Source organism: Amblyraja radiata, chromosome 2 (assembly GCF_010909765.2).
Source record: "Amblyraja radiata isolate CabotCenter1 chromosome 2, sAmbRad1.1.pri, whole genome shotgun sequence".
Classification (NCBI taxonomy): domain Eukaryota; kingdom Metazoa; phylum Chordata; class Chondrichthyes; order Rajiformes; family Rajidae; genus Amblyraja; species Amblyraja radiata.
In genome coordinates this window covers 108,487,175-108,766,992 of record NC_045957.1, presented here as the reverse complement: position 1 = coordinate 108,766,992, position 279,818 = coordinate 108,487,175, and the positions used below count along the sequence as shown (strand labels likewise).

The following is a 279,818-nucleotide window of genomic DNA, read 5'->3' as shown; positions in this document are numbered from 1 at the left end:
TGTCTTGCGCTATACTCACTGGAGTCAGAAGAATGTCAGGGAATCATATTGAATGTTACAAAATTTTGAGAGGGGTTAATAGAGTGGATGACGAGAGGATGTTTCCTGTAGAATAAGATGGAGAGGAATTCCATCTCTCAGGGGATTGGGAATCCTTGCAATTATTTATCCAAGGGAGCTGCAGAAGCAGAGTTGATGAATAAATAAACATTGACAGAAATTTGGGTAACAAGTCAAGGGATAGGAAGAAGGTGGTGGCGGGGGTGAGGAAGTGTTGTTGTACCCAAGGTTGGATCACCCATGATCTTAATGAATGTCAATCTGACCCAAGTGGTAATTGACCTACTGCTGCTCTTATTTCCAATGCTTGCACTTAATAAACCATTGTAATTTTCACATGATTTGATTTGTTTATTTGCAACATATTTTGATTTCACTGCATCCAGTGTATAATTTCTTCTGAATTGTAAAGATGCTAACATAGATTTGTGCCTTAGCTGGGCATACCGAACTCAAGACTACGATATTTTCTCATCGCCAAGCTCCAACCTGGTACATTTTGCATCCAAACTTCCAATGAGGTGGGTTTTAATTTTGTATAATTTAAATAATAGCTAATTTCACCAATCTAACCCTTTATAATCCACACAATAGAAATTACACCTGGCCTCTACTGAATCATCTCTTTAAATCAAATAGTCTATTTCTCTGAATCCTTCTGATGCAGAAAGTTCAATTCTAGACATAGACACAAAATGCTGGAGTAACTCAGTAGGTCATCCACATTCTTTGGAGAAAATTTATGTGATGTTTCGGGTGGGACCCTTCTTCAGACTGATTGAAGATGCTAAACAATTCTCTCCCTTTCCCCCACCCCCCTTCCCCACCCTCACTAATAGTAGGTGGGAAGCAAGAAAAAACTAGGACATATCAGGGCTGGCAACACATGACCTCAGGCAGAGTGGTTCCTTGTTACCAATTGTTGGCTAGAGGCGGATAGAGGGATTCATCATTGCGAGCTGTGGAACTGGTTAACCAACAGCGGGGCGGGGGGGGGGGGGGGGGGGTGGGGTCGAGGGTCGAGGGGAGGGGGAGGGGACTGTATGTAGATGTTACCTAAAATTAGAGATCAATGTTCATAAAGCTGGGTTGTAAGTTACCTGAGAGAAATATGAGGTGCTGTTCCTTCAATTTGCGTGTGGCCTCACTCAGGCAATGGAGGAGGCCCTGGACAGAGAGGTCCGTATGGGAAGGGGAATTTAAATGGTTAGCAACCAGGAGATCCTGAGCATAAGTACTCAGCGAAATGATTGTCAAGTCTACGCTTGGTCTCGCCAATATACAGGAAATCGCAAGTTTTTGTGTACCTTTTGTATTATGACTGTTGGTAGACCAATTTCCCTCTGGGGATCAATAAAGTTTTATCGTATCTTATCAGGAACACTGGATGCAGTAGATGAGGTTAGGGAACATGGCCCAAAACATGGCACCTATTGCTTGTGGGATCAGTAGACTATTTCTGAACACTTTGCTAATCGGGGATGGGTTTTGGTATGCCAATACTTTACTGGACTGTACATTAAAAACAAAACTGTGTGTTTGCACATGTGACAAATAAAGCACCATTGAACATACAACGTCATTTTTGCTGAATAATTTTAACATTGTGCTTCTGAGTCATTTATTAAAAGATGTTTTAAATATACCTTTTTATTGTGCTAAACAATGTGCTGCTATTAACATTTTTATCTGTAATTCCAGGTATTAGAACAATTTCCAGACCTTGATAGTATGGAAGCCTCAGATATTTCCAGTTTTAGTCAAACGTTATCTGCTGATGATAACAATATGGAAGGGATTACCGCTGACTGTTGTGCTAATGAAATAAAAAATGGGAGAGATGAAACTGTGCTGTACAAATTAGAGAAAATAAGACATGTGAAGCAGAAACAAAGTCAGGACAATAATTCATCAACGCAGATGATCCAAGATTTCTTGGAGGAGGGATTGCAAGATCCAAGCCCATACTTTATTTCAACAAAATCTTTATTGCGATATGCATTGATACTGGACATCGTTGGACAGACTTGTAGAAGATCAGTATGTTTCACTAAAGGGTAGGTAAATGTATTCCATCAAGAAGCTGCTATTCTAGCATTTAATCCAAATTTTCATTTTAATTCGACTATTTTCAGGTATAATTGTGCTTCATGATTATTTCTGAATTATATATTTGCCATTTCAATAACATTCATTAAATCCATGAAAATAATCCAATTTTAGGTTAAATTCTTGGGTGAATTTCCGGTTGGGGGAGTTGATGAGAATACGGGAAAATATTTTCAAGGAAAAATCAACAGAGTTTGAGCTTGGTATGTGAGCTGGCATAGAATTGGTGGGCTGAAATGGTATCCTCCAATGTTTGGAAATATAGTTCAAGCACAATTTTAGCAAAATTGTAGCTAAATAGTTAATTTGGAGAGGATGGAATGTTCTCCTTATGGCAAAGACAGTTGAGAAGAAATTTGATTGATAATGAGGTTGTTGGGATATTTTTGCTTCTGGAAGAGTTTGAACATAGGGTTGTAATTAAAAGATAAAGGGACTGGTCATTTAAAACTCAGCTACAGAGGATTTTTTTTTCTGTGAACCTCTGGAATTCTTTACCCCGACGGGTAAAGATGATGTAGATAAATGTTTGCTGGATCGAGGAAGAGAGTGTTATGATATGACACAGAGAGTTCAGCCGTGGTCATGCGTAAATGGCAGAGATGGCCAATTCCTGCTCCATTTTCTTGTGTTCTTGTGAAGAGGGACAGTACGGAAGGCCTGCTTCTGTGTATTAATGGATGAGTGAATTTAACTTTAGTTTAGAATCTATTTAGAGCCGCTAAAAAAAACAAGATAAATCAGAAGAGCCCTTGGTGTTGACAAACTAAAAACATTGTTATAGCGTAAATCTGGTGAGGGAAAAGGTGCAGACTCTTATTCAACTAGCCGCAGAGTCACTTTTGTGAATTTGTCCAGTTCCTGACTTTTTAAAGGATGCCTGGGAGGTCAGAATTGGAGACAAACAAAATCCATCTAGAGCGGAAGGAGGTGAGATAAGACAAATGGCAAACTCATGGACCCCAATTGAATTCCTGGAAGTTTAACATTTAAAATGTGATTACATTAGGAGTTTTGAAGCAAATGAGCAATTTTGATATTTTCGGATGTGAACAACTGAGGTTTGGATGACTTTGAACTGGCAGGAGGTAACCAAGGACAAATTTCCTGCAAAGTTAAAATATAGTTACAGATATTTTCTTTACAGGGTCTGAAATCAAAACAAAATGCATGAAATACTCAAGAGATCAGGTAGCATCTGCAAAAAAGAAAGAGAGCTAAAACTTCAGATTTGTAATTATTCTGCAGAACTTGTTTTATATTCCTAAACCTTTAATGCTGTGCTCAGGTAAAAGGTTTTTACTGTACTTCGGTACACGTGACAATAAACTAAACTCAAACTCTTTATATTGACTAGAAACCATACTGTTATAATCATTGATTTAAGTTTAGTGAGGTGTTGGTTAAAATACAGAGTTAGTTCTATTCTTGGAGCTTGGAGCTGTATTACATGTAATGCAATTAAATTTAAGTAACAATGATATTTACTGCTGCAAAGATTTCGTTTAAAGGAGCTAACTTTTTGGCAGTTCACTCATTGTGCATATTTTAATTAGATCTGATTTCTAATACAGATATGGTAGTTACGTTGAAGGTACAGGTTCAGTGTTGAAGACTGCATCGGATGTGGAGGTATGTTAATTCTTTGAATTCCTCATAGTGGAGCTTGACATTTTTTTGTCATAAATGGGATCTTTTATGTTAAACCTTGATTTGATAGATCGTACAATTGGACCATTGAAATAGTCAAGATAATTCTTTAATAAAATTTTGATGTCAAAAGAGATTGAAGCATGAGAAACAATATTCATTTGATAAATGTAAGATGAGATTGCCATGAAAAAAAATTTCCACCAGTAGTGTATGAGTGATGCCAGTAAAGACATTATAATCAAGGAACCGGAGTGGAAGAAAAAATGTGACACGGATCCAGAAATAAATCAGTACAACGTCGACAGGAGAACTAATGTCAAAATAAGTAAAAGTTCTGGACACTCGAGAAGCATTCATAACAGACACTGAAAGAAAGTGGCAAACTGCAAAAGAAAGATAAATAATGGTAAACACAGTTAAAAATGGTAAAGCAACTGTAATTTCTACATGGTGAAACCAAAATGTATAAAAATGGCCGTTATTAAAATCTGACAATGTGCACTTTAACCACATGTGACTTTTTTCTATTACAAATCTCAAATTGTGGAGCACATAGGCAATTTGTAGGTTATTTGTCCCAATCATTATGGAGGGCATTGTATCTTGAATGGGTGAGCCCTTACTGGGCCCGTCCCACTTAGGTGACTTTTTAGGCGAGTGCAGGAGACTCTGCGCTCGCCATATGGTCGCCACATGTTCGCTGGTGGTCTCTGGTGAGTCTCCTTCAAGGTCGCGAGAAGTTCCCACATACTGGGAACTAGTCACGGCCTCAGTATGGTCGCCGCAAATTTGGTCGCCATGGAGAAAATCGATAATCCTGTAGTCGTAGGTGCAGTTGTAGTGGGGTCGCCATGTAGTTGTAGGTAGTTTTAGTTAATCGCCTTTGCAGACCAGTCATTTTCATTGTCATTGGGGGGAAAAAAACGTAAGCAGGAGTTTTCAGAACCAAGGATAACCGACTAGTAATGTTAAATGTCCGCTGAACTTCACAGCTGTGTATCTCTGGTTTATTAAAAGTTGTCTGGCTTCTTAAAAGTGTCTCCACTCCTTCTCCCCCCTTCTCGCCCTTTCTCCCCCCTTCTCCCCCCCCCCTCTTTTAAAGGACTTTTAAAGGTCTGTGCTAGCCGTCTTAATTACAGTGCCAACCTTCCTGTTCATCGCGGTGTGTGTCTGTATCACCTTGGCTTTGCACCGTGTGAATTTCAGACAGCGCTCCCCCCTCTTACCCTGGCACCCGCCTTTGCGATGTGTTTGTGTGTGTGTTCCACTCTGATAGTACCGTTCCAGTTCCCGGTTTTTCAGGCGACTGCCGGCAACTTGACAGTCGCCGGCAGACCACTGAAAAATCGCCTAAGTGGGACAGGCCCATTAGATTGAGACAGGACTCGTAGTTCCAGCCTCTCTTTTATGTGAAAGTCTCCACCTTATCAATTCCTCCATGAGTCTTGCATGTTTTAATTAGTGATTACCATATAAGAATACAATATTATTTTATGATTTGGACATTAAGAAAATTGTATTTTAATATTTTAAAAACTTGTATTGATTTATTTTTAAGTGAACATGTTTTGAATAAATAGCTTAAGCTCTGAAAGAACATAGATTTTAACAAAGAACCACAGGAATCCTATTTACAATTTATGAATTATTGCTCAACAAAATTATTTCCTGAAATCCCTTTGTTAGTCAACAACTTTTGTGTGCATTTAAGTGTAACAATTTTCCTAATGTCCACCCACCTTCAAGTGGTGCTCTCCACAAGGAATAACAAGAGTACAATTTTTATATGCACTAGAATATATGTCAGTACTATTTTATGCCAATTCTTACATTTCTTTTTCACATTATGCTATAGTATGAATCTCTAGATTCAAAGAAAATACTTTTTCTTTCAATACTGTTGTTTCTGTTTTAATAGCTTGCCTCAGTATTCCAGTCATTTGAAACACTGTCAGAGGATGAAAAGTTGACTCAGCTGGCAAAATTGAAACTACGGTATTTCACCCCAAGAGAAGTAGCAAATCTCCATGGATTTCCTCCAGAATTTAGTACGTTTAAAATACATTTCTACATTGTTGTGTGAAACTGAAAATATTAATTTACCCATTACGCGCTTTAATACTTAGATGGAAAACCATGAAAGCTTCTATTTGTCTGTTTTCCTGTTGGGAAGACAGTTATTGAAATACTCAAAAGTTACCAAAAGTTTGATTTATTTCTTTACTCCTTCTGTAATAGTGAATCTATCCTCCACATGCCTCCTAACCATAAAGGACGGTAAATATCAGTGCAGTTAAAGCATGGAGGATACTAGATACTTGCCAACAGTCACTTACTATATGTTGATGCAACATATAGAGTTACACTGTAGTGCAGGAATGTTTTGTTAGATACTGCACAGGTACATGGCATGGATCCTTGAGGCCTACATTAGTGTTCATATTATGTTGTGATTATCTCTCAAATTCCCGATACCAGAGAACCGTGATATTCCGATTTAGCAATGTTGCCTCATTTGTTAAGAAATATCTGAATCAGATCTTTGCAAAGACCTCAGAACTCAAAAATTCAAATTAAATAAACCGTTAAAAATAGCAGTATAAATACAAGTACAATTTGAGCTGTCATGAATGGGGATTAGGATGCTTGATTATCATTACCTGCAGGCCGTACTGGCCTTACAACAATAGGATAGAACAGATAAAGTTTAATAAAATAGACAAAAATGCTGGAGAAACTCAGCGGGTGGGGCAGCATCTATGGAGCGAAGGAAATAGGCGACGTTTTGGGTTGAGACCCGAAACGTCGCCTATTTCCTTCGCTCCATAGATGCTGCCCCACCTGCTGAGTTTCTCCAGCATTTTTGACTACCTTCGATTTTCCAGTATCAGCAGTTCCTTAAAAAAATGTTTAATAAAATATATCTGTTTCTACTGCTACACACACTGAATAAGGTGCAAAGTCAAATAAAGTACCTGATCGGTTAATAGACACAAAAAGCTGGAGTAACTCAGCGGGACAGGCAGCTTCTCTGGAGAGAAGGAATGGGACGTTTCATGTCGGGACCCTTCTTCAAAGGGTTTTTGCCTGTTCCGCTGAGTTACTTTTGTGTCTATCTTCGGTTTAAACCAGCATATCTGCAGTTCTCTCCTATACACTTGTTTGCTTAAGTTTGGGGGAAAATAGATATTGAATATCAAGTGCTATTGGTTCATAAAACAGTAGTAACAACAATTTGGTTGTATACTGTACTCTGTTCAGCAAGCTAAGGAAAGTAGTAATTCTACAACAGAAGTAGAGAACAGAAGTACTCAAGGGAAAGGAAAGGATCTGGTCTTTCTGATTGCAAACTTTGTCTTCCAATCTTCAAACTGTCGCTAGATTTTATGTGGGCAGTCATAAAAGTTAAATAGTAACTGTTTTTATGGAACTTACTGGCGCAGTTGGTTGAATGTTTTAATTTTAATCCGTGGAACTAGTGCTCAAGTTCAAACCACCGAGACAAAATGAAAGAATCCTTGTATTTGATCCACCAAGCATACAATTTAGTTGTTTGGTGTTCTCTGTGGCTGCTTAGAGGCCATCTTCTCTTCACCACAATAAATCAAATTCGGAATATTATTGCTTATGAAATTTAAGTTATGTTTGAAATAGTTGGCTATGAACTTATTATAGTTATAAAATCAGTTGTTACAGTTATTAATGGTTATGGTTTGTTCTGACTTTGATTATCTTTCACATTTAATACCCTTGAAGTCAATGGAAACTCAAAAATTCAATATATGTTCATAAAGGAATCTTGATCATAATGAACAAAATACTGACAGTTAACATATTCAATTACTTAATTTTCTCATTCAAAAATGGTCTCAATGTGAAATGAAGATTGGGATTGTAAAATCTAGCCAGAGTAATTAGTTGGAGCAGGTACAATAACAATATTTAAAAGACATTTGGACAGGTACATGGAGAGAAAAGGTTTAGTGGAATATGTGTCAAAAGCGAGCAAATGGGACTAGATTAGAAGGTACAACTTGGTTGGCATGGATGAATTGGATCAAAAGTCCTGTTTCCTTACTGTATGGCTGTAGGACTCAAGGACTGTAAGCTGAAGATGTCATAGTATGGAAGTTATAAAACATTTTTCCTTGATTTAAAACACAATGATGTAATATTATAAATTAATTAATGGAAATTGCCAAGCTTTCACTGAAACTAGGTTTAGATTTATTATTGGTAGACAAAAATGCTGGAGAAACTCAGCGGGTGAGGCAACATCTATGGAGCGAAGGAAATGGGCAACGTTTCGGGTCGAAACCCTTCTTCAGATTTATTATTATCATGTGTACTGAGGTACAGTAAAAAGCTTTGTTTTGCATGCTAGCTAATCAGATCACATAATACTATACATTTATACCATTAAGTCAAACTGAAGTACTATAGATAGAGCATGGGGAAGTTTCAAAATAAAGTTTTCAGTATTGTAACGCATGTTACATATAATATAAAGTTTAATGTTCGCAATAGGGGACAGGTGAGTTAGATAGTACACCAGCTTATAAAAGGACCATCAAGAAGAGAGAAAGAAGCTGTTCTTGAGACTGGTGGTGAATGCTTTCAAGCTTCTGTACCTTCTGCCACATGGAAGTAGGGAGAACATGGAATGACCCGGGTGAGACATCTTTGATTATGTTGGTTGCTTTTCCGAGGTAGTGTGAAGTGTAGATGGAGTCAATGGTAGGAAGTCTGGTCTGTGATGGACTGGGCAACATCTAAAACTCTCTGAAATTTCTAACGCTCTTGGGCAGAGTTGTTCCCAAACCAACAGTATGCTTTCTGTGGTGCATAAGTGGCGGTTTGTAGGAGTCATTATGAGGTGTTGTATTTTGGGACATCTAACAAGGGCAGCATCTACACAGTGAATGGTAGATCTCTGGGGAATGTTGTAGAGCAGAGGGATCTAGAAGTGCAGGTGCATGGTTCCATGAAGATCGAGTCGCAGGTAGATAATATTGCCAAAAGGCTTGAGTATAGAAGTTGGAAGGTCATGTTGCAGTTACATGAGACATTGGTGAAACAGCATTTAGAATATGGTGTTCAGTTCTGGGCACCATGTTATAGGAAAGATATTTCCAAGCTTGAAAGTGTTCATAAAAGATTTACGAAGATGTTGCCAGGACTAGAGAGTGTGAGCTAGAGGGCGAGGTTGAATAGGCTGGATCTCTGTTCCTTGGAGCGCAGGAGGATGAGGGGTTATCTTATACTGGTGTACAAAATCATGAGAGGAATGGATCGGGTAGATGCACAGTCTCTTGCCCAATGTAGGGGAGTCAAGGACCAGAGGCCATAGGTTCAAGGTGAAGGAGAAAAGATTTAATAAGAATCCGAAGGGTAACTTTTTCACACAGCGTGGTTGGTGTATGGAACAAGCTGCCAGATGAGGTAGTTGAGGCTGGGACTATCCCAACGTTTAAGAAACAGTTGGGCAGGTACATGGATAGGACAGGTTTGTAGGGATATGGACCAAGCGCAGGCAGGTGGGACTAGTGTAGCTGGAACATTGTTGGCTGGTGTTGGCAAGTTGGGCCGAAGACCCTTTTTCCCCACTGTATCACTCGATGACTCTATGACATGCCGAGTTTGCTCAGAATTATAGTGGAGGAAGTGATGCCACCTGCCCTCACTGATTGCTATGGGTCAGAAAACCAATGATCCAGTGGCAGAGTGTAGTACTGATTCCTAGGTCCAGGATTTTGGCGATGAGTTTGGTTGGGATTATGTTATTGAAAGTCATGATGCAGGATGTCAGAGCCGCTGAATCGTAGGCATGAAGGCACGCTACCTTACTTGAACCTTTCCAGTTTTATCAGAGCAAACCACATTGGTGAGGGATGTGCGAAATAAACTTTGTTTGGTAATCAGTTCCAGCTCCCTCAAATTAAAAGTAAAATCATGAGTTGAAACAGTCATTGATAGCAATAAATAATTTACCTTTCACCTTTTACATCAACTAAGGAGGAGGAGCCATCTTGGGGAACGGCTGCTAACCAGCAGCCGTCCGTTTAATTCACTTTTTTTTTGTAGTTCTAGTGAGTCCTGTGTTTTGTTTGTGGGAGAAATAGACTTTTTAATGTGGGGAGAAGGGGGTAACTATATTTCTAGGTCCCTACCTGGTCGGTGAGGCAGCTTTTTCTCCGGGCTGCCCCGTCGACTCGTCCTCGTGGCCTACCAGCGGACGTGGAGCGCCGTTTCCTGGCGGGGACCGCCCAGCACCTCGGCTTCGGTGGCGGCTCAGCGCTGGAGCGCTATCGCGGAGCGGAGCGGGCGATGCCTTGCCTGGGTCGCCGCGCTGGATCGACGTGCTGGAGCTCCGGTGAGCTGTGACCGCCGAGTTCAACACCTCCGGGCTGCGGATCTGCGGAGCGGAGCGGGCGGCGCCGACTTCAACATCGGGAGCCTGGGAGCTCCAAACCGGCGCGGCCTTGTCGGCTTCGGAAGCCGCGGTCTCCGGTAAGGAAGCGGCCGTTCCAGGTGGCCCAGCCGCTGAGAGGACTCTCCCGGCGCCGGGGCAACAGCACCCGGCGAGAACGGCCAGGAACATCGGACCTCCGTAGAGGCAATAGCGGAGGCCTCAATCGGCCTGACTTTGGGAGAACTGGGGATGGGGACTGGACATTATGCCTTCCCCCACAGTGGTAACCATTGTGGGGGGATGATTTTTGTGTGTAAGTGATTATTTTAGTTTGTGTCCAAGATGGCTGTCGGAAGGGAGAGTGTACGCTGGCGCGGTTTAGCTGCGGCTGCTCTCTCTTCACATTGTGTTTTTGATTTTTTTTTTTGTCTTTAGATCGAATTCTGTCTTTAATTTGCGTATTGGTGATGTCTTTATTATTTATTTTACTCCGATTATATGTTTTTTACTCTTGTTAAATTCTGTAAGGTGTCCTTGAGACTTTTGAAAGGCACCCATAAATAAAATTTATTATTATTATTATTAAATATCTTTATCTGATGGTGAGTTGAACGTTTACGGGCTAGTGTTCATCTCACATGTCTATGTCCATCAGTTGTAGTAGCTTGGCTTTCTAACTCTCAATGTACAGACTTATTGAACCTAGTTTTCGCTCTCATTTCATCCCTGTAAAGATGAAAATAATGTAACCCCCATTACAACTCAATTTTTTAAATTATATTTCAGTTGTCATGGGTGTTCCTTGTTTTCTTAAACATCTGTTTGTTGGTGTTTGATTAACTAACTATGAATGCTCCTCTCTGCTGCAGCAATGGTTCTATTAAGATACGAACTTCTTATAATTTACTGTAACTTGTTTAACTATCTATATCATTGATATATAACTAAAATTCTGATCTTGTGCTCTTTTGGTTTGCTGGGTATTTCTATTTGCGCAAAAACGGTACGCGATAGCATTACGATTTTTCGCCAGGTTACTCGCCATTCTCCTGTGCTGCGAGTGCAGCAAGTTTCGTTCCGATTGGTGGTATATTGTAAAAGTTATCAAGGTTTAAAGATCTTATAAATCGCACGTGCGCAGATTCCTTCAGCCAGCGCCACACAGATTGGTCTCTTCTCCTGTCAATCAATGCCACGGCCGGGTTGGCGACGCACCTTCCTGCCCCACCGGCCGCGGCCTGTCCAGCCTCACTCACAAACTCCTCTCTTTCCTCCTCACTCACAGTAACTTGTCTATCATCTCCCCATCATCGTTGGCGGCCGCGGGGGGATTCAGTGGAGGCCCTGGTCCCGTCTCGCTCTCCCTCATCACTCACCCCTCTCCCCCGCCCACCCACTGCGGCAATGGTGGTCCCGTCTACACGTCCCCCCACCTTCCGCCTCCTCCGCCGCCGCCGTTGTGGTAACTCGCCCTCACGGCCTTCTCGGAGGAGATCTTCTCCACCAGATCTCTAAACTCATAGTGCCCACCATGACGAACACCGACTCCATTCAACCTCCTGAGCAGGCAGGCAGGTAGGCTGGTGTGCAGGGCGGGAATGGGCCAAGCGGCAGGGGAGGGTGGGTAGGGTGGGGTCGGGTCCAGTGGCAGTAGCGGGCGGTCAGACAGGACGGGGACGGGCCAAGCGGCGGCTGAGCCGGAGTGAGCAAAGGGAGGGAGAGAGAGTCGGGTTGCAAGGTGGCCGAGCAGTTTGAGGAACATACACGCACACGCACTCGCACTCGCACGCACACACACACACGCACGCACACACACAAACACACACACACCCGCCATACACACGCGCGCGCGCGCGCGCACACACACACACACACACACACACACACACGCAGTAGAGGAGGTCAGGAGGAAAGGTGGGGGGGGTAGGGGAGATGAGGAGTGGGGGATAGAGGGATAGGAAGGGGGTAGGGACGGGAGAGGAGTTAGGGAGGGAGGGAGTAACTGAGGGTCGGGGAAATGAGATGGAGGGAGAGGTGAGGGAGGGATTGGGGGAGGAGAGGAGAAAGAAGAGGGAGGGTGAAGGGGAGGGGGAGGGTGTGCTGGGTGACGAGGATAATGAGCCGTGCCTGCACATTTGGGGGCTATGCGTGAGTGGTGCAATATTACGTTGTGGGGACGCGTGAGTGGTGGAATATTGCATTGAGGAACGGGTTGCGTTGGGGGACCAGGCCTCCTGTGTGACAGGAACCAAACGGGTCCCACTTAGTCTAGTATAAACTAACGCAGGATAAACTGGTAAACCTGTTCTTGGAGTTTATGATACAATATACAACTTCAGATTCAGATTCAGATTCAATTTTAATTGTCATTGTCAGTGTACAGTACAGAGACAACGAAATGCATTTAGCATCTCCCTGGAAGAGCGACATAGCAAATGATTTAAATAAATAATAATAAGTGATAATAAGTGTCCGGGGGGGGGGGGGGGTGATTGGCAGTCACCGAGGTACGTTGTTGAGTAGAGTGACAGCCGCCGGGAAGAAGCTGTTCCTGGACCTGCTGGTTCGGCAACGGAGAGACCTGTAGCGCCTCCCGGATGGTAGGAGGGTAAACAGTCCATGGTTGGGGTGAGAGCAGTCCTTGGCGATGCTGAGCGCCCTCCGCAGACAACGCTTGCTTTGGACAGACTCAATGGAGGGGAGCGAGGAACCGGTGATGCGTTGGGCAATTTTCACCACCCTCTGCAATGCCTTCCGGTCGGAGACAGAGCAGTTGCCATACCATACTGTGATGCAGTTGGTAAGGATGCTCTCGATGGTGCAGCGGTAGAAGTTCACCAGGATCTGAGGAGACAGATGGACCTTCTTCAGTCTCCTCAGGAAGAAGAGACGCTGGTGAGCCTTCTTGATCAGAGTTGAGGTATTGTGGGTCCAAGAGAGGTCATCGGAGATGTTGACTCCCAGGAACCTGAAGCTAGAAACACGTTCCTCCTCCGTCCCGTTAATGTGGATGGGGGTGTGCGTGCCGCCCCTGGACTTCCTGAAGTCTACAATGAGCTCCTTGGTCTTCTTGGAGTTAAGGGCCAGGTTGTTGTCAGCGCACCATGCTGCTAAGTGCTGGACCTCCTCCCTGTAGGCTGACTCATCGTTGTTGCTGATGAGGCCAATCACCGTTGTATCATCTGCATACTTGATGATGGTGTTAGTACCATGTACAGGTGTGCAGTCATAGGTGAAGAGGGAGTAGAGGAGGGGGCTCAGCACACAGCCCTGTGGAACGCCGGTGTTCAGGGTGAGGGTTGAAGAGGTGTGCTTGTCTAACCTAACAGACTGGGGTCTGTTGGTTAGAAAGTCCAGTATCCAGTTGCAGAGGGAGGGGTCGATGCCCAGGTTACCGAGTTTGGTGATCAGTTTTGATGGTATAATGGTGTTGAATGCTGAGCTGTAATCGATGAACAGCATTCTTACGTAAGTGTCTCTGTTGTCGAGGTGGGAGAGGGCGGAGTGAAGTGCCGTTGAGATGGCATCCTCCGTACTCCTATTCTTGCGGTAGGCAAACTGATAGGGATCCAGTGTGGGGGGTAGGCAGCTTTTGAGGTGTGCCAGGACCAGCCTCTCGAAGCACTTGGTAATGATGGGGGTAAGTGCAACTGGGCGGAAGTCGTTGAGGCTTGCCGCAGTGGAGTGTTTTGGCACTGGCACGATGGAGGTGGTTTTAAGGCACGTGGGGACAACTGCTTGGGCAAGTGACAGGTTGAAGATGTCAGTCCAGACGTCTGTCAGCTGCGCAGCACAGGCCCTGAGCACGCGCCCGGGGATGCCGTCAGGGCCAGCAGCTTTACGTGCATTAGTCCTACTCAGTGCCACGAATACGTTGTAGGGGGTGAGTGTGAGGGGTTGGTGATCGGCAGGTAGCACAGCCTTGATGGCTGTCTCTAGATTGTCCCTGTCGAAGCGGCCATAGAAGTGGTTAAGCTCCTCAAGGAAGGAGGCGTCGCTGGATGTGGGGGTGGTGTTGGAGGGTCTGTAGTCCGTGATGGCCTGGATGCCTTGCCACATGCGTCGGGGGTCGGAGTTGTTGTTGAAGTGCTCCTCAATCCTGAGCTTATGGCAGTGCTTGGCCTTCTTGATGCCCCTCTTCAGGTTAGCCCTGGCTGAACTGTAGGCTCGAGCATCGCCTGACCTGAAAGCGGTGTCCCGTGCTTTCAGCAGTAGCCTGACCTCGCTGTTCATCCATGGCTTCTGATTCGGGAATATGGTCACCTGTTTGAGGGAGGTGACACTATTGATGGTGGAGTTTATAAAGTCCAGAACAGAGGATGTGTAGGAATCAATGTCCGTGTGGGAGTCAAGGGTGGCCTGGGCTGCAAACGCCTTCCAGTCAGTGTTTCCAAAACACTGCTGAAGTGTGAAGTCCGCTTCCTCTGACCAGACTTTAACTGTCCTCACAGTTGGTTTAACCCGTCTGATGAGTGGGGAGTACTTAGGGAGCAGGAACAATGAGCGGTGATCAGACTGACCAAGGTGGGGGAGGGGGATGGCTTTGTAAGCTTCAGCCATGTTTGTGTAGACTTTGTCCAGTGTCTTGTCTACTCTAGTGGGGAAGGAGACATGTTGGTGGAATTTGGGGAGTACAGTCTTCAGGTTAGAGTGATTGAAGTCACCCGCAACAATGAAGGCTGCCTCGGGGTTGTGCGTCTGTTGATTGCTAATGGCAGTATGCAGCTCTTTCATTGCTGCATACTTAATAAACTTAATATTTGACATGTGTATTTTTCAATATTAACATTCATTTTCAAATGTAAATGATTACTCTTTGACATCCTTTTGTCAAGCAAGAAAGGGGTGGTTAACAATTTAAAAAAAAAAGATAGTGTACCACTCCTTTAAATATAGCACGAGCATATTTTTTGGACAATCATCTTTCAGTTATTCCTTCAGATGTGATGAAAGTTATTCCTGGTTTAACCAAAATGAAAAGTAACTGCTTCTGGAGCTTCCCATTTCTTTATCAAAGAAGAAATGAAAATATGAAATGTTAAATGTAAATTTGAGCCTTTCAAACGTTTAATATATTTTTAGTGGGTATTAGAGATTGGGCCTGTTATCTGAGGATTCTTACAATGGAAAACTTGGGTCAGCTGCCTGTGAGTGAGTATGGCAAAAGCTTTTGTTTGGGTTTAAAAAATTGGTATCAAATAGATGGAACTAAAAACAAAAACAATTATGTTTACAAAATTGGTATCAAATGGTTGTAACAGTATCAAACTGCTGAAGAGACTTATGGGCCTGTCCCACTTAGGCAATTTTTAATGCGACTACAGGCGACTAGGCTGTCGCTGGTGGTTGCCAGGATGTCGCCTGTATGGTCGTGAATAGTCTCCTCAGTCGCCCAAAGAGTCGTAGAGTCTTTCTGGTCGCCGCTGGATTTTCAACATGTTGAAAATGTTTTCCAGACAGTGGTGACTGTGGGTTTGACGCCAATGAACGTAGCTTGACGTAGGTGCTGTTGTAGATTGTCGCCAGGCTAATGTAGGTTGTCGCCAGGTGATGTAGGTTGTCGCCGGTGCTGACTTCAGTGAATTCCATTGTCGTATTCGCCGGCAGGCGCCTAAAAAATTGCTTAAGTGGAACAGACCCATTAGTCCAGTCGCCGGTTTTCGGCGACCTGCTATGACTATGACAGTTGCTGGCAGTCGCCTAAAAATCGCTTAAGTGGGGCAGGCTCTTTAGAGGGTCAGGCAGCATCAGTAAAGGGAAATGTTTTGGGTCGAGAACTGGTTCTGAAACGTTGACTATTAATTTCTCTCCACAGATGCTATCTGGCCCATGGAAATCTTCCAGTAGTTTGTTTTTTGCTCTAGAGCCCAGCATCAACAATGTTTTGTGTCATCAAATAATTGTATTCTGACAATGTCTTGCTCTAGAAATACCAATTGATCAGTTTATGTCAGGATAGAGAATTGTTTATTGTGTTTGTAGGATACTATCATTTCTGCAGATGTATTAAAGTTTTCCTGATCGTGTAGCAATCCTTCATAGAGTCATAGAGTGATACAGTGTGGAAACAGGCCCTTCGGCCCAACTCGCTCACACCGGCCAACAATGTCCCAGCTACACTAGTCCCACTTGCCTGCGCTTCGTCCATATCCCTCCAATCCTGTCCGATCCATGTACCTGTCTTAAACTGTTTCTTAAATGATGGGATAGTCCCAGACTCAAATACCTCCTCTGGCAGCTTGTTCCATACACCCACCACCCTATGTGTGAAAAAGTTACCCCTCGAATTCCTATTAAATATTTTCCCCTTCACCTTGAACCTATGTTCTCTGATCCTACTCTGGGCAAGAGATTCTGTGCATCACCTTGTTAGCCTGAAATTAAAGTTTAACTTTCAATATTTTGATTTGAATTGGATTGTGACCCACTGGTTACGTTATTTTTATTCAATCGTGATGTAATTTTGGGTAAGACAGGAAAAATGAAAAACAATATTTTTGTTTGAATGTAACTCTCCTGGATGTTATTAGAATGCAAATAAATTGCATGGATGTGTACTGCATTATAGTTAATTTATAGTTTAGAGATACAGCACAGGAAACAGGCCCTTCTGCTCACCCAGTCCGCACTGACCAGCTATCCCAGTACACCAGCACTATCCTACACAATAGGGACAATTTACAATCTTTACCAAAGCTAATTAACCTACAAACCTGTTTGTCTTTGGAATGTGGGAGGAAACTGGAGCACTCGGGAAAAACCCACGTGGTCACGTGGAGAATGTACAAACTCCGTACAGACAGCATCCGTAGTCAGGATGGAACCCAGGTCTCTGGTGCTGTAAGGCAGCAACTCTACCGTCTATAATTAAAAATCATCCCGTTTTATTTCCCTGACAGTGTTGCAGTCTTCTTCTTGCGTATGGCGTGCACAGCCTAAAGTTGTAGGACAACATGTTCTATTTGATCTTATTTGATTGTGCACGCCGGGTTGATTGCATTCGTTAAAACAGGGCGGACCACGTGAAGGTTGCAATCTTCCACCCCAGTGTTACAGTGATTTTTGTGTTAGTACATATTTATGTAGTTAGTTGTTGGTAAGCTCCTTGCACTGTACCAGCAGTCATTATTTGAATAAGTCACTAAACAATGAGAAAGTTGCAAATGGGAGGCAAAACAGGAATACAGACTTATATTTAAACAACAATGTGTATTTTGTTTTGATTAAACTTGCAGGTTTTCCTGAGAAAATTTCACTGAAACAAAGATATCGTCTGCTGGGAAACAGTCTCAACATCCATGTGGTAGCCAAGCTTATTAAATTGATGGTTGAATGATGCTGAAAATCCATAATTTAAATGATGTATGGTATATAAATATATATATATATCTATCTTTATTTCAACCAATAATAAAAGATTAAATGAATACGTTTCAAACACAACAGGTCATTGATATTAGTTTTAAATTAATTTGTTTATGTTAATATCTTGGAACAGTTTTATCATCTGTTCCTATTGCAGTGAATCATAGCTCAGTCTGAATTATTTACTGTATATTGAATTAAGTGTCATTTACCATGTATTGCGATGTAAACTCTTGAAAATAATATTTTGATGTATATCACAAATGATGCCTGTTTCTAATAAATACATTTTAAAACTGCTTCGCAAACTTAGATCTTTTCTGCATCAGATTGCATTTTACTATGAGAAATGTAAATGGCCTTATACACCATATACACTTATGCACACAACACATCAGTACTGACAAGAGGACATCCACCTGAAATGTCAAGTATGTTTCTCCTTCCACGGCTGCTGCCTGACCTGCTGGGTATTTCCAGTATTATCTATTTTTTCTGCAGATTTAGAGCATCTACAGATCTTGTTCTTCCCATATTGTAGTTTAGATAAAATATACATTTAATTTTCACTATTGGCAGACCGACAACAAAAATGGGACGAAGTACAGAAAAGAGATCGAGAATTTTAGGACAATTAGGAATGTTTTAGGACAATAACCTAGCCCTTAACTTCAATAAGACAACAGTTGGTTGTTGATCTAAAGAAGTGAGGGTGAACACAACCTTGTCTTCCTCATTGGAGCTGCTGTAGATTTAGTCGATAATTTCAAGTTCCTTGGCATCCATATCACCAGCAACCTAATTTGGTCCCTTCACACTGATGCGATGTTCAAGAAACTACTTCATATTTACTTCCTTGAGCATCTGAGAAGATTTGGTATGTCCATGTGGATTCTCTCATACATTTACAGATGTGCTATAAAAAGTAGATGTGGATGCATTTCAGCCTCGAAAGCAACTGCTTTGCTCTGCTCCCTGCAGAGAATGGTGAACCTGGTCCATCACAAAATCATCACTTCCTTAAGAATCAACGCATCTTCATGATGCATTGCATCAGGAAGGCTGGACATATCATCAAGGATGCCTGTCACTCTGCTCATTCCCTTTTCTTTCTTGTACCTTGTGGGAGAAGATACAAGAACTTGAAGGATCAGACTCGAGAATTAAAACTAGCTGCTTCCCTACTTCTGTCACTTTCACACACCATTCCAGGAGATGTTGCCAGGTACTCTTACTCTTAACTCTAACTCATATTACTCTTATTGTACTTTAATGTTCTTTTGCACTACTTAGATTGCACTGCAATCTAGCATCATTCTGGTGTTTTGTATTATTTATGAAATTTATTGTTGTATTTATCATTACTGGATGTATACTGTTTACTGTGAGCTTCAAGTGACCACATTTTAATTTGAGGTGTGACAAAAGCTATGGAAACGATCTTTCAAGATCACACAGTAAAGGGGCTGTTCTGTGATGGGTTACTGTGACCTTTAATGTTAGAAATTGCTGTAATAAAACTATTTAGTTTTGCTTTTATGAGATTACAAGCATAAACATTGCACTATAATGTTCTTTAAAGCTTTTTAAGTCTCAAGAATATCTGACAATTGAATAGGAAACATTGTTTGCATTGGAATTTGACAATCTTCCATTCAACATTTCCAAAAACAAATGCTTGTTCTTTATGCCCTCCACCCTCTGTGTGAAAAAGTTGCTCCTCAGGTTCTTATAAAATCTTTCTCATCTCACCTAAAACCTGTGTCTTCTGGTGTTTGATTCCCCTAATGGAGCTTGTTTTCAAGCTGTATAGCTCTAAGAATCCCTGGACTATGAATCTTAAGGAATTCACAAATCACTACCAAAAAAAAATGTTAGAGAATGAAAATATCCTCTGACCAGATTTATGTGAGGGGAAAAAAATAACTAGCTACATTCGGAATGAAAAAGAATCATTAATCAAGAATCAAGGGTTTTCATTACAAAATCATAATATGGATCATAATATGGATGGTCATCTTGGAATGTAAGTGCTCTGCAAAGCAGGTGTGTTCTACAGCGAGACCTGGGTGTCCTTGTACACTGGTCACTGAAAGTTGGCGTGCAGGTACAGCAGGCAGTGAAGAAAGCTAATGGAATGTTTAAGAAGGAACAGCAGATGCTGGAAAATCGAAGGTACACTGAAGAAGGGTTTCGGCCTGAAACGTTGCCTATATCCTTCGCTCCATAGATGCTGCCTTACCCGCTGAGTTTCTCCAGCATTTTTGTCTACCTTCAATTTTCCAGCAACTGCAGTTCCTTCTTAAACAGGGGTGTTCTATATTTACTGGAGGGTGTAGAAGGACAGCAGATGAACCAGTGATTATTGTAATTCATTGACTGACAATAATTTGAATAGATGTTATCTGATATGGGCAAAGTTCATTTGTTTAGATTAAAGGTGCATCTTTCTTAAAATCTGTCCTTCAAACATTAGTTGGCAAAACGTTGAAGAATATACGAGTAGCATGATTTACTCTCGACACTCTACCTGGTTACCAATTCTAATTTCTCTGCTTTGCACTTTAAAATGTGAATCCGAAAATGATGGAAATAATCAACAGAGAAGTATTAGCAGTGACCAGTAAGTTTTATTTAATGACTTGAATGAATATTGTTGTTTGAAGGAGAATGAATCCATGTCTGTATTTTTAAGTCAGTATTCATCATGCTGTTAACTTCTGTTAATTAAATAATATTTTATTCCAAGAGCAAGAATTACTTCAAATAATGGCAATTTGATATTTCAAACTGGTAATCAGAAGAATATTGAATTCAAGACTTCAGCATTTGGAAAGATTAAACTAAATAATCATGACCTTCAACAACTATCTTTGCAGGTAACAACTGATCATTTCTGCCATATGAAACCTAATGTGCAATTTTGTTTAAAAAAATGGAAGTAATGTAGATTGTGGATATAGCCTTCAAGTAATTCTTAAAACAATATAAACTGATTAACAAAAACAGATAATTCTTCATTCAAATATTTTGCTTTATACTGAATGTTAGACCAGAGAACAATAAAACATAGCAAAATTAGGTAATTTGGCCCAATGAGGCTGCTATGCCATTCAATCATGGCTGATCTATTTTTCCCTCTCAACCCCATTCTCTTGCCTTCTCCTTGTAACTGAGACCCATCAAAAATTATCAATCTCCGCTTTAAAACTACCCCATAACTTGGCCGACTGTGGCAATGAATTCCACAGATTTACCACGCTCTGGCTAAAGAAGTTTCGGCTCATTACCATTCCAAAGGTATGTCCTTTTATTCTGAGACTGTGGACTCTATTCCTTGACTCACCCACTACTGGAAACATCCTGTACAACATCCACTCTGGCTAGTCTTTTCGCTATTCAGTAGATATTAATGAGACCCCTCCCTCATCCTTCTAAACTCCGGCAAGTACAGGCCCAGAGCCATCAAACGCTCCTCATATGTTAACACAATCATCCCCGAGATCATTCTCGTAAACATCTGGAGCCTCCCAAATGCCGGCACATCCTTCCTCAGGTATGGGGCAAAATGCTGCTCACAATATTCCAAATGCGGCCTGACCAGCACGTTTATAAAGCACCGGCATTACATCCTTGATTTTATATTCTTGTCCCCTCAAAATGAAAGCTAACATTACATTTACCTTCACCTACCTTACTACTAATTCAGCTTTTTGGGAATCCTGCACTAGCACTCCCAAGTCTCTTTGAAAATATCATACAAGATTGCACAATTTATGAGGAGCGCCATGATTTGTAACATTTCATGGAATTAATTTAATTGTTTACCTATAATTTTAGATTAGAAAAAATAAAGATGACATTGCAGATCTGAAAACAAGCCTTCAGAATGCTTCTGATGAAATCAGTCAGCTAAATAAAAGGGTAAGTACATCAATCGTCATCATCCTTATCTCACTTTCTCTTTATCAAGTAGAGTTCATGGCTGTAAAATCAAATTATCATCTAGGATTCAGAAGAGTATCTTTGAACTTTATTTCACCTATAAGGAGAAAATGGTTATGAAATTGAAAGGTTGATCTGACATTGTTCTATGCACTCAGCAATTCCCTAAACGATCAGGTCATATGCGGGGGAAAAAAGACACAAAGAATCAGGCAGCATCAATGGAGAACATGGATAGGTGATGTTTCGGGTCAGGATCCTAATTCTCCACATCGTCATATCAATCATGACATTTTAGTTTAATCCCTCAATTGTGCTACAAAGTACAATGTATTATAGAACTTTAAAAGATTAGATTAGATTAGATTAGATTAGATTAAACTTTATTAATCCCCTTATTCAGGGGAAATTCTGATGTCCTTGCAGCACACTAATAAAAATACAACATAGATTCAAAAAGAAGTTCAACACAAAAACATCCCCCCACAGTGATTCCCACTGTGGGGGAAGGCACAAAGTCCAGTCCCCATCCTCTTGTCCACCCAAAGTCGGGCCTATTGAGGCCTCCACAGTCGCCGCCACGGCGCCCGATGTTCTCGCCGGGTGATGGTGCTCCGACGTCGGGAGAACCCCCAGCGGCTTGGGGTGCCAGGAACGGCCGCCTTCCCACCGGAGACCGCGGCTTCCAAGTCAACAGACCGCGCCGGACGGAGCTCCGCACACTGGCGATCTCAGCAAGAGATCCCAGGCTCCGGGATGTAAAGTTCAGCGTCGCAGCTGGCCGCTCCACAGAACCGCGGCTCCACAATGTTCTCATCGACGGTCCCAGCATACTGGAGTTCCAGCGCGGCGACCCAGGAAAGGCATCGCCCGCTCCGCAATAGCGCTCCAGCGCTGCGCCGCCGCCAAAGCCGATGTTCTGCGCCGCCGCCAAAGCCGATGTTCTGGCCAGGTCCCCTCAGGGAAACGTCGCTCCAGGACCCGCTGGTAGGCCGCAAGGACAGGTCGAAGTCGCTGCTCGGAGGAAGGCAACCCCTCCGACCAGGTAGGGACTCGAAAAGCAGTTTCCCCCTTCCCCCCCCACCACCCCCCACACATAAAAAGATTAGGCCCCCTGACTACACACTCAACGTACTAAAAATAATAAAAAAGAAGGGAAAAAAACGGACAGCTGCAGGACAGGCAGCCGTTCAGGACAGCGCCTCCTCCGGAAAAACATATTAAAGTTAAATATTTGCAAATGCGGGACAGATTTAAGCTTACCCTTTCCAGAAATGATGTGCAGGAGTCGGGGCAGGGATGCAGTAGAAATTAAATAGTGTTTCACTACTCTCCGTGCCTTGTTCCAGCTGACTGCAAAATTAAAGTAGCTGAAATAGCCCCAATTGGGGCTCTGCATTAACTATGAACATTTGTCTTCATTAAAGATATTGAGGGCATACAACTGTTTTTAAATGAGGTCTGCTGCACTCTTCTAGTCATACAGCATCTAGTCAAGCCCTCGGGCCCATTGCACTAGATGTGGAAGTGACCTGTACACCCAGAGAAAACTTATGAGGTCACAGTGTGCATACATAGAAACATAGAAAATAGGTGCAGTTGGCCATTCGGTCCTTCACACTAGCACTGCCATTCAATATGATCATGGCTGATCATCCAAAATCAGTACCCCGTTCCTGCTTTTTCCCCATATCTCTTGATTCCGATAGCCCTAAGAGCTAAATCTAACTCTCTTGAAAATATCCAGTGAATTGGCCTCCTACGCCTTATGTGGCAGAGAATTCCACAGATTCACAACTCTCTGGGTGAAAAAGTTTTTCCTCATCTCAGTCCTAAATGGCCGACCCCCTATTCGTAAACTATGGCCCCTGGTTCTGGACTCCCCCAACATGGGGAACATTTTTCCTGCATTTAGCCTGTCCAATCACTTAAGAATTTTATATGTTTCTATAAGATCACCTCTCATCCTAAATTGCAGTGAGCCAGTCGACCCATTCTTTCATCATATGTCAGTCTCGCCATCCCGAGAATTAACCTGGTGAACCTACGCTGCACTCTCAATAGCAAGAATGTCCTTCCTCAAATTAGGAGACCAAAACTGTACACAATACCCCAGGTGTGGTCTCACCAGGGCCCTATGCAACTGCAGTAGGACCCCCTTGCTCCTAAACTCAAATCCTCTCACAATGAAGGCCAACATGCCATTAGGTGTCTTCACTGTCTGCTGGTATCTGCATGCTTACTTCACTGCCTGCTGTACCTGCATGTTTACTTCACTGCCTGCTGTACTTGCATACTCCACAAAGACAGCACCAGATGTCAGAATCATAGTCAAAACTGTGAGGCAGAAGTTCTATTAGCTGTGTCACAGTGCCATACCAGGTTCTTGTGGGTGTGTCTTTTCCCAGCAAAAGGTGTTGGTATGGAATCAAAGAAGTACAATTAGGTAACGTTCAATATTTTATTTGAAAGTTTCATAAGGAGCAGGAATACATTTCTCGGTCCAACTTTAGATTTTTCTCCAACGCTGATGTTAAATACAAACAATGGTTCTGTGATCAGCTCTTTCTGGTGCCATTTCTGTTTGTTCTTAGAAGATAGGCAGACACATCTGGTCAATGAATCTGCAGAAAGGTCCAGATGCGAATTGTCATCTGTCCATTCCCTCCACACATTCTGCCTGTGTTTTGCAGATCTGTTAATGTCCTGACAATTTGATTAGGTATTCTGTAGGTGGCATATTAATTAAATTGTAGCAGTAAAATCATTCAATTTCCAAAAACAAAATTTTAAAGATTTTTGCCAGGTACATGGATAGGAAAGGTTTAGAGAGATTTGGGCCAAATGCAGGCAAATCAGACTAGCTTAGATGAGGCATCTTGGTTGGCATAGACGAGTTGGGCCAAAAGGCTTTCTTCCATGCTGTATGATTCTATGACTCCAAGCTTTTGCTTCAAATTCACATCGAAATCTGTCCACTTAATTTCTCTATTGTTCAAATGGACTGTATGGAGGTATATCAGTAATATTTTAGACAAGATTATGAAAATCTAGGGACACTTGACTTGAGATAGCTGGTGCATTACTCAGGTGCTCTGATATTGTATGTTTAAAATTATTGTCAAACTAAGAATGAACTGTCAACTGCAATGAAAGTGAAAAATAATTTATTCTAAGCAAAAAGGCTATTAAAAGGTATTATTTTTTTAAATAAACTAAACTAAACAAAAGTTAGGTATTTTCAAAAATTTTCAATTACAATACAAGAAATAGAAACAATTTGAAATAACTTTTAAAATGTTATTTTGAATTGTTTATATTTCTTGTATTTCTGGTGTATCTTTGCTTCATTCTTTTTTAGTCAAAGGAGAAAACAAATGACTTCATAAAAAATGTTTCTCCTTTGACTTCTAATCCCCAGTGATATCAGGGCATCTCAAATTACTGAGAAATTGAGATGTAATACTGCACTGAGATGCTGCAAGACTGGGGTCTGTCTCCTAGCCTAATATGGACACGAACAGCTAAATGAACAGAATTGGTATCTCAAAACTGTCAATAAGCCCCAAACTTTCACATTGCAAAGTACATTTTATATACAATTGTAGAGAGCTTTGGTGAGATGTTGGCATACTGTTTTGCTCTCCGTTGCTGCAAAAAAGGATATAACTTGACTAAGAAAGAATGTAGCAAAGATACACCAGACCGGTTCCTGGTTCCTTTGGTTTCATTGGTTTATTATTGGTCACAAATACTGAGGTGCAGTAAAACACTTTGTTTACATTCCATCCAGTTTCAATCATATTAAACATGAGTACATGTGCAATAGTGAAAAAGAAACAGAATAGACAATAGGTGCAGGAGTAGGCCATTCGGCCCTTCGAGCCAGCACCGCCATTCAATGTGATCATGGCTGATCACCCACAATCAGTACCCCATTCCTGCATTCTCCCCATATCCCTTGACTCAGCTATCTTTAAGAGCCCTATGTAGCTCTCTCTTGAAAGTATCCAGAGAACCAGCCTCCATTGCCCTCTGAGGTCGAGAATTCCACAGATTCACAACTCTCTGTGTGAAAAAGTGTTTCCTTATGTCCGTTCTAAATGGCTTACCCCTTATTGTTAAACTGTGGCCCCTGGTTCTGGACTCCCCCAACATCAGGAACATGTTTCCTGCCTCTAGCGTGTCCAAACCCTTAATAATCTTATATGTTTCAATAAGATCTCCTCTCATCCTTCTAAATTCCAGAGTATACAATCCCAGCAGCTCCATTCTCTCAGCATATGACAGTCCCGTCATCCCGGGAATTAACCTTGTGAACCTCCGCTGCACTCCCTCAATAGCAAGAATGTCCTTCCTCAAATTTGGATGGGCTGCAACACGACAAATTGGGAGATCAGGATTTCATTCTTAGAATTTGAGAGGACTGTTGAAGAGTCTGATAACAGCAGGAAAAATACTGCTCTGAAATTTAGTGATAAGTGCGTTAAAGGTTTTGCCCCTGTCCAATTTAGGAAACCAGAACGGAAACCTCTGGAGACTTTGCGCCCCACCCAAGGTTTCTGTGCGGTTCCCGGAGGTTGCAGGTGGTTTCCGGAGGTGGCAGGTAGTGGAAGCAGGTAGGGAGACTGTTAGGGAGCAGGTAGGGCGCAGGTAGGGCGATGTTTCGGGTTGGGACCCTTCTTGAGTCTGAAGAAGGGCTCCGACCGGAAACATCCCCTATCCTTTTTTCTCCATGAGATACTGCCTGTCCCGCTAAGTAACTCCAGCACTTTGCGTCTATCTTTGTTATAAACGAGCAGCTGCAGTGCTTTGTTTCTACATGTTGTGTGAGGAAGTGGATTTGTGGGGTGGACTGACGCTGTGTTCGCTACTCTCTGCAATTTCTCGGTCTTGGGAATTCTTTTGATGGTGCACTTGTGGAAATTGGTAAGAGTCATTAGATACATGTTGAATTTCCTTAGCCTCCTTTCTCAGCTGAAGTTTCAATGTGGTTGGACCAAGACCAAGATAACTTGAGGGAAAAAGTGTAGCAATGTCAAATGTGGGTCCCTTGAAGGCAGACATGGGCAAAATTATTATGGGCAAGAAGGAAATGGCAGAAGAGTTGAATAGGTACTTTGGAACTGTCTTCACTAAGGAAGACACAAACAATCTCCCAGATGTACTGGAGGACCAAGGATTTAAGGGGGTAGAGAAACTGAAATAAATTTTCAATAGGCAAAATATAGTAGGCTAATGGGACTAAAGGATGATAAATCCCCAAGACCTGATGGTCTGCATCCCAGGGTCCTCAGGGAGGTGGCTCTAGAAATAGTGGATGCATTAGTGATCATTTTCCAATGTTCAATAGATTCAGGATCAGTTCCTGTGGATTGGAGGATAGCTAATATTATCCCACTTTTCAAGAAAGGAGCGAGAGAGAAAACAGGGAATTACAGACCAGTTAGCCTGACTTCTGTGGTGGGAAAGATGCTGGAGTCAATTATTAAAGAGGTAATAATGGGGCATTTGGATAGCAGTAAAAGGATTAGTCCAAGTCAACATGGATTTATGAAAGGGAAATCATGCTTGACTAATCTTCTGGAATTTTTTGAGGATGCGACAAATAAAATGGATGAATGGGTGCCAGTGGATGTTGTGTATCTAGACTTTCAGAAAGCCTTTGATAAGGTCCCGCACGGGAGACTGGTGACTAAAATTAGAGCACATGGTATTGGGGGTAGGGTGTTGACATGGATAGAAAATTGGTTGGCAGACCGGAAGCAAAGAGTAGGAGTGAACAGGTCCTTTTCAGAATGGCAGGCAGTGGCGAGTGGAGTGCCGCAAAGCTCGGTGTTGGGGCCACAACTGTTTACCATATATATTAATGATTTGGAAGAGGGAATTAGGAGCAACACTAGCAAGTTTGCGGATGACACAAAGCTGGGTGGCAGTGTGAATTGTGAAGAGGATGTTAGGAGGTTGCAGGGTGACCTGGACAGGTTAAGTGAGTGGGCAGATGCAGTATAATATAGATAAATGTGAGGTTATCCACTTTGGCGGCAAAAACAAGGGGGCAGATTATTATCTCAATGGGGTTAGGTTAGGTAAGGGGGAGGTACAGCGGGACCTGGGTGTCCTTGTACACTGGTCATTGAAAGTTGGCGTGCAGGTGCAGCAGGCAGTGAAGAAAGCTAATGGAATGTTGGCCTTCATAACAAGAGGATTTCAGTATAGGAGTAAAGAGGTTCTTCTGCAGTTGTATTGGGCTCTGGTGAGACCACATCTGGAGTATTGTGTACAATTTTGGTCTCCTAATTTGAGGAAGGACATCCTTGTGATTGAGGCAGTGCAGCGTAGATTCACGAGATTGATCCCTGGGATGGCGGGACTGTCATATGAGGAAAGATTGAAAAGCCTAGGCTTGTAATCACTGGAGTTTAGAAGGATGAGGGGGTATCTTATAGAAACATATAAAATTATTAAAGGACTGGACAAGCTGGATGCAGGAAAAATGTTTCCAATGTTGGGCGAGTCCAGAACCAGGGGCCACAGTCTTAGAATAAAGGAATTTAAGACTGAGGTGAGAAAAAACATTTTCACCCAGAGAGTTGTGAATTTATGGAATTCCCTGCCACAGAGGGCAGTGGAGGCCAAATCACTGGATGGATTTAAGAGAGAGTTAGATAGAGCTCTAGGGGCTAGTGGAGTCAAGGGATATGGGGAGAAGGCAGGCACAGGTTATTGATAGGGGACGATCAGCCATGATCACAATGAATGGCTGTGCTGGCTCGAAGGGCTGAATGGCCTCCTCCTGCATCTATTTTCTATGTTTCTATGTTTGTAAAACAAATTGTTGAGAATATGTGGATTTTTTAAAATATTGGTATTATTTACACTTAGGAATTTGAAACTCTTGATCATCTCCTCTTCAATATCATTGACACAGTCAGGGGCGTGTACTCCTCTCCACTTCTTATCATCACTGACCAGCTGCGTTGTTTGGCTGATGTTGAGGAAGATGTTGTCATCTTGACACTATACTACTAAGCTCTCTACATGCTTCCTGTGCTTCTTCTTGTGCTCCCGGCCCACTTTGGTGATGTAATCTGTAAGCTTGTAAATAGATGAGAATTTGGTCGCATAGTGAGTGTATAGGGACTATAGTAAGAGGCTGAATATGAAGCGTTGCAGGGAACTGGTGTTGAAAGTTGTCTTCTCTCCGCACTGATTAGTGAGGTCATGGATCCATTTGTAGAGGGTTGTGCAGTTTTTTAAGGTCCAGAGGTTTGGGGATGAGTTGGTTCAAATTATGGTACGGAAGGCTGATATATCATCCATAAATATGAGTCTGACCATGTTATCCTTATGTTCTAAGTATGAAAATTGATATTGTTCCTTGGCCTCCTTGATGGCTTATGAAAGTAGTATCTAGATTTCCTGTACAGATCTGAATCAGACAACTTGAACATTTCAGACATGGACATCAACATGGAGTGGATAGAGTCATAGAACCATCGAGCGTTATAACAGGCCCTTCAGCCTAACTTGCCCATTTCGACCAACATGCTCCACCTGCCTGTGTTTGGCCCATATCCCTCTAAACCTGTCAATAAACCTATCAGCCGACAAGGTTGTTAGCTGCAACCTTCCCCCCATCAACGAACTGTACACTGCAAGGGCCTGGAAGTGAGCGGGTAAGATCATCTCTGACCCCTCTCACTCTGGCCACAAACTCTTTGAAGAACTTCCCTCTGGAAGGTGACTCAGGACTGTCAAAGCACCCACAGCCAGACTTAAAAGCAACTTTTTTCCATGAGCAGTAGCTCTACTCAACAACCAAACGTCTGTAGCCTCCTTTTGGTCTGGTATTTTATTTCATTCTTCACATGTTTAAATTATAATGTTTTATTCTTAATTATTTACTGTACAACATGTTGTTATTTGCGAGCAAAGCACCAAGGCAAATTACTTGTATGTACTTGTATGTACACATACTTGGCTAATGGACAATAGACAATAGGTGCAGGAGTAGGCCATTCAATGTGATCATGGCTGATCATCCACAATCAGTACCCCGTTCCTGCCTTCTCCCCATATCTCCTGACTGCTGTCTTTAAGAGCCCTATCTAGCTCTCCCTTGAAAGTATCCAGAGAACTGGCCTCTACCTCCACAGACTCACAACTCTCTGTGTGAAAAAGTGTTTCCTCATCTCCGTCCTAAATGGCTTACCCCTTATTGTTAAACTGTGGCCCCTGGTTCTGGACTCCCCCAACATCGGAACATGTTTCCTGCCTCTAGCATGTCCAAACCCTTAATAATCTTATATGTTTCAAATAAGATGCCCTCTCATCCTTCTAAATTACAGAGTATCCAAGCCAGCTGCTCCATTCTCTCAGCATATGACAATCCCGCCATCCCTGGAATTAACCTGGTCAACCTACGCTGCACTCCCTCAATAGCAAGAATGTCCTTCCTCAAATTTGGAGACCAAAACTGCACACAATACTCCAGGTGTGGTCTCAGCAATAAAGGTATTCAATCAATCAATCAATCAACTAGGGCACTGTACAACTGCAGAAGTACAACTTTGCTCCTATAGTCAACTCCTCTTGTTTTGAAGGCCAACATGCCATTCGCTTTCTTCTCTGCCTGCTTTACCTGCATGATTACTTTAAATGACTGATGAACAAGGACCCCCAGATCCCGTTTTACTTCCCCTTTTCCCAACTAAACACAATTTAGATAAAAAGCTGCCTTCCTGTTTTTGGTACCAAGGTGGATAACCGCACATTTTTCCACATTAAACTGCATCTGCTATGCATCTGCCCACTCACCCAACCTGTCCAAGTCACCCTGCATTCTCATAGCATCCTCCTCACAGTTCACAGGCCAAATGAAGTTCAAACAAAATTTTATATTATTTGCAGCGGTAATATTTGTGTATTTCAGCAAAATTTGTAGCATAAGAGACAACAAAATCAACCTAAGTAAAATAAATTGTTAAATATATGGAGGCTTTAAGTGCTAACTGTATTTTTAGAGAGCAGCCAAAATATTAATCGTGTTAATATTGGAAATTACCAATATTTGCTCATTTGGATGTAAATATAATTTCTTATCATGTTATATATTATCATGTTATACAATGTCATATAATTATCTTATAATTACAAATGTAGATAATGATCAATTCTTAAAGGAAAAGTGATCCAACGCTATGAGGACGATGCAGGGTGGCTTTGGGGGATATGAACAGATTCAATGAATGGGCAGGGGAAGAATAGATGAAATGTAATGTGCAAAAACATGAAACCATTCACTTTGACAGATAATACAGAAATACATAGATTTTTTAACGTGTTTATTTCACCAAAAGAAGTGTGTCATCCTATGTTAATCTGCATTTTCCACATTTCAGGTGTTCCGTACATGCATTAGCAACCCTTGTCGGAATGATGGAACATGTCTGAATCTCGTTGACTCTTTTTTCTGTATCTGTCCAAATAATTGGAAGGCAAGAGTATTTATATTCAGAAATATTTCTTTCTGTAATGTGAATCCTATTAACTGAGATGAAATGTTCCATTTAATGTGACTTTAATCACCAAGGGAAGGGACATTTAATCATGAAGCAATTGTCGTTAGCAAAAGAAATTTTGTTGCTTTCATGTAAAATGATCTTTGTCAGTCAATTAAGAGATGGTATAAAATATCATGTCAGAATCAAAATCTGTGTAATTGACTCATCTTGCTGGTTTAATTTTTCTTTTTCTCTGGAAGTATAGAACATGCCCAGCCTGACCTGCTAAGCATGACTTTGTGTTCTGCATTTTGCAACCCCTACATTATTTTGTCTATGTGCTCCAATCACTCATTGACTAGACCTTGTTCATAGCTCATCACCAGAATCACCCTAATTTGACCCAATCCAAGACACATACAACCACACTGCCTTCCCTGCAGCTTAATGAACTTCCTTTCTCTCTTTCCCAGTTCTGATAAAGGGTCTACAACCTGAAATGTTAACACACTTTTTCTTCCCATAGATGTGGCCTGACCTTATGAGTATTTCCAGCATTTTCGGTTTTATTTTAGATTTTACTCTTTTTAATATCCCTACTGCACATGTAAGGTTATCAGGTCAATAGTTTCTATTTTTCTCTACCTCTTTTCCAAAAAAAAGGTCACATTTGCTATCCTCCAATTTGCTGAAACCATTCTAGAATCTATAAAATCTTGAAATATAGTAACCAGTTCTTCCATTATCTTTGTGGCCACCACTACTGAAACTCTGGTATGTAGAGCAGCATAGTGGTGCAGCTGATAGAGATGCTGGTTCACAGCGCCAGAATCCCATGTTTGAACCTAACCTCGGTAGTTGTCTTTGTGGTGTTTGCACGTTTTCCCTGTGACTGCGTGGGTTTCCTCCAGATGCTCAGGTTTCCTCCCCCATCCCAAAGAAGTGTAGGTTTGTAATTAATTGGCCTCCATAAATTGCCCCCGGTATGTATGGAGTGCATGTATAAATGGGATGACATAGACTAATACATTGGCTAATGTAAAAGGGTGATCAGTGTCGGCGTGGACTCGGTTGGCCCTAGGGCCTGTTTTCATGCTGTATCTTTCAATCTATCAGTCAAGGGTCAAGAGTTGTTATATGTCCCAGATAAAACAATGAAATTCTTACTTGCAGCAGAACAACCGAATATGTAAACATTGTACATTGTAAACAATATAATAAACACGAAAAAAAAGTTTAGTGTGTGTATATATACAGAAGATAGACACAAAATGCTGGAGTAACTCAGCGGGACAGGCAGCCTCTCTGGAGAGAAGGAATGGGTGACGTTTTGGATGGAGATGGAATGTTCACCATTTTTTGTAGTCATCTTCACTCTTGGGCATTCAAGTTGCCAAACCAGGCTGTGATGCAATCAGTCAAAATGCTCTCTACTGTACACCTGTAGAGGTCCAAGAGAGTCCTCTCTGACATACCAAATCTCTACAATCTTCTCAGGAATTGGAGGAGCAGATGGTATTTATTTATAATTACACCAGGTTGCTGGGTCCTGGAAAGATCTTCAGAAAAATGCCTGCCCATGAATTTGAAGCTTTGAGATTGAGATGCATTGTCTTTCAAAAACTTATTTCAATATATATTTTTAAACTAATATATCCATTCCTCAACATACAAACATCCAATTTAGTAATGCACAGACTTAAAAATATAATTAACATTTTCAGACATGGTATGACATTTGTGAGAATATTTATAGTTAAACCTTTACATTAGTTGAAAGAAAATTGAAAGCATCCTAATTGCAAAATATTGTTGTTTGTAACATCAAATAATTAAAAATAAATGTCTTTAAGTTGAATCACAAGAATGGATTGTAAATTGACAAAACTGTTTCAAGCAGCTATCAGCTACCCACTCACTTCCCAAAAGTGGCTCCAGAGGGTACTTTCTGTCTACTTTTCTTAATCCCTTCTAAAAAATAATGACAGTAATCCCATTCCTACGCAATCCTGTGGAGAGAGCAATTATCCTGACTTGCTCCCAGAATATGAAACGACTTGTAAACGAATCAACTTAAAACAGATCCACTTTTGCCCTCACTAATCACTTCCTTTTTGTGTACCTATGAAATTTCTTCCAGTGTTTTATGTTTCACTCCAGTTTACTCTCAAAATCGATGGTCATAGCATCTTACAGCATGGAAATAGACCCTTCAGCCCCACTAGTCTATGCTGACCAAGATGACCCATCTTGCTTATAGTCACTAGCTTATAGTCCCATTTGCCCTTATTTGGCCATATCCCTCCAAACCTTTCCTATCCATATACCTGTCCATATGTTTTTTAAATGTTATTATTGTATCTGTTTCATCTACTGGCCAAGATTGACTGGCAATTAGTTCTAAAAGGGTTGACGGTGGATATGCAATGGAAGGCATTTAAAGACTGCATGGATGAACTACAAAAATTGTTCATCCCAGTTTGGCAAAAGAATAAATCAGGGAAGATAGTGCATCCGTGGATAACAAGGGAAATCAGGGATGGTATCAAAGCAAAAGATGATGCGTACAAATTAGCCAGAAAAAGCAGCATACCAGAGGACTGGGAGAAATTCAGAGACCAGCAGAGGAGGACAAAGGGCTTAATTAGGAAAGGGAAAATAGATTATGAAAGAAAACTGGCAGGGAACATAAAAACTGACTGCAAACGTTTTTATAGATATGTGAAGAGAAAGAGATTAGTTAAAACAAATGTAGGTCCCTTGCAGTCAGAAACAGGTGAATTGATCATGGGGAACAAGGATATGGCGGACCAATTGAATAACTACTTTGGTTCCGTCTTCACTAAGGAAGACATAAATAATCTGCCGGAAATAGCAGGGGACCGCGGGTCAAAGGAGTTAGAGGAACTGCGTGAAATCCAGGTTAGTCGGGAAGTGGTGTTGGGTAAATTGAATGGATTAAAGGCCAATAAATCACCAGGGCCAGATAGGCTGCATCCCAGAGTACTTAAGGAAGTAGCTCCAGAAATAGTGGATGCATTAGTGATAATTTTTCAAAACTCTTTAGATTCTGGAGTAGTTCCTGAGGATTGGAGGGTAGCAAACGTAACCCCACTTTTTAAGAAGGGAGGGAGAGAGAAAACGGGGAATTACAGACCAGTTAGTCTAACATCAGTGGTGGGGAAACTGCTAGAGTCAGTTATTAAAGATGGGATAGCAGCACATTTGGAAAGTGGTGAAATAATTCAACAAAGTCAGCATGGATTTACGAAAGGTAAATCATGTCTGACGAATCTTATAGAGTTTTTCGAGGATGTAACTAGTAGAGTGGATAGGGGAGAACCAGTGGCTGTGTTGTATCTGGACTTTCAGAAGGCTTTCGACAAGGTCCCACATAAGAGATTAGTGTACAAACTTAAAGCACACGGTATTGGAGGTTCAGTATTGATGTGGATAGAGAACTGGCTGGCAAACAGGAAGCAAAGAGTAGGAGTAAACGGGTCCTTTTCACAATGGCAGGCAGTGACTAGTGGGGTACCGCAAGGCTCAGTGCTGGGACCCCAGCTATTTACAATTTATATTAATGATCTGGATGAGGGAATTGAAGGCAACATCTCCAAGTTTGCGGATGACACTAAACTGGGGGGCAGTGTTAGCTGTGAGGAGGATGCTAGGAGACTGCAAGGTGACTTGGATAGGCTGGGTGAGTGGGCAAATGTTTGGCAGATGCAGTATACTGTGGATAAATGTGAGGTTATCCACTTTGGTGGCAAAAACAGGAAAGCAGACTATTATCTAAATGGTGGCCGATTAGGAAAAGGGGAGATGCAGCGAGACCTGGGTGTCATGGTACACCAGTCATTGAAAGTAGGCATGCAGGTGCAGCAGGCAGTGAAGAAAGCGAATGGTATGTTAGCTTTCATAGCAAAAGGATTTGAGTATAGGAGCAGGGAGGTTCTACTGCAGTTGTACAGGGTCTTGGTGAGACCACACCTGGAGTATTGCGTACAGTTTTGGTCTCCAAATCTGAGGAAGGACATTATAGCCATAGAGGGAGTGCAGAGAAGGTTCACCAGACTGATTCCTGGGATGTCAGGACTTTCATATGAAGAAAGACTGGATAGACTTGGCTTATACTCGCTAGAATTTAGGAGATTGAGAGGGGATCTTATAGAAACGTACAAAATTCTTATGGGGTTGGACAGGCTAGATGCAGGAAGATTGTCCAGGACAAGGACAAGGGGTCACAGCTTAAGGATAAGTCCAGGACAAGGGGTCACAGCTTAAGGATAAGGGGGAAATCCTTTAGGTCCGAGATGAGAAGAAACTTTTTCACACAGAGAGTGGTGAATCTCTGGAACTCTCTGCCACAGAGGGTAGTTGAGGCCAGTTCATTGGCTATATTTAAGAGGGAGTTAGATGTGGCCCAGGCTCGAAGGGCCGAATGGCCTACTCCTGCACCTATTTTCTATGTATCTATGTATCTACTTCCTCCGGCAGCTTGTTCCATATATCCACGTTGAAAAGTTGCCGCTTGAGTTCCTATTCAAAAGTCACTGGTGTTCCTTCTTGGCTGTCGCATCAGTGTGGCTTCACTGTGAATGCCCTACCCTGGTTTGATTTCCCAAAATGTGACACCTCAGACTTATCTCAATTAAACTCATTCCTCAGCCCACTTGGCCAGCTGATTAAGTTTCCACTATAATTCTTGACAATCATCTTTGCTGTCTATGATACCACCTATTTTCTTGTTACTAATTTCACTTTTACTAATTTATTGTTGCTCCTTTGTCAAATTCTGTAATAGAACATTACAGTCCTGAGGCCTACTGCTGTTTCTGGCAACACTGAAAGCAACTGACGGCAAGATACATTTATTGTTGACATTTATAGCAGGAGGATTTGTGTCTTAAAGCAGTTAGTATGCGCAATTGTGAGACTGCACTTGGAATACTGTGTACAGACCTGGCAACCTATCTAAGGGAAGGATATATTTTTGATTGAGAAAGTCCAATTAGTAGTTACAAAATTGTTTCCTGCAATGATGGGTAGGGTACAAAAGGTACAAATCAGGCAACTGTACTTTGAGAAGTAATTATATGCAGACCTCTTAAGTTCACACATATGATTCTCATTGAAACATAAAATATTCTTGTCAGACATTGCTGGGTGGATGCAGGGATAATGTTTCCCTGTGTTGGGTAATCCAGGAACAAGACTCAAAATAGACTTAGACTTAGACTTAGATCCTTTATTTGTCATTCAGACCTTTCGGTCTGAACGAAATGTCGTTGCCTGCAGCCATACATGTAATAATAAACAACAAAACACACAATAAATTAACATCCACCACAGTGAATTCACCTGGCACCTCCTCACTGTGATGGAGGCAAAAATCTTAGGGTTACTGTCTCTTCCGTCCTCTTTTCCCTCTGCGCTGAGGCGATATCCCACCGGGCGATGGTAAGTCAGTCCCGCGGCTCACTAAGCTCCGCGAACGGGCCGGTTCAAGCTTCGCAGCCCGGGGTGGTCGAAGCTGCCGCCCTCCAGTCCAGCGGACGGAGCTGTTGCCGCGGGAGCTCCGGAAAACAGGCATCAGCCTGTGACCTGCGAGCTCCCGATGATGCCATCCACTGGCCCGCGGCTGAGCCATGGATTGAGGCCTCCGCCGCCAGAACGCCGCCCCAGCCACCGAAGCACAGTCTCAGCCCCGCGCCGGGCCGCCTCAGCCACCGGAGCACCGTCTCAGCCCCGCGCCAGGGCCGCCACAGCCACCGGAGCACCGTCCAAACCCCGAGTCGGGCTGACCCTCACGGGAGCGCTGTCCCAGCCTCAAGTCGTGCCGCTGCCACCGGAGCGTCTCAGCCCCGAGCCGGGCCGCCCTCACCGGAGCGCCGAGTCGTGCCGCTGCCACTGGAGCGCCCGAACGCCGCCACAGCTCGAAGACGGCCAGCCTCGCGTTGTAAGTCCTGGCTGGCTCTACCTCCGGAGCCTCGAGGTCGGTCGCAGGTTGGAAGCCGCCAGCTCCGCCATTAGGCCTCAGCGCAGACGGAGGCAGAGAAGGGGGATACGACAAGAAAAAGAACCATTCCCCCGAAGGGAGAGACAGAAAGCCCTGTTTCAGCCCCCCTCCCCACACACATAACACAACCTAATAACCAAAAATTTAACTAAACAAGACAAAAAAAAATAAAACAACACAAAAAAGTAAAAACAGACGGACTGCAGGCGAGCCGCAGCCGTTCAACAGCGCCGCCACTTCCGGGAGAGGATCACGGACTCTAAATAGGATCACAGACTCTAATTAAGGTGTTGGCTTTTCAGAGCTGAAAATAAATCTCCATACAGTAGTGAAACTTCAGAATTCTCTCCCCAAGGTTACGATAGTTATTGAATGTTTCCTGGACAAAGATTGATGGATCTTTGAATATTAAAAGAATCAAGGGATTGGTGTTGGTGCAGGAAACCTTTGTTGTTTTATGTTTGCTGTTTTATGATTGAACAGTGCTAAGTTGTCAGCAGTGAAATTCATTGAAGCTGAAGAGAAATGTAATTCCAAGTACTTATTAATTCTCAATATTTTGCATATTTAGGGACCTACTTGTTCTGATGACATAAATGAGTGTGAGATCTATGCAGGATCACCACTAGCATGCCAGAATGGAGCAACATGCACGAACACACAAGGCAGTTACAGGTAACATATAATTAGTCAAATTATTAGTATGTCAGAGGTGCAGCAAGTGTTTTAACTCACAACTTATTATTGCCAATTTATTTTATTCTAAAAGCCAGATAAATATAATGATATGGCTTGACAGGGTGTTGGAGGATGAGGTTTCCCCAGCCTAGAGTGTCCAGAATCAGTAATCACAGTCTCAAATTAAGGACATTGGTGAGAAGGAATTTCTTTACTTAGAAGCTTGTGAATCTTTGGAATTCTCTACCAGAGGGGGCTGTCGTTGTTCTGTCATTGAAAATATTCAAGACAGAGATCACCGGTTTGTAGTTGTTAAGGGAATTAAGGCATCGAATAATACAGCATTTTATTGACTGATGGAGCAAGCACAAGGGACAAATTATCTTCTGCTATTTCTTCTGTCATTATGAATTATGTAAATAATGAAATAGTGACAGTCCCATTTGGTTTAAGGAACAGGCAATCTCCATGAGATGACAGAGGGAGACAGCCAGGAGTCAGGTTTGGACCACCAGCACTATTGTGTGATTTATGTGAAATATTTTAGAATATTGAACAAACTTGATCCTTTGTGCAAATTGAAAGGTCTTGAAAAATAAATATGCTCTGTTTTGAAATCAGCTTAGAGCAAACATATTTTTTAATTTATAAAATGCCCATTGTTTGATCATGTTGTTTCTAACAATAGTTTGGTGCAGCTAAATTAATTAGGATATTGATGTTTCTAAACATCCATATTAGAACTATACCAAGGATATGACAATGTGAAATAAGATTCAGGAAATCTTGTTTCTAACATAAATTATATTTTGTTATTCATAGTTGTAAATGTACTCCGGAATGGTTTGGTCCACATTGTACTTCCAAATATGATGATTGTCAAGGTGCCTCCCAAACAAGATGTGAACATGGCATCTGCATTGATTTAAACAGAGTTCAGCCAAATCAGGTAAAAACCATGGAACCATTTGAAAAGCATTCCTAGATTAACATTATTCAATAGGTTCAGCAAGAACAATCAATTTTAAGTTAATGCAATAGTTGTAGACTCTATATACTGGAACCATTGTCAGGTATCCTATCAAGAGTCAAGAGTGATTTATCGTCATATGTACTGAAACAGAATAATGACAATCTTATTTGCAGCAGCAGCACACCAGGTCTCTAAACCCAATAATCAATAGATAATACAATAAACAGAAACAATTTCAAAAAATTAAAAATAACAATATAAGGCAAAAAAAAAACACAACAGAACCCAAAATCCCAAGTGCAACCCAGGCAGTTTGTAGTTCAGAGTTTAGTTGGAGTTAGTCGTGTTCAATAGAAACATAGAAACATAGAAATTAGGTGCAGGAGTAGGCCATTTGGCCCTTCGAGCCTGCACCGCCATTCAATATGATCATGGCTGATCATCCAACTCAGTATCCTGTACCTGCCTTCTCTCCATACCCTCTGATCCCCTTAGCCACAAGGGCCACATCTAACTCCCTCTTAAATATAGTCAATGAACTGGCCTCGACTACCCTCTGTGGCAGGGAGTTCCAGAGATTCACCACTCTCTGTGTGAAAAAAGTTCTTCTCATCTCGGTTTTAAAGGATTTCCCCCTTATCCTTAAGCTGTGACCCCTTGTCCTGGACTTCCCCAACATCGGGAGCAATCTTCCTGCATCTAGCCTGTCCAACCCCTTAAGAATTTTGTAAGTTTCTATAAGATCCCCTCTCAATCTCCTAAATTCTAGAAAGTATAAACCAAGTCTATCCAGTCTTTCTTCATAAGACAGTCCTGACATCCCAGGAATCAGTCTGGTGAACCTTCTCTGCACTCCCTCTATGGCAATAATGTCCTTCCTCAGATTTGGAGATCAAAACTGTACGCAATACTCCAGGTGTGGTCTCACCAAGACCCTGTACAACTGCAGTAGAACCTCCCTGCTCCTATACTCAAATCCTTTTGCTATGAAAGCTAACATACCATTCGCTTTCTTCACTGCCTGCTGCACCTGCATGCCCACTTTCAATGACTGGTGTACCATGACACCCAGGTCTCGCTGCATCTCCCCTTTTCCTAGTCGGCCACCATTTAGATAATAGTCTGCTTTCCTGTTTTTGCCACCAAAATGGATAACCTCACATTTATCCACATTATACTGCATCTGCCAAACATTTGCCCACTCACCCAGCCTATCCAAGTCACCTTGCAGTCTCCTAGCATCCTCCTCACAGCTAACACTGTCCCCCAGCTTAGTGTCATCCACAAACTTGGCGATATTGCCTTCAATTCCCTCATCCAGATCATTAATATATATTGTAAATAGCTAGGGTCCCAGCACTGAGCCTTGCGGTACCTCACTAGTCACTGCCTGCCATTGTGAAAAGGACCCGTTTACTCCTACTCTTTGCTTCCTGTTCGCCAGCCAGTTTTCTATCCACATCAATACTGAACCCCCAATGCCGTGTGCTTTAAGTTTGTAAACTAATCTCTTATGTGGGACCTTGTCGAAAGCCTTCTGGAAGTCCAGATACACCAAATCCACTGGTTCTCCCCTATCCACGCTACTAGTTACATCCTCGAAAAATTCTATAAGATTCGTCAGACATGATTTACCTTTTGTAAATCCATGCTGACTTTGTCCAATGATTTCACCACTTTCCAAATGTGCTGCTATCCCATCTTTAATAACTGACTCTAGCAGTTTCCCCACTACCGATGTTAGACTAACTGCTCTGTAATTCTCCGTTTTCTCTCTCCCTCCCTTCTTAAAAAGTGCGGTTACGTTTGCTACCCGCCAATCCTCAGGAACTACTCCAGAATCTAAAGAGTTTTGAAAGATTATTACTAATGCATCCACTATTTCTGGAGCTACTTCCTTAAGTACTCTGGGATGCAGCCTATCTGGCCCTGGGGATTTATCGGCCTTTAATCCATTTAATTTACCCAACACCACTTCCCGGCTAACCTGGATTTCACTCAATTCCTCCAACTCCTTTGACCCGCGGTCCCCTGCTATTTCCGGCAGATTATTTATGTCTTCCTTAGTGAAGACGGAACCAAAGTAGTTATTCAATTGGTCCGCCATATCCTTGTTCCCCATGATCAACTCACCTGTTTCTGACTGCAAGGGACCTACATTTGTTTTAACTAATCTCTTTCTTTTCACATATCTATAAAAACTTTTGCAGTCAGTTTTTATGTTCCCTGCCAGTTTTCTTTCATAATCTATTTTTCCTTTCCTAATTAAGCCCTTTGTCCTCCTCTGCTGGTCTCTGAATTTCTCCCAGTCCTCCGGTATGCTGCTTTTTCTGGCTAATTTGTACGCATCATCCTTCGCTTTGATACTATCCCTGATTTCCCTTGTTATCCACGGATGCACTACCTTCCCTGATTTATTCTTTTGCCAAACTGGGATGAACAATTTTTGTAGTTCATCCATGCAGTCTTTAAATGTCTTCCATTGCATATCCACCGTCAACCCTTTTAGAATTAATTGCCAGTCAATCTTGGCCAATTCACGTCTCATACCCTCAAAGTTACCTTTCTTTAAGTTCAGAACCATTGTTTCTGAATTAACAATGTCACTCTCCATCCTAATGAAGAACTCAACCATATTATGGTCACTCTTGCCCAAGGGGGCACGTACAACAAGACTGCTAACTAACCCTTCCTCATTACTCAATACCCAGTCTAAAATAGCCTGCTCTCTCGTTGGTTCCTCTACATGTTGATTTAGATAACTATCCCGCATACATTCCAAAAAATCCTCTTCCTCAGCACCCCTGCCAATTTGATTCACCCAATCTATATGTAGATTGAAGTCACCCATTATAACGGTTTTGCCTTTGTCGCACGCATTTCTAATTTCCTGTTTGATACCATCTCCAACTTCACTACTACTGTTAGGTGGCCTGTACACAACACCCACCAGCGTTTTCTGCCCCTTAGTGTTTCGCAGCTCTACCCATACCGATTCCACATCCTCCAAACTAATGTCCTTCCTTTCCATTGCGTTAATCTCCTTTCTAATCAGCAACGCTACCCCACCTCCTTTTCCTTTCTCTCTATCCCTCCTGAATATTGAATATCCCTGGATGTTCAGCTCCCAGCCTTTGTCACCCTTGAGCCATGTCTCCGTGATCCCAACTATATCATAGTCATTAATAGCTATCTGCACATTCAACTCATCCACCTTATTACGAATGCTCCTTGCATTGAGACACAAAGCCTTCAGGCTTGTTTTTACAACACTCTTACCCCTTATACAATTTTGTTGAAAAGTGGCCCTTTTTGATTTTTGCCCTGGATTTTCCGGCCTGCCACTTTTACTTTTCACCTTGCTACCTATTGCTTCTACACTCATTTTACACCCCTCTGTCTCTACGCTCACACATTTAAGAAACCCTTTCCCTTTAACTCCATCCTCCACTAGCCCATTCGACACCCCACCCCCCTTATTCAGTTTAAAACCACCCGTGTAGCAGTGGCAAACCTGCCTGCCAGAATGCTGGTCCCACACCTGTTAAGATGCAATCCGTCCCTTTTGTACAGTTCCCCCTTATCCCAAAACAGATCTCAGTGATCTAAGAATCTAAATCCCTGCCCCGTGCACCAGTTCCTCAGCCACACGTTCAGGTCCCGTATCTCCCTGTTCCTGCTCTCGCCAGCACGAGGAACTGGAAGCAAACCGGAGATAACAACCCTGGAGGTCCTGCTTTTCAGCATTTTTCCGAGCTCTCTAAAGTCACGCTGCAGAATATTCATCCCCTTCTTTCCGACATCGTTTGTGCCGACATGCACTACCACTTCCGGATGTTCACCTTCGCCTTTGAGGATTTTCTGCACTCTGTCCGTGACATCCTGGATCCTGGCACCAGGAAGGCAGCACACCATCCTCGCATCCCGTCTGTTGCCGCAGAAACCCCTGTCCGTACCTCTCACAATGGAGTCTCCCACTACAATGGCGTTGCCTGCCTTAGGCCTTTTTGGTTTGGGCTCAACAGCCCTATTCGCATCACAAGCCAGTCCGCCGCCCAGTGTAAACACCTCTTCTGTCCCGACAGCTTCTAAGTGGGTGAACCTGTTCACAAGAGGTACAACACCCGGGGACATTGGCATTCCATGCTTCCCTCCCATTCTCACTGTCTCCCACCTTCTCTCTTCCAGTACCTTAGGTGTAACAATCGTACTGTAGGACTTGTCGAGGAATGACTCCGTTTCTCGGACGAACCGGAGGTCATCCACTTGCTTCTCCAGTTCCCCAACACGGCCCTTCAGGAGCTCTACCTGGATGCACCTCTCGCATTTGTAGCAGCCAGAGGCACCGGCGGTGTCCTTGACCTCCCACAAACTGCAAGCATCGCACTGAATCAGCTTGCCTGACATCTCCTTCTTTCGTCTCCTAAGACTCTCGAGCCAAAGACTCACAGGGCACTTCCCTCACAAGGCCGCTAACTCACTGCCGCTCGCTAAGAGCAGTCTTGCTTAAATTGACTGATAAATTGCCTGATTTACCAATTTACAAACCAAATTCCTCAGTTTTCAACTGTTTTCCCAGCACTGACTCACTTCTCTCCTCCCACTTGGGCTAGAGCCAATCAGTCGTATCTCTTGCTAAACTCCTGCTGCTGTTGTTGCTCCCAAACCTACAGCAGTTCTGAGTCAAGCCTGCCTGTCCTTGACCTGTACTTTAACTGTTTTCACTTCTCTCCTCCCACTTGGGCTAGAGCCAATCAGTCGTATCTCTTGCTAACCTACTGCTGCTGCTGTTGTTGCTCCCAAAGCTACAGCAGTTCTGATAATCTGATGGTTGCTGAGACACAGCTGGTCCTGAGCCTGAACTTTACAGTTTTCAGATTCATCCTGTAAAACATACCTGTAAATCATACAGCTGTACTGAGAAAATATTCTCCCCTCGGGATCTTTATCGAGAGATATAATTCTTATTTTATTAGGAGGAAATTATCTAGTTTTGGCCATTTGTTTTTTACTTCTTTTTTTTAGTTTATTATTAATTTATTGAACATGATAAAAAATACAAACACAAATAAACTTGTAAGCAATAAAAAAAGAAGAAAATAAAACACAAAGGAAAACAAACAAATAGTAACTCAAATAATACAAATAATATTGTTCATGTTCAAAAGGGGTAAGAAGAAGTTCGAAAACTTTTCTGGTCCTACCCCCTCTTATTTTCTATACATTTTCATGGAAAAACAGAATAATGGGAACAAATGGACCCAAAATCTGGTGAACAGTCCACAAACAAGAAATAATCAAACAGAAAAGAAAATCACTGGTCCAGCTCATAACCATTCAATATTTTGTTTCTGAAGAGTGTTTTTAGTTTGAATAGAGTCTTACATTTTTTCAGCTCATCATGGCAGTTATTCCAAAGACTAACACCCTTTGCTGTAACATAATGGAGTTTTGCATTAGTTCTTATTGCCGGTTTTTCGAATATATAGGTTCCTCTCAGGTTGTGGTTGCTTTCTCTCCATTGGAACAACCCCTGGATATTACAAGGCAATTGCTGATTAGCTGCTTTGAACATAATTTGGATAGTTTTATAATCTGTCAGATCTTGAAATTTTAACGTTTTTAGTCTGATAAATAATGGTTTTGTTGATTGTCTGTAGGTGGTTTTACGTATAATTCATATTGATCTTTTTTGGAGGATGAAGATTGGATGTGTATTTGTTTTGTATGTGTTCCCCCATACCTCCACACAGTAGATCATGTTTGGGAGTATGAGGGAGCAGTACAACATATACAGGGGGGCTTGATTTAGTAGGTCTCTGGCTTTATTCAGTATTGCAATTGATTTGGATATTTTGGCTTTAATATAATTTATGTGAGGTTTCCAAGTTAATTTGTTGTCAATTAATACTCCAAGAAATTTTATTTCAGATACTATTTCTATTTCTGTGCCATTTATCATGAGCTTTTTCTCTGTGTTGGTTGATCGATTTCCAAATATTATGAATTTTGTTTTACTTAAATTCAATGTGAGTTTATTTTCGTCAAACCAGATCTTCATCCTGCTCAATTCCTTTTCCATACTATCCAGGAGCTGTTCCAAGTTGTCTCCACATCAGAGTAAGTTAGTATCATCAGCGAAGAGAATAGTTTCAAGAGTTTTTGACACTTCACATATATTATTGATATACAAAATGAATAATAATGGCCCTAACACTGAGCCCTGGGGCACCCCACACGTAACCTGCAGTAATTGTGATTTATGGTTTTGTATTTCGACATATTGTTCCCGGTTCTGTAGGTAGCTGGATAGCCATGATAGTGCGATGCCTCTAATGCCATATCTTTGTAGTTTCTTTATTAGTAACTCGTGGTCTACGGTGTCAAATGCTTTTTTTAAGTCCAGTTGTTCTGTTTGTTGCGGATGGTGGAATTGTTTATTAACTTGCCTGTACTGAATGGGATTTTCTGTGATACATTGTTTGAGCAGATCCAGTTTTCCATGCAATTAGATCTTGAAAATAAACTCGAAAACTTGCCCTGCTGATTTAATAATAGTCTGTCTTTTGATCTGTAATCCACTCATAGCCTAAGTATCACTGTATCTGTGAAGATGGGTGGAGTCAGCCCTCTATTGGCTCAGTTTGCAGTTCTGATATTGATGAATGCAGCCTTCCATTTCAACCCTGCTCAACAAATCCTCCAGTATCATGCTTAAACTCCCCAGGTTCTTACTCTTGTGAGAACTGCCCAACAGGTAATACACGTTCTTATTTCAATATTAAATCCATTTAAATATTTTATAATTATTTATTTATCATCAGGAACCAGATATTAAAATGTGTATCATTAACTTCTATTATTAGAATACAGTAATTTAAAAGTGTATCTTTTGGATGAAAGTATACATTTTGATAAAATGTCCACAGGCTGGGAAGGAGATGGTCATAGGTGCCAGGATATCGATGAGAGTAAGACCAATATTGGAGGATGTTCTGCAGCACCATTTGTCCAATGCATTAATGTTTTGGGATATTATCATTGCGGTTTATGTCCAGCAGATATGTATTTCTGTTGTTATCTCTTGGTCTAGCTCATTGATACACACATGGAGAGGTGTTTATATGTGACATTGGTTCAAAAACCTGAAATCATTTACAACTTGTATTTAGTTTTGAACTTGCAATAATTAGTGATGATCTGAGGGATCTGAAGACGTATATTGCTGTAAACAAGAGATTCACACGATATGTAATCCAAGATCATCTTTAATTGTTATGTAAACTATAGCAGTACAGTAGATCGTTAGTTGTCAGAGCATCCTGACTGCTTCCAGAACTGAGCAGTGTAGGAAGTGGGTGTTAATATAAATGATACAATAAGGTGAGGTTAGTGATGCTAGCCTATTATGATTGGTTGTCATGCATCAACCAATCTACAATACGTAACAATTTTAAATATAGTAAAGCAATATTTTGTAGTGTTCCTTGCTAAGTAGAAATCAATTAAAATTGAATGCCACTCATTACTAGATTGATGGTAGTTATATGGAATATTAGGACTAATAACGTCCACTGATACTTAACAAAATTCTAAAAATGAATAATATCAACTCCATCTGACACAATATGGACCTAACTCAAAGTGCATTTTGTAGCTGCTTCACCATGCAGCAAACTTTGTGCTAGAGGTAGAATAAATGAATGTTTGGGGTGGTGAAGAGGATGCCAATTAAGTGGGCTGCTTTGTTGTGCTTCTTGTCAAGCTTCTTGAGAATTGTCGATGCAGCATTCATCGAGGCAAGTAGAAAGTGTTTGGCATGCCTTCGGGTGTCAGGAGTAGTTTCTGGCCAGTGCTGGCTGCCTCAGGATGTTGATGGAAGAAGATGTAGCAAGAGTAATACCACTGAATGTCAAGGGTGGATGGTTAGACTCTACCATGTTGGAGATGCTCAACGCCAGACATTACATAGAAACATAGAACAGGAGGAGGCCATTCGGCCCTTCGAGCCAGCACCGCCATTCAATGTGATCATGGCTGATCATCCAATTCAGTATCCCGTACCTGCCTTCTCTCCATATCCCTTTAGCCACAAGGGCCACATCTAACTCCCTCTTAAATATAGCCAATGAATTGGCCTCAATTACCTTCTGTGGCAGAGAATTCCAGAGATTCACCACTCTCTGTGTGAAAAAAGTTTTTCTCATCTCAGTCCTAAAAGACTTCCCCCTTATCCTTAAACTGTGACCCCTTGTTCTGGACTTCCCCAACATCGGGAACAATCTTCCTGCATCGTCCCCTATCAATAACCCGTGCCTGCCTTCCCCCCATATCCCTTGACTCCACTAGCACCTAGAGCTCTATCTAACTCTCTTAAATCCATCCAGTGATTTGGCCTCCACTGCCCTCTGTGGCAGGGAACTCCATAAATTCACAACTCTCTGGGTGAAAAGGTTTTTTCTCACCTCAGTCTTAAATGATCCCCCTTTATTCTAAGACTGTGGCCCCTGGTTCTGGACTTGCCCAACATTGGGAACATTTTTCCTGCATCTAGCTTGACCAGTCCTTTTATAATTTTATATTTTCGATAAGATACCCCTTCATCCTTACTTACAAAATTCTTAAGGGGTTGGACAGGCTAGATGCAGGAAGATTTTTCCCAATGTTGGGGAAGTCCAGGACAAGGGGTCACAGTTTAAGGATAAAGGGGAAATCCTTTAGGGCCGAGATGAGAAAAACATTTTTCACACAGAGAGTGGTGAATCTCTGGAACTCTCTGCCACAGAAGGTAGTTGAGGCCAGTTCATTGGCTATATTTAAGAGGGAGTTAGATGTGGCCCTTGTGGCTAAATGGATCAGGGGGTATGGAGAGAAGGCAGGTACAGGATACTGAGTTGGATGATCAGCCATGATCATATTGAATGGTGGTGCAGGCTCAAATGGCCTACTCCTGCACCAGTTTTCTATATTTCTATCCTAAACTCCAGTGAATACAAGCCTAGTCTTTTCAATCTTTCCTCATATGACAGTCCCGCCATCCCAGGGATCAATCTCGTGAATCTACGCTGCACTGCCTCAATCACAAGGATGTCCTTCCTCAAATTAGGAGACCAGAACTGTACACAATACTCCAGATATGGTCTCACCAGAGCCCTATACAACTCCAGAAGAACCTCTTTATTCCTATACTGAAATCCTCTTGTTATGAAGGCCAACATTCCATTAGCTTTCTTCACTGCCTGCTGTGCCTGCGCGCTAACTTTCAGTGACCGGTGTACAAGGACGCCCAGGTCTCGGTGTACCTCCCCCTTACCTAACCTAACCCCATTGAGATAATAATCTGCCCCCTTGTTTTTGCCGCCAAAGTGGATAACCTCACATTTATCTATATTATACTGCATCTGCCACGCATCTGCCCACTCACTCAACCTGTCCAGGTCACCCTGCAACCTCCTAACATCCTCTTCACAGTTCACACTGCTACCCAGCTTTGTGTCACCCGCAAACTTGCTAGTGTTGCTCCTAATTCCCTCTTCCAAATCATTAATTAAACAGTTGTGGCCCCAACACCGAGCTTTGCGGCACTCCACTCGCCACTGCCTGCCATTCTGAAAAGGACCTGTTCACTCCTACTCTTTGCTTCCGGTCTGCCAACCAATTTTCTATCCATGTCAACACCCTACCCCCAATACCATGTGCTCTAATTTTAGTCACCAGTCTCCCGTGCGGGACCTTATCAAAGGCTTTCTGAAAGTCTAGATACACAACATCCACTGGCACCCATTCATCCATTTTATTTGTCGCATCCTCAAAAAATTCCAGAAGATTAGTCAAGCATGATTTCCCTTTCATAAATCCATGTTGACTTGGACTAATCCTTTTACTGCTATCCAAATGCCCCGTTATTACCTCTTTAATAATTGACTCCAGCATCTTTCCCACCACCGAAGTCAGGCTAACTGGTCTGTAATTCCCCCTTTTCTCTCTCGCTCCTTTCTTGAAAAGTGGGATAACATTAGCTATTCTCCAATCCACAGGAACTGATCCAGAATCTATTGAACATTGGGAAAATGATCACCAATGTGTCCACTATTTCTAGAGCCGCCTCTCTGAAGACCCTGGGATGCAGACCATCAGGTCCAGGGGATTTATCATCCTTCAGTCCCATTAGCCTACCCAATACTATTTCTCGCCTAATGACATTTTCTTCCATTCCTCTACCCCCTTAGATCCTCTGTCCTCCAGTACATCTGGGAGATTGTTTGTGTAATCCTTAGTGAAGACAGTTCCTATTCAACTCTTCTGCCATTTCCTTGTTGCCCATAATATGATTTCCTTGTTGTCATTGTTATGATGCAAATGTCATCTGCTATTTGTCAGCTCGCGTCAGAATGGTAGCTAGCACAGGTAGCTACCACATGCACAGATGGGCCACTTCATTTGTTGAGGGGTATGAATGGAATTGATCATAGAGCAGAAACTGCAGCTTCTGTGCAGATGTTGAGGAGATTAATACACAGAGTAGTAGGTAGGTGTGAATTAAATGGGCTGTTCTGCCATGGATTGCTGCTCTCTTGTATTGTGGCAAATTAAATCACAGTCCTGATTTGTGCCATTAGATGTTGGAATGGTTTTGGGATGTCTTAAGGTGAGTGATACACCAGAGGAGACCCAGCATCAGACCATCACGCTATTTATGTGTCTGGCCCAGTTTAGTTTCTGATCAAAGGTAATTCCCAGGACATTTAAGGTGCATAAATTGGTTGTTGGCATATTTTTGAATGTAGGGGGGTGTGCCTTAACTCCCTCTTGCTGGAGATAGTTATGTGGCATAAACATTACTTGATGTGCAAGTGTGTGTCTGAATGTATTTTTAGCCTTGCTATGTGGAGATACTTGATTTTCAGAACAGTTGAGAATGAAAATAAACATTGTACAATTATCAGCAAATATTCTCACTTTTTGACCATATGAAGGTCATTGATGGCTGTTTGACCTAAGACACAGTCCTAAGGAACACCTGTAGAGAGTTTTCAGGCCACAAATTTGAACAACAACAACACCTACCTTCTTTCGTGCAAGATATTTCTCTAGCATTTGGAGTGATCGTTCCTTAATGCCCATTGACTTCATTTTCCGCATGGTGTTGCGATGCCATTCTTAGTCAAATACTGCTTCATTATTCAAAAATTCACTTTTATCTCTGGAGTACTGCCTTGCGATTTATCTTTGGCAAAGTCCTTTAAAAAGATCTGGAGTCAAGTAGTCCTGTAGAAAATCAGGCTTTGGTGAGCAAGTTATTAGGGGATAAGAACTGCTGGATAAAATAGTCAATAATACCCTCTATCACTGTTGATGATGAGGATATACTGATTGAGTAGTTATCAGGAGGATTGGATATCTCACGATTCTGTGAATGGGACATACCTGGACAACTTTCCATATTGTTCGCTGGATGCCTTTGTTACAACTATACTGGAATAGTTGGCTGGGATGTAGCTAGTTCTGCAGCATAGGTCTTATGTTCTGCTACTAGGAGGTTGTCTGGACTTTATGGTCTTTGCTGTATGTAGTGTTTCTGCTCTTTCTTGATATCATGTGTAGTAAATTGAATTGACTGAAGACTAACTTCAGTGGCAGTGGGGATTTCAGCATGAAATCAATATTGACCATCCAAGTCAAGTCAAATTCATTGTCATATGCACAATGAGATATAGGTACAATCAAAATTTTGATTTTAGCAGTATCACCGACATATAGACACATAGAAAATAGGTGCAGAAGTAGGCCATTTGGCCCTTCGAGCCTGCATCGCCATTCAATATGATCATGGCTGATCATCCAACTCAGTATCCCATCCCTGCCTTCTCTCCATACCCCCTGATTCCTTTAGCCACAAGGACCACATCTAACTCCCTCTTAAATATAGCAGTCAGAAATATAAACTCAAACATTCTGGCTGAATATGGTGGCAAATGCTTCCGCCTTTCTTTCAGCACATATGCACTCGGCATGCCTTTGTTAAGCATAGAGATATTCCTCTTCCCATTTAGTGGATCACCACCAACTCAATGGGTCAGGCAACATCTATATGTTTAAGAGACAGAAGTTTAGGGGTAACATGAGGGGGAACTTCTTTACTCAGAGAGTGGTAGCGGTGTGGAATGAGCTTCCAGTGGAAGTGGTGGCGGCAGGTTCGTTGGTATCATTTAAGAATAAATTGGATAGGCATATGGATGAGAAGGGAATGGAGGGTTATGGTATGAGTGCAGGCAGGTGGGACTAAGGGAAAAAACATTGTTTGGCACGGACTTGTAGGGCCGAGATGGCCTGTTTCCGTGCTGTAATTGTTAAATGGTTATATGGTTATCTGGTTATAAAGGAACATTTAACAGTGAAAATACTTTTTGATTGTGTATCTTGTTCTTAAATAACATCCTTTGCACAATATGGTTTATTTCCTTTGTAGGTTACCAGGGTGATGGGAAAATCTGCACCCTGATTGATTTATGCTCCGAGAACAATGGAGGATGTCATTGCTTGGCATCATGTACTTGCAATCCAGGTAAAATGCCAAAAATGTCACTAATACCCAGCAAGCTATTTTGTTCAAGCTTATTTGTGCTAATAAATTCTAAATTAGTGTTTCAACTGAGTTTTTCAAGTGTTTGAATTTGATTATTATGTGTTGCAAGTGTCAAGTGTCAAGTCAAGTGAGTTTATTGTCATGTGTTCCTGATAGGACAATGAAATTCTTGCTTTGCTTCAGCACACAGAACATAGTAGGCATTTACTACAAAACAGATCAGTGTGTCCATATACCATAATATAAATATATACCCACCTGAATAAATAAACTGATAAAGTGCAAATAACAGATAATGGGTTATTAATAATCAGAGTTTTGTCCGAGCCAGGTTTAATAGCCTGATGGCTGTGGGGAAGTAGCTATTCCTGAACCTGGTTGTTGCAGTCTTCAGGCTCCTGTACCTTCTGCAGGGAGATGAGTGTGTGGCCAGGATGGTGTGGGTCTTTGATGATACTGCCAGCCTTTTTGAGGCAGCGACTGCGATAAATCCCCTCGATGGAAGGAAGGTCAGAGCCGATGATGGACTGGGCAGTGTTTACTACTTTTTGTAGTCTTTTCCTCTCCAGGGCGCTCAAGTTGCCGAACAATGACAATCATTCTATTCAATATTGAAAATACAGATACTTAGGCATTGACCAGCATTTTTCCAATATTTAGACAAAATATCAAAGGTTTATTGATCTCATTTTTTCTCATGGGGAGGAATGATCTTACATAATATAATTTAATTTTCAGTTGAGAGTGAGACTGGGAAAAATAAAATGGACTGGGAAACTAGGTTTAATGATAAGATTGTAGTTATGCACTGACATGCATTTGAAGAGATATTTCATAATTATTGATAATATTACATTCCATTAAGAAAAAAACTACTACTGGAGGCTGATTAATCCATGGCTTACTAAATCAAGGAGAGTATCAAGTTGAAATAGAAGGCTGAACCTCTCGTGTTATTTATTACTCTCAGGTGACAACGTTCCGACTTGCACTTGTCCAGCTGATTATTTTGGAAATGGCCATGGAGACAATGGCTGCATTCCTGTCAATGATCTTTGTCAACACAGCAACCCGTGCGTGAATGGCCAATGTTTTGTAAGTTCTGATTATGCAAAGAGACAATATTTGTCAATATCTTTCACCACAATACTTCACAGAAAACTTTGATGGTTGTTTTGCAAATTAAATAAGCATATATCATAGACATTAGAAAAAAAAATGTTTTAGTGTATGTCATTGGCTATGGGAAATTTTTGTGACATTATATGGAAAGAGGAATATTTCGTGTATCTCCTCCTGCCAAGCTGTAACCAACCCAAAGGCGCAGTATGCAGTTCGTATATTGATTGCCTGTTTTTGCCATGAAGTTAGAATGTGGTGTGGGTGCAGCTATTGCATATGGTTCAAAGTAAATTGCAGTTTCTTGTGCTAAACCTTTGTATTTTTGCAGCCCATAAATTCAAGTTATAAATGCATTTGTGCTCTCGGATGGGCTGGAATCAACTGCACTCTGAACATTAACGACTGTGCCAGTAACCCATGTCAGAATGGAGGAAGCTGTACTGATGGCATCGCTGCTTACACTTGTACTTGCATGAGCAACTGGACAGGGCCAGAGTGTCAAATACAACAGCAAGGTAAAACAATGAAAGGTTCTGATTAATGCTTAATGTATGGAAGGAGTCCAGACTTTTTTAATCGATTATGATAAATTTCCTACAAATGTAACTTTTAGCCAAGTATGCAATTTTGTTGCATCATACAAAGTAGAAAGAGGCAATTTGGCAATTTGGCACATCAAGTATACATGGCTATCATAGCAATCCTATCAATCACATACCTCTTACTTATAACCTGATGATTGATTCCTTCTCAGATGGCCATCATCTCCACCCTATCATTTCCCACCTGATTTCTTTACTACCTACCTACCCAAGAATTAATTTACAGTAGCCAAGTAACTCGCCATTCAGCACATCCTATGAGTTATGAGTCTGCAACACAACCTGTACCAGCCTGCAGATTAGTTGCAATTTTTAATTGTATAATGTTTATAGACGTGAAGATGCATTGTTCTTCATTGTGCAGAAGCTCCCACTGTAGTATTCATTCAGAGTCTCGATGGACTACAAATATGTTAGGGATAAGGATATATCTCTACCATTAGTGAAAGTTCTGACTCAAATGTAATTGGTCCCTATAAAAAAGGATAAAAGGCCTGTCCCACTTTCACGACCTAATTCACGACCTCTGCCGAATTTGCCCTTGACTCGTACTCGCAGCATGGTCGTTACGAGGTCGTAGGAGGTCGTAGGTAGGTCGTAGGAGGTCGTGTTGCTAGTCGTGGCATCAAGTAGATCGGGGTGTCTTTTCAAGCATGATGAAAAATGTCCATGAGTAAAAAAGGTTGTGAATTAGGTCATGAAAGTGGGACAGGCCCTTGTCATTTATCTAACCTTGAATTATATAGTAGGAATTTCATTGTTCTGTAGTAGTACGTTTGACAATTAAGCATTCTTGGCACTTGAACTGTATAAATACTAAGATCACAATTTGCAAGAACTACTTGCAAGGGTTTCAATTAGTCTGGCAGAGGATGCAAGAGGCTCCAGATGTTGAAATCTGCAGAGAAAAACACCTGCTGGAGGAAAATCAGTGGTGGGGAAGTTATTGAAGAGAACTCTTAGGGATAGGATTTCCTTGTATTTAGCAGGGAAAACTGTTTGTACAGAGTTTGTACCTTCTCCCAATGGTTTTCTCCAGGTGCTTCGGTTTCCTCCCACACTCCAAAGACCCACAGGTTTGTCGATTAATTGGCTTCTGTAAATTATTAATTGTCTCTAGTGTGTAGGATAATGCTAATGTACAGGGTGATCATTGATTAGTGTGGACCCTGTGTGCCAAAGGGAAGTCCCTACCCTGAGCACAGGATCCCCCCAGGGTTGCGTCCTCAGCCCCCTACTGTACTCCCAGTACACACATGACTGTGTGGCTAGGTTCAGCTCCAACTCGATAATCAAGTTTGCTGATGACACTGTGGTGCTGGGCCTGATCTCAGGCAATGATGAGAAGGCCTACCGGGAGGAGGTGGCTGAATTGGCACTCTGGTGTCAAGACAACAGCCTCCTCTTGCACATCTAAAAAACGAAGGAGCTGATCGTGGACTTTAGGAGGGCACATCATCCGAGGATGTACACACCATTGAGGATAAATGGGGATACTGTGGATAGGGTGAGCTGTGTTAAATACCTGGGAGTCCACATCTCTGAGGATATGACATAGACATCACACACTGCAGCACTCGTGAGTAAGGCAAGGCAGCGCCTTTACTACCTCAGGCAATTGAGGAAATTCAGAGTGTCTCTGAGGATCCTCCAGTGCTTCTACTCAGCGGCTGTGGAAAGCATCTTGTCCGGAAATATCACAATTTGGTTTGGGAACTGTTCTGCCCAGGACAAGAAGGCTTTAAGATCTGCCCAGGACAAGAAGGCTTTAATGTAGTCATTAAGACCAGTAACCCTTGTCTTTTTGGGTACAGGGACAATAGTGGAGACTTTGAAGCAGATAGGAACAGTACAGATTTTCATGGACTGGTTGAAAAACAAAGTTTTCCATTATCATGGTTTCAGATTGAACAACTAAGAGATGAGAAAATGGACCATCAGTGCTCTATTGAAGCAAAAATATAGATCTTTTAGTTAACCATCTTGTGTGTAATTATTATGTAGTTTAGTGTCGTTCTGTTCAACCTGGACTAATGGATTGACTCAGATTTCCTCAGATTTCCCTGAAAATCAGTATTTGTACATCAGAGCACAAAAGTAACACAACAGCAAACAAGGTCTCAACTCCAAATTCCAATGGGCTTTTGGCAATAATTCAAGCTATACTAATGGTTCATAACTTCAAAGGAACTTTGAGTTGAAAGTTGATTTTTCTGCTGTGTTCTTTGTACCAGAGGTGTGCAAAACATGATTTTCAATCAAATCTGAGGGTGACCAGCCAACCTTCTTACTTTTATTTGGTACAGGAAGGTAGACAAAAATAGACTGGAACTGTTTTCCCTGGATTGAAGGAGGCTGAAAGATGACCTTATGGAGGTTGATGAAATCATGAGGGGCATAGATAAGGTGGATGATCACAGTCTTTTGCCAAGGGCATGGACGTCTAAAAGTAGAGGGTATAGGTTGCAGGTGAGAGAGGAAAAAAGGTGAGAGAGGTGGGTATTTGGAACAAACTGCAAGAGAATGTGGGAGAGGCAGGTAAAATTACAAAGTTTAAAAATACATTTTGGCAGGTTCACAGATAAGAATGGTATTGAGTGATTCAGCACAAATGCAGGCAAATGGGATTAGCTCAGGAAGGCACCTTGGTAAGCATCCATCAGTTGGCCCGAAATATGTTCATAATATTTTCATCTGTGGTTATCATTGGTCATATAGTCCCTCGGGTCTGTAATATCATTCAATAAGACCATGGCTCACACTTTATTTCATGTCCACTTTTTCACCCTATTCCTATATCCATTGATAAACCATATTGAAAAATATATATTTTTTGGTTTTAGTTTTAGAAATACAGTGCTGAAACAGGCCCTACCACAACGACTAGTGATCCCCACCCCCACTAGCACTATCCTACACACTAGAGACAGTTTACAATCTTTACCAAAGCAAATTAACCTACAAACCTGTACATCTTTGGAGTGTGGGAGGAAACCGGAGTACACCTGTAGGAAACTCACATGATCACAAGGAGAACATGGAAACTCCACAAGGACTCCACCAATATCAGGAGCGAACCCACACCTCTGGCACTGTGAGGCACTGGCTCTACCAGCTGTGTCACTGTACTGCCCATTAAATTCACTGTTAAACTGAGGTCCAGTTTGCCCCTTTAAGCAGATTCTGAAGATCTGCTGAATTTAATTGGAAGAAAAGAAAAGGTGGTTTATTATATTTGAGCAATGTTTAATCTTTAAATCATCTGATGATTATTATATTAATAGTCTTGGTATTTAGCTGTGCACAATACCTGTGCAATGTTTCAGACATTTTGAATGTGACAACTTTAAAAGTTCTTCATTAAATGCATCAAATTGAGGCACTCCGACCTTTTTGAAGCCAATTTGTAATGCATGTGTTTTACTGATTTTGCTTGATTGCATCACTGTAAAATCTTTGTGTTATATGCAGTTCTGAATCCATGTAATGGATGTTAATTAAGAATGTACATTAGCCTACCGGCGATGCAACAAATTTTATAGTTTGTTTCTTCTACATTTTTAATTCTTCAGCTTGTGGTGGCCATCTCAATGAAACCTATGGTGTTATAAGTTCACCGGGTTATCCAGGCAACTACCCACCGAGTACTGATTGCTACTGGACCATATCGGTCAGCCCTAATTTACTGATCACTTTTGCATTTGGACTCCTTCACTTTGGAAGCCATCAGAATTGCAGCTCTGCTTACCTAGAGGTAAAACATGTGCGACACATAATTTATAATGATGAAATTCCACAGCCATTCAATAAATGTCACCAGGACATGGGTATAATGTTTAGGTTATTATCACATGTGCAAAGGTACAGTGAAATGCTTTGTTTTACATGCTATCCAAACAGATCAGATAATACCATATATAAAATAGTCAAGCCAAACTCGTACAATGGGTAGAATAAAGGAGAAGGTATAGAGTGTGGAATATAGTTCTCAGCATAGTATTGCATCGGTTTCATGGACAAAGTCCAATGTCCACATTGGGGTGGAGGTGAATCAGACAGTTTGAGGCCTGATAACAGAGGGGGAGATGCTGTTCTTGAGTTTGCTAGTGCTTGTTTGAAACTTCTGTACCTTCTGCTGGATGGGAGCAGGATGAAGAAGAAATGTCTGGAGTTGGTCGTCAGTGATTATGTTGGCTGCTTTCCGACAGTTGCATGAAGTATAGACAGAGTCAATGACGGGAAGATGGACTGGGCTACATCTCCAATTCTCAGCAATTACATGGGATATAGACCATAAGTAGTCTCCTGAGGAAATAGAGGTAATGATGTCCCTTCTTGGCTGTCATTTCAACATGGTTAGTCCACAACAGTTCACTTGGCTGAGTTTCCAGGATTACAACAATTAGAATCAAATCTTCTGACTGGATTTCTTGAAACAATGATAGGGGAGGAAAAAAGTGTAATAAGTTGAACATCAACTTATGGGACAAGAAGTATAATTGTTCTGACTAGGATCATAGCCAATCTCCTCACAAATTATGGATCCAGTTTTCATAACTGAAGATCACTTTAAGCAGCTTGGGGCAACATTATTTTACACTGGGGGAGATATCACTCCTTGCTAGTTTTTGAAACTTATGGTGAGGCCATGTTCCAAAGCAGCCTTTGGGAAATTGGTACATGGAATAGAACTGCTATAGTGCAAACATCTGCTGGGTTCATACTAGTTGGATACTCTCTCTTTGATCTTGACCATGTGAGCGATCCAAGCTGGAGGGCATCAATAGGAGTAATCCCAGTGAAATTTGGTCCTCATATATTCATTTTTTTGTGTGGAAAATACTAAATTTGGTCATGTTTATTTGTATCCCTATTGAATGTTAAGTGAGTGGGTATCGTTCTTGATCTTGTAAGTGTTTGGTTGGCTGTATATTGTGCTTGTGATCGGTTGGCTATTACTCTCTAAATGTAGTCTGTAAATGTCTGTATACTTGCATGATTAGTTTGGCACATGAGTCCATTACACATAAGCCCTTAGTTCGACGGTGCACTTACATCTGGTATATGATATTATTTTAAGCAGGTCATATTAAAAACCAATTTGCATTCCTTGCCTTAAATGCCCCAGAAGTGCTTCTGTACTCGAAAAATCTAATGTTAGCATTTTACTCCATGCAACAAAATTGGACAAACTTGCATTGTTCTCTCTGGAGCATCAGAGGTTGAGGACTTAACGTGCCTGAATTATATTAAATTGTGCGAGGCATTGACAGGGTAGATAGTCAAAGTTATTTTTCCCCCATGGTGGAAATGTTAAGTACTAGTAGGCATAGATTTAAGGTGAGAGTGGGGAAGTATAAAGTAGATTTACAAAACAAGATTTTTTACAGCGAGAATGCGAGGTTCCTGGAATTTGTTGCCAGGGAAGGTGGTGGAAGCAGATACAATAGTAATGTTTAAAAGACATGACAGACACATGTACAGGTAAAAAACTGAGGGATAGAAACCTACACCAAAGATAGATACAAAACGCTGGAGTAACTCAGCGGTCAGACAGGATCTCTGGAGAAAAGGATTGGGTGACGTTTCGGCTCAAGACTTCTTCAGACTGATAGTCAGGGGAGAGGGAAACTAGAGGTATGAAAAGATTCGGAACAAATCAGAGCCAGCATCAATGACCAAGGAAAGGTGAAGCCCACAACGGTCATTGTTGGCTGTGGAAGAGGTAATAATGAAGGGATATATGGATGCGAATAGTGGAACTATCAGGCCGACTAGGATGATGGAGGGACATAGAGAGAGGTGATGCAGGAGCTACCTGAGATTTGAGAAATCAATATTCATACAGCTGGGTTGTAAACTGCCTTACATGTCTGTCTACCCCTTCTGTTTCATGTGTCATAGCATGCCTAAGGTTTGATATTTTCTCCAAACTGCATATTCATGCATATTGTTCTTATGCATTTTCTGTATGTTTAACAAAGTCCCATTTGTTAAATTAATTCTCTTTTTTTTTGCTTCTTGAAGATTAGAGATGGTCTGCTCGATCAAGATCATATCCTTCAAAAGTATTGTAGCAATGAAAGCCCTCCCCCCTTGCTGACGCCTGGCCCTAATGCATGGATCCATTTCCACAATGACAACAATGTCAATGGCCAAGGATTTCATGTTGCATACATTACGTTACCAGGTAAGAAGTTGCATGTTTCCCCACAGATCTTATTTTGATTACAAAATAGTTTCAAATTGTATGTTGTCCTGTGTAAATATGAACAAAAATCCCTGTATTATGTAAATGTTGCAGGATTGGGGAATTTTTATTTTCCATTCCAAATTATTCTTGAGATGGTTGAGAGCTGTGTTCCAAAGACATGTGGGTTTGTAGGTTAATTGGCCACTGTAAAAGTGCCCTAACTATGTAGAGAGTTGATGAAAAAAACATGCAATTATAAAGCATGAGTGTGAACGGATGATTGATGGTCGGCATTGACTCGGTACCTGACGGGCCTGTTTCTATGCTACATCTCTAAACTAAACTTGTACATTGGTGAATGATAGTAGACATTGTAACCAAGAAGCATCAGTGTCTAAACAAGAGTTGGTGCCAAACAAGCTGGCAGTTTCAACCTGGATGTTGTCAAGATTGGCTGTCGTTGACCTATACCCAAGGTTATCAGGACAGTCACTTACCACAGAATATCCAAATTCTGACCCACCATCCAGGTCAGTTGTATTCTCCACAGAGTTGATCATAGCTTCAGTGATGAAAGTGCATGAAAACCAAGTCCATCTGCATTTATTGTCTATTGGCCATCACATTCAACGTGCCTAATGCAGTGAATCTTTTGCTCAATCTGAAGAAGGGGCCCGAACTGAAACGTCGCCTATTCCTTTTCTCCAGAGACGCTGCCTGACCTGCTGAGTTGCTCTTGTTTTTCGTGTCTAACTTTGGTTACTCTATACAATGCTGAGTCTGTGAGTGCCAATAGTCACTTATCACCATTTCTCTCTGCACCCTCTTCCGAAGAGTATGATTGCTTATGAAAAATGCCTTAATCATTTGTGAGATTATATTGAATGAGTGTGTAGTCATCACGCCCTTCTGGTAAATATGGATTCTGGTTGTTCACACATTCTCTGTATAATGTACCCTCCTGTTCATCACATCTTGCCCATGGAGTACGTGTGTGGCCCTCATCAGCAAGTTACAGCTTGGCTTGTTGCCTACTCCTCTGGCATGTTCCCTCTTTTACATTTCGCACCTCTCACTTAAGTTTAAAAATCTTTAGCATTGACACAAACAGAAGACAGATCTTCTCATTGGGATATCTTCACTGCCTTCCTCACAGGCTCTGCTCTGAGCAGCCTCTCATCTGTATCACTAGCTTAGACGAAGGGGCCAAAGAAATGTAAACTGTAAGGAAGGCATAAAAATTGAAAAAGGGAAGTACCAATTTTAAAGTAATTGGCAAAAATACAATAGATAAAATATGATGTGGGGAAAATATGCAATTTGGTAGGCAGGACAGAAATGGCGTTAAATGATATAAGATTATTAAATATTGCCATTAAGAATAATTTGTATACAGATTTTGAAACTAGTTAGGAATCAAATGAAATGTAAATTTTTATATTAAAGCAAATTGTGTGCAAATGATGTTGTCATTGAGACATAAGACATTCTGAGGGATCTAACAGGATGAAATGTTTCCCTGGCAGCAGGAATTTGGAACAAGGGGAAATAGTCACAGCATAAGGATAAGAATAAGGCCTGTAGTGAGATGAAAGATGAATAATTCTTCTATTCAGAAAGTTTTAAATCTTTAAAATATCCCACTCCAGAGGCCTGTAAAAGTTGTCCTTGAGTTCATTCAAAGCTAGGGTTCCCACGTGGACTATATGACTATCATGCAGAAACATGGATTTGAAGAGATGATCTTATTTTTTATGATCTTATTGAATGATGGAACAGGGTTTGAGTAGTCATATAGCTTTTCCCTGCACCACTATTCTGCCTGATATTCTTATGTACTTTAACAAATTGAACTAAACCTTTTCCAGCTTCAAGATTTCATCAAACATGTTTTGAACAGTGGATGTTGGCAGCTGACAAAGATTCTGCTGAAGAGCCCTTCTAGACACTAATTATCTGCCAGAATTTTTCCCCAAATTTGTGACAGTATTAACTGACATTATGCTGAGGCAGGCAGGATTCCATGATTTTCTGTGCATTTCTCACCACCGTCATCAATGGAAAATTCATAAGTTATATAAAAATATCTGTGGTGTAGAATTTTAATGCCTTGGAATAAATGGTTGAACTAAGAGATATTTGTTTCTTCCTTTATGAATAGCTGAGCCTGGCTGCGGCGGAATGTATGAAGATAGTGAAGGCATTCTCACCTCCCCCAATTGGCCTAATTCCTATCCCAGCAGCAGAGAGTGCATTTATGTTATCCAACAGCCCAAAGAGGAGCGCATCCACCTCCAATTCACATACGTGGAGTTGGAATTCAATGACAACTGCTCCTTGGACTACATTGAGGTGAATTATCCTTTCTTCATTAAATATGATTTCATAAACACATAGATCATTTTAAAAGTAAATTGGTTGCAGTTGCAGTAATTGCGTTTTTAGAATACTAAATAATCACGATCTGATTTGGCAACCAGGTACATTTTTATGATGCACCTTCTTGTCTCATGTGGATGTTTTTTTAGTATTGACACGGACATTTTCAACCTTCATCATATACATTTTGTAACGGAAGGTAACAATGGTTGTAATAACAACATATAATAATCATCAGACCATGATTCAATTTTAATGCTCTTGCACCTGGATGAGGCATTAAAGGGCCTACGCTACCCAAGTGAATGGTCTGTAGTTACGACATTTTGAGTGAAACACATGGGGAAATGGGTAAAGCTTTGTCATGGCAGCTGCAGATTTAAGCATGTGGGTGGATTCCTGGACAGAATATGAAATATTTCAGCTGCCTGTGTTTTTGCATTTTACATATGTGACTGTTATATATTGATCTGGTTACATGATTAAGATTAACGTTTCCGTTTTACTTTCGTTGTCTCTGAGGTGACTGATTAAACCAATGTGGAATTTGAAAACTCGGCCATAGGTGGGGTAGTGCAGTTCTTCAGGTTGTTTGGGATGCTGTGCACTCTCTCAGCTGTTTATAATAGCTAACTTTAGATTATAGATTTGGTGTGGAAACAGGCCCTTTGGCCCACCAAGTCAACGCCGACCAGTAATCTCCCATACACTAGTTCTATCCTACACATTAGGATAGAAACCAATTAACCTACAAACCTGCACGTCCTTGGAATAGACCATTGTGTTCTCCATTCATAGACAATAGATATGCTTAGTGCAGTTCCACCCTGTTTGATCTCCATTTTGGGCAGTCAGGCTACCCATGAGTTGATGTGACATTTTTCTATAGAAACTGAGTTTAATGTAAGTTTAGTGCTTTTTTTGTCCCAATTGTAAATGTTTTTTATCTGTGATGAAGCAATAAGAAGTGTGCTTGCTTATTTTGCTAGTCTGTTGCCAGGCAAGTGGACACTAGGTTAATTGAGTGTCATCTTTGGTTCCTTCGTGGGGTATTGGTCAGAAGGAGAGGATACCGATGTTGGTTTGCTTCTTCTGCCAATGCATGGAGGTTCTGCAGAGACATCAATGGTGTATTTTACAATTACTATTTAAAGGCCAAACCTTTGAAGAATACAAGAAAGTATGGATTACTTCATTGCTGCTTGATTGAGGATGAATTTTGTGTCAAGTTCAAGATTTTAGTCAGCTGGGCTAAAGGCTGTGATGGGGCAATGGAGAATGTGGTGATGTTTTCATTGAGAGTTATCTCCTAAAATATTGAAAGTGAACTATATTTTCCAGATCTTTTTCACACAGAGGGTGGTGGGTATATGAAATTAGCTGCTTGTGGAGGTACTTGAGGCAGGTACAATAACAACATTTAAAGACATATGGACAGATACATGGATAGGAAAGGTTTAGAGAGGCAAACGTGGGCAGGTGGTATTAGCACATATGGGACATCTTGGTCATGGGCACTTTAGGTCAAAGGGCCTTTGTCCATACTGTATGACTTTACGACTCTATCTACTCTAAATGTAGTCAAACCACAGTTTCAGACAGTTGCAGTATGGCTTCTCAACCTTTATACTCAGTGCTCCAACCAATGAAGCCAAACATGCCATACACATTCTTTACCACCCCATCTACTTGCATTGACTTACAGGGAGCTATACTCTTGCAGCCCATTGTGTTTACTTTATCCATGGATATTATGTTAAACAATGCATGTTTTCATCTTGCCATGTTCTGCTTTCTCAGCAGTGGTAAGTTTTGACTCCACAAATGTAAATTGTGCAAGAAACATTTATATTCACTCCAAAGACATTCAGGTTTGTAGGTTCATTGACTTGGTATAAGTGTAAATTGTCCCTAGTGCGTGTAGGATAGGGTAATGTGCGGGGATTGCTGGTCGGTACGGACACGGTGGGCTAAAGGGCCTGTTTCCCCGCTGTATCTCTAAACTAAACTCAAACTAAACAATATTCATGATCTTGCTAATTAATCACCATTTGCTGTCTTTTTGTTGTTTAATTGCTTCTAAATTCAAAGGGGCAATTGGCAACAAAGAAACATTTATTAAGTACAACTGTACTTGACAATATCAGATGATCACTTTACTGAATTGCAAACTGGACTCCACTCCACCTTGTCTACCTCCTTTAACACCATGGCCCCCCTCAAAACAAGAACCGTAACTTTCAACACATCTTCACCCTGGTACACACCTGCACTTCGTAAACTGAAACAGACTGGTCGCCGACTTGAACGACTCACAAAGAAATCATCTCTCACAGTCCACCTTGAAGCTTACAAACTCCACCTCATTGACTACAAAGATGCCCTCATTGCTGCAAAATCTGCCTACCTCTCCTCCATATTCACCGACCCCTGCCTAAACCACAGAACCCTCTTCTCCACAGTGGGCAACCTCCTCAAGCCTCTAGCCAACACTCTCCCTACCTCTACTCCGGATCTTTGCAACTCATTCCTCCACTTTTTCGTTGATAAAATCAGCACCATCTATCAATCTTTATCCCCTGTACCCGACTCCCCAGCATCTACTCCATCACCTACCAAGGCCCCTCCTTTCAACATCTCCACTGACCTCCTTACCCCTCCTCCACACTGCTTCCTCTCCCAGTTTGACCTGGTCACCCCTACTGAAATCTCCAAACTCATCAGCTCTTCCAAACCCACTACCTGCTTCTTCGACCCTCTCCCCACTCCCCACTCCCCTGCTGAAGTCCTGCCTCCCCGTTCTCTGCCCCTACCTCACTAATCTCTTCAACTCCTCATTGTCCCAAGGAATTGTCCCCTCCGCTTTCAAAACTGTTGCTGTCACACCAATCTTAAAGAAACCTCCTCTCTCATTAACTACCGCCCAATCTCAAACCTCCCCTTTCTTTCAAAAACCCTGGAGCGTATCGTTGCGTCGCAACTTCATTCCCACCTCCTTGCGTATAACCTACTTGAACCCCTCCAATCTGGCTTTCGCACCCTCCATAGCACAGAAACTGCTCTCCTCAAAGTCCTCAATGACCTCCTCACCTCTGCTGACACTGGTTCCCTCAACATCCTCATTCTCCTCGACCTGAGCGCAGCCTTCGATACAGTGAACCATAACATCCTGCTCACCAGACTCAAAGACCTCGGCATTGAAGGCTCTGCACTCAGCTGGCTCCGTTCCTACCTTTCCAACAGATCCCACTTCATCTCTCTCCACAACCACACCTCTGCTATAGCCACAGTCACTCAAGGCGTTCCCCAAGGCTCCGTATTCGGCCCCCTCCTCTTCATCATCTACATCCTCCCCCTTGGTCAGATACTCCGCCACTTCAACCTGGACTTCCACTGTTACGCCGATGACACCCAGATCTACCTCGGCACCAAATCCCCCCACAACCCCCCCCCCCCCTCTCCCATATCAACTCCTGTTTGTCAGCTATAAAAACCTGGATGCAACATAACTTCCTCAAACTCAACAGCGATAAGACAGAATTCCTCCTCATAGGCTCCAAAGCCACACTCAGCAAAATCAATAACCCCACTCTCACTATCGACGGCACCACTGTCTCCCCATCTCCCCATCTCCCCAGGCCCGCAACCTTGGCATGATCTTTGATTCCACCCTCTCCCTTGAGCCTCACATCCGCCATGTCATTAAAACCTCCTTCTTTCACCTCCGCAACATCGCCAAAATCAGACCCTCTCTCACACCTCCCGCTGCTGAAAGACTCATCCATGCCTTCATCTCCTCCCGACTGGACTACTGCAACTCACTTCTCCTTGGCATCAGCTCCACCTACATCAACCGACTCCAACTGGTCCAGAACGCAGCCGCAGCCTCATCACCCACACCAAATCCTGGCATCACATCACTCCAGTCCTCAAACAACTTCACTGGCTTCCCATCTCCCACCGGATCACCTACAAAATCCTGGTCCTCACCTACAAAGCCCTCCACCATCTGGCCCCCCCATATCTCACTGACCTCCTCTCCTCTACCAACCCTCACGGTCCCTCAGATCCACATCAGCCGGTCTCCTCTCCATCCACAAGTCCAACCTCCGCAGTTTTGGGGACAGAGCCTTCTCCAGGGCAGCTCCCAGGATCTGGAAGTCCCTCCCCCCAACTGATCCGCAATTCCGTGTCCCTCACCATCTTCAGTCCCGCCTCAAGACCCATCTCTTCACCTCTGCCTATCCTTAGCCCCACGTCCCCCTCCCTTTTCATCTGTGCATTAATTGCCTCATATTGTGTTTTGAATTGAATTCTGTCTTTACTTTGTGTACTAGTCATGTCTCTACTATTTATTTCATTCCCCTTACATGCTTTTCCTCTACCTGCTAAATTTTTGTAAGGTGTCCTTGAGACTCTTGAAAGGCGCCCATAAATAAAATGTATTATTATTATTATTATAAAAACAATCCTGAGCTCCATAATCCTATGGCAGATCCTGAGGCGAGGAGGAGAGTTCAACATTACATTTGCACATTAGCCAGTTTGGGAGCAAACAGTCCAACACTGCAAATGAGAAACAGAAAATATGTGAGAAGCTGTAATGACTTGTTGAAGGAATATTTATCTGTGTATGTCTTCAATGTGTGTGACTGCATTGGTTTTATTTTTCTGGAAAAGTCTGCTACATCATGTCTCACATGTGCATGTTTTAGGTATTCTGATGCATGCTATTTCAAGGGTTGTAAGTGTTGTAATGCAAAGGAAATAAGGCAGTTTTTAAGGAAGTAAGTTGATTGCTACTCACCACAGGCATATTGTCATCTGCATCCACTTATTGTAAATCGTCGAGCCTGGGTATAGGTTCAGGGATTTAAATAATGTGTAATGACAAAGCTAATAATGCTGAGATGAGGTTTACAATTACGTCTGTAAAATAATAAAATCAGTCGATTCACACTTCAGCATGGTGGCATGCAGCCTATCATGTATAGGCAGGTCAAAAAATCATCAGACCAATCACCTTCCTGCGCTGTATGAAACCCTGCAGATCATAAAGGGCCTGTCCCACTTGGGCGACCTAATCCGTGAGTTCTGGCGAGTTTGCCCTCGACACGTACTCGCAGCATGGTTGACACAAGATCATAGGAGGTCTTTGTAACTCTCCTTCATGCTCGAGAGTAGTCCCCATGTACTCAAGGCCTCAGCTAGGTCGTGGCGTATTTTTCAACATGTTGAAAAATGCCCATGAGTAAAAAAAGGTCGCAATGGAAAAAATCGATACTTTTTTTACTTGTAGGTTTAGTCGTACTAGGTCGTAGTAGGTCGTAGTAGGTCGGCATGTTAGTCGTAGGTAATCGAGGGTAGTCGAAGGTAATCGAAGGTAGTCGAAGGTAGTCGTAGATAGTATTCATTATAGTTGAAGGGAGGTCGAAGGGAGGTCATCTTCACCCTCCACTATTCGGTGTCCAATTTTCCCGAAGTTAGTCGTAGCTAGTCGAAGCTAGTCTTCAACATGGTCGAAGGAGGTCGAAGGAGGTCTTCTAGATAGTCGAAGGAGGTCTTCAACATGACATTTTTTTCAAACTCTCCTAAACTCTTTTAAACTCGCCAATTAGGTCGCCCAAGTGGGACATCACATTACCTCTTCCAAATGTTTTTTGTTCAATATGAGAGAGTTTCTTTCTCTGTTATCCTTTCTGTAAGTGAGTTATAGATCCCAATCACCCTCTGGGCTTTAAAATAGATTCCTCATTTCTCCGAGAAATTGCTCTGTCTGTTCTGTTCATTTTGATTGCTATCTTTTTGGAAATAGGCTGATCTTATTTACTCTACAGTGCTCATAATTTATACACCTAATTTAAATATCCATTCAGCATTCTCCATTGCAAGGAAAGTAACTTGGTTTATTTTTGTGTATCTCATAGCTACAATGTTATCAGTCTGATCAATACATTGACAAATCATCTCCACACCTTTTACAAAACATCTTTCCTGTGATATAGTAATTAGAAAAGGACATAAAGTGCTGGAGTAACTTAGTGGGTCAAGCAGCATCTCTGAAGAACATGGACAGGTGACGTTTTAGGTTGTGAGCCTTTTTCAGACTGATTGTAACAGGTGATGGAGAGCTGGAAGAGGTTGGGACCCTCCAATCCAAATCATCGCCTATCTATGTTCTCCCGAGATGCTGCCTGGCCTGCTGCGTTACTCCACCATGGTATGTGTTTTTTTGCAAACCAGTTTTTTTGCATTTCCTTGTGTCTAGATTTGAATACAGTACTTCAAGTTTCAACCAAATATCTATGGAGGTATTGGGAACTGCTGCTCCCAAAGCCACCACGGAAGTCTTCTCAAAGATTTTCTTTCTGATCCTATTACAGCTGCAATTTCGTGGGCTGCTACGTTATCCAGAGTGTTTTTCAACCCAATAGTAAACTTTAACTTTATTTTGCAGATGTAAAAATCCTCCCTTGTACCCATTCCACACCCATTTATGTGGAGATTCCACCCATGGTCACCGCATAATATTTTGAAGCTTTAGTTTAGTTTAGTTGAGAGATAACCCATGGAAACAGGGCCTTTGGCCCACCGACCAACGATCCCCGTACACTAACACTATCCTACACACACTAGGGATAATTTACATTTATACCAAGCCAATTAACATACAATCCTGTACGTCTTTGGAGTGTGGGAGGAAAATGAAGATCTCGGAGAAAACTGACACAGGTCACGGGGAGAACGTACAATTCCGTACAGACTAGCACCTGTGGCCAGGAGCAAATCTGGATCACTGGTGCTGTAAGGCAGTCGCTTTACCGCTATGCCACCGTGCTGCCACTTGCCACTTGAAACATTTACTTTTTTGACTTTAGGGATCCTGGGTTAAGGGGGTGTAAGTGGAGAAATAACAAACAATAGTTGCTCTCAGATAGACACAAAATGCTGGAGTAACTCAGGCAGGATTTCGGGATAGAAGGAATGGGTGACATTTCAGGTTGAGACCCTTCTTCAGACTGAGTCAGGGCAGATGGAGGTACAGAGATAAGGAGGTGTAAGGTGTGACAACGAAACAAAGGGGATGGAGTTCAAGGAAAATGTAGAATAGATCATTGATAGCTGGGAGTTGGTAACAACAAAGCAGAGATAAAATAAGGACTGTTAAAAGTAAATTTGAGTAACATTGACGACTTCATCGGTGCTACCTCCTGCACCCAGAACTCACTGACTTCATTACTATTTTTATTACTACTTTACTATTAATTTCCATCCAGCACTCAAATTCTTGGACCATCTCCGACATCTCCCTACCATTTCTTGATCTCACCGCCTCCATCACAGGAGATAGACTATCGACTGACATTTATAATAAACCCACTGACTGCCACAGGTATCTAGTCTACACTTCTTCCCACCCTGCTTCCTGTAGAGACTCTATCCCCTACTCCCAATTCCTCCATCTGCGCCCAAGATGAGGTGTTCCCAAACAGGACATTTGAGATGTCCTCATTCTTTAGAGAACAGGGGTTCCCCTCTTTCATCATAGATGAGGCCCTCACTAGGGTCTCCTCGATATCCCACAGCTCCACTCTTGCTCCCCCTCCTCCCAGTCGCAACACGGACAAAGTCCCCCTAGTCCTCCTCACCTTTTACCCAATCAGCCGTCACATACAGCACATAATCCCCCATAGACAAAAATGCTGGAGAAACTCAGCGGGTGAGGCAGCATCTATGGAGCGAAGGAAATAGGCGACGTTTCGGACATAATCCTCTGGTATTTTCACCACCCATCACTAGCCACATCTTCCCATCTCCACCCCTTTCCGCTTTCTGCAGAGACCATTCCCTCTGCAACTCTCTGGATAACTCGTCCCTTCCCTCCCAAACCACCTCTCCCCGGGTACCTTCCCCTACAAACACAGGAGATGCAACAAGTGTCCCTATACCTCCCCCTCGACCATCCAAGGACCCCAACAGTCTTTTCAGGTGCGACAGAGGTTCACTTGTACCTCCTCCAACATCATCTACTGTTCCGCTGTGCCAGGTGTGGACTCCTATATAACGGCGAGACAAAATAAAGGCTCGGCGATTGTTTCGCTGGATACCTCCGCTCAGTCCGCCTAAACGTACCTGATATCCCGGTTGCAAGACACTTTAACTCCCCCTCCCATTCCCACACTGACTTCTCTGTTTTGGGCCTCATCCATTGTCAGAGTGAGGCCCAGCACAAATTGTAGGAACAACACCTTATATTTCGCTTGGGCAGCTTACACCCCAGCGATATGAATATTGACTTCTCTAACTTCAAGTAACCCTTGCTTCCCTCTCTCTACATTCTTCCCCCCATCCCAGTTCTCTGACTAGTCTGACTGTCCTTGTTTACATTCTATCTCTGTTTGCTTTGTTGTTACTTTCTCCTAGCTAACAATGATCTATTCTACATTTCCCTTGATCTCCATCTCCTTTGTCTTGATTTCACAACCTACACTTCCTTATCTCTGTATCTCCTTCTCCCCTGACTCAGTCTGAAGAAGGGTCTTGACCCGAAATGTTACCCATTCCTCTATCCAGCGATTTTGCCTGTCCCGCTGAGTTACTTGTAGATTGGTTACATTACTTACTAACCAATGTAGTATTAATATAATTAATATAATTAATATAATTAATATAAGCTCTGCCTATTACCACACCATTCGTGTTATTGCCAACCGACATGTGCTGTTAGTTGGGAATGCAGCATAGTTGAACAAACATGCTGTGTAGTGTGTTGTATACGTTACTCAATAAATACTGTTATACCAGATCCGTGAATATGTGTGATTTACTCAATATTACTCCAGCATTTTGTGCCTATCTTTGGTTTAAACCAGCATCTGCAGCTCCTTTCTAGAACAGTTGCTTTCACTCAGATTATGGATTCTCATTCCTGTTGCTCTTGACTGGTTCATCTTATGATCATCCTTTTAACTCGCAATGAAAATCTTTCATTACTGTGTGATTTGAGTTGGACAGCGAAGATGCCAAACTAGAGGAAACTACAGTATAATTTCAGCTGTAAACATTGAAGTCCTCAGATGGTCATTAGATTGGCTGTCCTCTCCACTAAGGTAACACCACAGAGTGAAAAGCAGATAAGCCTAATTAATTGTATTGGTTAATAATAATATTCACTTTTTAAAGAGTAGTGGGTGAGAGAAAAGGCATTTTGGAACTTTAACAAAGCACGAGAACTCTGAGAACATGTACGGTGAGTCTTCTGCTTTCTTTTTGTCTGCTCCTAACAGCGTTAGTGCAAGTGATAAACCTTGGCCTTGCTGTGAATGAATATTAAAATGCAAGGTTATTAAGCCAATGCAGTGATTTCCTACATCCTCAGCCTTCACAGTGGCCAGATGTTGAATCTCTGAAGAAAGATCAAATTACTTCAGTATATTTGTGTGACCCTCTCACAAAATGTATGTGGAGGGGTGTGTTGTGGGTGGAAAACAAGCTTTTTTTTGTTGCCCTGACAGTACTCTTCCCAAGAGCATACTCTTCTTCCATAATTTGCAATCTCTCAGTGGGAGCTCTCAAGACACCCCTATAGCCTTACTTAAATTAAGAAATTTCCCAACCTTTTGGCACAGTAACCAGTGACAACATGGAGTGTGACATTTCATGAGTTACCGGTCAAGAATAATTTCCGTTTGTACCAGAACAAAAAAATAAAATTCTTCCTTGCTGCAGCTTTCCAGGCACATTAATGCAATAAATACATTAATGCAATAAATACAATACAATAAATGAATAGTTAGTGATACCAGGTAACCAGACTATAATAGTGCAAATCCAGCGTGCCTAGTGCAGCCAAAATCTTTGCTGAGGTAGGTTTGTAATCAGAGTTGTGCAGTTTGGTTCAAGAGCCTGATATTTGCTGGGATAAAGCTGCCCTTGAATTTGGAAGTTACGGTTCTCAGACACCTGTACCTTTTCCCCAGTGGCAGCAGCAAGATGAGATTGTTGGCCTAGGTGGTGTGGATATTAGTTGCCTCTTAGTGGCAGTGCCTCCTCTAGATCCCTACAATGATTGGAAGGTATTGATGGGTTTTCTTTGTGATTACATCAATGTGCTTGTCCCAGGACAGATCAACTGGCATGCATTCATTGAGCTTTTACACCACCTGCAACCTCAAGAAAACGGCACAATCATCAAAGTCCATCACCTGTAAATTCCTTGATAACTCAAGATCTGGACATAAACCTTAAAATGTGTAGACAGGAATGGTACAAGTCAACTAAGCTTTCAGTTATGATTTTCTCAAATTATTGTGTTCAGCTACATTTAGCTTGTGTGTTTGTTAATATGTAGATAGCTTATTACTGAATATGAAGATAGTTATTGTCCTATAGCATAAGTGTGTATAGGTAGTAGTGTGTAGATACTACTTTGGCATAGGTATTGGTTTTCTTGGTTGAGTACCTATCCTGGTGTTTTAGCACGTACATTGTGTTTTAACAGTAATATATCTAATGTAACAGAGATTTCTAATTTAAAATATTACCATGGTTTCATAAAAATATTATTTGTATTGTCCAGTTTCAATGACTCAGACCACATGGTGAAAATATTACTATATTATTACCTTTTAGAGAGCATAGTGTATGTTTCAAATAATTATTTAATGTTCAATCTGTGAGTGATACACTTGTTCACAAATGTAGCATATTCATTCACCAGCAGACCAGCAAATTATTTTCTTCTTTGCTGTAATCACAATTACTGATCCAATCCAACTCACAGATGCTGTTTCTGTCAGCCACGACATTCTGCAGTCCTTTGCCAATCATCCAGAAAGATTCCAAAGGAGCTACATCACTTTCGCATACTGCTGAAGTCTGCTTGGAATGCCAGTAAACCAGTGATGTATTATTCTCTTGAGAAAGCAAAATGTTCTACTTGACCCTTTTCCAAAATGTTATTTGGATTTTAGGTACGTGATGGCGAAGCAGAGACAGATCATCTAATTGGCAGATTCTGTGGTTCCAAAGCCCCAGTACCCATAACCACGAAAGGCAACAAATTGTGGCTTAAGTTTAAAACACATACCTCTGTTGCCAAAAAAGGATTTGTGGCAGTATATAAAGTTGGTAAGAATGCTCTTTTGCTTCTATTTATAAGTATTGGAAAATTACTGTTTAGATCTAGGAGTACAAGTATAAAGTTCCCTGAAAGTCATATCGCAGGTAAATGGGATGGTGAAGAAGGCTTTGGCATGCTGGCTTTCAAAAGTCAGGGAATTGAGTATAGAAATTGGGACTTGTAGGAAGGAACTGCAGATGCTGGTTTACACCAAAGATAGACACAAAATGCAGGAGTATCTCAGCGGGACAGATAGCATCTGTGGATAGAAGGAATGGGTGGCGTTTCGGGCCGAGACTCTTCTTCAGACCGAAACAGAAATTGGGACATTATTTTAGTTATACAAATTTGGTGAGGTTACACTTGGGGTATTATGTTCAGTTTTGGTTACACTGCTGTAGAAAATAGTGCAGAAAAGATTGACAAGGATTTGGCAGGAACCAAGGGCCTGAGCTATAGAGAGAGTTTGTATTTTATTCTTTGGAGCACGGGAAGCTAAGAGACGATCTCCTATAATCATGAGGAGAATAAACAATGTGAATGAATAGAGCCTTTTTCCCAGGATAGGGAAATCAAGAATTAGAGGGCATAGGTTTAAAGTGAGGGGGGAAAGATTTGAAAGGAATGTGAGAGACACCATTTTCACACAGAGGTTTAAAGAACAAGCTGCTTGCTGAAGTAGAACTGACATTTGGATGGTTCCATCGAACTGGGATTTGATTACCTGGGGCAACTTGGTCGGTTTGGAAGAGTTGGGCCGAAGGGTATGTTTTTGTTCTGTATGAATCTATGGTCTAATGTTCATCACAAGAGGTTCCTCATATGCTGTACTGTTACCATCTACACCAGAATTCAGATTATTTCAAGTTACTCTTTTAAATGCTGTCTAATTAACTATTAAAATATTCTTCAATCCATGTATTAAATTGTTCACTTTCAGAATGTTTAATCATGAGATAATTTTGTGAAATAATCAGGTCAAATAATCTCTCTTGATTTACTTGGAAAAGGCTGCAAACAGTGCAGCATGCAGAATCACTTGAAGCACTCTAGGATTTATGCTATCAGGACAGTTTGTTCTGCAAGCAGAAATCCTATATGGCCTGTCCCACTTAACCTTTACAGGCGACTGCCGGCACCCATGATAGGTCGCCGAAATTTTCAACATATTGAAAATTCAGCAGCGACCAGAAAGATGCTACGACTCTTTGGAGACCTCTCACGACCATAGGAGACCTCTCACGACCATACAGGCGATCCCTGGCGACATGTCGCAGGTGACCTCTCACTACCATAGGAGACCTCTCAGAGCCATACAGCAGATTCCTCCCCATCCTGGATCAGTCCAATCAGGGTTGTGTCATCCACAAACTTGAGAAGCTTGACAGAGGAGTCAATGGAGGTGCAGTTATTGGTGTAGAGAGAGTAGAGGAGAGGGGAGAGGACGCAGCCTTGCGGTGCTCCTATGCTGAGGGTTTGCGGGTCCGAGATGTGCTTACCCAGCCTCACATGCTGCTTCCTGTCTGTCAGGAAGCTGGTGATCCATCGACAGAGGGGTTCAGGCACTGTCAACTCGGAAAGTTTGGAGTGTAGTAGCTCTGGCATAATGGTGGTGAATGCAGAGCTAAAATCAACAAACAAAATCCTCGCATAGGTCCCCTGGCAGTGAAAATCCTCGCATAGGTCCTCGCAGATTGACTGCCGTATATTGACTGCACATATTCGTTCAATGTGCAAAACACAAAGTGCTAGAGTAACAGCGGGTCTGGCAGTATCTCTGGAGAAAATGTATTGGAGCTTTTTGCGTCAGTACCCTACTTCAGACGTGGACTGTGAGCAATCGTGAAATGTATTAATTCAAGTGTTTTTTTCAGTGTACACAAGAGGAAAAAAGGGGATTCACTGATAACAACATGGAGAACTTTAAACATTAAAAATGATAGCGATATGGTAAATGAACCATATGATGTTTATAAAAAATATGTATATGGTTAGAAGTATAGAAGTATATGGTTATAAAAATATGGTAAATTCCATCGAATAACAGCGTATAACCTATCAAGGCACTAGGGCAAGAAAGCCTGAAAACCATATCCAGTTGCAATGTTTATTTCATTAACCATCCACTTTTTCATAATTGCAATTTCTTCCTATTGCTTTTTAACAGCATGTGGTGGCATTCTTCATGGCAAAGGAGTGATCCAGTCTCCTTATTATCCCAATCCATACCCACATGACAGAAGCTGTGAGTGGGTTATCACCCAATCAGAAGGATATATTGTGACCCTCAAGTTAATCTCCTTTGATACCGAGAAAGTTGTAAACTGCAGCCATGACTACATAGAGGTACGAGAGTTATATCTTTTGTTAAACGATTTGTGTTTGATTAGTAAGTATCCTTTCAGCACTTTTCTTAAAGCAATAGTAAGATATTTTCATTTTGCAATTTGCACCAATTGAACGTGACATTGAGTTGGAAGTGAAATATACTGTAGAAAGGATTTTATGTGAGTTTTGCCTTATACCTTCTCTGCAAAGAAAAAGCAAATATCTGCTGTTGGAAATGTGAAATAAAAACAAAGAATGCTGAAAATAGACAGGCTTTAAAATTCAGAGCAGTAGGCCACTTGGCTCTTCAAACTTACTCCACAATTTAATTAAATCATGATTGATTTGATTGTAATTGCACATTTCCATCCATCCACAATTACCTTTCACCTCCTTGCTCATTGTGTACATCGATGACTACATTAAAAAAAATTCAAAGACCTCTATGAGGGAAAATCCATGTTTTCCCTATATTGAGCCCCAAGATCTTGTCTGTTTCAATAAAGTCACCACTCATGAGAGAGTGGTAACAGCAAGAAAACTCTCTGTAAGCACTGTTGTTAAGCCCTCCATCATCAAAACGCCCCCCCCCCCCCCCTGTCACCCAACCTCTTACCTATACTTCTATCACTTCTTTGGACTGGAACATGGAACATTGAGCTGCCAGTCTGGCCATTCTCTCAGCCAGGTTTCTGTATTGACTGTAATTTTCCTGTCCTCTGAGCAAGTCCACGCTCTGATTTCATCCAGCTTATCGATGATTTCCCACACACACACTGTGCCTTTACATATTTAGATCCTATCTCTCAATCCCCTCCGATAACGCACCCACCACCACTACCGGTCTATAGCTCTCACACTTACTCTTACAGCCTTTCTTAAACAGAGGCACAGGTTCTTAACAAGTGATGGAATTTGAGGTCATTAACTTTGGCACATCGAACATAGAACAGAACGTAAATCGAACAGAATCGAACATAGCACAGAAACAGGCCCTTCCGTCCACAATAGCTGTGCTGAACATGATGTCAAGTTCCAGGCACCTGCCAGTCTATATGTAAATAAGAACTTGATAGAATAAATTAAAAAAGCCAAATTCTGTTTAAATGGTGAGAACTTGAATGGGGTTGGGGTTAAGAGGGTCCTAGATATTTTTTGCACACAGAACATTACAAGCTTACATACAGGTTGCTTTCATTGCAAAAATATTTCATTGTAGGTGCAGAAATGACATTCTAGTTTTATAGGTTCCTGGAGAGGTTGCACGTAGACTATCTTGTTTCCCCACCTCAGGAAGAATATAGAATATAGATAGAAGGAATGCCGTGAAGGTTGATTCCTGAGAATGCGGGAATTTAGCCGTGTGAAGAAGGGTTCTGACCTGAAATATTGCCTATCCCTTTTCTCCAGAGATGCTGCCTGAAAAGCATCTGCAGTTTCTTCCTATACAATGTAGCTTGTCACGTGAGGAGAGATTAAACCGACCGGATCTGCATTATCTTGTGTTTAAAAAATAATGAATGTTGATTGTTGGAGGAAATTGTGTGCACCCTGAATCTAGCTTTCACTTGGGGCCCATTCTCTCTCTTAATTATGGTTCAGATTGGGAAGGCACAAAGAACATCTCGCAGAGAGGTGGTGGGTTTCTCAAATAAGTCAGTCTATACATGGCCTTAACAGTATGCACTGGGAAATGCTCTGAGAGAACCCAAAGTATTTCAAAGATTCACAGCCTTGTATATACTGTGTTTCAATGGTTACATGCAAGTGATAATTCATCACTTATCAATGTTTCTTTGTAATCATTCATCCTTGTTTACTCTTAGAGTAACCTTCAACATTCTGTTTCCTCTTCATGAATTAAAAAGGATATCCTCCTATTTGTCTGACAAATGGGTGCAATAAAGAATACTCTTATTTCACGATTAGTTTTATTGCCCTTAGTCTGGTTTCCAATATTCTATGTTTATCTTTACTCCAACTAAGTATACCTTATAGCCTAAACACTTCCTAAATCTATCAATTGCCTCCCCTAACGTGTTCTTTAAGTTATCTACTCTATATTGGCCTCTTTTTCCCATTGCATCTGAGTACAGTGTATTCAGACCTCTTCACTTTTTCCATATTTTGTTACGTTACAGCCTTATTGCAAAATTGATTACATTTTTTAATCATCAATCTACACACAATACCCCATAATAAAAAAGCGAAAACAGGTGTTTAGAAATATTTGCAAAGTAATTAAAAATAAATAACTGAAATATTACATTTACATAAGTATCCAGACCCTTTACTCGGTACTTTGTTGAGGCACCTTGGGCAGCGATTACAGCCTCAAGTCTTAGGTATGATGCTACAAGCTTGGCACACCTGTATTTGGGTCATTTCTCCCATTCTTCTCTGCAGATCCTCTCAAGCTCTGTCTGGTTGGATGGGGAGTGTTAATACTCAGCTATTTTCAGGTCCCTCAGAGATGTTCGATCAGGTTCAAGTCTGGGCTCTGGCTGGGCCACTCAAGGACATTCACAGACTTGTCACAAAGCCACTCTACATGGTCGTGGCTGTGTGCTTAGGGTCGTTGTCCTGTTGGAAGGTGAACCTCCGCCCCATTCTGAGATCCTGAACGCTCTGGATCAGGTTTTCATCAAGGATCATTCTGTACTTTGCTCCGTTCGTCTTTCCCTCGATCCTGACTAGTCTCCCAGTTCCTGCCGCTGAAAAACATCCCCACAGCATGATGCTGCTACCACCATGCTTCACCATAGGTATGGTATTGGCCAGGTGATGAGCGGTTCCTGGTTTGCTCCAGACGTGACGCTTGGCATTCAGGCCAAAGAGTTCAATCTTGGTTTTATCAGACCAGAGAATCTTGTTTAGGTGCCTTTTGGCAAACTCCAAGCGGGCTATGTGCCTTTTACTGAGGAGTGGCTTCCGTCTGGCCACTCTACCATAAAGGCCTGATTGGTGGAGTGCTGCAGATATAGTTTTCCTTCTGGAAGGTTATCCCATCTCCACAGAGGAACTGGAGCTTTGTCAGGGTGACCTTCAGGTTCTTGGTCATCGCTCTGACCAAGGTCCTTCTCCCCTGACCGCTCACTTTGGTCAGGCGGCGAGCTCTATGAAGAGTCCTGGTGGTTCCAAAGTTCTTCCATTTAAGGATGACGGAGGCCACTGTGCTCTTCAGGACCTGCAATGCTGCAGAAATTGTTTTATACCCTTCCCCAGATCTGTGTCTCGACACAATCCTGTCTCATAGAAACTAGGTGCAGGAGTAGGCCATTCGGCCCTTCGAGCCTGCACCGCCATTCAATATGATCATGGCTGATCATCCAACTCAGTATCCCATACCTGCCTTCTCTCCATACCCTCTGATCCCCTTAGCCACAAGGGCCACATCTAACTCCCTCTTAAATATAGCCAATGAACTGGCCTCGACTACCCTCTGGCAGAGAGTTCCAGAGATTCACCACTCTCTGTGTGAAAAAAAGTTATTCTCATCTCGGTTTTAAAGGATTTCCCCCTTATCCTTAAGCTAAGACTCAGAACTGCTGTAGCTTTGGGAGCAACAGCAGCAGGAGTTTAGCAAGAGATACGACTGATTGGCTCTAGCCCAAGTGGGAGGAGAGAAGTGAAAACAGTTAAAGTAGGTGCCAAGGACAGGCAGACTTGACTCAGAACTGCTGTAGGTTTTGGGAGCAACAGCAGCAGGAGTTTAGCAAGAGATACGACTGATTGGCTCTAGCCCAAGTGGGAGGAGAGAAGTGAAAACAGTTAAAGTAGGTGCCAAGGACAGGTAGACTTGACTCAGAACTGCTGTAGGTTTGGGAGCAACAGCAGCAGGAGTTTAGCAAGAGATACGACTGATTGGCTCTAGCCCAAGTGGGAGGAGAGAAGTGAGTCAGTGCTGGGAAAACAGTTGAAAACTGAGGAATTTGCTTTGTAAATTGGTAAATCAGGCAATTTATCAGTCAATTTAAGCAAGACTGCTCTTTGCGAGCGGCAGTGAGTGAAGTGCCCTGTGAGAAAAGTGTGAGTCTTTGGCTCGAGAGTCTTCGGCAAGGAGACGAAAGAAGGAAATGTCAGGCAAGCTGATTCAGTGCGATGCTTGCAGTATGTGGGAGGTCAAGGACACCGCTAGTGCCTCTGGCTGCTACAAATGCGAGAAGTGCATCCAGGTGGAGCTCCTGAAGGGCCGTGTTGGGGAATTGGAGAAGCAAGTGGATGACCTCCGGTTCGTCCGAGAAACGGAGTCGTTCCTCGACAAGTCCTACAGAACGATTGTTACACCTAAGGTACTGGAAGAGAGAAGGTGGGAGACAGTGAGAACGGTAGGGAAGCATGGAATGCCAACGTCCCCGGGTGTTGTACCTCTTGTGAACAGGTTCACCCACTTAGAAGCTGTCGGGACAGAAGAGGTGCTTACACTGGGCGACGGACTGGCTTGTGATGCGAATAGGGCTGTTGAGCCAAAACCAAAAAGGCCTAAGGCAGGCAACGCCATTGTAGTGGGAGACTCCATTGTGAGAGGTACCGACAGGGGTTTCTGCGGCAACAGAAGGGATGCGAGGATGGTGTGCTGCCTTCCTGGTGCCAGGATCCAGGATGTCACGGACAGAGTGCAGAAAATCCTCAAGGGCGATGGTGAACATCCAGAAGTGGTAGTGCATGTCGGCACAAACGATGTCAGAAAGAAGGGGATGAATATTCTGCAGCGTGACTTTAGAGAGCTCGGAAAAATGCTGAAAAGCAGGACCTCCAGGGTTGTTATCTCCGGTTTGCTTCCAGTTCCTCGTGCTGGCGAGAGCAGGAACAGGGAGATACGGAACCTGAACGTGTGGCTGAGGAACTGGTGCACGGGGCAGGGATTTAGATTCTGTAATATATTTTTTTATTAAAGGTAATCAATTACAATGCTTCAAACAACTTTATATCAAATTAATTCAATTTGCATTAAGTAAAACACTAATAATACTTATCTACTATTTTTTTTAGAAATAATGATAGAAAAAGAATAGAACAGTTATAAATCATTAAGAAAGTGATTAAATAATAATTTGATTATATATAAGAAAGAAAAGAGAAACGAGAAAAAAAAAAAAAAAAAAAAAAAAAAAAAATAAAAACCACAATATGTATTGTTAATAACACTACTACAAGTGATAGTATCAATAAAGACATATATGTTAATTCCAATATAAAAATGAATTATTCTCACCAAATCCCGCAGGGTGCACGCCGAGCTGTGTTGCCAAGAACAGCTACTTCTCTAAATACTGTATATATGGAGACCATATCTGTTCAAAAGAATTATACTTGTCCAATAGGACAAATCTAATTCTTTCCAGATGTAACGTCTCCATCATCTCTGCTGCCCACATTTTGGTTGTGGGGGGATTTAGATTCTTAGATCACTTTGATCTGTTTTGGGGTAAGGGGGAACTGTACAAAAGGGACGGATTGCATCTTAACAGGTGGGGGACCAGCATTCTGGCAGGCAGGTTTGCCACTGCTACACGGGTGGTTTTAAACTGAATAAGGGGGGTGGGGCGTCGAATGGGATAGTGGAGGATGGAGTTAAAGGGAAAGGGTTTCTTAAATGTGTGAGCGTAGAGAAAGAGGGGTGTAAAATGAGGGTAGAAGCAATAGGTAGCAAGGTGAAAAGTAAAAGTGGCAGGCAGACAAAACCAGGGCAAAAATCAGAAAGGGCCACTTTTCAACATAATTGTATAAGGGGTAAGAGTGTTGTAAAAACAAGCCTGAAGGCTTTGTGTCTCAATGCAAGGAGCATTCGTAATAAGGTGGATGAGTTGAATGTGCAGATAGCTATTAATGACTATGATATAGTTGGGATCACGGAGACATGGCTCCAGGGTGACCAAGGCTGGGAGCTGAACATCCAGGGATATTCAATATTCAGGAAGGATAGAGAGAAAGGAAAAGGAGGTGGGGTAGCATTGCTGATTAGAGAGGAGATTAACGCAATGGAAAGGAAGGACATTAGTTTGGAGGATGTGGAATCGGTATGGGTAGAGCTGCGAAACACTAAGGGGCAGAAAACGCTGGTGGGTGTTGTGTACAGGCCACCTAACAGTAGTAGTGAAGTTGGAGATGGTATCAAACAGGAAATTAGAAATGCGTGCGACAAAGGCAAAACAGTTATAATGGGTGACTTCAATCTACATATAGATTGGGTGAATCAAATTGGCAGGGGTGCTGAGGAAGAGGATTTCTTGGAATGTATGCGGGATAGTTATCTAAATCAACATGTAGAGGAACCAACGAGAGAGCAGGCTATTTTAGACTGGGTATTGAGTAATGAGGAAGGGTTAGTTAGCAGTCTTGTTGTACGTGCCCCCTTGGGCAAGAGTGGCCATGATAAAGACTTCCCCAACATCGGGAGCAATCTTCCTGCATCTAGCCTGTCCAACCCCGTAAGAATTTTATAAGTTTCTATAAGATCCCCTCTCAATCTCCTAAATTCTAGAGAGTATAAACCAAGTCTATCCAGTCTTTCTTCATTACAGTCCTGACATCCCAGGAATCAGTCTGGTGAACCTTCTCTGCACTCCCTCTATGGCAATAATGTCCTTCCTCAGATTTGGAGACCAAAACTGTACGCAATACTCCAGGTGTGGTCTCACCAAGACCCTGTACAACTGCAGTAGAACCTCCCTGCTCCTATACTCAAATCCTTTTGCTATGAAAGCTAACATACCATTCGCTTTCTTCACTGCCTGCTGCACCTGCATGCCTACTTTCAATGACTGGTGTACCATGACACCCAGGTCTCGCTGCTTCTCCCCTTTTCCTAGTCGGCCACCATTTAGATAATAGTCTGCTTTCCTGTTTTTGCCACCAAAATGGATAACCTCACATTTATCCACATTATACTGCATCTGCCAAACATTTGCCCACTCACCCAGCCTATCCAAGTCACCTTGCAGTCTCCTAGCATCCTCCTCACAGCTAACACTGCCCCCCAGCTTAGTGTCATCCGCAAACTTGGAGATATTGCCTTCAATTCCCTCATCCAGATCATTAATATATATTGTGAATAGCTGGGATCCCAGCACTGAGCCTTGCGGTACCACACTAGTCACTGCCTGCCATTGTGAAAAGGACCCGTTTACTCCTACTCTTTGCTTCCGGTTTGCCAGCCAGTTCTCTATCCACATCAATACTGAACCCCCAATGCTGTGTGCTTTAAGTTTGTATACTAATCTCTTATGTGGGACCTTGTCGAAAGCCTTCTGGAAGTCCAGATACACCACATCCACTGGTTCTCCCCTATCCACGCTACTAGTTACATCCTCGAAAAATTCTATAAGATTCGTCAGACATGATTTACCTTTTGTAAATCCATACTGACTTTGTCCAATGATTTCACCACTTTCCAAATGGAGGTCTACGGACAATACCTTCGTCTTCATGGCTTGGTTTTTGCTCTCACATGCACTGTCAACTGTTGGACCTGATATAGACAGGTGTGTGCTTTTCCAAATCATGTACAATCAATTTAATTTACCACTGGCGAACTCCAATCAAGTTGTAGAGACATCTCAAGGATAATCAATGAAAACAGGATGCACCTAAGCTCAATTTTGAGTGTCATAGCAAAGGGTCTGAATACTTATGTAATATGATATTTCAGTTATTTATTTTTAATTACTTTGCAAAAATTTCTAAACACCTGTTTTCACTTTTTTTATTATGGGGTATTGTGTGTAGATTGATGATAAAAATGTTTTATAATATAATCCATTTTAGAATAAGGCTGCAAAGTAACAAAATGGGGAAAATGTGAAGGGGTCTGAATACTTTCTGAATGCACTGTATGTATGCTTTTAAGTTAGACATATATACCTACAAATTTTCTTATAATTTCCAGCATTTGCAATATCATTCATCTAAATCAAACATACAATGGTTTGACAAATTGGATGTTGGTTTGAGATATCTTTTGCTGACATTTTTAGACCCAGAGTTTACAGTCTCCAGATAAGGGCCTGCCCATTCCAGAAAGATAAGACATTTCTTCAGCAAGAGGTTAATAAATATTTGACACTCTCAATTCAACAGGCAGAAAAGGTGTGCTGGTATAAAATATTTTTATCAAGGAGCCGCATAGATAAAGGACAGAATGACCTGTTCTGATTCTTAGCTTCTTAAGTTTCCTAAATCTGTAGAAAACTGTTTTATGTGTTCCTATTGATAAAGCCTGTTCCTCGATTGAAAGGAATTTATTCATTTTCAGATCAGAGATGGTGCTGTTGAAGACTCTCCACTCATTGGGAAATATTGTGGTGCAGTACTTCCACCTACAGTATGGTCAATGCAGCCGTCCATGTACATCAAGTTTAAGATGGATTCTAATGAGGCTAACAATGGATTTCAAGCAGAGTATGAATCAGCAAAGAAAGGTGTTTTGAAATTATTTTGTGCTGCATGTATTTTTTTCTTAATCAGTATTATACCTACAGAATTGTAAGACTCTTCTTATAATAATGGCCTTACTGGGACCAAGCCTCAATGGAGAAACCCGTACAATAGCACATATATTGGCGGTGCAGGCTCAAAGGGCCAAATGGCCTCCTCCTGCGCCTATTTTCTATATGTGGCATCTTACTCCTTCTGCCAGTGGCAAAATAATCCAGAGATTGATAAATTCAGATTGCATGTTGACATTTATGGGTATTCAAAAATCTGGCAAGTTCTGTGTTGCCCACAGAAAAAATGGCCATGCAAACTGGTAAATGCTTTGCTGCTTTGGCCCATAGTGATCTCCAGAGTCACCAGACTCACTTTACATGTTTAATTTTTAATGCTTGAAAAGTAACTTATTTTGTGTGATACATACTAGTTCATAAAGCCCACAGCCAGAGAATTTTACAAAAAGCATAAGAAAAATACATTGACTTCTGAATCAACCATATACTGTAATAGGTTTGTTGACACAAGGAACTGAAGGTTCAGTCATAGTCAAACATTAACATTAGCAATTTCCATATTGCACCCTTGCTTGGTCTGGGAAGTGCATCTTTCACAATTCACAATACACAATACAATTTATTTGTCACTTGAACCTCACAGATGTTGGGGAAGTCTTTATCATGGCCACTCTTGCCCAAGGGGGCACGTACAACAAGACTGCTAACTAACCCTTCCTCATTACTCAATACCCAGTCTAAAATAGCCTGCTCTCTCGTTGGCTCCTCTACATGTTGATTTAGATAACTATCCCGCATACATTCCAAGAAATCCTCTTCCTCAGCACCCCTGCCAATTTGATTCACCCAATCTATATGTAGATTGAAGTCACCCATTATAACTGTTTTGCCTTTGTCGCACGCATTTCTAATTTCCTGTTTGATACCATCTCCAACTTCACTACTACTGTTAGGTGGCCTGTACACAACACCCACCAGCGTTTTCTGCCCCTTAGTGTTTCGCAGCTCTACCCATACCGATTCCACATCCTCCAAACTAATGTCCTTCCTTTCCATTGCGTTAATCTCCTCTCTAATCAGCAATGCTACCCCACCTCCTTTTCCTTTCTCTCTATCCTTCCTGAATATTGAATATCCCTGGATGTTCAGCTCCCAGCCTTGGTCACCCTGGAGCCATGTCTCCGTGATCCCAACTATATCATAGTCATTAATAGCTATCTGCACATTCAACTCATCCACCTTATTACGAATGCTCCTTGCATTGAGACACAAAGCCTTCAGGCTTGTTTTTACAACACTCTTACCCCTTATACAATTATGTTGAAAAGTGGCCCTTTCTGATTTTTGCCCTGGTTTTGTCTGCCTGCCACTTTTACTTTTCACCTTGCTACCTATTGCTTCTACCCTCATTTTACACCCCTCTTTCTCTACGCTCACACATTTAAGAAACCCTTTCCCTTTAACTCCATCCTCCACTATCCCATTCGACGCCCCACCCCCCTTATTCAGTTTAAAACCACCCGTGTAGCAGTGGCAAACCTGCCTGCCAGAATGCTGGTCCCCCACCTGTTAAGATGCAATCCGTCCCTTTTGTACAGTTCCCCCTTACCCCAAAACAGATCAAAGTGATCTAAGAATCTAAATCCCTGCCCCGTGCACCAGTTCCTCAGCCACACGTTCAGGTTCCGTATCTCCCTGTTCCTGCTCTCGCCAGCACGAGGAACTGGAAGCAAACCGGAGATAACAACCCTGGAGGTCCTGCTTTTCAGCATTTTTCCGAGCTCTCTAAAGTCACGCTGCAGAATATTCATCCCCTTCTTTCTGACATCGTTTGTGCCGACATGCACTACCACTTCTGGATGTTCACCATCGCCCTTGAGGATTTTCTGCACTCTGTCCGTGACATCCTGGATCCTGGCACCAGGAAGGCAGCACACCATCCTCGCATCCCTTCTGTTGCCGCAGAAACCCCTGTCGGTACCTCTCACAATGGAGTCTCCCACTACAATGGCGTTGCCTGCCTTAGGCCTTTTTGGTTTTGGCTCAACAGCCCTATTCGCATCACAAGCCAGTCCGTCGCCCAGTGTAAGCACCTCTTCTGTCCCGACAGCTTCTAAGTGGGTTAACCTGTTCACAAGAGGTACAACACCCGGGGACGTTGGCATTCCATGCTTCCCTCCCGTTCTCACTGTCTCCCACCTTCTCTCTTCCAGTACCTTAGGTGTAACAATCGTTCTGTAGGACTTGTCGAGGAACGACTCCGTTTCTCGGACGAACCGGAGGTCATCCACTTGCTTCTCCAATTCCCCAACACGGCCCTTCAGGAGCTCCACCTGGATGCACTTCTCGCATTTGTAGCAGCCAGAGGCACTAGCGGTGTCCTTGACCTCCCACATACTGCAAGCATCGCACTGAATCAGCTTGCCTGACATTTCCTTCTTTCGTCTCCTTGCCGAAGACTCTCGAGCCAAAGACTCACACTTTTCTCACAGGGCACTTCACTCACTGCCGCTCGCAAAGAGCAGTCTTGCTTAAATTGACTGATAAATTGCCTGATTTACCAATTTACAAAGCAAATTCCTCAGTTTTCAACTGTTTTCCCAGCACTGACTCACTTCTCTCCTCCCACTTGGGCTAGAGCCAATCAGTCGTATCTCTTGCTAAACTCCTGCTGCTGTTGCTCCCAAACCTACAGCAGTTCTGAGTCAAGTCTGCCTGTCCTTGGCACCTACTTTAACTGTTTTCACTTCTCTCCTCCCACTTGGGCTAGAGCCAATCAGTCGTATCTCTTGCTAAACTCCTGCTGCTGTTGCTCCCAAAGCTACAGCAGTTCTGAGTCTTAGCTTAAGGATAAGGGGGAAATCATTTAAAACCGAGATGAGAATAACTTTTTTTCACACAGAGAGTGGTGAATCTCTGGAACTCTCTGCCAGAGGGTAGTCGAGGCCAGTTCATTGGCTATATTTAAGAGGGAGTTAGATGTGGCCCTTGTGGCTAAGGGGATCAGAGGGTATGGAGAGAAGGCAGGTACGGGATACTGAGTTGGATGATCAGCCATGATCATATTGAATGGCGGTGCAGGCTCGAAGGGCCGAATGGCCTACTCCTGCACCTAATTTCTATGTTTCTATGATCAGAATTGACAACAGTAAAAAGATGTATTCAATTTTTCACTCAGGCTTTCTCCTTGTATCAAACGGTTGTTGAAAAAATGATTTTCTTTGCAGGATGTGGTGAGATTTTGACACAATCAGTAGGTACCATTGCTAGTCCTGAACATTCTGGAGGATATCCACATGATGGCAAATGTATCTGGTATATCTCGGTTCAGGCTGGACATGTTATCCATTTGGCATTCATCTCCTTTAACATGGATATCATGAACTGCAGCAAGGAATATGTTGAAGTGTATGATAATCATGTTAACCATGGCCGACTAATAGGAAGGTAAGAAGTCATAACATTTGCATTTTCTGTTTGTTAATAGTTATTTTAATGTGTCCAACGTTTCCAAAGGATCCAGTATTGTTAGGCTTGTCTGCAAAAAAAAATTAGCAGGATTAATGTGTAATAAATTTCCAAAGAATTTAGTCAGATCCCCTTATTTATTACACTGTCATTAATTAATGTTTAGTTTATTTATTGTCACGTGTCAGGTACAGTGAAAAGCTTTTGTTGCGTGCTCCCCAGTCAGTGGGAAGACAATACTTTATGACAATCGACCCATTTACAGTGTATAGATACGTGAAAGGGGAATAACATTTCGTGCAAAATAATGCCAGCAAATTCTGAATGAAGATAGTCCGAGGGTCCCCAATGAGGTAGATATGACAGATTCCAAAAGTAAAAGGGTATACGTGCATCATCTGTTAATTTTTTGGATTTGCATGAGTTTTCAAACCATTGATTTAGCCATTTTTATTTAGAAGAACATTCCAGCTGGTCAAATTGTATACAGATTTCTCATGAATTTGGGCAAGCAAGGGCTCTATCTTGGACAGAGGAGGTCAGCATCAATGTTTACTGTGATGGAAGGAGAGTGTGAAAATCGACAAAAAATAACACGCCTAAAGGACCTGTCCCACTTACACGACTTTTTCGGCGACTGCCGGCACCCGTCATAGGTTGAAAATTCAGCAGTGACCAGAAAGACGCTACGACTCCTTGGGTGACTAGGAGGCCTCTCACGACCATACAGGCGACCCCTGGCGACATGTCGCAGGTGTTGCGGGGTGTCACCAGGGAGCATGTCGCCAGGGGGTCACCTGTATGGTCGTGAGAGGTCGCCAGGGGGTCGCCTGTATGGTCGTGAGAGGTCTCCTAGTCACCCAAAAGTTGTAGCGTCTATCTGGTCCCCGCTGAATTTTCAACATGTTGAAAATTTTCGGCGACATATGTCGGGTAGTCGCCGAAAAGGTTGCGTAAGTGGGACAGGCCCTTTACTATTATTAATATTGTTATTATTATTATCAATTCTTTTCATGAGGTGCAATTTTATTTTATTCTGGATTAGCAAATGACACCCGATCTCTTGTGACCATCAACACGCACATACGCATGTGCATGCACACGCACAGGCATGCGCACACGCACACAAAGAGTAAAACAACCTTCATACTTACCCAGTAATAAAGTCACCAGCAAGGAACTTCAGCAAATGATGTAACGTGACAACTCTATAGACATTTGTTTTGTCTTTTTCTATTTTTGTCAAGGTCACTGGTAGCAATAAGAACTATTTTTGAGAAAGTCAGGCCAACTGATTCTTTTCAATTAATTCACTGCTATCTTGTTAACATTGGACAAGATCCATGTCCTATAAATGTGAATCTGGATTCTAAACTTGCTTCCTTTGGGTAAAGAGCCTGAATTGTCTGGAACTGTTTCTCACAGCAGTTTTGCAAGATTTAAAAACATGATTTGTTACGTAACATAATTTTGTTCAAGTGTGGTTCCCCATCCTCTTTATCGTCCACAAAAATTGAATCTTTGCGCTGTTTTGAAATAGCCTCCTCTGTGCTCTTAATGTCTGTGAATATTATTTTACATAGCAACCATAAACATTTATTTCACTTATAGATACTGTGGTTGGTCTGTCCCTCCATCTCTAACCAGCAGTGGCAACTCAATGAGCCTGGTTTATGTGTCTGATTCAAACGCACCAACAGAGGGATTCCTGGCAATGTATGATTCCCTTGATGCTTCAACAGGTACATTGTCTGTTACAGTGTTGTTTGTCAATGTACAACGAGAACAGTAATTTTCTACCTCTACCTAAGATACAGGTGTTGGTGGCAAACCCTGCACATAATGTCTATACTAATTGTTCTTGAGATGGTGTTCTTTAGCTACCAGTCATGGAACTGCCGTAACATGTTCTCTTAGAAAATTGCTAGATTTTGATCCAGCAATGCAGGAATAGCAATGAATGTTGTTTTTGTTTAGTATTGTCATGTGTATTGAGGTACAATGAAAAGCCATTTGCAGTGTACAGATGCAGGATATAGGGTATATCATTTAGTGCAAGATAATGTCTGATTAAAGATAGTGCAAATGTCTCAAATGAGGTAAATGGAAGGTCAAGCCCACACTCTAGCTGGTGCAAAGACGGTTTTAGTTGCAACTAAACAACTAGGAAGAAACTGTCCCTGAATTTGGAGCTATGCCTTTTTAAACTTATCTTCCTCTTGCTAGATAGGAGAGGGGAGGACATGGAGTGACTAGAGTGAGACTGGTTCTTGATTATGCTGATGGCCTCGCCAAGGCAGCATGCAGTATAGATGGGGTCAATGGAAAGAAGATTCTTTTGCGTGATGGTCTGGGTTACGTGTACAACTTTCTTGCTGTCTTGGATGGAACTGTTCCAAAATCATGCTGCGGTGCATCCTGATAAAATGCTTTCTACAGCACATCTGTAGAAGTTAGTGAAGGTTGTTGGGAACATGCCTAACTTTCTAAGCCTTCTAAGGAAGTTAGATGTGTTGATGTGCTTTCTTGGCCATGACTTTGATGTGGCTGGTTCAGGAAAATTTGCTGGTGATATTTATTCCAAGAACTTGAAGCTTTCAACTATCTCTACATTGGCGCCATTAATGTATACTAGGGTGTGTTTACTGCTTCGCTTCATGAAGTCAATTACAATCTCCTATGTCATGCTAACATTGATGGAGAGGTATTGTGCTACCAGGTTACGAGGTTCTCAACCTTCTTTCTGTATTCCGTCTTATCATTATTTAATGTCTGGCCCACTATGGTGGTGTATTCTGTGAGATTGTTAATTGAGTTGGATTTGTATTTAGCTGCACAGTCATAAGTGTATAAGAAGTATAGTTGGGGCTGAGAACACATCCTTGCATGTGTTGAGGAATATCTGAGAGGATGATTTGTCCTCTATCTTCAGTGGTCTGTTAGTCAGGAAGTCGAGGATTCTGTTGCTGAGTGGAGTGCTGACTCCAAGTTCCATGAGATTGGAGATGAACTTGGCAGGGATAATGGTACTGAAAACAGAAATTTGCAGGTGATGACATTCCTGTATGCTTACTGGCCAATGCTTCATAGAAACAAAATACCTCAGCTGTTAGATATCTGAGGTAAAACAGATAATGTACAGCCAGCTTATATAAAAAGAGAGACAGAAGTAATATTTCAGGTCAATAGACAATAGGCGCAGGAGTAGGCCATTCGGCCCTTCGAGCCCAATGTGATCATCGCTGATCATCCCCAATCAGTACCCAGTTCCTGCCTTCTCCCCATATCCCCTGACTTCACTACTTTTAAGAGCCCTATCTAGCTCTCTCTTGAAAGCATCCAGAGAACCTGCCTCCACCGCCCTCTGAGGCAGAGAATTCCACAGACTCACCACTCTGTGAGAAAAAGTGTTTCCTCGTCTCTGTTTTAAATGGCTTATTCCTTATTCTTAAACTGTGGCCCCTGGTTCTGGACTCCCCCAACATCGGGAACATGTTTCCTGCTTCTAGCGTATCCAAACCCTTAACAATCTTATATGTTTCAATGAGATACCCTCTCATCCTTCTAAACTCCAGAGTGTACAAGCCCAGCTGCTCCATTCTCTCGGCATATGACAGTCCCAATCAATATGACGATCAATTTATAACAAGTTCAATTTATATTTATAATTTAATTGACTTAAAATGACAAAATTTATAACAAATAGAAAGAATGGTGATCAGGCTCTGAATCCATACTCCAACATCGGTCGGTGGGTTCTTAAAACGTGTATTTTAAAACAAACTATCGAATTGCTTTACGAGAACAAAGAATTGCCAGTTGGATGGCATTCCATTCTTTTCACTGGTTTTGGAGCCCTATATGGAGTATTTTCAGAATTGCATTTTGTGTAGTTCCCTTGGGAGGAAACTGACAAAATTGTTTTCCAAGCTATTATTAGGATTTGCACAAACTGTGCATTAATCATCAGAACTAGACGGGAAGGGTAAGGCACAAGCTGGAGTCCATAACTGTTGATTTTGCTTTTGATAGCCTTATTCTCATTTGTAAAGCTTTATGGAAGCCATTCTGATGATCTTTTTGCAAATATACTGACAAACCTCTTAAGTCTCTTCCCATGGAAAATTGAGCGTTATTAATAATTTAATCAACAGAAACAAAGCTATATATTTTGCAACACTAAAATACATTTTCCATAGAAGAGGATTAATTAAATTTTCTTATTTTCAAAAAATAGTGATCAATATTTTTTATTATCGCCGTATCTCTATTATTCTTCAAGGATTTGGTTTTAATTGCAAGCCAAGAGCATGTGAATCAAAATGAAATATTAAAATATATTTTTGGAATATACAATAGTCCCATACAATTGAAGTGGAGAACTTCATGAAATATCATGACTAAAGCAGGCAGTGAAGAAAGTGAATGGTATGTTAGCATTCATAGCAAAAGGGTTTGAGTATAGAAGCAGGGAGGTTCTACTGCAGTTGTACAGGGTCTTGGTGAGACCACACCTGGAGTATTGCGTACAGTTTTGGTCTCCTAATCTGAGGAAAGACATTCTTGCCATAGAGGGAGTACAGAGAAGGTTCACCAGACGGATTCCTGCGATGTCAGGACTTTCATATGAAGAAAGACTGGATAGACTCGGCTTGTACTCGCTAGAATTTAGAAGATTGAGGGGGGATCTTATAGAAACTTACAAAATTCTTAAGGGGTTGGACAGGCTAGATGCAGGAAGATTGTTCCTGATGTTGGTGAAGTCCAGAACAAGGGGTCACAGTTTAAGGGTAAGGTAGAAATCTTTTTGGACCGAGATGAGAAAAACATTTTTCACACAGAGTGGTGAATCTCTGGAATTCTCTGCCACAGAAGGTAGTTGAGGCCAGTTCATCGGCTATATTTAATAGGGAGTTCGATGTGGCCCTTGTGGCTAAAGGGATCAGGGGGTATGGAGAGAAGGCAGGTACAGGATACCGAGTCGGATGATCAGCCATGATCATATTGAATGGCGTGCTGGCTCGAAGGGCCGAATGGCCTACTCCTGCACCTATTTTCTATGTTTCTATGTTTCTATGTTGCTGCAAGTAAGAATTTAATTACAATACAACAATACAATACAATACAAATGTATTGTCATTTGAGCCTCAGTGAGACTCCAACGAAATTTCGTTTACACAGCCATACAAACAAAGACAATGTCCTACAGACATACACACAATTAAATTCACACAAACATGGGTTCACTGTGATGGAAGGCAAAGTCTTTTCTCTCCCCTGTTCTCCATGTCTCTCCCGATGTCCAAGCCCCAGGTGGGTGATGATAAGTCCCACGGTCATTTTAGGCCGCGCGGGGCGATTTACGGACCCGCTCCCGGTCTGAAAGTACAAGGTTGGAACCCCCACGGGCGCTGGTGAGTCCCACGGCCATGAAGCCGCGCCAGGTGATGTACGGTCCCGGTCCGGGTCGTTCCAACCCCGCGACACGGGCTGGAGAGGTCGCATTGCGGGAGCTCCGGGAAGCGGTCTCTCTCTCCCCCCGGACCCGTGAGTTCCCGATGTCCCAGTCCACCGGACCTGCGGCTGCTTTGCTGGAGCCTCCGAGCCCCAGGAGTCGAGTCGCAGCAGCGAGTCACCACCGCTCCCCACGTTCCGAGGCCGGCCAGCCCCACAATGGTGAGTAGTCCGCAGCTCCGCAGTCTCCCGAGCCCCTGGGTCGTTCAGGTTGGAGGTCGCTCCACGGTGCTAGGCCCCAACGACAAACGGAGACCCGACAGGGAAAAGGTCGGGTCTCCCAGACAGGGAAGAGATTTTAATTAGTTTCCCCCTGCAGTTGGACAGGCTAGATGCAGGAAGATTGTTCCCGATGTTGGGGAAGTCCAGAACAAGGGTTCACAGTTTAAGGATAAGGGGGAAGTCTTTTAGGAGGCGCCGTCCTGTGTATGGCTGCCTAGCCTGCAGCTGTCCTTCTTTTTCACTTTTTATTTTTTATTTTTAGTGAGTTTTAGTGTTTTGTTTTTAGGAGGTCTAGACTTTTTTATGTGGGGGGAGGGGGAAACTTCTTTCTAGGGTCCCTACCTGGTCGGAGAGGCAGCTTTTCTCCGGGCTGACCCGTCCTCGCGGCCTACCAGCGGGCCTGGAGCGGCGTTTTCCTGTCGGGGACCTCCCAGAACCTCGGCTTCGGCGGCGGCACAGCGCTGGAGCGCTATCGCGGAGTGGAGCAGGCGATGCCCTGCCCGGGTCGCCGCGCTGGAGCTCTGGTGAGCTAAAGAACCGCCGAGAAAAAACATCGCTGAGCTGCGGGACTGTGGAGCAGCCAGCCGCGGGCGGTGGCAGCCGAACTTTACACCGGGAACCTGGGATCTCGCGACGAGATCGCCAGTGGAAATGCTCCAACCGGCGTGGCCTTGTTGGCTTCAGAAGCTGCGGTCTCCGGTAGGGAGGCGGCCGTTCCAGGTGTCCCAAGCCGCTGAGAGTACTCTCCCGACGCCGGAGCACCATTAACTGGCTAGAACGGCCTGGAACATCGGGCCTCCGTAGAGGCAACTGTGGAGGCCTCAATAGGCCCGACTATGGGTGAACTGGGGATGGGGACTGGACATTGTGCCTTCCCTCATAATGGAAACCATTGTGGGGGGATGTTTTTATGTTAAAGATCTTTATTATTGTTATGTTTTAGCTGAAAGGATGCTGCACGGAGAGGACGCTGGCGCTGTTTGTTCGCCGCTTCTCTGTCTGCTATTGCCTCTTGTGTTTTTGTTTGTGTTCTGTTTTTGTTTTGTTTTGTTTTTGTCTTTGTTTTTGTTTTTGTTTTTGTTTTTTGTTTGGCTTGCTTTGTAAAGCGACTTTGAGTCCTTGAAAAGCGCTATAGAAATTTAATTTATTATTATTTTAGGACCGAGATGAGAAAATAATTTTTCATACAGAGAGTGGTGAATCTGTGGAATTCTCTGCCACAGAAGGTAGTTGAGGCCAGTTGATTGGCTATATTTAAGAGGGAGTTAGATGTGGCCCTTGTGGCTAAAAGGATCAGGGGGTATGGAGAGAAGGCAGGTACAGGATACTGAGTTGGATGATCAGCCATGATCATATTGAATGGTGGTGCAGGCTCGAAGGGCCAAATGGCCTACTCCTGCACCTATTTTCTATGTTTCTATGTTCCTAAATGGAAGATATAAGGACAATGAGTGTAATGGTTGTACAGGTGTCTTCTGCAACAAAGGAAGCATTGATCGTAGTTTCTAATTTGCATTGGAATAAATATTTTGTTGGCACAACTAATATGCACATACCAGCTTTATGATTTTGTATCATAAACATGAAATCAGTAATTCTCTGATTTATTCCAAAGCAGCTGTCGGCAATGTAATAAACTGAGCATAAAGGGTACGGTACTAGGAGAACTGCTTCTGCACAGAATAACTGAACAATTTGTGGCAATGCTCCCAAGAAAACCAGTAGCTCTGGCTTTACTTATCTAAATTATATTTTCTAGTTGAAGAAATAGGTACCGTCCCATCAATGTCATTTTTCTTAGTGAGCATTAGCCCCAGCTGCCTGAAATAAAGTGATAACATGAATACAAACATATTTTGTTAATGTAGAGAACATGCCATTTGAGTGTGTGGCAAGGATGAAAACAAGGATCAATAGGCACGTTGTTCTAAAATGTTAGAATAGAGCAGAGCGAGTAAAAGTCTTGAGTGCAAATGTTAACATTTTCAATTAAGTGGACATCTTCCAAGTTAGAGGCTTTTGCAGTGACTCATAAAGCTTCAGCTTTTTCCTAGGTTTTACAGTAAACTACAGGAAAAGTTCTGGCATGCTATGCAGAATATGATTTTATGGTTCCAGAGCTGCACAAGCATACTTTGTGCTCAGTTGGCTGACATTCTATTGTGTAATGAAGGCCAGAGGATAAAATCGCACAATTTGTGCCCACCATCTGGATTGATTTGATTTTCCATTGCCTGCAGAAATAAATGCATGAATAAAGTTTTCTCTTTTGCTTCTTAATAAGGGCCGAGTTATATGATATGAAACAACCAATATATATACATATATATATACAGATTTCCACTATCATATGATCATTTTTCATGGTACGACAATTAATATGCTCTCAAAGAAAGTAACCTGACTTAAACTTGCTCCTTTAAAGATATTCTCTGTATAATAAAAACTGTCAAAATCTATTTAAAAGTAGATTTTGAAAGGCATATTTCTGAAATAAGATAATTGTGGTTAGAAATATGTGGAAGAAAAATATGAAAAATTGATCTATACTGAAAGATGATCTGGATGAGGGGAATGTGGCCGTTTGAGAAAATACAAAAATAGTTGGAGGGGCAGATAGTGTAGAGAAAGCAGAGACTCTATCAGATTGAGAGAGTGGGCATAGAAACATAGAAATATAGGTGCAGGAGTAGGCCATTCGCCTTTTAAGCCAGCAACGCAATTCAATATGATCAATGTTGATCATCTAAAATCCGTACCTTGTTCCTGCTATTTCCCCATATCCATTGATTCCTTTAGGCTAAGTGAAGTAGCAGATGGAATATAGTGCAGCAAAGTGTGGAGTCATGCATTTTGGTAGTAAGAATAAAGGCATAGATTATTTTCTAAATGTGGAGAGAATCCAGAAATCAGAGCTACAAAGGGATTCCCAAAAAGTTAATCTGCAAGTTGAATCGGTAGTAAAGAAAATAAACACAATGCTAGCATTTATTTTGAGAGGGCTTGTATACAAAAACGGATGTAATGTGGAGGCTCTATAAGGTGCTGGTCAAGCCGCATTTGGAATATTGTGAGCAATATTGTGAGCATATTGTCAGAAAATATCTGAGGAAGCATGCGCTGGCTGTGGAGAGGGCCCAGAGGAGGTTCACAAGAATGATCACAGGAACGAGTAGGTTAACATATGATGAACGTTTGACGGTACTGGGCCTGTACTCGCTGAGGAATGAGGGGGGGCCTCATTGAAACATATAGAATAGTGAGAGGGTTGGATAGAGTGGATGTGGAGTGGATGTTTCCACGTGAGAGAGTCTAATACTAGAGGTCGTTGCCTCAGAATTAAAGGACGTTCTTTCAGGAAGGAGAAAGAGGTGGAATTTCTTTAGTCAGATGGTGGTGAATCTGTGGAATTATTTGCCATGTAAGGCTGTGGAGGCCTGGTCAGTGGATATATTTAAGGCAGAGATAGAAAGATTCTTGATTAGTATGGGTGTCGGAAGTTATGGGGAGAAAGCAGGAGAATGGGGTTAGGAGGGAGGGATAGATCAGCCATGATTGAATGGTGGCATAGACTTGATGGCTGAATAGCCCAATTCTGCTCCTATCACATGATCTTATGATCTTGAAAATCAAAGCCCTTCCAAACTTGCGCCCCTTTATTTCACAGAGACTCTGCAATTTAGTCCAAAGTTTAGGATGGGATTAACGTATTGAGACTCACATATCCATGGGAATATCATGGAGTACCTCCACTGTGTCTGATGCCACAGTGCCAATAGAGAAGGAGGTTACCATCCCAGAAATGAGCTCCTTCTAAATCAATTTATTTTTATTCATTCAAGGGATGTGGAACCCATAGGCTGAGACAGCATTTAATTGTCCTTGAATAGGTGGCAATACCTGCTTTCTTGAACTGCTGTAGTCCCGAATGTGTGGGTATATCTACGATGCTGATAGAGAAGGAGTTCCAGGATTTTGACCCAGCAGCAGTGAACGATTGGTAATAATTTCCAAGACAAAATTGGTTGTGGCTTGGAGGCAACTTGCTGGCGGAGGTGTTTCAATGCATTCGCTGCGCTTGCCCTTCTGGTTGGTAGAGTGTATGTGTTTGAAAGGTATTGTCAAAGGAGTCATGATCGGTAGCTTCAGTACAATCTATCAGCAGCTACTGTACGTCGGGTGGTAGAGTAAGTGAAGGGTTGTGAATAGGATTGCCTGGCAAGTGGGCTGATGTGTCCAGTATGGTGTCAAGCCTCTTAAATGTTGTTGAAGTTACACTCGTGCAGGCAAATTGAGAGTATTGCATCACACTCTTCAATTGAACCTTATAAATAATGGATATGCTTTAGGGAGTTAAAAGGTGAGTTACTCATCACTGAATTCCTAACCTCTGATCTCTCTTGTAGCCACATTGTGGAAATGGCTACTCCAGTTCTGTTTCTGGTCAATGATAACCCCCAGAATATTGATTGTGTGGGGTTCAGTGATGGCAATGCTATTAATTGTTAGAGGGTGATTGATAGATTTTCTCAAACAAACAAATTAGGAGTAGCATTACCCATCCATCCCTTCACCATTTAATAAAATCATGGACGATTGTAACCTTGATTTTGTATTCCCATCTACCTGTGGCAACTTTACTGCTCCTTGCATTTCAGGAATCAATTCCACTCTGCTTCCACCAACCATTTTAGAAGGGAGTTCAAAATACACACAACCTATTGAGAAAGAAAACAACATATCCACTGTCTTAAATAAGACCCCCTTAATTTTTATGCAATTATTTATTATTCCAGATTCTCCAGCATTCCCCACCATTCTCTCTGCATGCTCCCTTCAATACGCCTCAGAACCTTATATGTTTCAATCGTGCCCCTTCTCACTCTTCTAAACTCCAGCAAGTACATACCTTGCTTGCCTTACCATTGCTCATAGGACAACCCACACCTTTTCGAGTACCAGTCTGGTAAATATTCATTTGTTTTGAGGAAGGACATTCTTGCTATTAGGGGAGTACAGCGTTAGTTCACCAGGTTATTTCCTGGGATAGCGAGACAAGGATACAAAGGATACAAAGGACATTTATTATCACATACACCAATTGGTGTAGTGAAATTTGAGTTGCCATTGCAGCACACGAATAAAGATAAGACACAACATTAAAGAATTTAACAATTAACATAAAAACATCCCCCCACAATGGTTCCCACTGTGGGGGAAGGCAGGAAAGTCTAGTCCCGTCCCCTGTTCACCCATAGTCGGGCCTATTGTGGCCTCCGCAGTCGTCGCTACAGCAGTCCGATGTTATAGGCCCTCTTGCCGGGAAGATGGAACTCCAGCATCAGGTGGACACTCCTCAGCGGCTTGGAATGTCTGGAGCGACTGCTTCCTCCCCGGAGACCGCGGCACCCGAAGTCCTCAGGCCACGCTGGTTGGAGCTCCGACTCTGGCAATCTTGGATCCCAGGCTCCGCGGTGTTTTAAATCCAGCGCCGCCCGCGGCTGGACGCCCACAGCCACAGCTCCTCGATGTTGGAGTCGGCGGTCACAGCACTCTGGAGCTTACCGCATGGCGACCCGGGTAGGGCATCGCCCGCTCCGTGATGGTGTCCCAGCGCTGTGCCGCCATCGAAGCTGGGGTTCCGGCCAGTCCCGACAGGAAACAGCGTTCCAGACTGATGGTAGGCCGCGAGGAAGGGGCGATGAAGCAGCTCGGAGGGAAGCCGTCTCTCCGACCATGTAGGGACTACGAAATAAACAAAATAATACGAAAGACTGACATATGATGAAAGAATGGACCGACTGGGCTTATATTCACTGAAATTTAGAAGGATGCGAGGGGATCATAGAAACGTATAACATTTTTAAGGGATTGGACAGGCTAGATGCATTAAATATTTTCTCGATGTTGGGGGAGCCCAGAACCAGGGATCTCAGTTTAAGAATAAGGGGCAGGCCATTTAGGACTGAGATGAGGAGAAACGTTTTCACCCGGAGAGTTGTGAATCTGTGGAATTCTTTGCCACAGATGGTTTCAAGAGAGATTTAGATATAGCTCTTACGGCTAACGGAATCATGGGATATGGGGAGAAAGCAGGAACGGGGTACTGATTTTGGATGATCAGCCATGATTATATTGGCTTGAAGGGTCGAATGGCCTACTCCTGCACATTTTCTATATTTCTGTTTCTAAGTGCTGCAAATTTATTTCAATCACTCCTTAAATGCCTGCCAACTTTTGTAATAGTGAGAACAATCTTAACTTAGAGTGGAGTCGGTTCTTGCGATGTGATGGGGATGATGTGAAGAGAAACTTGGCCAATTTTTATTCTGGACCTTATTGTCAATAGTAGGCAAATTCGCAAGAAGAATCCTGGTATCTGGTATCAGTATTGTAAACACAAGGAACTTACCAAGGAAAGACACAAAATGCTGGGGTAACTCAGCGGGTCAGGGCGCATCCCTGGAGAACATGAATAAGGAAACGTTTTGGGCGGGCCCCTTCTTCAGAGTGAAGTGGGATGTGAGTGACCATGCTACTTAACTCTCTACCTCCTTCCTGTACTTCCTCACATTGTTCGAGATACAGCCCACACTCTCTCATTAGTTGGCATTAAGGAAAACATGCAGATTGTCTTTGGCCTTGTATGCACTCCAAATTCGGCACTACTGGCAGGCATGAAATTGAGTTTAACTGTTATAGGATTGTGATTCTTTTATTGCAGGATTGAGAAGTTGCCATCTGCTGGAACCTCTGTTGCTCAGTTTCTAGCAGTATTCCTCTAGGTGTTTCAAAGGCTAAAGGCACCAATTGCATGAACATTACGTTTATTGAATTCAAACTCTATTTTCATTTTGGATTCTGCATATTCTGTGGGTGATTTCAAACATTATTTTTTCTCACTGCCATGAACGTTTACTTTGCAATGGTATTTGCTAGAAACTATATCCCAGGAAATAATTATTCAGAAAAACATCTTCGTCTACTCAGGACAAAAAAGAGATCATGCAGGATATAGCTCAGCAAAAAAACTGTTGTGAGGCGCATAAACAATTCAGTGCTCAATTGAAAACCTCCATAAAAAGTTTGCTAGCAACATTCAGGAATGTACAGTGGTGTTTGCTTCACTGCAGTTTACAATATTTCATCGCAACTTTTAAATTTGTGAACATATTCAATATATACATAAACTTTAGGGAACATTACAGTAGTTTAATATCTGATCAGACTACTCATAACTTTACACAATTCACTGTTACATTTTTTGAAAAGAGTGTTTGCCTTGGACTGGAACCTGGGTGTGGTAGCATTCCTATAAACCTCTTGTGTCTTTCTTTCTCGGTGGTGGAAGTCATGGGCTTTGACGATCTCATAGCGAGTTACTGCAATATATCATGAGGATGATCACACACACTGGTATGGTGGTATTGAGAATGATTATTTAAAATGTGGTCAGGATGCCAATCAAATGGTTCCTTGCCTTAGGTAACATTTAACTTTTTAGGGAAGCAAATACAGTGCCCACCATAATGTTTGGGACAATGACCCACCATTTATGTATTTGCCTCTGTACTCCACAATTTGAGATTTGTAATGGAAAAAAAAAAATCACTTTTTAAAAAAAAGTGCACATTGTCACATTTTAATAAAGGCCATTGTATACATTTTTATACATGCAGAAATTACAGCAGTGTTTATACATAGTCCGCCCATTTCAGGGCACCATAATGTTTGTGACACAGCAATGTCATGTTAATGAAAGTAGTTATGTTTAGTATTTTGTTGCATATCCTTTGCATGCAATGACTGCTTGCAGTGTAGCCTCTGTATTTCTGTTCATGATGTCTTCTGCAGACAGTAGTCACTGACAAATCCACACCTGAAGAGTGCTTCTGATCTGTCGGACAGGTGTTGGGGATTTTTCTTTATTATAGAGAGAATTCTTCTGTCATCAGCTGTGGAGGTCTTCTGTGGCCTGCCAGTCCCTTTGCGATTAGTGAGCTCACCAGTGCTCTCTTTCTTCTTAATGATGTTCCAAACAGTTGATTTTGGTAAGCCTTCAAGAAGGAGCTGCAGATGCTGGAAGATCGAAGGTACACAAAAATGCTGGAGAAACTCAGCGGGTGCAGCAGCATCTATGGAGCGAAGGAAATAGGCGACGTTTCGGGCCGAAACCCTTCTTCAGACTGATGGGGGGTGGGGGGGAGAAGGAAGGGGAAAGGGAGGACGAGGAGCCCGAGGGCAGCGGGATGGGAGGTGACAGCTCGAGGGTTAAGGAAGGGGAGGAGACAGCAAGGGCTAGCAAAACTGGGAGAATTCAACGTTCATGCCATCCGGACGCAAGCAACCCAGGCGGAATATGAGGTGCTGTTCCTCCAATTTCCGGTGTTGCTCACTCTGGCAATGGAGGAGACCCAGGACAGAGAGGTTGGATTGGGAATGGGAGGGGGAGTTGAAGTGCTGAGCCACCGGGAGTTCAGGTAGGTTATTGCGGACTGAGCGGAGGTGCTCGGCGAAACGATCGCCCAACCTCCGCTTAGTCTCCCCGATGTAAATCAGCTGACACCTAGAGCAGCGGATGCAGTAGATGAGGTTGGAGGAGATACAGGTGAACCTTTGTCGCACCTGGAACGACTGCTTGGGTCCTTGAATGGAGTCGAGGGGGGAGGTGAAGGGACAGGTGTTGCATTTCTTGCGGTTGCAACGGAAAGTGCCCGGGGAGGGGGTGGTACGGGAGGGAAGGGAAGAATTGACAAGGGAGTTGCGGAGGGAGCGGTCTTTGCGGAAGGCAGACATATGGGGAGATGGGTAGATGTGGCGAGTGGTGGGGTCACGTTGGAGGTGGCGGAAATGGTGGAGGATTATTTGTTGTATTTGCCGGCTGGTGGGGTGAAAGGTGAGGACTAGGGGGACTCTGCCCTTGTTTCGAGTGCGGGGATGGGGAGAGAGAGCAGTGTTGCGGGGTATGGATGAGACCCTGGTGTGAGCCTCATCTATGGTGGCGGAGGGGAATCCCCGTTCCCTGAAGAACGAGGACATTTCCGATGCCCTGGTGTGGAACGTCTCATCCTGGGATCAGATGCGGCGGAGGAATTGGGAGTAGGGGATGGAGTCTTTACAGGGGGCAGGGTGGGAAGACGTGTAGTCCAGATAGCCATGTGTGACAGTTGGTTTGTAGTGTATGTCGGTCAGAAGTCTGTCCCCCTGCGATGGAGATGGTGAGGTCAAGGAATGGTAGGGAAGTGTCGGAAATGGTCCAGGTGTATTGGAGTGCCGGATGGAAGTTGGTGGTGAAGTGGATGAAGTCAGTCAGTTGTGTGTGGGTGCAGGAGGTGGCCCCAAAGCAGTCGTCAATGTAACGGAGGTAGAGGTCGGGGATGGGGCCCTGGTACGTATTGAATAAGGATTGTTCAACGTACCCGACAAAGAGGCAGGCGTAGCTATGGCCCATGCGTGTGCCCATAGCTACGCCTTGTGTTTGGAAGAAATGGGAGGAGTCAAACGTAAAGTTGTTGAGGGTGAGGGTGATTTTGGTAAGCCTGTTTGGCTGATGTCTCTAACTGTTTTATTATTGTTTCTCATAATGGCTTCTTTGACTTTCATTGGCACAACTTTGGTCCTCATGTTGACAAACAGCAATAAAAGTTTCCAAAGGTGATGGAAAGACTGGAGGAAAGACTAGGTGCTGAGAGCTCTCTTATACCTGCATTATCTGAGCTATTACAAACACCCGTGAAGCCATGTGTTTGTAATAACACATTACAAGCCAAACATTATGGTACCCTGAAATGGTGGGGGGGGAATCTATGTATAAACATAGCTGTAATTTCTACATGGTGAAACCAAAATGTATAAAAATGGCCTTTAATAAAATCTGACCATGTGCACTAACCACATGTGTTTTTTTTTAATTACAAATCTCAAATTGTGGAATACTGAGGCAAATAAATAAATAATGAGTCTTTGTCAAAGATTGGGATAAATCCAGAATTTGGTCAGATACGATAGCAACATTTGAGAGGCATTTGGTCGGACACATAAACTGACAGAGTGCAGGGGCACCAAACATGAGTAGGGATTGGTTTGGTTGGTATCATGGTTGGCACAAACTAAGTGAGTTTAAGGCCCTGTTCCTGGAAACATAGAAACATAGAAAATAGGTGCAGGAGTAGGCCATTCGGCCCTTCGAGCCTGCACCGCCATTCAATATGATCATGGCTGATCATCCAACTCAGTATCCTGTACCTGCCTTCTCTCCATACCCCCTGATCCCTTTAGCCACAAGGGCCGCATCTAACTCCGTCTTATATATAGCCAATGAAATGGTCTCAACTATACAATTACAATACAATACAATTCAATTTATTGTCATTTGGACCCCTTGAGGTCCAAACGAAATGTCGTTTCTGCAGCCATACATTACAAAACAAAAAGACCCGAGACACAACACAGTTTACACCAACATCCATCACATCATTGTGATGGAAGGCAAAAAAAAACTTATCTCTCCACTGCACTCTCCCCCCCATGTCAGAGTCAGAGTCAAAGTCAAAGCCCCCGGCTGGCGATGGCGATTGTCCCACGGCCATTAAAGCCACGCCGGGTGATGCAAGGTCGCGCACCGGGTCTAGTTGTTAGAGCCCCCGGCGTGCGCTCGCAGAGTCCCGCGGCCATTCCAAGCCGCGCGGGGCGATGGTGTAAGGCCCCGCTCCAGGTGCTCTTCAACCCCGCAACTCGGGCGGGAGAAGTCGCCGTTGCGGAAGCCCCGAAAAGCGGTCTCCCAGCAGGGACCCGCGGGCCCCCGGTGCCGCCGTCCGCCAAACCCGCAGTTGCAGCCTCCGAATCTCCGGAGGTCGGGCCGCAGCAGCGCTCCACCACCGCTCCACCCGCTCCAGACTCGGCCAGCCCCGTGACGGTGAGTAGTCAGCAGCTCCGCAGCTGGAACCCCAGGTCGTTCCTGTTGGAGGCCGCTCCACGTTGCAGCCCCAACGACAACGGAGACCCGACAAAGAAAAGGTTGGGTCTCCCGTGCAGGGGAAACATTTTAAAGTTACCCCCTCCCCCCCACACCACCCCCACCCCCCCCCCCCACACACATACCCTAACAAAAAAAATAACAAAAACTACATAAAAACGAGACAAAAAATAATAAAACACAGACGGACTGCAGAGGCCGCTGCTGACGAGAGTCGCGCCGCGTACCGTCTGTGGCAGAGAATTCCAGAGATTCGCCACTCTCTGTGTGAAAAATGTTTTTCTCATCTCAGTCCTAAAAGATTTCCCCCTTATCCTTAAACTGAGACCCCTTGTTCTCGACTTCCCCAACATCGGGAACAATCTTCCTGTATCTAGCCTGTCCAACCCCTTAAGGATTTTGTAATTTTCTATAAGATCCCCCCTCAATCTTCTAAATTCTAGCGAGTACAAGCTGAGTCTATCCAGTCTTTCTTCATATGAAAGTCCTGACATCCTAGGAATCAGTCTGGTGAACCTTCCCTGTACTCCCTCTATGGCAAGAATGTCTTTCCTCAGATTAGGAGACCAAAACTGTACGCAATGCTCCAGGTGTGGTCTCACCAAGACCCTGTACAACTGCAGTAGAACCTCCCTGCTCCTATACTCAAATCCCTTTGCTATGAATGCTAACATAACATTCACTGCCTGCTGCACCTGCATGCCTACTTTCAATGACTCGTAGCATCTCCCCTTTTCCTACTCGGCCACCATTCAGATAATAGTCTACTTTCCTGTTTTTGCCACCTGTGCTGTACTATTCCATGTTTCATGTTCTGTGTTCTCTGATCATGACACATTCAATGTCTACGAGTAGTTATTGGTGTGTATATGCATCTTGATCACAGACAACAAATCCTTCCATCAATGTGCTGATAATTTAAATGGACCTGGGCAATTTTCCACTTTGTCATGTAAATACAGATGTTTCAACAATATGGAATAGATCAGCTAGAGGTACTGCTTGTATTAGATAATGTCTTCAGCACTGTAATGGGATGTTCTTGTGTCATAATGATAATGCTGAATGTTGTGCAGGCAGTATTTAAATTAGCTGCGTAATATTTCTTAATGTTATGCAGTGAATTTAAATGCCACAAGACCAACTGCTTCTCCTTGCAGCCACATAAAATTATATGAAAATGTTACATTATAGTAAAACTTTGTTTTCCTTATTTACAGAATGCAAGGAGGAATTCTTTGAATCCACTGGCACATTTACATCTCCAAACTATCCAAATGGCTATTCCATATTCCAAGAATGTATCTACATAATTAATGTGGAAGAGAACAAGCAGATTCTGCTCAACTTTACTGACTTTAAAGTAGAAGGTTATCAAGCCTGTACTTCTGCCTATGTTGAAATTAGGTAATTCAGCAATTCTTGTCACCAATTATATATCCATATTATTAATCCTCAAAATGTGCATTGGATTATGTACATTAACCAATGGAGCATACAGCATATTGTTTCTGGAAGTTCATTTGTCCCAATAATATTTGGGGTGAATTTGACCAATATGAAACTTTGAGCTATAATCTCCAGATAGTTTAGTGAATACAAACACATTAACTATCAACTGCTCATCATTAATACATTAACTTCTCTTTACCAGACACACATTTCTCAACTCATAGGTAGTCCTTAAAGACTGAACAATAAAATAACATTTTCTTTCCTTTAATCTTGTGGGAACATAGATAGTAGGAATGCAATTCCCCAAAGTAAAGAAGTATCATGCAGCTTGCGTCTGGCAATTTTCAATTCCCACCATGATAGCTCTGCATTCCTCTTCTTTAGCATTGTAAGGTTGTGGCAGCAGTAAGCGACTACAGGGTAGAAATTTGAAAATAGAAATCATCAATTTTATCTCTATTGGTATTGGTTTACTACTGTCAACTGTACCAACATACAATGAAAAGCTTTTGTTTGTATGCCAGTCGATGTAATCAGATGATACTATACTTTTGGTCAATCAAGTTATGCACAAGTATAACAGATAGAGCAAAAAGAAAAAAATGTTAAATTGCCGAATAACATTTTCAGCTTTAGAGCATTACAGGTTCCAGAGGAAAAAGTCGATTGTTTGCAATCACCCTAATCTGGATCAGTGGAGTTAGTGCTAGTGCAAAATGTACTGACTGGCCTAGATCTGAAATTCAGAATATTTTGGGTCATGGGTTCCAACAGTATGTGGCAGGAATGAAAATTGTCAAAAAGCATGAAGGGAGGTTTAGAAAGTAGAAACAAGGAACTGCAGATACCAGTTTCCAAAATCAGACACAAATGCTGGACTAACTCAGCGGGTCAAGCAGCATGCATGCAGAACATAGACAGGTGACGTTACAAGACGGGTCCTTTCTTCAGACTGAAGTTTATTGATACGGAGGTAAGTTGAAAGGACAAGATGTTTACATTTTATTTAAAAATTTTTATTTATTAGAAGCAGTGTACAAAAATATAACCAGCGGCATATGACATAATACAGTTATTGTACAGCTTCAATTTTAATTTTTAGCTAAAGTTAACAGAAAAGAAGAGAGAGAAAGCAAGAGAGAGAAAAAGTGGTTGTGCAAGGATAGAACCACTAGACTACCAAATTGGAGTAAGTAAAAGAAATAAGAAAAACGTAGAGAAATAAAAAGACAAAAACAGAAAGAAAACAAAAGGTGATGATATACCTGCCTCGCAACCCTCCCCACCCATCACCCAACCCTTAATTAGATTTAACTCCAAAATTGTGTTGCACCATACTATCCTTGTAATAAATCAATGAATGGTATCCATGTCTTCGAAAAATGCTCTAGTTTTTCTGCTAAGGCAAGTCTAATATTTTCAAGATGTAGCGTCTCAGACATGTTTGTAAGGACAAGGTTTTGAGAGAATTGCTGACTGAAAGAAGTGAGAGGTTTGTTGTGGTTACACAGTGTCAGAGTAGCAGAGACAACAATGCGGAGATAAAAGAAACCAGCTGCGCTATCTAACCTAATATTGGTAGCAAGGAAGAAATTGCAGAACCACTGGGAGAGATTTTGTATTTTCGATAACCGCAGGTGCGGTGCAGAAGGACTGGAATCTGACTAATGCTATGCCTCCACTTAAGAAAGGCTGCAAGGAAATGTCTGGGAACTACAGATTAGTGGGCCTTACATCTGTGGCAGTGAAGTTATTGGAGGGGTTTCTGAGATACAGTATATACATGTATGGACAAGGAATGACTTGGGATAGCCAGCACAGCATTGTACATTGGAGATCATCTGGCCCCTCAAGCCAGTCCCACCATTTCTGATCTCCAGAGATGTTGCCTGTCCCGCTGAGTTACTCCAGCTTTTTGTGTCTTTCCACCATTCAACATGATCTGTTCACAACTCAACTGCTGTTCTGTATCAGCTTCCCATAGCCATCAATTCTTTAATCTTTCAAAAAATCATCTCTCATAAGTCATGGAAGCAGAATTAGGCCATTCAGCCCATCGAGTCTACTATGCCATTCAATCCATGGCTGATCCATCTTTCCCCCATTCTCTCACCTTCTCCTCATAACCCTTAACACCCTGACCAATCAAGAATCTGTCACCCCTCCGAGTGGTGGCGCCATCGAGTGTGGCAGCCTCGCCAGCAGCTGCCTGTCCTTTCATCCTTGATGTTTAGTCTGTCTAAAAGTTTGTTTTTGGAGGTCTTTTTAATGTGGGGGGTGGAGGGGGGAAAGAGGAAACAGTTTTTCTCAGTCACGACCTGGTCGAGGATGCGTCTTTCCTCCGAGCCGCATCTTCGCCCCCTACTTGCGGCCGACCATCTGGATTGGCGCGGCCTTTCCTGCCGGAGACCGGCCAGAGCTTCAGCGGCGGCGCAGCGCTGAATTCCATCATGGAGCGGGATGATGCCTTACTGGGATCGCTGTGTTGGAGCTCCAGAGTGTTGGGACTGCTGACTTAAGCACCGTGGAGCTGTGGTCTGCGGAGCTTCCAGCCACGGGCAGCGCTGACTTTAAACATCGCAGAGGCCTGGGATCGTTTGCCGAAGATCGCCAGTGTTGGAGCTCCATCCAGCTTGGTCTGTGGACTTCTGAAGCCACGGTCTCCGGTAGGAAGCGGCCGATTCGGAACTCCAAGCTGCTGAGAGAATTCCTCCTTTCCGACGCCGGTGTTCCATCATTCTGGCGAGAGGGCCTGAAACATCGGGCCACCATTGCGGCGACTGCGGAGGCCTCAATAGGCCCCGACCACGGGTGAACAAGAGGAAGACGACTGAACTTTGTTGCCTTCCCTCTCAGTGGGAAACGTTGAATCCGCTGTGGTTGTTACCTCTAGTGGAAACATCCTCTCCACATGCACTCTATCCAGGCCTTACACTATCTACCTCCTCTTTCAGTACTTACCCACCACTACTCTCCAGGATAGAGAATTCCAGTGAATCATCACCCTGCAGGAAAAATGTTTAGATTTCATGAGTATTTCTTTGAAGCACTTTTGATACCCTACAGAACTTAAGGTGATCACTGCCCAAGTTATTTATTTATTGTGTGAAATCATTATTACCAAAGATTTCTAAAGTTCAAACTAATGTTTTATATTTCAGGAATGGTGAATATGAAACATCTCCTCTGGTTGGGCAGTACTGCGGAGGAAAAGCCCCACCACTCATCAAGTCCCAAAGTAACAGTCTATGGATTAAATTTAAATCAGATAATATTTTTGAACACCATGCATTTAGCGCTCACTGGAATGGTACTTCCACAGGTAAACTGGTATTAATATAAATATATTTTATTATATTATACAGTGGTAGAGTTGCTGCCTTACAGTGCCAGAGACACGGGTTCAATCCTGATGACAGGTGCCTGTGTGCAAACTCTATCTGTGACCGCATGGGTGCTCTCCATGTGCTCCGGTTTCCACACCCACATTTAAATTGGCTTCTATCACTCAAACATTGATATTGAATTTGATTCAACATTGACATGAATATTTGCAAGCAAATTCCTGAAATAAACTTTGGATCATTGATAAATAAATGCAGATTTGGATGTGTGCATAGAGCATACTAGAGAGATGATTTGACAGTCTATCAGACATAAGATTGCAGTTCTGAAAATATTTCTGTTCCAGTCCCATCTGCTGCTATCTTTCCCATGGCCTGTCGGCGGGTTTCCTGTAAAGAACGAGCAATTTGATTAGATTAAGCCCATCGCACACTATTTAAAATGGCAAGACTACAGTACTAATTATTCCATTTGACATTCATGGAACCAAAATCTGCAGCTGCTGGAAATTCAAAATTGAGCAAAAATTGTTTTAGAGGTCAATAAAAACCATGAGGGGAATATATAAGGTGAATATATTTCTTTTTAAAGTCTTTTTCCCGGGATATGTGGTTCAAGAACTAGAGGGCATTTGTTTAATGCAGAGGCGTCAAACTACTGGCCCGCGAAGGGGTCCAATCCAGCCCACGGGATGATTTGGGGCAAAAAAGTAGTTTAGTCTAGAGTCTAAACTAAACTACACATTCCCGTGTAGATGGTGTGATAGGTGAGACAGTCCCTCCACTGACCCCTGAGGCACCGCTCACACTCCCACCCTCACCTCCGGCGGCTCTGTGTCCGTGGGCCGCTCTGTCCACACCCCATGGAGTTTAAACCCCAGCCTGGAGCCAGGAGCGGACCTGGAGAGTGGGGGCGTCGGTGCCGCCTCTGGAGCAGCGGGGATGAATCTCGGGCTAAGGCTCCGCTCCGATGCCTGACCCCCGGGTCACTGACCCTCACCTCCCCCAGACCCCAGCAGGACACAGAGCACCTGGGCAGGCCTGCATTCCCAGGGGGGCGGGAGGAAGTAGAAACGGGGGAGTGGGGGTGGGGGGGGCAAGAGGGAAACCCTCACCGGACATCGCCAAGTCCAATTTCCGCTCACTCCGGGTGTTCACGCCGCTTCATTGACACACAACCTAACACACACAACCTAACACACACAACCTACCACACACCTCACACACACTCTCACACACACTCTCACACACACTCTCACACACACCCTCACACACACTCTCACACACACTCTCACACACACTCACACACACACCCTCACACACACTCTCACACACACTCTCACACACACTCTCACACACACTCTCACACACACTCTCACACACTCTCACACACACTCTCACACACACTCTCACACACACTCTCACACACACTCTCACACACACTCTCACACACACCCTCACACACACTCTCTCACACACTCTCACACACACTCTCTCACACACCCTCACACACACACTCTCACACACACTCTCACACACTCTCACACACACTCTCACACACAATCTCACACACACCTTCACGCACACTCTCACAAACACTTACACACACCCTCACACACTCACACACTCACACTCACACACACCCTCACATATACACTCTGACACACACACACACTGACACACGCTCTCACACACTGATGCACACTCTCATACACACTGATACACACTCTCACACATACTGACACACACTTTCACACACCCTCACACACACAGGTACACACTCTCACACACACTCTGACACGCACTGACACACCATCTCACACACACTGACACACACTCTCACACACACTGACACACTCTCACACTCACTGACACACACTCTCACACACACTGACACACTCTCACCCTCACACACCCCCTCACGCACACTGACAAACACACTCACACACTCACACACACTCACACACCCTCACATATACACACACACACACACACACACACACACACACACACACACACACACACACACACACACACACACTGACACACACACACACACACACTGACACACCCTCACACACCCCCTCACGCACACTGACACACACTCACACACCTTCACACACGCCCTCACTTCAATCACCAATAAAAAATAGAGGCTAACTAACTGTTTTCGTTGTCTGAGTTTGATTGCTGGAAGCAGGCTAATAAAAGTTAGGTGCAGTTGCGTAACCTACATTTACAATTTGTTTTGGTAGATTTACATTTGTATCTGCTAATGTTCGATTTCAAATGGTTCAATAATGGAAAGGGTGCAAGAAGTCGTAGGTTTAGTCGAAGTAGGTCATAGTAGGTCGGCATGTTATTCATAGTAATCGAGGGTAATCGAAGGAAGACTACCTTGTCTTCAACATAGTCGAAGGGAGGTTGAAGGGAAGTCGAAGGAGATCGAAGGAGGTAGTCTTCACTCTCCACTATTCCATGTCCAATTTTCCCGAAGCTAGTCGAAGCTCGTCTTCAACATAGTCTAAGGAGGTTGAAGGAGGTCTTCTACGTAGTCAAAGGAGGTCTTCAACATGAAATTTTTCACACACTCACACACACTCTCACACACACTCTCACACACACTCTCACACACTCTCACACACACTCTCACACACACTCTCTCACACACCGCACACACACGCCGCACACACGCGCACACACACGAGCACACCCCACGCGCCACACACGCGACACACACGGCGCACACACACGCGCACATCACAACCGCAACACCGCACACACACGCGCACACCCACCACACACCCAACCCGCCACACACGCGCACACACACGCGCACACCACACCCGCAACACAAGAGCACAACACCACGCGCAACACACCTCGCAACACACGGCACACCACGCGCACACCCACGCGCGCACCACACGCGCACCACGCGCACACACCGCCACACACACTCGCTCACCACACGCCACCACCACGCGCACACACACTCGCACACACACGCGCACACACGCGCACACACACGCCACACCCACACTCGCGCACACACTCCTCACACCGCTCTCACACACTCTCACACACACTCTCTCACACACTCTCTCACACACTCTCACACACACTCTCTCACACACCCTCACACACACTCTCTCACACACTCTCACACACACTCTCTCACACACCCTCACACACACACTCTCACACACACTCTCACACACTCTCACACACACTCTCACACACAATCTCACACACACCTTCACGCACACTCTCACAAACACTTACACACACCCTCACACACTCACACACTCACACTCACACACACCCTCACATATACACTCTTACACACACACACACACTGACACACGCTCTCACACACTGATGCACACTCTCATACACACTGATACACACTCTCACACATACTGACACACACTTTCACACACCCTCACACACACAGGTACACACTCTCACACACACTCTGACACGCACTGACACACCATCTCACACACACTGACACACACTCTCACACACACTGACACACTCTCACACTCACTGACACACACTCTCACACACACTGACACACTCTCACCCTCACACACCCCCTCACGCACACTGACAAACACACTCACACACTCACACACCCTCACATATACACTCTCACACACACACACACACACACACACTGACACACACACACACACACTGACACACCCTCACACACCCCCTCACGCACACTGACACACACTCACACACCTTCACACACGCCCTCACTTCAATCACCAATAAAAAATAGAGGCTAACTAACTGTTTTCGTTGTCTGAGTTTGATTGCTGGAAGCAGGCTAATAAAAGTTAGGTGCAGTTGCGTAACCTACATTTACAATTTGTTTTGGTAGATTTACATTTGTATCTGCTAATGTTCGATTTCAAATGGTTCAATAATGGAAAGGGTGCAAGAAGTCGTAGGTTTAGTCGAAGTAGGTCATAGTAGGTCGGCATGTTATTCATAGTAATCGAGGGTAATCGAAGGAAGACTACCTTGTCTTCAACATAGTCGAAGGGAGGTTGAAGGGAAGTCGAAGGAGATCGAAGGAGGTAGTCTTCACTCTCCACTATTCCATGTCCAATTTTCCCGAAGCTAGTCGAAGCTCGTCTTCAACATAGTCTAAGGAGGTTGAAGGAGGTCTTCTACGTAGTCAAAGGAGGTCTTCAACATGAAATATTTTCAAATTCTCCTAAACTCTTTTAAACCTGCCAATTAGGTTGCTGCAGTGGGACAGCCCCTTAATTAGGAATGTAATTTAGCCTAACCTTATTCATACCTAAACAATTTTAAAGCATAAATGTTGCATTCAAGTTTATGTTGAAACACTCGCTACAGTATGCGCCGGATTGCACAATTTCAAGCTGAAAAATGCAAAAGCTCCCTACGTAGGAGGGGGACACCCCCCTCCCACACCCTCCCCCGACCCCCCTTTCCATTGCTACACTCCCATGGGCTTGGTCGCTGCGCTCCCTTGTAATTTCTCACTCTCAATTCTCACTCAATGTTGGCAGCCCTGTGCACATAAACATACTCTAGATCCAATTGAAAAATGAATAGGGACCCAATGACAAATTTAATACCATCCATTTTGACGTTCTTGCTGATGTCAAATTACAAACCTCACTACACCAGCCACACTACCTGTTTTATGTTGGAAAAAGTTCAGTTAATGTTTCAGGTTTTCAAAACAAGACTTGAACTATCGACTAATTTCTGACTATCCACAGATGCTATCTTATCTGCTGATTTCTCCCAGTGTCGTTTCTGCCTTGACATCTGTATTTTTAATCTAGATTAATGACATTTGTTGTGATGTAATTATGTGAAATTGTGTAGTAGTTTCTTGTGTCCATGAAGTGTTGTTGATAAACATAATGAATGGAATAAAATCTGCCCTTTTCTTTCAGGCTGTGGTGGAACTCTCACATCAGCAACTGGTAGTTTTACCTCTCCCAACTATCCAATGCCATATTCAAACAACGCAGCATGCTCCTGGCTGATTCAAACCAATTCAGGCAGTGTGATTGAACTACAATTTGAACAATTCCATTTGGATTCCAGCACTGGATGTATTACTGATCACTTAACTGTATGTGTATTTTAACTGAACTTTTACATGGAACTGCGATGATAATCATTACACTTTTATTTCAAGGAACTTTAATTCCCAATTAACAGAAAGATGCACAATATTTTCTTTTGTTCATTTCCAGTTAAACCAGCTTTCTCAATGTCAAGTTTGAGATGTTGAATAAGTTTTGGAATTTCTCTTCAATTCAGTTCTGCATTCTACACTTTTTGCATCAAATTATATCACATTGCAGTCCAAAGTTAATGAAGAAGCTAGCAAAAGCCTTTGTTACAACAAACAAAATAATAAATCACTTGGAGACACAAGCAACTGCAGATGCTGGAATCTTGAACAAAACAGAAAGTGCTGGAGGGACCCATTGAGTCAAAGAGCATACTGTACAAATGGATAAATGACATTTTGTGTCAAAATCCTTCTTCAGACTGATTGGAGTAGGGGAGAGCAAGCTGGAAAAGAGAGGTGGGGATGGGACGAAACTGGCAAGAGATACAGGTGAGAGGGGGTAACTGTATCCAACTATTACTTGCCAAACTTTGACACACCCCATCACTCCAGCTTTCTCACCCCAACTCTAATCAGTCTCAAGAAGGATCCCAACCCGAAATGTCATCTCTCTATTCCTCCACAGATGCTGCCTGACCTACTGAGTTCCTCCAGCACTTTGTGTTTTACTTAATAATTCAAATTTCTATGTCTCTTGGTATATGATTGAATGGGGTATCTTTTCCAATTATGGATATTGTTCGAAATAGCTATTGCGAGAATAGATTGGAACTGTATTACATGAATAATTTTAATGCATTCTTGTGTGTAATGATAGTTCTTGAATCTTTCATCCAGTAAATCAGCTTCCTGCAATGTAGTTGTTTTATATATTTTTATCTCCTATCAATCAATACTGATTAGAAAGAAATGAATGAGAAATTGTATCAGCTATTTCATCACTTTCATTTTTGGGAATATAGAAACATAGAAACATAGAAATTAGGTGCAGGAGAAGGCCATTCGGCCCTTCGAGCCTGCACCGCCATTCAATATGATCATGGCTGATCATCCAACTCAGTATCCCGTACCTGCCTTCTCTCCATAACCCTCTGATCCCCTTAGCCACAAGGGCCACATCTAACTCCCTCTTAAATATAGCCAATGAACTGGCCTCGACTACCCGCTGTGGCAGGGAGTTCCAGAGATTCACCACTCTCTGTGTGAAAAAAGTTCTTCTCATCTCGGTTTTAAAGGATTTCCCCCTTATCCTTAAGCTGTGACCCCTTGTCCTGGACTTCCCCAACATCGGGAGCAATCTTCCTGCATCTAGCCTGTCCAACCCCTTAAGATTTTGTTGACTTAGTGTGGCCAACAGTATAGCAAATACCACTGTAGACATATGATATTTTTCACAACATTCAGGGAATAAAGCTCAAGATATTTGCACACTCTGGTTTTACATTGGAAGATAAAATCTAATTTAATCCAATCCAATCCAACTTTATTTGTTAAGCACTTTAAGACAACCAATGTTGACCAAAGTGCTGTACAGAAGAATAAACAAGACATCATAAACAGACAACATAACAGAACATAACATAACAGCTCACATAAGGCGCATAAATCACATATGAAATACAACAATAAATCAAAACAATAACAACATCAGATATCGTACTCTTGGAGAAAAAAAAGTCACTTAATTTCAATATTCTTTGTTATGGCTAATAATGGTGATAAATTTGAGTACTTTGTTTTTCTCTTCTAGGTTTATAATGGAATCAATATAAATTCTCAGATTTTGGTTAAATTGTGTGGCAGTCAAATGCCAGCATCAATTCTGTCTTCCAAAAACAACATGTACATAGAACTTCAAACTGATAGCTCAATAGCCACAGGGGGATTTCTTGCTAAATATAGACACAGTAAGTAATCTGCAGTGAAATTATTGTAAAGTGGCCCAATTTTATCCTTTGCTATTCATGTCAGCAATGTTCTATCTATTCCTAGTCATTTGTGTTCTAAGTATCACCTGTATACCGTTTGACCCATTATGTAATTTTTCTCAGCATGAAAATCTCCGGATGATGTTTGTGAGGGGATTGTGAGTGGGTTGTGAGTAATGAGCCTGTGTTATGTGAAGTGTCGGTGGAGAGTGTTGTTCTGTAATTTCTAGAGGAGAAACTGAGGAAAAGATGTATGTTGTTGTCTCGGTTATCTCTAGGAATGGGCTTTTATTCAGGGGCGGAAATCCCGGGAGGGGGCAGGGGGGACACGCCCCCCCCCCCCCTCTGTTTTGAGAGGTGGGGGACATCCCCCCAAGTTTTTGTAATCCCGATTTTAAAACCCGGTGAAATCTCCGCTTTCCGTGAGACGGTGGGGGTGTGACTGCTGATCGAGGGCGCCGATTGGACGAGTGAGACGTCGGTCAGCAGGCAATGGGGCAGGACATGATGGTTCAGCGCGATCATTGGAGGAGGGAGGAGTAGGGGGGGGGGGACTGAGGATAGAGAGCAGTGATTGGAGGAGGGAGACGTGGCACAGACCTGCGCCTCATCCGCAGGCAGGATCGATCCTGGCTCACCAGCCCTGTCCCGTCCGCACGCGAGTCCCCCCCCCCCCCCCCGGGTGGCCAGAGAGGTCGGGAGTCAGACGGGAGCTGTACCCTCAGGCCCACAGCAGCGCTTAACCCAGCTCAACTCTGCCTGTCCTGCCAGGTTAACCTACAGCCGTGCCTGACTTGCGGGAAATTAAGCCAGTGCGGAGAAGCAGCGCTGGTGTCCCATCAGTCCAGGCAGGGCTATAGGTTAACTGTAGGTTCACCTGATGTTCTCAGCATTTCGGAGGTCCAGCGCGGTGACCCGGGCAAGACATCGCCCGCTCCGCTCCGCAATAGCGCTCCAGCGCTGCGCCGCCGCCGAAGACGAGGTTCTGGGCGGTCCCCTCAGGAAATGCCGCTCCAGGCCCGCTGGTAGGCCGCGAGGACGGGTCGACAGTGCAGCCCGGAGAAAAGCCGCCTCTCCGACCAGGTATCGACCCTGAAAAGCAGTTTCCCCCTTTCCCCCACCCCCCACCCCCACTTAAAAAAAGCTAGATCTCCGAAAACAAAAACTCAACTAATTAAAAATAAAAAAAAGAGATGAAAAAACGGACAGCTGCAGGCTGGGCAGCCATACCCGTACAGGACGGCGCCAGTGTTTACCTGTGAATGGATTTGTTCTACAAATTTTTGTTTCAAATTATTTGAAGTTCTCACACATTGCGTCCTTTGCAGTTTGCCAGGGAGGAATCATTGTAGATCATAGCAAGGGAGTTTTGGAAAGTACAAACTTTCCTCAACCTTATCCACCGAAACAAGACTGTAACTGGACTATACAGGCAACAGCTGGGAGCACCATCAACTACATCTTTAGTGCCTTTAATCTGGACTTTAACAGTTGTCATTTGGCTTGGCTTAAGGTAAGAATCAGGTTTAAAGGCCATTTTATTACTGGAATAAATTTACAATATCCTTCGAAAGTATTGTAAGATGAGATCCATAAACTATTTGGTTTACTTTATTGTCCTGTGGCTAGGCATGAACTCCTAATCTTCCAATCTACCTCATTATGGCCCTTGCACCTTTTTAATTGCACTTTATCTGCAGCTGTAACTAAATTGTTGTTATTTTCTTTTTTGCTCTCCTAACGTATTCATGTATTTGGCCAGATAGAACGTAAACCTAAGTTTTTCACTGTTTCTCGGCATGTGATAATAATAAATCAATATAAATACCATGGAAACAGGTCATTTGGCCCACTGAGTGCATACTGACCATCTTTTAGATTATTTAATTTTTACTGTAGATACACAACTTTATGAAAAGAAAAATCTGAGCAGATAATTGAAACAATCCTCTCAGGACTGCACTGAGAATGCAGCATTGTAGCAATATATTGAGAGTCTAGTCCTGGAGAAACTAGGTGCTATGTTGTATACGGGAAGATCTAGCAGATAGAACAAAGAGCAGGGAAATCCCAAAGATTTGTGAATGTAAGTTAACTGGTTACTGAAAGTTGCCTCTATTGTAGATGAGTAGCAGAATAAGAGGGGGGGGGGGATGACCATTTGGAAAAAGATTAGGTTGTAGGCATATACAGTACACGAGGGAATAGGATGAGAATGCTTCAATAGCTGCCATAGATTCAATTGACGGAGCAGCCTTCTTCTTCTGTGTTGTGTGAAAAATTACTTCAAAGTCTTGGTCGGCACGGGCAAGTTGGGCCGAAGGGCCTGTTTCCTGACTTTATGACTCTAAAGATTGGAACATGCTTGCTTCCAATGAAGTATAGGTCAAAAGGCTCTGTTGTCCATTACAGGTCTTGAAAGGTGCTTAGTAGTAATTGTAAAGTGATTAAAACATAACACAGTGCTTGAATGCAGATCTGCAACTTACTTTAGTGACCTTGAAGGATTCTCAACCCAGTGTGAATTTAAAGACACACCACATTTCAAGGTTATCTGGAAAATAGAGGTAGGAGGCAAGAATTGTCTTTGCCCCCAAATTAACATGGTTCCACTTCAGAGGAATGCCTAGGAGTTCCTAAAGCCATATTAAAGGAGGAAAAACCTGCCAATTTGGATTACATTTAGTCTGATGTTATTCATAGAACTTACAGTTTCTGTGTATACCAGCTACGAAGATCTCCCTTTTAAGGATCTGCAAACAAATTATGTCTCATTTTTCATAGATGTTAATTTCTATGGGGATAAACAGCCAGCTGCAAAACTAATGAATGTGTGGGTGTGTACGTTAGAGAGATGATTATATGTCGAAAGGCAAAGAGAAATCCTGCCAAATTACTTTTTATTAAAAGCTACCATTTTTCACTCACAAAATAACAGACTCCTGGGGATTTTTCATTAACGTTATAATTAATCTCTTTTGCCATAATTAATAATGTTACATGAAAGCTCTTCCACTACAGTGTTAGTTATAAGGAAAGATTCTGTATGTACCTAAACAATTCTACTGTTTATAATATAATGTTACATTAAACTGGCACATTATTCCTGATTTAACTGGCCTCTGGGTAAACACTGCTTGATTCCAAATCCACAGTTTGGCTTCTCAGTTGTGATTAATCTGGATCACTGCTGTGCTTCCTTCAGTGAAATTGTTCTTACACTTTTCTTCTTATAATTGTTATCGCCAAAGCGTCTTAGTAGGTACATAAGAACCAAATGGCTCTCACAGAAGGGAACACAGTTTAGACCTACATGTGCTGGGAGACAGAGCATGGAGTTGGAATATTTCAGGCACTGTCTGAAACCAAGACCACATGTTCATCTGGCTTCTCACTTAGAGCACAGGATTGTGAATTACTCGTTTAGATCTTACACAATAGTCCCCACATCAGCTTGAAACGTAATAAATTTGTAGCTTTGCTATTATTTGCTTCCAAAAAGAGCAGAGACTTTTCAAAAGTATACTTCAATTGTATTAATTATATTGTAATGTTGTTAGTAGTGCAGTGGGATTGATGTCACAGTGGTTATTATATCATGCAGAAGCCTGAACTAACTGCAAAAATCCAAGTTCAAATCACACATGGCAGCTGTGACATCATTTACAATCTCAAATTTGGAAAGAATAGCAAGTATTGCTATGAATGCCAAAGCTACTGGATTGTTGTAAACATTTGTCTGTTTCATCTTCAAGGATGGAAATCTGCCATCCCTAACTAGTCTGGCCTGTATGTGCCTCGAGACCCACTTCAGTTGGTTGATTCTCAAACTCTCTTTGAAGTGACTAAGTAAAGCAGTCAGTAGCCAGATGCTGGTCTTGTCAGTGATGCCCAGAATTTATAAAAGGACTAAAAGATAATTTAAATGTATTGCTTTGTGTTTTGACAGAGAAACATGACGAATGGGAAAAGGTTAATTCTTACTGCATGCCTGATCTGCAACAGGGTTTGATACTGTTTGCAATTTTCTCTATTGTCGATTTAAAACTCTTTTTAATCTCCCTTTTCCTTCGTGACTTAGCTATATGATGGACCTAGTGCCCAGTCTCATCTTATTGGCACTTACTGCAGGAATACTTTGCCACCATCAGGAACAACCTCTGGCAGCAGCCTGCATGTGGCATTTCATTCGGAGTCGTATTTTTCAGGGAATGGATTCCAGATGCCGTGGTTCCAGAATGGTAAGATTACAACAATACTGGAGAATTTGCATACATTTTCTGTCTGACCTCGATGCCAGCTGTTTCCTTTCATCTCTGAGGCACCCTGCTTCATTGCTTCAAGGCGATTTTGTCGTCTTTCCCAGTTTTCCAACATCAAATTCATTAAAGTTAATTTGGCTGTCACAGTTGCTAAACTCCTATTTAACGTTATTATTTCCCAATTATATGTTCCTGCTTTTGCTCCACAATGGCTAAGTCTGAGTCACGCTCCAATCCTTTTCAAAACGAATTGAATTTTCCTACTGGAATTCTTTATCAGTTTTCTAAACCTCTTTTTAGCAGCAAATCATTGTATTTCCTATTTCTACCCGAGAATTGTACAAAAAGGATTGAACAGATTTTAAATGTACAGAGCTCAGTGACTTATTGGGTGGGTCAACACTGAATGAAGTGCAGAGCTCTGTAGTAGTGACATATGTTTATGAAACAGCCGGGAAGTAACTTGCAGACTACTCATTAGAGGGTTTGTATCAACGCATCAGTTCTCGTCCACATGAGAAACGGCTCAGTCATTTCCTTGGAGATTTTGTGGTAATCTAATGTTAGCTCTCACAGATATGTTTTCAATTATAGTGAATGGATGGAAAATCTCTTCTTACTCATCTATGCCACCAAGTGGTTGAAAAAAAATAACTTTTGTAGGAAAATAGGGAGTGCAAATTTAAGATGAGGCAGGGAAGCATGGGAACATGGAGAAAGCTCGATATTCTCTAGGATCCAGAAGTTTCTGAGTGTAAATTTCACAACCAGGGGACAAATGTTATTAAAAAAATTAACACTTTCTCCAGCATTTATTGAGATTTGTTTGGAAAGATTATTGATGCACATATTTTGAATTTCTGGATTTATCTTGATGAAAAAGATCATTAAAGCCAAAGTTTATTAAGTCAAATAATGGTGTATCAGGGGAATTGAGTGTATTAAAAGATACGCTATTTTTTTGTGCACCACCAGAATCAACGGTTCTTTATCAAGACTTCTCTGCAAATGAGGTTTAAAATGATTTCCTATCTGAAAATTTAAATTGAGGATTGAATTGCAAAGCAAAATATGCCAACTTGAATTTTGTCCTCATTTGAATGTGTTTACTGTGTTTTATGGCTTGAAAACCTCTGGAAATCACAATGCTGCATCTGATGTGGGCACAATGAATCATTGGAAAGTCACGCGCTCCCACACCCAGTTATTTGCAAATCCACAGCAGTTTCTGGGCTGCCACACCCAGTTGTCTCCAGGAAGTAATAAAGCGTGACTTTAGACAGTGTCTGCAAAATATCGATGATACATCCATTTGACCGGTATAGGGAGAGCTCAGCATTCAGAAAAATAGCCGATAATTAGGATGCAGATGTAGAATATAGCATTTAAGCAATACTGCATTTGGGAGTATCAGAAAGTTACAGTACACTCTTTATCCAATATTACAATTAATTTGTATGATTAAAAGTATGGAGATGATTGGACTGTTTCAAGATAACATAAATATAAATCTGGAGCAGACAGCTGCGGGGAGGAGTGGGAATGGAATTCAAAACTAACTGCATTTGTGATTCATTGAATACTTTATTGTCACATGTGGCAAGTCACAGTGAAATTCTTTGCTTGTAATAGTCGCCCATAAAAGGCGCTTACAAAGTTACAAATCCACCCCCCTCCCCCCTGCGTCAATTTCTCCTTTGTTCTTCCCCCCTCCCTCACGGCGGTCCCCCAATGCTGGGTCCCCATTGTCCATTGTTCTACCCCCCCTCACAGCGGTCCCCCCACGCTGGGTTCTCCTTTGTTCCTTTCCTCAGCAACGGCGTCCTCACTTCCATGTGTCCGTCCTCGTCCGTCGGTCGCCGCCATCACCGACTGCCGCACCGACTTCTCCACTAACGCTGCCGGGTCCTCTACGGACGCCTCTGTGGCAGCAAGCCAGGCCCCAGCCGCAGGCTCTGATGACCCATGAGGCTCCACCTCCGACTACGAAGTTCTGACCCACAAGGTCCGAGCTCCGACCCACGTGGCCCGGGACGCGAGGATCCACTGCCGGCCTGCGAGGCTCAACCGCCGGCTTGCGAGGCCCAGGCGGCGAGGCTCCAGCCTCTGCTTCTCAGCAGCAGTTGCATCACCTCCGAAAGGCGTCGACCTTTTTGTGTATTTGCCCGTAACATAGGTGGAACAGCAAAATAAGCAACTCGGCTGACATGACAGTTTAGAATTCGAATTTGTGAACATTTGCTGCAAAAGACAATCTTCATAGTTTGTTTTTAGTATTTGCACCTTAAAGTGGTCTTGCTCCAATAAAATCAACAGTTTTTCAATGTAGGACCCACGTATGTGATCCCACAGCCCCACATATCACTGTTAGTTCACTTGGATACAGAATCTACTCTCAAAAGTCAACTCTTTGGTACTTGTTGAAGTAATTAATCTTTACTTTCTTGGTGCGCATATTGCTTTGGTACAGAGTTGCAAGTACTTTGGTCTTTTTATTCCATGGTGACTCTGTTTGTTATTTGATCTCCTAGCAACCAGCCAGGAGCAGACTTTATTGCAGACTTGCTGTGAGGGGCTTGCAGGGTTAACCAAGTGGAAAGAAATATGTAATTTCAGTCGTTTCTGAGTTGATAGTCATTTCCTCGTCTGGTTAAAATCAGCTCTTTCCTGCGTCATGAAGAAATTAAGTTGAAATAAGGTTTCCATGGCAACGATATTCACCACATAGTCCCCTGCCACACAACTTTGATCATTGTGTTACCCTATCTGGAATTACTAAGTTTTAAATATCACCAAATGTATTTGCTTTTTCTATAAAAACTATTAATTTTTCATCGGGCTGACGACATTTGATATGAGATGGTTGAAGGGGGTTCGAATGATTGGTGCCAGGCACTCACAGCCACCGAATACTCTTAAGCAGTGATAAATCATCCTAGACTAGTTACTCTCAGTTTACATTGTTCATGAGAATCAACTGATAAGTCTGTGTTTGCAGGTGTTGATACTGAAATAACATTCATGGTTTCCAAAAATACCTGAGATGTGGGAGCTTCCTGAGTTTTTTTTAATTCTTATTACATTTCCTGCTATTTGAATGAAATGAATACAAAAAACTGCTATGGCTAGAGTATCAGAGAGAGCATTATGGATCATATCAACTATTTCATTAAATTCTACAGATTATGACCATACATTAGATAACAATAATTGAATACTCGTCGAAAGATTTTTTAGGGACTCTTTTTCTCAGTCTTACTATTTGTGCCAGCAAATTTATACTGATTTTTAAACATTCTGAGTATCATGTGAGTTTTAAGTGAACCTTAACTCCAAGCAGTGCAAAAATGTAGGTCACTGATGATGAGGATTAAAGTTAAACCTACTTGATGGGGATTTGAGGCTGGAATTAAGTTTTAGTAAAATGGGAAACTGATTACTCTGGAAATATAATTTTCAGTAAAAATCTGCATTACCATGCACAAACTTGTCTGGACCTTGTAGCCTCACGGCATAGGTTTAGGGTTTGTATGTTTATTAACTTTCTAACTGTCATGACGAGGGAGTTTCTTAATGGAAACTCCTTTTCTTAGCTCCAGTCTGAAGATTGCTTGATCAACAATACTGGTTGGATGCAAAGTAATAAAGGGCGTGTCCCACTTACGCGACTTTTTCGGCGAATGCCGGCACCTGTCAAAGGTCACCGAAAATGTTCAACATGTTGAAAATTCAGTGGCAACCAGAAAGATGCTATGACTCTTTGGAGACCTCTCACGACCATTGGAGACCTCTCATGACCATACAGGCGACCCCCCGCGAGTGACCTCTCACGACCATAGGAGACCTCTCACGGCCTGTATGGTCGTGAGAGGTCTCCTATGGTTGTGAGAGGTCTCCAAAGAGTCATAGCATCTTTCTGGTCGCCGCTGAATTTTCAAGTCGCCTGTAAAGGTCGCGTAAGTGGGACAGGCCCTTTTAGGATCGCTGTACTTTGTCTAAACAATGGAATAGACTTCCTGGTCCCAACAAAGCAATGCCTCAGGCTTTCTTGTCAAAAAATAGTTGCTATTTCAGAAGGTTTGGGGTATGTTCATTCACGTGACCATTAGGTTGAGATTTGGGTGGTTTCCAAGCCTGGCTATTTCACTCTGCCATATTATTAGCTGTTACCCTAAACTTCCTAGGTGTTGTATATTGAAATTTACCCCATTAAAGTCCAGGGTCTTTGAATGTTCTCATTCACTGTGTTCATCATGTAAGTTTTCCAGCTCAGCAATGCTTTGAATAGTGCTGCAAGAAGTGCAACAGAATGCCATTTTAATGTGAATATCTTCTGGAAAAAGTGTTTGCTAATATCTCTCAGTTTAAACAAGCAACAAATTAAATATGTCAAAATATATTTTTGTGGTATTCCTAGGATGAAAATAAGCTGGTTATTGGCTATATGAGTCAGTCTCCTACATATGGATTTCTCAATATTGATAAAATATTCTTTCATTATTACTCAAACCTGTTTCAAAATATAATTTGTTATTAATGCATTCAGAAAACCTCACAACTGTCTCTAATCCAAAGTCCTGCAATGCATTATTGATTGATTCTCGTTAAAATGAACCACACAAAAGGTCAAGAGTGTTTAATTGTCATACGTACCCCGAAACGGAACAATTAAATTCTTACTTGCAGCAACATAGAAACATAGAAAATAGGTGCAGGAGTAGGCCATTCGGCCCTTCGAGCCTGCACGCCATTCAATATGATCATGGCTGATCATCCGACTCAGTATCCTGTACCTGCCTTCTCTCCATACCCCCTGATCCCTTTAGCCACAAGGGCCACATCCAACTCTCTATTAAATATAGCCGATGAACTGGCCTCAACTACCTTCTGTGGCTGAGAATTCCAGAGATTCACCACTCTCTGTGTGAAAAATGTTTTTCTCATCTCGGTCCTAAAAGATTTCCCCCTTACCCTTAAACTGTGACCCCTTGTTCTGGACTTCCCCAACATCAGGAACAATCTTCCTGCATCTAGCCTGTCCAACCCCTTAAGAATTTTGTAAGTTTCTATAAGATCCCCTCTCAATCTTCTAAATTCTAGCGAGTACAAGCCGAGTCTATCCAGTCTTTCTTCATATGAAAGTCCTGACATCCCAGGAATCAGTCTGGTGAACCTTCTCTGTACTCCCTCTATGGCAAGAATGTCTTTCCTCAGATTAGGAGACCAAAACTGTACGCAATACCCCAGGTATAGTCTCACCAAGACCCTGTACAACTGCAGTAGAACCTCCCTGCTCCTATACTCAAATCCTTTTGCTATGAATGCTAACATACCATAACATAACAGGTCTGTACACAGTACTCAAAAGGTGAATAGATTTAAAAAAACAATATTAGTCGAAATGAAAACAAAAGCCCAAAGTCCCTACTGCAAACGAGAGTTTGTAGTTTGTCGTTTAATTGGTGCTTGTAGTGTTCAGTAGCTTGATAGTTATTGGGAAAAGCTGTTCCTGAACCTGAAGGTCACAGTTTCAACTCTATTTTTAATTCGCTGACCACCGTTGTTGGACGAATTACGGGTATTGATGAGACAGAATATAGAGGGAGACCAATGGTTTCATTGAATGGTGCCAGAACAGCAACCTTGATCTCAACGTCATTGGACCAAGGAGCTGATTGTTGACTTTAGAAGAAGAAGGCCAAAGTTCCACAAACCTGCTTCATTGACGAACCAATGATGGAGAGAGGCAACAACTTCAAGTTCCTGGGCATTCATATCTCTGAAGATCTGTCCTGGACCCAGCACATTCATGTAGTCATGAAGAAAATCCACCAATGCCTCTACTTCTCTAGAAGATTGAGGAGATTCAGTATGTCGACAAATACTCTCTTGAACCTCTGCAGGTATACGGTAGAGAGCATATTGACTGGTGGCGTCACAGACTGGTTTGGCAACTTGAACATCCAGGAATTAAGGAGATTACAAAAAGTGGTGGACACTGCGTCCATCACGGCTACCGATCACCCCACCATTGAAAGGATCGAAAGGCGGCGATGTCTCAAAAAGGCAGCCAGCATCATCAAGAACCCACATACCCTGGCCATACTCTCATTTCAGTCCTGACATCCGGAAGAAGGTATAAGATTCTGAAAACTGTGACCTTCAGGTTCAGGAACAGTTTTTCCTAATAACTATCAAGCCATTGAACACTGCAAGCACCAATTAAACTACAATAGTTTGTAGTTTGTAGTTTGTAATGTTCAGTAGCTTGATACATTATAGACTACAGTTCAGTAGTCTGATAATAGTGGGGAAGAAACTGTTTCTGAACCTGTTGGCACATACTCTCAAGCTTCTGTATCTTCTGCTTGATGGGAGAAGAGGGAATGACCAGGGTGTAAGTGGTTCTTGATTATGTTGGCTGTTTTTCTGAGACAGAATAAAGTGTACATGGAGTCGCTGAGGGAAGGCTCGGTTTGTGTGTTGGATTGGGCTGCATCCATAACTCCCTGGGATTTCTTGTGGTTTTGGGCAGAGCAGTTTCCTAACCAAGTTATGATGAATCCCAATATAATGCTTTTTATGGTACATTGATAGAAATTGGTAAAAGTTGTTGGATATGCCGAATTTTTGAAGATTTTTGGTTATAAAAATATTCTCTGAGACTGGTATGTTTTCTTGGCCACAGCATTAATGTGGTTGGATCAAGACGAATATCAAGGCCCAGGAACATGTAGTCCTCAACCATCTCCACTTCAGCACCATTAATGATGACGAGGGCCTACATACCACCCTGTTTTTTGGTCAATGACTAGTTCCTTCGTCTTGCTGACATAGAGGGAGAGGTTGTTGTCTTGACACCACTCTCGATTTCCTTCCTGAATTCTGTCTCATTGTTATTCAAGATCTGACTCAGTCTGGTAATATCATGTGTAAACCTTTAAATTGAGTTAGAGCAGAATTTGACCACGCAATCTTGAGTATCTAGGGAGTATCATAAGATGCTGAGAAAGCGGGACACCGGTGCTGAAGATTATCAGGGAGGATTCTTTGTAGCCTATCCTCACATTGTGGTCTAAAGTTCAGGAAGTCACAGGTCTAGTTGCAAAAGGGGAGTAGTGCAACATTTATCTTTCAGTTCAACAAATTAGATCTAAATTATTCACTTTATAACTTTGCAATGTGAGTTTAATCTTTATCTAGTTCTTTAATTGCAAGCTGCGTTTTGTACTCTAAGACGTCAGCAAAGTTTTTCTACATTTCTTTATTTTTCCCTGATGGACAGACAACTACATTTTTACTCGGTGTTCTTTCCACTAACGTTTGCCAGCCCTATAAAGTATTGCTCAGGAGTTTGGAATGCTGACTTTAACATTAAAGTCAATGGAACTAATAAAGCAGAAGGGAATAGAAGCCAGACTAAATCCACAGGCTTTATGCAAATATCCTTGGGCTAAGCTTCAAATAATATCTATTCAGTAAACACAGAATCTCTCCATATCACCTCTATGAATGAATGCACATTTAGATTATCAGTCCAGCAACAAGAGTCAACAAAAAGTAGTTGGAAATTAACTGCTTAGTACAAAAATCCGTTTTTTTGTTTATCATGTATTTGCTTTGAGAACGGATACTAATTTTATATTTGCTTATTTTCCTCATTCAGTACTTCTCAGATAGAAGATGATAACAAAAGAGACTACGTATACTGGAATCCATAACAAAAAAAAAATAGAACCCTAGAATAGTACTGATGCAGAGTTGAGACTTAAAATGTTGACTTACCGCTTTTTGCCCCCACTGATGTGCTTGACCTGCTGAGCTCTTCCAGCATTCTACTTTTTTTAAATTATCAGATAGGAGTGCATCAGTTATCAAGAAGTTTGTGATATCAGTTCATCTCTTGTATTGTTCAGTTATATGGTGATCTACTGTAGATGTTAATTCAGTACAATTCAGAACTATGGAACAAACTGCCAGAGGAGGTGGTTGAGGCAGGTACTATCCCAACGTTTAAGCAGCATTTAGATAGGTACATGTATAGGATTGGTTTAGAGGGATATGGGCCAAATGCAAGCAGGTGGGACTACTGTAGATGGGCATGTTGGTCAGTGTGGGCAAGTTGGACCGAAGGGCCTGTTCTGCTTTGTATGGCTCTATGACAATTGGGCCAATTATGTTGCAACGCCCTACCCACCAAACAACTTAGTGGTGATCCAGCACAGGAAATCATATCACTGTTCAAATTAAGACATGTTCAAATCCCAATGGAAGAGCTTTCAATGCCACCTGGCACAGAGGTGATTGGCATTGATACAAGGATTGTATTGCTACACTGCCCAGCATGATTTTATTTTAATATTAACAAACAATATCATAAATGTATGGTTGAACTTGGCTTGAGCAAGGAAATAAACTTATCTTTGCTTCAGTAGTGATTCCTGAAACATTGATAATTGAGGGCTTGACAATAGTAATAACATTGATATTCAATGGTGAGTGACCAGATCACTCTTTATGTGGGTGATCATTGTCATTTGTGGTACCAATCAATATAACTTGCCTCATACCAGCGCATGTCTGAATATTGTCTTGGGCCTACCACACATAGGCTTCATTTGCCGAAGCAACATGAGTGGAATTGAAATTAATCTAATTGCCAGCAAACATCTTACTCCCAACCTTACGATGAAAGGACTGTGATTGTTGAAGCAGCTGGAGATGATTGGAGTCCACGATGACTCATTCCCATAACCACAAACAACTTTGTGTGATGTGCTACTTTAATCACTCAAATCCTTTCCCTTTGATGCCCATTCGTTATGTTTTACCGGTGTTTATTGATGCCATATTCAGTGAAATTCTGTTTTAATGCAGTAGGAAGCTACTTGCACCTCACTTCTAGAATTTGACTCAAATTCTCATTTTCAATCATTATGCTTTTTCAGGTTGTGGTGGAATTGTTACAGCCCCAACAGGAGAGATCCACTCACCAAACTACCCAAATCCTTATAGGATTAATGTGGATTGTTCTTGGGTCATCAGTGTTGATACGCACTACAGCATCTTCATTCACTTCTTGGACTTTGATCTTGCACATCAGCAATCATGTGATTCTGAATATTTAGCCGTAAGTATGAAAAAAAAAACAATATCATCATAAGGGAGTTTGGAAATGGCTCAAAAAGAGTGTTAGTGTTTGTTATTTTTTAAGTTGAAGTCAGGAGTATTTTATTGTCATATGTCCCAGATAGAACAAAGGCATTCTTACTTGCAACAGCACCACAGCATATTGTCATATATATGGTCAGCATATTGATCAGCATATTCTGTATTACATATAGAACATAAAACAGTACAGGTTAATTTATTTCTGCCTGTATTTCATCCACATCTCTCCATTCCCTGCATATCCATGTTCGATGCTAAAAGCCTATGAAACACCACAATTGTATGTGCTTCCATTACCTGCCCTGGCAGATTATGCTTGGCACCCATCACGCTTTTTGTAAAAAAATCTTGTCCTACACATTTCCTTTAAACTTTTCTCCTCTGCCATTAAAGCCATACTCACCAGTCTTTAACATTTCCACCCTGGGAATAAAGTTCTGACTGTCTATCCATCTGTGCCTCTCGAAATTATATATATATATATTGTTTGCAGTTTGCATCTGCAGTTTCTGTGTCATCAGGTCATAAGGCGCCGACCTGTAGGGGGTATGGCTGCCTAGCCTGCAGCTGTCTGTTTTTCATTTATTTTTTCTTATTTTTAGTTAGTTTAGTGTTTTGTTTTTAAGGAGTTCTAGCTTTTTTATGTGTGGGGGAGGGGGGGGAAGGGGGAAACTAATTTTCAGGGTCCCTACCTGGTCGGAGATGCAGCTTTTCTCCGGGCTGCACTTTCGACCCGTCCTCGCGGCCTACCAGCGGGCCTGGAGCGGCATTTCCTGAGGGGACCGCCCGGAGCCTCGGCATCGGCAGCGGCGGCATCGGCGGCGGCTGCGGAGCTGCGGGTCCGAGGAGCGAGGGGACCGCCCGGAGCCTCGGCATCGGCGGCACCGGCATCGGCGGCGGCGGCACCGGCATCGGCGGCGGCGGCGGTGGCACCAGCATCGGCGGCGGCGGAGCTGCGGGTGTGAGGACGGCGGTGCAGCGCTGGAGCGCCATTGCGGGGCGGGCCTGGGTCGCTGAGCTGGAACTCCGGTGAGCTGGGACTGGCGTTAAAAACATCACGGAGCTACGGGCGGCGGCGCTGAACTTACATCGGGAGCCTGGGATCTCGCGACGAGATCGCCAGTTGAGCTCCATTGTCGGCTCCGGAAGCCACGGTCTCGAGTAGGGAGGCGGCCGTTCCAGGGTTCCCATGCCGCTGAGAGGACTCTCCCGATGCCGGAATATCATCACCCGGCGAGGACGGCCTGGAACATTGGGCCTCCATAGAGGCAACTGTGGAGGCCTCAATAGGCCCGACTATGGGTGGACATTGGGGATGGGACTGGACTTTGTGCCTTCCCCCATAATGGGAACCATTGTGGGGGGATGTTTTTATGTTAAAGCTATTTATTATTGTTATGTTTGTATTCTTTTTTATGTGCTGCATTGGCAAAAAGAATTTCACTACATCTAGGTGTATGTGACAATAAATCAACCTTTGAACCTTTGATCTGAAAAGTTTTAATGACAGATTATCAACTTGTAATGTTAGTTCTGAAGCATCGGAGGCTGAGGGGTGACCCTATATAGCTATATATAGGATCACCCCTCAGCCTCCGATGCTTCAGAACTAACATTACAAGTTGATAATCTGTCGTTAAAACTTTTCAGATGACCCAGAAACTGCAGATGCCGGAATCCTGAGCCAATCCTTGAGGGCGGAAGGACCTGTTCCTGTGCTGTACTTTTCTATGTCTATGAATTCAGCAGGTCGGGCAACATCTGGAGGGAATGGGCATAAGATGTTTTGGGTTGGAATCCTTCTTCAGACTGGGCCAGTGGTTTGAGGTCAGTCCAAAAAAGGGTCTGAACCTGAGAAATCATCTCTCTGTTCCCTACACAGATGCTACACTGATCTGCGCATTCCTCCAGCATATTGTTTTATGCATTGAAACTTTTGATTCAGGTGATTTTTTTTTCCCTCTGTTTCCATCTTCAAGATGCTTCATGACCTGCTGGGCATTTCTTGTGTTTCTGTTCCAGATGTCCAACAACCGGAGAATATACTTTCTGTGTCATAAATTAAACTGTAATATTTTGTGCTAATTGGGGATAGATTTAGAATGGCTTAACCTGTTTAATTTAATTTTTCTAGTTAAGCAATAGTGGGTGTAAATTTCAGCTTTGATGCCGGCATGTTAATAATCAGTAAAATCAGGTTTGCAAATTCCTGGCATTTGTTCAAGTGCTGAAGCAGAGACTCTCCCTTTTTGTTTCTGTCGAGCAAAGAAACGTCTTACATTTGCTTTGTGTTATACCTGACCTTAGATTGTTTTATTCTAATGGGTACAAAAGCTGGGGAAAAAAAGATCAATTATTGTGCTGGCAATTCTCACCCTCATTATCACTAAATCACCTCCTCCCCCCAAAATTAAATTAAGAAATATCCTCAATGCTAATTTTCAGAAAGAGTAAGGATACCTAGTGATCACATAGTTTGCCAGAAATGAAATGGGTGTAATTTAAACCTGGTCTTATACTGTTTAGAACATTGTATGCTCCTTATTTATATATTTTGGCCTGCATTCGAAATTAGTGCAGTATACATAAACATGGGGTTGAGTACTTTCCCTTCCACCCGATACCCCCCCCCCCCAAACCCTCCCAATTCTACTACCCCCCCTACTGCCCACCACTACCCATACCTACCCCCTCTCCCCCCACCCCCACCCCATTTCCTTTATTTTAGCTCAAATATGTCAATGTGTCAGTTTTGCCAGTTTCCTCTCAGCATTCTGTCGCTTTTGTTTAAGGTTAAGCCAGGCTAATATATACTATGGAAATACTTGCACTTAACTCTTGAAAACTCAAGATAAAGAATTGTGGCAGATCCTTAGAAACGTAAAACAGGAAGTTTCTCTGGAAATGATTATAGAGACTGCATCCTCTAAGCCTGTTTTTCAGCACAGTGTTAATTATATCTACAAATGGAAAATTAAGTTTTTCACACAGCAGCATCCTGTTTGTTAAAACATATAGCAGGGTTATTGATTTTATTTTGCTGTTCCAAATGATCAGCACACAGTGAAGCAGGCAGCCTGATGAAATCGAGGTTGAGAAGATCACATGGTTGATAAGGAGTCTTCAGGCATTCTCCATTGATACTATTTTTGAATCAATGGCACAGCTGCAGAGTGCCAGAGGGACTCACAAAAAGGAGGGCAAACAGGCCAGATTATCTTAAATTTATTTGTACCATGTGTCAGGAGTTTCCTCCATGCACATAAAAGGCAATGTGGTCACTGGAAATCAATCTTAAGTATCAGAACCACATGTTCATTTGGTAGCTTAGCACATTTAACTCCAACTGATGAACAGCATGTGCCTTTTTATGGGATCATATTTTTTTAAATCTGTGCAGCATTTTGTATATAATAACAATTTGGAGGTAGAATTAATTGGAAGCTAAATGCTGTTTGAAGACCTCTACAATAATAGAAATGTAAAGAAACCTGAAAATATTATAATGAACAGCAGTATTTTCGTCACATAACCCTGGCTATCTACATGTTTGATGTGAGTTGTTGCAACTAACATTACCATTTTAAGGTAAGTGAGCTAATCTAACCAATTGGCAATTATGGGCTCAATAGGTAGACTTTCACTCTTATTAAGTATAATTAAGTATAATTAAAGATTACATATTTTGCTGTTTTCCCTTTTCAGAAAAGTAGTCCTTGTTGTCGGATTTGCTATCGTGCAAACCATTAAGTGCGGGAGGAACTCAGCGGGTCAGGCAGCACTTGTGGAGGGAATGGACAGGCAATGGAACACTTTTCATTCCTTCCTCCACAGATGCTGCCTGACTCGGAGGGAAATACATCATTTCTCAAATTAAAATAATCAAAATTAGCATAATAATCTTGCCAAATGCAGTTGGAGTTGCGGTTGGAGAAAAAAACTCACTGCTTTTATGGTGCATTCTCTTTGCACATAAAGGCCAAAATCCTCTGCACCCTTGGAAAAGAGGCTAATGTTGAAAATAATTTGTAGGATAATTACTCTTCCAACAATCTGCATGATGAGCATCCAAACGGAATCAGTGTGTGGCAGTTATAAAATGAGCGTAATCTTTCTGTCTGCTTTTGGAATGCAATGAAGAGGTTTTACAGTGTGTTGAGCAAGAGATGGAATTGCTGGCAGCAATCTGTTTTGTATTCTCGTTCAAGGATATAATTTGTAGCACTCCCTTGCTGGGCCTCTAGAACCCTGATATGTCTGTACCAAATTAAATGAAAGCACTCTTTTCTTAAGTAGTTTGCATTGCAATTGAGTGTCAGGTTTAATATACAAATTTGTTTAATATACAAATTGAAAATTTGAGCAAACAACAATGTGCTGGAGGGCCAGGAGGTCAAACAGCAGCTGTGAAGAGAATGGACAAAGAATATATTGCAAGTGATAGGGGATGAAATATTATTTTGTCAGAAATCCAATTAAAGATTTCTGAAACCGAAAGGATAGAGTCATACAGCGTGGAAACAGGACATTCGGCTCAACTTGCCCACACCGACCAATATGTCCCATCTACACTAGTCCCACCTGCTTGCATTTTTGAACATGTTTGACAGTGAAATGGTATGCCTTAGTTGGCAGTCAATTTATTTTCTCTATTTTATCATGAGGGGCTTGTAGTCCATACGATGGCATTTGCATATGCACAGTTTTGCCACTGAGCAGAACCTCTCTATTGAGAATTAATCCCGTACCTTACAGAATGTTGACAGTTGAGGTTCTATATAGCTAATTTCAGACTAACAATTTAGATATGCAATGAGTATGGGCATCCCTTTCGCTGACGGCAAATTCTTGTCCTTCACTCAAATAACTTATCCCTGTACTATTCTGAGCTGTAAAGGCAAAGGGGGAAAGTTTAAAGGAAATGTGGGGCAAATGTATTTACATGGAGTTATAGGTGGCTGGAGCACACTGTCAGGAGTGGTGGTGGAAGCAGATATTATATTACCTATTGTAATCCATTCTAATCTCTGTAGTTGCTGTTGCTGCCTTTCTAGGTTTATGATGGTTCAAACGAAGCATCGCCTTTGTTGAGGAAGCTGTGTGGAAGCAAAGATCCAGAAGCGATCACCACCAGTCACAATGTAGTCTACATACATTTCCACTCACTAAACAGTTTTGACCATAGAGGGTTCAGACTGGGGTTTAATCAAGGCAAGTCAAATTAAAGTTTTGTTTTAGTATTAACAAAATTTCACTCGGAATGCTCTGCTTTCATGTTGCATTTTATTTACAGTGTGTGGGTCGTATATTGTTACTGATAATAACGGTGGAGCTATTACATCACCTCTATATCCCAACAACTATTCAAACAATCAGAACTGCACCTGGACAATTCGAGCCCAGAAACCATGTACGTAACTCTATGATTGCTGTCAATTTCCTGTGTTTTTTTGTAAATTTATTCATGTAATTTTCATTTGTGTGTTTCTTGAGTTTAGGAAATTAATCACCAGCTATGATTTGTTTGAGTTAACTATGCAAGTCCTAAAGGGCCTGTCCCACTGCGGCGACCTAATTGGCGAGTTTAGAAGAGTTTGCCTTCGACTCATACTCGCAGCATGGTTGACACGAGGTCCGAGGAGGTCTTTGTAACTCTCCTACATGCTCGAGAGTAGTCCCCGCGTACTCGAGGCCTCATCTAGGTCGCGACGAAAATGCCCGCGAGTAAAAAAAGGTTGCCATGGGAAAAAAATCGATATTTTTTCACGCGTAGGTTTAGTCGTGGTAGGTCGTAGCAGGTCGTAATGCTATCGTATGTTATCAAAGGCAATTGAAGGTAATTGAAGGTAGTCGAAGGTAAAGCTCGTTGAGAAAAAAAAGGTAAGTATACCGACCGGTAATGTTAAATGCCCGTTAAACTTTATTAAAAGTTGTCTGGCTTCTTAAAAGTGTCTCCACTCCTTCTCCCCCCCCTTCTCTCCCCCCTTCTCTCCCCCCTTCTCTCCCCCCTTCTCTCCCCCCTTCTCTCCCCCCTTCTCTCACCCCTTCTCTCACCCCTTCTCTCCCCCCTTCTCTCCCCCCTTTTCTCTCCCCTTCTCTCCCCTTCTCTCTCCCCCCCCCTCTCCGCACTCCCTAAAGGACTTACCGTAACAGTGCCAGCCGTCTTTCACCTTCCTGTTCATCGGGGGTGTGAATTTCAGACAGCGCTCCCCCGCTTTCCCTGGCCCCCGCCTTTGCGATGTGGTTGTGTGCAGACGGTCGATCCGGCTCGCGGTTTCATCGCTGACGGTCGATCCAGCTCGAGGTATTTCAGGCGAATGCCCTCGAGCTTGGAGGTCGAAGACAGTCGCTGAAAAGTCGCGTTAGTGGGACAGGCCCTTAAGCGTTATTTTTTTAACTAACTTCTTACAAAACAGAAGGAAGTCATCCAGTCCACTGGGGGCACACTGGCTCCCAGCAGAGCAATCTATTTCCTCTTTCCTTCCCCTGCAGCCCTGCAACTTATTCACTCTCTTGTGCCCATCATCTGCCCTCTGACATAATAACAGAAAATTCTGGAAATACTCAGCAGGTCAAGCCACATTTGTGAAAAGAGAAACAGAATAACTGTTTCAGGATAAAGACTCACATTTGATCCTCTTTGCCACTTACTTGGCCACACTTGGCTACATGGCCACAGAGAGATTGTGCTAAGTCTACATCTTGGTCAAAAACAAGTTGTGTTCTTGGGTCTGAGGCAGTGATGCTAACTGCAATACCTCCTTTACTTCAGCGCAGGAAGCCATGGACTGTTTTGCCTGTTGTTCTCCCGCTTTAGACAGATGCAAAATGCTGGAGTAACTCAGTGGGACAGGCAGCATCTCTGGAGAGAAGGAATGGGTGATGGTTCGCGTTGAGGCCCTTCAGGCGATATAATTAGACTAGACTAAGTGGGACCCGTTGGGTCCCAGCATCACACGGGAGGGCTGGTCACCAACGCAATATTCCACCTCTCCACCAATTCCAATATTGCTCGCCAGTGGGGGGGCTGTCTATTGCGCTAGTATGGGTGTTGCGGGCCGAGGGTACTGGTTTCCAGAGAGCTAGTATAGACATTGTGGGCCGAATGGATTCTTGGGCTGGCACCCAACAGTTGCAACGATTTTAAAAGCCAAGCCAAGGCAAACAATTGGGCTGCAGACACCCGACAACCAAAACTCATTTTGTGAACACAAACTTTTTTAAAAGGCTAGGCAAACAATTGGGCTGCAGCCACCCGACAACCAAAATTCATTTTGTGAACACAAACTTTTTAAAAAGGCGAGGCAAACAATTGGGCTGCAGACACCCGACAACCAAAATTGTTTTTGTGAACATAAACTTCTTAAAAAGGCGAGGCAAACAATTGGGCTGCAGCCACCTGACAACCAAAATTCATTTTGTGAACACAAACTTTAAATAAAAAGGCAAACAATTTGGCAGCAACCATATCGAGGGGACTCACCGTGGAGTAGACGTGCGTTCAGTGTTATTCACAGCTCAGAGAGCCGTGACCCTCTCACTTCCTGGGTCTGGCAGAGACTGAGTGAGGCACGACACTTCCGGGTTTTATAGTCCCTCCCCCCTGCCGCCAGCGGGTGCAGCAGAGAGAATGTAGAATTTAAAAAAAACATTATTATCTCTCTGATTTTTCACCGTTGGGAGAAATCCTCTGGTCCCGGAAGGCGGAGTGGGGCTCTGAGCAAGGTGGCCAAAAATGATGGCCGTAGGTGGCAGCGTTCTCTCGGAAATTGCAGCACAGTGGACCAAAAGCGGTCAAGATCAGACTTTTAGTAATATAGATAGATAGATGAACCCATTTGTTCTCACCAAGTCAGAGATATTAACTTTGACCACTTATCCCTTTCCCACCTTATTTGCTCCCGAAAACAAATATGTTTGTACTCCTTCACTATTCTGACCTATTTCACGTTTGACTATTTTCATACCTAAGTGGATCCAGCTTTTTCTGTTTTTATTGACGATAGATTTATATGATTTTCATATGGTCTCACCCAATCACAGACAGTCCCTTTGTTCTCTCTACTCCTCCCCTGCAACTTAAACCACCAAGATTATCCGGCTGTCACAAATACCGTTGGTGCCGTCTAAGAGAAGGTGATGAATATTGTTAATTATAGCTGGAGCAATGTTAACAGAACAATGTGACTAAGGCAGTGAGGGAGGAAATCCCATTGCTGGAATTGGGAAATGCAGAGCACCGCAGCTGCTGGAACTAAAAAATAACAGAGAATGCAGGAAATGTGCAGCAGATAAGGTAGATTAACTGAATTTAAATTCCACAGCTGCAACGATGGGATTTGAATTTTTGGAGAATTATTAGGACGGTACCAGTTTGGTAATTTAAGGACTGTTCCCTTGTTATTCTTGTAGTTTACATTGGGTATTGTCCCAGGACTGCCAGAAGCCTACTTTTACTGTTTATAAATATATGAATGTAGATTGCAAGCAATGTTGTAATTAATGAAAATTAAAACTGTTGTATATAGGTGACAGATTCAACGGGTGCAATGCCTTAGAATGTCAAAATCCTTACTCGGAGGAGGCACTTGTGTATCACCTATTAGCCCAGTCTAAATATTGTAGTGTAGGCATGAGCCCAGACATTTCCTGAGGAGTTTTGAAAGGAATTGTACTTTGGGCAATCCTCAGAATATCTTTCCATCTCTGATACGATTTTCTTTTCATTGCCAATCAGTGATCTATTAAACCTAAACCTCTACCTACTGACACTTCAGGCAAGCAAATTAAAATCATAAAACATAGAACAGTATGGCACTGGAACAGGCCCTTTGGCCCATGATACTTGTGCCAAACATGCTGCCAGCTTAAACTAATCCTGGGGGGCTAGTAGAATCAAGGGATATGGGGAGAAGGCAGGCACGGGTTATTGATTGGGGACGATCAGCCATGATCACAATGAATGGCTGTGCTGGCTCGAAAGGCCGAATGGCCTCCTCCTGCATTTATTTTCTATGTTTTTAATCCCTTCTGCTTGTACGTGTTCCATATCGCTCCATTCCCTGCACATTCACGTGTCCATAAGATATAGTAGCAGAATTAGACCATTCAGCCCATTGAATCTACACCACCATTCAATTATGGCTGATCTAGTTTTCCCTCTCAAGCCCATTCTCCTGCCTTCTGTTTATCTAAAAGCCTCTTGAGCACCACTCTCGTAACTTCTTGTCCCTCAATCAATGGAAGCACATTCTAGGCACCTACAACTCTGTGTAAAAAAAACTATTCCCTTCATGTCTCAAGAGTCGAGAGTATTTTATTGTCACATGTCCCAAAACGGAACAATGAAATTCTTACTTGCTGCAGCACAACAGCTACAGTGCATTCAGAAAGTATTCAGACCCCTTCACTTTTCCCCACGTTTTATTACATTACAGCCTTATTCTAAAATGGATTATATTATTTTTTTTAATCATCGATCTATAAACAATACCCCATAATATAAATGCGAAAACAGGTGTTTAGAAATATTTGCAAAGTAATTAAAAATAAATAACTGAAAGATCACATTTACATAAGTATTCAGACCCTTTACTCAGTACTTTGTTGAGGCACCATTCAAGCTCTGTCAGGTCCGATGGGGAGCGTCGATGCACAGCTATTTTCAGGTCCCTCCAGAGATATTCGATCAGGTTCAAGTCCGGGCTCTGGCTGGGCCACTCAAGGACATTCACAGACTTGTCACGAAGCCACTCCTGTTTGTCTTGGCTGTGTGCTTAGGGTCATTGTCTTGTTGGAAGGTAAACCTCTGCCCCAGTCTGAGGTCCTGAATGCTCTGGAGCAGGTTTTCATCAAGGATCTCTCTGTGCTTTGCTCAGTTCATCTTTCCCTCGATCCTGAGTTGTCTCCCAGCTCCTGCCGCTGTAAAACATCCCCACAACATGATGCTGCCACCACCATGCTTCACCGTTGGTATGGTATTGGCCAGGTGATGAGCGGTGCCTAGTTTCCTCCAGACGTGACACTTGGCATTCAGGCCAAAAGGTTCAATCATGGTTTCATCAGACCAGAGAATCTTGTTTAGTTTCCTTTTTGCAAACTCCAAGCGGGCTGTCATGTGCCTTTTACTGAGGAGTGGCTTCCATCAGGCCACTCTACCATAATGGCTTGAATGGTGGAGTGCTGCAGAAACGTCCTTCTGGAAGTTTCTCCCATCTCCACAGAGAAACTCTGGAGCTCTGTCAGAGTGACCATCGGGTTCTTGGTCAACTCCCTGACGAAGGCCCTTCTCCCCCGATTGCTCAGTTTGGCCAGGCGGCCAGCTCTATGAAGAGTCCTGGTGATTTCAAAGTTCTTCCATTTAAGAATGACGGAGGCCACTGTGCTCTTCGGGACCTGCAATGCTGCAGAAATTGTTTCATACCCTTCCCCAGATCTGTGTCTCGACACAATCCTGTCTCAGAGATCAACAGGCAATTCCTTCGTCTTCATGACTTGGTTTTTGCTCAACATGCACTGTCAACTACGGGATCTTATATAGACGGGTGTGCTTTTCCAAATCATGTACAATCAATTTAATTTACCACTGGTGGACTCCAAGTTGTAGAAACATCTCATGGATAATCAATGGAAACAGGATGCTTGATTTTGAGTGTCATAGCTAAGGGTCTGAATACCTATGTAAATGTGATATTTCAGTTATTTATTTTTAATTACTTTGCAAAAATTTCTAAAAACCTGTTTTTACTTTTTTATTATGGGGTATTGTGTATAGATTGATGATAAAATAAAATAATTTAATCCATTTTAGAATAAGGCTGTAACGTAACAAAATGTGGAACAAGCGAAGGGGTCTAAATACTTTCTGAATGCACTGTAGGTAAACATAGTACTCTGCGAACACCATAATAAAATATATTTGTTAAACTTACTCATTCTGACCTGATAGCTATGTCCTCTAGTATTTAACATTCCCGATCTGTGGAAAATGATCTGACTGTCTACTCACTCAATGCTTCTCATAATTACATACATTTTTATTAGGTCATATCTCAGCCTCCAGAGAAATCAATGCAAGTCTATCCATCTCTCGTAATAAATTCCTTCTATTCCAGGCTAGAAGATAGATCCCGGTAAACCTCTCCTGCACACTCTCCAAAGCTTCCACATTCTTCCTGTAATGGGTCAACCAGAACTGCCTCAAATACTCCAAGTGTAGCCTGACCAAAGTTCTATAAAGCTCTAACTGGACTTCCTGTCTCTTTCACTCCATGCTTCCTGGATGAATTGGACATTTATCTTTCTGCTCTGCCCCCAGACTTCTTTGAGGTTAAATTTTGGTCTTGGAATTACCTCTGGCTTTCCAGCTGAGGGTTTTACAAAACATCTTCAAACAGTGCATGACACAGTTAACTTATCAAATTTATGATTGTGGAAACCTGTTTGAAAGCCAATGATAGTGTTCCGTTTATTGCCTTGGAACAATAAGATTTGTACGTGTACAATTGAAAGGCATTTCCTGTGGTTTAGAGGTAATGAAATAATTTGTGATAGGAAATGTATCAGTTTATGGTTGGCATACAATAGGGTTTCTTCAGCAATCATTCCTCTTTTATTCTTTTCTCTCGTCCACAGTTAACCATGTTACAGTCTCATTCAGCGACTTTGCAATTGAAAACAGTGGGGCAGGCTGCTCAGCAGATGTTCTGCAAATCTTGGACAGAGACAACCATGGGGCTTCTTCTGTCGGTAAGTGCAGAGTTAACATTTTTAATTCTGTAGTGATAGCAACACCTAAACAAATCTTCTTTTAATTGAACTCGTGACAGTGGTTAATATCATGTACAGTATCTGCACATAGAGGATGGCCTGATTGTAATCACATATTGTCTTTCTGTTGACCGGTTAGCACGTGATGAAAGCTTTTCACTGTACCTAGCTACATGTGACAATAAAATAAAATAAACTAAACCCAACTATCTTTATGTTATACATGAATGCATTATGAAGGCCTGCTCGAGAGGAGTTTTAAAATTTACTCACAACTAATAATAAGCATGTGAGATTGAGAATCATAGAATCTTACAATGAAGAAGGAGAGCTTTTCAGCCTGTAACACCCGTGTAGACATTTTGAAAGGCACGTAATGCCTCTACATCCTCAGGAGACTGAGGAAATTCAGTATGACTACAAAGACTTAGTACAAACTTCTATAGATACACGATAGAAAGCATACTTTCCGGTTGATCACAGTTTGGGGACAGCTCCACTCAAGACTGTAAGAAATTATGCCATTCACTCCATGTACACTTCACGCTGCCTTGGGGAAGCAGCCAACATAATCAAAGACCAATCCCATTTTGGTCATTCCTACTTCTCCCCACTTTCTTTGGACAGAAGATACACAAACTTGAAAGTGTGTACCACCAGACACAGAAAGAGTTTCTTTCTCTCTGTGTTTAAGCTTCGGAACAGTCTTTCCATAAGCTGAGGTACAGAATGATTCTCCTCTACCTCATTGCGGACATTAGAATTTGTGTCTTGAATGTGGCGCTACTTTGCTCCAACTATTGCATTTGAGTTTGACTTGATTGTAAATATGTATAGTATTGTCTGATTTGATTGGACAACATGCAAAACAGAGTTTTTTGAAGGTGTGACCATAGAGGTTGATGTAGAGGTATAGATGTTGCATGTATGGATTTCAGCAAGGCTCCGCATGGTAAGCTGGTCTGGAAGGTTAGATAGCATGGGATCTAACCTTCGCTTCCTGAAGTCAATCACAATCTCCTTTGTATTGAGAGAAAGTTTGTTGTCTCGACACTTGGACACTAGATCTCCTTCTTGTACTCTGTCTCATCATCATTATCGAGCAGTGCTGGCTCGAGGGGCCAAATGGTCTACTCCTGCACCTATTGTCTATTGTCTATCATCTGCTATTGTGCCAGTGTTTCCAATATATCTTCCTTTGTTTCTCACCTGACACTGTTTCCAACTTACAATGAAGTTCAAGGAAATTAAGCTCATGAAAACAGAACATGCTGGAAATACTCAGTAGATCTGCTGAAAGGTTCTTGTCTAGTAGTATTAACCACATTTCCTTCCACTTTTACTGCTGGTTGAGCATTTCCAGATGTTTCTGTTTTTATGTCATATTTCCAGTATATGTGGCTTTTTGATTTTCATGAACTAAATGTTGGCTTCTGACTGGATCTAACGATCTAATTTCAAAACTCACCAAATTAAGAAAATTATTTGCTACCTTAATTCTCATCTCAAATAAAATATTCTATTATTTCTTTCTTATCCACTTCACATCCTTTCAACCTCATATTATCATTCCTTTTCAATGAAAAGTCATCAACTTGAAAATCAACTCAAGTTTGAAAATTTATCTCCACAAATGTTGACTGAATTGCTAAATATCTTCAACATCTTTTGGTTTTACTTAATTTGTTTCTGTCTTCCATCGTTTACAGTCTTTTTCATTTGTTTTTTTCTCATTTTCCCCTTTCTTTCTTAAAATGTCTCTCGCATTAGCTTTGATGAAAGATCTTAGACTTGTGGTGTCAATTCTGTTTCTGTTTTCAAGGACAATGCCTTAACCACCATGTATTTTGAGGAGTTAGACAAAAATGCTGGATAAACTCAGCAGATGAGGCTGCATCTATGGAGAGAAGGAATAGGCGATGTTTCGGGTCGAGACCCTTCTTCAGACCGATGTCGGGGGGGTGGGAAAAAGAAAGGAAGAGGCGGTGTAGAGTTGGAGGGAAGGCGGAATCACAGAGTGGGGCGGGGTGGGGGGGGGGGTTGGGGGGGAGGGGGTAAGTGAAAGAGGAGGTTGCTAAACTGTCTTTGGAGAGAGGGGAACTTCTTCAAACTAGACATACCTTGAGGAGATTTTGCAGTGGAGTAGACAAAATGTTTATGAAAGAACTGCAGATGCTGGAAAAATCAGTTAGACTTAAGGAAAGCCCCGGATAGTGGATATTTGACATAAAAAAACAGAAAATGCTGGGTAAATTCCGCAGGACCGACAGTAGGTATGGAAAGAGAAGCAGTTAACATTTCAAGTCTGAAGAAGGGTCTCGTCCCGAAACGTTGCCTATTTCCTTCGCTCCATAGATGCTGCCTCACCCACTGAGTTTCTCCAGCATTTTTGTCTACCTTTGATTTTCCAGCATCTGCAGTTCCTTCTTAAACGTTTCAAGTTTAAGGCCTTTCATTAGAACAGATGCCTAATCTGCTAATGTTTTTCAGCATTTTCCATTTTTATTCCAACATTGACTATTTACTATTTTCACAGAATTCACAGCAATTAGCTTTTATTTTGCCCGAAGGAATAAGATTCTACAGGAAAACATATGGCTGCGCCAGAATTACTGTTTGGCAGTAATTAAAAATCCTCACACCTTTAAAGATAGAAATGGAGAAATCCCAGGTTTTACTAAAAAAAAAACCTGCGGAGTTTATGAAGTTTATAAGAATGGTAAATTCTGTATATACTCAGCAGATCAGGCAGTATCTATGAAGAGGGAAATAATGGTTGATGACGTTTCATCAGAATAGAGAAAGAACATAGGAATCAAACATGTTTATATTTTCAGAGGATGGGGAGAGGTGGATAGGACAATGGGAATATCTGGGAACAGGTGGGGGCCAAGAGAGACTGAACAAAGGAAGATTAGACACAAGTGACTGCAGATGCTGGAATCCTGAGCAGAACACCAAGAGCTGGAGTAACTCAGTGGGTCAGGGAGCATCGGTGGAGGGATGAGGGATAAATCCCTCATCTGTGGAGGGATTAAACAGGCAATGTATCGGGTCGGGACCTTTCTTCAGATTGAGGCAGTTGAGTGCTGGAGGATGTATATAGGAGATGGATGAGAAAAGGGAAAATGAACGGAAACCAAGTTAAACCTTAGGAAGACAGTTTGAAGTAATGGAAACTTGAAGTAAAGGAAATAAATGGGGAGGTATTCAGCTGGTCAGATAGAATCTGTGGAGTCAAAAACAGTGTTAATATTTTAGATTGATGACCTTTCATCAAAATCACCACCATAAAAACTGATTAAGAAATTGTTGGTTTCATTGTTAAATCCAGTAATGTTCAGAGATGGATTTCTAACTTATTGGCGTTCCAATTAGCACTCAACGACCTAATGTATTGATTCTGTTTCTCTCTCCAGAGATATTATCTGACCAGCTGAGTATTCAGCAGGACAGGCAGCATCTCTGAGGAGATGGAATGGGTGACGTTTCGGATCGAGACCAGTCTGAAGAAGGGTCTCGACCCAAAACGTCATCCATTTCTTCTCTCCAGTATGTGACCAAAATTAATGCAATTCATTATTTTTCAGTTTTGTTATTTTTGTTATGTTGTTATTTGGACTGCTATATCATTACTATGAAAGAGTAGGCCACATTTTCAAAAGTAATGGTAAGGTTAATACAGTGCCCTCCATAATGTTTGGGACAAAGACCCATCATTTATTTATTTGCCTCTGTACTCCACAATTTGAGATTTGTAATAGAAAAAATCACATGTGGTTAAAGTGCACATTGTCAGATTTTAATAAAGGCCATTTTTATACATTTTGGTTTCACCATGTAGAAATTACAGCAGTGTTTATACATAGTCCCCCCATTTCAGGGCACCATAATGTTTGGGACACATGACTTCACAGGGGTTTGTAATTGCTCAGGTGTGTTTAAATGCATCCTTCATGCAGGTATAAGAGAGCTCTCAAGCACCTAGTCTTTCCTTCAATCTTTCCATCACCTTTGGAAACTTTTATTGCTGTTTATCAACTTGAGGACCAAAGTTGTGCCAATGAAAGTCAAAGAAGCCATTATGAGACTGAGAACCAAGAATAAAACTGTTAGAGACATCGGCCAAACCTTAGGCTTACCAAAATCAACCATTTGGAACATCATTAAGAAGAAAGAGAGCATTGGTGAGCTTACTAATCACAAAGGGACTGGCAGGCCAAGGAAGATCTCCACTGCTGATGACAGAAGAATTCTCTCTATAATAAAGAAAAATCCCCAAACATCTGTACGACAGATCAGAAACACTCTTCAGGAGTCAGGTGTGGATTTGTCAATGGCCACTGTCCGCAGAAGATGCAAACCACTGGTTAGCCACAAAAATAGGATGGCCAGGTTACAGTTTGCCAAGAAGTATGTAAAAGAGCAACTACAGTTTTGGAAGAAGTTCTTGTGGACAGATGAGATGAAGATTAACATATAAGAGTGATGGCAAGAGCAAAGTATGGAGGAGAGAAGGAACTGCCCAAGATCCAAAGCATACTACCTCATCTGTGAAACACGGTGGTGGGGGAGTTATGGCCTGGGTATGTATGGCTGTTGATGGTACTGGTTCACTTCATTAATCTTCATTAATGATACAACTACTGATGGTGGTTGCATAATGAATTCTGAAGTGTATAGACACATCCTATCTGCTCAAGTTCAAACAAATGCCTCAAAACCCATTGGCCGGCGGTTCATTAAACAACAAGACAATGATCCCAAACATACTGCTAAAGCAACAAAGGAGTTTTTTAAAGATAGAAAATGGTCAATTATTGAGTGGTCAAGTCAATCACCCGATCTGAACCCAATTGAGCATGCCTTTTATATGCTGAAGAGGAAACTAAAGGGGACTAGCCCCCAAAACAAGCATAAGCTAAAGATGGCTGCAATACAGGCCTGGCAGAGCATCACCATAGAAGACACCCAGCAACTGGTGATGTCCATGAATCGCAGACTTCAAGCAGTCATTGCATGAAAAGAAAATGCAACAAAATACTGAACATGACTACTTTAATTTACATGACATTGCTATGTCCCAAACATTATGGTGCCTTGAAATGAGGGGGCTAGAGGGGGCTATGTATAAACACTGCTGTAATTTCTACATGATGAAACCAAAATGTATAGAAATGGCCTTTATTAAAATCTGACAATGTGCACTTTAACCACATGTGATCTTCTTCTATTACAAATCTCATATTGTGGAGTACGGAGGCAAATAAATAAATGATGGGTCTTTGTCCCACACATTATGGAGGGCACTGTAGCTCTCACCATTACTAGAGTGTAAATCAGACAGCTATCACCAGAGATCATGTGCACCCAGCTGAATGTGACAAGCAGCAATTTGTTTTTGGAGGAGACTGCTCCTCAATTAAAGCGTTTAAAGTTACTTCCAATTTTAAAAGGGAATGATAAAAATGTGACCAAAATGAACAGTTTGTCAAAACTCAAAATCTTTCCAGGAAACTGAATAGATCTCATTGTATAAAGTCACATGTTAGCAGTGCAAATGACGCAAATAATTAACATTGCAATCTAAGGCAATCTTGGCCTACAAAAGAACCATAGTATTAGATCCAAAGAGGAGGTAAATAAAGTTGATAGTACTAGTGGCAAGCACATAGATCGAGAGCACTTTAGAATATAGGAGAAAAAGATCATGAATTTATTAAGAGAAGAAAAATTGAGAATAACCATATAACCATATAACAATTACAGCACGGAAACAGGCCATCTCGGCCCTACAAGTCCGTGCCGAACAATTATTTTCCCTTCGTCCAACCTTCCTGCACTCATACCATAACCCTCCATTCCCTTCTCATCCATATGCCTATCCAATTTATTTTTAAATGATACCATCGAACCTGCCTCCACCACTTCCACTGGAAGCTCATTCCACACTGCTACCACTCTGAATAAAGAAGTTCCCCCTCATGTTACCCCTAAACTTCTGTCCCTTAATTCTGAAGTCATGTCCTCTTGTTTGAATCTTCCCTATTCTCAAAGGGAAAAGCTTGTCCACATCAACTCTGTCTATCCCTCTCATCATTTTAAAGACCTCTATCAAGTCCCCCCTTAACCTTCTGCGCTCCAGAGAATAAAGACCTAATTTATTCAACCTTTCTCTGTAACTGAGTTGTTGAAACCCAGGCAACATTCTAGTAAATCTCCTCTGTACTCTCTCTATTTTGTTGACATCCTTCCTATAACTGGGCGACCAAAATTGTACACCATACTCCAGATTTGGTCTCACCAATGCCTTGTACAATTTTAACATTACATCCCAGCTTCTATACTCAATGCTCTGATTTATAAAGGCTAGCATACCAAAAGCTTTCTTTACCACCCTATCTATATGAGATTCCACCTTCAAGGAACTATGCACGGTTATTCCCAGATCCCTCTGTTCAACTGCATTCTTCAATTCCCTACCATTTACCATGTACGTCCTATTTTGATTTGTCCTGCCAAGGTGTAGCACCTCACATTTATCAGCATTAAACTCCATCTGCCATCTTTCAGCCCATTCTTCCAAATGGCCTAAATCACTCTGTAGACTTTGGAAATCCTCTTCATTATCCACAACACCCCCTATCTTGGTATCATCTGCATACTTACTAATCCAATTTACCACACCTTCATCCAGATCATTGATGTACATGACAAACAACAAAGGACCCAACACAGATCCCTGAGGCACCCCACTAGTCACATGCCTCCAACCCGACAAACAGCCATCCACCATTACCCTCTGGCGTCTCCCATCCAGCCACTGTTGAATCAATCTTGCTACTCCTGCATTTATACCCAACAGTTGAACCTTCTTAACCAACCTTCCATGAGGAACTTTGTCAAAGGCCTTACTAAAGTCCATATAGACAACATCCACTGCTTTACCCTCGTCAATTTCCCTAGTAACCTCTTCAAAAAGTTCAAGAAGATTAGTCAAACATGACCTTCCAGGCACAAATCCATGTTGACTGTCCCTAATCAGACCCTGTTTATCCAGATGCTTATACATATTATCTCTAAGTATCTTTTCCATTAATTTGCCCACCAAGATTGCGAGTAATCTTGCATAAAAGTAGACTGCCAAAGCACCTAGAGGATGCTAGAATATGAACGTAAATGTTAGGCCCCATAGAGTCAGAAACATGAGAAGTTATTATGGAGAGCAAAGAAACGTCAGACAAACTTAAGTTAAACAAACTTCAGATGGACACAAAAAGCTGGAGTAACTCAGTGGGACAGGCAGCATCTCTGGAGAGAAGGATTGGGTGACTTTTTGGGTGAAGACCCTTCTTCAGACTCGACCCCCGAAACATGTCCATCTTCGGTTTAAGCCAGCATCTGCAGTTCCTTCCTACACATTAAACAAACTTCATTCCGTTTCCACAGAAGAGGACATTATTAATTCATCAGACATGCCAGGGAACTCAAAGTCTAGTGAAAAGGAGGAATTATTTTAAATTAGAATTAATTGGAAAAGATATTGGCGAAATGAAAGCCATGTACCCAGTAATTCTGCTCGAGGCTTTGTGAAGGTGGTACCTAGATTTCCTGTATGTCAGGATTTTTCAGTTTGAACAGCATAGACTTCATATTCACTAGTCAAGAGTGTTTTATTGTCGTATGTGCTACCCTGTTGCTCAGAAGGGTAAGGAAAAGAAGAGGAGGGCAGTAGTAATAGGGGACTCTATAGTTAGGGGGTCAGATAGGCGATTCTGTGGACGCAGTCTGGAGACCCGGATGGTAGTTTGCCTCCCTGGTGCCAGGGTCTGGGATGTGTCTGAACGTGTCCAAGATACCCTGAAATGGGAGGGAGAGGAGCCCAAGGTCGTGGTACATATAGGTACCAATGACATAGGTAGAAAAAGAGAAGAGGTCCTGAAAGGAGAATTTAGGGAGTTAGGAGGAGAGTTAAGGAGAATGACCGCAAAGGTAACAATCTCGGGATTACTGCCTGTGCCACGCGACAGTGAGATTAGGAATGGAGCGAGGTGGAGGATAAATGCGTGGCTGAAGGACTGGTGCAGAGGGCAGGCATTCAAGTTTCTGGATCATTGGGACCACTTTTGTGGAAGGTGGGACCTGTACAAAAAGGACGGGTTGCACTTGAACCCGAGGGGGACCAATATCCTGGCGGGGAGATTTGCAAAGGCTACTGCGGAGACATTAAACTAGAACGGTTGGGGGGGAGGGACTCAAATAGAGAAAGCTAGTAGACAGTGTGTGAGGCAGGAGGCAGAGAAGAGAAGCACTCAGACCCAACATGTAGGGGGGAAAGAAGAAAAAAGTAATAAACAGAGAATAAGAGGTGGTGGGGTTCTTATATGTGTGAGCAGAGAGATAGAGGGGTGTAAAATGAGGGTAGAAGCAATAGGTAGCAAGGTGAAAAGTAAAAGTGGCAGGCAGACAAATCCAGGGCAAAATGCAAAAAGGGCCACTTTTCAACATAATTGTATAAGGGGTAAGAGCATTGTAAAAACAAGCCTGAAGGCTTTGTGTCTCAATGCAAGGAGTATTCGTAATAAGGTGGATGAGTTGAATGTGCAGATAGATAGATAGATATAATTTATTGCCACACAGCCAGCTATTAATGATTATGATATAGTTGGGATCACGGAGACATGGCTCCAGGGTGACCAAGGCTGGGAGCTCAACATCCAGGGATATTCAATATTCAGGAGGGATAGACAGAAAGGAAAAGGAGGTGGGGTAGCGTTGCTGGTTAGAGAGGAGATTACGCAATCGAAAGGAAGGACATTAGCTTGGAGGATGTGGAATCGTTATGGGTAGAGCTACGAAACACTAAGGGGCAGAAAACGCTAGTGAGAGTTGTGTACAGGCCACCTAACAGTGGTAGTGGAGTTGGAGATGGCATCAAACAGGAAATTAGAAATGCGTGCCACAAAGGTAAAACAGTTATAATGGGTGACTTCAATCTCAATCAAATTGGCAGGGGTGCTGAGGAAGAGGATTTCTTGGAATGTATGCAGGATAGTTTTCTAAACCAACATGTAGAGGAACCAACGAGAGAGCAGGCTATTCTAGACTGGGTATTGAGTAATGAGGAAGGGTTAGTTAGCAGGTTTGTTGTGCGTGGGCCCTTGGGCAAGAGTGACCATAATATGGTTGAGTTCTTCATTAGAATGGAGAGTGACATTGTTAATTCAGAAACAAGGATTCTGAACTTAAAGAAAGGTAACTTTGAGGGTATGATACGTGAATTGACCAAGATTGGCTGGCAATTGATTCTTAAAGGGTTGGCAGTTGATATGCAATGGAAGGCATTTAAAGACTGCATGGATGAACTACAACAATTGTTCATCCTGATTTGGCAAAATAATAAATCAGGGAAGGTAGTGCATCCGTGGATAACAAGGGAAATCAGGGATAGTGTCAAAACAAAAGATGAAGTGTACAAATTAGCCAGAAAAAGCAGCCTACCAGAGGACTGGGAGAAATTCAGAGTCCAGCAGAGGAGGGCAAAGGGCTTAATTAGGAAAGGGAAAATAGATTATGAAAGAAAACTGGCAGGGAACATAAAAACTGACTGCAAAGGTTTTTATAGATATGTGAAGAGAAAGAGATTAGTTAAGACAAATGTAGGTCCCTTGCAGTCAGAAACAGGTGGATTGATCATGGGGAACAAGGACATGGCAGACCAATTGAATAACTACTTTGGTTCCGTCTTCACAAAGGAAGACATAAATAATCTGCCGGAAATAGCAGGGGCCCGAGGGTCAAATGAGATGGAGGAACTGAGTGAAATCCAGGTTAGCCGGGAAGTGGTGTTAGGTAAATTGAATGGATTAAAGGCCGATAAATCCCCAGGGCCGGATAGGCTGCATCCCAGAGTACTTAAGGAAGTAGCCCCAGAAATAGTGGATGCATTAGTCATAATTTTTCAAAACTCTTTAGATTCTGGAGTAGTTCCTGAGGATTGGAGGGTAGCTAATGTAACCCCATTTTTTAAAAAGGGAGGGAGAGAGAAAACGGGGAATTACAGACCAGTTAGTCTAACGTCGGTAGTGGGGAAACCGCTAGAGTCAGTTATTAAAGATGGGATAGCAGCACATTTGGAAAGTGGTGAAATCATTGGACAAAGTCAGCATGGATTTACGAAAGGTAAATCATGTCTGATGAATCTGATAGATTTTTTCGAGGATGTAACTAGTAGAGTGGATAAGGGAGAACCAGTGGATGTGTTATATCTGGACTTTCAGAAGGCTTTCAACAAGGTCCCACATAAGAGGTTAGTATACAAACTTAAAGCACACGGTATTGGGGGTTCAGTATTAATGTGGATAGAGAACTAGCTAGCAAACAGGAAGCAAAGAGTAGGAGTAAACGGGTCCTTTTCAGAATGGCAGGCAGTGACTAGTGGGGTACCGCAAGGCTCAGTGCTGGGACCCCAGCTATTTACGATATAAATTAATGATTTGGACGAGGGAATTGAATGCAACATCTCCAAGTTTGCGGATTACACGAAGCTGGGGGGCAGTGTTAGCTGTGAGGGTGATGCTAGGAGGCTGCAAGTTGACTTAGATAGGCTGGGTGAGTGGGCAAATGCATGGCAGATGCAGTATAATGTGGATAAATGTGAGGTTATCCACTTTGGTGGCAAAAACAGGAAAGTAGACTATTATCTAAATGGTGGCCGATTAGGAAAAGGGGAGATGCAACGAGACCTGAGTGTCATGGTACACCAGTCATTGAAAGTAGGCATGCAGGTGCAGCAGGCAGAGAAGAAAGCGAATGGTATGTTAGCATTCATAGCAAAAGGATTTCAGTATAGGAGCAGGGAGGTTCTACTGCAGTTGTACAGGGTATTGGTGAGACCACACCTGGAGTATTGTGTACAGTTTTGGTCTCCAAATCTGAGGAAAGACATTCTTGCCATAGAGGGAGTACAGAGAATGTTCACCAGACTGATTCCTGGGATGTCAGGACTTTCATATGAAGAAAGACTGGTTACACTCAGCTTGTACTCGCTAGAGTTTAGTAGATTGAGGAGGGATCTTATAGAAACTTACAAAATTCTTAAGGGGTTGGACAGGCTAGATGCAGGAAGATTGTTCCCGATGTTGGGGACATCCAGGACAAGGGGTGACAGTTTAAGGATAAAGGGGAAATCCTTTAGGACCGAGATGAGAAAAACATTTCTCACGCAGAGAGTGGTGAACCTCTGGAACTCTCTGCTACAGAAGGTAGTTGAGGCCAGTTCATTGGCTATATTTAAGAGGGAGTTAGATGTGGCCCTTGTGGCTAAAGGGATCAGGGGGTATGGAGAGAAAGCAGGTACAGAATACTGAGTTGGATGATCAGCCATGATCATATTGAATGGCGGTGCAGGCTCAAAGGGCCAAATGGCCTACTCCTGCAGCTATTTTCTATGTTTCTATGTACAGTCGCATGTACATTGTTTGACGTGGTGGCAACTCATTTAAGGGCCTGTCCCACTTGGGCAACATTTTCGGCTACAGCCTGAAACAGGTGGTCGGGTCATGACGCGTGGTGATGCATGTAGTGACGCGTGGTGACGCATGTAGTGACGCGCCGTGTCTCCCTGGGTACCCCGACGAGAAGCCGGAGCAAAGAAGTGGAAGCCAAATATCCGAATGGAAACAAAGCCAAAACGGCAATTAAAGCCGAACCGAACCGCCAACTATCCGAAAGGTTGGGATGTCTAAATGCACACTAACCGAAAGGGAGGAAGGGAAGAAGTGGGGAGAGGGGAGGGGAGATGGGTAGGGGGGTGGGTAGGGGGGGGGGGGTGGAAAAGGAGGGATGGGGGTGATAGGGGGCGGAAGGGAGAGGGGAGTTCAGTCTACACTCACTGAGTCCATCCCTGTTAAAAGTTAGAGACAGTGATTGGTTCTGGAAGCTGACCAATACATCTGTAAATAAAACTGAACTACTCAGACATCTTTTCATTTGCACAATTGATTTTATTGTATTCATTTTAATATATTAATGTTTAAAATCTATGCATTGAATGAAGAATATTTTACAGCCCACCTGTGATCCCTAACCCTAACCTTAGCCCTAACCCTGACCCTATCCGTAACCCTAGCCCCAACCCTAACCCTTACACTTACTCCAACCCTAACCGGGCTTCACCTGCAGGACAGCATACATCGGCATACATTGTATGTCATACAACTTGTCGGTTTTACGGGTGTCAGTCACTGACGATCACAGTAGCCGAAAAAATCACAAAGGGGGGGCAAGCCCTTTACCCTCCAATGTGTGATTTTCTTTTGAATCAGGAAACAACTCTTCAGATTATTGCATACAGTGGAATTAGCCAACTTTGGAATCTTGGATTTCCTTTTAACTTCATTAGCACCACAATGATTCACTCAAAACTGTTAAATTTCATTCTGAGTTTGTATGTCTTGCTTTTCACACTGCTGATATTCAATTGATGTCACTGATGAAAGTTCTGCTGGTAAGCTTTAATCTGCAATCGTATCTCAAAGTAATGGGCATTATTTCACCAACTGTGGGAGGCCTATGAGCATTTTCAAAGTTGCATTTATATAAGATCTGATTATCAAATTACACTTTTTCAAAGCACAGCGCTGAGGATTTCCCCATGATTTGCTTCTCAATGATCAGTGGCACAGTACTCATTAACTGAAACATTTTTATTTGTGGAGTTTCTATTTCCTACATCACATCAATGATTGCACTTCAAAGGACAGCAGCAGAAACAATTAAATTCAATTAATTATAAAAATAGAATTCTGGATTTAAAAGTTTATATTATGAAAGTAGTATTCGGCCAAGATAGTACAGTTTGCTATAAAATTCACGTGGTTCATGGATTTTTTAAAAATCTATTAAGATAGGCAATAACAACAGACTGCCCTGTCTGTGACTCCAGATGCACACAGCAGTTTTGACTCTTCACTGCCTTCTGAAATGGTGACTTCAGATGCTCAGATCAAGAGCAACTGAGAATGGGCATTTCATGCTGGAGTTACTAGGAATGCCCACTTACCATCAATGAATAATGACAAATATCTGCTTAACAGTAATTTGAATGTGCTGAGGATATTGCTCTAAATGTACAATTTGAAGTAAAAAATTGGATTTATTCAGTATGTTATGGTGGGCGAGCACCTTGCAGAAAGCCATTTCAGATGTGTACTGACTTCAGCCTCCAAAATTTCATTGCCCTGTGATCGCAGAGCTCTGCTTTTTCTTTATTTGGCAATGGGTTTGTGCTTTATTATGTGGTGTGTAATATCTTCACATCATATTTTATTCATGCTATATTGCTTTCAGGGTTTGGCTTCCTGCTTTAATCCGCTTTGATGTATTTTAGGTCGTTATTGTGGAAGTACTATCCCTCATCCCATCACCTCATTCAGTGATACCTTACTTGTCAACTTCATCTCCAATGATGTCCACTCATCCAGAGGCTTTCGAGCAATTTATGCTGCATCAACGTCAGGTAGGATCATGCTTGTCTACCATTTAAAATAAGGATATTAGGCATTTTTTAAAGTTACATTTAGGTCGCTTTCGTACACTGAATGGGAGTTACACACTGCGTGCCTCAGGTATAAGGAGAGGATGAGTAGGCTAGGACTTTATTCCTTGGAATGCAGGAGGATGAGGGGTGATCTTCTAGAGGTGAGTTGTTGATCATGAGGGAAATAGATAGAGTAAATGCGCACAGTCTGTTACCCAGAGTAGGGGAATCAAGAGCCAAGGGTCATTGGTTTAAGGAGAAAGGGGGAGGATTTAATAGGAACCCGAGGGACAACTGTTTTGCACAGAAGGTGGTGAGTTTATGGAACGAGCTGCCAGAGGAGATAGTTGAGGCAGGTACTATAACAACATTTAAAAAATATTTGGACAAGTACATGGATCGCAAAGGTTTAGAGTGATATGCCCAAAAACGGACAAATAGAACTAGCTTAGATGGGACATTTGTTCAGAATGGACAAGTCTGGCCCAAGTGAGATGTCAATTCTGATTTTCAGCACCTTTTTTATTTTCTCTTTCCATCTGGTACTACCACGTTGTTATTACAGTATCTTTCCCATCATCATGTTATATTTCCTCTTGGTGATGCTAATCCTGTTGGAAACCAGTGTACATCATAATTGATGTGTCAGGGGTAATAGAAGTTCCACCAGGACAAAAATCTGACAAAAAGGTATGTATGGTCCTCAAATTCACTATTAACTATTTAATGTAAAGTCAGATTTTTCTACATTTTTCTTTAGACAGCTAAAATCCTTTCCAAGAGTTAATATTAGAACAAGAACTTTCCATGAATATTATGCATATTTTTGTATGCATGTCATTTTACATTAAACTTGTGAAGGCTGAATGTTTGATCCCTTGTGAGGTAATCCCATTAATAAAATTATTCAAAGAGACAATGAATTACTGATACGTTGTAAAGAACAGGCTAATATCATGATATTTTTCATTATATAAATTACATTTAGTAGTTATATAGTATTTGGATGGCACAGGAGAAAAAATATCAAAATTAATTTACAGTAGAAAATAAATGTTAAGACTATTAGCGAGACTCCTGACAGGCACCCGAAAAAGGGACCACATCACCCCGATCCTGGCCTCTCTCCACTGGCTCCCTGTGCGGTTCCGTATACATTTCAAGACCCTCCTCTATGTCTACAAAGCCCTCAATGGGCTTGCCCCCTCCTACATTAAAAGTCTTCTCACCCACCACTCCACCTCCAGGTCCCTCAGATCGGCCGACTTGGGATTACTGAACATCCCGCGGTCTAGGCATAAGCTCAGGGGCGACCGCGCCTTTGCGGTTGCAGCCCCTAGACTGTGGAACAGCATCCCCCTTTCCCATCAGAACTGCCCCCTCCATCGACTCCTTTAAGTCAAGACTGAAAACTTATCTATACTCCCAAGCCTTTCCTGACGTCCACTGAGCGAGGGCTATATGTATATATGTATGTAGTTTGTTTGTTTATACTATTCTTATAACAAATGTAAAGCACTTTGGCCAATGAGAGTTGTTTTTTAAATGTGCTATATAAATAATTTGACTTGACTTGACTTAGTTATAGGATATGATTTGCTGTTAAATAGATAGATTAGGGAGTACAAGTACATAGTTCTTTGAAGAAGGTTTTTGGCACACCAGCTATCATCAGTCAGGGCAATGAGTACAGTAGTTGGGATATATGTGACAACTTTCAAGTCATTGGAGAAATGACAAGGAGTATTGTGTGCCGTTCTGGTTGCCCAGCGGTGAGAAGAACGCCATTAGGCTAGAAAAGGTGCTAAAGATATTCACTGGGTGTAGAGGGTTTGAGTTGTAAGGATAGGCAGGAACATTTTTAGCTGGAGTGTTTGACGTTGAGGGGTGACTTCACAAAGGTTTATAAAATCATGATGGGCATTATGAGGTAGATCGTCACAGACATTTCCCAAAGACTTTAGAACTAGAAAGCATAAATTTGAGGTCGGAGGGGTAAAATGTAAAAGATATATGAAGGGCAACTTTTTCCACACAGATGGTATTAGGTAGATGGAATGAACCACCACAAGGAGCGATAGATGCAGGTAGAATGACAATGTTTAAAAGACATTTGCACAGGTAAATGGAAAGAAAAAGTCGAGAAGAATATGGCAAAACACAGGTAAATTGGAATCTCGCCCTGATTCAATTTGCCTATCCATGTTCGCTAGATATGCTGCCTGAGCCACTGAGTTACTCGAGCACATTACGTCTTTTTATGTGAAACTATACATAATTACATATTGGAGAGTATAGATTGAAGTTAGTAAGTAATATGAGAATAGTATTCACGAGAATTGTGTTCTGTTATTCTGTTCTCAGCATGTGGCGGGAAGTTTCACATGGAATCTGGAGCATTCAATAGTCCTAACTATCCTGAAAATTATCCACCCATCTGTGAATGCATCTGGTATATCATCAGCTCCCCTGGTAATCGTGTCCAAATCTCCTTCATGTAATTAATTTTTACATAATTCTTTGAAATGTATCTGATACTAATGCATAAGGGATGCATTTTGTTTGATTTATTTACTGTGTTCTTTGGGTCTACTTGCCAATAACTAATCAGGTGAAATGTATCATTGATTTTGTTCACATTTTATAGAGAGTTTGATATTGCAACTGGCAAAAATTGTTCATTGGATTACCTGGAAATTCGAGAAGGAAATGCCACCGGGCAGCTGATTGGACGTTTTTGTGGCACTACCTTACCTGCAAGTTTAACTTCAGTTATCGGACACATCCTGTGGGTAAAATTTGTCTCTGCTTCATCATCTCCTCGGCTTGGATTCAGGGCCGTTTTTTCCCATTGTGAGTAGTGGATTTACAATTCAGTACTAGTGAAAAAAAATTCACATACTATTAAATATTTTCAAACATGGTGCATGCATTATTCTTTTCCTGATGGTAACTCTGATCTCCTCCAATCTTTCTGGTTAAATTGATGCATTTAGAATATCAAAACATTATTTTATTATACAAATGTCATACTTCCAGCTCTGGAAAGCTTTTATTCAGTCATTTTATTTTATTTTATTTAGTATTTCTCCTTCGAATTTAAATCTTTGATTTTGAAAGTCATTCAAAAAGAACACACTTTGACAATGGTAACCTGATCAATTATCTCCCAATATTTGTTCTCTGAAAAATAATCTTTATATTTTTTCCAAATGCTTGTGGCAATGCAATATGTTGTTATGTCAAATATTTTTTAACCAGTGCCTCTACCATGAACAGTAATTTAAATCTGTTCACTCTTGCAGTAACACCTTAACACATTTATATAGAAATAATTTAAAGTACGACTAAGTGCATTAACTCAAGTTTCTTTGAAATATAAATGCAAATCTGCATTTGTATACAACTTAAAGCGATGAGATTAAATGAAGAATGTAATGGAATACTGGTTGAATGCAGCTCCACTAGATTCAAAAGTGTATTTTATTGACCCCTAATCTGATTAGTAAGGGTGGCAGGGGTTATGGGGAGAAGGCAGGAGAGTGGAGTTGAGATGGAAAAGTAGATCAGCCATGATTGAATGGTGGAGTAGACGATGGGCCAAATGGCCAAATGCAGCTCCTAGAACTTATGAACTTATGAATCTACCAGTCTAAACATTAATTCACTCCACCACTACTACGCAATGGCTGCAATATGCATCTACAAAATATGCAATGTTCACTCATCGAATCATAGTTATTTAACATGGAAATACGCCATTTGACCCATTGTGTCCAAGCTGTGGTGGTGGAGACAGATATGACAGTGACATTTAAGAGGATTTTAAATAGGCACATGGAGGAATCTGAATCAGATGCAGGTCGGGGAAATTAGTTTAACCTGACATCATGTACAGCACGAACATTGTGGCCAAATAGCCAGTTCCTGTGCTGTACTGTTCTATGTCCATGTCTAAATTATACAAAGCAGTGAAAAGAAATAGACTATACAAAAGCAAGATGTTAGTGCAAAACACAATTAGAAAAATAAGCCCATGGTAGTGCAAGAGGAGGTCCTCAGTACGCCATTGTTGAGGTAGTATTAGAGTTGAGCAGGACAGTTCAAGAAACTGATGGTTGTAGGAAAGTATCTGTTCTTGAACCTGGCGGTATATGACTGTATCTCCTGATTAATGATGGCAGCGAGAAGAGGGCATGATGATTGATGAATAGTGTCTTGGATGATTGATGCCACATTCTTGTAAATGTTCTGGCTCATGCAAATGTCTTTGATGGTGGGGAGGGCTGTGTAAAGGATGGACCAGGCTGTGACCACCACTCTCTGCAACCTCTTGCACTCCAGTACGTTAGAATTGCCATGTCTGGCAAAGATGCATCTGATCAGAAAACTTTCTACTGTGCATCTGTAGATGTTTATTAGAATATTCGGTGACATGCCCATTCTTTTTAAGCTTTTAATGCTCCTGTCCCACAGGCAATTTTTTTTGGCGACTAGGCTGTTTTCACACGGTCGCAGGGTATCCCTGTATGGTTGTGAGTAGTCTCCTCAAATTACCTAAAGAGTCATAATGTTTTTCTGGTCGCCGCTGGATTTTGAAATGTTCAAAACTTTTCGGCGACTCGGGGCTTGACGTAGCTTGTCTTCTCATGTCGTAGGTTGTCGCCAGGATGACGCAAGTTGTCGCCAGGTGACTTTGGTTGTCGCCGGGTGCTGACTTCGGTGAATTCCATTGGCGACTACCTACGTGGACCTATGTCAACCGGCGACAGGTACCGGCGACTGAATTGTCTTCAGTTGTCTTCAGTTGTCGCCGACAGGGTCGTTGCTTGTCATAGCTTGTCACGGGTGGATGTAGGTTGACTTCGGTTGTTGTAGGTTGTCACCTGTGTGGTCGTGGGTTGTCGTAGGTGTGGATGTAGGTGGACATCCTAAGTTGCGACGATTGGGTCGCCGGTGGTCAGTAGCTTGATGTCGACTAGGTGGTAGGTTGTCGTAGACATTGTCGTGGGGGGGGGGAGTCCAGTCGTCCGCTTTTTCGGCGACCTGCTACGACTGTGACAGTCACCGGCAGTCCCCGAAAGAATTGCCTAAGTGGGACAGCCCTTAAGAAAGCAGAGGCACTTGTCACAGGTGTCGATAGACAAAATCAACTCTTCAAAGTTGTTCTCAATCTCCTATTACCAGAATAGACAATAAATTCTAGTCCTACTGCCAATGTGCAGATCCTGAAAATTTAATAAATAAATCAAGATTCTACCATAAATTCAACACAATCTGGAAATATAAATATTGATTTATTGACATTTAGTGCATTTGATATGTAGGTTTGTTTTTCCATTCAATCGTGGGATATGGGAGCAGCTATAAAGTCCAAAGTATATTGCAAATCCATATAGAAGATTATATTTATTATAGCAAGTAGCAGATATTACCACACATTTTCCCTGCTTTGATTTATAACCTGTTTATTTCAGTGTATGGCAATGAAATTGAGGGGATCCAAGGTCAAATTTCATCTCCATTATGGCCACTCTATTACCCACACAAAATCAACTATCACTGGACAATTACTGCTCCGGCATCCTACATCATCCATGCCAGTGTACAAGAGTTGGACATTGATGCGCTTCGCAGATGCAGATATGATAAGTTAATGGTAAGTAATCTTTCTGTCTCGGAAACATTCAAGTTTCCATTCTAAGGTTTTGGCAAACAGCTTAATTTTTGTTTTATAGAATTTAGGTAAAAGTCACAGTAAAACATTCAGCAAATCCTGTATTTTTTTTAGATGGACCATGCCAATGATTTTTAGCCTATGTTCCAACATCCTCCTACATACCAGTTAATACATCATGTTGATGGAATAGCATAGTCATCTTGTAAATCAATTACATTCTTGGTTGAAGTTACAAAGTCAGTGCGGCAATAAATTGGAAATCTGTTAGATTTTAGATTTTATGGTGTTTCATAAAGTCGTAAGGGTGATAGTAGTAGAATTAGGCCATTCGGCCATCAAGTCTACTTGCCATTCAATCATGGCTGATCTATCTCTACATCTTAACCCCATTCTCCTGCCTTCTCCCCATAACCCCTGACACCTGTACTAGTCAAGAATCTATCTATCTCCACCTTAAAAATATCCACTGATTTGGCCTCCACACCCTTCTGTAGTAAGGAATTCCACAGATTCACCACCTTCTGACTCAAGACATTTCTCCTCATCTCCGTCCAAAAAGACCGTCCTTTAATTCGGAGGCTATGACCTCTAGTCCTTGACATCCTCTCCACATCCACTGTATCCAAACCTTTCACTATTCTGTATGATTCAATGAGTTCCCTTTCATTCTTATAAACTCCAGCGAGTACAGGTCCAGTGACAAAAAACGCTCATCATAGATTAACCTACTCATTCCTGGGACCATTCTTATAAACTCCTCTGGACTCTCTCCAGAGCCAGCACATCCTTCCTCAGATATGGTGCCCAAAATTGCTCACAATATTCCAAATGTGACCTTACCAACGCATTTTAGAGCCTCAGCATTACATCCCTGTTTGTGTATACAAGTCCTCTCAAATTAAATGCTAGCATTGCGTCTGCTTTCTCTACTACCGATTCAACTTGCAGATTAACTTTTTGGGAATCCTGCACCAGCACTCCCAAGTCACTTTGCACCTCCGTTTTCTGGATTATCTCCCCATTTAGAAAATAGTCTACACCTATATTCCTACTACCTAAATGTATGACTCCACACTTTGATACATTATATTCCATCTAGCATTTCTCGGCTCACACTCCCAACCTGTCCAAGTCCTTCTGCAGAGTCCCTGCTTTCTCTACATACCCTGCCCGTCCACCTATTTTCGTATAATCCGCAAACATTGCCACAAAACCTTCAATCCCGTCATCCAAATCATGAATATACAACGTGAAGAGTAGCGGCCCCACCCCTGCGGAACCAGAAAAAAAAACCTTTATTGCCACTCCTTGTCTTCTGCCATCCAACCAACCTGCTACCCATGCTAGCATCTGCCCTTTGATACCATAGGCTCTCATCTTCCTTAGCAGCCTCATGTGTGGCACCTTATCAAAGTCTTTCTGAAAATCTAAGTAAACACCATCTACTGACTCTCCTTTGTCTGTCCTGCTATTTACTTCTTCAAAGATTTCCAGCAAATTTGTCAAGCAAGACCTCCCCTTCACTAACCCATGCTGACTTCGGCCTATTTTATCTAAGTACTCCGTAACCTCATCCTTTATAATGGACTCTAAAATTTTACCAGCCACCGAAGTCAGACTAACCAGCCTATAGTTCCCACTATTCTGCTTTTCTCCATTATTGTGCAGCAGGGTAATGTTAGGAATTTTCCAATCATCTCTAGCGATTCTTGAAATATCACTATCAATCTCTAAAGCCACCTCTTTCAGAACCCTTGGGTGAAGTCCATCCGGTCCAGGTGACTTATCCACCTTCAGCCTTTTCAGCTTCGCAAGCACATTCTACCTAGTAATAGCCACTCCACTAAATTTCACCCCCTGACTCTCTTGAATTTCAGGCACATTGCTGGTGTCTTTCACTGTGAAGACGGATGTAAAAAAGTTATTTAACTCCTCTGCCATCACTTCTCCTGCATCATTCTCCTGTGCTCCAACTTCCACTCTTGCCTTTTTCTTACTCTTTATATAATTGACGAAACTCTTGCTATCCTGTTTTATATTATTGACTAGCTTGCCTTCGTATTTCATCATTTCTCCCTTTCTGCCTTTTCAGTTACCTTCTGTCGTCCTTTAAAAGCTTCCCAATCCTCTGGCTTCCTACTAATCTCTGCTATATTATATGCCTTCTCTTTTAGTTTTATTCTGTCCTTGACTTCCCTTGTTGGCCACGGTCACCTCTTTCTCCCCCTAGAATCTTTCTTCCTCTTTGAAATGACAAGATCCTGCATCTTTCAGATGATACCCATAAATTCCTGCCATTGCTGTTTCACCTTCATCCCTTTCCAATCATCTTTGGCCACTTCCTTCCTCCCTCATGCTTCTATTGTCCCCTTTGCTAAGGTGCAATACCGACATATCTGAATTCACCTTCTCCCTCTCAAATTGCATATTAAAAATGATAATTTTGTGGTCGCTACCTCCTAATAGTTCTTTTACCTTGAGTTCCCTTATCAAATCCGTTTCATTACATAACACTAAATCAAGAATTGCCTTTTCCCTGGTAAGCTCCCCTACAAGCTGCTCTAAGAATCCATCTCGGAGGCACTCTACAAATTCCCTTTCTTGGGGTCCAGTACCAACCTGATTTTCCCCGGTCTACCTGCATATTGAAATCTCCCATGACCACCATAGCATTGCCTTTTTTACAGGCCAATTATATCTCCTGATGTACTTGTACCCTATATCCTGGCTACTGTTTGGGGGCCTATAAAATGCTCCCATTTGGGTCTCTTTACCCTAATTTCGCAGCTCTATCCACAGTGACTCTACATTTTCTGATCCTATGTCACCTGTCGCTAAGGACTGAATTTCATTCCGAACCAACAGAGCTACCCCCACCCCCTCTGCCCACCTTTCTGTCTTTCCGATAACCCTGAATATTCAGTTCCCAGCTCCGATCATTTTGCAGCCACATCTCTGTAATTCCCACAATATCATACCTACCAATCTCTAACTGTGCTACAAGTTCATCCGCTTTATTTATTTTATCCACTTTTCTACGCACATTCAAATACAATACCTTTAATTTGGTACTCACCTCCCTTCTCACACCAGATTTTACCTGATTACTCTATTCTCCCTTCTTGAACTTTCCATCCCATTAATACGGAATTTTTTCCCCTCCCCCACAACCCCCCCCCCCCCCCCCACTATCTATATACTTTTAAAACTCTGTGTGTGTGTGTGTGTGTGTATATGTCAGATTAGATTTTCAGATTAGATTTTTGGCCTTTGATTCGTTGGTCCGCCAAAACCACACGCAAAAACTCCGAGATTTTTTCCATTTCGCTAGCCATTTCACCTTTACATTTGCATATCCACTCCTCATTAAATTTCGTCGTTTTTATGTACACATTTTTAATAAAATCCTTCCCCCCCCCCCACTCACTCTTTTTTGCCTCCTGCTGCCGCCCGGCTCTCCTAAAAAAACGGCAACATTTTTCCAACGGCTGCTGCCGCCCGGCTCTCCTCCACTCCCCCCCCCCCCCCCCCGGCCCTGGCCCAGCTCTGTCACGTTGGCTCAAGCCAAAGATCAGCTGTTCCCCCGCTGCTTTTCGCCATTCTCTGTCCGAGGACGGCGAAAAGCAGCGGGGAAACAACCGATCTTTGGCTTGAGCCACGTGACAGGGCCGGCGCATTGAGGGCATACGCAGCGTCTTGATGTCGTGCGCAGCATCTCGACATCGCAAGCAGCATCTTGACGGCGTGTGCAGCGTCTTGACGGCGTACGCCTGACCCGCAGGCTCACTCGGCATCACGCCCACCCGCCCACTCTACCCTCTCCCCCCCCCCCCCTCCCCATACGCGGGGTCTGAAGCACGTTCGGGGAACAGACCCAATGGGTCTGCACTTGGTCTAGTTTAGTTTAAAGCTCTTCATCAGGAAAGTTCAAGATCGCCATGGGAGGAGGTCAATCAGACAGTCTACTAACTTACGGTAGGACTCATAAAACGACTGATAATAGTGGGAAAGTAGCTGTTCTTGAGTGGTGATACTTCTGTATCTTCTACCCGATAGAAGAGGGGAGAAGAGGGAATGATTAGGTGAAGTTGGTCTTTCATTATGTTGGCTGCTTTCCCGAAGCAATTAGAAGTTTAGATGGAGTCAATGTAGGCGGGGGGAGGTTAGTTTGTATCATTGACTGGACTTCATCCACAACTCTCTGCAATTTCCTGCAATCTTGGGCAGAGCTGTTGCCAAACAATGCTATGATGCAACCTGATAGGATTCTCTCTACAGTGCATTTGTAGAAGGCTTCATCACAGCCTGCTCTTCAGAACAGCTCTGCCCAAGACCACAAGAAATTGCAGAGAGGTGTAGATGTAGCCCAGTGCATCATATAGACCAGACTTCTGTTACAAGGGAACAGGTTCAAGGATCTGACTAGTAGAACAGAAAAAGGCTCACTCGTCTGTTTAGTTACAAATCAGATTTATTGGCAAGAGAGGGAACAAAAACAATATTTGTCTCGGTATGCGCGGGGTCCATTTTACAGCAGTACACCTCCCTCTCTCTCTGCCTCGCGTCCGCGGAATTGATCATGACTCAGCCCGTCAGTGAACCCCTCCCGTACATGAACTCGCTTATCGCTTATCGCCTGCCTTTATACAAGCAGAAATCAGCCGCCGAAATAACCGCCGGTAAGTCCTGGCCAATAGCGCTGCTCCCAAATTCAAACTGCACCCAATGGCGGGGGACTGCATCCGAGCAAGCCCCCCCCTCCTCCTCCCCCCCCCTTTGAAAACAAACCGCTGTCAGCCGCAGACTGGTGCGTAAAGCAATACACAGAGCTACAGACTTAGCGTGCAAAGGTAATCCACACAGCGCTACAGACTTTGCATGTAAGGGTAATACACACAGCGCTGCCAGTTTGGCACGCAAAGGTTTAAACAGAGTGCTGTCGGGGTGCTATGGGTTCTAAATATAGTGCTATCGGCCACAGCGCTATGGGTCACAGACTGTCCGGACAAAATTCTTGTATAACAACTTCTCACCACTTACTCAATCTACACTTCACACTGGTGTGTTTAAGAAGGAACTGCAGATGCCGGAAAATCGAAGGTACACAAAAAAGCTGGAGAAACTCAGCGGGTGCAGCAGCATCTATGGAGCGAAGGAAATAGGCAACGTTTCGGGCCAAAACCCTTCTTCAGACTGATGGGGGGTGGGGAGGGGGGGGGGGGGGAGAAGAAAGGAAAAAGGAGGAGGAGGAGCCCGAGGGCTGAGGGATGGGAGGAGACAGCCCGAGGGCTGAGGAAGGGGAGGAGACAGCAAGGGCTAACAAAATTGGGAGAATTCAATGTTCATGCCCGCAGGATGCAGACTCCCCAAACGGAATAGGAGGTGCTGTTCCTCCAATTTCCGGTGTTGCTCGCTCTGGCCATGGAGGAGACCCAGGGCAGCGAGGTCGGATGCGGAACGTTTGGGGAGTCCCGTCTGAGTTTCTCCAGCATTTTTGTGTGCCTACACTTCACACTGCCTTGCGGATGCAGCCAACATAATCAAAGACTTGCCCCAGCGCAGTTGTTCCTTCTTTTCCCTGCTGCCATCTGGCAGAACATACAGAAGCTTGAAAGTATGCACCAGACTAAGGAACAGCTTCTTCTCCTCTGTTATTTGGCCTCTGAACAGTTCTTCCATAAACTAGAGTACTGCCTGATTAATCTCTACCCCAAACCGGACATTGGACTTTGTGAATGGAACTGGTGCACTAAACTACAATGCTGAAAACTATATTCTGCTTTCTGTATCTTCCTCTTTGTTCTATCTATTTTACAGGTACTTGAGTTTGACGTGATTGTATTTATGTGTGGTGTTATCTGATCCGATAGGATAACATGCAACACACAGCATTTCACTGTATCTCAGTACACGTGACAATAATAAACTTATAACTATAGAGTAAAAATTATAATTGAAAACGCAAAAAATATGCTCTCTTATTCGATCTAAAAAAAATAAAATTGAGGTTTATAAAATTAATTAATATTGAGCATCCACCTGACTAACATGATTGTAAGGTGGTCAAGCCCATTCAAAGATTCATTTCATTGCTGATACTATAAACCACATGCCTATCGGCCAGGGGATTCCAGACCCCTTTCACTTTCCAGTTGAATTTCCATTCTTTCACTTCCTTAATTCTTAGATTTAATCTGAAAATAAAACAAAATGAAGGGAAATTAAATATATCAGATGCACACGGTCAGAGGAAATGAAAAAAATAAGATTTATGAAAAGAAAAACAGAAAGACAACGAAACATGGAGGAGAGAGAGGGGGGGAAGAGGAAGTAGCACAAAAAATCATGTAACATCAAACAAATACACAGAACGGGAATTCTGAATAATTAATAGGTAGGAGACAAGTGGATACAGTTGCAAAAATAAATGCACATGGAAAATACATGGGAAATGAATAAATCCAAGAGGAAATCAATAAATTATATATGTTGTTCATAGATGATTGACAAACATTCATTTTACTGATTCTGATTCCAGTTCTTTGATGGTCCTAATATTCATGCACGTCATATTGGAACATACTGTGGCTCCGAACTTCCTCCAGTTATGTCCTCCACTGGAAACACTCTTACTGTTCAGTTTATCAGTGACTCCGCTATCAATGGAAAGGGTTTCCTGCTGGAATGGTTTGCAGTGCAACACATTAATAACCCAAATGCAACACCAACTCTCCAACCAGGTATGTGGTTAAAAAAGAAAGGATGATTATCAAATAAAAGTCACAATTTGTTGGAGATTTGTTCTAGGGCTCAGATGGGTAAGAAGAACTTTCATCCATTAGAAATACGGCATTGAAGTAAGAAGAGCCATGGCCGAGGAAAAAGGTGGAAACTCTACTGGTTATGATCAGACTAATGTCAAGCACCCCAAAATAAATATAGGTGTTCTACATATACACCTATAACGATACATATGTACTCACATCAAAGTGTATGGATAGAACGGGTTATAATGTCTCAAAAAAATTTATGGCTTATTTATTAAGACTAAACATTTATGGAGAGGATAGATCCGTTCCGACAAAGTAAGTTATCTTGGTGACAATGCTGTTGCTACACCATTGTCATATGGCGCTCCTTTTACAGAATTATCTCCTGTGGTGCCTGAAATGGTATAGATATCCCTGTTGCTACTTAAACCAAATCATATTCAAAGCCTGCACTCCAAACTGAATCCACATGTTCCCCTAATAGTACCTGCACACCGTATGATTCAAGGGAATTTGCCCATGGGATCATTGAAACCAACATGGGATGCCATTCCTTCTTTTTAGCCCCAGGTAGGAGAGACAATAATGAATGTTTCTGACACTTATTTTGACATATTTCTTACAAGGATATTTGAGTTTTGTTTTAAATTGAAGAATTATTAGCAATTGTTAACGTCAGAACAAAATTAACTTAGATATTTGGCATCTTGATATTTGTATTGATTTATTATTGTCATGTGTGCAAAGATACAGAGAAAACATTTTGTTTGCCTGCTATCCAGTCAAACCACACTACGCATGAGTACAATCTGGCCATACACAAGTACTACAGGTAGGCAAAGAGAAAAATACTAGAGTGCAGAATAGTGTTACAGCATTATATTATTAATTTGCTGATAACAGCAGGGAAGGTGCTGTTCCTGAATCTAGTGATACATCCTTTTAAGTGTTTGAATCTTCTGCCACATGGAAGAGGGATGAAGAGAGGATGATTGGGGTGAATACAATCCTTGATTACGTTGACTGATTTCCTGAGGCAACGTGAAATGCATATGGGGTAGAAGCTGGTTTATGTAATGGACTGGGCTACATCCACAACTTGCAATTTCCTGCAGGCAGTCGTGGCAGAGTGGTTGCCAAATTAAGCTGCGCTGCATCCCAATAGCATGCTTTCTATGATGCAAATTTAGAGGATAGAAAATCTATGCCATGGTTTGTTCATAAATATTAACAAATACATTAGATTAATTTGAACTAGATATTGATTCATATCCCACAATGGCCGATGGCAATTTAAATTCAATTAACTAAATGGAAGTAAAAAATAGAGTCAAAGTCTGTAAAGATGGCCCTCTAACCACCAGATTAATTTACAAGCTTATCTGGTTTACAAATATCCTGAAAATGGTGCAGCAAACCACTTTATTAAATCAAAGATAGTCACAAAATACTGGAGTAACTCAGCGGATCAGGCAGCATATCTGGGGAAAAGGAATTGGTAATGTTTCGTGTCGAGACCCCTCTTTAGACTAAGAGTTCTACAAAGAGGCAGGCCTAGCAGGGACCCATGTGAGTGCCCATGGTGTAAACCAGCATCAACAGTTCCTTCCTACACACTTTATTAAATCAAGTAGCTACATCGTGGTGACATCAAAATACTGTAAATGAGTAAAAGATTACATTAAAAAAGCAATGGAATATAATTTATTTGTCCACCTAATCAGGGCCGGCCTTAGGAGGTGCGGAGCCAAATTGGGAACAATTTTGGTGAGCCCCAGGTTCCCAGCCAAGGTCTGTAGATTCATAGAAATATAATTATTATAGACTTTATATCTCTATGGTAGAATGGAAAGTAATCAAAATGTGCGCTTAAAAAGTGCATGGGACTTAATGGACCAAACAGATCTAAGCTATATTTTAATATAAAATTGCATACATGTAAGCCTACAAGTAACAAACAAAATGTGTAGATCACCTCTGAAAAGTACATAGTTGCAATACCACTTGTTTTAGTGACTGTGAAATGAAAAAAAAAGGAATTTAATTAAATAGATCCTGGAAAACCAATAATCATTGGTGAAAAACCAGTCCAGGCATTAAATTTTGGGCTTCAGCCCCATCCTACCCTTTGGGCTTCTACCCCATCCTAACTTAGTTGTGTGTGTTAGTTGTCTGTGCGTGATGTGTGTGTGTTAGTTGTCTGTGCGTTATGTGTGTGTGGGAGGGAAGGAGAGAAGGGGGGGAGGGAGGGAGAGAGAGAGAGAAGGGAGGGAGGGAGGGAGAGAAGGGAGGGAGGGAGGGAGAGAAGGGAGGGAGGGAGAGAAGGAAGGGAGAAAGGACAGAAGGGAGGGAGGGAAGTAGAGAAAGGAGGGAGGGAAGGAGAGAAAGAAGGGATGGAGTGAATGAGAGAAGGGAAAAGAGAGAGGAAGGAGGGAGGGAAGGAGAGAAGGGTGGGAGGGAAGAAGGGAAGGAGAGAAGGGAGGGAGAGGGCCGGCTGCAGGAGCGGATGCCGGGGTCCGGGCGGACGGGTGTGAGCTGAGGCCGATGTTTGTAAACGTTGCTCCAACCCCCGGCCCGGCCCTCCCTGTATTGTTCACCGCGTCTCCCCGGGGAGAGAGGGGGGGGGGGAGCCGGGGCTGTGTGCTTGAAACACGGCGACTGGAGGGGTGGGAGTGCTGTCGTGAGCGAACGGCCCACCTCCCCCTCTCCCCCTTCTTCATTCCCCCTCACACCACCCTCCCTGTCTACCAGTTTCTTCCCCCTCCACCCCTCTACTCTCTCTCCGCCCCTCTCTCTCCCCTCCACCCTGGGTAGATCTACCCGAGCCAAGAGTAGATTACTCTGGCGCGGGGCCCCCTTACTCGCGAGGCCCAATTGGGAGCAACCGGTCCAATCGGCTTAAAGCTGGCCCTGTACGTAATTACTTATATATTACCTAGAAAAACAAGTTGTTATTTTGACTGATTCTGCCGACTGCTCAAGCAGGACTCTGTCAAAATTGCTGCAAACTTAGTTGGAAAAAGATATTAAGCATAATTTTCTGGGATATCATTGTGGACTCAGAGCCTCCCACTTCTCCCCCAACCACCTCCTACAGGGCTGAATAGATGAAAGGATGGTGTGAGTTTCTGTGCCTTGACACCAACACATATTCTTTTAAGTCCTCATTTATTTACATAATAAGTGTCTTTCGACTAATTCAAAGACTGTTCTCAGGGACACATTCAGAGACAGACGTTGAATGCTGCTTGAATGTCTTCAACTCGATGAAAGATGCTCTTTGGTCTGCCCGAACTTTGTCGGCCTCTCAGCAGAGCGAGATGTGCGTCAGGGAATGGTACCGACTGGCCTGCTCCAGACTGCAGGAGTGTACTGAGGGACGCAATGAGACTTGGTGTAGACAATACCAAGGCTCTATGGGGGAGGGCAAAGGTCTAGGGACCTTCCGCTCCTGGATATTAAGGGGCAGGGTGTGGTGGAGACGTCCCTGAAATAAGGGAGGGTATTTCACCCCAGGGGGGCACATGGGTGGGAAAGGTGTCGGGGAGAGTTGTGTAGACACTACGTTGCAATGCGTTGAATGTATGTATGGCCTCCGAGAATGTCAGAATAATTTTTTGCACACTACCTGTTTTGTATATATTTTTTAGACTGAATAAAGTTTATTTTGATTTTTTTTTTTTAATTGAAGCAACTGATTTGTGTAAGGCACTGACTTAGACTATGAACTCGTAAGAGAAAACGTCCAAAAAAGAAACTGTGTGGAATATTAAATTCAAGAGACACTGAAAATGAGATGCGCTGTAAGGCTTTTATTTTAAAGTTCAATGAGAATAGATTACAGTTCAGGTCATGTCATAAGTGATAGGAGTATAATTAGGCCATTTGATCCATCAAGTCTACTCCGCCATTTAATTATGGCTGATTTATCTCTCCCTCCTATCCCCATTCTCCCCATAACCTCTGACACCTGTACTAATCAAGCTCATTCTGTCTGCTGATAGAGTAATTTGATTCACTGATGAATGGACAGCTGACATTTCATTTTTCCCACAGGTTCATGCGGTGGAGTTGTTGAGACCAGAGAGAGACCAAGCTTCCTTTTCTCACCTGGCTGGCCCGGTAGTTATGAAACACATTTGGACTGTTCTTGGATTATTTGGGCGCCGCAGAACACAGTGCAACTCAACATCTTGGCTCTGGATATTAAACCAGATGCTTCGTGTCAGTATGATAAACTGGTCATCAGAGATGGTAACAATTACTTTATCATGAAATTATAACAAATTCAAAAATGAAGATTTAATGTCTAGAAAATTGATTTCACCTACTTTGATGTGCTAACTTAGTGCTGTGTAAAATGCCTGTGTGATCCCAAATAAAAATAAAGACAATTGGCCAGATATGTATGGAAAGAACTGCCAGAGGAGTAAGGCGAGGCAGGTACTAAAACAGCATTTAAAAGGCACCGGACAGGTACATGGTTATGAAAGGTTTCGAGGGATATGGGCCAGACTATCTTAGATGGGGCATCTTGGTCGGCATGGATGAGTTGGGCTGAAGGGCTTGTTTCATTGCAGTGATTCTATGATTCTAAGTACTTTAAAGGTAACGGAATGTAGATTTAATCCAGAATCATGCACCATAACAGGGCCTATACAGTCCCTGACAGGACCTACAAGAAAAGCTCCTTGATGCGATATCCTTGCTACACTAATTTTGAGAAGGGCATGACCCAACGAAGTTAAGCCATGTGAGCATGTGGGTTTCTTCCCAGTTTACACCATAGCGGTATGAACTTGACTTCTCCAATTTCAGGTTTGCTTTCTCTGTTTTTCCCTCCCAGCTCACCCACAGCCCACTGTCTCCACCTCTTCCTTTCTTCTTCCTACCCCCACCACCCCACATCAGTCTGAAATAGGGTCTTGACCCGAAACATCACCTATGCCTTCGCTCCATAGATGCGCCTCATCCACTGAGTTTCTCCTGCATTTTTATCTACCTTGGGTTTCTTCCAGTTATTTTGGTTTTCTCCCACATCCCAAAGACCATGGTGAATGGAGGTAGCTGATGCAGTGAAAATAAAAAGATTAATGTAGAATTAGTGAAAATGTGTGGTTACGATCAGTGTGGGCAGAATAAATCAAGAGCTCCTTCCCATACTGTTTTTCTATATGAATAACTTTTATTGGTGCATGTGTGGTTTATGACACTGACAGTACTACCACATATAGATTGCCATAGAGGTGAGCGGCAATGCAGGACTTTTGGCATTGGACATGTCCCCCCTATCCACTCCTCCCTCCATTGTTGATCATGCCGAATGCAATTCAAGGCATCAGAAGATTGCAAAAATGACCGTTGCTAAGTGACTGGAAGTCAAGGGTGGCACAGTGGCAGAGTTGCTGCCTTGCAGTGCTACAGACCCAGGTACAATCCAGTTTCCTCCCACATTTCTAAGATGGGCAAGTTTGTAGATTAATTGACCTCTATAAATTGTCCCTAGTGTGTAAGATAGAACTAATGTATGGGTGATTGCTGGTCGGTGTGGATTCGGTGGGCCAGAGGGCTTGTTTCCAAGCAGTGTCTCCAAACCACACTAAACTAAACTAAACAATACTTTGAGATAGACACCAAATTCTGGAGTAACTCTGCGGGTCAGACAGCATCTCTGGAGAAAATAAATAGGTGCCGTTTTGGGTCGAGACCCTTCTTCAGACTGGAGAGTCAGGGGAAAGGGAAACAATAAATATAGACGGTGATGTGGAGAGATATAGAACAAATTACTGAAAGATATGCAAAAAAGTAACGACGATAAAGGAAACAATTCATTGTGAGCTGTTTGTTAGGTAAGATTGAGTTACAGTCAATGAGTCTCAACAAGACGACTGAAGCTGGTACGACTTGGGTGGGGGAGGGATGGAGAAAGAGGAAATGCAGAGGTTACTTGAAGTTAGAGAAATCAAAGTTAATACCACTGCGTTGTAAGCTACCCAAGCGAAATATGAGATGCTGTTCCTACAATTTGTGTTTGGCCTCACTCTGACAATGGTGGAGGCCCAGGACAGAGAGGTCAGTGTGGGAATGGTAAAGGGAATTAAAGTGTTTGGCAACTGGAAGATCAGGTAGGTCCAGTCGGACTGAGTGAAGGTGTTCAGCGAAACGATCGCCGAACCTGCACTTGGTCTTACCAATATATAGGAAACCACACTTGGAACAGCGGATACAGTAGATGAGGTTGGAGGAGGTGCAAGTCAACCTCTGTCTCACCTGACAAGACTTTCATGGTCCTTGGATGGAGTCGAGGGGAGAAGTAAAGGGACAGGTGTTGCACCTCCTGCGGTCGCAAGGTAGAATACCTGGGGAAGGGATGGTTTGGGTGGGAAGGGACGAGTTAACCAGGTCTTTGTGGAAAGCGGAGAGGGGTGGAGATGGGAAGATCTGGCTGGTGGCGGGATCCCGTTGGAGGTGGTGAAAATGTTGGAGGATTATGTGCTGTATGCGACGGCTGATGGGGTGAAAGGGAGGACTATAGGGACTATGGTCCTGTTGCGACTGGGGGGAGGGGGAGCAAGAGCGGAGCTGCGGAATATCAAGGAGGCTAGGGCCTCATCAATGATGAAAGAGGGGAACCCCCATTCCCTAAAGAATAAGGACATCTCTTGGGCTCAGATACGGCGTAGCCAGAGGAATAGGGTGTTGGGACCTATATAATCGGCGAGAACAAGCGCTGACTTGGCGATCATATAGCTAAACACCTTTGGTCAGTCTGCCCCGACCTATCTGATCTTTCAGTTGCCAAACACTTTAAATCCCCTTCCCATTCCCACACTGACCTTTCTGTCCTGGGCCTCCTCCATTGTCAGAGTGAGGCCAAACACAAATTGGAAGAAAAGCATAATCATATTTTGCTTGGGCAGCTTACAACCCAGTAGTCTAAAAATTGATTGCTCTATCTCCATGCATTCCCTCACTTTCCATCCCTCCCCCACCCAAGTCGTACCAGCTTCAGTCGGCTTATTGAGTCTCATTGACCGTAACTCGTTCTCACCTAAAAAACATCTAACAATGACCCGTTTCCTTTATCATCAATACATTTTTGCATATCTTTCATTCATTTGTTCGGTATCTCTCTACAAGCCCATCTATTTCTCTTGTTTTCTTTGCCCCTGACTCTCCAGTCTGAAGAGGGTCTTGACCCGAAACATCACCTATTCCTTTTCTCCAGAGATGCTGTCTGATGCACTGAGTTCCTCGAGCATTTTGTGTCTATCTTTGGTTTAAACCAGCATCTGCTGTTCCTTCCCCAACAATACTTTGAGCAGATTTAATGTGTAGGCCTCTTATTTTTGTATACATCACCTTGGGCCTTGCCTGCAACAAAATTATGCATTGGTGGGTCCTTTAGATCTTTTTAAGATTGTCAAATGCTAATTGCTCCATGAACATTTGTGACTGTTTTGCCTCTACATTGACTCAATGACTGTTTTGTGAAAAATGCAGAAAATGCAGGAATGCGCACAATCACGTATTTCGAAATTGTGATATTCTACATGTGCGTTTTAACAATACTCATACATTTTTATTTTGCCTTGAGGTGACAATAACCTCTCTCCAATACTTGCCACTTTGTGTGGCAGAGAGTTACCTGGAACCCTTCGATCTACTGGTGAAGCAATGTTCCTTCGATTCACATCTGATGAATATACTAGTGGTGGCGGTTTCAACGCTTCTCATCACAAGAGTATGTTGCAGTTATCAACACATGTTATTTTCTTGAATTCTTTTATTTCAATTAAGTTCATTAATTTATATGTTTATTGAAAATGACCCAAGGCAGATTATACAGGAATAAAAGTAGAACACTGTGGAAATACTTAAGAGTTTTGTGTACCATTTGTGGGAAGAGATTTGTGGGTACAGCTTCAGCTTAATATCCTTATATTGGGTATCACCAACAATAATAATCAAGAGAAGATAAAATCATTGAGAAAATTGTGAATGTATGTCAACTACAACATGAGATGAAGGTTCTTTATAATAATTAACCCAGATTTTGGAAATGGAGGACAATAAACAGATAATACTCCAGCATGTAGCAAGAATAATCAAAATTAATCTTCTACCATTTTGCACCTTTAAGTTAAAACTGTAGCTATAAACTAAGATGTTATAATGAGGATCCCTTCTGGTTAACTTATTTCCTGTGTTTTAATCAAAGACTGATAATGCATTCAATTTAAAAAAGTACTGTATGTGGAGGTAATCAATAGCAAATTTCCAGTGTGAATACTTCACTGTTTTAATGCCTTTAGTATCCATCAATTTATTTTCTGTTAATTGTGTATTTTGGCAGAAGCTGATCTGTTAATTATATATTTTGGCAGTAGTTGATTTTTGTTGGATCCTACATCAGTGGTTAAACATAATACTGAAGATTTATTTTGTGTTTTTTAGATTAGGAATTGGTAGTAATTGTAATGCTACGCGTGGCAAAGATTCATCTGCCAAGCAACGCCTTACTTTAAATTATTTTTTGAACGGTTTTTCGTACATGTATTCATTTACGAATCTGACACTTTTACTTCATTCAGCTTGTGGTAACCATCTTACTGCTGTACATGGCGTTATTACTTCACCCAACTATCCTCACACATATACTCCAAACCTCAGTTGCACCTGGCATGTGGATGTTACCAGTGGATTCATTATTGCTGTCCACTTCAATCAGCCCTTCCAAATTCAAGGCACTGGAAACGAATGCACAAGTGGTGATTATTTAGAAGTAAGTAAATCTTGCCCTTTTTAACCGTGCAAGTTTAGTAAAAACCAACAATTTTGATTTTATTTTTTTTAATTAAAAGAATCCGGATCTGTTGGATTGAATGCAGTTATTTTAATGCCAGAGGCGTTTCGGAAAAGACGGATGAAGTCAGGGTGTGGATAGGTAGGTGTGACTGAGACGTTTAGCCGTTACGGGAATCTGGCTAAGAGAGGGACATGATTAGCAACTTAATCATAAGATCATGTGATACGAGCAGAACTCGGCCTTTTGGCCCATCATGTCTACTTTGCCATTCAATCACGGCTGATCTATCTCACACTCCTAACCCCATTCTCCTACCTTCTCCCCATAATCTCTGACACCCGTACTAATCAAGAATCTATCTATCTTTGCCTTAAATATATCCACTGAAGGCCTCCACTGCCTTCTGTGGCAAAAAATTCCACTGGCTCATCACTCTCTGACTAAGATAATTCCTCATCATCTCCTTCCTAAAAAAAATATTCCTTAATTCTGAGGCTATGACCTCTAGCCACCCTGCAAAAGGAAGGATGTTATTAAGCTTGAAAGAGTACAGGAAAGATTTACAAGAATGTTGCTAAGACTTGAGGGCCTGAGTTATAGGGAGCAGTTGAGTAGGCTAGAACTGTTCTTTTAGGAAGGAGATGAGGAGACATTTATTTAGTCAGAGGGTGGTGAATTCTTTGCATCAAAAGGCTGTGGAGTCCAAGTCAGTGGATATTTTTAAGGCAAAGATAGATAGATTCTTAATTAGTACAAGTGTCGAAGGTTATGGGGAGAAGGCATGAGATTGGTTAGGAGGGAGAGATAGATCAGCCATGATTGAATGGCGGAGTAGACTTGATGGGCCGTATGGCCTAATTCTACTCGTTTCACTTATGACCTTGAGGCCGGTGACATAACATTTTGAATAAATTTGGACAGATACATGGATAGAAATGATTTAGAAGGATGGGGGACTAGTGTAGATTGGGCATCTTTGTTGGTATGGACAAGTTGGATCAAAGAGCCTGTTTCCCTACTGTATGACTCCATGACTACATAACTTTAGCTGCAAACTGTTGTTATGTTCCCAGTATATTGTAAAATATGTCATAACCAATAAATTGATTTCTGATATTAATTACATGGGCCAAAGAAAGGCAAATGGGATTAGCTTAGATGGGGCATCTTGGTCGGCTTGCATGTGAAGGACCTTTTTCCATGCTGCATGACTATAATTCTCTGTGACCCTCTCCTGTTGTAACATGGACAAACACAGCAACCCATTAACAATTTAGTGAGATCCCACAAATGATAAACAACTAGATAATCCGTTTTAGTACATAGAAACATAGAAATAGAAACATAGAAATTAGGTGCAGGAGTAGGCCATTCGGCCCTTCGAGCCTGCACCGCCATTCGATATGATCATGGCTGATCATCCAACTCAGTATCCCGTACCTGCCTTCTCTCCATACCCTCTGATCCCCTTAGCCACAAGGGCCACATCTAACTCCCTCTTAAATATATCCAATGAACTGGCCTCGACTACCCTCTGTGGCAGGGAGTTCCAGAGATTCACCACTCTCTGTGTGAAAAAAGTTCTTCTCATCTCGGTTTTAAAGGATTTCCCCCTTATCCTTAAGCTGTGACCCCTTGTCCTGGACTTCCCCAACATCGGGAGCAATCTTCCTGCATCTAGCCTGTCCAACCCCTTAAGAATTTTGTAAGTTTCTATAAGATCCCCTCTCAATCTCCTAAATTCTAGAGAGTATAAACCAAGTCTATCCAGTCTTTCTTCATAAGACAGTCCTGACATCCCAGGAATCAGTCTGGTGAACCTTCTCTGCACTCCCTCTATGGCAATAATGTCCTTCCTCAGATTTGGAGACCAAAACTGTACGCAATACTCCAGGTGTGGTCTCACCAAGACCCTGTACAACTGCAGTAGAACCTCCCTGCTCCTATACTCAAATCCTTTTGCTATGAAAGCTAACATACCATTCGCTTTCTTCACTGCCTGCTGCACCTGCATGCCCACTTTCAATGAATGGTGTACCATGACACCCAGGTCTCGCTGCATCTCCCCTTTTCCTAGTCGGCCACCATTTAGATAATAGTCTGCTTTCCTGTTTTTGCCACCAAAATGGATAACCTCACATTTATCCACATTATACTGCATCTGCCAAACATTTGCCCACTCACCCAGCCTATCCAAGTCACCTTGCAGTCTCCTAGCATCCTCCTCACAGCTAACACTGCCCCCCAGCTTAGTGTCATCCGCAGTACGTTTTATATTATGGCCAATAAACCATAATAAGTAGTGTTAGGGTCCACTGTGTATTTTATATTCACCTGGAAGGTCAGACTAGAACTGAGTTTAATATTTCATTCGTGAAATGCATCTCAACTATTACCTCTGCTTCATTGAAGTGTCAGTCTAGATTATGTGATTAGTCTCTGAAATGGGGTTTGACCCCAAAACCTTGTGACTCACATACAGGATTAAATCGAAATTAGGAAGCTGCTGAACACCATACATAAAACAAAATTAAACTGGAAGTTGAAATGTCAGAAAAGGAGAATGAAAGAAAGGACACTGACACCAATAGCTATATTTTTATTCTAAAACATCCAATGCAATATTGTTAGCTCTTAACTTTAGCCTGTTTTTGTTGCTACTAGGAAGCATGGAAATTGTTGTCTGTAGAAAACACCAAGCCAGGAAGCCAGGGATAAATTCTATGAATGCAAAAGTACATGATCATTCTGTTGTTCTCCATTGTTAGCTTTAGGACTCAGGAAATATAGACTGTAATCAGCACTTTCCTTCAAGATGTTGAAATGGTTCATCGGGCTCACAGGCTGTGAACAAAGCATGCTCTTATGCCACAATGGAGGAAGATTTCCTCTGATCTGCAGGAATGACTTTACAAATTCACTATGGCGAACACACGGAGGAAATCCTCATGTAAACAAAAGCTTATTTTCCTCTGACATAAAGCAAGTAAAGAAAAGCGGTGACCCATAACACCAGGCTTCTGCATCCTATGCATTGTTTGAGATTTCTCGAAATCCTACAAAAGATTATGTTCCAAGTAAGCACAATCACATAAGATAGTTTATGTTGTACTTCCAACTTTATTTGCCTTCAGGTATACTCATTTCAGGTACGCTCATTAGAAAAGCAGGTGTTAATCTTTGCATTTGAGACCACTCCTTACTCAAGCATGGAAAACAGGGTAACTGTTGATTTTCATAGATGCATTTAAGGGAAAGCAATAATACCATACGAGAGAGAAGTGAAAAGGAAGTTGGAGTTGCATGAAGAAGAATAGAAGTAGGCTTAAAAGAGCTTTAAAGAATAGTCCATTTATCTTCATCACTTAAACACCCGACACCTAACACCTTTAATTTTTATTAATCTTTGTTTTCAGTGCTTTCAATTTGAAAGGATCACTCAAAAAAGAACAATGGTAGTGTATAACAGGTATTCCTATTGTCCCAACATTTTAGGCTGCACTGCTGTTTACCATGCAGCTTGTTCGATGTTTGTTCTCTGGTTTAGTCTTCCACTGCGAACCTGGTCCAAAGCACATCAGCATGGCTGAATGCAGCGCATGACTCTCACTCTGACAATCAATCTGAGTCTACACCCCGCATTATATGCTGATGCACAAATAAATATAAAGCAGAGAAATGATACTCACATTGGAGTGAATCACAACAGGAAGTGGCTGATGATTTGTCTCTGATGAGCTGATCTACAATTGGAAATGGGCACAAACCTTCAAAGATTTGCACAGAACCCATTTCTTTGCAGAAGTGGTGTCCTACAGGGATTAATGCTGGGACTTTTGTTGTTTGTCATATGTATAACTGATTTGTGAAAGAATGTAACTGGTATGATTAGTAAGTTTGCAGATGAGAGCATAATGGATGGTATAGTGAACAGTGAAGAATGTTGTCTAAGGTTACAACAGGATATAGATCAACAGGGAAAGTGGACAAGGGAATGGACATGTATGTAGTGGTGCATTTTGGCAAATGTAACCATGGCAGGACATACACAGTGAATGACACGGCCCTGGATAGCATTGTTGATCAAAGAGATCTTTACTTACAAGAACATTGTTTCCCCAAAATGGGAACACATGGAGTCAGTGTGGTGATAATGACATATGGCAAGCTTGCCTTATTTAGCCAAGGCATTGTGTATAAGAGTTGGGACACAAGAGTCTGCAGATACTGAAATCTGGAGCAAAAGAAAAGTTGCTGGAGAAACTTGACAAATCAGGTATCATCTGTGGAAGCAGAGGGATAGACAACATTTTAGGCCCAGACCCTGCGTTAGGATTCAGAGTTGGGAATTCATGATAACTTCTGTACCCCTCCCTTCTCCCATCAGGCAAGAGGTATAGAAGTTTGAAAACACATACCACCAGATTCAGGGACAATTTCTTCCCAGCTGTTATCAGGCAACCAAATCATCCTATCACCAACTGGAAAGCACCCCTGACCTACTATCTACCTCTTGGAAACCCTTGGACTACTTTTAATCAGATTTTACTGGACTTTAGTTTACACTAAACGTTATTCCCTTTATCATGTACCTGTACACTATGGACTGCTTGATTGTAATCATGCATAGTCCTATCGCTGATTGGATAGCATGCACCAAAAAAGCTTTTCACTGTACATTACACATAATAATAATAAACTAAACTAAACTATACATTTATACAATCCATTGGTTAGATGTATAATAGGCACATATATTGGAGTATAATGTGCAGTTCAGGTCACCATTGGAAGGACATGATTAAGCTGAAGTGGATGTGAAATGGATTCATAAGTATGTTGCCTAGATTGGTGGGTTTGAGTTATCAAGAGAGATTAGGTAGGCTGGGACTGTTTTCTCAGGAGAAAAGGAGGCTGAGAGGTGACTCGATAGAGATATATTCAATTATAAGAGGCATTGATAGGACAGATAGTCAGCATCTGTATCCCGTGAAAGAGATGCCTAAAATTGGAGGACAGGTTTAAAGTGAGAGTGGGGAAGTTTAAGGGGGATTGGAATAGTTGTGTCTGGAATGAGTGCCAGGGGGGAGGTAAGAGCAGCAACAATATTTAATAGGCACCAGGACAGGTACTTAAATGAGCAGGACAGAGAGAGGTGTGGAATTGATGCAGGCAAGTGCGATTATTATTGATGGATTAGTATAATGGTCGTCATGGACACATTGCATCCAATGGCCTGTTTCTACTGTATGTTGAATAATTCTGACTCCATGACAACTTGCATTTCAAAATATACAAATAGGTTCAGTTTCTCGATACTTCAATTTTTCTTGGCATGAAACTTCTCCCTGGATTGCTGGGCTGCATTGAGCCAAGTTTAGCCTTGGCATGATCAGTGGCCAGAATCCTCAGCACACAGGCAGATGCTGCCAGGGCTGAAGATCCTGCTACTGGCTTGGGATAATACAGGCACCGAGAGACTAATAGGACTGTTTTAAATTTTCTGAGCACAGTAAAAGCTTGTTCTCCAGCACGTGCCATTAAATTAAGGGCACTGGTTGATCAAGGGTCAGTCTGGCTGTTCCCCTCACTGCTGCATCTCTGTCAGTCTGGCTCCTCTGTGCCGCCTCTAGGGTCCCTCTCGGTGAAGCATGTCAATTCCATGGTGCTGCCCTGACTTTGGTGCAGTTACTCCTCCAGTGCTGTTACTCCTCCATGGATCCAGATGTTTCATGTGGCTTACCTCTCTACTAACCCAGACATTCGCCATGCATTGCTAGATATTAGATGTTAATAGCTAGTTAACAAAGCTATTGATGCTTGGGTAACATACAACCCAATAGTATGAATATTAACTTCTCCAATTTTAACTAATACACCCCACCCCCCTCTCTCTTTCCTGTGTTTCCCACCACCTTGGTACATACCCATTCCTCACACAAAACTGCCCCTGTTCTTTTCCATATGTCTCTCCCTATAGGTTTATGTTTCACTTCTCTTCCCTCCCTCTCTGACATCCCTCTCTTTTCATCTTTAGCCTTTGTCACTTACTCCACCCACCTGCCAAGCAAATGCACCCTTGCCAATATCCACCTATCACTTGCCAGACTTTGTCTCACCCCGCCTCACTTTTTTAAACTTTCTCTCCGCTAATGCAATCCGTCTGAAGAAGGATCCCTTGAATATTATCCTGAAAGGTTGCCTATCTATTCCCTCCACAGATGCTGCCTGACCTGCTGAATATTTAGTGTTTCCCTCAAGATTCCAGCATCTGCAGTTCCTCGTGTCACCAAATAACAAAGTGTTTGCTCTCTGACTTTTGGAGATCATTTCGTAAGCTTGATTTTAGTTACAAACAGAGCTCCATGTGTTCCCATTAAAGACACTGGAATTGTTCCTGTTGTGTGAGCATGGCTGACTGCAAACAGAAGAAGGGCATTATGTATTATGTCCAAACACCTGCTTGCCTGTTAAGCACTACCTGCTGCACCTGAGGCAGAGTCTGTGCTCAGAACCCAAAGAATTGTGAAACTGTATAAGTTGTATTGTAGGTGGACCAGAGCTGGTATGCATCTGCAATAAACACATTTTTGTTATATTAATCAAGTTAGATTTTTTTTTTAAACAATCACCAATATTTTTTTGAAGGAATACTTAAAATTTTTTTGTTCTATTGCAACACAGACATTTTCAGCACAGACATCGTGGGCTGATGGTCCTGTTCATGTGTAGTACTGTTCTCTGTTCTAACAATTCATTGCACAATTCATATCCATCAATACCCCCTGAATTTGAGCTGATCCTTGGAAAAACACTTGGCAGCAATTCAGCAATTCTGCCCAAAGTAGAAACTCTATTTTCTGAAATCTGATATTTTCTCATGCCGTAGTTAAAAGTTTGGATATAAATTTACAATTATTTCAGACCTGAGAATGCAGAAAATGTACGTTCAGGAACCTTTTCCATATGATGTCTTAATGAGTAGCAGAGATTTTGTTGAATAATTGCAAAGGATCAAGGAAACTCAGGCATAACAAAAATTGGCTGGAGACATTTCGAAGTGAGTTCCCTGATCACTAGCATTAGGCCAATGGTTTTGTGCACCGTCTGACTAATCAATACCCTATGCCTGCTAAAATATTATCCACATCTTTATTTACATATTAAAGTTAAAAAGAGAGATCATTTTATTAAAAATGTAATTGTCAAATGATCCCATTTAACTATTTTATCCACTGAAAAATGTAGATCAGATGGATATTTGTGGACAGAATGAACTGCAGATGCTGGTTTACAGAAAAAGACACAACATGCTGGAGTAACTCAGTGGGTCAGGCAGCCTCTCTGGAGAACATGAATAGGTGTTGTTTTGGGTTGGGGCCCTTCAGTCTAGGATTGGAAAAATATAAGGCAATTAACAAATTATGTAGTATCAGAAGTCTCATGTTGAATGATCCAATTAACATTGATTACGACATTTAAACGAGTGTAAAGATGCACAGAGTTTCTGGTCCAGAGTAGGTGAATCGAGGACCAGAGGACAAAGGTTTAAGGTGAAGGGGAAAAGATTTAATAGCAATCTGAGGGGTAACTTTTTCACACAAACGGTGGTGGATGTATGGAACAAGCTGCCGGAGGAGGTAGTTGATGCAGGGACTATCCCAACATTTAGGAAACTGTTAGACAGGTACATGGATAGGACAGGTTTGGAGGGATACAGACCAAACACGGGCAGGTGGGACGAGTGTAGCTGGAACATGTTGGCCGGTGTGGGCAAGTTGCACCGACGGGCCTGTTTCCACACTGTATCACTCTATGAATCTAAAAGATTTAAACTTGAATATTTGACATCGATGTGGTTGCGTGATGCATCGAGGCATTTGATGAAATTGCACTGGTACTTCATGGAGCTTGCAATTCCATAAGTTGTTAAAGAAGTTAACAAAAACTGTGATCACCCCTGGAAAATTATATGAGCAAGTGCTTGAGTGTAGTTTTCTTGTCCTGCTTCAAGGTTTAAAAGTCTGCTACCTTTCATTTTATTAATTTTCATTTAATCCTCACATTCTTTCTGTATTGTTTTCTATTCCAGTTAAGGAATGGACCTGATAGGTCTTCCGCCCCTTTGACCTCCCATGGAAGGATCGGACGCTATTGTGGTGAAAACCCTCCAACCACAACGTACACTACAGAAAATCAACTCTTTGTATACTTCATTTCTGATGGGATTAATGAGGGGCATGGGTTCAACTTCACTTATGAGGCTTCAAATCTTGGTGAGTAAGTGAACAGATATGTGAGACATTGAATTCTTTAGTCTTGGATACGCATGCAGTTTACTCAGTGCATTTCATTGCCAGAAACATACTTCCAAATTGTTTAATCAGTTGACCTGATTAGAATTTTATTGGCATACCTGTAACATATACAGGCTATAATTGGTCATGCAAATCAGCAGAAACCTGTCCACCTCTTCCCTGCTTTATTGAAGTTTGCAAACTTTTGTCCCAAAACTCCCATTCCAAAGCAGTGCCCTCTGTAATTTCTGTAATATCCATAAAATTGAGCATCTCAGATTGTGAAGACTGATGCACCTAAATTACAAATTATTGTTAGGCTAGTAAAAACATTTGGGATTTAGCACTTGTTTTGCAATTGGCACCTTTAGAAAGTATTGTGAAGTGTGTGCAGTTTAGAAAAATAAGTTTAAATCCAGCAGTAAACGCTCTTTCCTAGACCCCAGTTGTATCCTATATGTGTAGGAAAGAACTGCAGATGCTGGTTTAAATCGAAGATAGACACAAAATGCTGGAGTAACTCAGCGTGACAGGCAGCATCTCTGGACATAAGGAATGGGTGACGCTTCGGTTCGAGAAAGGGTCTGAAGAAGGGTCTTGACCCGAAACGTCACCCATTCCTTCTTTCCAGAGATGCCGCCTGTCCCGCTGAGTTACTGCAGCATTTTGTATCTACCATTTTGTATCCTATACTTTATTGTCAATACAAGCCTCTTCCCACCCATATGCATCTCAATCCACCTATACTTCAATTCCCTTCTCTCAAATGTGCTTCAATTTGTATTTATCAATGTTGTTTACCTTGCAGCCTCTTTATTTAGTGAGTTCTATATTATTAATCGCTTTCTGTGTGGAATTTCTCCTGATTTCCCAGTTAGGTTTCAAGGTTCAAGGTTTGTTTATTGTCACATGTACCAATTAAGGTTCAATGAAATTCAGATTGCCATACAGTCATACCAATAAAGAGCACCAAGACACCCAAATACATTTTTTAACATGAACATCCCACCTTCCTCACTGTGATGGAAGGCAAAAAAAGTTAAAACTTCTTCCTTTCTTTGTTCTCCCGTGGTCGGGCACTTGAACTGTCCGTTGTCGGGGCGATCTTGGCTCCCACAACCAGCGGTCGAGCCCTCCGCATCGGGGCGATCAAGCTCCCGCATCAGGGGGATCTCAGCTCCCCGCGCCGGGCGTACCCCGGGTCGGGGCTGGTCAAACCTCCTGCGACTTGGTGCTTCCCGCCATCAGTCTCTCCCCAAGACTGCGAGATCCTCGATGTTGAAATCCCAAGGCTGCAGTTAGAGCGTCGATCCTAGGCAAGGGATCGCAGGCCCTGATGGTAAGTCCACAGCCCCATGGTGAGGCGCAAAGTCGGTCTTGAGCAAGGCTGCCAGCTCCATGATGTTAGGCCGCAGAGTGACCAGAAAAACGATCCAGAAAAAAATCGCATCTCCAGCAAGGTAAGAGATTGAAAAAAGTTTACCCCGACCCCACCTCCCCCACCCCAAGATAAAACAAACCAGAGAACACTAAAACATACGCTTTAACATGTACATAAAATAACAAAACAGAGAAAGGACAGATAGACTGTGGGTGAGGCAGCCAATACCAGCGCCACCCAGTGGTACATGGTAATTAAAGTCAAAGTCAAAGTATCCTTTATTGTCATTCAGATTTTTCGGTCGGAACAAAATTTTGTGCCTTGCAGTCATACATATAATAAAAATAACAAAAACACACAATAAACACAAATTTAACATCTACAGCAGTGAGGCACCTCCTCACTGTGGTGGAAGGCAAAAGTCTTAAAGTCTTTGTCTCTTCCCTCCTTGTTCTCCCTCCGCGCTGAGGCAATCCAGGCCTCCGATGTTGTGACCCCGCCGGGTGATGGTAGAAGCTGCCGAAGCTGCTGCCCTCCTGTCCAGCAGCCGAAGCTGTTGTTGCGGGAGCTCCGGAAAAACAGGTCACCAACCTGTGACCTGTGAGCTCCCGACGATGTCGTCCACTGGGCGCGCGGCCGAGCCTCCGAAGTCGGGCCGCCACAGCCCCGAAGCCACGCCGCCGCCGGAACGCCGCCACAGCTCCGAAGTCGGGCCGCCGCCGCTGCCAGAATGCCGGAATGCCACCACAGCTCCTAGGTTGGGCTGCCGGAACGCCGCCACAGTTCCGAAGTCGGGCCGCCGCCACCGGAACTCCACCACAGCTCTGAAGTCAGGCCGCCGCCGGAACGCCGCCACAGCTCCGAAATCGGGTCCGCCGCCGGAACGCCGCCACAGCCCCGAGGCCGCCAGCTCCGCCATTAGGCCTCAGCGCAGACGGAGACGGAGTCTGGGGACACGACAAGAAAAAGTTGCATCCCCCCGAAGGAAGAGACTAAAACAATGTTTCTCCCACCCCCCCACACATACACAACCTAATAAACTAAATTTAACTAAACCAGACAAAAGAAAACAAAAAAAAAAAGAAAAAGACGGACTGCAGGTGAGCCGCAACTGCCAGGCAGTCCTGCCACTTCCGGAGGCCGCTACTTCCACATACCATGCATATCAGACCTAGATCTGGTTTTGCTTGCAATTCTACTTCCTTAGAAGGATTAGGAAATTTGGCATGTCCCCCTCTAACCTCTCCATATGCGCCATAGAAAGCATTTTATCGGGATGCATCATAGCATGGTTTGGGGACAACTCCATCCAAGACCACAAGAAATCGAAGAGTGTTTTGGACATAGCCCAGACCATCATACAAACCACACTGTCTCGACAAGGCCACCAGCATAATCAAGGGCCAGTGTCAACCTGGTCACTTCCTCTTCTCCGCATTCTCTTCAGGCAAGAGGTACAGAGGTTTGAAAATGCATTTCTCCAGATTCAGGGATAGTTTCTTCCCAGCTGTTATCAGGCAACTGAACTGTCCTCACACCAGCTAGAATGCAGTCCTGACCTTTAATCTATCGAATTGGAGCCCTTTGAACTATCTTTAATCAGACTTTATCCTGCACGAAATGTTGTAACCTTTATCCTTTGTGAGCGGTTTGATTGTAATCATGTATAGTTTATTCTTTGACTAGATACCAAGCGATGAAAGCTTTTCCCTGTATCTCAGTACATGTGACAATAATACTAAACCAAACTAAACTATAGACAGACACGAAACACTGGAGTAACTCAGCGGGACAGACAGCATCTCTGGAGAAAAGGAATGGGTGAAGTTTTGGGTCGAGATCCGACACATTCCTTCTCTCCAGAGATGTTGCCTATCCCACTGAGTTACTCCAGCTTTTTGTGTCCATCTTCGGTTTAAACCAGCATCTGCAGTTCCTTCCTACCTAAAGTGAAACTTTGCTCTAAAATAAAAATGAGAAAATAAAACTTTTGGATGAAAGTCTCTGTAGAATCTCTGAATTTAGTTGGGATATATTTGGCTTTGTCCACTAACTTTAGCAATATAAATGGAAGTACTACTGAGCTGTGCTAATTTTTTTTTTTTCACAGTCCTCCTCTATCAATGAATCTTACTATCAGGGGAAACTATCAGGGGAGATATAGTTATTATGATAGGCATGCTGCCATGCCCTTATTTGCAGCTCATTGTGTTCTAATGAGATGACCTCGTTGCAAGTAAGAACTGAATAAATTAATTTTAATAAAGAATTTGAACATAAAAATACTTTGGAGGTTTTGATGCAAATTGTGATTATTGACTTCCTTAAGTTTTATGAATACTTGCCGATGGACCGATCTTTTATGACGTGGACCTATCAAAGTAACATTTTAACAGCTAACAGACACACAATTACTATATTGTCTGGCCAAACAGGGAACAGAGGAGTTATTGATAGAACAGTACATCAAGCACCATTCAGATGATGTAATTTGGGAACAGTGTAGAACTCCAGTGGGTAATGGATTGATTTACTCTTATTCAAGGATGCTTTTCATTTTACTGAACCCTTCTGTGTAATATAATGGGCCAGCTCATACCGTAGTAAATCTGGTCAGCATGATGAAAGAATGTTTAAATGTGCCTCTCAATACTGGAGAATTTCTGAAAGTACTTTCATAGATTGGGGATTTTTCTCAGTGAAAGCACTGTCTGATTGTGTGGGTGTGGGTGATGACAGTCCAACCTCTTGCGGTTTTAATATTCAGCAAAATAGAGTCTAGGCAGTTCCCCTATTATTCAGCAACAATTTAAAACTACAAAGCAGTTCACTCCAGTGGCTTGGCATTCAGCAAACAATACTTGTGCATTCTCCACTACCTTTTTACTATGTTTACATTGTATACATCTACAAACGCATTCCAGCACCATTCAAAGGTGTTTTCAGCAGAAAATTCCAAACCAATGAACTCCAATATACCTGAGGGGAATATAAACTAGTACATCTCAAGCCACACAGCACACTAAACTGGGACAAATCTTCCTCTCCTCAATCAATACCAGGTTAGAATCGTAAGGGAGCATCCATTGTTGAAGCAGGAAGAAATTTATGGATTTGTGAACCAGTTTCAATTCTTATGACTCTATTGTTAGCCAGCCTTTAGCTTAGGTTAACCCAGGGATTAAATAGCCCAAACCTTAATCATACATTTTCTTTTAGTTATGTTTTAATTCAACTCTTGATTAGTAAGGGCGTCAAGTGTTACGGAGAGAAGGCAGGAGGATGCGTAGAGTTTTGCTGCCTTGTGGTTGCAATTAAATTAAATTGAATGGCCTCAATATTGTTACAGAATGTGGAGGTGAATTGACTGCAGTGTCAGGAACTATCATCTCTCCAAACTACCCACACTTTTACCCTCACGGTCATGAATGTCAATGGAGAATTACTGTGCAAGGTGGACGCAGAATAACGCTAATCTTCAATGACCTTCGATTGGAAATGCATGACCAATGCAACTACGATTATGTTAGTGTAAGTCAACATTGATTTTCTTAACCATCTGATAGTAACTTAGTAGTTAAAATGATTAAAGATACAAAAGTAACTCAGCGGATCAGGCAGCATCTCTGGGGGAAAAGGAATAGGTGACGTTTTGGTTCAAGACCCTTTTTCATAGTGAGAGTCAGGGGAGTTGCCAGACTGGCAGAATTACTCCAGCCTTTTGTGTCTGTCTTTGGTTTAAACAGCATCTGCATTTTCCCTCTACACAGTTAATATGATTGGTTTTGTTTTCCTTGGCTTCCCTGGCTGTTGACAGGAATAGTTCAGTCAAGTTGGCTGGATCTGTTCAGGCTAAAAAGCTGTGAGATTTCTCGTCCATGGGCATTCAGTCTGCCCAAGAGTTCATTACAGAATGGCCTGTACCCTGGCAACAATTGAACAGGTTTGAAGGGCTGAATTGATTTTTTTTTAATTACATCGGTTGAAGAATACATCAGTCTGAAGACCCAAAACGTCACCTATTCCTTCACTCCATAGATGCTGCCTCACCCGCTGAGTTTCTCCAGCATTTTTATCTACCTTCGGTTGAAGAGCTATTCTTTAGCAAAAGTGAGGTTCCCTCAAATCTTAACTATCTTTCTAGATGAAAGTAGAAGATAAGTACTTTATTGTCAGCAGCATTCTTTAGGCAGCCTTGGGATCTCCTCGGGTTATTGCAGGGATGAAAAGGGGCGGGGGAAGGTGTTGACAGTGCCACCCATAATGCATGATTTCCTTGTGTCTCTGAAATTCAGCACTCAATTCCAGAAGAGTAAATAGGGCAGGCTACATGTACTGTCCTCCCTGTCTCATTTTTGTAATGTCATTAATATTTTACCTATTACAAGAATAAACCGAGCCCCAACAATATCTTCCCGGGGAAAAAAAAACATCCAGCAAATATGCCTCCATTAAATTGAATTGTGGTATTTGATCACAGGTAATTTTCATTATCGTGCTTAATGGGCCTATGTTTGCAGAATCATTTGTGAGTCATTTTTGTATCGTTGCCACACGGAATGCACTGAAGGGTTCTGCAACTGGACATTTTTTTAATTCACTGGTCATCCATTTTGTGGCTCGTCCAGCACGATCCATTCTCAACATATGCAGCAAACCTCCTTGTTGATGACAGGTGAACACCTTCTAATAATATATAAATAACACCCCATTCCAATTTTAGGACCCAGAAAATTTCGGATATCATAACACTCCCAATAACACAGATAACAAAGAACCGATAGTTGAGTCAAGTAACAACCCCATAAGCATTTAATAGCCAAGTTAATTTCATCAGATGCCACACTATCTAATGTGTATCAACAGGCTTCCCAATTGTAGAAGTAAACAAGAAAGGATTATTCGGTTAATTCTTCTTGGTGTCCAACGGAGATGGCAGCTAGTTGTATTTAAACCTCATTGATACCAACCACTCTCAAAGGCTAAACTAACAACAATTTTTTTTAAAAGCTAAGTTAACCCAAATCAGGGTATGCATCCAAATCTCTCTTATTATCAGTGGTACAGGTATCTATCATGCACACACTGGTTGTTTTGAAAAATGATTTATTAGGCATGTTTCAAGGTACCTGACTCTCATTAGTGATAACTGCAGTACTCAAAATATTGACATTAAAGCGTGAAATATTGTTAAAGTTCTTTGTTTTATCACAAGCAACAAGAACTGTCCTGGTTACTATTCATTGGTTGATGATGTATCTGTCATTAGATTTACAATGGACTTCACCCTAGTTCTCCAAGATTGCAGAAGTATTGTGGCATCATTGCGAATGGCACACAAGTCAGATCATCTGGAAATACCATGCGAGTTGTTTTTGTAACTGACACGTCAACTTCATATGGAGGCTTCAATGCAACCTACACTTCAGAGGAGGACGCAGGTCAGTAATGTGATACTTGGACACCAAGCATCTTTCGTTGTGCTATTCTTGCTTTAGCTGGGAAATGTTACAACTACTTTTAACTTTTACCTCTCTTTATTACTTCACTTTAATGAGACTTTAATTGTATGATGTCAGTACTTGTAGAGCAATAAATTACAGAAGAAAGAGGTAGGGAACTGGTGGGAGTGTTGAAAGGCATTGGACAGGGTGATGGTTGCGGAAGAAAGGCTACAGTGTATGACTTCTAAATGGGGTGAGAATCCAGAAATCGGAGGTGCACAGAGACTTGGGAGGGCTGGTGCAGGACTCCCAAAAAGTTAATCTACAAGTCGAATCGGTAGTAAAGAAAGCAAACTCAATGCTAGCATTTATTTCAAGAGAGCTGGTATACAAAAACAGGGATGTTATGTAATGTTGAAGCGCTATAAGGCACTGGTAAGGCCACATTTGGAATATTGTGAGCAATTTTGGGCACCATATCTGAGGAAGGATGTGTTGTCTCTGGAAAGGTTCTAGAGGAGGTTTACAAGAATAATCCCAGGAATGAGTAGGTTAACCTATGATGAAGGTTTGTCGGCACTGGGCCTGTACTCGCTGGAGTTTAGAAGAATGAGGGGGGACCTCATTGAAACATACAGAATAGTGAAAGGCTTGGATAGAGTGAATGTGGAGAGGATGTTTCCATTAGCGGGAGAGTCTAGAACTAGAGGACAAAGCCTCGGAATTCAAGGCGTTCTTTTAGGAAGGAGATGAGGAGAAATTTCTTTCGTTACAGGGTGGTGAATCTGTGGAATTCTTTGCCACAGAAGGCTGTAGAGGCCAAGTTAGTGGATATCTTTAAGGCCGCGATAGATTCTTGATTAGCACAGGTGTCTGAGGTTATGGGGAGAAGGCAGGAGATTACGGTTAGGAGGGAGAGATAGATCAGCCACGATTGAATGGCCTAAGTCTACTCCTGTTCCTTATGAACTCATGACTTACAGAATAAGTCTTATCATTTGTTTTGCACTGCTATATTTTATAGTTTCAGTGACAACAGTTCTGATTGTTAAAGTGCTTCTAATTCTTGAACTTGGATAATAACTTGTTTGTAAATTCACTATTCCCTTTTTACTGCTGTAAAAGATTTAATCAAATCCATCACTATATTTTTGTGGTATCGTATGAAACACATAATGGCATCTTTGAGCCAACCGTTAGCTAGCTAGAGTCAATTTGATCTGTTTAATAGTAATACCTCTTTTTTGTATCAATTGAATATATGGTGACATCTCAAAATAATAATATTTCCATCCTTATTTCCTGCCCTACCACAAAATTCTTCTAAGCTAAATTTAAAATCACTCACTTTACCTACCAAAGCACATCAGGAATTGGATAAGAAGTAAAATACTATTTGTTTTGACACTAGCTCAGACTTTGATAGCCATCCAAATGATGTTCTGCATTCAAGTAATTTACAGTCATCATCATGCCAAGGAAAACACTTTTCTTGGAAGATATCTCCAAAGCCATTAATGATTTTGTTCAAAGCTATATTACTAAAAGTCTGATCTTGACCGCTTTTGGCCCACTGTGCAGCGATTTCCGAGAGAACGCCGCCACTTACGGCCGTCATTTTTGGCCACCTCACTCAGAGCCCCCCTCCCCCTTACGGGACCAGAGGATTTTTCCCATCGATTAAAAATCAGAGAGATATTAATGTTTTTTAATAATTTGCCATTCGCCATTCTCTCTGCTGCCCCTGCTGGAGGGAGGGGGAGGGACTATAAAACCAGGAAGTGGTGTGCCTCACTCAGTCTCTGCAAGATGGAGGAAGCCAGAGGTTCACGTCTCTCTGAGTTCTGAATAACACTGAACACATGTCTACTCAACTGTGAGTGCCCTTAATGGAGTTTGAAAATGAAAATATGGTTGGGTTGAAGTAAAAATGCACTGCTAATGGCTCTTTGGGTTGTTGAAGGTAAAAATGCACTGCTCATGGCTCTTTGGGTTGTTGAAGGTAAAAATGCACTGCTAATGGCTCTTTGGGTTGTTGAAGTTAAAAAAAATGCATTGCTAATTGCTCTTTGGGTTGTTGAAGGTAAAAATGCACTGCTAATGGCTCTTTGGGTTGTTGAAGTAAAACATGCACTGCTAATCGCTCTTTGGGTTGTTAAAGTAAAACATGCACTGCTAATGGCTCTTTGGGTTGTTGAAGGTAAAAATGCACTGCTAAAGGCTCTTTGGGTTGTTGAAGGTAAAAATGCACTGCTAATGGCTCTTTGGGTTGTTGAAGGTAAAAATGCACTGCTAATGGTTCTTTGGGTTGTTGAAGGTAAAAATGCACTGCTAATGGCTCTTTCGGTTGTTGAAGTTGAAAATGCACTGCTAATGGCTCTTTGGCTAAACTTGACAACTTCCAGTTTGCACTATATTGATTTTAGGTAAAATGCTACCACTTATGGCTGTGATTTTTGCCCATCTTACTCAGTCCCCCACTGCTGATCAGGTGCAGAGGATTCTTCCCATCAATGAAAAATAAAAGTGTTATTAGTGTTTAAAAAATGTTGAGAATCTCTCTCCTGTCAATCACGCCATGAAGGCCACACCTTTTCCGGTGGAAGGCGGAGGGATAATAAAACCCGGAAGTGTGGGTGTGGCTCAGTTTCTGTATGATGGGGGAGGGAGAGGTCCCAACTCTGTCTGAGCTGTGAATCAACTGAACACACTGAATGTCTACTGAACTGTGAGTGTGGTGTTTTGTGTGGTTTTATGGTAGTTTCACCTTGCTTGAAATGGTATGAAACTGCATTTGAATGTGGTGGCCTTGCACCCTCCTTGAATGGTATGAAACTGCACTTGAATTTGGTTGTCTTGCACCCTGCTCGAAGAGGTAAGAAACTGCACTTGAATTTATTGGCCTTGCACCCTGCTTGAAATGGTAGGAAAATGGATTTGAATTTGGTGGCCTTGCACTCTGCTTGAAATGGAATTTCAAGGAATAGCCGTGAGTCAACTGCCAGCCCACCAGCCTTGAGTGAGCTGCCAGCACATCATGCTTGAGGGACTGAGCTGCCACCCCAAGAATCCATTTGGCCCACAATGTCCATACCAGCCCTCTGGAGACCAGCAGTCCCTGCAGCCAACAACACCCGTACCAGCTCTCCAGAAAGCCCCCCCCCCCCCCCACTGGCCACCAATATTGGAATTGGTGGAGAGGTGCAATATTGCGTCGGGGGACCAGCCCTCCCGTGTGAACATGGGACCCAATGGGTCCCACTTAGTCTAGTAATCAATATATTTGTGGCCCACAAGTGTAATAACTGGATGTTTTTGATTAATGTGAATTTTTAAATGTGGAAGTTCTGCTTAAAATAGACATGCAAATCGCTTCATTTTCTAGACACAGTGTTTCTGTGCTCATGACTATTGTTCAGATGTAAAAATAAGGATCATGGAGAGTGGCAAGAGTACAAACCGGCATGCAACGTTAATAGCAGTAATTTAGCATTAGCTCTTCAGCTGAGCTTTCAATTCTAAATGTATTTTCCTTTTATTCTGTTTATTTTCAAAATATTATCCAATTCCTTTTTCATTGTTTCCTGACTCTGTAATGAATATAAATTTATGTATAATAACACTATATCCAAAATGTCAGCATAGTTGATGTGTTTAAGTCTGAGGTGAGATTTGAATTCATGCTCGTCTGACAGAATTGCAAGCAGTATTCTCAGTTAGGCTGAAAATTAATACGTCACAGTGGTGTTTCCTGGATCACGCAACTCATAAAACCACCTAAAAAATTCTACCAGTCAACCATTTTTGTTCTATATCAATGCTCCAACTACATGTTCTGTTCTGTTGTGCTGAAGCTAAGCAAGAATTTCATTGTCCTATCAGGGACACATGACAATAAACTCTCTTGAATCTTGAATCTCTTGAACATGGGTAGCACGGTGGCACAGTGGTCGAGTTGCTGCCTTACAACGCCTGAGACCCGGGTTCGATCCTGACTATGGGAGCTTGCCTGTATGAGTTTGTACGTTCTCCCTGTGACCTGCGTGGGTTTTTCTCTGAGATCTTCGGTTTCCTCCCACACACCAAAGACGTACAGGCTTGTACAGGGCCCTCCATTATGTTTGCCACTGTACTCCACAATTTGAGATTTGTAATAGAAAAAAAATCACATGTAGTTAAAGTGCACATAGTCAGATTTTAATAAAGACCATTTTTAAACATTTTGGTTTCACCATGTAGAAATTACAGCAGTGTTTACATATAGTCTCCCCATTTCAGGACACTATCATGTTTGAGACACAGCAATGTCATGTAAATGAAAGTAGTCGTGTTTAGTATTTTGTTGCATATCCTTTGCATGCAATGACTGCTTGAAGTCTGCGATTCATGGATATTACCAGTTGCTGGGTGTCTTCTCTGGTGATGCTCTTCCAAGCTTGTAATGCAGCCATCTTTAGCTTATGATTTGGGGGCTAGTCCCCTTCAGTTTTCTCTTCCGCAAATAAAATGCATGCTCAATTGGGTTCAGATCGGGTAATTGATTTGGCCACTCAAGAATTGACCATTATTTAGCTTTGAAAAACTCCTTTGTTGCTTTAGCAGTATGTTTGGGATCATTGTCTTGCTGTAGAATGAACTGCCGGCCAATGAGTTTTGAGGCATTTGTTTGAACTTGAGCAGATAGGATGTGTCTATACACTTCAGAATTCATTATGCTACTCCCATCAGCAGTTGTATCATCAATGAAGATAAGTGAGCCAGTACCTTCAGCAGCCATACATGCCCGGGCCATAACACCCCCACCACCGTGTTTCACAGATGAGGTGATATGCTTTGGATCTTTGGCAGTTCCTGAAGAATGTTTCTGATCTGTCAGACAGGTTTTTGGGTGGTTTTCTTTATTATAGAGAGAATTCTTCTGTCATCAGCTGTGGAGGTCTGCCTTGGCCTGCCAGTCCCTTTGTGATCAGTAAGCTCACCAGTGCTCTCTATCTTCTTAATGATGTTCCAAACAGTTGATTTTGGTAAGCCAATGATTTGGCTGATGTCCCCAACAGTTTTATTCTTGTTTCTCAGTCTCATAATGGCTTCTTAGACTTTTATTGGCACAACGTTGGTCCTTATGTTGACAAAAAAGCAATAAAAGTTTCAAAAGGTGATGGAAAGACTGGAGGAAAGGCAAGGTGCTGAGAGCTCTCTAATACCTGCATTAAGGAGGCAATTAAACACACCCGAGCAATTACAAACACTGTGAAGCCATGTGTCCCAAACATCATGGTGCCGTGAAATGGGGGGACTATGTATAAACACAGCTGTAATTTCTACATGGTGAAACCAAAATGTATAAAAATTGCCTTTATTAAAATCTGACAATGTGCACTTTAACTACATGTGATTTTTTTCTATTACAAATCTCAAATTGTGGAGTACAGAAGCAAATAAATAAATGATGAGTCTTTGTCCCAAACATTATGGAGGACACTGTATATATAAACCATATATTGGTTTGGTATGAATGTAAATTGTCCCTAGCGCATGCAAGATGGTGTTAGTGTGCGGGGATCGTTGGTCGGCATGGACCTGGTGGACCGAAGGGCCTGTTTCCGCGCTGTATTTCTAAACTAAACTAAAAAAACTAAACGGCACAATCTTTGCAACATGTATGCCTTTATTTTTGCAGTAACTTTCTTGCTCATTCAAGTGTTAACTTTGTTTTGTTTTATAATTTCAGTTTGTGGTGGTACACTAATGGGCCCAGATTCTGGGGACTTTAGTTCTCCCAGTTATGATGGCACATCCAACTACATAAATAATCTTAACTGTGAATGGGTCATCCAGAACTCCCACATTGCAAATTCTTCAATTTATATTCAGTTTACCAGTTTTCACCTTGGACAAGATCCAGTTTGCCAACAGGACTACATTGAACTCCGAGTTGGTGAGTGAGTCTTGTCTATTGATTAATTAATGCATTCACTGATTATATACAATATTATGCTATTTAAAAATCTGATACCTTATTTGCTACACTACCCTGCCTTCTCACAATGAAAAACTATGGTCAGATACTGGAAAACGTGGACCTCTTCCCATACAAAGGCAAATATTGTAGCGAGTCCAAACTTTGTGATCAAAGGGTTACTTTATTCGGTGAGATAAGTTTGACATACATGTGCGTTTGGAACTCTCTCACATATTGAGTCATTGCTGCTGCTGAGTGAGATTGTTGACGAGCTCAGCTACCTGTTGACTGGTGATCTCAAGGTAAGATCTGCTGATGTAGCCTTAACCCATGACGTCACGTGACAGTCCTCTGAACCACTAATGAGGGTTCGACAGTAAGTGGTCTGACCATCAGGTGACGCCACAATATCACCATCTTCAATGTATCAGTACACCTTTGGTCAATTGTGAAAAAGGGTATTTGAAGATCAATATCTCAGACTTGTCATAATGTTTGTGCTCTGTCAGGCAGTAGTAATCCCAGCCCTCCAACATGCTCTAAGATTTGGACTATCTACAGAGGATTATGCTGAAAAAATACCACCAACTACATCTCCACAAAATCTTCAAAATTCACTGTAAGAATAAGGAATCCAGCATCAGGCCAACATCATTAGCCCAAGTTCTCTGAGTTAGCCATATCATTCATATGTCTAACACTAGACTACCAATACAAACACCTCTGTTTGAAGCTTTGTGCCGGGTTGAGCTTTTAATTGCCTCCTATGATTACATTAAGGCAATTTGGAGCATATGAACTACTTCAGTTTCTTTATATTGGTACATAAATTATAACGGATGCCTTGTAAAAATGATTTGAAGTTTATGCATGAGGTTATTCTAAAAGCTATTACATTGTTGTAAATTTCAATATCCCTGTGCATAACTTACAATACACTAAAAATTAATATGAGAAGAGTTTGAAGAAGAGGCTCGACCCGAACGTCTTCCGTTCCTTCTCTCCAGAGATGCTGCCTGTCCCGCTGAGTTACTCCAGCATTTTGTGTCTATCTTAATATGGAAACAGATATGCACACTTCAATATCACCTTCCTTTTATGTGATAGAAATATTCTACTCATAATGATCTGTGCAGCGCTTCCCAGGGTATAAACAGATTCTGTTGCTACAAAACTGTTTTCCGTTTTTATGCCGATTTTGTCCCCAAGTTTATAAAATACACAAAAAGCACTCCGTGGTAATGATACCTCCACAGAATTGCAATGAATAATGTTGATGAGTGCCAATTAACATTTATTTATTGTTTTTCCCTAGCTTGTTACAATGGTACAGAACCAGAGTGTCCCATGCTCAATGGTTAGCTTTGATGGGCTAGAGGTATCAATGGCTGTTTAATAAAATATCATTGTACAAGTATGAATAGAAATGATTACTTGTCAATTTCTAGAGAAACACTCTGAAGTGAAATTCCGTGGTGAGACTGGCAGTGTTTTTAAGAGACGATGGTGTCTGATTAAAGCATGGAAGTTACATGTAAAAACAGTTATTTTGAAGGCTTTTTCTGGTTTGAATGTAATGTATATGGGAACTTGTTTATGTATATGGATTTGCCTGTATGTCATACATCCATAACCAGGAAGGGCAAATTGAAGATTGTGCAATATGAACAGAAGCTTACTTTGTTTTTTTCTTCCTTAACCCCTCAGGAGATTCTAATGGTGATTTAGTTGCCAAGCTATGTGGACAGACTGCTCCTTCACCACTGCTTATCCCTTTCACACAAATATGGGTTCAATTCATATCTGATTCATCAGTGCAAGATCTTGGTTTTGTTGCCAAATATAGCTTTACAGGTCAGTATGTTTATTCATTCAAGGGATATGGGATTCACAGGCTGAGCCAGCATTTAATTGCCCATCCCTATTTGTCCTTGAGAAGGTGGTGGTGAGCTGCCTTATTGAACCACTGCAGCCCTCAAGATGTGGGTATTCCACATGATGGTAAGGAGGGAGTTCCAGGACTTTTACCCAGCAACAGTGATGGATGAATCAGCGATATATTTCAAGATGGCACGTGGCTTGGACATATATAAGCCAGGATGGTATGTGGCTTGAAAAGCTACTTCTGGCTGGTGTTCCCTAGCTTATGTTCCTTATCCTTCCAGCTGGTTGAAGTCATGGGTTTGGATGGTGTTGTCTAAGGAGTCCTAATGAGTTGCTGCATTGAATCTGGTAGATGGTGCAAACTGTTGCTGCTGTATGATGGGGGAGTGTGTAAATGGATGTGGAGGGAGTGCCTAAAGGGGCTGTCCTACTGCGGCGACCTAATTTGCGAGTTTAGAAGAGATTGCCATCGACTCAAACACAGCATGGTCGACATGTCATCCAAGGAGGTCAATGGAACTCTCCATCATGCTTCAGGGAAGTTCCCGCATACTCACGGCCTCAGTTTGGTCAAGGAAAATTTTTCCGCATGCTGAAAAATTTTCCACGAGTGAAAATTGGTTGGCATGGATCTTTTGAACTCATAATGCAGTGGAGTGGGGTCGCTAAGCAGTCGAGGGCAGCCGTAGGCAATCTCCTTTGCTGACCGGGCATTTTAATTGGCTCATTGGAGTTTCAGAACCAAGGAAAACCGACCGGTAATGTTAAATGCCCGCTAAACTTTATTATAAGTTGTCTGGCTTCTTAAAAGTGTCTCCACTCCTTCTCCCCCCCTTCTCTCCCCTTCTCTCCCCTTCTCTCTCCCCCCCCCTGTGGATGATCAGCCATGATCACAGTGAATGGCAGTGCTGGCTCGAAGAGCCGAATGGCCTACTCCTGCACCCATTGCCTATTGTCCTACTTTCTCCCCATATCCTTTGATTCCATTAGCCCTAAGTCTATATCCAACTCTGTCTTGAATACATCCAGCGAATAGGCCTCCACTGCCTTCTGTAGCAGAGAATTCCATAAATTCACAACTCTCTGGGTGAAAAAGTTTTTCCGCATCTCAGTCCTAAATACCCCTTATTCTTAAACTGTGATCCCTGGTTCTGGTCTCCCCCACCAAGGGGAACATTTTTACTGCATCTAGCCTGCCCAATCCTTAAGAATTTTATATGTTTCTATAAAACATCCTTCGAAATCAGCCCTCTCATCCTAAATTCCAGTGAATATAAGCCCAGTCAATCCATTCTTTCATCATATGTCAGTCTCGCAATTAACCCGGTGAACCTACGCTGTACTCCCTCAATAGCAAGAATGTCCTTCCTGAAATTTGGAGACCAAAACTGTACACAATACTCCAGGTGCAGTCTCACCAGGGTCGTGTACAACTGCAGTAGAACATCTTTGCTCCTATCCTCAAATCCTCTCACTAGGAAGTCTGAAGAAGGGTCTCAACCCAAAACGTTACCCATTCTTTCCATCCAGGAATGTTGCCTGTCAGGCTGAATCAAGATAATCCCTGATTGAATATTCTTCCCTGGAGTGTATAACCTCAATATATAAATAACATTGAGACATAAGAAACAGCAGATGCTGGTTTACATAATAAAACTTGCTGAAGTAACTTAACGGTTATGCAGCATCTGTGGAGGACATAGATAGGCAATGTTTCTGGACTGAACCCTTCTTGAGACTGGCTGTTATAAATTACCTCATTCTTCAAATTTGAGGAAGGACATTCTTGCTATTGAGGGAGTGCAGCATAGGTTCGCAAGGTTAATTCCCATGGTGGCTGGACTGTCATATGTTGAAAGAATGGAGCGACTGGGCTTGTATACACTGGAATTTAGAAGGATGAGAGGGATTCTTATTGAAATATATTAGATTATTAAGGGATTGGACACGCTAGAGGCAGGAAACATGTTCCCGATGTTGGGGGAGTGCAGAACCAGGAGCCACAGTTTAAGAATAATGGGTAGGCCATTTAGAACGGAGATGAGGAAAAACCTTTTCACCCAGAGAGTTGTGAATCTGTGGAATTCTCTGCCTCAGAAGGCAGTGGAGGCCGATTCTCTGGATGCTTTCAAGAGGGAGTTAGATAGAGCTCTTAAAGATAGCGGAGTCAAGGGATATGGGGAGAAGGCAGGAACGGGGTACTGATTGTGGATGATCAGCCATGATCGCATTGATTGGTGGTGCTGGCTCGAAGGGCCGAATGGCCTACTCCTGCACCTATTGTTTATTGTCTTTTTAATGCATGATATTAACTGGTCACACAAAGTGTGTTGATTTCAACACTTATGATGGCTTCTTAGTATTAAATCACAACTGGAGGGACGTGCATAGTTTAGACATTTTCAAATTACTTCTGTTACTAAAGTACAGTTTTGGTAAGTGAACTGGTTTTTCAAAGATTGTTTGAATTGATTGTATGGAAAGACTAAATAAGTCCAAGGTTGACATTTCCTGTGAGAATTTAATAGATAACCGGAGCCAAGCAACAACATTTCCCTGGGAAAATAAATGAGTTAATTTGTTGGTTTCCAATTGTGTTAACTCTGCTTAATTTGGTAATAACACATTGACACAATTGTAGGCTGCTTTCTTCTAGGTTTTTGCTGTACCAACTTTGAGACGATCATTCACGGTTAAAAAAAACTAGAGAAAGATTTATTGTGCTCTGAGGTAGAGCTGACTTTTATCCTCAAAACATTTCTTATGTTTCAAGTGTTCTCTGTGGATGTACTTCTCTTTGTTTGGAGTGAGTCATATTATTTCTGTCACTGTGGCACTTGTAACCCAATTACTTCTTTTGACATGAGTTATAACACATTTACTGAATTAGAGACATTTTTGGTCAGTAGGAGACTATTTGGCCTTTGTGCTTGTCTAGTGCAACATTGTCATCAGAACTTTCTTCTCTAATCCCATTTTACTGCTAATTCCCTATATCCTGTAATATTTTCTCATTAATCTAATCTTTATGACTCATTCAAAAATTGTCATTAATTAAATAATTGACAAATTAAGTAGCCTCGCATTTTAAAATAAATCCTAATAATGCAAGACACTTTCATTTAGGTAGTTCCTCTTTAACATATTTAATTATATTACTTTAATTTAGAATGTGGTGGCATTCAGACCGGGGAGAGTGGATTCATTTCAAGCCCCAACTTCCCATCACCGTACAATCCTTTGACCCACTGTGCATGGATACTGGAGGCCCCAGAAGGACACACGATAACTGTAAGTCTGTTTCAGGAATGAACCATAAAGGAATTTTCTGCAGAAGTTAACCAGGAAGTGTTAATGGTTTGTACAGCACGATTCGGCAAAAAGTATTATTTCATCTTATTTGCACATGCAGTTCTCCACAGATAGCTGGCCAACGTATGACTGTATCATGCCTTCAATGTATTTCAGTTATTTTGGAATACTGCACTTTGACAGTAATCTTGGTTATCCCTACTCTGAAATGCACTGTAACCTCAATAAATGGCATCATTTTTGCCTTATCTGGGGATGGGTTGATCCTCTCCTAACCTGTCACAATTAAAAAACATTGCATGATAGATACACCTCTTCGGGTGCTCACATAATGGATATATATGTAAGCTACTGCTTAGATGTCTCCTTCCCTTAACCTATGGGGTAGAAATAGTAGTATAGATGGGGACACTACTAGTAACGTGCTACACAAAAATAATTCCATTATGTTCTGTTCTGATTATCTGTAAAGCAATGTCATGGAAGATTCATTTGTACTCTAAAACGTTTTGTATTAACTATGTTTTTCCACTCACAGCTGAGCTTCATTCACTTCAACTTAGAGCATCATTTAACGTGTGAAGGCAGCTCGGTTACAATCTTGAATGGTGGTTCCTTCAACTCCCCGATCATCGGCCAATACTGTGGCCCTGCTCCAGCTGAGGAAATTAAGTCTGGCTCAAACAAGTTGTTCATCTTCTTTAATTCTGACCACAGTGTGCCACAGGGTGGTTTCTATGCCACCTGGAAATCAGATTCGCTAGGTGAGAGAAACAAATTTGATAAGAGTAGTTATAACTTTGGAACTCTACTACAAAGTGTTTATTGGCTCTATCCAATTCTAGGGTTTATATAACCTTCAATAGAACAATTATTGGCCAGTGACAAAATCCTGAATATGTACTGCAGTAGTCAGAAGCAGGCACTTGAATCGTTCACTATTTAACTTTTTTTTTAACTTTACTAGCCTCATGAGAGAATGCTCTTTGTTGAAATTAAGATAGATAGCAAAAGATTTTTACAAGTTCTTAAGTGGATTTTGAGAGTAAAATGTAGATGGGATAACCCAATGAACAGGGAACAATCAATTTTCAGTGCATTGGCACTGAGGGCTATTAATATCTGGCACAGTTTTAATGTACTAAAAGCAAGTTTGTGATGTCTGGACAAGTTCCAGCTCAACTTAATCACCAGCAAAATGAGATCATAATTCAAAAGCCTTTCAGACATAACCTCACTTTTTGAGGAGCTGCTCACTGGAAGATTATTTATCAAAGGGGGTCATCAATGTGCAGCGTAACATTATTCTCTCATAATTAACATCTGTGCTATTATACATTGGAAGAAAATCTCAAAACACTTTTAAGGCACATCATGACATGTAGCAAAACATAGCCTTGGAAATATTCTACTGCTGCAAGGTTACATTACAAGTGCTTGACTTCCTCAATTAACTTCTTCATTTGAAATACTGTTTGATATTAACTAAACTAAACAGTGCAAATCTATACTGATTTAAACATACAGCCAATGGAACTTGCCTATGCCACTGTTATAGTCTCTAAAAGTTCCCCATCTTGTTATAAATATTAAATGCTGTTTTAAAAGTGAGCGTTTCAATAAATTTGCACCAAAAATCATTTTGCTTACTTGGCCCAATTCTTTGACTTCACCTTTTAATCTGTGCAAGTCAATAAATTCTTATGACAAATCCAACCCTTACCCTGCACAATTAAATGTTTATTGGGTAATGACAATTGTCAATAAGCCAAGGAAAGCTTCCTGTTATTTTCCATTCTAGCAGATGTTTTAAAGAGATAAAATACACTGGGAAAAAAAAGTGATAAAAATATAGTCAACAACAAAATATGCAGCATATCTTGTCAGTAATAATCTTGTTATTGGTAGACTGTTAACAACGGTTTAGTCCTAATTGTCGTAATCTCTAAATGAATAGCTCAAACGGCAGGTGTATCTTCTGTTATTGCACTCTACAGCTATAAGTTTATGTTTGCTATAGATTGATTGAGTATGAATGGAAACTGAATTTGTGTTTTTGGAATATGAATTGTAATCCCACCAATCCCACCACAGATCAACCATTATATCAATTCATCCACCTTTCTTATCTTTTGGTCTCTTTTATCTTGGTTTACAGAGCAAGCAAGAATAATGTTGTCCACCTACAATAGGATACTATCTTTACTATTAATTTGAATTTCTTATTGGCTAAAAATCAGGATGTTTTTGTGAACCAAAATTAAAGTTGCTTATTAAAAATAAAGTGCAATACTGAATAAATAATTTCAATGTAGTAAAGTTTCTGCTAAAAAGGTGTTGTGCACCTACTAGCTTCTGACTGAGAATTTGAAATATGGAATCTCGTAACTCTATTAAAATGAATGTTGAAGTTATCCCTGTGCTGGATCGAACCCAGCACAGAATGTTTGTATGGATTCCCCACCATAAATGGTGCATATCTTTCCCAATTGCTCAACGGAGTTTAATTCAGGTAAATGGAAGGGGTTGCATTTTGATAGGAAAAACCAGAGCAAGACTCACACTGTAGGGCCCTGAGAGGTGTTGTAAAACAGAGAATGTGGGGTGCAGGTACATAGCTCCACAAAGATGGTTACATGGGTAGACACGGTGAAGATTACATTTGGCATGTATGCATCCATTGATAAGAATATTACGAACAGGAGTTGAGACCTGTACAAGATGTTGGCAACATCATATTTCCAGTAATCTGTACAGTTCTGGTCACCTTGTTGCAGGAAGGATGTTACTAAAGTGGCAAAGATCCAAATAAGCTTAATGTGGATGTTGACAAAAATGCTGGAGACACTCAGCGGGTGAGGCAGCATCTATGGAGCGAAGGAAATAGGCTTAATGAGGATGATACCAGGTCTGGAGGGTTTGACATAAGGAATGGCTTGATAGTTTGGGTCTTCTTTACCTGGACAAAGTGGGCTGAGTGGTGACCTTAAGGAGGTATATAAAATTATGGGGGGTATAGACAAGGTGAACTGCCATAATCTTTCCCCCAGAGTAGGGGAGTCAGAAATGAGTTAGCATAAGCTTAAGGTAAGAGGGAAAAGACTTAAAAGGGATCTGAGGAGCAACATATTTACCCAGAGGTTGGCATGTACATGGAACAAGCTGATAGAGGAAGTGGTAGAAATGTGTACAATAGTGATATTTAAAATACACTTACTCAGGTACATGGACAGGAATGGTTTGGAGGGCTATGGGCAGGCACCAGCAAGTGGGACTAATTTGATTAAGCTACTTGTTCGGCACGGACAAGTTTGGTTGAAGGGCCTGTTTCCATGCTATATAGTTCTATGATTCTATGACTGTATGACTGAAGGGTGGCGCAGTGGTATAGTTGCTGCCTTACAGCTCCAGAGACCCGGGTTCGATCCTGACTATGGGTGCTATCTATGTGAAGGTTGTACATTCTCCATGTGACTGCATGGATTTTCTCCGGGTGTTCCAATTTCCACCCATATTCCACCCAAACATACCTGTTTGTATGTTAATTGGCTTTGGTAAAATTGTAAATTGTTCCTAGTGTTCAGGATAGTGCTAGTGGTAGGGTGATCACTGGTCAGTGTGGACTCCATGAGCCAACCAGCGCTATATCTCTAAAGTCTAAAAACTGCATAGCTGGATGCCATGGATCGTGTTGTAACGGTGAATTGCACACCTTAATTTCTGTATTTCCATGATGGGAGAAAATCCAGATGTGGCTCATAAATATATGGGAATTAGAAATCCAGGCCATTAACTGCCTTTCTTTCAAGAGAGAGTCAACATCAGTCTGAAGAAGGATCCCAACCCGAAACATCACCTATCCATGTTTTTCAGAGATGCTGCCAGATCTGCTTAGTTACTCCAGCACCTTGTGTCTTTGTGTAAATCAGCATCTGCAGTTCCTTGTCTCTCTATATTAACATTTTCTTTTTATTTCAGATTCCTAGCATGGCTAGGATTTTCCTTAATAATTTGGCTAGCATGTTTTAGAGGAACTGCACTCATAAATATTAATATGTTTTCTTTTTTTCTAGGTTGTGGTGGCTATTTTCATGCAGAAAGTGGTTCTTTCAAATCACCAAACTGGCCACAGAATTTTCCAAGTAACAGTGAATGCACATGGAGGATTGTAGGAGAAGAGAGCAAACATTTTGTGATCACGTTTGATGAGAATTTCCAGGTTCCACATCACTCTGAGGACTGTGGGAGCAGCTATGTGAAGGTTAGTGCCCTGCAAAAACCCCCCAGAATTTTTGGAATGCACAGAGTCAAAATAATGTTCATCCCGTGCCATGTGTTAAGTACTGACAATATGATACGATGCGATAGAACTATTTATCCCAACAGTCGTAAAAACAGAAAATACATGAAACATGAAATTAAAGTGACGAGTGGAAAGGCTTGGGGGGATGTGCAAAGATTACGGAGAGGGGGGGAGTGGAGTCATTCTCAGTCTACCCCAGGACAGAAGGGGGAGGAATTGTAAAGTTTGACAGCCACAGGGAAGAAGGATCTCCTGTGGCGTTCTGTCCTGCATCTTGGTGGAACCAGTCTGTTGCTGAAGGTGCTCCTCAAGTTGACCAGTGTGTCATGGAGGGGGTGAGCTGTATTGTCCAGGCAGTTTAAGGAGCATCCTCCCCAACAAGACCACCTCCCATGACTCCAACTCTGCTTCCTGGATGGAGACAGCCTTCCTGATGTGTTTGTTGATCCTATTGGCACCCGCAGCCATCGCCCTGCTGCCCCAGCACACGGCAGCGAAGAAGATGGCACCAGCTACCACCAATTGGTAGAACATCTGCAGCATCTTACTTCAGACATTGAAGGAGACACTGTACTCAAAAAATACAGCCAGCTCTGTCCTTTCTTGTACAGGGCCTCAGCGTTCCTGGAGTAGTCCTGTTTACTGTCCAGGTACACTCCAAGGTTTTGGTACACTCCAGGTAAACTGCACATGCACACCATTGATGGAGGCAGTGGACAGGGGTGTTCTTCTCCTCCTAAAGTCCACCACAAACTCCTTAGTCTTGTCAGTATTGAGCTGCAGGTGATTCAGCCCTCACCACTCAACGAAGTCGTTGACTACGCCTCTGTATTCAGCGTCCCTCCCTTCACTAATGCAGCTCAGAATTGCAGAGTTATCTGTAAACTTCTGCAGGTGGCAGGAGACGGAGTTATACCTGAAGTCCGAGGTGTAGATGGTAAACAGGAAGGGAGAGACGACCGCGCCCTGCGAGGCCCATGTGTTGCTCACCACCATGTCTGAGACACAACTCTGTAGCCTGACATATTGTGGTCGTCCAGTCAGGTCGTTGGTGACCCAGGACACCAATGGAGCATCCGCCCGCATCTTTGTCAGTTTGCTCCTTAGCAGTGCCGGCCGGATGGTGTTAAAAGCACTGGAGAAGTAAAAAAACATGACCCACAATGCTTCCCGGCTTATCCAGGTGAGCATAGGAACAATGGAGCAGGTGGATGATGGCATCCTCAACCCCCATCTTTGTTTGGTAAGCGAACTGCAGGGGTTCCAGGTAGGGTTCAATCAGGGGTCACAACTGAGTGAGCACCAGCCTCTCCAAGGACTTCATGATATGTGAAGTCAGTGCCACCAGTCTGTAGTCATTGGAGGAGCTGGGACGCGTTCTCTTTGATACAGGAACCAGGCAGGATGTCTTCCACATCGCAGGAAACCTCTCTACGCACAGGCTCAGGTTGAAGATATGCTGGAGTACTCTGTACAACTGGCTGGCACATGCCTTGAGTACCCTGGCTGACACCATCGAGATCCGTGGCTTGCCTGGGCGGAGTCTGCTCAGCTCCTTCATAACCAGCTCAGCCTTGATGGTCAGGCGCAACAGGGCAGAGGAAGTGGACTAGGGCGATCGAGGGGGGTAGTCTGTCGGGGAGCAGGGGGGAGGGTGGGCAGAGGCCCCACCATCAAATCTATTAAAAAACAGGTTTAGCTCGTTGGCCCAGTCCTGATTGCTTTCCCTCCCCAGGCCACTGGTCTTCTGTAATGCTCTTTATACCACTCCACACATCCCTCATGTTGTTTTGCTGACGTTTCAGCTCCAGGTTCCTCCTGTAGTCATCCTTGCCCAGTCTCAGTCTCGTCTTCAGTCTTTCTGCACCCGTTTCACCTCCTTCCTGTCACCATTCCTGAAGGTAAGGATGTGTATGTGTAGGCACTCCAATACACCTGGACTATTTCCGACACTTCCCTACCATTCCTTGACCTCACTATCTACATCGCAGGTGATAGACTTCTGACTGACATCCACTATAAACCTACTGACTCTCATGGCTATCTGGACTACACTTCTTCCCACCCTGCCTCCTGTAAGGACTCCATCCCCCACTCCCAATTCCTCCGCATACGCCGCATCTGCTCCCAGGATGAGGCGTTCCACACCAGGGCATCTGAAATGTCCTCATTCTTCAGGGAACGGGGATTCCCCTCCTCCACCATAGATGAGGCTCGCACCAGGGTCTCTTCCATACCCCGCAACACTGCTCTCTCCCCCCATCCCCGCACTCGCAACAAGGGCAGAGTCCCACTAGTCCTCACCTTTCACCCCACCAGCCGTCACATACAACAAATAATCCTACATCATTTCCGCCACCTCCAACGTGACCCCACCACTCGCCACATCTTCCCATCTCCCCCAATGTCTGCCTTCCGCAAAGACCGCTCCCTCCGCAACTCCCTTGTCAATTCTTCCCTTCCCTCCCATACCACACCCTCCCCGGGCACTTTCCGTTACAACATGAAATGCAACACCTGTCCCTTTACCTCCCCCCTCGACTCCATTCAAGGACCCAAGCAGTCGTTCCAGGTGCGACAGAGGTTCACCTGTATCTCCTCCAACCTCATCTACTGCATCCGCTGCTCTAGATGTCAGCTGAACTGCATCGGTGAGACTAAGCGGCGGTTGGGCGATCGTTTCGCCGAACACCTCCGCTCGGTCCGCAAGAACCTACCTGACCTCCCGGTGGCTCAGCACTTCAACTCCCCCTCCCATTCCCAATCCGACCTCTCTGTCCTGGGTCTCCTCCATTGCCAGAGTGAGCAACACCGGAAATTGGAGGAACAGCACCTCATATACCGCTTGGGGAGCCTGCATCCGGCGGGCATGAACATTGAATTCTCCCAATTTTGTTAGCCCTTGCTGTCTCCTCCCCTTCCTTAGCCCTCGAGCTGTCTCCTCCCATCCCCCAGCCATCGGGCTCCTCCTCCTCCTTTTTCCTTCCTTCTCCCCGCCACCCCCTATCAGTCTGAAGAAGTGTTTCGGCCTGAAACGTTACCTATTTCCTTCGCTCCATAGATGCTGCTGCACCCACTGAGTTTCTCCAGCATTTTTGTGTACCTACCATTCCTGAAGGCCCTCTTCTTCTGGTTGAGAAGGGCCTTTATGTCACCTTCAATGTTATCCACACAGAACTTTATGTAGCTGATAACACAGTCCGTAATTCCATCAATGTCTTCTCCATGAGGACTACAGTGTGCGTCTCAGTCTTTGATCGTAAAACAGTCCTGTAGAGTGTCATAGGCCTCCTGTGATCACCTCCCCACTGACCTTGTGGTCACAGGCAGCCTCTGGACCATTGGCTTATACCTGGGTAGGAGGTGAACCAGGTTGTGTTCGCATCTTCCCAGTGGCGGAAGTGCTATGGAGCTGTACGGCTCTTCATTGGCATACAGCAGGTCCAATGTTTTCATATCCCTGGTGGGACAGTCAACAAACTGAGTGAAAATGGGTAGGGTTGCGTCCAATGTCACATGGTTGAAACTCCTGACACAAAATACTGGATTAACTCCGCGGGACAGGCAGCACCTCGGGTGAGAAGGAATGGGTGACGTTTCGGGTCGAGACGCTTCTTCAGCCTGGAAATTCTACTCTTCTTCTTTGGGTTTTGACCTGAAACATCACCCACTCCTCTCCAGAGATGCTGAGTTACTCCAACAATTTGTGTCTATCTTCGGTTTAAACCAGCGTCTGCAGTTCCTTCCTACACATGACTGATGAGATTAGTGATTTGCAGACTTTGCCACAGATGGGGCAGAGGATGGGTGACACTGTGGGCGAGTGGGTAGTTTGTAAGGTGCTGTGCTACTTTTGCCACTTACGCAGGGCTTTAGCAAGCACACAATGCATGCCCTGGAAGTTTGGTAGAAAGCCCTGGAATGCCCTGGAAAGGTGTGTTTCTCCACTTTGACAAGTCATGGATAATGAGTGGAGATAATGCATTTCTTCAAGGGGGTTTAGTGCACATTCTTGATGCCTATTCTCTGACTACATGGTAATATTTACTTCCGACAGAGCCTAACATGTCCTGCCCAATTAAGCAACATGAGTGTAATTGAGGCCTTATTTCTGGGGATATCTTTTAATAATTCATCCATAATAAATACAAAACAATCCTCACTCACAATCTTAAGACATTTATTTTGGAGATGGTTGTAAAGTTAGTCAATCACAAAATGATTAACATAAATGCATTGGAGAAATTATGAAACATAAATCATCAAACCCATCTTTTTAATAGACACAAAATGCTGGAGTAACTCAGCGGGACAGGCAACATCTCTGGACAGAAGGAATGGGTGACCATACAAACTTTTGTTGTCCTAAAATGAGTGGCAGTAAGTTTATTTGGAAATGTAGGTCTCTCCTAGATATGGAGCATCTTTTTTTTAAAACAAGAACATTACTGACTGATTTACAGGTTACAGAAAGACGTGTCATAGAAACATAGAAAAATTGGTGAATGAGTAGGCCATTCGACCCTTCGAACCAGCACCGCCATTCAATATGATCATGGCAGATCATCTAAAATCATTCCCCCTTACTGCTCTTCCCCCATATCTCTTGATTCCTTTAGCCCGAAGAGCTAAATCTAACTCTCTCTTGAAAACATCCAGTGAATTGGCCTCCACTGCCTTCTGTGGCAGAGAATTACACAGATTCACAACTCTCTGCATGAAGTGGTTTTTCCTAATTCCAGTCCTAAATGGCCTACCCCTGATTCTTAAACTGTGATCCCTGGTTCTAGACTACCCCAACATTGGAAACATTTTTCCTGCATCTAGCCTGACCAATCCTTTGGAATGTTATATGTTTCTATAACATATCCTCTCATCCTTCTAATTTCCAATGAATTCAAGCCTAGTCGACCCATTCTTTCATCATACGTCAGTCCCGCCATGCCGGGAATTAATCTGGTGAACCCGCGCTGCACTCCCTCAATAGCAATAATGTCCTTCCTCAAATTAAGATTAAATTTACACACAATACTCCAGGTCTCACCAGGGCCCTGTACAACTGCAGTAGGACCTCCTTACTCGTAAACTCAAATCCTCTCACAATGAAGGCCAACATGCCATTAGCTTTCTTCACTGCCTGCTTTACCTGCATGCTTACTTTCAGTGACTGATGTACAAGCACACACAGGTCTTGTTGCACCCCTTTTCCTAATCGGAAACCATTCAGATAATAATCTGCCTTCCTGTTCTTGCCACCAAAGTGGATAACCTCACATTTATACACATTATACTGCATCTGCCATGCATCTGCCCACTCACCCAACCTATCCAAGTAACCCTGCAGCATCATAGCATCCTCATCGCAGCTCACACTGCCACTCAGCTTTATGTCATCTGCAAACTTGGAGATGTCACATTTAATTCCCTCACCTAAATCATTAATATATATTTTAAATAACTGGGGTCCCAGCACCGAGCCTTGTGGCACCCCATTAGTCACTGCCTGGCATTCTGTAAAGGACCCGTTAATCCCTACTCTTTGCTTCATAAACCACACTGTGAGTTTTTACTTTATTTCTTTTTTTCGTTCTTTTGTTTTTGACACACATACATTTTTATTAATTTACATACATGCACATGTATTTTAAATGCACGCGCAAATAATTATTTTACACCATTTTAATCCCACATGAATGGAATTAGTTGAATAAATTAGCTTCCATAATAAAAATGTCTATTATATATTTCATAAATTCATGCTTGGAATTGGATTTGTAACTCTACAACTTGTGACTGACAATAAACTTCTATTTAGTAGTTGATATGTGAAGTGGATAATGCATCATCCAGATGCAAAAAAAGCTTGTAAAGAAATGTGTTGAAAAAATGTGGAGTTGCTCAAATTTCTTAGTCATACATCCCTAACTTTGTTAAGTTGTATATTAAACAAAGGAAGTTCTGATTATACAGTTGAATCACGAGACTATTCTATGTGTCATTCATTGAAATGGTAATACATATAGCCTGAGGCATGATGCCAAAAGAGATTTTGTGGGCTAACGGGCCTGTTTCTGTTCTCTATTCTTCTATGTTCTCAAAAGAGGAAATCTGAGATTGATGCATCTTCACTTCTTCATCAGGGTTCTTTAATATACACGATATTTTGCATTGACTTTGCCAATCATAACATATGTTTATAATTTCTTGAAATGCCTGTGCTGCTTTGTAAAATACATGGAACTGAGTTAACAGGGGTGGCATGGTGGTACAGCGGTAGAGTTGCTACCTTACAGCACCAGAGACCCGAATTCAATCCTGACTCCGGGTGTTGTCTGTACAGAGTTTGTACGTTCCCTCCGTGACCATGTGGGTTTTCTCCGGATGCGCCTGTTTCCTTCCATACTCCAAAGACACACAGGCTTGTAGGCTAATTGGCCTCAGTAATGATTGTAAATTGTCCCGAGTGTTTGAAGGATAGTGTAAGTGTGTGGGGACCGCTGGTCGGCGCAGACTCAGTGAGTCGAGGGGCCTGTGTCACTAAACTAAAAACTAAACCAAACTAATGAGAATCAAAGAAAGCTTGGATCAGATGCCATTTATCTTCATCATCACAGTACCTTTAATATGTGGAAGGATCTGCAGATGTTAGCTTACACCGAAGATAGACACAAAATGCTGGAGTAACTCAGCAGGTGAGGCAGCATACCTGGAGAAAAGGATTAGGTGAAGTTTCAGGTTGAGACCCTACCTTTAATATGTTTAGCTTAGTTTAGTTTAGAGGTACAATGACAACCCTTTCTGTTGCATGTTATCCAGTCAGCAGAAAAGCTACACATGATTACAATCAAGCCGTCCATAGTGTACAGATACAGGATAAAGGGTATAACGTTTAGTGCAAGATAAATTCTAATAAAGTCAAATTAAGGGTAGAGCAAAGGCCTCCAATCAGTGAGAAAGCCTCTCATGTCTCGTCCAAAGAGGATAAATTTGGTTAATGATATTTTGAACAAGATATGAATCCAATGCTATTGGCAGTGCTCTCTACAAGAAAAGACAAACATTATTAAATCTGCTTTTTATTAATTTTGAAGATATTGATATTGTTTCAGTATCTGTCACAAAGACAGATCTACAAAGCTAAGTTTATTTCGCGGGGTTCAATGGACATTTAAAAAAAACAAGCGTATTTCATGGGTCAACGCAAGTTGTGTCTAGCCATGGGAACAGAATATTACTTCACTGACATAAAACTACGTGGTTCATGGGGAGATCATTCTCTTGATTCATTGAGAGCCAAAGTTCAATTTCAAGGTTCGCAAGCAAAGGTTCGCACTGTTTAACCCTCTGTGACCTGATTCCAGACTTCTGTTTTGGAATTGAACATCACTCTTTGTCCTCCCTTCCTATTGTGAGTTCCTATGAAGAAAATAGTTTGATAGCTTAGCTTGCTATAATTACAGCGGGCATTAATTTTTTTTGACTTGTGATTTAGTCTTGTTATTTAAGTTCATGCCATGTTGCATCAGATTACGGACAATGGGATGATCCACAAAGGCTTCCTTGTGAGCGCAGTCTTTTCACATTGGGTACAAACTCCTGTTTGGAAAGTGGACATGCATACAAATGATTTGGAGCAGGCTGTAGGACACTCAGCTTCTCAGGCCTGCTTCATCATTTTAAAAGATCAGGGCTGATCCGATTGTTATGAATTGTAAAAACTAATGCTTCTAAAAAGGGATGAATAAGTATTTGTAAAATAATTAGATTTAAATGAAAAGAATCAACACAATTGATTATTATTATTACAAGTGCCTTTGAATGTTCTATTACATTCAAGGAGCTCCTGATTTCAGAACCTGTCCATAGACACTATCTGGTCCATCCATTTTCCAAAAGCGTACTCTAATAAAAGCAGATCTTATTTGTGCCACCATGGGACAGAGCAAACAGAAGATGGGGGAATGTGCGTTTGCGGAACTTTTTTGTCTATTCACAATAGACTTGAAAGGCATTAAGATCATCCAGTGGAGATGCACCAGATTTTGTCTATGATGGTGTTCACGCCCTGCCATAGTTGCCTGGTACCTGTTTGATTGAATTGAGCCTCTACCTTGTTCTGGAATTGTTTCTTGGCATTCCACGAACCCGTCTTTATCAACGGTGGTGGAGAATGTCAACAACTTCAAACTGCTCAGTTTGCATATCTCTAAGATCTGTCCTGGGCCCTGCATATTGATGCAATTATAAAGAAAATCTGCCAATGCCTCTACTTCCTTAGACGAATAATCTCTTGAACTTCTACAGGTGTACGGTAGAGAACAAAATTAATTACATCACAGCCTGGTTCGGTAACTCGAATGCCCAAGAATGAAGGAGATTACAAAAAGTGGTGGACATTGCCCGGTCCATCATGGTTACTGATCTCCTGACCATCTAAGCCATCGGGCCACTGTTTCAAAAAGGCAGCCAGCATTATCAAGCTGGCCATCTTCTCATTTCACTCCTGCCATCAGGAAGAAAGTATTAGAGTCAGAAAATCGTGACCTCCAATTTCAAGAATAGCTTCTTTCCATCAGGCTCCTGAACACGAGAAACACCAATGAAACTATGAACTAATAACTGAAAAACTGTGTTAAGGGCCTGTCCCACATAGGCGACTTTTTAGGCAAGTGCAAGAGACTCTGCGCTCGCCTCAAGATCGCCACATGGTAGCCACATGTTCGCTGGTGGTCTCTGGTGAGTCTCCTTCATGGTTGCGAGGAGTTCCCGCATTCTGGGAACTAGTCGCGGCCTCAGTATGGTCGCCACAAATTTTTCAACATATTGAAAAACTGGTCCAATAACCCAAAATTGGTCGCCATGGAGAAAATCGATAATCCTGTTGAATTAGGTGCAGTTGTAATGGGGTCGCCATGTAGTTATGGGTAGTCGAGGTAGTCGTAGGTAGTTTTAGTTAATCGCCTTTGCTGACTCGGCATTTTCATTGGCTCATTGGGGAAAAAAAAAGTAAGCATGAGTTTTCAGAACCAAGGAGAACTGACCGGTGATGTTAAATGCCCGCCAAACTTCACAGCTGTGTATCTCTGGCTTATTAAAAGTTGTCTGGCTTCTTAAAAGTGTCTCCACTCCTTCTCCCACCCCCCCCTTCTCCCCCCCACCCTCACCCCCCACTTCTCCCCCCTTCCCCCCCTCCCCCCCTCTTTTAAAGGATGTACAGTACACTGTGCTAGCCGAACTTTCCTGTTTATTGCAGTGTGTGTCTGTATCACCTTGGCTTTGCACCGTGTGAATTTCAGACAGCGCTCCCCTGCTTTCTCTGGCCCTCGCCTTTGCGATGTGTTTGTGTGTGTGTGTGTGTGTGTCCCAATCTGACACTCGCCGTTCAAGTTCCCGGTTTTTCAGCGAGTGCCGCGAGCTTGACAGTCGCCGGCAGTCCGCTGAAAATCGCCCAAGTGGGACAGGCCCTGTAGTTGCACGAACATTGGGGTTTTTTAATATATTTAACTTTTTTTGTTTATTATGTTATCTATTGAGGATCAATATGGGACTAGTGTTGCTGGGACATGTTGGCCGGTGTGGGCAAGTTGGACCGAAGGGCCTGTTTCCACACTGTATCACACTCTATGACTAACATTGTTTTTCTAGTGCCATCAGACAATTTTTTAAACCCTGATATTTAACTTCATAGATCTTGAAGGTGAGAGAGCAACTTAAGGAAAGTTTATGAGTAGTTACCTCCACTAAAATACTAAGTTATTTTGTGCTGTGACCAAAGCTTGTTTTTATTTAAAATCTGATCATTTGGAAGAGGTAGATTTTGCTGGCATGTACTGCCTGACCTAAATTTCTCCTGAACTAAGCAGACAGAAAGAAATCTAGAAAAAAACACCAAAAAGACCTGAAATACTTTCTCTCATGATAAAAATGATTCATTTCTCATGTTATCATTTACCTTTGTTTTTGTAAGAAGTCATTTGGACCACTGTGTTTACAAGAAACCTGGACACATGGTTCTTTCTATTATGAAGGCCCCTGTCATATGGTTAATTTCCTCATGGTGAAGCAACGGGTAGCTGTGATGAGGGAATTGCATCATCGCACCATTCAACTGGGCAGAAGAGCCAGTTTTCACACTGTATCACTAAACTAAACTAAAAACTAAACTAAATTAAACAGCAAGCTTGCTACTGGATCACATTCTACATATCGGAGATACTCCGCGTCAAAAGAAAATAAATACATTATTTAAACTGAAATAATTATTTTCCTTCTATTTCCACAGATCTGGGGTGGAATTTCAGAAACTGATGAAAGCTTGTTGGCTACTCTTTGTGGAAACACTGCTCCTCCTAGCCCTGTCATTGCACCAACTAATGTTGTGTCAGTCCGGTTTCAGTCTAAAGGCAGCACCGGAACTGGCTTCTCCGCATCTTTCACCAACCGTAAGTCAGTATTTTTGAAGCAGTTTGGGGAAATATATTCTGGTTTGCATGCAGAGGATCCCAAGCAATGCTGATTATTATTAGCTGTTTTAAAAAAAAAATATTGAGAACCCTGATCTTGCCAGCAAATCTTGATTGGTAAGGGTGACAGGAGTTATGGGGGGGAAGCAGGAGAATGGGGTTGATAGGGAAAGACAGATCAGCTATGATTGAATGGCAGAGTAGACTTGATGGGCCAAATGACCTAATTCTCCTCCTATAACTTATGAACTTATTTAATAGTCTTAACATTTAGGTTTATTATTGTCAAGTATACTGAAGTATAGTGGAAAATGTTGTTTTGCCTGCTATCAAATCCGATTAGTTAACACTATACACAAATACAATCAAGCCAAACTCGTACAATAAGTAGAACAATGGGAAACATGCAGAGTGCAAGATATAGTTCTCAGCACCAGATCCAGAGACAAAGTACAATGTCTGCAGTGGGTAGTTGGGTCGAGGCCAATTTGACAGTATCTTAACTTATGGATGAACCGTTATATCAGGATATAAGGGGAAGAAACTATTCCTGAGTCTGATCGTGCTCGTTTTCAAGCTTCTGTATCTTCTGTCCGATGGGAGCAGAGAAAAGAAGCAAAGGGGTGGGACATCTTTGATTATATTGGCTTCTTTTATGAGATAGCATGAGGTTCAGATGGAGTCAACCGTGGGAGTCTAGTCTGTGTGATGGACTAGGCTACATTCACAATTCTTTGCAATTTCTAGCGGTCTTGGCTTGAGCTGTGATGCAACCCGGCAGTAAGCTTTCTAGAGGGCATCTGTCGAGATTTGCAGGTGGAGAGAGATTTAAAAGAGTAGAGCGAATGTGTTCGATGATGGCAGACCATCTTCTGTGACCAGCATGCAAAGAGACGCCATGCTTATCGTGTTTGACATGATGCAATAGCAGCAATGAAATCTTCCCAATCTCAGCAACTCTTCAACTTTCGAGTGAGTTGGAGAAATTGCTTGGATTAGTATAGATAGATACTTCATGTTTGGCATAGCCCAAAGGGGCTGTTCTGTCCAAAATGACTCAATGGGAACCATTGTGCTGTTCTATGTTACTGGCCATTGAGTTGTTCACATCACCTTTACTGCAGAAAGAGATCTTGTCTTGGCAACACCCAACACTAGCATCACTGAATGCAAACTTCAGGGAGGTCTACCACCCTGGAATAACAAGAACATTGAGATGTTTGTGTCCACACAAAGATTTCATTGGAAATTGCAACATATAACCTGAATTTAAAAAGTTCTGATTTGAACATATGAAGATATATTATATTAACTCCAGATGTGTTCTACTTTGTTGTAGGATGTGGGGCCAATTTTACTTCTTCTACTGGACGTATTATGTCACCGAACTACCCAGATCACTATGATCCAAACCTAAACTGTGAATACTTGATCAATGGTGCCAGTCATCAGTTTACAATTCTACAGTTTGAAGCATTCAGTATGGAAGGTATGATTCAGACTTGTAATGTTTTGTTGACAGTCATTCTGCCTTTAAACTAAATTTGAAAGTGCAATGAAAGAGGCATCACGTTGAAAAAGATCTGTTGTTTCCGTTGTGTATGGTTTGGCATCAACTAGTACAGGCTGTCCCTTGTCCAGTTTTGAATACTTTTCCACTATTCCATTAAAGTAGCTCAAAGCTTTCATGACATTCACAGTAATTGCATTTGTGCACTTCCATAAGCAATCATATAGAGCTGCAGTTATAAATCAAATTCCATGTGTTAGAAATATTACTCGGATGAAAGTGTAAATGCAGTGTGTATGCCACAACATTCCTTTCAGAGTTTGAATTAGAAAATACTATAAACATTAAAGATAAAAATGGATTTCCAAATCCTATGATGAGCTTGGCCTTCCCTATCTTTGTCATTTCCAAGAGCCCTATAGCCTTATCAGATATTTCCATTTCTGAGTTCTTATGGATTCTGATTTTTAACTGCTCCGTTGCTTGTAGCCATTTTTCAGCAGTTGACTCCAGTAATTCTCTTAAATTCTCTGTCTTTCAAAGCAACAGTTGACCAGATGTGCTGTCAAGGAGTGTGCAGGAAGGAACTGCAGATGCTGGTTTACACCGAAGATAGTCACAAAATGCTGGAGTAACTCAGCGGGTCAGGCATGTTTGCCTGACCCGCTGTGTTACTCCAGCATTTTGTGCTGTCAAAGAGGCTATAGTCCAATGTTGTGATAGGCCAGAAAACAGACTCATGGTTGGAGTTTCACTATGCACAAAGGAAGGTTATTGAAATTGTTGGAGGTGCAGCTCTACCACTATGAATTTAGAGGCGCGATTTTTTTCTGATGATTCTACAATGTTCAATTCCATTCGCAACTCTTCAGCAAATGAAGCAGTTCATGCCTGATTGCAGCAACAACAGGCAGGCATGGGCTGAGAACTACAAGCAGCATTGGCATCACTTCAGTACCTGGCAATGAGATTTTTAGTTTGGTTTAGTTTAGTTTAGAGATACAGCATGGAAACAGGACATTTGGCGCACCGAGTCCACGCTGACCATCGATCACCCTTACACTAGTTATATTTTATCCCATTTTCGCTTCCTATATACTTGGTGCAATTTACAGAAGCTGATTAACCTACAATCTTGTGCATCTTTGGAATGTGGGAGGAAACCAGTGCATCTGGACGAAATGCACGGCGTCACAGTGAGAACATACAAACTTCACACAGAGGGCACTCGAGGTTATGATCGAACCCGGGTCTCTGGAGCTAGGGGGCAACAGCTCCACCGCTGTGCCATGGTGTCACCCTGATCTCCAATAAGAATGGGCCAACCATCTAGCCTTGATATTTATATGCGTTACCATCATTGAGTTCCCCCATAACAATAGCGTTACCATTGTCTAGAAACCCAACTGGACCAACTACATCTATATTGTAGTAACAAGAACAGATCAGATGCTGTGTATGTTATAGCAATGGCTCAACTCCTCACACCCTGAAGCCTTTCTACCAACGGCAAAATATGTGTCAGTGGGTCCAAAAGAATACTATTCAGTTTCTTGAATAAATGCAGTTCCAATAACACTCAAGCAGCTTGACCAGCCATGATCACAATGAATGATCAGCCATGATCACAATGTATGGTAGTGCAGGCTCAAAGGGACAAATGGCCTCCTCCTGTACCTATTTTCTATGACATACACTAGAACACAGAGGCATACTTGATTGATATTTCACCCACAACCCTAAATATGTTTTTGGATTCCTATCAGGTTATGCTAAAATATTCTACAGCCATGGGGTTACTTTTGAGTTGTAGTCACTGCGTTAGTGAGGAGAACCATCAATCAGTGTTCACATGGTAAAATCCCACAAACTAGCGAGATAATTCATTCTAATGATGCAGCTTAATTGATGAAAGTTGTCCAGGATGCCAGGAGGAATTTCTCCACTCTGAAATACTGCAGTAGAATCGTTCACATTCATCTGTGAGAGAAGATGTGGCCTCAGCTTCATATTTCATCAAAATGAAAACAAAAACTCCACAAGCTTAAATAAACGATTTCCTAAATGCAACGGTTACTGTTTAATTTGTCTGGCTAGATCCCAGAGAGGTTTAGTAAAGATCCTATAGTACAATTTCAAATCTCATCACTACTGAGTAACTTAAATTTGGTTAATTCACTTTTTTTAAATCTGGAATAAAAATCAGTAACTGCAATGATAACCATGAAACTAATGCACTGTTATAAACACTAATGTCCCTTCAAGAAAGGAAACATTGGCATCCTTAGTGGGTCAGGCGTCAATGTGGCTCCAGGATCATGATTGTGGCTTATTCTTAAATGACACCTAAAGTGTGCCAGCATGCTTCAGTAGTAGCACAAGCTTGGCAATCAAATGTTGGTCTTGGAAGCAACTCTTCCATCCTGTGAAGGAATAAATGATAATATTCCAAAACGCACTTCATTTTTTTGAGTAATTAAAATACCAATAAGAATACAATTCCTTCTTTAGAGTTCCTGGCACATGTTAATCTCTTTTTGGATGAGTGAGAAATGTTTCCTTACGACCTCAAAGGCTTTGTGTTCTTTAACTGCACTGATGAAGTTGGAAAGACGTATTTGGAAATTAGTGCTGAAATTATGTGAATGTGCTTTTGAGTTGTCTCGTGGAAGCAAACCCATTATATTTCAGCACTTGCAGCTGTAAAAGTCTTTGGTTGTAAATAACAGACTGTCCCTGAATCTCAAAGAGAGAAAGTTGAAATAATCCTTAGCAGTAAAAGAAGATGTTATGAACTAATAGAATCTGTTTTGGGAAAAAACAAAAGCTTCTTTATTCAAGTGGACACAAACTGCTGGAGTAACTCAGTAGGTCTGGAAGCATCTCTGGAGAACATGGATTGCTGCATGTGCGGACGTAGCGCCGATGGACGAGAGGCCGAAGCAAAGAAGTCGAAGCCAAAGAACTGAATGGAAACGAGGCCGAAACGGCAATAAACCGAAAGAGTCCGAAGACGAAACGCCTACTAACCGAAAGGATGGGACGCCTAAATGCAAACTAACTGAAAGGGCGGGATGCCTAAAAGCCAACTAACCGAAAACCTGCGTTGCCTATAAACAAACTTACCGAATGGCCGCTCTGTCGAAACGGCACTTACTGAAAGGCGGCGTCGCCTACAGGCCAAAGGACCGACTGCCGCTCAACAGAAAAGTCCAATAACGGACATGACGTTGCCGGGTGGCGGGACTTGGCTGCGATTGGTCCAGACCCCCGCGTCCATCACATCACTGTGAAGGCATGAACATTGTCCCAAACCTCCGCTCCACCCGACCCGCAGCCCGCGGAGGGTGGCCGTGGGAGAGTGGGGGTTGTACACCTTCGGCCGCTTTCAACTTTGTGCTTGGGTTCAGATTGCCCAGCCACCTATGGCTTGTGTGGGAAAATGAACCCCACGCTCCCGTCACCCCCTTCTCTCTCCCCTCTTCTCTCTCTCTCCCTTCTCTCTCTCCCCCTCTCTCTCTCCCCTTTCTCTCGCTCCCTTCTCTCTCCCCTTCTCTCCCCCTTCTCTCTCTCCTCCATCTCCACCCGCGGTGACCTCGATGCACCGCCATCGGACCCCAACCTCCACACCAGGATGATTCCCACGCACAAAACAGGCAGCATCTCTGGAGAGAAGTAATGGGTGGCGTTTCAGTCGATTCCACGGCCACCCTCCGCGGGCTGCGGGTCGGGTGGAGCGGAGGTTTGGGACAATGTTCCTGCCTTCACAGTGATGTGATGGACGGGGGGGGTCTGGACCAATCGCTGACGTCCCGCCCCCCGGCAACGCCAAGTCCGTTATTAGACTTTTCTGTTAAGCGGCAGTTGGTCCTTTGGCTTGTGGGCGATGCCGCCTTTCAGGCAGGTGGTCTTTCGACAGAGCGGCCATTCGGAAAGTTTGCTTTTAGGCGATGCAGCTTTTCGGTTCGTTGGCTTTTAGGCATCCCATCCTCTCGGTTAGTAGGCATTTCGTCTTCGGACTCTTTCGGTTCATTGGCGTTTCGGTCTCGTTTCCATTCGTTTTTTTGGCTTCGACTTCTTTGCTTCGGCTTCTTGTCTGTTGGTGCCACGTCCGGGTACTGATTGCTGAGGTTTCTGGTCTCCGGGGATGCTTTTTGAACCACTAAGTTACTCCAACAACACTTGTCCTTTTGTGTATATCAGCATCTGCAGTTCCTTGTTTCTATATTCCTTATTCATTGTTGTCTTTTGTACAGGAAAATATCCCATTGTACAAAATATGGTATTTATTTGACAGCTTTGGAGATGATATACAGCACTTCCATCAATGTGTAGAAGACACATGAACAGCTACTTCTGAATCACTTACTATGTGTTTAGGAAACCCCGGTCTCTGATCAGTATTTGAGTGGTCTCATAATACAAGGCACTCTTTTGATTTAATAATTAATGATTAACGATTACTCTCTCTTCAGAGATCTGTGCATTCTGAGAAAACATGACTTTCACCATTAATTCTAACTATATTATTCAAGTTCCGTGTTGCCCTATGTGTCCATATGCAAACCCAAGCACTTAATTGCCATTGGGTTGCTCCAAAGACTGCTACAATCCTTTGAGCTCCAGTTATCATTTAAGAGATCATATCAAAGAGCTGTTTATTTCTTATTTGTAGGATATGCTCAGCTATTCGAACCAAGCCCAACTTTTGTGGGCAAAAATATACTTGATCTTAGTTTTCTGTTTTTACAATATGATATGTAAGCCAACCATAAAGGCTAGCAAAGATCACCATTTCTGGCGCTCAGCTAACCTGCTTATGGAAGCCACTGCTAAATCTGAGCTACACCGAAGCACCTGCCATGATAGGTTGGGGTGCCTCAGTATTTAAATACCACTAAAATACTGTAATTGCATTTACATCTGCAGAAGCACATAGGTGGCAAATCCCAAACACAGCACCAATATAACTTGTACCACAACCAAAACGTGAAAGGATTCTGATCCCTGGATGGACGTTGACATTCATTCCCCAATTCCACATTTGGAACAGTTTTGCTTCAGAATCTCCCTTATTTCTTTCCTACATTCCTGATTCCCTCCTCAAATTTATGTTATTATTCAACTAAATCCATATTTTCTTTGTACCATATGTTCTGGAAAACGAGAATTGGGCACCCCAAAGGGCACTTAACATTTGTTCAAGTCATTTATTATTCTATTTGTTGCACCCCATGTCCATTCTGTTCCTGTCTGAATATAACCAATCCACACTTCCTCTGTTATAAAAGGGTAACATGATGTAAAACAGATGCTCGGCTGATTTATCTGGCATGATATTCCATCTTATACGAACAGAGTTCCTCAGGTGATGACATAATATTTTCCATATCCCCCGTTCAGTAACGTAGGGCTGTTCCAAATTTGACAGACTAGTCTCCACCAGGTACCTTGGTGTGGATGTAGCCTCTGAAGACAGCTTCCTGATCTCCCTCCAGGTGCTGGCATAGTGTCAAGGGTTCAGTCCATCTACATTTCTGTACCACACAGTGCCTTTCAATGGAGTCTGCCAGATGGTGTTGTTGGCGATCCTTTCTCTTCACCACCACATTTGAGGGCAAAAAAGGGGCAGGAGATTGCTCTGGCAGGTAATAATAAGGATAATCCCAAGTCAAGAGTCAAGAGAGTTTATTGTCATTCAGTATTGATGTGGATAGAGAACTGGCTGGCAGACAGGAAGCAAAGAGTAGGAGTAAATGGGTCCTTTTCAGAATGGCAGGCAGTGACTAGTGGGGTACCGCAAGGCTCAGTGCTGGGACCCCAGCTATTTACAATATATATTAATGATCTGGATGAGGGAATTGAATACAACATCTCCAAGTTTGCGGATGGCACGAAGCTGGGGGCGGTGTTAGCTGTGATGAGGATGCTAGGAGGCTGCAAGGTGACTTGGATAGGTTGGGTGAGTGGGTAAATGCATGGCAGATGCAGTATAATGTGGATAAATGTGAGGTTATCCACTTTGGTGGCAAAAACAGGAAAGTAGACTATTATCTGAATGGTGGCCGATTAGGAAAAGGGGAGATGCAACGAGACCTGGGTGTCATGGTACACCAGTCATTGAAAGTAGGCATGCAGGTGCAGCAGGCAGTGAAGAAAGCGAATGGTATGTTAGCATTCATAGCAAAAGGATTTGAGTATAGGAGCAGGGAGGTTCTACCGCAGTTGTACAGGGTCTTGGTGAGACCACACCTGGAATATTGCGTACAGTTTTGGTCTCCTAATCTGAGGAAAGACATTCTTGCCATAGAGGGAGTACAGAGAAGGTTCACCAGACTGATTCCTGGTATGTCAGAACTTTCATATGAAGAAAGACTGGATAGACTCGGCTTGTACTCGTTAGAATTTAAAAGATTGAGGGGGGATCTTATAGAAACTTACAAAATTCTTAAGGTGTTGGACAGGCTAGATGCAGGAAGATTGTTCCTGATGTTGGGGAAGTCCAGAACAAGGGGTCACAGTTTAAGGATAAGGGGGAAATCTTTTAGGACCGAGATGAGAAAAACATTTTTCACACAGAGAGTGGTGAATCTCTGGAATTCTCTGCCACAGAAGGTAGTTGAGGCCAGTTCATTGGCTATATTTAAGAGGGAGTTAGATGTGGCCCTTGTGGCTAAAGGGATCAGGGGGTATGGAGAGAAGGCAGGTACGGGATACTGAGTTGGATGATCAGCCATGATCATATTGAATGGCGGTGCAGGCTCGAAGGGCTGAATGGCCTACTCCTGCACCAAGTTTCTATGTTTCTATAGATTCCGATTCCACACCAGGGCATCGGAAATGTCCTCGCTCTTCAGGGAACGGGGATTCCCCTCCTCCACCATAGATGAAGCTCGCACCAGGGTCTCTTCCATACCCCGCAACACTGCCCTCTCTCCCCATCCCCGCGCTCGCAACAAGGGCAGAGTCCCCCTAGTCCTCACCTTTCACCCCACCAGCCGGCAAATACAACAAATAATCCTCTGCCATTTCCGCCACCTCCAACGTGACCCCACCACTCGCCACATCTTCCCATCTCCCGCCATGTCTGCCTTCTGCAAAGACCGCTCCCTCCGCAACTCCCTTGTCAATTCTTCCCTTCCCTCCCGTACCACCCCCTCCCCGCGTACTTTCCGTTGCAACCGCAAGAAATGCAACACCTGTCCCTTCACATCCCCCCTCGACTCCATTCAAGGACCCAAGCAGTCGTTCCAGGTGCGACAAAGGTTCACCTGTATCTCCTCCAACCTCATCTACTGCATCCGCTGCTCTAGATGTCAGCTGATTTACATCGGTGAGACTAAGCGGAGGTTGGGCAATCGTTTCGCCGAACACCTCCGCTCAGTCCGCAATAACCTACCTGAACTCCCGGTGGCTCAGCACTTCAACTCCCCCTCCCATTCCCAATCCGACCTCTCTGTCCTGGGTCTCCTCCATTGCCAGAGTGAGCAACACCGGAAATTGGAGGAACAGCACCTCATATTCCGCCTGGGGACCTTGCGTCCAGATGGCCTGAACATTGAATTCTCCCAATTTTGCTAGCCCTTGCTGTCTCCTCCCCTTCCTGAACCCTCGAGCTGTCTCCTCCCATCCTCCCATCCCCCCGCCCTCGGGCTCCTCCTCCTCCCTTTTTCCTTCCTTCTCCCCCCCACCCCCCCATCAGTCTGAAGAAGGGTTTCGGCCCGAAACGTCACCTATTTCCTTCGCTCCATAGATGCTGCTGCACCCGCTGAGTTTCTCCAGCATTTTTGTGTACCTTCGATTTTCCAGCATCTGCAGTTCCTTCTTGAACAATTCTATGTTTCAATGTTTCTCTGTCATGTGTCCCAGATAGGTCAATGAAATTCTTGCTTGCTGCAGCACAACTGAATATTGTAGGCATAAATACAGAACAGATCAGTGTGTCTATATACCATAGACACATAAATAAACAGATAAAGTGCAATAGGCTGTTATAGTTCAGAGTTTGTTTAAAGTTGTGTTCAATAGTCTGATGGCTGTGGGGAAGAAGCTGTTCCTGAACCTGGATGTTGCAGATTTCAGACTCCTGTACCTTCTACCGGGTGGCAGCGGAGAGATGAGTGTGTGGCCAGGATGGTGTGGGTCCTTGATGATGTTTGCAGCCTTTTTGTATGATAGGGAGGCCAGAGCCGGTGATGGCCTGGGCGATGTTTACAACTTTTTGCAGCCTTTTCCGCTTTTGGACGCTCAAGTTGCCGAACCAAGCCACGATGCCACCGGTCAACCTGCTCTCTATTGTGCACCTGTAGAAGTCAGAGAGAGTCCTCCTTGCCATACCGACTCTCCGTAATCTTCTCAGGAAGTAGAGGCGCTGATGTGCTTTCTTTATAATTGCATCGGTGTGCTGGGACCAGGAGAGATCTTTTATAAGTACATTAGGGAAAAAGGGTAACCAGAGGGAGAATAAGATCAAAGGTATCAAAGCGGTCAACTCTGTGTTGTGCCATAGGAGATGGGCAAGGTCCTCAATTAATGTTTCTCCACTGTTTTATAGTGTTAAAAGACATGAGGACCGGGGAACGGGTTAATGCCTCTATTGAAGAGTGCTCATTTACTGTAATTCTCTTGTAGTCCATTAAAGAAAAAGGGAAATCCCAAAATGTAGATTACTGGACATAGTAATTCTCAATGATCATTTCTCTCTCTCCCTCTCCCTCTCCCTCTCCCTCTCCCTCTCCCTCTCCCTCTCGTTGGATAGGCAGTTTTTGTCAAAATTTATGCTCGTTTCCCAATTTAATCTCCTGCAGAAGGAAAGAGTTGAAAGGGTTAACTTCTCTGCACTCATTCACACTGGCAACATTTCAAACATGTCCCAGTAAATTAATGCTTTCACATTGCCTTAATATTTTGTGTGTGTTTTTAAGGTCAATCTCGAGAATCAAAAATTTACAAATTCCTCTTTTCCAACAAAACCTCTGTGCAGGAGAATCAAATCCAAAAAAACTAGCTCTCAAACTTGAAGTCACTGAATTAAACTGTGCCTAAATGAAAATGTAATTCAAAAGTTACAATTTTGATACAGACAGGATGAAACACTGAACAATCTCCTATTACAACTGAATTAAAGCACCATTTTAAAAGCTCCATTATCTTAGAAACAGACACATAACAGAATTTTAACTTCAAGGCCACATCATACCCATAATTCCCTAATGCAATTACAAATTCCATTGGTAAAAGGAAACATGCCGATGTCTGCAATTAAAATTCTAACCTTTAGTCCTTATTTCAACATTCCTTTTAAGGCTAGATTTGCAAACCATAATGAAATCAACTAAATGGCACAGACATCTTCATACGATTTAGAAATACTTTCATGTGATGAGTTAGGAACTCGAAGGTTTGCCAACTTGAAGGAACATCTGATGTTGGAAGTCCAATGAAATATTTATGCCATTTAAATCAATTAACAATAAAATTCTCCAGCTGCTTCATCTGACAGGCAGTAAATAAACGTTATCTTTTCTTCTGTTGAATGGCAGCATGTTCTGTCCCTTTTGTGCGTTGGCTGACAAACAATTTAAGCAACATAAATTAGTATGACCTAGGTAAATTGTCATGTAAAGTGTATACAAACATATAATACTGTGATCTGAAGAATGAACAAATCCTTAATCCCTTCTTTTCTCATTCACATGCTGTTTCTGAGCCACATCTGAATTGCCAGTATCAATTTCCATCTGTAGTCTGATGGCACCCAACTCTATCAGCCCACCTGCCGGTTTAAAATGTTTCTTGAAATCTTTCTTGAATTTCTTCTCTGTCTCATCTTTGTCTCCATCACAACTTCCATTCCTTGGCTATTAGTGCTATCTGTCTGCCTAGCAAGTGACTTTGAAACATTGGACCAGATCTTGTTACCTTGGTTCCGTATTTGACCTTGAAAAGCTTCATACCACATCCAATGCCATCACAACAACAAATTAGCTCTACCTCTGCAGCATTCACCAAGTCTGCCCTTGCTTCTGCTTGTCTGAAACCCCCATCCATGGTTTGTTACCACCAGAGTTATTGAGGCAGATAGAACAGAAACATGCCCTTCGGCCCAACTTATCCATGCATTCAATAGAGGGCCGGGGCAAGTGATGTGGAAGCTTGGCAATGAGTCAAGAGTGTTTTATTGTCATATGTCCCGGATGGGACAATGAATATCTTACTTCCTGCAGCACAACAGAATATATCAACATAATACATTACAGGGGAAGAGAAAATAAAAAAAAGTTCAACAAATAACAAATATAGTGCAATAATATTAGTATTTTGCAGTTCAGAGCTCAGAGCTTATTCATTGTTGTGTTTAATAGCCTGATGGCTGTAGGGAAGAAGCTGTTCCTGAACCTTACAGTTTTCAGGTTCCTGTACCTTCTTCCTGATGGCAATGGTGAAATGAGTGCCAGGATGGTGTGGTCTTTGATGATTTTGGCTGCCTTTTTGAGGCAGCGACTACGATAGATCCTTTCGATGATAGGGAGGTCAAAGCTGGTGACGGACTGGGCAGTGGTCATAACGTTTTGTCGTCTTTTCCGCTCCTGGATGTTCAAGTTGCCGAACCAGGCCACGATGAAACCAGTCAGAATGCTCTCTACCGTGCACCTGTAGAGGTTTAGGAGAATCCTCTTCGACATGCCAAATCTCCGTAATCTTCACAGGAAGATGTGCCTTCTTTATAATTGCATCGGTGTGCTGGGTCCAGGAAAGATCTTTGGAAATATGCACGCCCAGGAATTTGAAAGTTTTGACCCTCTCCACCCATGTCCCATTGATGTGAACAGGATTGTGGGTCCTCATCCTTCCCCTACCAAAGTCCACAATCAGTTCCTTGGTCTTACTGATGTTGAGAGCCAGTTTGTTGTGCTGGCATCATTTGGTCAGTCGGTCGATCTATACTCTGACTCTTCCCCATCTGTGATTTGTCCAACACCAGTGGTGTCATCAGCGAACTTGATATGGAGTTTGCACCATGTCCAGCTATGCAGTCATGGGTATAGAGTGAGTGAAGCAGGGGGCTGAGCACGCAGCCTTGAGGTGCTCCCGTACTAATTGTTACTGAGGATGAAGTGTTTCCGCCAATTCGAACAGACTGTGGTCTGTGGATGAGGAAGTCGAGGATCCAATTGTAGAGGGATGCGCAGAAACCCAGTTCCGTGAGCTTGGTAACCAGCTTGGAATGTAGGGCTCAAGCAGATATCCTGGTCCGCACAGTGATAGCAGGCATTCGTGGGAATTAACAGTGGCTGTGTGATGTATTGACAAAATGGCAAGTGTTGGCATTTTGTTGGATGTGATGCAGATGCTTACACCCCCTCCCTTTGCTTGGCTGCACAACTCTACCCAAGCTAGAGATTGCCCTATAGTAACAAATTCAACATCCAGTTGCCGCCTTTCATCCTCATACCATGTAGGCGTCTCTGGACGCAAAAGATGTGAGCAGCCAAACTAAGCCAGGAGCAGAGAGCACACATTCAACAGGAGGTGGTGAGAGAATCTGGGTCGGTCAGTGTCACCACATGGAAGCAGCCGCTGTCAGAGTCTAGTGGTGGCCCACACTCACTGCTCCAGTCGTGATGTTTCCTTGAGCCCTGCACTTCCACAGTGAATGGCTGTTCCGCTCGCCTCAGCCCATCCAATGCCAGGCCTCAGAGGACAGGCAATCCACATTGCCGCTGTGGCTCACTGCACATAGAGACATTCGGCCATGAGATCACTATGGAAGGAGTGTGAAAACGCACACCACCAGATTTAGGGACAGTTTCTTCCCAGCTGCTAATGGGCAACTGAACCATCCTACCACAACCAGAGAGCAGTGCTGAACTACTATCTACCTCCTTGTTGCCCCTCGGACTATCCTTGATCAGACTTTGATGGGTTTACCTTGCACTAAACGTTATTCCCTTATCACGTATCTATACCATGTAATGGATTAATTGTAATCATGTATTGTCTTTCTACTGACTGGGTATCACACAACAAAAAGCTTTTCATTGTACCTCAGTATACGTGACAATAAACTAAACTGAACTGAACTGAGTGCCAGTGGAGGCTGAGCCACTGGTTCCTCGTACAGCTGAGTGCAACTATGGAGAGTGTTGAGACCTGTATTGCATCTCTGCATTCATTATGTCATAATGATCCCTGTTATCACCAGTACCACTTCACTGATTCTTTTGTTTCTGGGAACACATTGCTGGGTGCCCAACAAGGTACTGATGATTTAAAGGGACTGCACAAATGACAATCATTGTTGCTATTGGAGGAAAATCCTTTGGAATCTCAAGATTCCGAATCTATCCCAGGAATCTGAAATTTGGCAAAGTTGACTGAACGTAATAACATTTTAAAGACATTTCCGAAAGCTAACTTTGAATACTGATTTTACCTCAAAGTATATCAGGATTGTAACTAAGAAATGGCTGAATTAACACCACGGACTCAAACTTCTCTCCAGGGATTCCAAATAGCCTGTGTGAAATACTGCAGAATAGATGGCTTTGTACTCCGATTCAGTTGATCAGTGACCATAACATTTAATATTATGTTGCAGCAACACAGAGAAGACAGGGCATTCATTGTCAAATACTTGTAGAACAGCATGAAAAGCCTGACATTTGGCAAACATACATAAGGCATTGAGTGTGTCATTATGCGGAATATTTTGTATACCAGAAGTCTACAGCCAAACTAGTAGGGATCTTGATATAATGTAATAAAAAGGAATTGCAGATGCTGTTTTGTTCCGAAGATAAACAGAAAATGTTGGAGTAACTCAGCAGAACAGGCAGCATTTCTGCAGAAAATGGACAGATGATATGTGTGAGTGGGTACCCGAACGTGGTGTCAAAGGACGAGAAGCCGAAGCAAAGAAGTGGATGCCAAATAACCGAACGGAAACTAAGCCGAAACACCAAATAACCAAAACGTACAAAACTGAAACGCCAACTCACCGAAAGGCTGCGTCGCCTACGACCCAACTCACCGAATGGACGCTCTGCTGAAAATTCTATAGACAATAGGTGCAGGAGTAGGCCATTCGGCCCTTCGAGCCAGCACCGCCATTTAATGTGATCATGGCTGATCATCCCCAATCAGTACCCCGTTCCTGCCTTATCTCCATATCCCCTGACTGCTATTTTTAAGAGCCCTATCTAGCTCTCTCTTGAAAGCATCCAGAGAACCGGCCTCCACAGAATCACCACTCTCTGTGAGAAAATGTGTTTCCTCATCTCCGTTCTAAACAAAGATCTTAGATCAGAGCTCTGCTCTAAGACCTTTGGTTCTAAATGGCTTACTCAAGTAACAGACATAACGTCGCCGGGGGGGGGGGACTTGTCAGCGATTGGTCCAGACCCCCGCGTCCGTCACATCACTGGCCAATGGAGACGGGAGGGTGGGGGTAATTTTCCCACACAAGCCATAGGTGACTGGGCACTCCGAACCTGAGCACCAAGTTGTAAGCGGCCGAAGGAGCACAACCCTCGGCCGCCCACAGCCTCGTCTCCCCCTTGCGGCCGCACTGTGGCGGGCTGTGTGTCGGCAGCACCGGGTGGAGCAGAGTGTGGGACAGGCTGGTTCCTCTGCCCACCCAGAGTCACTAACCGCAATGCATCACCATTGGACCGCAATCCCCACACCAGGTTGATTCACCCCCCCGACCCCGGACCATGACCCACACACGGGGTGATTCACCCACTGACACCCACACCGAGTGATTCACCCCCCACCCTGGCCTTGGGGACAGACGGCTCGGTGCATTGGCAGCCATAGTAAATTGCTTTTAAAACATGGGGGGGGGGAATACAAATTCCCTGGCGGGCCGATGACAAGTGTGCATGAAAACGAACAATTTTATCTCCTCCTCCCCCCCCTTGACAACAAGAAGCATGTTTTAATTATTGTTTAAACACAGTAATACCGTCTGGTTGCCAGCGTAACGCACACAAGCTCCCAGCGTCAAAACACCAGATAATCTGTTATCTGTTTTAACTGAAGATGGACACAAAAAGCTGGAGTAACTCAGCGGAACAGGCAGCATCTCTGGAGAGAAGGAATGGGTGATGTTTCGGGTCGAGATCATTCTTCAGGCCAGAAGACTGAGTGTGAAGGGTCATGACAGGTAACCCCACCCATTCCTTCTCTCCATAGATGCTGCCTGTCCCACTGAGTCACTCCAGCATTTTCTGTACATCTTTGGTGTGAGTTGTCTCATTTCATCGGCTGAGACCATTCAGGTATGAAGAATGGTCTTGACCCGAAACATCGCCCATTCCTTCTCTCAGTGACTCTGGGTGGGCGGAGGGACCAGCCTGTCCCACATCTCTGCTCCACCCAGCACTGCCGACACACAGCCCATCACAGAGTGGCCGCACAGGGAAGAGTGGGGGCTGGCCCGAGGGATGCGCTCCTTCGGCTGCTTACAACTTGGTGCTCGGGTTCAGAGTCTCCTATGGCTTGTGTGGGAAAATGACCCCCACCCTCCCATCTCCATCGGCTGGTGATGTGATGGACGCGGGAACTGGACCAATCGCTGACAAGTCAAGCCCCCCCCCCCGACAACGTCATGTCCGTTATTTGACTTTTCGGCAGAGCGGCCATTCGGTGAGTTGGCTTGTAGGTGACGCAGCCTTTCGGTGAGTTGGCATTTCGGCAGAGTGGCCTTTCGGTGAGTTTGCATTTAGGCATCCCACCCGTTCGGTTAGTTGGCTTTTAGGCGTCCCACCCTTTCGGTTAGTTGGAGTTTCGGATTCGTACGCTTTCGGTTATTTGGCGTTTCGGCTTTGTTTCGATTCGGTTATTTGGCTTCCACTTCTTTGCTTTGGCTTCTCGTCCTTCGACACCACGTCCGCACACGGTGTGAGTGCGCGTATGAGTGAGTGTGCGTTTGAGTGTCAGCGTGTAACAGGGAGCAAGAAAAAAACAGGTCAAATTGGGGCTGGCAACAGATGACCTCAGGCAAGGAAGCTTCCTGGTAGGCTGATTGTTGACTCGAGATTGTGTGATCCCAAGTGGGATACATCATTGCGAACTGTGGAACTGGTTAACAGACTTTAAGTAGCGGAAGGGGGGGAGGGCAGGGCAAGGGGGGGGGGAGTGTTTAGTCAAGTCACACATGTCAAGTCAAGTCACATTTATTTTATATATCACATTTAAAAAAGCAACTCTCGTTGGCCAAAGTGCTTTACATTTGTTATAAGAATAGTATAAACAAACAAACTACATACATATATACATATAGCCCTCGCTCAGTGGACGTCAGGAAAGGCTTGGGAGTATAGATAAGTCTTTAGTCTTGATTTAAAGGAGTCGATGGAGGGGGCAGTTCTGATGGGAAGGGGGATGCTGTTCCACAGTCTAGGAGCTGCAACCGCAAAGGCGTGGTCGCCCCTAAGCTTATGCCAAGACCACGGGTTTACCCCCTTCAATCACGGAAGAAGGGTCTCAATCCGAAGCGTCACCTATCCATTTTCTCCAGACATGCTGCCTGACCCACTGAGTTGCGTGGGTATTTTATGTCTATCTTTTGGAACTTGATAGTCTGGTGACTGACCATTGTAAGATGTAGTAGTAAACTTGCAGTGTAGCTGCTGCTGGCGCCAATGATGGCTGCCACGGTGTATTGGTCCTTGCTGTTTTGTATGTGTTTGTTCGTTTGTGTCGTCTGTGAAAACCCTACAAAGATTACTTTCACGAGAGAGTACTCATAAACATCGGACATACAGTACCTCCAAATATCGTTCCGGATTTCTCTCACTCGCTGGATTATTTGGACATACTCGTCGGCGGGGCTGTAGCTGCGTTCAAGGTCTTGAGACGGAGGGGGACCTGTGGGAAACGCTCTGGAGCACTCACCCGATCCCGGCGACGAGGATCACGCACACCACTCCCGAGCATATTCCTGGCAAACGTACGTTCTCTCAAGAACAAAGTGTACGAACTGCAACTCCTGTGCCGGACAAACAAGGACTTCTCTCGAACCGCTGCCTTGTGCTTCACCGAGAGTGAGTCGACCCCAGACATCAAGAGGTGGTGGAATATGCTTCTATACCAACTAGGACTGGTGCAGCGACATCACGGTACTGTCAAATTTCTGTTCTCCCAACCTGGAATCCCTCTTTATTAACTGCAAACCCTTCTACTCTCCGAGGGAATTTAACTCCTTTATTCTCGCTGGAGTTTACATTCCCCCCAAGCCTGCGTACGTAAGGCGCAAACGCTACTCGCTGACCAGGTAATGAGGGTAGAGAGTGATTTCCCGGACGCCATGGTCATTGTTTTGGGGGACTTTAACAAAGCTAACCTCAGCCGTGACTTTCCCAAGATACAGACTTCATGTTACCTGCCCCACCACAGGGGAGAGAACACTGAAAAGGTGGACAAGCGAGGGGATTGAGAACCTACAATCCTGCTTTGACTGCACGGATTGGAATGTGTTCAGGGAAGCAGCCACAAGCCTCGATGAGTATACGGGCACTGTATCATCATTTGTCAGCTTTTGCTAGGACAGTTGCATTCCAACTAAGACCCGGACCTGATTCAACAATGACAAGCTCTGGTTCACTGCAGAACTCAGACAGCTCCGACAGTCTAAAGAGGAAGCCTACAGGAGCGGGGATGCAGACCTCTACAGGCAGGCCAAGTACAAGCTGAGAAGAGGAATCAGAGCTGCCAAGGAAAGGTACTCTGAGAAGTTCAGGAGCAAGTTCTCAGCTAGTGACTCTTCTTCAGTTTGGAAGGGCTTGCAAGAAGTCACCAGCTACAAAAGGAAAGCCCCCCGCTCTTTGGACAATCGTCAGCTGACCAACGACCTGAATGAGTTCTACTGCAGGGTTGACAAGCAGAAACGTAACCCTGGTACCCTCTCCCCCCCTCCCCAACAAACACAGCCAGACCCCAGTCTGCAAATAATGGACCCTTCTGAACCCACCGTTCCCCCTTCACCACTTCACACCTACTCCAGTCAGGAAAGTCAGGACCCTTTCCCACCCCCAACCAACACTTCACACCGACTCACAGCCTGACCTCAACCTGCAAAGACTGGGCCCTTCTACACCTACTCCTCCCCATTCACCACTTCATACATACCTAAAGCAAGACTCCAGTCTGAAAAGACTGGACTCTTTCCCACCCACCTGTCTCCAATCACCACTTCACACCCAATTACCCACACCCTCCATGCTGCACAACATCACTTCTCCATCATCAACAATAAAAATAGGAGGTGGAGAGGCTTTTCAGAAGACAGAAAAGCTGCAAATCTCCAGGACCGGACAATGTTTCCCCCTCTACTCTCAAGCTCTGTGCCGAACAGCTGGTACCTGACAACACAGACATTTTCAACCATTCCCTGCAAACCAATACTGTCCCTGTACCCAAAAAGGCAAGGATTACTGGTCTCAAAGACTACAGGCCTGTCGCACTGACCTCTGTAGTCATGAAGACCCTTGAAAGTCTTTTGCAGGCCAAGCTGAAAAATATCACGAATCCTCTGCAGATCCAATAGATCTGTGGATGAGGCAGTCAACCTGGGCCTGCACATCATCCTACAGCACCTAGACCACCAGGGGACCTGTGCGAGGATTTTGTTTGTTGATTTTAGCTCTGCATTCAACACCATTGTGCCAGAGGTACTACACTCCAAACTTTCCGAGTTGACTGTGCCTGAACCCCTATGTCGGTGGATCACCAGCTTCCTGACAGACAGGAAGCAGCATGTGAGGCTGGGAAAACACATCTCGGACCTGCAAACCCTCAGCATAGGATCACCACAAGACTGCATACTTTCCCCTCTCCTCTACTCTCTCTACACCAACGACTGCACCTCCACAGACTCCTCTGTCAAGCTTCTCAAGTTTGCGGACGACACAACCGTGATTGGACTGATCCAGGATGGGGAGCAATATGCCTACAGACAGGAAGTGTCACAGCTGGCATCATAAAAACATAGAAACATAGAAAATAGGTGCAGGAGGAGGCCATTCGGCCCTTCGAGCCAGCACCGCCATTCATTGTGATCATGGCTGATCATCCCCAATCAATAACCCATGCCTGCCTTCTCCCCATATCCCTTGATTCCACTAGCCCCTAGAGCTCTATCTAACTCTCTCTTAATTTTATATGTTTCTATAAGTTACCCCCTCATCCTTCTTAACTCAAGTGAATACGCCTAGTCTTTTCCATCTTTCCTCATATGACAGTCCCGCCATCCCAGGGATCAATCTCTTCATCCTGGTGCCATCGCAACAACCTGGAGCTCAATGCTCTTAAGACAGTGGAATTGATTGTAGACTTTAGGAGAACTCCCCCTCCCCTCACCCCACTCACCATCACCACTCACCATCAACAACAGCAATGATGGTCCAATTCTAGACGGCCATCATAGAGTCTGTCCTCACCTTCTCCATCATGGTCTGGTTTGGCTCAGCCACCAAGCACGACACCCGGAGGCTGCAGTGAATCGTCTGATCAGCTGAGAAGGTTATTGGCTGCAACCTTCCCTCCATTGACGAACTGTACACTGCAAGGGCCAGGATGCGAGCGGGTAAGATCATCTCTGACCCCTCTCACCCTGGCTACAAACTCTTTGAATCACTTCCCTCTGGAAGGCGACTCCGGACTGTCAAAGCTGCCACCCAGACCTAAAAACAGCTTTTTCCCACGAGTAGTAGCTCTACTCAATAACCAAACATCTGTAGCCTCCTTTTGCTCTGGTATTTTATTTAATTCACATGTTTAATCAATAATGTTTTATTATTAATGTTTAATGCTTTATTTACCATTCTTAACTGTCACTTTATGTCATGTTGTCACTTGTGAGCAGAGCACCAAGGCAAATACCTTGTATGTGAATACTTGGCCAATAAACCTATTCCAGCAGATTCATTCATTCAACAGATATCTTTGATTGAAAAAGCAAATACCACTTGGATACTTGCACCATTTACATCAGCCCTTCGCCTCTGTCAGCACTTTTGTGTTTTGCTCGAAATTCCATCATCTGCAGTTTCTTGTGTATCCTCTTCTGTTTTAATGTCCATTTATCATTTGCCTCAAAATGCCTCACAGTCAATATTTTAAATACAGCTATCTTTGTTTCTGGAATTATTTGGCTTCTAGGTACTATAACAACATCAAAAATATATTGGACAGGCAGGAGAGGAAAGGGAAATGGGTCAAACGTGGGCTAGTGGGATTAGCATGGATGGAGCATCTTGGTCAGCAATAACACGTTTGGGCCGAATGGCCCATTTCCATGCAGTATGACTGAGTCTATGACTAATTTATATTCAGTAAGTTTTCAAACAACAATGAGGTGATTTTTTAAATTCAAAGTCTGGAAATCTATGGCCATTCTGATGCACACTTACGTTAAACACAGGCAAGAGTCTGCTGGAGTAGATAACATCTAGACTGGGGCCTAGTTATATCAGTTCCAATGTTGCTTCTGATATTTCGGCAATGCTGTTGGGTATTGTAGCTCCAAACACTTTTACCCTGAAGGTGTTGTGCCAAGAGTCACAAAATAGGTTCATTAACATCAGGAATTAAAGAAAATGTGTTATTGCTGAAATTATAATATTTTAATGGGTAAAACCACATGGTATCAGACATTGGCTACTCTGTGTGTCTGTGTGGTCATATGCACCTCAAGGTTCATTCACCATTGTATATGATGGTCATCTCTATTTTTGAACTTGGTATTGAGTCCAGTGATGGAGCTGTGATATGTAGTAGAGAGTAGGCCTGGATAGTATTTCTACCTGGCTCCTAGCATTATGGCACAGATATGGACTGGTGCAGGAATGGTGACCTCATGGAAAAGGTAAGCAAAATGCAGGAGACATACGCTGACATGCAAATCAGAGATGAGCTGAACAATGGGATAAAGGTGAGAATCTAGATTTCTGGTTTTCTCCAAGTAATTTTGGTGAGCTGGAAATGGGATCTGCTGGGGGTTATCGTGGTCTGAGAAGTGACATTAAGGTATTGAAAAAGATGGAAACGGGTCTGTGTATATCAGGTTTTATGCATTTCGAGTGACATCTGCTTCTTTGCATTGTAGTAGTGTTGCATATCTCATTGCTATTGCTAAGTTGGTTCATGGTCACGCTTCTTCAATTTCTCTTTAGAATGTGGGTCTTAATTGACAGTTACATTTGTTTGTCTATCCCAAGTTCCCATGAGAAAGTGGCACTGAGATATCATGAATCAATACACTGCATCTAGCAAAGAACTCTGTCCAGCCATGAATTCCGGTATTTTTACCCATGCATGTTGATGGAAAAGTGTTTTATGCCAAAGTAAAAGGTTATGTTTGATTTGGTATGCCACTGCTGACTTTGTCTTTTGAGATGATGGAAGTCATGGGATATGAAAGTATGATCAAAGAATCCCAAGCAATTTTCAGCACCAATTTGTGCAGACTGTGTGGCAGCCATGATATACAGGTTGTGCACAGATTTTTAAGGGCCTGTCCCACGGCAATTTTTTTTGGCAACTGTCGGCATCATTGACTGACGTACTAGGTCACCGAAAAAGTTGCGGCGTGACGACGTGTGACGACGTATTGACACGCGGTGTCTCCTCAAGTGTCGCAACATTTTTTTTGTCGCGCTGGATTTTGAAATGTTCGAAATCTTTCACCGACCTGATATGTCAGTCAATGACGCTGGCAGTTGCCGAAGAAATCACCAAGTGAGACAGGTCCTTTAAGGCATTGGATAGGAATCTAAGAGCAGAGTTTTTTATTCAAAGGGTGTCGAGCTTACGCATCATTTATTTTCAATGTTTCAAAATATTATCCGTACTGTAACTAAATAACGTTTTCATACAAATTTCAAACAAAAGGTTAAAACAAATTAAATTGAAATCATAGTTGTACTATCATAGTAGGAGACCATTCAGTAATATGTCATAAATAATGTAACTTTAGGTCTCATTCTTCTTTATCTCCGAGTAAACAAACAAGTGTCTGATGTCAATTAAACAATTTCTCCTCTTTTACAGAGGGTTTCTATTGTGCCAATGATAACTTGAAGATATACAGTGGGATTAAAGCAAGCAGATTCTCCTGTTGCTACTCTTTGTGGATCCGCCATCCCTGGTCCAATCAGTACCTACGGCCCAATGCTATTGGTCTTCAGTACAGACAATATTGAGACACAAACTGGATTTGTGGCCAACTATCATTTAGCCGGTAAGTAGTCAACCATGGAATCTCAATTTGTCAATTGTGCAAAGTTCTTACATTATTTTATTATTTTTAGGAAGTTAACTTATCTTTTATTAATCTGCAAATGCTAGTTGACAACTGCAACCAAAAGAATGGGACCACGCTTGCATCTTTGTGTTTCTAAAAGAACCAGCCATGGAACCAGGGTGTGTTTCGCCCTCAGATTTGTCTGACCTATCCCCACGAGAAAGCATCTTCCCTACATACCTGAAGTTGACGTTAAAACCAGTTAGTGCATGGGGATGACACTTGTGTGTCCACTGTTATTTGTCATCTATGTTAATGATTTGGATGACAATATAGTTAATGCGATTAGTATATTTATAAATGACACCTATATTGGTGGTATTGTGGACAGTACAGAAGGCTATCGACAACACTTAAAAGGCATTTGGATATGTACATGGATGGGAAAGGTTTAGAGGGATATGGATCAAATCCAGGCTGGTGGGACTAATGTAGATGGGGTACCTTGGTCAGCATGGACATGATAGGCCAAAGAGCCTGTATCTGTGATGTATGACTATGATTCCACAAAATCATATAAAATCACAGATAAAGGGAATGTTCACGGCCTTTTCCCCCCAGGGTACAGGATTCCAAAATTAGACAGCATAGGTCTAAGGTGAGAGGAGAAAGATTTAAAAGAGACCCGAGAGGCAACTTCTTCATTGTTTGATCCACACTCCATGCCAGTTGGTGGCGGTAATGCACCAAAAAAGTTGTTTGCCAACCGCCAAAAAACACCACATAGAAGAAGAAGAACTTCTTCATTCAGATGGTGGTGCTTATCTGGAAACAGCTGCCAAAGGAAGCTGTAGAGGTGAATACAATGGTGACGTTTAAAAGATATTTAGACAGCTGTGTGGATATGAAAGGTTTAGAGGGAAATGGGCCAAACGCAGGCAAATGAGATTAGCTCAGTTATAAAACCTGGTCAGCATGGATGAGTTGGGCTGAGGGACCTATTTCCATGCCGTATGACTCAATGATATAGTCATCAAGTATATTGTCATATGCACAAGTATAGCGAGGTATAGATACAATGAACATCTTGACAGGCTCTATTTCCATTGCTTATAATACAGATTAAATAATCTACCTCGCTCAGAAAATAGTTTCGGCTTGATTTTGTTATAGGGGGTTAGGTTTTGCCCAATTACCATATTTGGAGTCACCAAAACAGACAAAGAAAAGTCTGCTGAAGCGAGAGCTCCTCACTTTAAGCAATGCTATTTCAAACTGTTCAAAACTGATTTGCTTGTTCACAGACCACAACTGCAGGCTCATTTATGTGTTGCCAGATGGCGAGTGAATCAGTGCTCTTAGAGAACTCTTTCCAATTTAACTGTACTGTCTGCTCTAAGGGTGTGTGGACATTAGAAAGGGAGAGAGGGGAAAGAGTCGAGGGGAAGGGAAACAGAAGTGGAAACAAGACTGAAAAGGGTTAAATGGTGCAGTGAAAAAAAGAAAATGCTATCTTCAATAGGTAAGGCAGCATCAGTAGTAAAATAAACTTTATTTTTCACAGTGGACTTGCATTCAAAAGTGTGTTCTGTTCACTTTAGTTTATTGTCACGTGTGCAGTAAAAAGCTTTTGTGATTAGGGATAAGGGGGTACCCATGGCATAATTGGTATTTTCTGCGATCTTTGTCAGTGCTGCTCTTCTGCAAAGGGGCACAACTTGAAATCAGTATTGAAGGTGGTGCAAATCAGAACCATGTCCCAGTGAGAATCACTTAACTGCCTTTCTGGGTTCTCGATTTCCTGCATAACACACTCCCTCAATTCCTGTGACAGAACACATATTGTGCATTGAGAGCATTTTATCTAATTTTTTGCAGTGTCTATGATGTCATCATGTGCGCAAAATTATGATAGGAAATGCCCAGTCCATTTTAAAATGGGTAGAAATTGGGTGAAAGACATTGAAAATATATGATTTTCACATAAAAAGAAAGGCATATTGTTTTTCTTCTAATTCAAAGTTTTGTGTTCTGTGCATTGCTGCTGCTAATTTTATTGAAGGGCATGCTGAAAAATCAATAAACCATTAAAAAATAATGGCACTATGGGAAAACAAAGTGGCTTATGGTTTCTTCTCATTTAGATACAACATATGTTGTATCTAAACAACATACAACATTCCTCAAAGAGGAATGTCTTTGTTAGTACATTTTTTGTATTATGTTTGGTTCATTGAGCTGGAGATGCAATTTCAATTCATAATATTAGAGGCTGTTCACTAATCCTCACAATAGAAGTGCTCTGTCATCAGAAGACCACAATATTGGCACCTAAAGAAGAAGTAAAGTTGCACAGAATGAAATTACCATCTATCATTTTTGTGAAAGCTTCTGTCAGTATTTCTGTAATATAAAACTAACTGACTCATTTGAACATTAAAAATAACTAAATGTGAAAACCAGCCTTAACTTTTAGAAGTATGTGGTTGTTTTGCATTCATTGACCTACAGAGAAAAGACCATATCTATTTATGATACAGTTCAATTCTATTTAAAATCAAAATGCTTATCAGCCCAAGTATGTAAGTCTTTCAGGGGATGGTTAGCTTATAGCGAGACGCGTGTTGTTAAACAAAGTGATCTATATTAAGTTGAACAAAGGACAGCTCGCATGCGACTGGAGAGGGTTCTCCCAAAGCTTTATATATATCACTTGGTACACGTGACGACTTCTTCCCGCCAAACCTAGTCACGTGACCATGCCAGTCCTAGGGCCGAAGGTTCTCCCAATAAGTGGCCTAACCACCGGGTGGCGCCACAAGCTAATATCTCATGTCAGACTAAAATAGGAAGAAACAAAGAAGAGAAGTAACACAATAGACCTTCAGTTGATCCATTCTTTCCCCTTAAATACTGTATATTTGTAGGGGTTTTGCGTTTCCCTTTACTCCACAAAAGGGATTCCCCTAGGTTCTAGACCTCGGAATTATGGTGGGATATGATAAAAAGGTTGAATTGACCAGAATGTGCCGATGAGAGAAAACAGAAACCAAGATGGACTCAAAGCAAGTCTAAATTTACAGGCTTTATTAAACAATGAGAAATCGAATCTCACCAACACTACACAATTCATGGCTAAACTTATGCTTTAAACTAAGACTATGGACGGAAAACTATCGGGCACGTCGTAAAACTTACTTTAACACAATTTTACTTGCAAGCATACTCCCCCTTTACCTTATTTACCCTCAACCTCCTATCCTATTTCGGGAAGTTCACCAGGTCACCAGGATACTCACAACTAAGTCGATGCAGGCCCACGAGCTGTCCAGCAGAGCAGGAAGAGCAGGAAGAGCAGGAAGAGAGGAAGAGTTCTGGCTTGACTTCGGCTTTTATACCTGAGCTTCCTTTGAAACCCCCAGGTGGTCCTCTAGATAAAAGGGGTTCTTTTGATGTTTCCCAGTTTCGATCTGGCATGAACAATAGGCTTCCGATGATAAGGGGTTTGCTGATGTCATGATCCCTCAGCCTGATCGTTATCATCCCCGATGGTGATTGTGCTTGTGCTGGCCTGTTTACCACCGTCTGCTGAGGCTTGGTTCCTTCCTTTGTGTATCCAAGAGAATCTCGTTATCTCCGTCTCAGCCTTTCCTGTTCACACCGTTGTGTGATGTCCAAGTCCACAGGCCAGACGGGTTTGAATTTTGAAATTGATTATTTCTGTGGATTGGGGGTTTTTTCCGTTGCAGCCAGCAAATCTGTCTTTTTAAAATATCCATGTCCTTATCCAAGTTCTTCCATAATTTTGGAGGATTTGCCCCAATAACTTACATATTCCCCATTCTTCATTGGTTGCTAGCCAAGGATAATGACACAATTCTATTCAGGCAGGATAATACATTATGGAATAAGACCTGAGTAAAAAAGTAAGAACTCAGTGGATCGGGTGGCATCTGTGGAGGAATAGGACAGATTACATTTTGGGTCGGTATTTCAGAGTCTGAAGAAGGGTCCTGATTTTGTTGTGGTTGTGTAAAACAATCCATTTCTTAATAAAAGGTTAACATTTTTAAATAGCCTAAGTGTCCAAATAACATTCACACAAGAATTCACAATATAACATGATTTTTAAAACTCATTGTCATAAATTTATAGGACAAATGGAAGGAATTTAGTGTTTAATTCCCGTAAATTAATGGCCATTTAAATCATCTTGCGAGTGAGATTTTGTGGAACCCGTTCGTTTGGAACGTTGTGGTTGCAGTGAATTTGAACCCCATATCGGCAGGAAAAATACTGCCGGTTCGTATATTTACATAATCACATTTTCACAATGTGAAATTTTGATTAAAGGCATCCTACGAAGCACGTTTATATGTAAAAATAAACGGCGTACCATGCTTTGTCCCCTACATGGGATCCATCCCGTTGTCGGCGTTCACGGTTTTAGAAGACAATTTTAATTTTACTCCTGCTATTAAATTATCCAACGCTAATTTTAATAAACTTAATAAAACGGCAGTCGGACCGATTTTTCTTTAGCAACTAAACAGCCTGACAAAATCGATTTGAATAGGCTGGAGAAAAACGGCATTTAAAACCCGCCCCCCTCTCAAAGGCGCCAAAGTCGCACATACAGCCAGTGACAGAACTGCAGCGCCGCTGAAGGTAAGTTTTGTAACATACCTACTCATTGGAGTTTTCAGGACAAAGGAAAACCGACCGGTAGGTTAAATGCCTGCTAAACTTTATTAAACGTTGCCTGACTTCTTAAAAGTGTCTCCACTCCTTCTCCTCCCTTCTACCCCACCTTCTCCCCCCTGCACTCTGTAAAGGACACCGTACACTGTGCAGTCGTCTTTTACCTTCCTCTTCATCGTGGGTGTGAATGTCAGACAGCGCTCCCCCGCTTTCCCTGGCCCCCGCCTTTGCGATGTGTTTGTGTGTGTGTGTGTGTGCAAACGGTCGATCCAGCTCACGGTTTCATTGCTGATGGTCGATCCAGCTCGAGGCTTTTCAGGCGAATGCCCTCGAGCTTACAGATAGTCACTGAAAAGTTGTGTCAGTGGGACAGGCCCTTTAGAATATCTGAAAGAAGTAGTATAGGGAGATAATGTGGTGAAGAAGACATACAGGATCAGTCAATTTAGTTTATTGTCATATGTGCCGAGGTACAGTAAAAAGCTTTTTGTTGTGTGCTAACTAGTCAGCAGAAAGACAATACATGATTACAATCAACCCATTTACAGTCTATAGATACATGATAATGGAATAACGTTTAGTGCAAGGTTAAACGTTGAGGTCATCAAAGAGGTAGATAGTAGTTCAGCACTGCTCTCTGGTTGTGGTAGGATGCCAAGGCAAAGAATGTAAAAACATGAAGGCCATGGTGCAACTTTATATAACCTTGGTTAAGCCACAGCTGGAATATCGTGTGCAGTCCTAGTCACCATGCTGCAGGAAGCACGTGATTGCATTGGAGAGGATGTAGATGAGATTCAATAGCACATTGCCTAGGATGGAGTGTAGATGGGTACTTGACTGTGGACATTGACCAGGGCCTGTTTCTTTGTTGTATGACTGGACGACTCTTTGCTATTAGAATTTGTAGATTCATGAAGATTCTGAGCTGTGCATTAAATTTATTTAAAAAAAATAAAATGAGCTATAGTTTTTAGTTTTAGAGATAAAGCACAGAAACAGGCCTTTTCAGCCCGCTGGTCCGCGCCGACCAGTGATCCCCACATATTAACACTATCCCATACCCACTAGGGACAATTTTTTACATTTACCAAGCCAATTTACTACAAACCTATACGTCTTTGGAGTGTGGGAGGAAACCGAAGATCTCGGAGAAAACCCAAGCAGGTCACGGGGAGAACGTACAGACTCAATACAGGCAGCACCCACAGTCCGGATCGAACCCGGGTCTCCGGTGCTGCATTCGCTGTAAGACAGCAACTCTACTGTTGCGCCACCGTGCTGCCCAACAATTGGATATCAGACAAACTGATGCCCTATTCCATCAAATTTCTGGCAGCGATTGTTCCTCTTCCTCATTCTCCCCAGACCCCTGAAACATAGGAGACAATCCACTGTGCTTTCATCAAATCGTAAAAGTGTAGCAAATGTGAACAATTTCTATCCAAGTAGGAACATTAAAAGTACTATTTATGTGTTATAATAAAAGTACAAAACTAATTTCAGTATTACGAGAGTGGTGTGCTATTCATGCTTGGGTTTATCTTTTATTAATTTGCACTGAAGTGTTACTGGAATTGTAAATTGATTCAAGTACATATCAATGATTTATTTTGCAAGTAAAATAATAAGTCATAATTCCTATTATAAAGATAGAAATGCCTTGCAGAAATACAAGTCAATAGTAAGGCCACTCACTCACTATTTTAATGGTTCTCTCTTCCAAGCCTGCGGTGGTCGATTCCATGGATCAAATGGCACTGTCAGCAGCCCAATTTACTCTCACAATCAGTACAGCAACATAAACTGTACATACCACATCACTGTTGGGGAGAACATGATTGTGCAATTGATGTAAGTAAAGAAGTATTCCTTTCCCTATTCTTGTTTTAAAATAATTCTCACCGTTTGTCTCCCCTTCTTTCCAAAGACCTTGATTGTTGCTCGGGGTGGCTTCTTTGCCGCTGATTGACCTCTTGATAGTTTTCCTACATAGTCATCAATCATGTCATATAGTCATAGAGTGATACAGTGTGGAAATAGGCCCTTCGGCCCAACTTGCCCACACTGACCAACATATCCCAGCTACATTAGTCCCACCTGCCTGCGCTTGGTCCATATCCCTCCAAACCTGTCCTATCCATGTATCTGTCTAGCTGTTTCTTAAATGTTGGGATAGTCCCAGCCTCAACTACCTCCTCTGGCAGCTTATTCCATACACCCACCACCCTTTGTGTGAAAAAGTTACCCCTCCGATTGCTATTAAATCTTTTCCACTTCACCTTGAACCTATGTCCTCTGGTTGTCGATTATCCTACTCTGGGCAAGAGATTCTGTGCACCTACCCGAACTTAGTGTGAGAATTGATGTATGTAATTGGAAAATCAACCATCCTAAGCTTCATAGTAGAACACGATACTTTCCATATTTCCTCATGGACATATTAATTAACGGCTCTGCTGTGTTGTAGTCAGTCTCGGCTGATTTTATTTTTAAGCTTTAGCCAATTGTAACATGCCAAACACATGGTTTTAAATCAAAGCAGCTAATGTTTAATCTATGAAGCTCAGCATTTTCACAGTTAACACAATCAGTCCCCAGGTATGACAAAGTTCCATTCCTGAGCACTTTTCGTAACTCAAACTGTTTTTAATCAGAAATGAACAAAATCTATCTTTAGCCAATTGCAACATGCCAAACACTGTTTTAAATTAAGGAACTGAATGTTTAATCTATGAAGCTCAGCTCTCTTACAGTGTTAACTTGCAATAAGTCCCCAGGTTATGACTAAGTTCTATTCCTGAGAACTGTTCCTAACCCGTGGTTTAGAAATCAGAAATGGATGACAGTAATAACTCTGATGGAAGAGCGGTTACCAGCTGGTCTTGCTGACTCAGTGAATGAGTGAATGAGTCTGCTTGCTGCTCCCAGCTCTGTTCAGCTCAGTCCAACCTCTAAGCTTTGCAACATTGGTGTCCCCACATGGTATAACATGCCTGCGACTCCACTGCAGCCAGTGAATCTATCCCTATCCATCACACTGTTCTCCCAAACACTTGTTTGTATGTGTGGGGGTGTCCAGAAGTTGGGTGTTTGTAAGCAGGCGAGGACCTGGTTTAAGCATTCTCCTTTCATTGAACTTATTAATTCCTGCACAGTATAATGCATAATCTGTTGGAAATATTCAGCATGTCCATTTGATTAATAGAACACAGAACCGTACAGCACAAGAACAGGCCCTTTGGCCCACATTGTGCTGAATATGATGCCAAAACCATCACTTATCTACACACATCCCTACAATCTCTGCATATCCTGCATATCCATATGCCTATCCAAAAGTATTTTAAATGCCACTAACATATTTGCTTCAACCACCATCTCAGGCAGCGCATTCCAGACACTCACCACCCTCTGAATAAAAAACTTGTCCCGCATATTTCCTTTAAACTTTGCCCCTCTCGCCTTTAAGTTATGGCATCTACTATTTGATTTTTCCACCCTGGGAAATAGATCCTGACTCTTTACCCTATTTATGCATTATATAAATCTAGCAGGTCTCTCTGCAACTTCTAACATTCCAGAGAAAATAATCCAAGTCTGTCCAACCTTTCCCTGTAGCTAATACCCCCTAATATAACTATTGTTCTGGTAAACCTCCTCTGCACCCACTACAAAACCTTCACATCCTTCCTGTAATGGGATGGACAGAACTATACTATTTTTTTTAAATGTGACCTAACCAAAGTCTTATAAAGCTGCATCATGGCTTCCTGAGTCACACTTAATGCCCCGATCTATGATAGCAAGCATACCATATGCCTTCTCTACCACAACTTGTGTTGAGGTAAGAAAGGTAAACAGAAAGCAAAACACTGCAGCTGCTGAAACTAAAAAATAAAAGCATGCGAATAAATTCCATGTACACACTCACAACAACACCACTTCTATTTCTTTATCAAAAAACAATATAATTAAATAAACACAATTTGCCTTTTTCAAATTCATGATAAAATTCTGAAATGTTAACCCTTAAGCTGATTTATTTGTGAAGCTGAAAATAGGCTTAACCTAAAACTTGTTCAGGATTAGGAAAATGTGCCATTTCAGGCCTTCTACACAAACAGTGAAAAAAGTGGTGCCTGGCTTTCTGGCAGGATTTTCACTGGCATTAGAAATATGCCTCTGGGGCAAAAAGCTCTCCCAAGTGATGTCAACAACAGTGCAACATCCAAAATTCATTTCTCCTGTGCTATTTCAACCTCTCTGTCTGAGAAACGACAGTTGTTTGACTCACAGAACAACCAGGGCTTGTTAAACTTGTTTCTCCCGAAGGGACAACGTTCAACCTGCTTTATTTGGAACCTTCCTTGTATATTCACAAATTTTCGATAGTGCACACTAATCTCCGATGCAGATTTGTCTGCAGCTAGTCTTCTTTCGTGTGGCGTGCACAGCCTAAAGTTGTAGAACAACTTGTTCTATTTGATCTTCCGTTTATGCACATCGAGTTGATTGCATTAGTCGAAACAGGGTGGACCAAGTGAAGGTTGCAATCTTCCACCCCTCTGCAGTTAGTACTTTAGCTGGATGGCATGGGGATGGATGTTGCACCTCAAAAATATCACAGGCAGCCTTAAAAATCATGGAGGTGATGGAAGGCTCTCATCTTTTTATCTCCCTATTATTTCCCACTGCTGCCACTGATATATGATACCACATTTTAGTTTGCTAGTCACTGTTCCATTCAGATTGCTAATCACTGCCCCACATTCTGGGAGTGAAGACTATCTACTTCTCCTTCAACCTGCAGATAGTGAGAGAGTTAGCACAATGATAGGCCAAGGTGACAGGCTTCCCAAAGTGCAGGTGCTTGTGGATTGCATACATTTAGTATCACCATTAACAGAAATGTTTGGTTGTAGCCCTCCCTAGGCTCCTTTTGCGAATACCGAAACCTCCTGCACTAGCAACTTTCCCCCCAAGACTTTAGACTTTTAGACTTTAAAGGTACAGCATGGAACAGGTCTTTCGACCCAGGCAGTCCGCGCCATCCAGTGATCACCCCATACACTATAGCACAATCCTATACACTAGTGACAATTTACAATTTTTACGGAAGTCAATTAACCTACAAACTTGTATGTCTTTGGAGTGTGGGAGGAAACTAGAACACTCGGAGAAATCCCACGTGGTCACAGGGAGATCGTACAAACTCTGTACAGACAGCATTCACAATCAGGATCGAACCCAGGTTTCTGCCGCTCTCAGGCGGCAACTCGACCACTGCACCACAGTGCCACCCCTTCATGTCTCCAATCATCACAGTGTATATTCTTCAAATAGCTTCATTCTGCAACAACTGGAAGAGTATTACTTATACTGTTCATGTTTTCCTTTAAGGGCTTGCTTCGGAGCTCATACAGCAAAGATAATTGTTGGAGACAATAAACCTTACAAGAGATCAAGATACAATGCATTGTGCAATAGACATCACACATCTTACCACAAAAATACCTAACAATACTTTTCTGTGAATCTTCCAAAGGAAGATCTCTATCTTTACGTGACTTTTTTTAAAGCAACTGGCATGCTGTTTTGATACGAGTGAAACACAAGAGATAAATGTGTAGGTCAAGGTCAGGAGACTGTGGAGTTTTACCTCCTAAGGCATTTTACTGCATTCCTCTAGATATCCACATGACATCTAATTGGCGGGCTGGTTGCATAATGGGTGGCAAATTGTGCAGCAAAAGGCCACTGGCAGAACACAAGTTAATTTGATGCGCAAGATCCAAATGGATCGTAATAAAAGGATCCTGTTTAGAGGGAGACACAGAGGGGAGCAGGGACATTTCAGAAGACATAATATTGGAGGGCATCAATTATTGAGATAGATTGGTCAGATTGAGGCAGGGTGAGATGTTGTTTTACAGTAAGTGATTCGGCATAAAGTAAACACTCCTAGGTCTAGCCTTCAGCTAGTGCTGTGAATACTGATAGATCCTGCTTTTCCAAGCTTTGGAGATTGTTTTTAATCATTATCTAACGGTTATATGAGTGGTCTGGCAGTCCAAAAATGTGGGCCGATTTTCAGTCCAAATAGCTGACAGGCAAAATAAATTCAGTTAACTCAATCAATTCTGGAATTTAAAAAATATATATAACATAATAATCGTGATGATGGTAATAAATGCTAATAACGATGATGTGAAACTGCAAGACTGACAAAAATATCCATCTGGTTAATTGCTGTGTATTAACAACGTGGGTGGGTTATCCTTACAGTGATCACAACTCCTTACGTTTTAGGAACATTGATCACAACACCTATGTTTTGAGATAGTTATGAATAAGAATAAGTCTGGACCTTGGGCAAAAGTACTAAATTGGGAGAGGACAAATTACAACATTATTAGGCAAGAGCTTGGCCCTTGTGGCTAAGGGGATCAGGGGGTATGGAGAGAAGGCAGGTATGGGATACTGAGTTGGATGATCAGCCATGATTATGTTGAATGGCGGTGCAGGCTCGAAGGGCGAATGGCCTACTCCTGCACCTATTTTCTATGTTTCTATGAGAGTAAATTGGGAGCAGCTGTTATTGGGTAGATCCACCAGAGAGGTGGAAGTCTTTTAAAGACCAAAGATCTTTGGTGTTCAGGACTGCCATGTTCTAGTAAGGAGCTGGGACATGTATAGTAAGGTAACAGAACCTTGGATGATGAGAGAGATTATAACTTTTGTCATAATAAAAAAGAAGGCATATGTAAGGATTAGAAGGATTATATCAGACGGGACCTTTGATGAATATAAAAAAAGCAAGAAAGAACTTGAGCAGAAATTCAGGAATTCAAGTGCGAAAGGGGCTATGAAATGTCCATGATAAGAAGGATTAAAGAGAATCCCAGGGTATTATAAACAACAGGGGAACTCAGACCACTCAAGAATAAAGGAGGGAAGTTATGTTTGGAGTGAAAAGGAAGTAGGTGAGGCACTTAAATGAACACTTTGTATTGGTATTCACCAAGGAAAACAATGTAGAGGATGGTGAGATCTGCTGCTCTCAACCACTGTGCAGCTCAGCTGGCCCCTGTGTTCACCTCCATCTTTAACACCTCCCTCAGCCAATGTAGAGTCCCGCAGTGTTTTAAATCATCCATTATCATCCCTGTGCCCAAGTCCTCCAAGGTGAGCTGCCTGAACGATTATAGACCTGTGGCATTAACATCAGTCGCCATGAAGGCCTTTGAGCACATAGTCCTCACCCATCTGAAAACCCACACTGCCCCCATCATGGACCCTTTCCAATTTGCATATAGGGCCAACCGGTCTGTTGAGGATGCTATCAACTTAGCTCTTCACTATTCCCTTCATCATCTGGAATCACCGAACACCTATGCACGCATCCTGTTTATAGATTTTAGCTCGGCCTTTAATACTATACACCCGATTAAACTCTACAATAAAATGTTGGACATGAGCATCCACCCAGCCATGTGCCATTGGATTCTACACTTTCTAACAAACAGACAGCAAAGAGTCAAGGTGGGTGAAAAACTCTCCAGCCCTTTGACTCTCAACATAGGAGCCCCCCAAGGGTGCGTTCTGTCACCCCAGCTCTTCTCACTTTACACCAACAACCTCACATCCCAATGCAGCTCAGTTAAAATGTTTAAATATGCAGACGACACAACAGTAATTGGCCTTATCTCAGACAACAATGAATCACAATACCATCTAACAGTCGATAGCGCAGTCAAATGGTGCGCAGACAACAACCTCCAGCTTAATACTTCAAAAACCTTAGAAATCATCATAGATTTCAGACGCAATCAAAACCACAAACCCCCGGTCCATGTCAACTCTCACCCCATAACCTCCACAAACTCATTTAAGTTTCTAGGCACCTATATCTCCAATAATCTAAAATGGCACATCAATGCAGACCACGTCATCAAGAAAGGTCAACAACGCCTATATTTCCTCAGACAGCTCAAAAAGTTCAGAGTCGATAAACACCTCCTGGTCCGTTTCTATCAATCAATCATTGAAAGCATCATCACCTCCTCAATCACAGTCTGGTACGGTAACACCGATAGTCACTCACTACACAGAATACAACGCATTGTCTCCAAGGCCTCCAGGATCATCAACTCCCCCCTCCCCTCAATCCATTCCAGTTATCTCCAACGTACCTCACAACGGGCAAAAAAGATAATCTCGGACCACTCCCATCCAGCAAATCACCTTTTTCAGTCTCTCCTTTCGGGGAGGCGCCTCAGGTCACTTGCTACTAAAACCACCCGCTTTAAAAACAGTTTCTTCCCCTCAGCAATAAGAACTCTCAATTCCGTCCAATAATCAGACAATAATATGACTTTTGATGTATACAGTGTCTTGTCTATGGTCTTTGTTTGTTCTTTTGCACTATGTATTGTTGGTGAGATTTGTGATTTGTGATGTGGTATGGATGCCCTTTATTACGGTGATCTGTGTTATTAGTAGTATGTAACAAAAGCAGTGTACCATCATGTACCGAACCCAAATACCACCAACCCTGGTTGCGTGGCAATTAAAGATTCTATTCTATTCTATTCTATATTGGGGATTTTAAGATCACTAAGGAGGTGGGGTTGGGTCACCTGTAGAAAATTCAGCTGGATAGGTTGCCAGGGCCTGATGGGATCTAGCTAAAATTATTGAGAGAGGCAAGAGAGGGGATTGTTGGGCCCTTGATGTAGATTTTTGTAATTTCTCCTGCCAAAGATGAGGTCCTGGAGGATTGAAGAGTAGCTAACATTGTTCCTTTGTTTAAGAAGGGAAATGACAATTACCCGGGAAATTATTGAGTGAGTGCCACAACATTGGCACAGAAGCTATTGGAGAGGATTCTTAGGGATAGAATTTACTCACTAGAATACATTTATCTAATAATTTTGCCTGAAAAAACTGTTAAACTGTTTTTACTGCATTATTCTGGCAATTGTATCAAGAATTTAAATATGTCCTTTATTTCATTATGCAATGGGATCATTTCTGGGCCATGCTGATTAAAATAATAAACACATTTTACCCTTTTAGCCAAAGTACCTGCCAAGAACAAATACAAGAACAACCCTCCCACTGTCTTAATGACTTCTGTCAAGTGGAAGCCATAAAGAAAGTAGAAGATTTGTTCTTGTATTTTAATATCACTCATAATTAGTTGTTAAATAAATCTGTTTTTTTTCCCCCACAGGTTCACTGAATTTGGCCTTGGCACTTCAGCAACATGTACCTCTAACTATGTGGATGTCTACAATGGTCCAAACACTTTTGCACCACTTCTAGGCCAGTTCTGTGGCTCGGTTATTCCACCTGTTCAAAGGAGCACAAACAACTCCATATTCCTTGTGTTCATAACAAATGGCTTTCATACTTTCAGAGGATGGAAGGCTACATATATTGAGATTTTCGTGTAGTGACAAATGGAATTTGAAAATGTTAAATAATAATTGAACCTCTGAGCTTTACTTGATTTCTCTCTTCCATAATGTTCTATTACATTCTGTGCAATGCTTTAAGATTAATTTAATTGCTGAAAGAAAACTTTTAGGTTAAATTCTCATCCATATATTTAATATTTGGAAATATCAGGATCATAGTTTTTGAAACTTGCTGTGATGTTAGGAATGTATTTCAATATTCAATTTGGACAATAAACCAATGAAACAGAATAAAATAAGAAACAGATCCAGCCTCATTGTAACATTGAAAATTAGTTTTGACTATAAAATACTTCAATGTCCACTTAAAGTGTTATTCTGTGGCACTTGAATTTGCTACTATGTGCTAGACTGAGCATTTACCACAAATGAATCACTGTCGGACTGAACAATACTATTTATGGAAACTATGTTAAATGACAGCTTGTCAGCAAGTGAGAATCTCGGAGTAATAAGATAATTAGAACTCACGCAGACTACTTACAGAAGGTAAATCTCTATACTCATAAAACTCTGATCTAGGATGTGTGTGTATTTGTGTGTGCGTGTTATGTTCGTGTGCGTGTATGATGTTCATGTACATTTCAGATCTCCTCAAAAACACGACGCACTAACGGCGACATTTTTAAATATTACAATAGAGATTTACGCCATGCTGTAAAAAATCGACTTATCTGAAAATTTTGTGCATTATTTCTCGAGTTATTTATGAAAATGTTCACAAATCTCAAATAACTTAGAAAATAAACAAGATGGTCTCGCTAATGACGTCACAGTGGATCTGACTGCCTGCCTCTGCTCGCACTGCGAGTGACGTCACCCCTGTTCTGTCTTCTGTACTTCTTGGCTTCTTAACTTTTACTTCTTTAAATTTGTCACTTAGCGTTTTTTAAACTGCTGCTCAGGTCATGCTGTGCGCTCCGCAGGGCTCCTTGAAGTTCTAGAATATGGCGGCGGCGGTTGTTATCGCCACGCGGGTGAGGCTGCGGCGCAATGGAATGGGAAGGTGGCCGTGATGGCCATTACTCCCTCTGGAGAAGCTGTCTATGGACACCTGCGATTCCTCCATCGGTCATAGGGACTCGGGAATCATGATGCCTTTTCCTCGTTGGTGATCCCAATCCCACCTGGCGATCTCTGGCCATCACGAGGGACGACCTCCTCCCTGTCTCCCCCGCCCGATCATCTGTCACGCGGGTGGGTGGGCTTCCCCTCGTGGAAGCCATGATTGGCCGGCCCTCCGCTGCTTTTGACCGTCCTCAGCGGCCAGCAACCCGCTCGCCGTGGGCCCAGCAGCCCACTCGCCCGCCCGGCTGCCCTGCTCCTCTCCCACCCCCCCTCCTCTCCCCCCCTCCTCCTCTCCCCCCCACCCCCCAAAATGCCAAAGAATAAATGTTTCAAGTTAAATTAACACAATGAAAGTAAAATATAAATTATGTTGGACATTATTCCAACCAAAGTCATTAAAAGGGACTACAATTAGGTACTCCCACACTACTGAGAATGACACTTGCACTCTGTTTTTCTGCAGTTTGAGGTGGTGAATTTCATCATTGGTGTTCATCTTTGCTGAGAGTGGCGTCCGAGGGTGTCTTTATTTTCCAAGGTCTCATTGTGAACCTATTTTGTTGGTGGGCAGTGTGGTGCAGCAAGATGAGCCCATTGTGGTGATGAGCCCATTGTGGTGGAACTGCAGATTCTTCCATAGATAGGATGTGTTGTGCCTGGTGAAGCAGAGAGTTGGGCAGTTTCTGACTCAATACCATTGTGAATGATTCACCAGGAGTGGTCATTAGTCAGGGATTCTTAAGAATCAGACATCAAGCTTTGAGCACATCCTTGAGTCTTTTCCTCTGTAACCTCTTCTACCTCTTACCTACTGTCATTGTTATTGACATTGTCATTGTCATGAGGTGCCCACTGTAGGTAGTTCAGGTTTCAAATGCATGTACTAGGGCACAGATTCTCAGTGAACTGGAGATAAATTGGAGGTTTTTGGCCTATAGATTTCTTGTCCTCAACTGATAAAGGCTGTGCTGGTCCGCCAAATGAGGTGGTGAATTTCATCATTGGTGTTCATCTTTGCTGAGAGTGGCTTCCGAGGGTGTCTTTATTTTCCAAGGTCTCATTGTGAACCTATTTTGTTTGTGGGCAGTGTGGTGCTGCAAGACGAGGTTGGAAGGGACTTCTGTGTTGAATAATTCAAGTGTAGGGGCCATCCTCTCACATGGTTCAGTGATAGAAGCATAGAAACATAGGTGAAGGAGTAGGCCATTCGGCCCTTCGAGCCTGCACCGCCATTCAATATGATCATGGCTGATCATCCAACTCAGTATCCTGTACCTGCCTTCTCTCCATACCCCCTGATCCCTTTAGCCACAAGGGCCACATCTAACTCCCTCTTAAATATAGCCAATGAACTGGCCTCAACTACCTTCTGTGGCAGAGAATTCCAGAGATTCACCTGTGTGAAAAATGTTTTCCTGATCTCGTTCTTAAAAGATTTCCCCCTTATCCTTAAACTGTGACCCCTTGTTCTGGACTTCCCCAACATCAGGAACAATCTTCCTGCATCTAGCCTGTCCAACCCCTTAAGAATTTTGTAAGTTTCCATAAGATCCCCCTCAATCTTCTAAATTCTAGCGAGTACAAGCCGAGTACAAGCCGAGTGATTTGGACTCTGGCCCCAATCAAATGCATTCTACAGCTTACTGGTACACAAAAATGCTGGAGAAACTCAGCGGGTGCAGCAGCATCTATGGAGCGAAGGAAATAGGCAACGTTTCGGGCCGAAACCCTTCTTCAACTTACTGACTGAGGTTCCGGTGGCTTAAGTTCTGGTGTGTAGTCACCGTGAGTTGAACAGTTTCCCACTAGTTTTGAAGATTAGGTGCATTGCTAAAAGAAGTGAGGTGCAACATAGCAGCAAGGAAGATTGAGAAAGGTATTGGGGAAATGGTGCAGCCTTCATTTGGCACCTGTCTTTTCTGGAGTTGGTTCTGTTGTACCCCTGTTCCTGAGCATCAAGATTAACATGCTATTATGGGGACGAATTTATATGACAACCAAATTCAAGGAGAGTATTGCACAGTTCTTCCTGATTGATAGAGAATTAATGAGTTCAAATAAAAGACAAGGTATGGTGGCTACTGTTGTTCCCTGTGTTTTTCTATTTGTCGCACCATGAGGACTGTGTCTGCTCAACATCTAGATGGAAGGAATCTACATATGGTCAAGCAGCTCCCCAGAACAGGGCAGCTGGAACTCTTGGGAAGGTTGGCCAAGCATATCTTAGACAAGTAAAAGACCCAAATCCACATCAAAACTACCTGGACCTGGACCATCTGTTGTCGAGCAGAAGGATCTAGGAGTGCAGGTGCATGGTTTCTTGAAGGTGGAGTTGCAGGTAGATAGGGTGGTCAAAAAGTATTTTGGCACATTGGCCTTCATCAGTTAGTGTATTGAATATAGAAATTGGCAGGTCATGTTGCAGTTGTATAAGATGTGGGTGAGGCTGCATTTGGAGTATTGTATTCAGTTCTTAGCACCATGTTATAGGAAAGATGTCCAGCTGGAAAGAAGACAGCGAAGATTTGCGAGGATGTTGCCAGGACTAGAACGTCTGAGCTTTAGGGACCTATGTCCTTTTAAACCTTTGTGCTCTGGTCTTTGATTCATCTACTCTGGGCAAGCGACTCTGCATCTACCCGATCTATTCCTCTCATGATTTTATACACCTCTATAAGATCATCCATCATCCTTCAGCGATCCAAGAAATAGTGTCCTCGCCTGCTCAAACCCTCCCTCAAGTCCTGGCAACATCCTCGTAAATCTTTAGAGTTGCCAGGATATGGTATGGATGCTTTGGACATTGACATACCATCAATCCCCATACATGAGCATACACTACACACTAGGGACAATTTACAATCTTTACCAAACCCAATTAACCAACCAACAATCAAGAGTAAGGTGACGTGCCTCAATGACTATCGACCAGTGGCACTAACCCCAGAAATAGTGGATGCATTAGTGATAATTTTTCAAAACTCTTTAGATTCTGGAGTAGTTCCTGAGGATTGGAGGGTAGCTAATGTAACCCCACTTTTTAAAAAGGGAGGGAGAGATAAAACAGGGAATTACACACCAGTTAGTCTAACATCGGTAGTGGGGAAACTGCTAGAGTCAGTTATTAAAGATGGGATAGCAGCACATTTGGAAAGTGGTGAAATCATTGGACAAAGTCAGCATGGATTTACGAAAGGTAAATCATGTCTGACGAATCTTATAGATTTTTTGGAGGATGTAACTAGTAGAGTGGATAATGGAGAACCAGTGGATGTGATATATCTGGACTTTCAGAAGGCTTTCGACAAAGTCCCACATAAGAGATTAGCATACAAACTTAAAGCACACGGTATTGAGGGTTCAGTATTGATGTGGATAGAGAACTGGCTGGCAAACAGGAAGCAAAGAGTAGGAGTAAACGGGTCCTTTTCACAATGGCAGGCAGTGACTAGTGGGGTACCGCAAGGCTCAGTGCTGGGACCCCAGCTATTTACAATATATATTCATGATTTGGACGAGGGAATTGAAAGCAACATCTCCAAGTTTGCGGATGACACGAAGCTGGGGGGCAGTGTTAGCTGTGAAGAGGATGCTAGGAGGCTGAAAGGTGACTTGGATAGGCTGGGTGAGTAGGAAAATGCATGGCAGAAGCAGTATAATGTGGATAAATGTGAGGTTATCCACTTTGGTTGGAAAAATAGGAAAGTAGACTTTTAACTAAATGGTTGCCGATTAGGAAAAGGGGAGATGCAACGAGACCTGGGTGTCATGGTACAACAGTCATTGAATGTCGGCATGCAGGTGCAGCAGGCAGTGAAGGAAGCCAATGGTATGTTAGCATTCATAGCAAAAGGATTTGAGTATAGGAGCAGGGAGGTTCTACTGCAGTTGTACAGGGTCTTGGTGAGACCACACCTGGAGTATTGCGTACAGTTTTGGTCTCCAAATCTGAGGAAAGTCATTCTTGCCATAGAGGGAGTACAGAGAAGGTTCACCAGACTGAATCCTGGGATGTCAGGACTTTCATATGAAGAAAGACTGGATAGACTCGGCTTGTACTCGCTAGAATTTAGGAGATTGAGGGGGGATCTTATAGAAACTTACAAATTTCTTACGGGGTTGGACAGGCTAGATGCAGGAAGATTGTTTCCGATGTTGGGGAAGTCCAGGACAAGGGGTCACAGTTTCAGGATGGAGGGGAAATCCTTTAGGACCGAGATGAGAAAAACATTTTTCACACAGCGAGTGGTGAATCTCTGGAACTCTCTGCCACAGAAGGTAGTTGAGGCCAGTTCATTGGCTATATGTAAGAGGGAGTTAGATGTGGCCCTTGTGGCTAAAGGGATCAGGGGGTATGGAGAGAAGGCAGGTACAGGATACTGAGTTGGATGATCAGCCATGATCATATTGAATGGTGGTGCAGGCTCGAAGGGCCGAATCGCCTACTCCTGCACCTATTTTCTATGTTTCTATGTTTCTAACGCCTGTAGTGATGAAGAGCTTTGAGAGGTTGATCATGGCGCAAATCAACTCCTACATCGACAAAAACCTGGACCCACTGCAGTTCGCTTACCGCCACAACAGATCAAGGGTGGATGCGATCTCGCTGGCCCTCTACTCTGCTCTGGACCACTTGGACAACAAAAACTCATATGTCAGGCTGTTATTCATTGATTACAGCTCGCCATTTAATACTATCATCCCCTCCAAGCTGGTTACCAAACTCGCAGAACTGGGTCTCTGCGCATCCCTCTGCAATTGGATCCTCGACTTCCTCATTCACAGACCACAGTCTGTTCGTATTGGTGGAAATGTGTCAGACTGGATAACAATCAGCACAGGAGCACCTCAAGGCTGCATGCTCAGCCCCCTGCTGTACTCACTCCATATTCATGACTGCGTAGCCGGTCATAGTGCGAACTCCATCATCAAGTTCGCTGACGACACCACTGTTGTGGGACGTATCACTGATGGGGATGAGTCAGAGTATAGAAGAGAGATCGAGCAACTGTCCATATGGTGCCAGCACAATAACCTGGCCCTCAACACCAGCAAAACCAAGGAACTGATTGTGGACTTTGGAAGGAGTAGGATGGTACTCCACAGTCCCGTTTATATCGAATTGAACTGGTTGAAAGGGTCAAGAGCTTCAAATTCCTGGGCGTGCGCATCTCTGAAGATCTTTCCTGGTCCGAGAACACTGATGCAATTATTAAGAAAGCACATCAGCGCCTCTACTTCCTGAGAAGATTACGGAGAGTTGGTTTGTCAAGGAGGACTCTCTCTAACTTCTACAGGCACACAGTAGAGAGCATGCTGATTTGGTTCGGCAACTTGAGCGCCCTGGAGAGGAAAAGACTACAAAAAGTAGTAAACACTGCCCAGTCCATCATCGGCTCTGACCTCCCTTCCATCGAGGGGATTTATCGCAATCGCTGCCTCAAAAAGGCTGGCAGTATCATCAAGGACCCACACCATCCAGGCCACACACTCATCTCCCTGCTATCTTCAGGTAGAAGGTACAGGAGCCTGAAGACTGCAACGACCAGGTTCAGGAATAGCTACTTCCTCACACCCATCAGGCTATTAAACTTGGCTCGGACAAAACTCTGAACATTAATAGCCCATTATCTGTTATTTGCACTTTATCAGTTTATTTATTCATATTTACGTATATAATGGTATATGGACAAACTGATCTGTTTTGTAGTCAATGCCTACTATGTTCTGTTGTGTTGAAGAAAAGCAAGAATTTCATTGTCCTATCAGGGACACATGACAATAAACTTACTTGACTTGACTTGACTCTTGAAACCTGAATGTCTTTGGAGCATGGGAGGAAACTGGAGTATCCATGGAAAACCCATGCTGTCAAGCGGGGAACATACAGACTCCTTACAGACAGCACCCATAGACAGGATCAAACCTGGGTCTCTGGCACTGCACAGCAGCGGCTCCACGGTGCCTCCAACAATTGATTTGTCGTAGTTAAAGAAAATGTATAGTAAAGACCCACAGTCCTTGTGAGGGAAGTGCCCTGTGAGTAAAGTGTGAGTCTTTGGCTCGAGAGTCTTAGGCGAGGAAGCTGAGGAGAGGAGACCACGCAATACGCTTGAGAGGTAGAGACGAAAGAAGGAGATGTCAGGCAAGCTGATGCAGTGCGATGCTTGCAGTATGTGGGAGGTCAAGGACACCGCTGGTGCGTCTGGCTGCTACAAATGCGAGAAGTGCATCCAGGTAGAGCTCCTGAAGGGCCGTGTTGGGGAACTGGAGAAGCAAGTGGATGACCTCCGGTTCGTCCGAGAAACGGAGTCATTCCTCGACAAGTCCTACAGTACGATTGTTACACCTAAGATACTGGAAGAGAGAAGGTGGGAGACAGTGAGAACGGGAGGGAAGCATGGAATGCCAACGTCCCCGGGTGTTGTACCTCTTGTGAACAGGTTCACCCACTTAGAAGCTGTCGGGATAGAAGAGGTGTTTACACTGGGCGGCGGACTGGCTTGTGATGCGAATAGGGCTGTTGAGCCAAAACCAAAAAGGCCTAAGGCAGGGAACGCCATTGTAGTGGGAGACTCCATTGTGAGAGGTACGGACAGGGGTTTCTGCGGCAACAGACGGGATGCGAGGATGGTGTGCTGCCTTCCTGGTGCCAGGATCCAGGATGTCACGGACAGAGTGCAGATAATCCTCAAGGGCGAAGGTGAACATCCGGAAGTGGTAGTGCATGTTGGCACAAACGATGTCGGAAAGAAGGGGATGAATATTCTGCAGCGTGACTTTAGAGAGCTCGGAAAAATGCTGAAAAGCAGGACCTCCAGGGTTGTTATCTCCGGTTTGCTTCCAGTTCCTCGTGCTGGCGAGAGCAGGAACAGGGAGATACGGGACCTGAATGTGTGGCTGAGGAACTGGTGCACGGGGCAGGGATTTAGATTCTTAGATCACTGGGATCTGTTTTGGGGTAAGGAGGAACTGTACAAAAGGGACGGATTGCATCTTAACAGGTGTGGGACCAGCATTCTGGCAGGCAGGTTTGCCACTGCTACATGGGTGGTTTTAAACTGTATAAGGGGGGTGGGGTGTCGAATGGGATAGTGGAGGATGGAGTTAAAGGGAAAGGGTTTCTTAAATGTGTGAGCGTAGAGACAGAGGGGTGTAAAATGAGGGTAGAAGCAATAGGTAGCAAGGTGAAAAGTAAAAGTGGCAGGCAGACAAAACCAGGGCAAAAATCAAACTTTTCAACATAATTGTATAAGGGGTAAGAGTGTTGTAAAAACAAGCCTGAAGGCTTTGTGTCTCAATGCAAGGAGCATTCGTAATAAGGTGGATGAGTTGAATGTGCAGATAGCTATTAATGACTATGATATAGTTGGGATCACGGAGACATGGCTCCAGGGTGACCAAGGCTGGGAGCTGAACATCCAGGGATATTCAATATTCAGGAGGGATAGAGAGAAAGGAAAAGGAGGTGGGGTAGCGTTGCTGATTAGAGAGGAGATTAACGCAATGGAAAGGAAGGACATTAGTTTGGAGGATGTGGAATCGGTATGGGTAGAGCTGCGAAACACTAAAGGGCAGAAAACGCTGGTGGGTGTTGTGTACAGGCCACCTAACAGTAGTAGTGAAGTTGGAGATGGTATCAAACAGGAAATTAGAAATGCGTGCGACAAAGGCAAAACCGTTATAAAGGGTGACTTCAATCTACATATAGATGGGTGAATCAAATTGGCAGGGGTGCTGAGGAAGAGGATTTCTTGGAATGTATGCGGGATAGTTATCTAAATCAACATGTAGAGGAACCAACGAGAGAGCAGGCTATTTTAGACTGGGTATTGAGTAATGAAGAAGGGTTAGTTAGCAGTCTTGTTGTACGTGCCCCCTTGGGCAACAGTGACCATAATATGGTTGAGTTCTTCATTAGGATGGAGAGTGACATTGTTAATTCAGAAACAATGGTTCTGAACTTAAAGAAAGGTAACTTTGAGCGTATGAGATGTGAATTGGCCAAGATTGATTGGCAATTAATTCTAAAAGGGTTTACGGTGGATATGCAATGGAAGACATTTAAAGACTGCATGGATGAACTACAAAAATTGTTCATCCCAGTTTGGCAAAAGAATAAATCAGGGAAGGTAGTGCATCCGTGGATAACAAGGGAAATCAGGGATAGTATCAAAGCGAAGGATGATGCGTACAAATTAGCCAGAATATGCAGCATACCGGAGGACTGGGAGAAATTCAGAGACCAGCAGAGGAGGACAAAGGGCTTAATTAGGAAAGGAAAAATAGATTATGAAAGAAAACTGGCAGGGAACATAAAAACTGACTGCAAAAGTTTTTATAGATATGTGAAAAGAAAGAGATTAGTTAAAACAAATGTAGGTCCCTTGCAGTCAGAAACAGGTGAGTTGATCATGGGGAACAAGGATATGGCGGACCAATTGAATAACTACTTTGGTTCCGTCTTCACTAAGGAAGACATAAATAATCTGCCGGAAATAGCAAGGGACCGCGGGTCAAAGGAGTTGGAGGAATTGAGTGAAATCCAGGTTAGCCGGGAAGTGGTGTTGGGTAAATTGAATGGATTAAAGGCCGATAAATCCCCAGGGCCAGATAGGCTGCATCCCAGAGTACTTAAGGAAGTAGCTCCAGAAATAGTGGATGCATTAGTAATAATCTTTCAAAACTCTTTAGATTCTGGAGTAGTTCCTGAGGATTGGCGGGTAGCAAACGTAACCCCACTTTTTAAGAAGGGAGGGAGAGAGAAAACGGGGAATTACAGACCAGTTAGTCTAACATCGGTAGTGGGGAAACTGCTAGAGTCAGTTATTAAAGATGGGATAGCAGCACATTTGGAAAGTGGTGAAATCATTGGACAAATTCAGCATGGATTTACAAAAGGTAAATCATGTCTGACGAATCTTATAGAATTTTTCGAGGATGTAACTAGTAGCGTGGATAGGGGAGAACCAGTGGATGTGGTGTATCTGGACTTCCAGAAGGCTTTCGACAAGGTCCCACATAAGAGATTAGTATACAAACTTAAAGCACACGGCATTGGGGGTTCAGTATTGATGTGGATAGAGAACTGGCTGGCAAACAGGAAGCAAAGAGTAGGAGTAAACGGGTCCTTTTCACAATGGCAGGCAGTGACTAGTGGGGTACCGCAAGGCTCAGTGCTGGGACCCCAGCTATTTACAATATATATTAATGATCTGGATGAGGGAATTGAAGGCAATATCTCCAAGTTTGCGGATGACACTAAGCTGGGGGGCAGTGTTAGCTGTGAGGGGGATGCTAGGAGACTGCAAGGTGACTTGGATAGGCTGGGTGAGTGGGCAAATGTTTGGCAGATGCAGTATAATGTGGATAAATGTGAGGTTATCCATTTTCGTGGCAAAAACAGGAAAGCAGAATATTATCTAAATGGTGGCCGACTAGGAAAAGGGGAGATGCAGCGAGACCTGGGTGTCATGGTACACCAGTCATTGAAAGTAGGCATGCAGGTGCAGCAGGCAGTGAAGAAAGCGAATGGTATGTTAGCTTTCATAGCAAAAGGATTTGAGTATAGGAGCAGGGAGGTTCTACTGCAGTTGTACAGGGTCTTGGTGAGACCACACCTGGAGTATTGCGTACAGTTTTGGTCTCCAAATCTGAGGAAGGACATTATTGCCATAGAGGGAGTGCAGAGAAGGTTCACCAGACTGATTCCTGGGATGTCAGGACTGTCTTATGAAGAAAGACTGGATAGACTTGGTTTATACTCTCTAGAATTTAGGAGATTGAGAGGGGATCTTATAGAAACTTACAAAATTCTTAAGGGGTTGGACAGGCTAAATGCAGGAAGATTGCTCCCGATGTTGGGGAAGTCCAGGACAAGGGGTCACAGCTTAAGGATAAGGGGGAAATCCTTTAAAACCGAGATGAAAAGAACTTTTTTCACACAGAGAGTGGTGAATCTCTGGAACTCTCTGCCACAGAGGGTAGTCGAGGCCAGTTCATTGGCTATATTTAAGAGGGAGTTAGATGTGGCCCTTGTGGCTAAGGGGATCAGAGGATATGGAGAGAAGGCAGGTACGGGATACTGAGTTGGATAATCAGCCATGATCATATTGAATGGCGGTGCAGGCTCGAAGGGCCGAATGGCCTACTCCTGCACCTAATTTCTATGTTTCTATGTTTCTATGTCCTTGTTAATTGGATGCACAACGTGGAATGGTGATACTTCTGCTTGTGTTTTGGGGCTTAAGCAGTTAATAAGGTTTACAGACATTTTAGAGGGTACAATATGCACTTGTGATCTGAAAAATACAGAGTCTGGTGAAGTAAGTTCTTTGGCATCAAACCTCTGTGCACAGCATAATCTTGGCTTTAATTTAATGTGCTGAATATAGTAAATGAATAGTTTGAATGTCTTTCCTGCCAACATATCACATTTTGCTTAGAACATATGTACCAGCCAAATGCAACAATAAAATGTTCTTTAAATGCTTAGAGATTGTAAAGACACATGCAGTATGCACCTCATTAATATATTCCCACTAATATTTTTGCAACACACTGGCACAATAATAATATCCAATGCATGTTTTATTCCATTACTAAATAAAATGGATAATCCTGCTGAATGGTGCCATTAGTTAATTGCTGTCACTATTTTTTCACCACTAAAGATTGCAGTGCAATCTGATGCAGTGCAATAACAGAATAACCGAATGAGGTAAAGGGCCTGTCCCACTTTCACGAGTTATTCATGAATTCTCCCACGTTTTCCCCTTGATTGAACTAGCAGAATGTTAGTAACGAGTCCGTAGGAGGCCGTAGATATATCGTAGCGGCTCGTTATGCTAGCCGTAGGTACTCGTGGCATCAGGTAAGTCGGTACGTTTTTTCCAGCCCGATAAAAAATGTCCACGAGTAAAATGAACAGGATGAAAGAAGTTGCAACATTTTACTCGTAAGGAGAGCATCGAAATAGTTGTGGGAATTAGTAGACATACTCGTAGGAGTTCGTAGGAGTTTGTGAACATAGACGTGGAAGGTCGTAGGAGTTCGTAGATTACCACAACCTTGATTTTTTTTTTAGGTCCTTTAAACTTGGCAGAAGTTTTGAATTGTCGTGAAAGTGGGACAGGCACTTTAAGAGTAAGAGTACCTGACTGCATCTTTGGAAGGGGCTGTGAAAGAGGTGATGATACAGGAGTCTGATAGCAATGCAAAGAAGCCATTCTTTAGTCCAGATGTCCAGGCTTTCAAGGTCCTGTATCTTCATTAAGAAGGTAAAAGAGAGAATGAGGTGGGCAGGGCGATAGGTATCTTTGACAATTGTTTCAACCTTCCTGCTGCAACACACTGTGGACTGGATGGAAGAAAGTGACAACATGCAATGGACAGCACTATGTTCACCACTCTCTGCAGGTTCCGGCTGTCAAGAGCAGAACAGCTGCCATTACCAGACTGAGAAGCATCCCATCAGAATAATGTCTGTAGCGAATTTGCAGAAGTTCGAGAGAATGCTTGTGAATATGCCGAATCTTTTCAAATGCCTAAGACAGTAAATATGCCGATACATTTTCATGATCACCACATCATTGTGAAGAGACCAAGTTAGTTTTCTAGTGGTATGGATGTTCGGGACCTTGACATAGAGTCCATAACTTAATGAACATCGATGAATTTAAAGATCAATGTATTAGGAAGGAACTGCAGATGCTGGTTTAAACCGAAGATAGACACAAAATGCTGGAGTAACTCGGCGGGACAGATTGCATCTCTGGAGAGAAGGAATGTGTGACTTTTCGGGTCGAGACCCTTCTTCAAAGATCAAGTTGGCACTGTACTTGGCCACACAGTCATGGGTGTACAAAGAGAAGACCTGTGGACTGAGTACACAAACCTAAGGAGCACCAGTGTTGATAGTCAGGGTGAAAGAAATATTATGACCAATTCTAACCAACTGAGGACTGCCAGTAAGGAAGTCCAGAAATTTGCAGATAGATGCCCCAATGCCAAGGACCAGCTGAGAGATGTTAAAGTTCCGCCTATAACAACATTCGGTGTAATGTTAAATGCTGAACTGTAGTCAATGAAGAGCATCCAACATAAGTGTTCTTACTATCAAGATGTCCCAGAGCTGAATGTAATGGACGGAAGATGGCATCCTCTATTGATCTGTGGGCCATTACCACTTTTTTAAAGCACTTTATTATGGTTGATGATGGAGCTACTGAGCCAAGTCACTTTAGTTTTCTTGGGGACTGGAATGATGGTTTCCTTGAAGAGGATGGGCGTAGCAGATTATTGAAGTGAGAAATAGAAGATATCGGCGAGGATTGTGGGCTGTTGATTGGTGCACAATTTCAGAATCCATCCATGGAAACTATCCAGGCCATATCAGAGGGTGGTGAATCTGAGGAATTCATTGCCACAGATTCTGCTGCTAGCTGCGTGGAGTTTGCATGTTCATTATCTGACCTCGTGGGTTTCCTCTCGTTCCTCCCACATCACAATGAATTGTGTGTTGGTCGGTAAATTGGCCATTATATATTTCCCCCAGTATGCTGTTCAGTGGTAGAATTGGGAGAGACTTGATGAAAATGTGGGGAGAATAAAAAGGTTGGATGATTGAAAGAGTAGTATAAATGGGTGGTTGATATTCAGCATGAATGCAATGGGCTAAATGACCTGTTTCCATGCTGTATCTCCATTTGCCTAGTTAAGTGTCACTCTAAAGCGCTCAAGTAGCTCAACACTATTCAGGACAAAACACCCACTTGATTGGACATTGTAAATCATCCTCAACGTTCAACCTTTTCATCACCATTGCACAGCTGCAGTGTGTATTTACACAATGCATTGCTGTTCCTTGCTCAAAGCATTTAGTTTAGTTCATTATTTTCATGTGTACCCGGGTACAGTGAAAAACATGTTGCCAGGGCTCAAGAGTGAGCTATTGGGAGAGGTTGGACAGTCGGGGTCTTTATTCCTTGGAGCGTGGGTGGCTGAGGGGTGATTTTCTAGAGGTGTACAAAGCCATGAGTGCTATAGATAAGTGAAAGAACACAATCCTTTTCCCAGACTATGGGAATTAAGAACTAGAGAGCATAGTTTTAAGATGAGAGGGAAAATATTTAATTGGAACCAGAAGATAGATGGGTGTATGGAGTGAACCACCACAGGAAATGGTTGAAGCAGGTACAATAACAACATTTAAAGAGAATTTGGACAGGTACACGGATAGGAAAGAGGGATTTGGTTCAAATGCGGAGAAATGGGACACATATAATCTGACACCTTTGTGGGCATGGATGAGTTGAGCCAAAGTGCCTGTTTCCATGCTGTATGACTCGATGATTCTATATATATTGCAGAAACCATATCTGCATTTTGAAAGTGAACACTTGGAGAGCAACCAAGTGCACCAAGTGTTGGGAATTGAAATTAACCTTAAAAACCCTTTTAAATTCAGAATTATCTGGCTGTGAATTTGAGCTTTAACAAACGGTTTCCTTCTGTGCAATAAATTTCTGTGATTCCATGCTATCACCATAGATATTAAGTTGTTCTATTCAGTATTAGTAACCAGTGGCGGACTGGCCAGGGTGTCAGCTTGCCCGATGGCAAGTGGGCCCCTGATGAAGTGGGCCCCCTATATCAAGTGGGCCCCCTTTGTCTCCTGGCAACCAATATTTTTAGACCCAGTCCACTACTGTTAGTAACATCAGTGTACTGATTGTTAAACAACATTTGGTTATCTGAGAGCTTTTGTTCAAAGCATTTGCTCTTTGGTGTGCTCTGGACATCATGAAATCTGATTACTATGGTTTTAAAATTTGATTATTGTTTTTTCCAACATTCACAATTTTGTTAAGAGTTTATTAATTTTGCATTATTAGTTTGGCTTATGTGATTCGTGGGACATAGAACAGAAATAACCTATCTGTGGCCCTTTAGCGATATTTTTTATCTATGATGTGGCAAGTGTTCTGTTGATTAGTTAGGTTAATTTCACTTCATAAGAAAAATTATAGGAGTAAAATATAGATGGTGGGCTGATGAGAGAGGGGAATGGGGACCAGGATGAGCTGTGACACTCTCTCTGGGAGTCACAGAGAGAGTGGTCTTTGTTGAAAGCATAAAGGGTGGAGAGGGGAAGATGTGACTGGTGGCATGATATTGTTGAAGCTCGGGGAAATGTGGAAGAATGATATATTGGATATGGAAGCAGATGGTTAAAAGGTAAGGACCAGGGAAACTCTAACCCTGTTCTCTCTGGAGTAAGGATATGCAGGAGCAATTGCAGGAAACGGAGTGAGCCCTCGGCCTCTCCTCTGTCAGCGTGAGGCCACATGCAAACTGGAAGAACAGAAGATCATATTCCACTTGTTCATAAGTTCTACTCCGTCATTCAATCATGGCTGATCTAACTCTCCCCCTCTCCATTCTCCTGCCTTCTCCCCATAACCCCTGACACCCGTACTAATCAAGAACCTACAACCCAGTGGCATGAACATTGAATTATCCAGTTCTTCCTCCTCCTCACCTCTCCTTCTGATCTACTCAGGTACCCTCTCAAGCGCACCGTAAATTCCACACCCCCTGCCTCATCACCCAGTTCCCTATCCTCACTTCTCCCTCTGCTCCTCACCCACCTCTGGGTCTGGGTCCCCTATTTCCTCCACACCCTGTTCTTATTACCCACCACCCCTCGCTCAGATTCTACATTTCACTCCTCTTCCCCAAATCATTAAACAAAAATGTTGCCTGTTAGTAATGATTATATTAGAGATAATTGCTTGGTATCTTTGTACACCATCTTTTCAAAGGTGATAACCAAAGCATCCGAAAGAGACTTTGCTCAACTTTACAGTTAGTTGCACTTGCTTGTCAAATTTGGAATGATCTATGACACACAACAACTCAACTCCTTCACTCAGGAACAAAATATCTCATTTTCAGAATGCTCCTCAAATGTTTTATCCACTTACTAGCTTGATAAATGAAATCCAGCAACATTCAGTTAGGCATTTTGTGTTTAAAGAACTTACGTGCTTCAATTAATAATATTTTGTATATTCTGTCTGTAGAGATTTCATATCATGTCACATCAGCATGTCACGTCCTTCAATCAAAGTCTTATATCTAAAATAGATAAATGTTGGAATTTTAACCTTTACTATATATAGAATGCAAAAATGAAAAAAATCTCATTATCTACAACTGCACACTGAAGAAGACTATTGCATTTACTTCTACAGATGTTTCCATTTACATAAAGTTTCTAATCTTTGAACATGCCTTCACACAGTGGCAAGCCTGTGTAAACTCTTTCATAGCTCATTCGAATTCTTTGTGGTGCCATAGCTTCAAGTAGGGCAGATTGTTGGCTGAGCTGGAAGCACTGGAACCTGAAATTAGCCTGGAGTCAATTAAAATGTTCCATATCAGTCAAAGCAGCATTGACTTTTGTAGAACAAAAACAGAACATTTTGGAAATATTCATTAGGTCAGCCAGCATCGATAGAAAGAGAAACAAAGTTAGCATCTGAGGTTGAAGATCGTCAGGAAAGGGCAATTTCTGGCATTCCTGGAGCATTCACACGAGAGTACTATTGTGAAGGAGAAACCGATAAAATATAGCTGAAAAATAAAAGCACCTTTTACCAATCTGCACAAATATCCTGTATCCACCATCATAGTCCTCACGCATTTAGATTGTAACCTTGAGGAAATTTCATTTGGTGAATCCAATAGGTGCAATCAGGACCAAACAGCAGTTGGTAGGGATGGCCTTGGAAGGCTTCATTCCTCTTTTAATTTTCAAATCTATCGATTGAGATTTTCCTGGAGCTCTTACAAAGCAAGATCTGCATCATAGTTTGATTGTTATGAATGAGGGAAGTTTGAGGCTAAGAGTTGGAAGATCAGGCATTTGGCTCCGTTACATTGATGACTGCATCGGTGCTACCTCCTGCATCCATGCATAACTCATGGACTTCATCAACTTCATCACCCAATTTCATCCTGCACTCAAATTTACTTGGATCATCTCTGACACCTCCCTCCCGTTGCTCACAGTCTCCATCACAGGAAATAGACTATTGACTGAAGTCTATTATAAACCCACTGACTCACACAACTATCTTGACTACACTTCTTCCCACACTGCTTCCTGTAAAGACTCTATCCCTTACTCCCAATTCCTCCATCTACGCCGCATCTGGCCCAAGATGAAGTGTCCCTTACCAGGACATCTGAGATGTCCTCATTCTTTAGGAAATGGGGGATCTCCTTTCCCATCATAGATGAGGCCCTCACTCGTGTCTCCTCGGTACCCCACAGCTCCGCCCTAGCTCCCCGTCCCCCTGGTCGCAACAGAGACAGTCCCCCTAGTCCTTACTTTCCACCCCATCAGCTGTCGCATACAACACATAATCCTCCGAAATGTCCGCCACCTCAAACGGGATCCCACCACTAGCCATATTTTCCCATCTCCAACCCTTTCCGTTTCTGCAGTGACCATTCCCTCCGCAAATCCCTGGTTAACATATCCCTTCCCACCCAAACCACCCCCTCCTCAGGTACGTTCCTCTGCAACCGCAAAAGATGTAACACCTGTCGCTATACCTCCTCCCTCGACTCTGTCCAGGGACCCTGGCAGTTCTTTCAGGTTAGGCAGAGGGTTACTTGCACCTCCTCCAACCTCATCTATGGAATCTGTTGTTCAAGATGTGGACTCTTATACATCGGCGAGAACAAACGTAGACTGGGCCATCGTTTCGCGGAACACCTTCGCTCAGCCCACCTAAATCTACCTGATCTCCGGTTGCCAGACACTTTAATTCTCCTTCCCATTCCTACACTGACCTTTCTGTCCTTAGTCTCCTCCATTGTCAGAATGAGGCTAAACGCCAATTGGAGGAACGGCATCTCATATTTTGCTTGGGCAGCTTACAGCCCAGTGGTATGAATATTGATTTCTCTCACTTCAGGTAGCCCCAGCATTCCCTCTCTCTCTCTATCCCTCCCCCACCAAAGTCGCACCAGCTTCTCGTTTTCACGACCAATGGCCTGTTTCCTTTATCATTGTTACTTTTTTGCATATCTTTTTTTAATTGTTCTTTATCTCTCCATATCATCGTCTATTTCTCTTATTTCCCTTTCCCTAACCAGTCTGAAGAAGGGTCTTATCCCGAAATGTCACCCATTCCTTCTCTCCAGGGATGCTGCCTGTCCTGCAGAGTTACTCCAGCTTTTTGTGTCTATCTTCATTTGTCGGTATTTGTTCATATCCCTCTAAACTTTTTCTATCTGCGTACCTGTCAAAATATCTTTTAAACACTAAAATTGTGTCTCCTCCATCACTTCGTCAGATTGCTTGTCCCATATGCCTACCACACTCTGTCTGAAAAATACCAAAAAACCTTCAGGTCCCCTTTAAATCCCCTTTAAATCTTCCCCACTCATCTTAAGCCTGTGTCCAACAGTTTTAGGCTCTCCCGCCCTGGGAAAATAACTGTGACCATCCACCTTATCTATGTCCCTCATGAATACTTTTCAGGCAGTTCCATGGGATCACGGGTTCTCCGTTTCCACATGAGTTTACTGCTTTCTGAAATGATGCTGAAGCCAATGTGTGATCCACAGGCTCTCATCCTCTGTCAAATTTGATTTGTTTTCTCAGAGGCTGAGCGAAGACCTGATAGAAATTTGCAAAATTATGAAATTGTTAGATAAGGTAGACAATCACAACCTTTGTCCCATGGTGGAAATGTCAGAGATAAGAGGACATGGCTTCAAGGTTAAAGGAGCAAAATTTGTAAGAGATGTGAGGTACGTTTTTTTACGCAGAGTGGCGGGCAGGCGGTAATTGTTGGGACAAACTGGTGTGTGGCTTAGGATTTAGTTAATTCCCTTCATTATTTATGCCAAGCTTCTATGCATTCCATCACACGGACCAGCCACTTCCTGGGCTGTTGCAAATGCTCCTCCTCCATTTCAAGCTGTTAGAGCCATAGAGTCATACAGCACGGAAACTGGCCCTTCAACTCATCCATGCCCCATCTAAGCCAGACCTATTTGCCCATTTATGGTCCATAACCCTCCAAACCTTTCCTTTCTATTTCCTGTCCAAGTGTCTTTTAAATACTGTTATAGTACCTGCCTCAACTACATCCTCTGCAGCTCACTCCATGTACCCACCACCCTCTGAGTGAAAAAGCTGACCCTCAGGTTCCTATTAAACCTTACCCCCCTCACCTGCAACCTATGTCTTTTGGTTTTTGATTCTCCCATCCTGGGTAAAAGACTTCACTCGATCTATTCCCACATGATTATACATCTCTATAAAATCACCCCTCAGCCTCCTGTGTTCCAAAGAATAAACTCCTCATCTACCCAACCTCTCCCTGTTGCACAGCCCCTTGAGTCCTGGCAACATCATCAGAAATCTTCTCTCCACTCTCTCCAGATCAATGTCTTGTAACATAACGTCCAACTTCTATACTCAATACCCTGACTGATGAAGGCCAATGTACCAAAAGCTGTTGTGGATTAAAGGTTGGCAGTCGTTATTTGATCAGTTTCTCCTTCACAACAGTTCTCTTGTGTGAATGCTCCAGGATGCCTCGCTGTATCTCTAAAGTAAAGTCTAAAGGCGAGAGAAAGCATACTTCAAAAATCTTCATCGACCACAACTCTGTTCTTGTAGATTTTATTTTAGACTTTGGAGATACAGTGCGGAAACAGGCCCTTCGGCCCACATGGTCTGCGCTGATCAGCGATCACCCCATATATTAACACTATCCTACACTCTAGGGGCAATTTTTACAATTTTACTGAAGCCAATTAACCTACAAACCTATACATCTTTGGAGTAAGGGAGGAAACCAGAGTGCCCGGAGAAAACCAACGTGACACATTAAAGCACCCATAGTTAGGTCTCTGATGCTGTAAGGCAGCAACTCTACCACGGCGCCACTGTGCTGTCTTATAGTATAGGTGACTATAACACCACCACACAGCAAACTATCAAATGCAGCCTTGTCACCATCCTTGACTTACAAGCAGATGAAAAGGCCATTTGCCAAAACTAAAATGATAAGACCTTGAGGGTGGACAGTATTCTTGTTGAAATTGTAAAAGTTGGCAGTGGATAAGATCAGATTCCTATCAACAACATTATCTCCCACAGCTGCAATCATGACCATTGACAGGGAAAAGAATAAATATGCATTAGAGCATCAAGTCTCCTCTGGAGCAGTTCATATGCCCGACCACGTCATAAATCAGCGGGAGGCCACCTGAAATCTAAATGACCCTCACTGACTGCCTGCTGCCAGCTGGTATATTTAAAGTAAATCACACTTGATAAACTGACTTATAGTAGCATCGTGAGAGATAAAAAAAACACCAACATTATTCACACATGGCATAAAGTGGAGGAAATTGATTCTCTTCCCCGTAGGAAAAATTCTGTACAGCTGCACTCACAGTAGAATTTTTTTTAAATCCTTGTCAATGAATGATAAAACATGAAGATAATGTTTCAGAAGGTGCTTGAGGCACATTTTCCCGATAGTACCTTGCAGGCCGCAAATTCGTTAAACAGACCAAAACTAATGAAATATTTTATCGGGCAGAAACATCGCTGGCAAAATAAGTATTTGTTGACTAACAATTTCTGTCCTTGAAAAGGCTGCCTACATGAACCACATCACACCTTCTGGTGAAGGTTGGCCCACTGTGCTAGGAATGACCAGTGATGTCAGTTAAGATGGTGTGTAATTGGGAGTGAAACCTGCAGAAACTCTTAGGGTGCTACAGTTATACTGCAGTTAGTGCTCCTGCCACACAAACCCCAGTAACCCAGAGGTGATCCTGACCTAGCATGGAGTGTGCATATTTTTCCTGTGGTTGTATAAGATTCCCACAAGCATTCTGCTTTTCTCAGACATTCTAAAAGTTAATGGGCTAGTTAAGTTGTCTTTTGTACAGCTAGGGTGGGAGGAGACTCAATGAGATTTTAGATGCATGTGAGAGAGAATAGGTTGCAGGAAGATAAATGGGGAAACACGTTTGCTCTGAGAGCAGGCATCAACTCAATGGGCTGAGTGTCCTCTGTCTTAGATATCATTATTTCTAGGAAATATAAAATGAGTTTATAATTTCATGAGGCATACAAGTAGAATTCGGCCATTTGGCTCATCGAGTCTGCTCCACCCTTCGGTCATGGCTGATCTATTTATCCCTCGCAATCTCATTCTCCTGCTTCCCATAACTTTTGATGCTCTTACTAATCAAGAATCTGTCAACCTCGGCTTTTAAAATACCTAATGACTTGGCTGTAGTGGCAGATTTTCATATCTTTCAGGAAATTAGCACCCTAGCCGCTAAATGGATGAGCATGGCTGAAGGGGGTGTCTTTGAAACGCATGTGAGATCACTCACAGAGACCTTCAGAGCTTCTTCACGGATAAGTCTTTGAAAACACAGATGAATAAATGCTTTATTGTTGATAGAAAACGGTAAGATACATCCAAACTTCTTCCGACGTTACTGCAATCTTCATCGAACTCCAGCTTATTACTTTAAACATTAGAAAACTCCTCGTATCTCCATTACACTGGAATGATCTCCTTTAGATCTCGCATGGACCCCGCATGGCCCGCATGTGGCCCACATGGCCTGCATGGCCCGCATGTGGCCCACATGGACCCCGCATGTGGCCCACATGGACCCCGCATGGCCCGCATGTGGCCCACATGGCCTGCATGGCCCGCATGTGGCCCACATGGCCCCCGCATGGCCCACATGGACCCCGCATGGCCCGCATGTGGCCCACATGGCCTGCATGGCCCGCATGTGGCCCACATGGACCCCGCATGTGGCCCACATGGACCCCGCATGGCCCGCATGTGGCCCACATGGACCCCGCATGGCCCGCATGTGGCCCACATGGCCTGCATGGTCGAAGGGTTGACCTTCCCCATCGTCTCTCCAAACTAATCTAAAAACTAAACATCTGAGCAAGCATCTAAGCTCCAAACACGCCCAAAAACACGTCATAAATCCCACCCACAATATAACGGGCAGTCTAAAATTTAAAGGTACATGCCATCATCAATGACATGCAAAACAGGCCAAATGGCCGCTACATTGTCCTCCACAGTGGTCTGTGGCAATGAATTCCAGATTCACCACCCTCTGGCTAGTTGATGATATTCCCATGTATCTTCTGCCTATGTCCTCCAGGTTGCAGAAATTATTGTTTTAGCAGATGGTCCATAGCAGAAGGTGAAAGTTTAAGGTGGTGGATGTGGATTGCTTTGCAATCAAGCAGGTTGCTTTGCTTTAGATAATGTGTGTAGGAAGGAACGGCAGATGCAAAATGCTGGAATAACTCAGTGGGTCAGGCAGCATCTCTGGAGAAAAGGAATAAGTAAAATTTCGGGTAATGACCCTTCTTCAGACTGGGAGTCAGGGGAGAGGAAAACTAGAGGTATGAAAAGGTACAGAAGAAATCAGAGCCGGCAGCGATGACCCAGGAATGATGGAGCCCACAATGAGCCATCGTTGACTGTGGAAGAGTTGATGACGAAGGGATACGAACAGTGAAATTAGACGCCTAGGGTGGGGGATGGACGGGGAGAAAGGGAATGCAAACATTACTTGAAATTAGAGAAATCAATATTCATACTGTGTTGTAAGTTGCCCAAGCGAAATATGAGGTGCTATTCCTCCAATTTTCATGTGACCTCACTCTGACAGTGAAGGAGGCCCATGACAGAAAGGTCAATATAGGAATGGGGGGGGTGGAGCTAAAATGTTTGCCAATGGAAGATCACGTAGGCCAAGGAGTACTGAGTGTAGGTGTTCAGCAAAACGCGCCTCCAGTCGTGCTTGGTGAGACAGTGGTTCACCTCCTCCAACCTCACCTACTGTATCCACTGTTGTTGATGTGGACCCCCTAGATATTGGTGAGGCCATATATGGAAGGTTTGAAATACAAAGTGACTCCGAATGCTGTCCTTGTAATGCCGATTTTGATGCAAAAGTCACTTAGTAAAGGGCCTGTCCCACTTGGCGATTTTATGATGCGGCGTGGCGGTGACGCGGTCTGATGACGTTTGACGCGCGGTGTTTTTTCAAGTGTCGCAACATTTTTTTATCGCCGCTGGATTTTGAAATGTTCAAAATCTTTTGGCGACACTGATATGATGCCGACAGACGCCGAAAAAGTCGCGATGTAGGACAGGCCCTTAAGTCACTAAGTAAGTCATTAAGTAAGTCACTTTGAAAGTCACTTAAGGGCCTGTCCCACTTGGTGATTTTTTCGGCGACTGCCGGTGTCATTTCTGGGTCGCCAAAAGATTTTGAACATTTAAAAATCCAGCGGGGACAAAAAAATGTCGTGACACTTGAGAAAACATCGTGCGTCAATATGTCGTCACGCCACGTTTCGCCGCATCACGCCACATTACACCGCAACCTTTTCGGTGACCTGATACGTCAGTCAATGATGCCGGCAGTCGCCGAAAAAACGGCAAGTGGGACAGGCCCTTTTGCAAGTCACTTAGTAAGTCAGTTACTTTGTAAGTGCTTTCCTGCTCAACTAATAGCCATGTGGGCAGTTCGACCCATTTTGTAGTGTTAAGGGCCTGTCCCACTTGGCGATTTTTTTCGGCGACTGCCGGTGTTAAATCAGGGTCACCAAAAGATTTTGAACATTTCAAAATCCAGCGGCGACAAAAAAAATGTTGCGACACTTGAAGAAAAATCGTGCGTCAATACGTCGCCAAGTGGGACAGGTCCTTTACATTGTTTATAAACACCTTCTCACAAAGTTACCTTGCTGCTTACATGACCAAATATACTGTAAACCTAAACGTTTTCCAAAAAAGTTTTCAAAAAGGACATATGGATTGCATGTTGGTTTTAATCGAGTCAAGTTTACTGTGCCTATATAATTTTGACAAAATTTAAGACTAACAATTTAAATTTCCGATCTAATTGAAGATGGATTTTGTTTCCAAGTTTATTATTTTTATACTGATCCAGAAATTTACAGTGGGTTCTTTGAGTTTTTTTTGTGGATTAGTCTGGATTTTTCATATTGTTTCTTTTCAAGTGGAAATGGAAAAAAAACATCAACTGGCTTCTGCTCCTGCCACAGAAGTATGCTAATATAAAAATGAGAGACTGGCTGCTAGAATTGATCTGCATTTGATTTATATATTTTTTATTGTACAAAAAAAATGCTAATTGCAGAGAAGAAAAACCAACAGAATGTGAACTCTACTGAAAAAAAAATGGGCGTGGTTCTTACTGAGAGACTTGTGTTACATAAATATCATTAAGAGAAATAGAAGGGAAAATACAATTCAACATTGGGAAAATGTTCTGTGCATCTTCCCAAATGGCTGCAATGTCCAGAGTCATTGAGGTATACAGTGTGAAAACAGGCCATTTGGCCTAATTTGCTCACAGCAGGCATCATGTCCCAGCTACCAGCAACCTACCTGCCTGCATTTGGCCCATATCCCTCCAAACCTGTCCCATCCATGTACCTGTCTAATTGTTTCTTAAATGTTAGCGATAGCCCCTGCCTCTAGATCAGTGAAATTGAATCTACTTGTTATTTGCAGACATCCACAGTGCAGTCCAATTCAACGGATGAAAAACAGAGAGCATTAATCAGGCTCGCCCTTAGCTCTAGTCTTATTCATTTGCAGTGTTATTCCTTTTGCCGGAGGCATCTAGAATAACTTTACTGAATGAATGAATGTTTATTGGCCAAGTATTCACATACAAGGAATTTGCCTGGGTTCTCTGCCCGCAAGTGACAACATGACTTAGAGTGACGGTTAGGAATAGACAATAGGTGCAGGAGTAGGTCATTCGGCCCTTTGAGGCAGCACCGCCATTCAATGTGATCATGGCTGATCATCCATGAAATGATACATAAAACATTAAACATTAATAATAAAACATTATTGATGAATGTGACTTACATGTGAATTAAATAAAATACCAGAGCAAAAGGAAGCTACAGATTTTTGGTTATTGAGTAGAGCTACTACTCATGGAAAAAAACAGTTTTTATGTCTGGCTGTGGCAGCTTTGACAGTCCGGAGTCGCCTTCCAGAGGGAAGTGATTCAAAGAGTTTGTGGACAGGGTGAGAGGAGTCAGAGATGATCTTAGCCGCTCGCTTCCTGGCCCTTACAGTGTACAGTTCGTCAATGGAGGGAAGGTTGCAGCCAATAACCTCAGCTGATCGGATGATTCGCTGCAGCCTGCGTCGTGCTTGGTGGCTGAGCCAAACCAGACCATGATGGAGAAGGTGAGGATAGACTCTACGATGGCCGTATAGAATTGGACCATCATTGCCTGTGGCAGATTGTGCTTCCTCAGCTGTCACAGGAAGTACATCCTCTGTTGTGCCTTTTTGACTGTGGAGTCAATGATAGCCCCCCAATTAAGGTCCTTGGAGATGATGGTTCCCAGGAATTTAAAAGACTCCACAGAAATGACTGTAGTCTTCAATGCCAGCAATGCCAGCAATTTTCAATCCCAGATGCAGATTTCAGGTGTTTCCCCCTCTCAAGCTCTGTGCCGAATAATCTTCACAGACATTTTCAACCAGTCCCTGAAAACCTGTACTGTCCCTGCCTGCTTCAAAGTCACTATTGTCCGTTTACCCAATAAGGCAAGGATTACTGTTCTTAATGACTACAGGCCTGTCGCACTGACCTCTGTAGTCATGAAGGCCCTTGAAAGGCCTGTGCTGGCCAAGCTGAAAAATATCATGAACCCTCTGGACCCTCTGCAGTTTGCATATTGGGCCAATAGATCTGTGGATGACACAGTCAACCTGGGCCTGCACTTCATCCTCCAGCATCTAGACCATCGGGGGACTTATGCGAGGATTTTGTTTGTTGATTTTAGCTCTGCATTCAACACAATTGTGCCAGAGCTACTACACTTCAAACCTTCCGAGTTGAGTGTGCCTGAACCCCTATGTCGGTGGATCACGAGCTTCCTGACAGACAGGAAGCAGCATGTGGATTGGGCCGAATGGCCTAATTCTGCTCCTATCACATGATCCTATGACAATAAATCAGAGAGAAGGTGTTTCCAAAAATAGACACAAAGTATTGGAGTAACTCCACAACTCAGGCAGTGTCTCCAGAGAACACGGATAATGGGAA

General features: G+C 42.6%; 2 protein-coding genes across 4 annotated transcripts in view; both read left to right on the top strand.

The window, feature by feature from the left end:
- Positions 1-17,899, top strand: part of trdmt1 (tRNA aspartic acid methyltransferase 1) — a 64,572-nt gene extending 46,673 nt beyond the window's left edge. For 2 of the 3 annotated variants that reach the window (XM_033013139.1, XM_033013154.1), the window contains 5 exons: positions 498-581; positions 1,762-2,117; positions 3,744-3,801; positions 5,741-5,870; positions 17,470-17,899. In XM_033013139.1, the coding sequence (XP_032869030.1) occupies positions 498-581; positions 1,762-2,117; positions 3,744-3,801; positions 5,741-5,870; positions 17,470-17,570 (729 nt within the window). In that variant the 3' untranslated portion in view covers positions 17,571-17,899. The remainder of the gene's footprint in view (positions 1-497; positions 582-1,761; positions 2,118-3,743; positions 3,802-5,740; positions 5,871-17,469) is intronic. The other variant, XM_033013146.1, reaches the window with a different exon arrangement.
- An 18,774-nt stretch (positions 17,900-36,673) lies between these two features.
- Positions 36,674-245,910, top strand: cubn (cubilin). Its single transcript, XM_033039905.1, has 43 exons — positions 36,674-36,751; positions 37,644-37,747; positions 38,573-38,699; positions 45,312-45,480; positions 51,193-51,288; positions 56,606-56,787; positions 59,061-59,223; positions 61,388-61,578; positions 72,579-72,735; positions 74,895-75,073; positions 83,310-83,475; positions 86,730-86,949; positions 88,582-88,712; positions 104,902-105,088; positions 108,298-108,458; positions 113,433-113,614; positions 115,371-115,527; positions 116,877-117,061; positions 119,630-119,789; positions 128,759-128,940; positions 134,036-134,192; positions 134,275-134,391; positions 140,616-140,729; positions 154,141-154,269; positions 156,655-156,787; positions 156,938-157,143; positions 159,768-159,949; positions 166,509-166,710; positions 170,797-170,994; positions 174,338-174,484; positions 175,335-175,525; positions 183,642-183,825; positions 188,577-188,758; positions 190,497-190,668; positions 196,403-196,609; positions 198,341-198,487; positions 201,687-201,808; positions 202,368-202,593; positions 205,903-206,090; positions 216,415-216,574; positions 217,935-218,084; positions 239,163-239,352; positions 245,784-245,910. The coding sequence occupies exons 1-42, from the start codon at positions 36,674-36,676 to the stop codon at positions 239,312-239,314; spliced, it is 6,843 nt and encodes a 2,280-aa protein (XP_032895796.1). The 3' UTR covers positions 239,315-239,352; positions 245,784-245,910.
- Positions 245,911-279,818: the final 33,908 nt, after the last annotated feature.

What these genes read in the sequence shown, in the direction of transcription:
- cubn (XM_033039905.1), top strand. Translation starts at nt 36,674, where the DNA reads ATGCCATCCACTGGCCCGCGGCTGAGCCATGGATTGAGGCCTCCGCCG. An exon ending in GCAACTACGATTATGTTAGT is followed by an intron (nt 188,759 to 190,496) that starts GTAAGTCAACAT and finishes ATCTGTCATTAG; the next exon opens with ATTTACAATGGACTTCACCC. An exon ending in CTCCGCATCTTTCACCAACC is followed by an intron (nt 216,575 to 217,934) that starts GTAAGTCAGTAT and finishes ACTTTGTTGTAG; the next exon opens with GATGTGGGGCCAATTTTACT.